At 40.1% G+C, this 288,358-nt stretch overlaps 8 protein-coding genes and 1 long non-coding RNA gene across 30 annotated transcripts in view; 3 read left to right on the top strand and 6 right to left on the bottom strand.

Moving 5' to 3' along the window:
• Nucleotides 1-46,883, top strand: part of C3H6orf183 (chromosome 3 C6orf183 homolog) — a 72,726-nt gene extending 25,843 nt beyond the window's left edge. The window contains exons 16-35 of the mRNA XM_021392872.1: nucleotides 4,442-4,569; nucleotides 7,236-7,436; nucleotides 8,429-8,550; nucleotides 9,550-9,778; nucleotides 12,818-13,020; nucleotides 18,009-18,164; nucleotides 19,238-19,328; nucleotides 20,363-20,500; nucleotides 23,987-24,141; nucleotides 24,594-24,705; nucleotides 26,417-26,466; nucleotides 27,651-27,824; nucleotides 32,803-32,920; nucleotides 34,177-34,339; nucleotides 36,826-36,964; nucleotides 41,552-41,705; nucleotides 42,872-42,967; nucleotides 43,378-43,533; nucleotides 46,031-46,169; nucleotides 46,763-46,883. Coding sequence (XP_021248547.1) covers nucleotides 4,442-4,569; nucleotides 7,236-7,436; nucleotides 8,429-8,550; nucleotides 9,550-9,778; nucleotides 12,818-13,020; nucleotides 18,009-18,164; nucleotides 19,238-19,328; nucleotides 20,363-20,500; nucleotides 23,987-24,141; nucleotides 24,594-24,705; nucleotides 26,417-26,466; nucleotides 27,651-27,824; nucleotides 32,803-32,920; nucleotides 34,177-34,339; nucleotides 36,826-36,964; nucleotides 41,552-41,705; nucleotides 42,872-42,967; nucleotides 43,378-43,533; nucleotides 46,031-46,084 — 2,639 coding nt within the window. The 3' untranslated portion in view covers nucleotides 46,085-46,169; nucleotides 46,763-46,883. The remainder of the gene's footprint in view (nucleotides 1-4,441; nucleotides 4,570-7,235; nucleotides 7,437-8,428; nucleotides 8,551-9,549; nucleotides 9,779-12,817; nucleotides 13,021-18,008; nucleotides 18,165-19,237; nucleotides 19,329-20,362; nucleotides 20,501-23,986; nucleotides 24,142-24,593; nucleotides 24,706-26,416; nucleotides 26,467-27,650; nucleotides 27,825-32,802; nucleotides 32,921-34,176; nucleotides 34,340-36,825; nucleotides 36,965-41,551; nucleotides 41,706-42,871; nucleotides 42,968-43,377; nucleotides 43,534-46,030; nucleotides 46,170-46,762) is intronic.
• LOC110396968 lies at nucleotides 6,962-11,930 on the bottom strand. The gene is made up of 3 exons (XR_002437419.1): nucleotides 11,667-11,930; nucleotides 9,130-9,209; nucleotides 6,962-7,092 (listed from the first exon to the last, which is right to left on the bottom strand). It is a non-coding gene; the product is annotated as an uncharacterized LOC110396968 (long non-coding RNA).
• Nucleotides 68,380-80,049, bottom strand: CD164 (CD164 molecule). Its single transcript, XM_021392871.1, has 6 exons — nucleotides 79,807-80,049; nucleotides 77,727-77,810; nucleotides 76,293-76,370; nucleotides 73,646-73,774; nucleotides 72,327-72,410; nucleotides 68,380-71,468 (listed from the first exon to the last, which is right to left on the bottom strand). Exons 1-6 carry the CDS (start codon nucleotides 79,919-79,921, stop codon nucleotides 71,308-71,310), a joined length of 651 nt encoding a protein of 216 aa, XP_021248546.1. The 5' UTR covers nucleotides 79,922-80,049; the 3' UTR covers nucleotides 68,380-71,307.
• PPIL6 (peptidylprolyl isomerase like 6) lies at nucleotides 84,303-93,544 on the bottom strand. 7 transcript variants are annotated; one of them, XM_021392865.1, is made up of 8 exons: nucleotides 93,413-93,544; nucleotides 92,776-92,871; nucleotides 90,155-90,343; nucleotides 89,120-89,182; nucleotides 88,828-88,975; nucleotides 87,708-87,761; nucleotides 85,878-86,013; nucleotides 84,303-84,710 (listed from the first exon to the last, which is right to left on the bottom strand). In XM_021392865.1, the coding sequence occupies exons 1-8, from the start codon at nucleotides 93,497-93,499 to the stop codon at nucleotides 84,623-84,625; spliced, it is 861 nt and encodes a 286-aa protein (XP_021248540.1). In that variant the 5' UTR covers nucleotides 93,500-93,544; the 3' UTR covers nucleotides 84,303-84,622. The 7 variants fall into 7 exon arrangements, with proteins under 7 accessions (XP_021248540.1, XP_021248539.1, XP_021248543.1 ...); XM_021392864.1 differs by having other exon boundaries at nucleotides 84,418-84,630; XM_021392868.1 differs by lacking the exon at nucleotides 84,303-84,710 and adding an exon at nucleotides 84,840-85,370.
• ZBTB24 (zinc finger and BTB domain containing 24) lies at nucleotides 98,676-108,137 on the bottom strand. Of its 4 annotated transcripts, none has more exons than XM_021389806.1 (7): nucleotides 107,768-107,991; nucleotides 105,470-106,469; nucleotides 104,883-105,050; nucleotides 104,641-104,724; nucleotides 104,012-104,095; nucleotides 101,545-101,626; nucleotides 98,676-100,671 (listed from the first exon to the last, which is right to left on the bottom strand). In XM_021389806.1, exons 2-7 carry the CDS (start codon nucleotides 106,440-106,442, stop codon nucleotides 100,035-100,037), a joined length of 2,028 nt encoding a protein of 675 aa, XP_021245481.1. In that variant the 5' UTR covers nucleotides 106,443-106,469; nucleotides 107,768-107,991; the 3' UTR covers nucleotides 98,676-100,034. The 4 variants fall into 4 exon arrangements, with proteins under 4 accessions (XP_021245481.1, XP_021245482.1, XP_021245483.1 ...); XM_021389807.1 differs by lacking the exon at nucleotides 107,768-107,991 and adding an exon at nucleotides 108,018-108,137 and having other exon boundaries at nucleotides 98,690-100,671; XM_021389808.1 differs by lacking the exons at nucleotides 98,676-100,671; nucleotides 101,545-101,626 and adding an exon at nucleotides 101,633-102,722 and having other exon boundaries at nucleotides 107,768-107,992.
• AK9 (adenylate kinase 9) lies at nucleotides 108,133-169,509 on the bottom strand. Of its 8 annotated transcripts, none has more exons than XM_021389794.1 (40): nucleotides 169,357-169,509; nucleotides 168,942-169,058; nucleotides 166,409-166,472; nucleotides 163,448-163,500; nucleotides 163,266-163,362; nucleotides 158,685-158,797; nucleotides 156,321-156,488; nucleotides 155,512-155,637; nucleotides 155,072-155,146; nucleotides 152,221-152,319; nucleotides 150,685-150,824; nucleotides 150,424-150,604; nucleotides 149,837-149,981; nucleotides 148,847-148,966; nucleotides 147,104-147,237; nucleotides 146,277-146,433; nucleotides 144,143-144,248; nucleotides 143,660-143,727; nucleotides 137,647-137,748; nucleotides 133,941-134,009; nucleotides 132,959-133,042; nucleotides 132,286-132,492; nucleotides 130,627-130,748; nucleotides 129,457-129,669; nucleotides 128,610-128,870; nucleotides 124,773-124,891; nucleotides 124,453-124,672; nucleotides 123,641-123,703; nucleotides 122,613-122,828; nucleotides 121,463-121,681; nucleotides 119,175-119,388; nucleotides 118,017-118,218; nucleotides 117,441-117,587; nucleotides 115,709-115,929; nucleotides 114,295-114,491; nucleotides 113,550-113,719; nucleotides 112,001-112,099; nucleotides 111,817-111,919; nucleotides 110,733-110,847; nucleotides 108,133-108,475 (listed from the first exon to the last, which is right to left on the bottom strand). In XM_021389794.1, exons 2-40 carry the CDS (start codon nucleotides 169,056-169,058, stop codon nucleotides 108,273-108,275), a joined length of 5,529 nt encoding a protein of 1,842 aa, XP_021245469.1. In that variant the 5' UTR covers nucleotides 169,357-169,509; the 3' UTR covers nucleotides 108,133-108,272. The 8 variants fall into 8 exon arrangements, with proteins under 8 accessions (XP_021245469.1, XP_021245471.1, XP_021245470.1 ...); XM_021389796.1 differs by having other exon boundaries at nucleotides 130,627-130,709; XM_021389795.1 differs by having other exon boundaries at nucleotides 147,104-147,207.
• On the top strand, nucleotides 169,593-241,804 carry FIG4 (FIG4 phosphoinositide 5-phosphatase). Of its 4 annotated transcripts, none has more exons than XM_021389803.1 (23): nucleotides 169,965-170,033; nucleotides 181,291-181,389; nucleotides 182,267-182,390; nucleotides 185,187-185,343; nucleotides 186,492-186,542; nucleotides 188,558-188,706; nucleotides 190,361-190,489; nucleotides 192,520-192,620; nucleotides 193,083-193,245; nucleotides 193,844-193,941; nucleotides 196,760-196,893; nucleotides 198,749-198,865; nucleotides 200,049-200,094; nucleotides 201,555-201,703; nucleotides 205,573-205,739; nucleotides 211,165-211,303; nucleotides 213,859-213,917; nucleotides 214,500-214,647; nucleotides 215,463-215,546; nucleotides 220,412-220,607; nucleotides 223,452-223,534; nucleotides 225,974-226,063; nucleotides 239,745-241,804. In XM_021389803.1, the coding sequence occupies exons 1-23, from the start codon at nucleotides 169,965-169,967 to the stop codon at nucleotides 239,920-239,922; spliced, it is 2,730 nt and encodes a 909-aa protein (XP_021245478.1). In that variant the 3' UTR covers nucleotides 239,923-241,804. The 4 variants fall into 4 exon arrangements, 3 of the variants coding, with proteins under 3 accessions (XP_021245478.1, XP_021245480.1, XP_021245479.1); XM_021389805.1 differs by lacking the exon at nucleotides 169,965-170,033 and adding an exon at nucleotides 178,298-178,363; XM_021389804.1 differs by lacking the exon at nucleotides 169,965-170,033 and adding an exon at nucleotides 178,460-178,480 and having other exon boundaries at nucleotides 239,745-239,922.
• Nucleotides 267,450-268,829, top strand: GPR6 (G protein-coupled receptor 6). The gene has a single exon (XM_021392584.1). The coding sequence runs from the start codon at nucleotides 267,450-267,452 to the stop codon at nucleotides 268,434-268,436; it is 987 nt and encodes a 328-aa protein (XP_021248259.1). The 3' UTR covers nucleotides 268,437-268,829.
• Nucleotides 286,444-288,358, bottom strand: part of WASF1 (WAS protein family member 1) — a 79,600-nt gene continuing 77,685 nt past the window's right edge. For all 3 annotated transcript variants that reach the window (XM_021392162.1, XM_021392164.1, XM_021392163.1), the window contains exon 9: nucleotides 286,444-287,352. In XM_021392162.1, the coding sequence (XP_021247837.1) occupies nucleotides 287,195-287,352 (158 nt within the window). In that variant the 3' untranslated portion in view covers nucleotides 286,444-287,194. The remainder of the gene's footprint in view (nucleotides 287,353-288,358) is intronic.

Raw genomic sequence — 288,358 nt, 5'->3', positions numbered from 1 at the left:
ATTTCAACCACCCATATATATGCTGGGAAAACAACACAGCGATCTGCAAGCAGTCCAGGAGACTTCTAGAGTCCATTAACATCAACTTTCTGGTTCAGGTACTAGACAGACCCACCAGAGGTGAAGCATTGCTGGACCTGTTGCTCACCAACAGGGAAGAGATTGTAGAAGAGATTAAGATCAGAAGCAGCCTGGGCTGCAGCGACCATGCCCTGGTCATGTTCATGATCTTAAGGAACATGGGCCTGCAAAAGAGTGGAGTCAGGACGCTAAATTTCAGGGGAGTGAACTTCAGGCTGTTTAAGGAATTGCTGGATGAGATCTGGAAAGCTGTCCTTAGAGACAAATGAGTGGAGCAAAGTTGGCTACCCTGTAAGGATGCCTTTCTGAGAGCTCAAGAACTCTCCATCCCCCACAGTAAGAAATCAGGCAGATGAGGCAGGAAACCAGCATGGCTGAGCAAGGACCTGCTGGTCAGGCTGAAGGAAAAAAAGTGAGGATGGGTGGCCTGGGAAGAGTATAGGGATGCTGTCTGAACGTGAAGGGATGGAGTCAGGAAAGCCAAGGCACAGATAGAATTGAACTTGACAAGGGATGTGAAAATCAACAAGAAGGATTTGTTTAGATACATTGGGCAGAAGAGACAGGCAAAGAGGATGTACCCCCCCCTGATAAATGAAAAAGGAGAGCTGGCCTTCTCAGACATGGAGAGGACTAAGGTACTTAATGAATTCCTTGCCTCAGTCTTCACAGACAGTCAGGCTTCTCACCTGTCACAGGATACCTCCTGTGTCTCTGAACTTCTAAGCAGGGGTTAGGGGAGCAAAATCTCTCCCCGTGTAAGAGCAGTGTACAAGTCTGTGGGGCAAGATGACTTGTGTTTCATGGTTCTGAAGGAACTGGCTGATGTGGTTGCCAAGCCACTTTCCATCGTATTTGAAAAATCATGGCAGTCAGGTGAAGTCTCTAGTGACTGGAAAAGGGAAACATTGCTCTCATATTCAAGAAAGGGAAAAAGGAAGAGCCAGGGAACTACACGCCAGTGAACCTCATTTCCGTGTGTGGGAAGATCATGGAGCAGATCCCCCTGGAAGGGATGTTAAGGCACATGAGACATGAGACAGCCATCACAACGTGACAAAGGGTAGATCGTGTCTGACAAATCTGGTGGCCTTCTATGATGGTGTGATGGCATCAGTGAACAAAGGAAGGGCAAATGATGTCATCTACCTGGACTTGTGCAAAGCTTTTGACATGGTCCCACACTGTATCCTTATCTCTAAATTGGAGAGAGATGGATTTGAAGGCTGTACTATTAGATGGGTAAAGAATTGGTTGGATGGTCACAACCAAAGGATTGTTGTCAACTGTTCTATGTCCAGGTGGAGACTGGTCACAAGTGGTGTCCTCCAGGTTTCTGTCTTGGAACCAGTGTTCTTCAACATCTTTCTCAGTGATGTAGACAGTGGGATTGAGTATACTCTCAGCAAGTTTGATGATGGCACCAACATAAGTGGTGCATCTGACACAATAGAAGGAAGGGACGCCATTCAGAGGGACCTGGACACGCTCGAAAAGTGAGCATGTGAGAATCTAATGAGGTTTAACAGAGCCAAGTGCAAGGCGTTGCACTTGGGTTGAGGCAATCCCAGATATGAGTACAGACTGAGAGAACTCATGGAGAGCAGCCCCGTGGAGAAGGACGTGGGGGTCCTGGTGGACAAAAAGTCGAACATGAAACAGCAGTGTTCTCTTGCAGCCTGGAAGGCCAACTGCATCCTGGTCTGCATCGAAAGAGGGGTGGCCAGCAGGGAAAGGAAGGTGGTTGTTCCTCTACTCTGCCCTTCTGCGGTCCCATCTGAAGTACTGTGTCTAGCCCTGGGGCCTCCAGCACAAGAAGGATGTGGAGCTATTAAAATGGGTGAAGTTCAAAGTGCTGGAGCACCTCTCCTATGAAGAAAGGTTGAGGGAGTTGGGCTTGTTTAGCTTGGAGAAGAGAAGGTTCCAGGAGACCCCAATGCAGTCTTCCAGTATTTAAATGGAGCTTATAAACAGGAGAGAGACTGACTTTTTACACAGTCTGATAGTGATAGGACAAGGGGGAATGGATTTAAACTAAAAAAAAAGGGGAGATTTAGTTTAGATGTTAGGAGGACATTCTTTATTCAGGGGGCAATAAGGCACTGGAATAGGCTGCCAACAGAAGCTGTCGATGCCCCATCTCTGGAGGTATTCAAGACCAGGTTGGATGGGGCCCTGGGCAGCCTGTTCTGGTGAGTGACAGCCCTGCCCAAGGAAGGGGTTTCAAACTAGATGACCTTTAAGGTCCCCTCACAATCTAAGCCATTCTGTGATTATATGACTGTCAACGGTTTACGGGCGTTAGGCCCGATTCCATGACGAAGGGGATGGGGGACCCACGGGCCCACGTCCCGGGAAAAGGGGAAAGGGGAAAAGGGTAGGGAGATGGCCCTGAGAGCAAAGAACAGCGGCAACAATCTGAGGAGAAACAAAACTAATTTACTAAATAAAATATCGGAATGCAAAACAATATACTATAATACAATATAATTACAATTTAAGCTGATAAATCCAATACAGAGAGAGAGAATGTCCCAAAATCAAGGTAGGCCTTACTCTACTACCGACGATAAGACGGCCGGAGAGCGAGGTGCTGCCAAGACGAGAGACGGCGGAAAAAAGATGAGGTCTCGTGATCTGCAAGTTTTTATACTGCGAGCTTTTATCTTTTCCCTCCGGCTGGAAAATGGTAACAGAGGAGCAAAGTACCATGAGGACTGTAGTAGTCCTTCTCTTCTGAGAACCAGGTATATCCACTACATGATGTTATGATGTGGAATACCAATAACCGAAAATCACAAAACCATGACAATGACATACAGTGCAGGGCACAGACAAGGATAAACTAGACCAAGACCTTTATTTCTTACAATCATGTGAATGCCTAACTGCCTGCTAGACCTTTTTTGGACCTTGAAGGTTCTCATTTCTTCTGGAACATCTTTCAGGTGAGGAGAAGCTGAGACAACTGGGATTGTTCAGCCTGGAAAAGGTTTGGGAGGGATCTCATCTGTATATAAATAACTGGTAGGAGAAAAATGAAGGAGAACCAGACTCTTCTCAGCAGTGCCCAATGAATGGGCAAGAGGCAATGGGCACAAATTAAAATACATGACATTCCATCTGAACACAAGGAAACACTTTTTTACTGTGAGGATGGTCAAACACTATTACAGGTTGCTCAGGCAGGTTGTGAAATCTGTCAAGACATTCAAAACCCAGTTTGACAGAGTTCTGGGTAACCTGTTCTACCTGACCTTGCTTGGGACAGGGAGTGGACTAGATAATCACAAAAGGTCCCTTCCAATCTCAGCTATTCTGTTATTCTGACATTACAGGAAGCAGAATGGTGGGGTAGGGGAAAGATTCAGAAAGGTAGAAGTGCAAGAAATCATAGGTTGAGATAAAGAGAGTTTACTAGGTAAAGCAAAAGCCACCTGCACAAACAAAGCAAAACAGAAGTTATTTGTTACTTCCCATTGTCAGGCAGATGTTCAGCCATTTCCAGGAAAGCAGGGCTCATCATATGTAATGGTTTCTTGGGAAGACAAATACCCACATCCTGAATGTACTCTCCTTCCTCCTTCTTTCTCCCAGCTTTTATTGTTCAGCATGACATCATAACCAAATGCTATACAATGTCTCTTTGGTCAGTCAGCTGTCCTGATCGTGACTTCTGCCAACTCCTTGTGCACCTCCAGCCCCTTGCTGGTAGGGCAGCATGAGAAGTTGAAGAGTCCTTCACTCTGTGTAAGCACTGCTCTGCAACAACTAGAACATCAATGTATTATCAACATTATTCTCAACAAAAATCCAAAACACAACATCATATGAGCCTCCATGAGGAGAATTAACTCTATCCCAGTCAAAACCATGACACTTGGTATATCTCTTCGTAAAACTTACCTTTGAGTAGACTGTGCTGGTTTTGTTTGATCTGAGAGTGAAAGTAGGGAGGTGAAGATGATCCCAGCATGATTTGATGCTGTGAAAAATTAAGTATCTCTTCTCTTTCCTCCAGTAGTTTCCTTGTGTTTTCTCTGGCTCTGTCTCTTTATATGGGTCTCTTTGAAATCTGGCCCTTGCCTTTTACTTCAAAGGATATTTATCAAAAGATGATAGATGAGATATGTTAAACTAAATGCCTGGTGCGCTTGTTCTTTGCTTCGTAGAATACTCTGGGGCCCTCCAAAGCTTATGGGAGTTGAAGACTTTTCCTGGCCTTGGGTTCCCTGGCGAGCAAAAAGCACACCCCTATGCTATAAACAAAAATAATTACCACAAGCTCTAGGACTGCAAGCATGTGGAAATCCCTCTGATACTGACATCTGCTTGTTTTCTACTTTTTTGTTTTCCTTAGGCAATGTAACTTGTGGGAAATTCAGTGGCAGCAATATCCTTGAGTGGGCACATGCCTTTGTGGATCGATTTGCAGTGTTGCTTGACCTCTGGACCTGTGAAACTGCTCTCTTGGAAAAAAAATGCCAGGTACAGATGTTTCTCTTGGTCTGGAAACAGTGACTTGTAATCAGCTCACTTCAAGTTGTTCTAAGGTTCCCTTTCTGCAGCATTTCCTGTTGTGAATACATGTGGATGGTAGTATGGGTTCCAGATGCACAGGGAGCCTGCTGCTGGGCTGGGCTGAGCCCAGATGGCTGGAACTACTGGCTACTGTAAATTGGGCCCAAAGGAAGACACCATGTCTTTATTTTGCAATAAGGGAGCACAACTGCTCTTGTCAGGCACATCTGTAGCTGCTGTGCCACGGGTTGGCAGCACATCTGCAAGGCCTCAGTGAGATTGCCCATCAGGTTAAGGGGTGATTGGGAAGGACAAGGCCACATGCTGAGAGCTGGGGGAAACCAGGTCAAGCCCTGCGGAGCCTGTGCCCCCAGAGACTCCAAGATACCATTTTTTTTTCTGTAGTCCCCAGAAGAGGAGGCTTAGTCTGCAGCTGGCTGGGCTCAGCATTTGGATTACCCTTTGTCAGAAGAAAGGAGAGAGGTATTTTACATGATACACTCTAAAAGATAGTCCTTTTATTAATACAAATGATATATAAGATTATATATATATTACAAATTTGTTTCTTCTTTTTTTTTCTTCTTTTCTTTCTTATCTTTCTTTTTAGTTAATCTACTTGAGCCAAAAATGCCATGATTTACTGTGGGATAAATTTTGTTAAAAAAATACTAGTTACATGTATTAGGTGGATTGTAACTTTGTTGTTCACTATGGCTGCTGCATACTCTGCAGGTATTATCTTTCCTCTCTGAATCTAGTCACATGTCTGTATTTTGCTATGGGGCACATGCATGTATATTGCTTCTACCCAAAGACTTCTTTCTTGAGATTAGACAAGTTCAGAATTAGAGACCCAGAGGAAAGTGGAAATGTGTTTCTGTGTATGGGGCTCACCAGACCCCAGGAAAACAAAGAGAATGTCAGGAAGGTTATGTCAGGTAAAGGAGCAGACAGACTGCTTCAGAAGCAGGGAGAAAGGGCAGTAATTAAGGTTACCTTAACATGCTTGAAATGTTTTCTTCTCAGTCCTGAGATAGCGTAGGGCAGCTCTCAGAATAGGAATGCCAGGGGATGTTAGGGAATCTCCTGTGTGCCACTGAAGGGGCTTTAAATAGAAAAGCTTTTAAACTAAAACAGTTGTAGGTAGTTTAAGAATCTCCTAGGGCCCCTCTCCTATTTTCGTAGAGGCGCTTTGTGTGACAGCTACGTAATTGCCTAGTCCGTGAAGTTTCTGCTCTCATCCCAGTAGACCTCACTTTCCATTGCTGCACTGTTACCTCTGAAAATCTACCTTTTATTTTTATCACAGACCTTCTTAATATAGAAACTTGTTTTCTTTTTGGGAAAAAAAAAATCCCAGTAGAGGTGAATGAAGCATCTACACCAACAGTGCACTAATTCTCTTTCAACAGTGTCAAAGATCATATCCTGGAACCACTCTCACAATCCAACTCTCTAGGCAGGATTAAACGTATAAATATGCTTTTCCTGAAGATTTCTTGCTTTTAGCTCAAATGAAATAGAAATGAGTCTCTCTAGCTTTGTTCCCAGCTGGGACAAAATTCTTTCTATGTGAGGAAACAGTAGCCTTTTGTTCAGCAGCTGAGACAGCTTGGCTTAGCCAATATAAAACTTGTCTATAGCCTATTGCTCAAGCACTGTGTTAACCTCCTCCAAATACTCAGGTCAGACAGGTCTAAACCAGAGAACTTTACTTCTTCTGTTGAAATCTGTATTTTTATCTACCAAGTTATTTCTGAGCCCTTTTGCAACTTCTTCCACTCTCTCCTGGGTTCAGCACGGAAAGTAGCGTGGATGAGTTTCTACTTCTGTGTCAATTCAAAATAACCTACTGCAGATAATTTCATATTTATATGACCAATTCGTCCAGAAGCAATAGTAACACCAGTTCATATTTTCTATCTCATAGTTGCCACTGACCACAAAGTACTACAATGAGAATTCAGGTGTTGCTGTACTTGACACTTTGATTTTTCTGTCCTAGGCTTTGGGAATTTGTAATTAAAATTATTATTTCAATAAAGCTTTACAGCTGTTCTTGGTAGAGGAGTCTGGAGAGGGCATGTGACTTTCTACATCTCTAATTACATACTGAATTAATTTGGAATTTCTCAAAAAATATGTAATTAACTGAAACACTAATTGCTGTATGAGACAACAGAGAGTCTTGCATGAATCTGCAAGTTTCAGGTAAGGGGGAAATTCAGTTTTTCAAAGACATGACACCACTGTGTGGGCTGGAGAAGAAAAAGAGCATGAATTAGATCTGGAAAAACAGTAGGTGTTTTTTCAAGTAGTAGTTACATTACCTTGCTATTTTACAAGAGGAAGAATGTATAGAATAAAAATCTTCATGCTTCAGTAGAAAAGACATGTAACTATGCAACTTGCAAAAGAAATACCTCCTGTGGGCAGCTTATTCTATGCTCTCTTCCTGATCCTTCTGATGAAGCATCTTGTGATATCCTGTGCCAAGAAACAGATGCCATGGCAGGTCACAGTAGGTTTCATACAGGTGGCAACTTCCACATTCAGAAATGTCTTGCCAAAATAAAATGAATATTTGGATGAATAAACAATTCTAAATGTACTTCTGAGTATCTCCCCAGCTTCTAGATGTTTACTTCGAGGCCTACCAACACGCTTTGGACCCAGAGGAAAGATTTGCTTTGGCCCAGGTGATAACTGACATCATGCATAAACATCCACGATTTGATCTCGAACTTGAATATTTTGTGAACATCTACAGAGATGAATGCATCTGTTTACAACTTCATCTCCAGCTGCTGAGGGACATAGTAAACCAACAAGTATGTTGAATTTACAGTATATCCATCTTGGGCAAGCAGGAGGTGAAATCCAGAACGGGAAACTTTGATCGCAGCCTGCATTGGTTTGCAGTGCTAAGTTCAGTTACTACTAATTTGATAGTGAAGTCTATGGATGCTTTGTAAATTGAAGTAAAAAAATTAAAAAATTGAAAGCTATGATTTCATCAGTATCAGAAAGAGAACACTGGAAAGGTTACAGAGCTTCATGTATCGCATTAAATTCACATCTGCTATCAGCTGAGATAGCTGGAAACAGTAGTTGCGAGATGTGGAAGCTGGACAGAATTATAATCCATGGATCTGTAATGCAGTGGATAAGGACGGAGCCTTGTTTAGAGTCCCTTCTCTGATCGAACAAAGAACATACAAAGTTTGTACTTCTAAGTCTGAAGTGCAGTATATTTCAGATAGCTGGGAATTCTTGTGCTGATAATTAAAGCACAGTATTTTAAACTCTCAGATTTTAATTCTCATTTAAAATTTGCCTAAGCTTCCTCTGTATCCTGGCACAAGGTATTTCACTTCTTTGAGTTTCTATTTCATAGGTTGCAAGTTCAGAAGTTTAATTAGCTATCCTTTGTAAGGTGTCTTTTAGTCTACAAATGGAAGTTTTGATTTCAGTGCAAGAGACAACTGTAATGCTATTGTTGCCACGAATGCTGCCATACTGGTAGCTATAGAATTGGAACGTTGCTGGCATCACTGGAACTCTAAGTTTATTTTGAAAAAAATGGGAAAGATTTCAAAATAATTTTAGAAAGAATAACTCAGCTCAAGTGGGTATGTATACAAACAACTTGAAATTAAATATATTTATAATTTTAACACATATAATAATAAAATAATAAATTTATTATGTAAAAGGTTTTATAGCTTGTGTTTAAATAAAGAATAGAAATCAGAATGCCTGATCTCAAGCTAAGTTTGGATTTTCTTGGCTAATATCACTTGTGTTTATTGCTGACTTTTAGATAGATGTCCAGAGGGAATACATCCACAAGATTTGGCGGAAAGGTCAGAAAGGTGGCATCAATGAATTTGGACTTCCTTATAATGTGATTACTAAGCAACTTATCTCTCTTAACACTAGCTGGTGAGTAACTTGACAGTTTTATTTTTCTGGAGAGTAACTCTTTCTGTTCAAGTTTCTGTGACTGATGATAGAAATTTGGGGTCTGTCACCTGAAAAGTAAGACTGTTTGAAAAAACAACAGTCATAAGGTGAATTAGGCAATAGAGAAATGTTTCATGTTATTTAGTCTTGTGCTATTTAGAATACCTTTGGATGTGCCAGAAAAACATTCAAGGAAGAAAAGTGATTCCTTCCCCACCACCTTTGCTCTTCCCTGCCTTGACAATGGGTTTGCTTAATTCATCTTGCACCACACTGGGAAATTAATATTCCTGTTGATACAGTAACCATGCAAGTGCATACTTTATCCTTGCTTTGAACTTACAGTGTCGGTATTCAAATGTAGCTTTTCAATTTGCACTGCCCTTTGGCCACTGTCTGTTACCCTTTCTAGCCCAAGAGTCCAGTTGGATAGGGAGGTACTGTATTTTCACACATGGAAGCCACGTATTACCCATAACACAGACCTGTGCTATGTTCCCCCTCCTGCAGCTATGCAACATTGTGGGTTGTGTGAAGGACTTAGAAGCTGATACATACCCGGAAGCCGAGAGCCCCTTGCCTCTGGTCCCTTCTGGTTTACTTCCTCTGTCTGAAGCCCCTTGCCTCTATTCCTCCTCCTGCACACACATTTTGATTGTGTTGGTTACCCAAGGGCTTATTTTGAAGTGCAGTCACTTTTAATGAGTGGGCATAATAGACATGAAAGGGTGGCTAATAAAGCAGGTCAGCTAGCAAAAGATAATTTAGAACATTTTGTTTTCATTAGCAATTGAAACTACTTAGATATGTTCCAACATAATTATGTTTGTTAAGGCTTCAGCTCTATTTTTAGACTTGAAGATTGATTTCTGACGTACAGCTAAAGCCAGTGCAATTTATTCTTGCAAATTAAGCAATTGCAAAGTTTCCTTATTTGAGAGATATTTATACTTTCTTTTTTTTGTTGTTATTTTTAAGTCCTACTTCGAAGAACATTTATTTGCTGGAGTTTCACCCTTCTCTTGGTCTGATGTGCTCAATCCCCAAAGCTCTGGAGTGTATCTACCAGGAGTTCTACAGCATGTGTAGACCCAAAACAGCCAGTAGAGCAATTAAACTAGAAAAACAAGTACTTCAGCTGGCACTTGATGAGTGGCTGACTATGGAAAAACCAGAATCTTTCTACAGCTCTCAGATTCAAAAAGATGTAAGTTCCACTTCTGCTTGTGTTAGAAATAACTTTACAGCCAAATCCCAGTCCAGTTCAATTGTACTTGATGGTTAGTAGTAGATATGTGATTCTTAATATCAGCCCAATTATTTTTTCAAGCTTGTTGAAGATCCATTCCATCCACCTTTAAAATAAGATATATATGTATTTCTGCGAAAAAACACATAAAGGTAGAACTCTTGATCTCACACCAGTATAAAATAGGAGCAGTCAGCTTAAGGAGAGGCAAAATACAAACATTTTAAAGCAGTATGAGATCATAATAAGTCTCCGGGTTTTGGATTTCTGTACATACAGTCCTTAAACATCAGTAACAAAAAAGACTGGACATTAAAGCAAATATTGTTATAGGTGGAGCCGATTATTACTATAATGTGCACCATTTCCTGGTGTAAGACTTAACTTGGCTGGTTATAATTTTGTTAGTGTGAATGAAATTATTGATGCTAGATGTCTCCATCACGTTGGGTTTTTTCATTTTTTTTTTTAGCCAGCTTAGTTAATGCTGACAGCAAGAAATGAAAAATAAATGATTTTATCTCTTTTGTCTAGAAGTTCATAATACAGTTATGTTCTTGAGCACATCATTAAAGTTTGGAAAGGCTCATTATGTAGTGATATGCTACACCTTAATCCCTGCCAAGTTTGGCCAACATAAATTAAATGAAAATATGCAATTGCACCATATTCAATTGGAAGACAAGATGTGAAGTTTCTGTGTGCACTGGTATATCTGTAACATGAGACAAATCAGAACCAGTGTTACTGCAGAAATGTCTCTGGACTAAGTGATTAGTGTTTGATTTGGATAGGAACACTGAAAGTGGGCCCACGGAGCTACTCACTTTCACCATCACTCACATTGCCTGCAGTGGAGACAGTGATGGGTAAGAAGATAAAGACCAATTCAAGGTAGAAGGGCATAGCCATTTCAGATACTTTCTTGCCTAGCCATAGAGCAAATCCCAAGAATTACTTATCCAGCATCTCTTTGATGCCAATAAAATCCACTGGTAGTGCCCCAGTCGTCTTGCACACTGCAGATGACAAATGATTCTTTGGTTTTTTTTCAGTTTTAAATCCTAGTAATCGGTGGCAGAGATCTATGTATAGCTCTTAAAGTTGCTACACTACTATTGCCAAGGGGGAAAAGGAAACTTCTTTTCCATTCCTTTTCTCCAAGAGAAGCTGTGGATGAGAAAAATGCACGCAAGAAGGCAATGTTTAGAAAACACCAAGATTGTTAAAGTCAGGCATATTTTAGGAAATTTACCTTTTGCCAGTGTGAATTTAATTTGGTTTTCATTTGCATAGTCATGATGAGTCAGTCTCTGTATTATCACATTGTTGTTGGTTTTTTTTCTGTATGGCTCATTGTGACAAAATCAACATTTCTGACCTTCTTGAACTGCTCCATTTGTGACCTTAGACCTTATTCTTTAATGCTTTTTCAACTCTTCACTAACACAGTTTTTACAAGATCCAGTGTTTATTCCCCGTCTGACTTCCTAAACATCTTTCAGCTTCATAATAAACAAGCTACCTCTGGGTAACATACAGATGCTGCCACCCTGGCAACATGTACTTGGGAAGCTGAGAGATGTTTATCTTACTCCATGCCATGATCAGCTATACAGAAGAGGTTGCCTGAAGAGGTGGTGGAAGCCCTGTCCCTGAAGACATTCAAGATCAGGCTGGATGGGGCTCTGAGCAACCTGATCTAGCTGTAGGTATCCCTGTTCATTGCAGGGAATTTGGACCAGGTGGCCTTTAAAGGTCCCTTTCAATCAAATGATTCCAACTCAAATTATTCTATGAGATGAAGAGCTGTTTTGTTCATAAACACACCATGTGATAGACTCACCCAAGTGGTCTGTCTATTCCAGTGCTTCACCAGCATCACCATCAGCAAGTTCTCCTTAAAGTCTAGCACAGATTTGCCTTGCTGCAATCTAAGCTGATTTGCTCTTCTCTTGTCCTCTTTGGAAATGAGGAACATACACTTCTCTTTGTAGCAGCTCTGGGAGGAAGCGCGTAAGTTGCTGTGTCCCACCCTTCCAGAGTCATAGTTACAAAAGCACAATGGGGAAGAGGGAAAAATGAAAAATGTTGCACAACTTCTGACACTTGACTTTGGGTTGTCTTTTCAAAATGCTTTTTTTCAGTGTAGCCCTGAAGATTTAGTAAATGGGAGGTGTTGAAATCTAGACTTTATTACTAATAACAGCATGTCTGTTTACAGATTTCCTCATATTCTGTGATTCAGTCATCAAAAACTGCAAAGCATGAAGCCACTCAGTTGCAGTAGTGGCCATGTTAATCTGCCTGACAGGAGCAGGGTGGCACAGTTGTACAAGTTGTGATAGCTGGAGACAAAGAGCATCTTTTTCTTCTCAGAGAGCCAGTAGTTGTTCCTGCCACTGCTTCCACAACACAGCAGCCAATGGACCATTTTTTCTTTCTGACTTTCCACATTACCAAGCTGCAGCCTTTCATCATTTTCCTTTCCTGATATTTCTGCTCCTTTGGGTCCTTCCACAATTCCAGTAGAACAGGAGTCTAGATCATGTGAGTTGCTGACCCCCATTTTGGGAGCATCATATGTACAGAGGCACATGTACATGCTCATTGTAAGCAAAATAGCCTCAGATAGTAATGCGAACCAGGTCACAGAGCCCCTGTTTAGAAGGATGCATACCTCTGAAAGCCTTCTGAATTTTGATCATAATTAAAAAAAGGGCAAATATTTTGTGTTCCAGGAATTGGAAAGTCCTTTGAGTAAAGTAAGGTTTATAAATTCAGTGACTGTACCTCTGAAGCAAGTGGCAGAACTCCAGCATATTTTTAGAGGTCAGGGTGGACCCAGCCCTGACCTTGCATGTGTTGCAACTCAGAAACAATTCCAGACATGATTTACTCCAGAAAAAGGAGAATAGACCCCTAAAATAGTTAAAGGCCTTTGTTGTCTGCATATAAATGACACCTGCATTAACCTTTTTTTCACTTACCTTCCAGTTGTTTGCAGAGGTACTGATCGAGGACCCTGTGCTGGTACAAGAGATTGCTTTGTCACTATTAGAGGTGGGAGCAGACGAAGAAAGAAAAGAAGGCAAAGAAAGGCAGTTCTTTATCCTGGATTCATTCTCCATGCTCCTGGAGCTGATCACACTCCGGCATCGGTTGACTGAGGTGGCAACAGAGAGCGTGCGGTTAGCCAGGTTGGTGGATTGTTAGTGTTGGTTTAGCTATGAGGATGTGAGAGAGGCACGGTTTGTAGGGGAAAAGTAAATTCTTTTAAACTGATCAATTAGTATAGTTGGAAAAAGAGAGACAGCACCTGCATTTGTGTTGTGGGAAATATTTTTATCTAATATGTGGAAAGAGGGTCTGTCTGCGGTTTGCAGATGTTTATTAGTTTCAAAAGCTGAGAGACAAATCAAAGTTTGACAGAACTGGCCCTTTGCCCAGTGAAAATGGGAGTCCTGTGATTCAATAAAATTTTGTCAAAAGGTGGAGGAGCAGAAGGTATTTGCTGGTTCAGTGAACATGGAAATACAGGTGATTGTTTTAAACGCCTTCCTATGAACAGTATATAACAATATAACAAAAATCACACAGGAAGCGCATGCAAGCCTTTTTCCCTACCAGAAATAGGAAAGCATAAAGATTGTCCTGGAAGTACTGATCCTTGCAGAGTCAGTAAAATATTCTAAGCAAAGGAAATCAGTGTCATGCAATTAGGAAACTATCACATAAGCTGGAGAAAATGACGATTTTTACAGGAAGACAAAGATAAGGACTGAGCTAAAAGGGAGACTACAAATGATAGTGTTGACCTGCTGTCTTGAATGCAAGTTATTACTGAAGTTCACCCTGCTCTGCTCCATATTGTCTGACGTTTTTATTAGTGAGTTAAGTAGAAAGTATAAGAGCATGTTATTAAAATCAGGACATAGGAGCTCTGGAAGATAAAACTGATATGGAAAATAAATGAAATATCTTACAGGAAGGACTCATGGTTCTAAGGTCTGAAGTAGTAGGAAGGAGATAAACATCAATAACACAAAGCTTAAGGCTATGCATAATAATAGGAAATTCTCCTGTGAACTTGTTTGGAAACAGAGGAGGAGGAAGAACTGGGTGTATAGCTGGCTATTGAATGACTACATATTGCAACCATGGTGGTGGAGGAAGCCATGATATCCTACTGTGAAACAGCTAATGACTTTTGTTTTCCATAGAGATCAGAACTGATGCCTTTTATGTGAGTCTGGTGAGGCCTCACCTGGATTATTAAGTATAGTTTGGAGATTTATGTCCAGGAAAGATAAATTCAGAATGGAATGGAAGCAGAAATGATCTAATAGGATGATGAGGGGAAATAGAGAATGCATTTTACAGAAGTAAATGAAATATCTTGGCTTGTTTGTCCTAGCAAAATGAAGTCTGAGGGAAGATATGATTGTTCTCTATAAATTCATTGGGAAGATAAGCACTGGGAACGGAGAGCTGCTATTTAAGTTAAAGGTCAATTTTGGCAGCAGAACAAATGGATCTAATCACTGTGAATAAATTTAAACTGGAAATTAAAAGGAGATTTCTAAGGATCGGACAACAAAGTTCTGGAACATAAAGAGCGGAGGGCAGAAAATGAACATAGTTTTAAAATACAGCTTAATTCATGTATGAAAAGGATTTGCGGGACATGATTTCATACCATAGAAAAGTTGTGTGTTTCGGAGAGATAACACGTCAGTCATATTTTCCCCTTGTCTCAACTCTTTCTCCAGCTTTTCTCTGTAAAATGTAGACTCCAGATAAAAAAGTCAGAAGCATTTATTTTCAGCAGCTAAAAACCTAGATGTATCGTAAAATTGTAGGATCATATCACAGAATGGGTTGGGTTGGAAGGGACCTCGAGGATCATCAAGTTCCAATCCCCTGCCATGATCAGGTCACCCAGGGCCTCATCCAGTGTGGCCTTGAACACCTCCTGGGATGGGACCATCCACAACCTCTCTGGGCACCTCACCATGCTCTGAGTGAAAAGCTTCCCCCTGACATCTATTCTAAATCTTCCCTCCTTTAATTTAAAACCATTCCCCTTTGTTCTGTCACTATCTACCCATGCAAAAAAGCTGATTTGCCTCCTGTTTATAATCTCCCTTTAAAGACTGAAAGGCCATAATGAGGTCTCCCCAGTGCCTTCTCCAGACTGAACAAGCTCAGCAACCTCAGCCTGTCCTCACAGAGGAGGTGCTCCAGCCTTCTGATCATCACTGTGGTCCTTCTTTGGGCCCTCTACAAAAGCTCCTCATCTTTCCTCTGTTGGGGGCCCCAGACCTGGACACAGTACTCCAAGTGGGGCCTCACGAGGGTGGAGTAGAGAGCGCGACAATCACCTCCCTCGCCCTGCTGGCCACCCCTCTTCTGATGCAGCCCAGGATACCATTGGCTTTCGGGACTGCAAGCACACACTGGTGGCTCATGTTAAGTTTATCATCTACCAGGACCCCCAAGTCCCTCTCAGCAGAGCTACTCTCAAGGAGTTCTTCTCCCAGTCTGTACGCCTATCTGGGATTACCCTGATCCAAGTGCAAAACGTTGCACTTTTCTCTGTTGAACCTCATTAGGTTCACCGGGGCCCACCTTCTGAGTTTATTGAAGTCCCTCTGGATGGCATCCATTCCTTCTGCTGTATCAACTGCACCACTCAGCTTGGGGTCATCATTCAGATATGTGAACCATGACCAAGCAAACTTACTTTGATAGTTGACCTATTTTTCTGTCATAACTCTCTTCCATTAAAATAAGTTTTTTACAGCTCTAGTTTCATATCTAGAACTTTCTTGGACAAACTAACGATCAACTTAATTTTCGTCAACGGGAGTAATTCCATGAAGTATGAAGGTCTCATTTCTTGTCTGTTTGTGTTTCTAGTTTGAACTATCAGCTTTCTAATAAAATACAGGTTCTAATTAAACTTATTACTCTGGTTATCTCTGTGTTCCAATACTCATACCTACTCACATATATAATTTCGGGTAATTAATAAGGAGTAAGTTTATAGTGCAACTTTTCATTTAGGTGAAAAATCAATATAAAATCACCTTTTTTTTCTTGAAACCTGTAGAAATTTAATATCTTAAAAGCCCTGTCTCCATGTCAGATTTCATTGGTGTTCACCAACTGATGTAAAAGTTATCCAGAGGAGACAGATGAGCTGACGGATTGATTACATGGTTGCATTTGCTTTGCAAAGAAGGCTAAGAAGACCTACTCACCTGATGTGTCATACTTAGAAATCCCTGAAAGGCAGCAGGAAATCGTCTTTTTTTTCTGGCAAAGGATGGGAATTCAGTGGAAAGTTATGACAAAAATTAAGATGCATATGCAAGGTCATTAAGCATAACACTATCTTCATTTAATGGAAGATGATGAAGTCAGTTGAAATATCAGTATAAACATACATAGTTTATTCACAGTGACATTTTAAGGGACTATTTTTACATCCTCACGTGATACGATGAAGTTCACCATTCATTATAATATCAACTATTACAGACAGATTCAGACTGAAGCATCAGAAAGGCTGGTAATCTTATTCCCTGCTATGCAGAACAACATGAAATGAGTGCACATACGTTTGTAGATTCTTCTGTCTCATACTGTAGGTTCCACCAAACTTCTGGGAGATTTGCAAGAATTACTCCCTTTACTTGCCTGTCAGATCATTCCTGAAGCTCCTTTCTGTCTATGAGTACACATTTAAGTTGTATACACTATTCCTGATAGCCCTTGTTGCTTCTCTTTGTTCATCAGTTTTTCAGTCTTCACCTTCTATTATCTGACGAAAAAGGACATCTTTTGGTAGAATAGTATAACTAAACAATACCAATTTAATCTGAATTTCGCTGCTCTCTGTTTTTTCTTTCTTTTTTTTTTTTTGGATACATTCACCTTTTTGGTATCTTTCCTTTTTCTCTATTTTTTTTCCTTTACACAGTACTAGTAAGCATCAGCTTACTGTGTATTGATGTTTGTGCTGTACAGGCTATCCATGTGTTTGTATTTGTTACCTGTGAGATCAGCATTTAGAGCCATTAGTAGCATTTAGAGCCATTAGTAGCATTTGTAGCCTGAACAGAGGGCTCTGTTCAACCTTTGAGTTGATTTATATAATTACTGATTGATGCGTATGGTGTTTTCCACATCCTGTTTTGTCTTCTGCCCTTTTCTTTCTGTAACTTTGCAGGCAGAGAATGCTACCTATTTTTAAAGAATTTGGAGCTGTGATTTCTAGGTCCTATTTGTGTCTTTATTACATTCTCACAATATAACTTCTCTGTGGTCTGATTTCTTGATTGATAGAACACCTGCCTTTAGATGTTAGGAGGAAGCAAGGGATTATGTTATTCCTTTGCAGTCTGTTTCAAAAAAAAAGTTTCTCTTTATGCCATCTTCTTCTACTATATGAAAAGAGGGATCACAGATCAGATCAGTGTTTCAACGGTTTTGCATCTGAAGGAAGAGATTGACCGATCCGTAGGGAGGGTGTCCAACTTCAAGCACCTGGGGCATTAGAGGTCTTCTGAACTACTGGTTGCTTCTAGACTATGTGTTTACTACCTGCTTGTGGACTGCTCTGGTCATTTGTTGTACTGAGGAGATAACTGTTGGGGTTGTGTCATATTGAGGGCTTCCAGAATAAAGCTTTCTTAAGTTATGAAATTGCTGTTTTCTTAGTAATAATATGTCTGAGCTCCGCTTGACTAGTGAAACTTCTCCTGCAATCTGCCCTCCTTCTATTTTTTAGCCTAAAACTGTATTCTTCACCTCTCTGTCAATCCCTTCTAAATAGGAACATTTAGCATCTTTCCCTTAATTTTTCTATATGATGTCATAGACTCTCGACTTGCTGTCCTTTGTTTCTAAGTCCAAGTTCATTTATATAAGTCCGTAGTTCAATCTGTGCTGATTGAACTGTCGATACTATACAAACATCAGCTCTCAGGATGGAACACTTGTTTGATTCATGTTTACCGTAACACTTCAGATGCCAAGAAATGTTTAACGTTGAATGCAGATTTCTTCTTGAAATGAACCTGCTGGATGTAGATTTCCAAGTGAGCATTACTTCAGCAGAGAGAGAAAAAAAATTTTAAATGCATCCATGTTTTTGTGTTTTTTTTTTTTTCCTTTCTAGTTTATATAAGGCTTTTGCAATGGAAGCAGGTTTTGGGGAGTTCCATTTGTATCTGAGGCCAGTGCACTTCGAATCTGCACTTCACAAGGAGAAAGCAGACCGTCTGCCACCAACGTTTATTACTTCTCTGCTGGAAGATGACAGCTGTGTTGACAGGTAGACTGAACTTCTTTGTGTTTCAGAGAACACAGTCTTTTTAGATTGGATGTGATCAAGTCTTCAAATAGATTAGGCTCAAATATAAAAACTTCGGCACATAAAATATACAAAATTATTCAGGTAGAAAATGCAAAATGCTACATGATTTCTTTTTCTATAGAGTTTGAGATCAGAGATTTCTAATTTAAAGCCATTGAGCAGTGAAAACAAGGAGACACTGAATTTGTGTGCAACTGTGGCAATTTTGGAACTAAAATGCATTCTCTTTAAAGCAAAGGATGCCCAGTAGGTCATCTTTACTCAGTTCATGTGTATGTTTGTGTACAAAAATACATGTACATACACATATACACATGTTTGTATGTACACATACACACTGTGTGTACTTGTGTGTATTTTAGATCAAGCATTAGGATGAAGAAAGGAAACAACTTGTGACTTTTCTTACTAAATTTAGGAAGGACATTCTTGTCATTCCCTATTGCTAACGTAGGCAAAAGGGCTCTCTTCCTACCTGTGTGTGTACCACTTGCAGTCGTGTGCTATTCCTTGCTTCCCATTCATTTGTGTACATGCTTACCTGCTGCAGAAATCTGGCTGTTCCAAACAAGTTCAGCAATTGCAAGCAACCTGGAATGAAATGTCAGCTGTGAATTGCACTGTGGGCAGCAGTAGACATCAGAGCACAGGAGATAGGACAGCACAAAAAAGAGTCAGGAACCAATACAAGACCAACAAGATATCATAGATATCATCACAATAAACAAGCAGATTTTTCACTGGTTTAGACCAAGCTCATGTAGGAGAAGCTAAGGAATCATTGTAAATTCAACCACAAAACATCATGGATTATAGTCTTTTTCTTAAAAGACTACTTCCAAAAACTAAAGCAACATTCTAAGATCACCAATTTAGGAACTAGAGTGACAGATTTCCTTATGTAATCTAAATGTAAAGGGTAAAGAAACAAAAAAGTATTTCTGAACTAATTACTATTTTCCTTTTACCCTCAGTTTGGCTTCTTTCTGTGTCATACTTTGTGTTTATAAAAAATCGTACTTCTATTGCAGATATATTCCAAGTAGCTTACCATTAAGCATTCAAGAGATCGACAGTCATGTTGGAAAATTTAGTTTCAGGACCAGAGATGGTGTTATGCAGGTGAGTGAATTAATTTGCAGGATAAGCAAAAAATATGTATTATGTTGTTATTTATTTGCTGTAAAAGGCCTCAGCCATGTGTTTTCTAGACACAATAAACTTCTCTACACTTTGTGTTTGAATAAAAATACTGTTTTATAATGAATTTCATAAAGTTGCACTGAAAATGTGATTTTAGTATGGCTTAATTCAGGAATCCTTGCTGAGATTAAACTCTTTAAGTCAACAAGGTTTTGCCTGAGGAAATTTATTAAACAAAGCAGGATGCACGTGTGTGGCTGTGTGCACGCAAAGTAATAACACTAGATGTAGAGAGTTCTTTAAAGGAAGAAAATGACCTTAGTCTTCAATGCCATCTTGCATACTTAGTCCTTTCCTCTATTGTATGAGTGTATAAAACCAGTGTTGCACAGTGCCAGGCCATGGAGCTTTCTTTTTCTGCCCAGGGAGGTGGTGGAATCACCATCCCTGTAGGTTTTCAAGGACCGTGTAAATGCGGCACTGAGGGGCATGGTTAGTGGGCATGGTGGCAATGGGTTGGCAGTTGGAATAGATCTTTTCCAACCGTGATGATTCCATAAAAATTCTATGGTTCTTTAAAACTCTCCTCAAAATCTTTTCTTTCCATCAACTCACTCATTACCTGTACTCTACAGCATGTAATTACAAATTTACCAAGGAAAATCAGATCTATTTTATTTAATATCTATTCCTTTCCCAGCCTGTTTGCATTTGGCTGCATGCTCTGGTAATATCACGCTTTGCAGGGCAGATCTGAGAATACAGCCTACTAAATATAAATGATTTAACTGTTTTCTCGATCTCTGCATTTAGTCATGTTTCATTGATAACAATATATACAAATGTAATAGAATGCTCCCTTTCCTCCCTCCCTTTTACTAAATTAAGCTACTGAAGTAATAGAAGACTAAGTGATGTCTGTTAAGCAGCTCGCCTTCAAAACTGTAGAGGCAATGCCTAATAAATGCTTCATGCATAAAATGCATAATGTTTTGTGTTTTCACTCTCCTTAGCTCTTGTGTCCATCTGGAATAAAGAGCATGCAACTTATCCTTGCCTGCCAGGTTGTTCAGAAAAATGCTCTTTTGGCAGCTGTTCAGCAAGCCTCCTTTTGTTACCTGGTCCAGTTTACCCATTCCCTGGACGTAAAGGTCAGTAACACCCTCCTCAAATTGTACTATTAATAGATTTTGTCAGACTTAGCAGAAAGAAGGCACCTGTTAATTCTGCTTGTAATCACTTGGATGGTAATCCTGTGAAACTCTTGGAACAGCATCACCGATGACTGAAGGAACTGCAGTGATTGTCTATTAGCATATGACATAAAAATAAATGGTATCACATCTGTGACTTTATTTAAAGTCTATTAGTTGGGTAAGTGATGAAGCATAGCTAAAAATATACCTCAAAGTAGGTCTGAAAGAGATTGGAGGTGAATTGGATTCAAAATGCACTGATTAAATCTCATAACCTGTAATATGCAGAAAGGCTAGCAATCACAATTTGACCTTGAAATATGTACTTTTCTAGGATAGTGATACCATCATCTCCTGCTGTTTTCATTTCTCCCATCTTCTGAAAATAGAAGTATGGTCAACACTCTTTTCGAATGGGAAATATTCATGCCAGCCTGATACCATAATGTTGTTTCAAAAGAAATCTGCTGGGCTTACCAGCCATTACTCTTCCTCGTCTTACGTTAGGTGTCATCGTATGTTTCTTATGTGAGGCTCAGGAGCTTCATACATACCTTGCTTCATACATGATACATTGATGTAGAGCTCTGTAGTGCATTTTTTTATGCAGCTATTTCTCTTCCAGAGATAGCTATTACAGTGATGAGCCAAGCAGCCCTGTGTTCAGTTTTGAACTTGTAAGGCAAATAGAGATTCTTTAGGTCTTCTCCTGCCTTTTCTGTGCTTACACTGACATATCTTTCCATGTTCCTTAGGACACACCATCCATCACCCCCTCAGTCCTGTCTTGTCTTGCATCCATATGGTCCCTTGTCACCTGGCAGTATCCTCAGCCCTTTCTTGTGTTTCAGAAGTGCTTGTGTTTGCTGTATATCTGGGCAAGAAGTGCTTTGTTTTTGGCAAGTTCATAGCCGTGTACATGCTGACTGCCAGAAACCCAATGGGAGCTGAGCCGGCCAAGTAAAATGGCTAGCAGTCAACCTTTCCTTGCCTTTTCCATGGGGAAGGATGGTTCCTCTCTAACTGGATGTTGATTTTGCAAAACTGGAAGGAACTTTACACCATTCAGACTTCTATTCTTCTATGAAATGTATTTAAAATTAGGAAGAGGTTTCAAAAGTTGTTAGAGATATGTTGAATAGGCTAAGGGAACAAAGCTAAAACATTTCCCATATGACTAATTTCTTAGTAAGTTTAAAAAGGACAAATATACTTTGTCTTGACTCCCAGTTGTCTCATTTTGGGTCATTCAGACCAGTGTGGGGAGAAAAGGAAAAGATGTATTATGCTATTATTACTTGCAAGCTCCTGAGCACAAATTGCCATTCCTAGAGCAATGCATAGTGTGTAGTTCCATTATATTTTCTTTCCTCACAAGTAGAAGTGATCAGAAGGCCAAAACTCACCCCAGAGATTTTAAGCTTCTTGGAACAAACTTGTCTCATGGCTCCATACTTTGTATCCTGCCCTAACACAAAGGAGGACAGTGATTCAGCACTATGCAGCAGAGATCCATCATCCCAAACAAGCTGAGGTCTTGACAGCTGCCCAGAAAACTGCTCAGTATGATGCTGGCAAGGCTGCCTCCACGTTGCTAAGCAGGAGCCCTTTACACAATGAACTGATCTTGTGGAAATTTGGACAGCACCCAGACTACATCCCTGGTGCAGCTGGCTGTACAGCCTCCCAGGGCTTTTTTGGACCAGCGTGTTGGACTGGAGAGGACGCGGTCTTGTTGATCCCTGGTTTCCATCCCTCTCAAGTGTGAGATTTTCTGGTTAATTTCTAACCAGATCTTGTGGCACTGAAATCCTCCATGGAACTGAGCAGCTCCAACCTTGGTTTCCTTCCCAAACTGATCCTCTGCACTGCCATATAAACTTGGTGTTGTGTGTCTGCTGATAACTATGAATAGTCTTACTCTGGCTTGTTGTCCCCCAAGATGAAAAGGATTGATCTTCCAAGCATTTGGAGCTCTCTTGCTGTTTAAACAGTGAATGACTGATTTTCCATAGGATATATTTTTTTTGTTTTCACATGTCTCCTCTGTAAATCATTTAACAGCTGCTGCACCCATTCTGGATCAGTTTTTGCTGAATCATAGTCAGTGGATATTAGCTAGGTAATCAAACTCACACAGAGAACCATTAATATAACCAGCAGAGGCTACGATATGGAGTTCTTGCACCTGTTATTCCACATTAACTGGAGATGGCTGGATATACTACCAGAATATCACAGGCTGTGTCTCCACACACCTTCAGTGATGTGAGTGTTATCTGCACTCTGGCCATGTCCAAAAGCAGGCCAAGGCCTATGGTGTCTCCCAGAGCCCATGTAAAACACCTCCCAGAGCTGGCTAGCTGAGACCCAAGCCTGTCGGCTTTGCCATGAAAGGCACACACTTAACCAGCCCAGCCTCACAGCGCTATAACCCAGCCAGCCTGCTGGATACTTGTTTAATAGTCTAGGACCTTCAAAATAGCAAATTCCCATACATTTTTAACTCCTATGCCCAGCATATGCAGATTCTTCCATACTGGCATTGTTTCTGCGATGAGATATTTCTCAAGAATTATGTTCTTTTGTCAGAAATGACACTGCTCATGTCTGTCCATTTATTTCTAAGGCACGTTGTATATTCCCTGTGCACAGTGAAGCAGGAAGAATCGTTCTGTGGGTAACAAGTCAATTTTCTACTACAAGAGAGCAGAGGTGTTCTTGATCAGACCCATCTGCAGGCTGGCATTACTGTGAGTCAGGGTAGTACTTAGGAGAAGGAACTCAATGAACTCTCAAAATGTGGCTTGTTTATATTTGTCTTTCTTCCGGTTTTTCCTTGCTCCAGAGACAACAGTTTTTCTTGACTTGCAGGGGAAGTGTGCTTTTTTAGCTTCTTTGGAACTAATAAGGAAAACAAGAGAAATCTGGACCGTGCTGTGCCACTTTTGAAATCAGACTTTAAGAACTTAGAAAACTACCATTTGTTCCTTCTTGAAAATCAGAATTGTGGTTTTTGGTTGTTTTTTTTTTTCATAAATATTTAGAATTTTCTTAGTTTTCTTCGTAACAGGATCTATTGGGAATACTCACAGGGAAGCAAAATCATTTTCCTGACAAGTGGTGTGGATATAGAATTATTTGTACGTATTTGAAAAGGCAAATATTTGGGAGTATTCATATTTTATTTGTAGTTGATTGGATGTCAAGAATGTTGCCTGATTTATAAATTGAGTACTACCTGTGACTCGGCTGCCTCTACAGCTTCATTATGCCTGTGCTCCATGAGAAATGTTTCTTTTCTGTGACTTTCAGTGATCCCAGTGAGTTATTACACCATAAAGTTAGGGTAAATGAGCGCATGCAGAATTGCAAATCTACCTTGAAGAGCTGCCATTCTTTACGAGAGCAAGCACTGAATTTATATTCTTGATATTTTAGGGAGGAAATGTAAGTCTAACAAGTCAGAGCAGTTCAGCAAGTGGAAGAAATTCTGTGTCTGGGAGCCAAGCAGAGGATCAGCTGCTGCCAGCAACCATGTTGGCCACATCATTTTCTCCTGGGCGTTCTTTGTATTTACACCAAGCCTTTCACAGGTATTTGTTACAGACTGGCCAAGCCCTGTCACTGATAGGGGTTGGTCTGGTGTATGTGCGAATCCTGAGCACGTCCTGCTTTACATTTCCCTGGGCCTTGGCAGTAACAAAAGGTAATGATGTGCCTTCAATCACAAGGACACAGTCCTAGGCACCCCACTTCTTGGTGTGAAGTAGTCTGAGCATTATGATCATTTAACCATACCCTATCAATGGGACTCCATGTTCATGTGCCAACATACACATCCCCAGAGCTCATCTTGTCTCTTGTAGCTGATCCAAAAAATCTAGTGCATTTATATCTGTTTTGTATTAGGAGCTAGTAAAATGAATATTGTTGGAGAAGTTGTGTCTAATCTAGCGAAGTCATTTGAGCAGTTCAGGTGGCAGTTAGGAGCTGAGCTTTTGAGAGGAGATTCTTCTCAGCTCTCATGCTCTTATTCCCTTGTCAGGCCTCCAGAAGCTTTTGTTTCCATTCAGCTGGAGAAGCTAGGGCCCCGAGATATGATGCTGAACACTTTCATCCAAAAGAAAGAAACACTAGGCAGCAGAATGCAAAACCCTGTAAGTACCTCGAGAGGCTTAGCCTTTTTGAGAGACTGCTGATTTCTGGTGCGTAGGCGAAGCAGTAGCTTTGAGTTTGCAGTATACTTACTCTGAGCTTGCTTTAATGAGGAAGATATTCTGGTAAGGCACCCTTCTGAGCACAGAGCACCCCACTGTCATTACCTGCCCCGTCACACAGCTGCCTGTGTGGTCATTTGCTTCTCTGTGGAAGGGCTTTGGGGGTCAGAAGCTACCTTGCAAGTGGCCAAGTACACGTGGGCTGCCTGAGCACTGACAAGAGCAGTTCTTGGTGGCAGGTAGGGAGGAGGAGGAGGCTACAAAGCTGGGATGTAGTTAGGTTGTGCAGGTCAGACTAAGAGCTGCAGCTTCATAGAAGCAGTAGTGAGTGACTAGAGGGCCCATGGGGAGTGGCTTTGAGGTGTGCTGCATGGAACTGGAGGAGGGAGCCCAGAAGTGAGAAGCTCAGTTCTATTGCAGAGGTGGAAATGGCAAATTCTCACAGAATCTTAGAATCGTTAAGGTTGGAAAAGACTTCTAAGATTGTCTAGTCCAATCGTCAGCCCATGCCCACCATGCCCACTAACCATGTCCCTCAGTGCCACATCTACACATTTCTTGCACGCCTCCAGGGATGGGGACTCCACCACCTCCTTGGGCAGCCTGTGCCAGTGCCTCACCACCCTTTCTGAGAAGAAATTTTTGTATGTTTAAGAAATGCTTTATTTTCACCTCAGGGTTAGGCAGATCTCAACTTAGGAAAGGTTGAAACTACTCTAGAGAACCTTCTTCTGCTATGCTTTACCCTCACACCCTCCCATGGGTATGGCTCTGGGGCTCGTGACAGAGAGGTGCATGAAAAGCAATAGCAGTCTGCAGTCACATGGCTAACTAAAGGCTGTGGTCACTAACAGGAGTTGCTCACAGACCAACTCCCGTTGGTAAGAGGTAAACTCTGACTATAATAAGGAGGCAAATTCTGACTGTAGTTATTCTGCTGGGTACGGAACTGTTTTTGGCTTTTATGCACAAAGCACCCCACAGTGCTTCAAACTGGAGACAGACACTACACAAGGTAGGCTTCCTACCACAACTATTTCTAGCAGGTTTTTAAAAATAATTATGCTATTTTAGAAGAAATTGAGAGAGTCATAGAAAATTGCATAAATACCACGATATGCATAGATTTGGCCTTTTGCACTCTTTATCCAGTGTCTAGAGAAAGGTGAAAACATGGATCCTGAATTAAACTGCTTGTGATTCCGTATCTTTTGCTGAGTACATTACAGATTAGATGTGGTCATTAAGAACTTAATAGGTAGTAAAAAGCAAACTCCTTCTGCACAGACCTTTGAAAGTCAACATAATTTATTTAGTTTAATGTAGTCATAACCTCCTTGCCAGCTCAGTAGGCAAGATGCATGTATGAGGAAATAACTGCTAGTTGCAAACTCTTTTGGGAAATGTTACACAAATTTTGAACAAAATTAGGTGAACCAGACTTAAATAAAATAATTCTGCATTTATTTACAAGACTGCCTTAAGTGTTGGCTGGATCTGTCATACTGGTTGAAATATTTCTTGATATTTATCTTCCTTACAGTTCTGGAATTATGGTGTTGAGATATTTGTAAGGTTGTAACAAGTATTTTTGGCTTTGTTAGACTCACAGCACATGTAAGTCCTACCTGAAAATATTGTCTCATTATAGGATGAAGTTCTACAACTGAAAAGAGACATTATAGTTGAATATTGTCATAAGTAAGTATATCTGATATAGAGAATTACTGTATTTCTAGCATAGAATCAATCCATATCTGGTATAGACATTTCCATGCAAACACATCATGTTTTAAACATAACTCTCGTTCTGGGGTTTCTGTTTCATGTGGATGATATGAACTTATGAACTTTCTTTTCAGAATGGTATGAATATACCTCTAGGCCATTCTGCAAAATAAGGAAAACTGAAATGCTTAGAATGGTTTAGCGATCATGTTACAGGCAGTACAAGATGTGTTACTTGAGGAGGAGGAAATACGCTACTTAGTTTCTTTATGAGGGGAAAGGGCTGTTTATAGGGTAGTGAGTCAAGTGCAGAAAAACCATGTAAACATTGTCAAAATAAGAGAGAAATTGTAGTGAAAATTATCCACAGTGGATAAAAGAATGAAATAGTGGTAATGTACTACCCTGTGATTTTCATCTACTTTGTAAGACAACTTGGAAGAAACTAGAGTTTCAGATAGAGTTTTCCAAGGAGCCCTGGAGCAAGCTGCAAGTAGGACAGCTGTTTCAGTATGTTTTGCAAATAAGGTAGACTCTTGTATTTGTAACACGTGTCTATTGCACTGTATAATTGTACAATATGGGAAAGGAGAATCCTGCAGCTTATCCTTTGGTTTCACAAAAGTGGACCAGATTGGGCAGACTACCTCCTACCCAGATACGGCTTATCCAAGATGTAGGTACGGCTGAACAAATCAGTCTGGAGGTAGTGTTCAGCCAGGGCTGGACTTCCAGTGCGGCTGAATGATTGTGAAATCTGACTCAGAGTCACAACGTCTAATTGCAGGTCTGCAATTAACTCATCACGTCGCTTTGCTCCTTCCTGCTTCAGCTTCCTTATTGTTATGTAAGCAACAATAGCTGCTGCAAAGCAGTTGACATATTAATTTGTGGATGGTTCTAGAGCATTATAAAGACATCTGTCTGATGACAAGCATTACATACAAAATTTCCTTTGGCTCCTAAATGCCACTTTTGTCATTTTTATCCCTCTAGTTGTCTCACTATGGAAGAAACGTAGCCTGTAATTTTTACCACAGAAGATGCCAAGGATGTCCTTACAGAAAGAGATTAGGTTCAAGAAAGATATAACTTATTTGGGAAGGTGATGCCCTGCACAACATCATATACTATAATCATGTATTACACCTTTTTAGGCTGAATCAACGTGTGTCCCAGCACGCCCTGCGAGGTCAGCTCATTGCATTCTACAATAGCCTAAGATGCCTCTTAGATGATTTCCCTGTTGTCAGAGACAAGTACTTTATAATTGAACTCTCTCAAGGAAAAAAAGAGCAAGAGTTAAAGGAAAACTTTGCAGCTGATCCCAGGTTTGTGTCATCTTTGCAAATGTGTTTCTGGGGGCCAGAGGCCTCTGTCAGTGCATATTACTTAGTAAATGTGAATGAATACATGTTTGTATGGGGAATGATAGCCTAAGGGTACCCTTAGCAGTGTGTTCTGCCAGACTGCAAGCAGTTTAGATGGACAGAGAATGTGCACAGTCAGTCTCCCGCAAAAGCTGGCATACAAAGAAGGAAAACCTCAGAGATATTCTTGCCTCTAGTGCCAACACTGTATTTAATGGGAAACAAGTAGATGATTGCATTTTCAGGATGAAAGTCCTCTGCTTCGATGGTTAAGTATTGAAGTTATTGTCCTACCCTTTCTTTTTTTTTTTTTTTTAATTTAAGATTGAACTGAAAACTGTTAATAAGTCAGTAACAGGCATGTGACTTGTCAGAAATTAGGGAGAGGAAGAGCACACTGGAGACAAGGGTGTGACCCTAAATCATCTGCTGCTTTCAGAAGAGATGTTTTTTTGGCCATGTTACAAGGATCTCCTTCCTCAAAACTTAGGCAAGCCCTTTTGCTGACTGTATGTCAGTCTCTGAGATGACCAAGCTAGCACAAGCAGGCAGATGATTTGGGATGTGAAAGTAGTCACCCGGTACACTGGTTTTGCTCTTACTCATCTTTTCCCCAGCAATTGAGAGGCTCAGTAGCAAGCACAGAAAAGAACATTCGTTAATGTTCAATCAAGAGCTTTAGTTCTGATAACAAAGTTTGGGAATGTGGTTAAAAGCCAAACAAGTCATAAAGTATGGTTCAAACCAGTAATTCACCAGAAGATTGTTAACATCTCCCTGTTGTTCAACTCCATCTCAAATGTAGGTTTTTGGATATATACCAACCTTAGGTAGTCCAGGTTTCTAATTGCTGAGGAGTAGCCCTACCACAATCCTGAGATGTGGGTCTTTTGTTTCCGTTATTTACCTACCTTCACTGAGTATTGTCTAAGGCACTGCATTTGTTACTCCCATCTCAGATGTCCTCAGAAGCTTTTAAGCTCAACAGTATTTTGCATACATATGAAGTTGTACGTAGGCCATTTGAAACACAGTTAGTTTTAGAAAGAGCCTTCTCTGAAAATGGTACAAAGACATAACAGTAATCCTAGGAGCAAACTATTTTAGTAGACATGTTCCAAGCTCAGGCTACTCCCCACACCCCATGCATTCAGACAGGGTGGCACAGTTCATCGTTGCACTTCTTCTCTGAACTCTTTTGGGAGTTAGAACCAAGAGAGGTTCCTTGTCACGGCAGCTGTTTTGTTTGCTAACCTAGTTTATTAGCAAGGACTAAATCAAACATGACTTACTTGCTCAGAGGAGCTGAGTTTGGCTGCAGAACCTATAGATCTACAGCCTTTACCCTTAGTGTCTAAGAATACCTATTACTCCTGTTATCTTTGTACTACCTGCTACACCTGGGACATCTAGCAAAGAAGGCTATGGTGCATTTCAGGCGTATCCATCCTGCAACAGAGAAGAATTGGAGGAATATTGGCTCTGGTGGAATATCCAACATCATGTACTCTAATCACTTAGTGGCTTGTGCTTCTTGATCTTGTAACTTTTTATCAACAAGTAAATGGTTCAATGCACTGGAATACTTTACAGGGTTATACTACTACCATTCTTCACAAAGTGCAATATAAGCATTTTAACTTGTAACACAAGTGAAATACAAACCCTTACTTATGGAGGAAGTTGAAGTGGATAGTGCTTGGAAAGCAGCTGATGTGGAGATGGCTGCAGTGTGCCCCTGGCAGCTGCTTGGCCTCCCCCCTGTCCTGGGAAGCACAGAAATGGGTGTTTGTGCTAGAAAGTCATCTTAAAGAGCTGCAGGGAACTGCAGGAGAGGCTTTAATTAAAAGTGGATCCTGCCCTCTCAGCCCTTCTGTGCTTTTTTCATCCCTGCCTTATCAGTTACTACCCGTTAATGTTTCATTTTCTGTTGCTGTTTAACAGGGGCTAAGAAGCACCATGTAGACAGCAACTGTAAATTAGTTACAATGAAAGCAGAAATTTAGCTTCCATTTTGCCTGCATTTAGAAGGTTATAGCAGGACGTTAATTCACTTACTTTCTTCTAAGCAATCTTGCTGCCTGCATTTGTGGCTGCCGGGCACTTGGAGCAGGTCGTGTGTTCTTCGTCCCTCCCAATGGGAAGGAGCAGCAGATGGGTGGGAGAAATGTGGATGCAGTGTAGGGGAAGGTTGTTCAGTGCAGTGGTGGAGGCAGACTGATGTGGAGTGAAGAAGGGGGGAAAAAAAAAAGAAAAACATAATGGAATAAAGAACAAAGGGAAGGGCAGATTCTGGAAAAGATGCAGAAGAAATGAGAGTAGGAATAGTTACAGTGAAAAGCTTTTTACATATCTATATATTTCCAAAAGCCTGAAGTTCATTAATGTCAATGGAAATGTTCCAGAAGAGCCCACCTAACTTGGGATGCCTCTTTTTGATAAGGCTCCCCAGACTGTCTACAGGTGCTTTTAGGGGATGAGTCATCCATCTGACCTGTTTAAGATCCATATGAATTGTATCCTAGCAATGCCTCTTGCTCTCTCCAGCAACTTGTATGGTAAAGAGGGGGTGCTCAGATGAAAATCACTTGCATTTGGCCAGATGAAGCCCCTCACCCTCCTGATTCAGCCATCTCCCATTGCAGAGCCCAGATGCAGTGGGATGAAGAGGGGGCTGTGGGCACCTGCTCTGTGCGCACCCTCTCCAGGATAACCCTGCATGAGCAGTACTGAGAAAAGGGCAGGAGCACTCAGGTGCAGCACAAGTCTTATCTTACAGAAGGTAATGAAAGATTCCCTCAGCAGGTGCAGTCCTAAAGGTAATTGTGAGAAGCAGGAAGAAAGAGGAAAACATGGAGCTGTGGTTTTTGTGTGGCAGTGCCATCCTGTCCTTCCCTTCCTCCAGCCTGTTTCTTTGTTCCCAGATTTGGCATAAAAAAAAAAACCAAAAACTAGGTCAGAGTTCTTAGCCATACACTTTTGTATGCTGTAGGATCTGTGTGACCAAATATAGCATATCTTGGGTTTGTTTTTTAGGCTCTATCTGGGATTAGGTCATGTTCTCTTTGGAGGTGGTTTGAGTTGGAAGAGACCTTTAAGATCATCTAGTTCCAACCCCCTGCTATAGGCAGGGACACCTCGCTCTGGGCCACATTGCTCACAGCCCCATCCAGTCTGATCTTGAATGCTTCCAGGGAGGAGGTATCCACAACCTCACTGGGCAACCTGCTCCAGTGTCTCACCGCCCTCACAGTACAGAATTTCTTCCTAATATCTAGTCTAGTGTTGCTGGGATTGGCAGCACTGGGGCTCACGTCGGTGCTGTGGGCTGTCCTTATTTTCCTCCTGGAGAGGCACGGTGCCAGGGCCACGCACTGCTGGGCTCCATTGCAGCCATGGTTGCAGAGAAGCCCATGTTGTTAGCACAGTGTGGTGGAGCAGCATGGCAGTGGTGACAGACTCCAGCCGTTGTCCCCCCAAGTCTGTAAAGACAGAACACAGCTGGGCAGCGTGTGTGCTTCTGCATCTGTGTTTGCTCTCTTTTCTGGTGTCGTTTACAGGCTGTGATGTCAGGTTGAGGAAATAGAGATATACAGTGCGAGTGCTGCTCTCACTCTGAAAAGTGCTGCTTGCACAGTTTCCTTAGGCGCAGTTTGTGCTTATCATTCTTTTGCAAAAATTAGTGAGAGACAGCTGGTCCAACAAACCCTGCCCAAACATAATTTCTGTGCTTACAACACAGGGTATTTAACCTTTCGTTACTCCATCTCACCTAAACCAAAGGTCTATTTTTTTTGCGTTCAGCTTTGCTTTTCGCAGACAAAAGAAAGAAATATATATATCAAGATTTAAAACCCTGTGAAACTCACTTCAGAACAAGCTGAGCTTAATTTCCAGACTGAATTTATATCTCATTTCAGAATGTACTGGCTACATATTGTACCTCAATGTATGTGAAGACAAGAAATTACACCTTGTATATAAAAACAGGAGAATACATTATTCTATAATAAATATATTTGAATATCTTCTGGGGAAAAAAAGGCTGGCTGCCTACTAGTAATTGCACGTTATATTTTAAAATAATTATCTAGATGCTTAATGTCTGCCTGCTGCTTTGCCTTGCCTGTCTCCAATTCTGCACGGCAGAAGTAAGTTCCTGGGTAAGAGGCTCTGAGTGCCCTAACTGGAGCAGCTCGCATCCCAGCTTTCTAAATTAGATGTGTTGGTCACCATTTGGGGACTAACTTTTTTCTGATATGGTGGGAGGGGGCATGGCTCTGGTAAATCAATTATTGTTACTTTTGAAGAGGACAAAGTCAGAGAAAAGAGACAAAACAACTCTATTCTTCTACTTTGCCTCTTGCATTAAGGAGCAAGGGGACAGTTCTTCAGAATCTGTGCCTGCTTCTCACAGGTGCTGAATGCCTTCGCATCTCTTGGGATTTATGAAGACTGGGGCTTCTCAGTGCCTTGGATGGGGCAGCTAGGACTTTGGAGGAGCTGTCATTGGGCCCTCATCTGGGATGATGTCCCTCCCAGAGCATGTTGTGGAGCATCTCTGCATGCCTGGTCTTTTGTTAATTTTCAGTAATCAGCACTGTTTTGATACCGCTAGGGCCATTACAGTAGGTGACTGAGCTTAACTCAAAAGTGTTGCTGTAGAATTTCTCAACTGAGCCGTCTTAGAGCTTGGTTGAAAACTAAAACCAAAGAAAACTTCTGTTGAATTCAGCAGATTTTTTAGCTCCAACCTTTAGCTGGTATTTTACACATTGAAGTTAAATAATCTAAAACACACTTGCTCCAAAACTTAGAGGCAAATCCTATGTCCAAGTAATGGCTTTGTCAAACCCAAAATATATATATTTCTGGGAAGTGTCAAGCAGAAATGGAGTCTCAAAATGCTAAACATCTCTCCCTTCTTGCAATCACTCAGATCTTTCCATCCTCGGCCCCGCTATTTGCTGTCTCCGGATGGATGCACCTTCCTGAACTTGTGGTTCATCCCTCACCCTACTGAAGTCCTGATTATGTTCAAAATGCTTCCAGAGAAGGTCAGTATTTGCTAATGCTAAAAGAGATTTTGTTCTAGGTGGTAGACCATTCACATCTTTACACGTGCACCACAATATTTCTTGTCACTGCAGATCTAGAAATATATGTCAGTGTTTTTAATCTGCCTGCAGCTAGGATGTGCCAGTGATGAAGAGAGCTAATGAGTGCCTGCCAGGAAGGAGAGAGCTTTTGTCCTCTTGGTCTAGAGGGAACCTCACTGCTCTCTGCAGTTCTCTGAGGAAGGGAAGCAGAGGGAGGTGCTGAGCTCTGCCCCCTGGTACCGATGGCAGGATGGGAAGGGCTGGCCCAGAAGAGGGTCAGACTGGGCACTGGGAAACATTTATTTACCATGAGAGTGGTCAGACACTGGAACAGGCTGCCTAGAGAGATGGGTGATGCCCTGTGCCTGTCTGTGCCCTAGAGACATTTGGAGTTGTAACTTTTGGTTAGCCCTGGAGTGGTCAGGCAGTTGGACTGAGTGGTCTTTGTGGGTCCCTTCCAGCTGAGCAATTCTAATACCTGTCCCCACATACATGGAAGTGGCAGATCATGACCTTTCTGTGCTTTCACTTTTCTCTACCACCTTCTCTCAGTCTGAGGAAACAGGACAGGGAGAAGGTGGTCCCTGGGCTGACCATGGCCATGCAAGAGCTGCAGGGGAGACTCCAGTGAGGGAAGGAAACTGCATGCATTTTCCTCATGCCAGCTTCTCTGCCTCCAGCAAAGGGAAGCTGTTTGAGGAGAGATGAACAGTGAAAAGGACTGTTGTGAGGTACTGGGGTAGCAGTTTCTAAACCAGAGGCTGTGACACCAGATGGTACACTGACAGATGTGAGCGCTACCCTGAGCCTAAATTAAACCCTGCACTTGACGCTGGTCTTTGGGGCTGGGAGGCCAAGCAGCGCTTCCAGCTGGAATTAGGACTGCAGTCACAAACCCTTGCCTTGGGGACCATCCTGAGAGGTCTCACTTTGTGACAGAGCTGTTGTGGCCAGGGGACAAACATGTATGAGTAGCAGCATCCATTAGTGCTCCCATTCTTCCCTCAGTGGGAGAGCAGATGGGATGTTAAAATCAATTTTTCAGCAAAGATACAGTTATTTTCTTTGAGTGTGTCCATCACTAGGGCCACAGCCTAAGTGATGCAGCTGACAGTAAAATCACACTTGCTCAAAAATATTTCCTACTTTGACGTGTTTTCTGAAGTCCGATCATCTAAATGGCTTTTTCTTTGCGCTTGTGTCTTGGTTGCAAGGCTGCTCTCAAAGCTCTCCGCCTGAGCCTACAAATTGTCGGTGCATTTCATGATGTCGTTGCCTATCTCCTGGCTTTTGCTCAATTAGGAAATTCACCAAGCTCTTTTTGTGCCTTAAACCCAGAGCCTCTGACTCCAGAATGGGGAGGGACTGGAAGGATTGGTAAGTAGCAGTACTGCTTGTTCAAGGTAGATTTCTTTAAATCTGCAAAATGGAAGTGAAATGCTGATGGGGAGAAAGGGACAAAGGGAGTGTGAGATTAGTATTAACAGAATACTTAAGGCAAAATTCCATTCTATTTTTTTCCCCTTCCTGCTCCACTTTTCTGATGAAGGAGTGTCATTCTTAAAGTCTGTGCACAGATCTGCTGCAGTCTTGCAGAAAAGCAGCATACCTACCAGGTTTGTGACTTCTGTTCCAGAAGGGAACAGAAAATATGGTCCAAAAATTGCTCTTCCCCCTCTTGCAATTTTCTGTTAAGCCATCTGGTCAGCTTGTGGGGATTTTGTCTTTACCAGCAGATTAAAAAAAAGCTGGCTTTGGTTCCATTAGTAAATCTGTTACTTGATTCTCTTTCCAAAGGCTAAAACAGATGTGGTGTATGTCATCCTGCACAAACATCAATTTGTGCAGAAACAGTACCAGATCACCTAATAATAGTTCATGTTAAATGGTAGTGCAGGAGTAGGATGTGCCTAGCATCACGTTACTGGCTGGGTATGTAGCTGTGATGTCTGACTACTCACTGGGTGCCTCTGCTACCACAGGATACCCTCTCTGGGCACACCTTTAGAGCAGCTGCTCATCCCAAGCTAAGATGTGTTTACAGTGAATGGGATAAAGCCCTCCCTGCAGCTGCCTGTATTCCTCCGCTTAATGTTGCAGGAGCCCAACTAAACTTGACGTCTGATAAACGTGCTGCTGAAGTTACAGGAGAGAATCCTGTCCCAGGTGTTGAAGTGCTCTTGACATTTGTTTTTTCAGCCCTTGGATTATTCCTGCAGTGCGTTGAGCGGGATTTTCTCAACATGACATGTTATGTATAGTTCCTGCTCTGTTTGTGTGCATGTGCTGCAGGCTGGGCTGCTGCCATGCCACTAGGAATGCTCACGTTTATATGCCGGCAGATTTGGCACTGGTCAGACACAACTCAAGAGTAAAACCTGCACCTACAGAGCTTCCCTTCTGTCCTGGCATCTTTCTAAAGTTGAAAAATTAATTATGACAATTTGGTAAAGATACAAAATTATTCAAGAATTGAGAAAAATATGTAAATGCCCTGCTTTGTCTTTTAACGCCTCCGCATTTTTTTGTATTTTTTCTTGTGAGCAAGATTTTTATTATCGGTTCTGAATACATCCTGAAATTTCTTTTTGGAAGGGAAGAAAGGACTCAGTGAATCGTAAACACTTGTTATATAGCTTTTATTTTAATACCATGCTTGTGAATGATTTTGAAGTGGGCTTATTTTCTCTAACAAAAAACACTGCCTGTTCTGTGGTGTGTGTTCATTGCACCATTGAGTATTAGTAACTTCGTTTGTGTATGCCTGAGAAAGCTCATGTAAATTAGCATGCTTAATGAGCTTTCAAACAATACAGAAGGCTGAGTGCAGTGAGCAATGAGAAAACGCGTAACCAAATGTAGGAGGAATATTGTATGCAAGGTACTTGAATTTCACATATCTAATGTGTACTTTGCTTTTGAAACAGAAAATACATAAGGTGGTGGAGTCCTCAGAACTTTGCTGCCTCTACGGTTGGATTTTGTAGAGACAATTTAACTATGTTGCTCCTGGCCAAAATATATATTTTTGTTGCTATTGTTCAGGAATATTCTCCCTCTCTCCCAGATCAGAGCATTTAACTTACTTAATTGATGGCAGCTTCTGTATCCTCATGGAAAGAACATTGGGTTTCTGTAGCAACTGCTTGGACGTTCAATCATTTTTGTGGTGGATGTGCCCTCGGAGGCAGTCCAGCACCATGCTCATGTTTTGGGCTTAGAGCAAGTAAGAATGGGTGCTCCAGTGGGAATAATGGCCTGCTCCTTTGGGAAGTTTGTTAAGCTTAAAGTGAATCCAAAACTTCAGCACCTCAGCAGAAAAATATGCATTAACTTACAGGATTGAACTACAATGAAGTTTTATTGAGAGTAGTTGGAGAAGCTGTCCCTGATGTTCCTTACCTAGTAACAACTAATTTGGGTCTTTGGAGTATGTAAAATGCCATCTTAGGATCTGATTCTGCTCCCGCTGATGAATTTAATCTTGATATGATAACCAGTAGGATGAAATATACCACTGGCCTTGTTGGCATTTTATAATTGACTTTTTAATGGGCAAAGATAATAAAAGAACTGTTTCAGATAATTGTGACTTTTAATTCCTACGCCATTTCCTCCTATTCCTTTTCCTCCATGGCCTTACTACATCTTCACATTTCTCCACCCACCATAATCTCTATTTTAAAGCCTGTTTTTGTAGTGCTACGGAGGATGTAAGTCCATTCATCTTCTGCCTGCAGGAAAAGAGCAGAAGGTCATGGGGTGCAAAATATCTGGATGGAAAAAGCATTTACAGAACTATGATATTTTTATGTGCCTTTCCTGACACCTTATCTGATAAATCTACTGCTCTTGGACTCCAGGGACTGAACTTCAAGAGATACAGAGAATGATTGACAGCCTCCAGAATCCCCAGGATCCCAGCAAAGTAGCCCAGCTGCTAGCTGCTCACAGAGACGTAATGTTTCTACAGTTTGATGCAGCAATCAGACACCGACTACGGTAGGAATTCCAGCTTGCCAGGGATAGATATGGCACTTTTTTTTTAAAATTAAAGATGCTTTTTTGTTGTTCACAGGAAAGAAAAAAAAATGTAGGATAAATTAATTTAAATGTTGTCCCTGCTATCCGCTTCAAGTAAAGGTAGAAATGTACTTCCTGGCAATGTTCTTTTCACCAAAATTAGTGAGAGTCCTTACATGCTTCACTGAGGGATCTCAACACACTGTATCCAAGTACAGCTGTCCTACTATCTGATCATTACAGCACCTTTATGTTGTGATTCATAGTTTACTAAGTTAGGGGTGTTGGCAGCTACAACCAGGTGAGGGAGTCCCCCAGAAGGGAAACAACTCCTGGACTTGGTCTTGGGTAACATGCACGACCTAGTTCAAGTTGCTACAGTTAAAGAGCTGTTCTCTAAGAGTATGTTTGCAAAAAGCATCCTTCAGGGAATAGTGAAAGCCAAATAAATATCATCATAGTTGAGATCAGCTTCAAAAAGGGAAACTACAAAAAAAAATGAGTACTTGCTGAAGAAATAAAGGATAAGCTGGGGGAGTTAAATCCTTACAGATGGCATGGAGACTCTGCAGACATACTGGAGGCACTCAAGAAATGTGCACCACATGTAAAGAAAGAAAGACTTAAGAAAGAGTAGGAGGATGCTGGCGTTGCTAAACTGCAAGATTAAACAGATCATTAAAGCGAGAAAAAATCATCTTCAAAGAAACTGAAGTTTCATTCCAAAGAAGAAAATAAAAGTGACTGTAAACTCTGATGGTCTAGACATAAAATGGTACAGGACAGCCCAGTAATGATTTTTAGGAACAATTTTGCTGGAGGCATTAAGACAAATAATAACTCTTGTTTCAAACACACCACTGCTCAAGCCTGTCTAGGTCACTCTGAAAGGCATCCCATCCCTCAGGCATGTCAACTGCACCCCACAGCTTGGTGTCATCTGCAAACTTGCTGAGGGTGCACTGGACCCCACTGCTGATGTCAGCACTGACCCCTGTGGGACACCAGTCATCACTGATCTCCATCCAGACATTGAGCCATTGACTACCACACTCTGAACTCGATCCTGCAGCCAGTTCTTTGTCCATTGAACAATCCACCCATCAAATCCATCTTTCCCATTTAGAGAGAAGGATGTTGTAGGGTACTGTGTCAAAGGCCTTACTGAAGTCCAGATAGATGACATCAGTGGCTCTTCCCGTGTCCATTGATGCAGTTACATCATCGTAGAAGGCCACTAGGTTGATCGAGCAGGATTTGCCCTTGGTGAAGCCATGCTCATTCTCCTGTATCAGCTCCCTACCTTCCGTGTGCCCTAGCATCGCTTCCAGGAGGGTCTGCGTCATGATCTTTCCTGGCACAGAGGTGAGACTGACAGGTTGATGGTTCGTGGGATCATCCTTTTTACCCTTCTTAAAAATGGATGTGATGTTGCCTTTTTTCCAATCACCAGGGACTTCACCTGATTCCCTTGACTTTTCAAATATCACTGAGAGTGGCTTGGCAACTACATCAGCCAACTTCCTCAGCACTGTGGGATACATCTCACCAGGACCCATAGACTTGTGGATGTAGTTGTGGATGGACTTTTGGGGTACTGGCATATGGCAAGCTGGACGTGAGCCAGCAATGTATCATCACAGCCCAGAAATCCAACCATATCCTGGGCTGCATCAAAAGAAGTGTAGCCAGCCGGCTGGGGGAGGTGATCCTGCCCCTCTACTCTGCTCTGCAGTGGTGAGACCTCACCTGGAGTACTGTGTCCAGATGTGGAGTCCTCAGTACAGGAGAGACATAGACCTGCTGAAGCACGTCCAGAGGAGGGCCATAAAAATGATCCAAGGGATGGAACAGCTCTCCTATGAGGACAGGCTGAGAGAGCTGGGGCTGTTCAGCCTGGAGAAGAGAAGGCTCAAGGGAGACCTGATAGTGGCCTTTCAGTATCTAAAGAGGAGCTACAAGAAAGAAGGGGACAGTCTCTTTAGCAGAATGTGTGGTTACAGGACAGGGAGAAATGATTTCAAACTAAAAGAGAGAAGATTTAGATTGGACATACGGAAGAAGTTTTTTTACAGTAAGAGTGGTGAGGCACTGGAACAAGTTGCCCAAGGAGGTGGAGGATGTCCCATCCCTGGAGACATTCAAGACATTCAAGGTCAGGCTGGACGAGTCACTGAGCACCCTGATCTAGCTGTAGGTGTCCCTGTTCTTTGCAGGGGAATTGGACTAGATGGCCTTTAGGAGTCCCTTCCAACTCAGAAGATTCTATGGTTAGAAAAATATGCACGCTATGGTGTGCAGGCAGAGATGACTTCAAAACTGTAGCTGAGGTGATTCTGTGTGCACATTACACCTAGATTTCCAGGTTGCCCAGGGCAAGGGCTGACTGGAGAAGGACCTTACAAAACTAAGTGACTGCAAAAATAAAATAGATGGAGCTTAGTGTGTCATTAAGCATAAAATGATGCACCTGGGGGGAAAAATGCAATCCCAAAATGTAAATGACAGTCTCTGACTTGACCATTACCACAGAGTGATGAAATCTCAGAGCTGTGATAGATAGTCCTGTCAGAATTTCAGCGCAATAACAACGACAAAAAAAAAAAAAGAAAAATCGATTCAATTTAGGAAATACATGGAGAGCGAAAATAAGAACACCACTATATTGCTGAATAAATCAGTGCTGATGAGGCTGTGTGGTTCTGGTGCCCTGTAACAGAAAGGACAGAGAACTGAGGAAGACTCCCAAGGAGCCACACAGATGATCAAAGACTAAGAACTGCATGTGATAAGTAGGACAACTGAGGTGGAGCTCTGTAAAACTGTGAGTCGAATGCACATGAGGAACAAGGATTGTTTCATGGTCTTCTCTAGCATAAGGTGCATCAAGGGTGAACAACAGATAGCTGTTTCTGAGCAAAGACAGCTCTTGCACATGGCTTGTAATTCGACTGTGGGATTTCTTGCTACAGGACATGATGGTAAAAGTTCATAGGACTCAGAGTGAGATTGCACAGGCTCATGGAGAAATCTACCAATGGCTATTAAACATTAAGAAATCACCTCTGGCTGAGGAAATGTGTGAGCTACAATTTTTTGGAGAATATCTGTGGGAAATGCAGTATATGCTTGTTTTGATTTTTGCAACCTTCTCGTGAACTTACTTTGGGAGACAGGATTCTGGGCTGGAGGGACCGTTGCTCTTACCCAGTATTGCTTGTGCTATCCAGTGGAATTGCCCAGTAGCTGTATGTATTTGTAGACTAAAGATTTTTCTGGGCACTCACTTGAAGATAAAACACTCTTGTCCTTTTGTTTCTGTTTTTTTCCTGATTAAAATACTGTAAGGGCAATTGGTGAGGGAAAACTTTTCTTCACATGAGAAACCATGCTTTATTAGGAAGTATAAAGAAATGCTGCGTGTCCTATTCTTCATCTTTATTACACAGGATCATAGGGATTGGAAGGGACCTCTGGGGATCATCTTGTTCAACTCGCTGCTAAAGCAGGTTCCCTACAGCATGTTGTTCACACTGTATGTGCAATTAGTTTCCATTTTCTTCACACCAGGGCATACAGTGTGGCAATACATCACGTTTAATCTCTTACGAACATCTTTGCTAGGCTTAATTCCAGAAGCTGTTATTTGTCCTTGTGGCTCCTTTGTTAGTCTCCAGCTGATAAGAACGGCATGGTATTTTTAAGAATGCTTGTGTGTGTGAAAAAAATAAAAGAACAGATCTTTTCCTTAGAGTTACTACTCAAATGAGCGTGTACAGCTACAGAAGGAGTTGAAGCCGATTGCTTCTCCTATGGTAAGAACCAGTTTATTGTGGGCTCTTTGTTTTAAAGGCATGTGAATGAAATACAGGAGCACTGAGTATGCCAAAGGGGCTGCGATGAAATGCCAAAGTCATGACTAAGGTTGGATGAAAGACATATTTACATGATGCATAAAGTGTAGTAAATAACAGCTTTATGGGTACGATTGCACAGCGCAATGCAGTACAGACATAACGAGCGAGCTCGGCCCCAGAAGCAATATGTACCTGTGGTATAACAGCACTCTGCTGGTTTGGCAGTTCCTGCTGCTCAGTTGGGCTGTACTGTGTCTGCATGGCCCAGCACTTGCTGTGTGAGACCTGATCTCATGGGAAATCAGCAGGGAGCGTTGTTGCTAAACTCAGCCCTGGACCCTGGGTAGCCTGTAATTCAGGTTCCAGAGCGTCATAGGCACTTCTGAAAATTTAAGTGTTAGTGATCATCCTACTGTGTAGAAGAAATGATCCCAGTGTCAGGAATAGGTAACAGAGCTCCTGTATCTTGTAGCTACCTGACCATAACCGTATGTTTTGCTGCAAGTGTCCCTAGTCAGATGCGCTTTCACACATACATTTACATCACTAACGGTGGTGTCTGTTTGTTTTAGTCTGCAGTTATCAGTGTCACTCACTATTATGTCAGGTTACAATTAGGAGAAGGTAGGGAATGCTGTTGCAGAACATTTTGAGAATTTTTTAAGCAATTTGAGTTCTTTATAATACAAAAATTTTGATTCCTTCACAGGGAGACATTTTTGTCCTCTGGGAATATTTCAGCCTACCGGAGTATTACAGACAGAATATACCATGCGCTGCCTCCACTGAGTAAGTCTGTGATTCCAAGTCTGTTTGCTGCACAGCTGAGGCTCCCACAGCTGCTGGATGTTCAGAGCTGCAGGGTGAGTAAAGCATACATGCAGAGACACTCTTCCTCTGTTTGTGCTGAGCTCCCTGGAGAACAAAGTCCTCTGTAGTTCCTGCTGAAGTGTTCACTCTTCCCAACCCCAGTACAAAGATCCTAACAGCTAGTTAAAAAAATTTCCATGATCACGGCTTACTAACATGATTCGTCATTTGGGGTCCTAGAAAACACTCTACAAAAGTGAATTGTAAAAATTTAAGCTGGAATATAATCACACTGGTGTCATCAAAATGCAATTATTCTCTATGCTGTATGTTTGAATGTTTTGCCTATCTGTACTCTGCTGGTGTTTCTAACTTTCTGTTTTGGGTAATGATCCTTTTGAGCTCTCTCATCACCTGACAGCGGTTTTGATTGCCCAATATGTCTCTTGTGATTATACATATAGTAGTTAAGTCTGCTGCTTTCTTAGCTGTAGCATCATGCAGAATTGCACAGTGCCAGATCAGCTATATAGGAGCTAAAGGAGCACCTTGAATGACACTGGCAAAACAGCTGGTGTAATGCTGAGGGAAGTAAAGGTGAGTCTTGCTGGTGATATTAGCATGTTCCAAGGTAAAAGGCAGTTTTAGGTTATCATGCTATCTTCATGTTTCCTCATCTTCATCCCATCCTGCTAATTCTCCATTATTTGATAATATTGTTTTACCTTTAAAAATGTCTCTCCTGAACAGTGAGTTACAGGAATACAATCTTCCGCCACCCTCGCCTTGATTTAGGTGACAGTGACATATAACAAAGCATAACGGAGAAACAAGATTTGTACTTGCATGCAAAATCTCAGCGTCATTGATGAATAAGATGTAGAAGGAACCTTGTCCTGATGCCTCTATTAGTATGAGCAACAATAAATGATTGACAGTCACTATGTAGGGAACTAGGAGCTATTCTGTGAAGACAGAAGTAGAACACCATCCTGGTAGGAAATGTATTCTGGAATGACTCTTATTGCTTCCTTCCCAAGGAGAAATAATAAATGCCTCTCTCCTTTCTAATACACGGCCTAATTTCAAAATGAAAGCAGTGTATCACATACCGAGTAGCCTGGTCTCTGAGTTGCCTTTTCCTGATCATATTATATGGGACTCTCATAAGTAATTAAATGTTGTTCTTATTTATGAACAGTCATCTCTTCTCTTTTAGACACTCATGCATTTTCCTTGGAGGACATTCCTAATGGATGGAGGATTGTTTCCAGTCACTATCAATAACACAATTAATTTAAATTACAACATGCAGGTACTGTGAGACAGCAGCCTTTTGCTTATGTCCAAAGACACAAAGACAAGATGAAAGAGGAAAACAAATACTATCTCATTTCCCATCTTCATTTCTTAAGAATAGGAGTGAACAAAAAACATACCCTTTCTATCCAAAAGCCCATTCTACCATTTACTTTATTTGATCTTTCTTTGAGCAGAGCATTTTATGTTGATAATGAACCTCTAATTGTCATGTTCCTGCTATGCTAGAACTAGAGAATCAAATAATTTTAATGCGTGTATGTTTTAGGACCACGGTGCTAAAAGCTGTAACTTCATTTGGGCTTATAACACACACGGAAAAACCATCCATGATCACAACAGCTGAGATTTGCTACTGTTGGGCTCTGAGCAATAAACCTTTACAGCCTCTCTCTTCCTCTCTAGTTATGCCTGTGCAACTTGAGTGATGCAGACCGGAGAGTCGCTCATGGGGAGCTAGCTGCCATGCAGTTTCTCATGGAAGATGTCCTGCAGAACCACAGTGACTCTGCTGTGGAACATCATGCTCATTGTCAAGCCTCATTAGCTAACAGTAAGCAGGTACCTCTGGCAATTCAGTTTGTATGGCATCATACACCTTCTGTCTAGGCCTTCCTCTAGGTTTCGCAAGCAAATCTCTGTGAACATAAGAGACCCAGAACTGAGGTATGCTGTAATAACCTTACCTAGTCCTGACCATCTGGTAAGAGGCCAAAAGAACAGCATTGTCTCCTACAAACCCTGAGTGTTCATGAGAGAAGCACTGTGAGAGATTCCCCTTGAGGGCCTGATGCTATCATCAGAATTCTGGAGAAAGCCATGACTTCTCCCCACAGCCCACAGAAAGTCCAACTTGTTCTTTAGAAAGAGCTACTCATTGCCAAGCAGACAGAAGCAGCCTGGCCACTGTCTAAAAAAGAAGAGCTAGTCAAGGTATGGTGGACATGTATGTGAGGGATGGCTGCTGGGGGCACCTGCCAGAACCTGAGCAAAGATTTTTTTTCAAGGAGTGCGGAGAGATTCAAACTGCTTTGTGATGGAAAACAGATTAATCAGTTAATCTGTTAATCAGTTAATCAGTTCTATGGTAAAATAGGTGAAGAGGACAAATCTAGTTATTTTAAGGTTTGCTTCCTGAAGATCTGAGCTGAGAGTTTGATTTCCGTAGTTGTACTTTTAGTTAGAGATGATGCAGTGTTGCTGTTGAAGATATTCACTTGAAGAAAACAGCAATAAACAAAGGATTTAACTTCTGTGCAATTTTATTCCATCTCTGTTGTATGCGAGTACTAATTGCAATCAAAACTATCCCCATTTTATCCTATAGTGTGCTCTGGAGGACACTGGTGTATAGACTAGCTGCAAGTTTTGTATATTGAAGAGTGTGTTACATATCTCATTCCACTCTACATTGCATGAGACGCTATTAAGCAAAGAAGGGCACGTGAAAAGCATACCATAGCTTTCTGAGGCAAAAGATTTCCGTGTAACTTTCAGCAGAACTTGGCAGAGATGATTGACCCAAGTGCTAACCAGTGGCAGAGCAGGAAAAAGACATGCAAACTTCTGCTGAGGCATCATGATCCAGTTACATCATGTAACTTGTTAAAGTCTTTTCTGGTGCTGTGGAAACAACTGGAAATATTAAAGGCAGAATGGGGCCAGCTCAAGCTGAGGACTGAGGATATCAATACAGTTCCTCTCTACAAAGAGTTTTGTGAGCAATATGCGTAAGTTACCATGGATGCAGTATTCCACAGTGACCGAAAGATGATAAAAGAGAGAAACCTCTGACTTCTCCACCCATTTTCCTCCTGTCACTCTCTTTCAGTAGCGTTTTTTGAAATTTCTATCTTTATTTTTGCTCCTGGTTAATCTAGTGCTTTTGCTTTTCTCTAGAGGCTTGAGAGCTACCTTTCTTTCCTTTGTCTCAGTATAGTTGTTTTTTTCTCCCTCTTTCTATGTCTATTCAGATAGTTTTCTGCTGATGTTTTCCAAGTGCATTCTTCTCCGTTGTGCGACCTGTCTCTGAATTTCAGGCCTCATAAACGGTGTTAAATTCAGTGCTTTAATAAATGGAAAATTGGGAAGCCTGTTAAATGAATTATAGCAGAATTCTTCCAAACCCCCCTACTTGGCTCAACTCAGAGTAGTCAAGAATAGAAAACTGGATGATTTCCATGAGAGGCCCTTCTGGGAGTAGAAAATGGAACACTGCTTTTTAAAAAACTTTGTACCCAGAAACCACACAAAAGAAAGTGAAAGTGTAAGATGACACAGTAAGAGTGAAATCTGTGCAGATGCTGAAAAACAGCTGTCATGTAGGGGAGCATGGAGGAAGAAATGCATGGAGGAGTTTCTGCAGTAGCAGCCACTGTAGCAGGTCTTTCCTAGCAAGTGATCTCCCCGCAGTGAGGATAGGACTATTTTAAAGCACATGCTGTACACCAAAATCCCTCTGTGTTTTCCTCTCCTTGCATGGATGAGAGCTTCCTGCTTCCCTCTCCCTCAGCGCTGTGCTAACCTTTGTGAGTCCTGCCATCAAGGGTTTAAAAGGCAGTGTGATTAAAGCAATAAAATCTAACGAGGTATATATGCCTTGCTAATGGCTCCTGTACTTCTCAGAGCAAAGGGTGCATTGGCACTGGCACTCAGCACTCAGAAGCACTTAGCAAATCCATGACCGGGAATGAAGGACTGCAGGCAGAGGAGGTGGGGGGAGTTTTTTGTTCTGCTTCGCTGACAGTGATAGCCATGTACTTACTGGTGACCAGATTTCCCTGCTTTATGTGATTGACTCTCTCTTTCTTCCCCTCACTTTTCTTTTAGCGTTATTATAAACCTGGAGAGATTGCTGAACTATGTAATAAGTCAGGATTCACAAAAAAGAGATTATCTTGCCCTTCTTGGATGTTGAGTAGGACTAATGAATATTTTGCCTGGGTTAGGAAAAGGGGCCAGGGAAGGAAGAGCAAAGCTTAGGTCAAAGATTGTGCATGTAAACACAGTAATTTTGAGAAAGAAAGTGTGAGAAATACCCATGTCTTGGTGATTCTAGCACAGAAATTCTGCGCCCAGCCATGAAAGCCATAGCCAGACAAATGGGCATTGAGGAGGACTTCAGAGAGCCTTTCACAAGCACTCAGCATGTACTTCCCCCAAGAGGAGTATCAGAAATTGAAATGAAAGTGTATCAGGTAAGGGAAGAATTACTAATGGGTGCACTACAGTCCAGTGGGTACCATGGAGGCTATTATGGGGGTGTCTGGAAGATGTGGATGTCACGGTATGGTCCACAGCAGCACCTTCACTTGGTGGAGCAATTTGAGCAATGTGAGCCCCGGGGCAGCCCACAGCAGCAGGAGAACCTGCCTCGGTCCAAAGCATGTGTAACGCAGACCTAGGCATATAGTCACCCCGAAATGATATTAACTTCAGTACTGTACCTGAAACTACTGTATTTTAGGAAAGAATGGAAAGAGTAGATTTGCTTTGGCTTATTCTGGTAGCTTTTGATAGTTGGCAAGAGGATTTATAAAGAGATCTAGTGTGAGCTAAGTATTAAACCATTTCAGGTTGGATATTAGGAAAAATCTCTTCTCAGAAAGAGTGGTGAGGCACAGGCTGCCCAGGGAGGTGATGGAGTCACCATCCCTGGTGGTGTCTAAGACACATGTAAATGTGACACTGAGGGTCATGGTCAGTGGGGATGGATTGGTGGTTGGACTCGATAATCTTAGAGGTCTTTTCCAACCTTAATGATTCTGTATTCTATGAAACCTGATTCCAGCTTCAAAAGCTTCTGGAAAGCCTGGAAATCCACATGATCCATGATGTGCAGAAGAAGATTAAGCAGGAGATGACTCTAGTGATATCTGAAAGAGCCAGACAAGAGAGCAGCCTCCCCACTGGTAAGAAGAATTAAAACACACTTGCTGGGGAACGTGGGGACCACAGACTTAGTGTGGAAAAGCAGCCCCGGTGCATACAGAAGCAAAGTGGTCCTGTGTGTGGATAGGAGAGGAGGTTTGGTCTCAGCTCCCTGCATCCCCATGCAGAGACCAGTGATCAGCTGAGCCATGGGGACGGTGTCACTGATGGAAAATGGTGCCAGATTCAGATTCCCGAAACAGAAGATTTCACTTCCTCATTATAACATGAATGTTCTGCCATAATCATTGCAAAGACAATGTTGCAAAAAACACTGAACACTAATTATTCTGGAGTTTGTGGGCAGCTTGAAACAGACTGGAAAGATATCCCTTTTTCTTTAATAGCATTGATATTTTAGGCATAGCAGTGCAATTTAAATGCCAGACTTTTAGCATGTTATGAGTCTGCTTTGTACTGTTATATCATGGGTATTCACAGGCAAGTATAGTAAAACAAAGAAAATGTGGAAATAAAAGGGTCAAAAATTATGCCCAACTACCGGTTGAGGTTGCAGGTAGCCATAATTACTCTACAGAAATGTCCAGTTTCACACAAAATCCATGTTCTTTTCTCAGTATTTACAGAAAACTCCTATGCAGAGCTGTGGGCCAGGTCATTATTGACAGAACTGGTCCATAATGAAATAGTATTTTGGCTTTGATACCAGAACACATTTGACAATGCAGCTCAGCACAGCCTCTGCAATGAAATTTGCTTCTTGTTGTAAACATTTTAGGAAAGCTGAGAAAACCTAAGCTGTACAGTGTACCCAGTATCAAATCCCAGGGATCACTGAAGGATCAATATTTTGTGACAGTGATACCCACTGATTCATCATTTTTACTTTCCCGCCTCTATTCCTGCAGAGCTCTGGAAACACAAAGTAATGCAAGAAAATTTCTCTGTTGTACGACCACAGATAGTTGAAACATTTGTTCAAAGGCTGATGGAAAACTATGGAGAATCAGATACAGAGGTACATACTCTGCATTTACTGAGTAACAATTAAATTATGATGTTTACAGCTTTTGTTTATTAAAGCTCTTGTCAATCAGTGACCTAAAAGAGAAACGCGTTTCTTAAGCTTTTGAGCTCATATTCTGCTTATGCTCTTTTGTAATAGCAGTGTTGGCAGCAAGCTCGTGTACTGCCCTGCTGCCTTGTGACAGGTTTATTTCAGATCTCGGGACTATAATAATGTGAGGATGAGTTAGGGCTGGAGGCTGATATGCAACCGCAGTGCAGGATTGCAGAGCTTTATGCATAGATTCAGCAGCAGAAACTCTTCTTCCCTAGTCAGTGCTAAATCACAGGTCCCAGTGTGATGTTGGGAAGCAGTTCTAGGGTATTTTTGCAGTGAAATTTCAAGAAAATATTTATGATAATATGACCATTTCAGGTTAAAAATCACAACTCATGGGGTTTTCTGAGAGAAGGGATGATGGGGCCCCTGAGCTGGTAAATTCATTTTTCAACTGAAAATTCTCTTTGAGCTTCAGATGGAAATTAAATACATAATATAGTTGCAGGTAGAACCAGTCAAAAACCTGACCCATTTGTTTTCCAGTAGATCAGTGAAACTGTAGATTGAGTAAAAACATCTACATTGAATAATTTTTTTTTTGCTTCATTTTGATACCACAGAAGCATTTAATTTACAATAAGTGACCATATTTCATTTTGACATATATATAAAAGCTTGTGATTCAGGCAATCTGTAAGATTTCCTGTGTTGTTTTCCTAGGTTACTTTAAAAAAAAGCCATTTACAGCAGTGTCTTACTGTACTGGGCTGTGACATTATGGCCAGAGAACGCAGCAACTTTGAGACCTACTCCATGTTTTATGAAAATATCCTCCAGCAGCTGCACCGTCTACTGTACCAAAAAGAACAAGTATGCTCAGAGCATTGATTCTACTCTTCTGAGAACTGGAGAAGGTTTCTCTGGGTGGGAGGCAGTTGCTAAATAAAAATGGAAGTCGATCTGTCAAGCTGAGAATTTGCTGAAGCGGAGTTGGGCTGTTGTACAGACATAGTCACCGTGTCCCTCTGTGCTTCATTTCAGGAGCTGCACGCAGTGGAAGATGATGGCAACCAAAGTGATATGGCTCTCACGCAGGTAGGCGAGTATGGTCTGTTTGATAGGTTCCGCTCAGTGGTCCCATTTGGGACAGAGTATCATTGTGCAAACACATGGTGACAGTCTTTGAGAAGAAAGGTAAGAGGGCCTGCGAAATAAAGGTGACCTGAAGGCAAAGGTAGTAAAAAATACCCTGCTGTTCTCTGCTTTATGTTTAAAATTGATTATATGCTTGTAGCCTTTTAACTTAAACTTCCACTGATGGGCCTCTCTTCCTACACAAGACATTTCCTGGTGCAATTCAATCATATGCGTTGAATGAGATACAAATAGAAGTGGGTCAGGCATGTAGGCTATGCTGCAGTGTAGGTGGCAGGTAGGCTGCAGCATGGTTCCATATACAACTGCTCTCAAGTTGACTTTGCAGATTCAGCTGTGGATTTTTAGTATATGGTGTTTGGGGGTGGAATTTTTTAGAAGTAAATCCAGCCAATAAATCCGAAATGCCGTCTTGTGGCATCATGTGATATCCATATAATCTATAACCTGAGTTGGAGGCCTGGATCCATCAACTTCTACAGTACAGAGAAGACTGCCTGGGTGTCAGAGACTCTTGCACAGCAGTGTTGGAATACCTGCACTTTGGATTCCTGGATTCTCATCAGTCCTCATTGCTGACTAGATTTCATTTCTTCTTCCCTGGGCTTCTTAGCCATTTCTTGACCCATGTTCTCAGGCTCTTTCCAGTTTTTTTGTTTGTTTGTTTGTTTTTTGTTTTGTTTTGTTTTTACCCCCATATCCTTTTCTGTACTGTATTTTGTCAGCAACCTGTCTTCTTCCCTGATTTCACTGTCCTGTCTGCATGTCTGGGGAGGCTGGGGTGAGAGAGAAGATGGGAAATGTGTGAGGTTTGATCTGGGTGGAAAGATATGGGAAGAGTCAGTAGGATTTTCCAGGAGCCTGTGGGCACTGGAGTCTATCCTCCCCTCCCCTTTGCCAGCCCATCACCACCAAATCCCTCTCTCATCTACCACTTCCTCTGAGGACAAGACAGCTCATCCCTTGACACTGGCCACTCTGTGCAGCTGCCTACTGTTTCTGCACTCTGCTTCAACCTCAGAAGAGGTGTCCTTCTGCCAGTTCTGTTTGCCTTCTCAGAGGCCTGCAGCAATTAAGGGGCTACTGCAAGTCTGAAGAGAACACGTTCAGACAGCACAGTACAGGTTATAGAAATCATGAGAAAGGTTCAGCCATAATCAGTCATAATGGAATGGTAGACTGTTTCAAAGCTAAAAATAATTCTAGGGAACAGAAAATAACCATGTGGGCTTTTTTTTTTAAAAAAAAATGTTTCATTTTGTTTTATTTTTTCCCCCTATGAACTCAGGATTTGACTGACTTCTCACTGATTTTACAAAAAAAAACCCCAACCAAACCAGCACATCCAAAACAGGAAAACCAGTGCTGCTCTGCACAAAAAATTTTTCAGCAGGGTCAGAATAAATCTATTTTCTTCAACATTCATTTTCAGACATCTCTAAGTAATGCCTGCTGTAAGACAAAAAGAAATTGACACAGAACATTTCAGTGAGAAAGCGAAGTTATTAGCACTCATTACTTAAATCTGGCATGCAGAGGTGCCAGGCAACCTTAAAAGCAGACGGTGTTGTTGGCTGTTGCTAACAGTGCCTATTTGTTATCTTCATAATATAATATGCTAAGAATGTTTTTAGCTTTCCTCCACTGTGCTCATTTGATTGTAAATGCAGTTCAGTGGTATGGGAATGAACAAATATTTACATATAGCTATGACCCACTCACGTGAAATTTTAATTCTGTCATTTAAATCTATTTAAGTTCTCCCATGCACCCTCGTATTTGTTTTCACCTGCATGCCCTTTCTGAGACTATGTTAATTGTCAAATGTCAACAAATGGAACATATAATTGTTTTTATCACATTTTAAATGTTCTGTATGTACAAGCTTATCAGCAGACGGCACGTTTGCTCCGATAAGTGCATTACCTCACAGCTTACTTACTAAATGAAGCCTGGCCGCAGTTTTCCTGGCTTTCCCTTGGGAGGCAGAGGATATTATCTACAGGAGGCCAGGCTCACCTGCAGAGCAGTGCTCTGCACAGGAGCTTTCTCCCAAAATCAGAGTCCCAAATCCTGCTCCCTAATCCTGCTCTCTAATCTGTAATCCTGCTCCTCTTTCCTGCACTCACATTTCCCCCTATCAGTTCTTATACCTGCTACTAAAGACATCTTTCTTTCCTGATTACCACAAACAGATTTTTTAGAGGTTATGTATGAAACTCATACATTTGCCCCCTTGAAATATTGGTCTTGAACAGTCACAATTCTTCCAACAGAAGAACTCAACCAACAGAGATGTACATAATAGATTATTCCACGGCATCAATGGGTTTCAGTCACCCACTGGATTATAGGTTATCACCTAGTCACTAGTATCATTTGGATACTTCATTCTATACCACAGACCATATTCAGATCTCTGAATCGTTTACTCCTAGGCTATGGCATTTGTTCATCTCTAGCTTTGCTCATTCACTTTCTCTGCTGTGATAGATTGCAGGGCTGAGTCATGAGATGATTATGGAAATAACTGCTCTCAGAGCCCAGCTCGCTGACTTAGAGGATGAAAATGCTGGTCTCAAAGAGAAGATTAGAAAAGAAGTACAGGATGAATATGAATCATTAGTGCAGAACCTATTTGGGACCTGTGTCCATCTAAAAGTAGGTACAGAATAAGAGGGGTACACAATCAATCTTTTTTGCACTGCTGACAATTTGCCAAGATGTGTAGCACTCAAAGGAATAAATTGCTGTGGTGTGCCAGGTGGATGAGTGGTTGAATCAGTTATCTCCTGCTGTATAGCTTAGAAGCATCTTGTAAAAATGTCTGGTAAGAAAAATTTTGTACCTATTCCAAGATAGGAGGCATAGTCTCGATGGAACAGGTACCACATTAGAGAGAGTGATGAAAGCTCTTTTTAGTTACCGTGGAAGGAACTTTTTGGATATAGTACTTCAGTTTGTAATGTTCCACATTATTTTTCTTGAAAACTTTATGCCCAGTGTGTAACAGTATTGCTCACTCTAATGATGCCTTTGTTTTTCAAGTAACCCACAGGTAGTTCAAGTTTCTTCCTGGCAATATCATATGTCGTTACTTACAAAAATAAAGATACCCCAGTCTAGCCTGTAGAAACTGCCAGATTATAACAGTGTATTATCGAGCACCTGCCTGTATCAGATCCCCAGGATTTTGATTCATGGCCCAGAAGCCCATCAGTGTCTGTGGTCAGGACACTGGTGACTTGAGGAATACTGAGGGTTAGTCCATTTCTCACCAGAATGTCTGCTTTATCACCACAGTGCAACTGCTTCCATTGAATGCGTACCTCCCAGGCTTGCCAATAAATTGTCTAACAATACAATGGAAACTCCACTCCTTGCAATGTCTGGATGTAAGAAGAGTATTGCTCTGTCTTTCGGATACATTGATGCTAGGAAAATAATTACCAAGAAAGACCATCTGGTTGTAGCTGAGAGACTTCTGAAATCTTCTGAATATTGCTTTCCCATATGTGCGCATTTAGTCTCTAATGGGTTCTGTTTGTAATTGCAGGGAAAGTTGGATGTCTATCGACTTAGCATTGAGCAACGAGTGCTTGAAATAATCAGTGAAGTGAGAAGGAAAGGAGTTGACAATATGATTGATCTGAAGAAAAAGTTTGGCTCCCCTGAAACTAAAGATGACTTGGAAGAACACTTGTCTAAAGTAAGGTAACACATATGCCTGTCAGTAAATGAACACAGGGATAGTATCTTGACTAAACTTTCTCAGGATGGCTTAAGTTACTGCATTCTCTCCTGGACATCAGTTGGGTGAAGAGCATGGAGATGGCCCAGTACTATACTCTTTTAGCAGCTACTAATTTGTCGGGATGTTATCAATCATCTTTGACCGTGTGTTTGTACTCCAAATACAGAAATTTTAGACTACAGGCAGGAGTTGAATCCTGAGTAACTGCATGTATTTGAACTGAGTTTGATCTCTGCTTTGTCTGTCGTAAGTGAAACTAATACCATACTTTCTATATAGGTGAACATCAGAGGTTGAACTTAGATCTGAGCAAGTACAAATGTGAACTCGTATTCAATCATATGTCAGACTGTTTTTGTCATCTGTTGTCATTGTCTCTGTTTTGAAGGGGGAAAAGAGAAAAGGAAGCTACAGTGAGCCAGATAAATGTGTTGATAGAAGTTTTATCTTACTATTGTGCAAGCTGTTCACATAAAAAGTGGGAACAAAATCCTTTTTTCCATTAGAGGTTACTTAAAATCAAATATATATTCAAATTTTTTTTGAGAAAGTTCTCCCAAAACTGATATTCTGGGAGTTACAAACTAAAGCCTGAAAAGTAATTTCCCAAATAAAATTTCCAAATCAATCCCTTTTAGGGTCAAACATATCTCTCCTCAGCAAAGTTCAATTTGGACTGAAACTATGGTAGTCAGTCAGTGAATACAAATTAGATCAAATGGATCATGCTAAATACTTCTGTCTAAAGCAAACGTGCTGCAGATCTCTTTAAGCAGAGAAACTTGTAAAGCAGGATATAAATACCAACCTGGTGAGAAGAGCTTTCAGCCTCCCTCTGAACCTGGGGAATAGGGATGCTCAGAAGTAAATGAGGAACTAGTGGAAATGGAAGAAGTCCATGTCTGAGAATACTGCAGGGAGACTTCCACATTCCCATATGGAAAGTATTTGGTGCAGAAGCAGTGAACGAGGAGAGCTGGGAGCTCACATGCGGACAAATGTCTATGGTATGGGCAGGGTCACAGAAACTTGGTGAGTTGGTGCACACAGCTGGAGCATGGGCATGGATGGCTACAGGATGTATTAAGGATCAGCAGGCAAGAATTACACTCAGTGTGAGGAGCTCATTCCCTGGACTGAGACCTTGTATGAGTATGGAGACATACTACTGAAATTCTACAAGTCAAGGTTACAGAAAGGAGGAATACTGGTAATGATTAATGACTGTGACAGGAATCTGCTGTAGACTGCCTGGTCAAGAGGAGAAATTGGTTGTGCTGTCTACCAAGAGCTAAGAAGAATGTTTTTGACTTGAAACCTTGGTCTTCCTGAAGGTTTTATCCATCTGGAAGTCCACTGGAAGTGGAACAAAGCATTGCAAAAGCACAGGCAGTTCCTAGACTGCATTAGTAATAATATCCTAAATGCAAATGCTAGAGAGCTAGCCAGGGTAAATCCGTATTTCTGCTGCTCACAAACAGGGAAGATCTGGTGGTAAGTATAGGTATAATCTGAGGCTACAGTGACTATGAAATAATTTCAGGATCAGGAGGAAGATTATAAGATCACGCTGGAGAACTAGGACTTGGAATTTCAAGAGCGCTGACTGGGACGTTTTCAGGGGATTGCCAAGCAGAACCGCTGGGAAACTGCCATGAGGGGAAAAGGTGCCTAGGAAAGCTGGTTGATTTTTAAAGAAAACTTTAAAGATTTCAAAATCAACTGCCCTGTTTTGCAGGTGGACCAGGGAGATTTACAGAAAGTTGGCCTTACTTGACTTTGCAAGGATTTTCTTAAAGGACTGAAATGCAAAAAGAAATAACGGCAAGTAGTGAAAGCATGAACAGGCAACAAAGGCAAAATCTCAGAGTTCAGACCTATAGTGATGAAATGAGGAAGGCCAAAACCCAGCTGCAGCTAAGACTAATATGAGACACACAGGATAAGAAGTGAGTGGACACTAGATGGTAGAGCTTCAGTGCAGAGTCAGCTTGAAAAATGTGAGGACTGGGTTTACAAAAGCCTTGCAAGAAAAACTGCAAAGGAGATGCACAGCCTCAAGCATTGGTACAGGTACATCGAGAGTGGCCAGAAGACAGCTGGGTGTTGTTATTCTACCCAGCACTGATGAGGGGGCACCTGGCACACAGCCCTTCAGAGGGGCCCGGTGGTAGGAGGGGGATGTTTGAGAAACTAAAGAGTCTAGCAGGTGGCTGCCAGAATGGCCAGTGGCATGATGTGGAGCACATTGCCTCCAAGGAGAAGTTAAGGGAGCCGATCTGGTTTGGACAGTTGGAAGAGGTGATCTTCAGCTACAGGAAACCACAAACACAGTGGAGCCAAACTCTGGGCAGTGGCAGATGGTAAACAAGGGGCTGCAGCCACTGGCTGTGGTGAGGGAGGTTCATGGCAGACGGCAGGAAACCTCCTTTACTAGGAGGCTGGTGTAGCAGTATGGGGAGCCTGTGGGAGCTCCACCTCTGCAGTTCAGGATGTGGTTAGACAAGACCGTAGTGGATGTGGCTTAGTGTTGTCAGCAGTCCTGCTTTCAGCGGGAGGTTCAACCAGGTGTCCTGGGGCCTGGCCCTCCAGAGGTCCTCTGCAACCCTTGTTTCTATGGTTTTTGTGTAGTGAAGTCTGCTATTTCAGACAAAGAAAACAAAACCCAATGACTATACTTCTCATGAATCCCCTAATTCTGTTCTTAATAAGGCACTGTTAGGGTGAACCAGGCTACCGCTACTGCATGAACCAGAATCTCCATGTGGCTTAATTACAGTGTTTATCATCATTAACAGTGCTTCATTTCTGAGCGGCATACCTGCTTGTTATTTTTGATTATTTTTCTTCCATTTGTTCCTCAGTTTCTGGGCAATGTTCACATTTCCTGTTTCCCTGGAGACATGAATAGAAGTAATAGAAGTTTATTGCCAAAGACTGCATTGTTTCAAACAGCAAAGTTTGAACACTTGAGAATTAAAGTGAAATACAAATAGTCGCATGCTTTCACAATTGTATTTACTTCAAAACCACATGTATCTATTGGAGAATGTGATCTTTGTGGGTGTCTGCACTTACCGATGTCTTCTTTAGCAGGAGCAGCTGCAGCTCTTGAGGGATGAAAATATCAGCCTAAGCAAGCTGGTGTGCAAGCTGAGGGCTCTGAGCTGCTGGAAACACACCACTCAGAAGGCACAGCTCTCTGCAAAGCTGAGATATGCTGAGAAGGTTATACTTCCTGTCGTTTCGTCTGGTTTTCTTTTGTGTCAAATTGTCTACTAAGTTAATAGTCGGATTAGTCAGACTCATTATTATTCAGTGAGTTTATATGCTCTGGTGCTAACTGAAGATTTTAGGTATAAACGCTGATTTCTTTTTCCCCCTCTAAGTTGTGGGTGTAAGAGTGGTCTTCAGCTGTGAAGATCGTGAAACAAATCACCGATGCTTTTTCAAGACAGAATCTAGGAAGGATGAGCAGCCTACAGTATTCCTAATTCTACTGTTGACTCAGAAGAGTAACTATGACACTTTATCAAAATAAGCTGTTTCAAAACTGATGAAATCATGTGAAAAAGAAGACAAGCAGACACAAAGTGAAAATGAATGAGGCCGATTGCTTGGGAGATGGCTGAGGTTTTTTTGTTTATTGTTTTCTTTTTGAAATTGGTATCTGCTTAAACAAAGCAGAACACAGCATGAGCTTTATAAATTTAATTACAGAAATACGAGATGAAGCACAAAAATGGCAGAATTAAACTAAAGTGAAGATGGATGGAGAGAAGAGTGCCTCGCTGCTTTAAATGAGGCTGATTAAAATGGAACAAACAGGTTATTGATTGCTATGTAGGTTAATTAGCCACCCATGTCAAGCAAAGGGAGGGCAGAGAGGATCATATTTGTTAACTTATAAAGAGTGAAAGCAAAGTGGTTTTTCTGTGCTTGTTAATTTTAAAGCCAAATAAAACTGGATGTGCATACATTCAGTTCAGCTACATCACAGTGATGCTGAATTGTTAGAATGATTTATTAATTTATATTAAATGTGGATCAGTCAAAGATGGATTGAATAATTGCAAACTTGTAGATTTAAATAAGAGCCAAATCTGAAACTGAGAAAAATAGATGGCGAAGTTTATCTTTTTAAAATGACAAAGTAGCTCGTCTCCAGACAGAGCTTTCTTGTGTCTGATTCTGCAGTGATTCTGCAGATCTAAGAATTTGTGTTCTGCTCCAAGTGCAGAGGCTCCTGAACCTGGCTCTTGCCAGGGCAGGAAAGTGGAGGACGGGCTATTAAATATGTACCTGACATAACAGATTAGTAGATGGACAGGTCTTTCTAATGCACAAGGAAAATCAAATTTTGCTCTGAGCTTCTGAACATACAAGAGCTTGAATCGGTGATTTGTGAATACAAGTAAAGACAGGCAGTAGTGCTGTATGAAAGATTATTTTTAAAAATCAGCCCTTGGTAGAAGAAAATATGAACAATTTAATACTAATTTACTAAAAATCTCTTTGAGATTACTTTGTAAGAAATCTACCAGTACGCAAAAGAGAAAATCACTGCTCTTGTAACTGTTCCTGTCATGTACTTTCTGTTTACAGGAAGCTCTTCAAAACAAAAAAGAGTGTCTTAATGCAAAGATGATGTCGGAACAAGAGGTGACTTCATTGCAGGGTCAGCTCACATCTGCAAGGAAAGCTCTTGTAAAATCTCAAGCAGAAAATGACAAGCTAAAGAAACAGCTGCATAAGCAGGTATCTGAATTAAATGGGTCCTGATTCATCAGCGTAGCAAACTGAATTCTCCTCTCCAACTCGCTTACTTTAATGAGGATTTTGCCTACTGTTATTTCAGCAGAAAAATGGATTCAAAACCAAATGTGTAATACAATTACTGAAGGTAGATACATATTTTATAGCACTGAAATATTGTGTTCATTTGAGCCTTTCCACCATTGCATGTAGAACTAGGGAAGAACTGTAGCATTTCAAAAAAAAGTTTGACTCATACACCAAAACGAGAGCTGCAGGCACTATATGCATGAATGCTGTCAGTAATGCTGGATATATGTTTTAACAGAGGAAAAAGACACTCAGTGTTTCATTCCACAAGAAAAAAAAAGTTACAAATCATAAGGTTATAAGTCTTCCACCCAATCATTAGATTTCAAGGAGACATTCAGTGATGTTGTCATTAAAAATTGTTTCATGTTTTTTATCATCTGAATAGCTTTATAGATATATCACTGCCACCACAAGCTCCTTTTTACTTCTACAGATGGCTACACATGGGAAAAAGTTCATTTCTCACAGACACATTGAAAAGCACACCCTTCACGTGCAACCTGATTAATGCCAGGCAAGACGACTATGGAAAATAAGCCTTGTCAAACCAACCTCACTTCTTTCTCCTGATAAGATTACAAGCTAGATATATAAGCATAATACTAGTGATATAGTACATATTTGGAAGAATTGTATAACAGTTGGGCTAGCAGCATACACCTTCTGTATTTTTAGTATTATGTAGTATCAATAAAAATGTTAAATGGATTAAGAGCTAGGTTTTTTGACATCTAGAAATGTGTTGTTTTTATTAAATGAAAACGGCTTCTGATGGATTTCTAGAGGGGTTGGTAGCAGAATTGTCAGTATTTGAGACTTTAGTCAGTGGTGTGGAAATAAATACAAAATTATGGATTATAGAGTTTACCAATGACATATTTGAGGAGGAATGTTAGTGAATTTGATGCTTCACGTTTAGTGAATAATGATGTAGGCAGATTAGGTGTACAGAATTGGTAACTTGAATATTCCTCCGAGCAGGATTGCTGTGTGTAACTAGATGAAGAATGAGAAGAAAACAAGACTTCTACAGAGCAGGATGACTACGTCCCTGGAAAGGCCAGGGATCATAACAGGCAAATGAATGACCATGCGGTGTGGTAGTGGAAAGGATGGATGCTGCAACCTTTTAATGTATAAAAAGCAGAATAGCACAGATAGATTGAAGATGGGTTTGTATCTACATACAACACATTTCAATACTGCCTCTGGTTCCAGGGTGTACTATAAAAAGATGAGAGAAGATAGGGAAGGTGTGGAATAGGATTACAAAAAGATGATTTCTGAGGGCTGCAGAAAACAGTCTAGCAAAGGAATTTATCTATTGTGCCTGTCTAAAAGGAGAATGACTTGATTATATTCTACAGACACTTTTGTAGGGAGAGAATAGCAGATGCTAAAGGGTGCATAGGGAAAGGCGTAATGAGAGGCAGTGCCTAGAAGTTGATGTCACACAAACTGAAAATTGGAAATTAGAAATGACGTTTTTAAAGTGTGATTAATCATAGAAATGATAATATGTCTGAACACTTTCAAGTCAAGGTCGGATGCCTTTCTGGAAAAGACTGTTTAGCCAAACCTACTTGCTCATTCCGGTAAAAGGGTAATTAAGGTAAATGTTGGGGCATGTGTTACTAAAAAGTCAAATCTGATGCTCGGTTGCTCTATTCTGAGCTTATTGGTCTATGAACCTTCAGACTTAGTTCAGCTTAGAGAGATCTCCAGTGAAAAACGTTTGGGGTCTGAGTGCTTTGAGCTCTGACTTTGCGTTCAAGTTTTTCACTGGCATGGGTTTGCCTTATGATGATAAAGTGATTTTCTGATTTGACAAGCTCCCAGTTTACTCCTGAAGGATCCACTGCATCTACCACCTTCTTAACAGCAGTTTTTGTTGTTGGTTTCAGTTTTCCTTCCATTTCAGCTTCCACCTCTTTCTCTTCTTCCTATTTTTTTTTCTCAGTATAGATAGTGATGAAGGTTATTACAAATCACAGACTTCATTCCACAACCCTTGGTTGTATGGCAAGGCTTGAATCAACAGCTGTGGTTTGTTGTATCATTGGATTCTGTTGTGATACAGCCTAAAATGCAGCCACAGTTACTGGCTTTCTCTGCATGCAGTATATAAACAAACAGCAATGTTTGAAAAAGCTGTGCTCATTTCACCCCCCCCTTCTTCCCTTGTTTACGCTTTGCTTTTAAAGACAAGTCCCACATGCAGACCAGAGGCTGCTTGCAGAAAGTAAATTACAGCAAACTGAGGAAATTGGAACCAACTGCCTTCTTGTTTACTTGCAGTTGAACAAGTTCTAAACACGAACGTTGTTTCGAGGCTTTTCTCTCTTACAAGCAATGCTGTAATTACACTACTCCATTCTCTCTCCCACTTACCCTTTCATTGTGCTCCCTGTTCCTGCAAAATAGATTTGATTTTGGGTTTAGGTCTGACTCTACTCTTTTGGTAAGATCTGAGAATAATTCAGATTTGTCTACAGCATTTCATCCTCTTCAAGGCCAAGCCATGTGGGATGGGGTCTCTCCTCATTCAGCTCAGCTGGGGATGACATTTAAGAACTGATCACACCATTAAGAAATCTAAACGGTGCGTATGAGAATTGGGAGAAGCAATCCAAGTCTGAAACCTTCATGATCTCGTGTTGTAGAAACAAATGCTGTTGGAAATGGGACATCAGAAGACACAAGAACCCAGGAAAAGACAAATCCTCAGTGTGGCGAAAGCTCAAAACATGGAGAAGGTGCTTAAGGAGACTGAAGAAAAAGAGCAGAAACTGAAATGCCTGGTGAAGGAAGCTGAAAAGCCTTCTAAAACAGGACAACTTCAACAAAAAAGGGCCAAAACAGCTGTGCAGCAGGTAAATTCTTACTACACATTCGAAGAACAGAAACTTTAAAATTTCTGGAGCAATGTCTCCAGTTCCAACACTGTCTTGAGCACATCTGAGTGTATCCCATCAAGTGTGTGACTTTCACAGCCCTTCAGAGCAGCCCTCCCGCTGCTCTGGACCCAGATCCTACAGTAGGAGCCTTGGCACTGGGCTGGGTGCTGCCATGCTCAGCATCATGCTGCACCATTGGGTGCCATCTTATGCTTCTGGTACTTCTCGGGGCCTTGCTGTTGAGCTTGGCTCAGTATCTTTGCCCAAGAAAGTGACCACAGAATCATAGAATCATAGAATTAGCTAGGTTGGAAAAGACCTACAAGATCATCCAGTCCAACCATCCACCTCCAATAACCCCAGTAAACCATGTCTCTCAACACTATATCTAGATGTTTCTTGAAAACCTCCAGGGACAGTGACTCAACCACCTCCCTGGGCAGCCCATTCCAGCACCTGACCACTCTTTCAGAAATGTAGAATTTCCTAATGTCCAGCGTAAATCTCCCCTGGCGCAACTTGAGGCCATTCCCCCTCGTCCTGTCACTAGTTATAAGAGAGAAGAGGCCGACCCCCAGCTCACTACAGCCTCCCTTCAGGTAGTTATAGAGAGCGATAAGGTCTCCCCTGAGCCTCCTCTTCTCCAGACTGAGCAATCCAGCTCCCTCAGCCGCTCCTCATAAGGCCTGTGCTCCAGACCCCTCACCAGCTTCATCGCCCCTCCTCTGAACACACTCCAGGGCCTCAATGTCTTTCTTGCAGTGAGGGGCCCAAAACTGGATGCAGTATTCGAGGTGGGGCCTCACCAGGGCTGAGTACAGAGGAAGAATGACTTCCCTACTCCTACTGGCAACACTATTTCTGATACAAGCCAAGATGCCATTGGCCTTCTTGGCCACCTGGGCACACTGCTGGCTCATGCTCAGCCGAGCATCAACCAATACCCCCAGGTCCGTTTCCTCCACACAACCTTCCAGCCACTCTGCCCCAAGCCTGTAGCGTTGCCTGGGGTTGTTGCGGCCAAAGTGCAGGACCTGGCACTTGGTCTTGTTGAACCTCATCCCATTGGCTTCAGCCCAGAGATCCAGCCTGTCCAGATCTCTCTGTAGGGCCTCTCTACCCCCAGGCAGAATTATTCCCATTATTTTAGAAATAAACTACTTCGGTATTCACGTAAGGTTCTGGTGCAGTGGGAATGGGTGCACAGTCCTCAACAACAGGGTTGTGTCCCTTAGGGGAACAGGGTTTGCCCAAGAGGCAAGGCTCCATGGCTCCAGCCAGCCTGGCATCCTCAGCGGGGACTTCCCCTCTCTGCCCTTACCTCTTGGTTTCACATACATTACACTGGTGTTTCCCAAATTCTGAACTACCAAGTGAACAAATGCGGAAGGGGACAGCTTTAACTCAGTGTCCACAGAAATGGCGCAAGTCTTAACCAAACTCATGCCATGGTATCAAACTGATATATTGCGTTTAAGTTAAGTTGGTTACTGCATTGCTAAACCTGAATTTAGTGTAACTGAGTAACCAGGTCCACAATCTCTCTGTATAGCACAACTGGTAGAGTGATCTCTTTGCTGTGAAAAATGCGTGTTTCTTTTGTAGTATAGTCTTCAAAACAAAAGTTTGGAAACCACTTGATTAGATTTTTAACTAGAGGAATCAATCTACTCATTGACAACTGCACAGCCACTGAAGTCTGCTAGCCCTCAAGTTCTTGATCTAGAGAGAAAAAACTTCGTAATGTACCTGAATGCCTCTCCCGGAAGCCAAGCAAATGCATTCTGTCTTCAGTCTCCTGAGGCATCAAGGTGAAAGCATCGACTGTTCATCCTGCAGAAAGAGTCAGGATGACAAATGCCATTCTGCTGGGAATAATTCCTCATGCTGCTGGCACATTCTCTGAGCAAAATCATACGGCAGTGAGACTTCTACACAGCCAAAGCAGTGGCTGCAGACATGAGGCCACAGATTTGTTTTCTGTCTGTGATGGGGCTCTGAACTGTTTTGCTGTGTTTACAAAATAACACTTGAAGAAAACAGAGGTGCCAGCAGCTGGATTAGCTTCAAGGAGAGCAGAAAGGACAACAGCAGTGCAGCAGGGAGGGTTTTATTGCCACACAGCAGCCCCAGCCAGCACCTACACAATCATTAACACCAACAAGCTCTATATTTAAATTTGGTTATCAAACAGTGCAGTCTGTGGGAGAGATGAGCAAACAGTCGCTTGGTTTTTTCATGCACCTCTGCCCTGGAACTGGAAGGAGGGCTACACACAGAGAACAGTAAGAGAAGTCCTCTGTACTGTTTTTACTTCCCTCCTGCGATACCTGAAATGCAGATTCCTATTAAACAATAACCAGAATGGCAATTTGCCCTGTTTCTGTTGTATTAGGCATTCAGGGGAATCACAGATACACTTAGCAAAACTATACTTATGGAAGCAATAGCCTCTCACTCACAAGAGCTCACAGGGCATCAGCATCCTTTCCTTTAAATCCAGGCTCCTGCTTTGAGCCAGAGTTGTTAGATGATGAATTTTTGTTGCTGCCATTAATCCTTCTACCACCTTTTAGATAAGAAGCCAGTTAACCCAAGAGTTCAGCTTAAACCTGGAGGCCTTCCAGCACATTGATGAACTGCCGTGTCAAGTTTATGACCTGGAAGCTGCAGTTTCCCAGAGGAATGTGACTGCAGGTAAAGACAGATTGTGTGTTGCAACCTGCTTTCTTGGGGCACTAAGTCTTATGGGCTATGTGCCACCTTCCTGGATCCCTCCTTAACGTTTGAACCAATTGGCAACTTCAGCCAAGTATGAAAGAGAAGCCCTACTCCGTAATGAAAGTGTATAGTTAGAAAAGAAAGGCCTAAACTAATCTTGAGGAAAAGCCAGAACTCAAAAGCCGTATGCCTTTTTTCGCTGCAGCTGCTCAAGCAGCACAAGAAATATTGACTCCCAAATTAATAGCTTTAAACCACAGCTCACGTCATCTTTTGCACTGTAAGAATATGGGAGATCTGAGGGGGGGCTACATTCAGGGGAGGAGGCAGCTAGGAAGCCAAGGATCTCAAGTGGTAGGAAATTGGCTTCATTAGTGGCTCTGGTCTTCAAACAGCTTGCTTACAAATCATGCGGGGCAGCCAAACTGGTAATTCAAGGAGATGCATGCCTATGAGTCTAAGAACTTTCCAGATCTTTACTGACTTAACCTGCAACTTAAAGCTTTACCAGAAATCGTTCTTCTCTGCTGTTTCTTTTCTTGTTTGTTTTTGTTTTTCACAATGCTTACATAATTCAAGTACCTTAGAACAGTGATTAAGGATTTTTATTCCTGCCTGCCTGAAATGGCTGCTTTTCTCCATAGTATCAAAATCCTGCTGGCTCTTCAGCCTGACAAACTCATGCAGACGATGGGCCATCCCTAAATCCCACATCAAATAAATAAATAGGAAAAACAACAACAACAATCTTTCAAGGGGAATTTCCATGCCATGAAGAATATAACCACAAACGTAGTTGTTGTTTCCTTCTGCGGGAAGGGAAGATGTTAGTTATTCCTGCCAGAGAAAACTGAGAAATGCTCATTATCACGCTGCTGAAGAGACTGTATGAGCCGATTTGGCAGCAATAAAGCACAGGGAGGTATCTCTAATTAATGCACACATATATGTATGCGGTCTCTATGGTTTTAAAACAGTCAAGTTCTGGGGAAAAGTTTATGCAAAGTTTCCAGATCTGATGCCACTGAGAGCAAAGTAAGCAGGTGAAATAGAATGGAGGTGATTTTTTTCCCACAGTAAGTTACTAGCAGTAAACATGATGCAGAAAGTTGTCTGAGGAACTTGGAGTTCTTCATGGTCAACAGAAGAGCTCCATCAGACTACAGAAACATACTCTGAACCACATTAAACTTTTGCAGTATATTCTAGTTCCTTTTTTTTTTCCTCCTCATTTGTCCTATTTCTGTAACAGTATATGTATGTTATGTGGTAGGCTGTTTTTTTTTTTCCATTTCAAAAAGGTTGAAGGAATATTGCAGGGGTTGTCCTGTGGTTCTTGTGGTATGTCATTTTACAGGATAATAAATCAATATTAAATAGCTATTATTTTTGATGTATTAATAATCCTCAGAAAGCAGTCCAGACTTGTATCGTGTAAAAATCCCTCTTTTGTATTAATCTGAGTAACACAATTCTATTATTTTGCTGTTAATCTGATTAACACTAACCTGACCTCAGTCCTACAGCATTTGCAATAGCTCTTTTTGATTGTAAAAGCAAAGTTATTTTTTTAAATGGGGCATATCATCTCCAGGAACTGCCTGTATGGACTCAAGCTGTATGCAGATAGCAGCCAGAGTTAGTTCACGTTAGGCATGATGGCAACCACAGCATTTGATTCAGGTTTTTTTTTATAGTGGCTGAAGGGATAGCATTAAGTGGCTGCACCTCTGCTTTTGAGAAGCCTAAAAGGATGAAGACCAGAATTCACCGCGGAATATATTATTAACTCTTTCCCTCCTGCATCTTTTCATCCTAGCTTTGAACAGTACCACAAAAGCCAGAGTAGTGAGGAGAATAGATGCACATGATGAGGTAGGCCTGGGGGCAGCAAGAATTTTCTGCTTCACTAACCTTTCTTCTGCTAGGGGAATAACTGCTGATACTCTCGCTACTGTGAAAGAGAAGGGCTTGGGGTGAGCTGATACACAAAAGTACTGCAAAGAGTTTTTGTTCTGCCTTGTGCAAAGATCATAAACAAACCACTTCTTCCAGACTAAGAAGCATGCTGTTGTTAGTACCAGCCTGAGTGTTTTTCATTTTGCTAGACATTAGAAACAACAGCCTTGGAATTTATTCAACTCAAATTCCACTTTAACTGTGTCGCCAATAACACTCCAGGTTCTGCAGCTCAGGTCCAGTGTAACAGGATTTCAGCATTCACTCAGCTTGAGGATTCCAAGCAGAAGCCTTTGCATCCTGATCCAAGAAGCAGCACTGTAAAAAGAAGCATCACTCAAAGACCAAAGACAGTAAGCATCGCTGAGGTTGGAGGTAACGGTCTGATACAGCTGCAAAACAAGTAACTCATTTGCTACTATGCAAGCTGTGGTTTGCATATACACCCGGGCAGGTTTCACCCATCCCTTCACAGAATTATCTTCAAGGACAAGGCGACCACTGTGTACGACTAGCAAATGGGAAAACATTTCCACTTGATCTTTCGTACTATTGACTAATGGAGGGACTTGGGGGTGGCAGCATTTAGCTGGCAGCAGTCCAGGAAACTCCCCCCAGCCTGCAGTACCATGCCAGGGTTGGTGACTCTTCTATGTTGCTTACGCTTTCAGGTACCTAGCAGATGGAAGCAGCGCGTGGAAGATACGCTGTTACCAGACCTCAGTGAGAAATCTCTTCCTGCTGTCTTCACACAGCTACAGGAACACAGGCCGGACCAGAAGTAAACCTAGATGTATTTTTAGTCAGCCCAGGGCATTTTAGAAATTACTGCTGAGCTGGCAACCTTAAATTTATGGAAGTACAATTTATACACAAATCAAAGGGAGGCAGCAACTCTCCAGTGCTGTGCATGTGTACTTCAATATATTTAGATGCAGCACTCAGTACCAGCTGCAGCCAGTTAATCTGCTTCGGGTACTGGGCAGTCCTCCTTTTGAGCAAGAGCAGCATTGCATGTTCTACCTTCACAGATAGTGCAGCACGGCAAGGGTATCAGTCAAAACTAAAAGGCTTCCTTTTATTGCGGTAACCTTGGAACATGGCAATGTAAAGCATAGCTAAGTGCTCAGAGCAGAAGTGTTATGTTTTTGTTTTTGTTTTTTTTTTAAACTGCTTGCCTATTGCAACCCTTAAAATACCACATCCTGTCTGTTGACTGCTTTTACTCCCAGAAGTTGTTGCCTTACAGTGAATCTTCAGTGTTTAAAAATGAATCATCAGAAATGTCAGCACGTCTACCTTCCCTAGAATCTTCTCCCTCTTCCCCCTAGAAAGGGGAAGAACAGCTCCTTGCACAGTGTCATACTACTGGAAGAAAAGAAAAAAACGCGTAGCTTATGCTCCATTATCTGCATTTCTCTTGTATGTCAAAAAAGCTTGCTTTTATAAACTAGCCAATAAAGGAGTCACAGCTATTTCTTTTTCAGAGATGTGTCAAATTGTGCTGCAACTTTTGATGGCGAGCTAGTATTCAAGCCTATATGCCTTTCAGCATCTAGAAGCTGGATGCTTGTGGACGTGGATAACTGGATGTCTTATTACTCATTTATAAATAACCAAGACCTAGAATTAGAATTCTGGTAACCCTTAACAGCATTGCATTGGTTTAAACACTAATGGAAATATAACTTTTGTTAGAAACTTTGCAGTATTTAGAGAGAGTATTCCTAGAATAAGGCTGACATCCTTCACGAATACCTGAAGAGAGCCTTTTATTTCATTCAAGCTTGCCACTACAATGCTACATTAGAACAAGTCACAGAGCAATCAGAATACTGCGGAAGCAGTTATCAAATAATACATGTGCTTTCTAAGGTATGCCTTAAATGAATAAAAAGGGGACCGATAACTATCTACAGTCAAACATTGCTAAAGAAGCTATCAAATGTGATTGTAGCCCATCCCAAGAACCAGAAGCCAATTCAGAAGTAGAACAATATCCCCAGTAAGAAGCACTCACATACCACTGCAGTGGTAAAAAAAAGGCTGCCTCCGGATAACTCTGGCATCTTGATAAAATACTTATTTTGGAACTCAACAGAGCAAAATTCAAAGATGATCCAAAGGTGAGGTTTGAATGAATGCTCTACCTAGAGAAGAACACCCTCCAAGAAAAGCAGGAAGGTGCCTGGTGCTATAGGGATAAATAATCCCGCATAAGCTTTCCTTGCTGCATTGTAACAAAAACGTAATACAGTCCTCAACTGCACGATATAATGGATGATTCTCTGGAAGGCAGAACAATTTCGAACACACTGGAGAACTCTGGGTTTCCTCCATTTCCACACAGCTTTTCCAGAAACACAAGTACTTTACTTCTTGCGTATTTCTCACTACATTAGACTGAATTAGGCCAGTGCTGCCCTTGTGACACATTCACGACTCACAAAACCACCAAAGTCATGGTGTGAAACTGCCGAGGTTAGTTCACTCAGAGCCATTTAGAGTTTTAGTCAGTGTGTGACTACATAATTGCACACCCTCAGTTCTGTTTTTCAAGCATACTCTGACAGTTATTTCCTAGCAAATACTCTTGTCTTTGTGTATGTAACTGGGAGAGAAATAAAGGCCAGCGCAATGCCTTTCGTTTTATGAAGGCTAAGGATCTTCACACGAACAAATACTATGATGCAGGGGATCGTATTAACAGCTTGCCTGGTGCCACAGAACACAGCCCCTCTGCACCTTGCAGGCCGACAAGCATTATGAATTCTGCTACTGGAAACTGGAGCAGTAGGCATTAGAATTGCAGGCTGTCGCAAGTGGAACAGATTATAATCACACAGTTGTGCTTTGGCTTTGAGGCAAGGAAAGGGTTAACCTAACACAGAAAACATGACCTAAAATGAAAATATTTTGTGAAGAAAATTCTAAATCTGAATTCGTATTTTGCACGCACCAAGTGCTAACTTAACACTATTTCAGAGAGCTAGATTAACTTGTCAAACCTTTCACTCTCCTGCCTTCCCCAGCGTTCAACTGCCATGGAAAACAGCTCTTATCTCCGAAACTTGGCAGACGGTCATGCTCACATGAAAGAAAGTTTACAAGTAAAATTCCATTCAACAGATTTTATTTATCAATTTGGTTTTGTGATTACAACTGTTTCAGTTTTCTTCCACTGAAGACAAAACAAACTTTTACAGCAACACTTGCAAAGAACATTCATAAGATAACAGCTTGCTACTTGCACAATCGGCTTCAAGAAAAAGCCAGGTAACTTGAAGAGTCACTACAGTTCAGTGCCTAAAACTGATTCAGGGGCAAATACAACTACGGATCTATGAGCTACCTTCCACTTCAAAACACAAGGCCGAGAAAAAACCGCAAGTTATTACTTCAGGTTATTTGCTAGTACACAGCACAGATTAGCTGATACTGCAGTTTTGCAAAGGAGCAATTCATTTTTATAGTGAGACAGCCAAGCACATGGCGACGATGTATAATCCAGCCTTCCCTCCCCCAGACAACTGAACAAGAAAAGCCATACACACAACTCTGTCAGCTGTGGATTACACCTCGTTGGCAAGGCTAACGAGCAACCAACGTGCAGTGCAGGCCTTCCAGTACACAACTGAATTGATGCAGTACAAGCTTGAGTTTTCGAGACTGGCATCTGTACACATCAAAAACCCTGGGTTTCCTAAAGTATTGGAAAGTAGCAATTGCTGGCACCAAGAAAACTTCAGTAACTAAGGCAAGGTATTCATTCTACCCTTTTAAATAAAATTTGAGGCATAAAGATTAAGCAATTTTAAGGCACTTGAAAAATTATTTTAGTTTGCTTTACCAACATATTTTACAACTTAAATCAGAATCAGCATAGCTCATGAATAAGCATTTTAGCAACATTTTACAGAGCAATGCTTTTGCAGCAAAGGCTCCCATGCTATGAAGTGTTCTGTAGCATTTTTCTGCAAGTTTTCCCAAAAGACAGCCCTTGGAGGCCAAATATATATATATATGTGTGTGTGTGTACTAGGAATACAGTTTGCTTTGCTGAGCTGAGAATTGTCACACTGTAGGAGAGTATTTTGCTCACTTCAAAGCACAGAATACAAGCTCATGGATATATTTTTAAACATGTAATAAAATAGTTTTGAGATAGGGAAAGGGCAGATTAAATGATTTCACAATAAGGCCAAGGTTATACCATCTAACCCACACGCTGTTGCTGGAAGCTGGCTGCTCACTTCTGTTTTAAAGAACCTGAGCTGATTGTCTTAGTTTTGTTTAGAAAACTGCAAGCTCATGAACTTGAAAATACAGTACTTGTGAATAAACTTTGTATTTTTTAGTAATTTGATTTTTCTATGCAGCACAATAGAAACAATGTCATTTGAACTAGAAGAACACCAAAAAGCAACTGTGCACTTCAGTAATTTGCAAACATAATTTGTTTAATACCTAAGCTACACTGCCATCACGGTTATCCGCATTAACGTTATCCTTTTGTTGCACTGGTACCAAATTCTAGTCAGATCACAGTTAGTAAGACAATATTACAAATCACCCTGAAATTGATGATCAAAGGATAGCATCAAAAGCTACCACCATGCGCTATACCCACTGCTTCATTTTATCTGTGCTTCAGTTTTTCCCGTGGGCTTATTTTTGAAGGTGTTTGCGTGGATCTACTTTGGCAATGACATAACCTTTGCTTACTCTCAGATCACAGGGCTGATCCAGCCAAGTGGAAAAAAAAAAACAAAAAAACAAAAAACCAGCATTTCGCTGAGTAGATTTCCTTAACCAGTTCACTGCAAGGTCATGCAAAACCGATAACAGGAATGAGGCTGGGGAAAAGAAACAGTCCTGGCAGTACCAGGACAGCAATCCCAACTCAAATCAAATCAGCAGATCCTCTGATTACATTGAATAGCTCCTGCAGCAAGCAGACACACACAAAAGTTAAAAAGAACTGAAATGAAGTTTCACCAAGTAAGCCTAAGAACAAGATAAAGTCAGGATTTCCCTAAACACTATTTCAAGTATAAATGCAAATTGTTGCCTTTTTAAACAGGGAGTGAACAGTACTTTATCACTTCAGTTTTATGGTTGGCCTTTGCACGTCAGAACAAAAAAAGGTAAACAACTTAAAGCTAGCTTGTAGCTGAACATTACTGTACCATGCTCCCTCACCCTCAAAAACAGTCAGTAAGGGCCAGTTATTCAGTGTAAAGATTCTGAAACTGGAATGCTCAATTCACACGTACTCAACTTTCTGTTTTCCTATATAAAGCTAGTACCTAAATATTTTAGTTATCTTTGAGATAGGTGGGACGCTTTTGCAGCCTACTAATTTTTAGTCATTTAAGGCACTAATTTTCATTTCCTCTTTACGAGAATTATCCCATACACGTCCTCTCTACCTTCAGCATGAGTTGGAAGGGGCGTGGGATTTCAGTTTGGAATGCAGTATTTTAATCAGGCAATCTCTTTTTCTTGTGTAAAAAATATATATATGTGGGTTTTTTGATTCCACTAAGACATTTTTTACTTCTACAATTTTGCTCACCTTTCTAGCAGCACACTGTGTGAGTTACAAGCTAGTATAAATGGTATTTCACCCCCTGAAGTCAGTCACCAATAATTCACTTCTTGACAAAACTGAAGGGATACTTTATCAAATGTTGATTAAATTAGCCTTCACAATAAGTCATGAGATTGTCTACTCAAGACAGCGTTGCCGCTGAATAAGAATCTCCGAATGTCTACATTTGGCATATCAAAACAAGTCCCACAGCAGCAGCCACTAAAGAAAAGACAGCCATTAGAACCCATGCAGAATATTGCAAGTAAACCTGCTGGAGAGATTCATATTACCTCTTGCCAAGTACAATGTTGCAAAAATATTCTTTCCAAGTCTTCTTTTAGAGATTTAAAGGGTATTATGAACTGCTGTCTTCCATGAGCAACAGAAAATATTTTGGTTCAGTGAACTATAGGTATTGGGCTACTAGTCCATCATAAAGTGACAGGTCCTAAAGTGTGTGATAGTTTCGGTCTTTCGACCTGCAGAATTTGTACAGAAAGAAAATAACAGCCTGCAGACCCAGAACAAGGACAATTCCACCTATGAAACTGGCAGCATCAAAAGTAGACTTGCGCGAAGAAGGTGCAGGAGTCACAGTAGCATTTGTACCTGCCAAACAACACAAAGCAGTTAGAGTTCATGAGGCTTACAGTTTCAGCGATTTTAGCAGTGGCTTCCTTCTATTTAAGATTCCTCAGACAAAACATCCAAACATCATAAATAAAAAATAAAAGTAAAGGTATGCCTAAATGCAGCTGCTGGCAAGCGATACTGTCATTTAATTAAGTAGTGTTTGCAAAAAGACTAGCCATTATTGCCAAACTGCTTTGGACCTCAGTACTGAGTAAGTCCTCCTCCTTTCCACAGAAGTGTAATATTGATATGGTCAGTGGAAATGTATTTTCCAGTCTTTCCTGCTTGTTCCAATTTTTTGCCTAAATTCACATCATCTTCCATCTACTGTAAGCATAATTCCTGGAATGAAGTACCAACTGAAGCCACAATACATGAATCTAGAAGCAACAGCCATTTGCTTTTGGCCACTTCTAAGGGCTTCACCTCATCAGAGCTTCTCATGAAACAGCATATTCAGGGCAGATGCTGAGATAGAATACTACAAGTTACTTATTCCCATCACTGGATGTCTTTTTTTTTTTTTAAATAAAAGTATCCCACTATTGCGCTGCAAGATAGAAGAACAGCTTCCAAAATAAGTCCTGCAGCTGAGTTTACAAAGCAACTTCCAGTCACGCTATCATGAAGTGGCCAGTTTATACAGTCTGACCAACATGTTTCTGACATTAAACATCTCACCAACCAGCCTTGTTGCGCAGGCTGTTACCTTGCCACGTCACTTCAACAAAGTTAAATTTGGCACAAAGCTAAGCGTCTTCCAAGACAACGCTTTTTAATTAACATAAACGCCTAAGCAGTTTATGCTTCAAGTGTACTAATAATAGCCATTACCTGGAATACTGGTTGTTTTGGCAGCTGAAGTAATGGGAGTTGTAGATACAGGAGCAAGCGTAGTGGTATTGGTGATGTTTGGAGCTGTTTGAGAGAAAAGTTAAATTCAGACAGTATGCACATACCGTAAGCTTCAAGAACAAAGTCTGCAAACATTTAAGTTATTACATAAATGATTGGTCTTGTTTTGCTTCAACAAGAATAAGCTTTGATCTCAGACTGTGCCCCACACAATTTAGATGTTCAGCTGCATGGCATTAAGCCAGCTTTCTGCAGGAAGGATTTATTTATTTAAGCTCACGGCCCGACCATATGATTGTTATCCAAATATTTCAAGCTTCTTCACATATCAGTGATGTTTCACTTAAATAAAAAACACATTTTTTTAAAATAAATGTTGGTACGTGAATAAGAAACAAGACAGCTGCATCAAAGCAAAGGACTTTCAATAACTAGCCTTTAGAAACAATATTTATTGTACTTAAGAAGTACTTAAATGGACTATCTCTAGCCAGGAGATAAGCACAGGATACTGAACGCTTTTCCCCAGAAATTCATTAACCACCACCAACATAATTGCAATGTGTGAACACTCACCTGTAGCTAGACTGTCTCCTAACAGTTCTTTGTTTATCAAAACAGAACTACAGGTCTCTGACCTTTCCCACCCCACAAGATTAGTATTACTAAAAACTAATGAGTATTCCACTACGTACCCGGGATAAGTGCCAGCATTTGTTCTTCTGCTCAAAGCTAAATGTCACCTCCCTGTATGCTGACACTGTATGCTGTAAGCTGTTGTGAGCATACTCAAGTACCAACTCCTGTTACCTCCCAGTTACTTTAAGCAGCAGATGCTTTCAAAGACAAGATTTTTAGAACTTCACTGTTAAGACAGTAGCATGTGGAAGAACAAAAGTTTCTGGACTGGGCAACAAAAAGTCAATCTGTAAAAACTCATTATTAGTGGAAATGACTAATGTAACTCAATTACCACTGAGACAATACTGGAAGGAAACACTTTCACTGTCGCAGTTTATACAGTTCACTTCCTCCAGGCCTTGAAATCATTTATGTATTTCATACCTCAGATGTTAAGCAGCCACGCTACCACCGTGATCTGCAAAAAAAAGTCCCATGTTCTCTTTTTCATTCACTAAGTCCTAGCTTACTGCCATTCTACAAGGGACAACAGAAGCAATCTTAGCAATGCACAGTGCATTATAACTGGCACTACATTTTCAAGTTCACTTAGCTGCTCACTAAGCAATCCCACGCACCCACTCATCACCTCCCTGGGTCACGTTGCTGCATATTACCTATAGTGGGATGAGCTGTGGTGACAGAACTGGATGTGGCATTGGAAGACGCTGTAGTAGTATTGGAAGGCGACGCTGTAGTATTGGAAGACGGCGTAGTAGTATTAGAAAAAGGAACCAGTGTAGCAGCTATGAAAGAATAAAAAGTTGCATTAAAAACATCAATGACAGCTTTAAACTGAAGAATAGTAACAGACTGAGCTTTAGGGAGGCATACGTAACACTGAATTCTATTGCAGTTCTGGTTTCAAATTACAAAGTAGCTGAATGTTCAGTTCACCACACTAACAGCGCAAGTTGCTTGAAATGAATACATGAAAAAAATTTGTCATAGGCAGTTAAGTCAAGCCGGTGTTCAACCTCACAGTGCAAATTTGTGTAGTCAACAGGGATGCTGTACATCAACTAAGATTCCTCAAAGCAAACAAAAGGAAGAACAGCCCTAGTACACGAACAAACTGCATAGGTTTTGTGCAGTAGCCAACTAGGTAATCAGTACTGCTTCCCAACCTCACTGGAGGTGTGAATGAATTCGACCTATCAAGGCCAACTAGAAATCAGAGTGGTTAGACAGCTGAATCCAAAGGTGGGCATGGTGCCTAGGACATCCTCAAGAATCTAAAAGTTGAACTCAAGCTGTCTGTTTTGAGGGCTGTTCCTAGAATAGGTGTAAAAATCCGAGTAGAGAACTTTCTACAACTTACAGCATTAACCGAGCTAATTCCATATAGACAGCTCATCTAAACTGCTGCTTGATAACACTGTGAACACTCATGCCTCAGCAACCTTTCTGCCAAAATACCATTATGTCTAGAAGCCTTTACAATTCATTCATTTTATTTTTTTCAGCACCTTGAAGCAATTCCGTATGGTGGGAAACCAGAACAGCCTGATTCTACAGAGGCACTTTGGATACACCAGAATCAATGCTCCCTTTAGTTCTACTTGCATCGAGGCAGCTTAGGTCTGCCTTAATATTTTTTCCATTTCAACCCCCAAAACGTAGCGCTGAACCATGACACTGTCTCTTTAAAAAAAATGTTTATGTCCCCCATTAACAATGGACAGTGCTAATTCAACTCTTCCATAGTGTCTGATAAAACTGAATTCTCAGCAGGAAGAATCAGTCATAGCTGGGGAATGGAGAGGAGATTGGTGAGCAGAGCTGGCATCTTACTTTCCCCAGCCACCCACATTACAGCCAACTGATTTCAGCTGACTTACAGAGGAGGACTGGCACCAGCTGGCCCAGGTACATCGCTCCTCCAGCCTGACTGAGCTATGTGAGCAGAGGCCAGGAAGACAGCTACTGAACTATTCAAAGTTACATGATGCTAATACTACCACCCTGCCCACTTACAGCCCAGTGCTCCCATGGCAACACTGCTCACTGCCAGCTCCCATGCACAAAACTAGGCCAGATGTAACATGATACAGGCTGTACCATACCAGTCACACTACTCAGGGTACACCAGTTTTCTGCTACCTTGGATAATGGAGAGCTGATGAAGTATACAGGTTCCTCTGATACCAAGCAAGATTCTCTACTAACGGCTACAATTAAATTTCCCTGAATATGCAGAAACTGAATGCAACATCCCAACAGCCTCACTACAAGGTGTAACATGAACAGATGGTAGAAATGCTGCTCTTAGGTATACAACAAAACATTTTAATAGCATGCTATTTCTGGAAAGCACTGAAAAAACTGGTACTTTGGAATTTTCCACTGATTTTAGCTCTTGATTGAGGAGCAGTAGTTACAATTTTAGACATAATACAGAAGTTCAAGTCTGGCAGCATTACTTCTGACTGGCTGCTGCCACCAGAAGCAGCACGGAGGCTTCATCTCTATTGGTGTGAGCCAGCCTCTTCCAGCAGCACTCTTGAACTAATCCAGACAAGAGCATTACAAATTTTTTGCTTACCGCCCTGCATCTTAAAACCAGAAAATTCTGTTTTAAAGTCTATTTCTTGTGAGCTTCCGGAAAGATTAGGTAGCTTCCACAGAAGCGAAGTTCTAGATTTAATCTAAATCATGCATACACCGCAAATCTGCCTTGCACAGAAAGCACAAATTCATGAAAAGCACAAAGTACATAAGCAACTAAACATCCAGCATCAAGGTTCTGTATGCAGTTCCATAACCGAGACCCTGCACTTCAAGACTACATGAAGCTCTGAAGTTAACAAAGCAGGAAAGTTTGCAATTTTTTTCCTCCCGTTTACTACATCTCAGATGAAGCAGCAGATTCAGCAAGTGAAACATTTTTTTGTTTAATACGAAGCTTACTCTCTTGAAGATACTGAGACATTCTTTACCATCTTTAAAGTACTTCTAAATAAGCGAGGCTATACCTAATAGGTGCTTTCAGCCTAAGAAACCAGGGCAGTAGCCAAACAGACTTGTTTACTCAAATACGTTAAGCTTCTTGAAATGACAACAGTACCAGTTACTGAATGAACAATAATATTGTGTATTTTAATATCACATCATAGGTTTAAGCTGGAAAAAAAGGGCTTATTTACATACTTGTACAATCATATGTAAACTGTAGAGGGCATTAACAAAGTTCAACAAATGAAGGAACGGCAAATGAGACTGTTATATTCAGATATTTAGCTTCCATGCTGTTTAAATACTCACATGAACATTGTTGTTCAGATGAACAGTTCTTATATGCCTCAGAAGCTGCTTCTGTTCCATTTACACATCTCTGTAAATCTGTCAAAGACAAGAATATTTAAATCAGCAGAATTTAGAAAAAAAGCATTTAGAGCTTCCTCTTAAACGCTAATAAATTGTTCTCAGGATAAACCAAAAGCCATCTTCTAGCAAGGATAACATTAAAACCACTTCCCCATACATGACCTCACTATTATATTAATGATTAAAAATTACACAGGTTTTAATACATTCTTTCACTACAGTTACTCCATCACATTTAATCAATACACTTACTTGGTTAAACACTGTTTTTCTAACAGTTTAGCTTGGTACTTTTCCTTTAAGGCCTACAAAAATTAGTCAGTGTTTTTACTATGTGTGACAGTAAGTTAAATATTTCATATTTGCAGAAACAGCATAAATCCTTACTGTCTTAGGAATTGTTAGTTCCAGCTCTTTAATAGATCCTTGACATTAAGACATCAGTTGCTTATTTGCTGTCTGTGCGCCTTTCTCCCTTGCCTCAGATTTTATCCTTTCCTCAAAGAAGTTACTTCAAACAGCTGAGAGATCTGCGCGCGTGCCTGCTGGTCAGACAACATGTATAGGATTTCTAAGAGCATCTTCCTGCAAAAAAAGGCCTCTACTGGACAAACAACATCCAGAATTCTTTTCATCAGTTCTGAACCGCCTTGGCCTTCATACATCACCTATCTACAATATTATCATTGCAGTCAAGCCATTCTCAAATCATCGTATCTATATCCACCTCACTTAAAAATCATGAGTGATTCTCCTTAGAGGAGATGGGGTCCTCATGGGACTTTGTCAACAGCAGCTTCGTCAGCTCAACCAAGTCACCTAGATGTATTTATACCCATCTTCCCTATAATAGGGAAAAAAAAGCTCTGAATGAGGCCAGCTTTACATTTTGGGGGCTCTACTACACCCCTTTCAGTGGGATGCAATTCATGGTTTTAGGATCACTACTCTTAACTAATCTCATTAAATGCGTTCCTTTTCAGTTCCAGAGTAGTGGCTGTGATCGGGTCCATGGCATAACCTCAAAAGGGTCTGATGCACCAGGATGCACCTGCCTGTCAGAATCCACTCCTGACTCCTTCACAGCAGGCACAAGCAGCTAGTTTGTCCTATTAACATTCTGAACCATCCCGAAAACATTAGCTAATCAACAGCACCGATTAAAATCAGAAGCCTTACAAATCTAGGATTATTTTGTACATTTTCAGGTGTCTTCACATAAGAACTTCAAATTTGCTCAGCACCAGATGCGAGTTATGAGTTAACGCCCCATTAGATTATCAAACAGAACAATCTATTTGCTGTAGTGAATGTTAATATAAATAAGTAAGATCTAGTTGGGTTAAAAGATCTGCATTGCACAGTCCTTACCTTTGCATTCGATCCACACGCAGCCCATTTCACGTGTGTCATTACCAATACACAAACTACATGTAGAAATATTTCCACAGATGTCTGGGGAAAAAAAAAGCCCAAGAAAAAAAAACAGATACACTGATTAGGACAAAACAATCCCTGTAAGAAGAACAAGCTCACCCATGGAAACAGTTCTTAGATGCGTAAGTTCTCACCTACAGATCTCCTGGTTTAAGGCACAATCTTTCACACTGAGCCAACTGTTCCTAAAAGTTACAGTCTGTATTTGTATCTTGTCAAAAGCTTTTACATTTCCCTCACAGTGCTAGTGATAGCCCCAAACCAGACCTCGCATATACATCAAGATTATGCCTCAAGTAACCTAACAATAGTGAATCTGGACAAACAACAGAAACATACGATTCCAATGAAATTACCAAACCCCACCAAATTTATACTGCAGAAACTTATTAAAACCTCAAATGGGGAGCTTGGTTCCTTTTGATTATGTTTCTCCGTTGAGTAATACAGCTGGCTTTTAAAAAAACCTGCAGTAGAAAGCAGCAGAAGGGAAATAAAGATGAGAGCTTAAGGGACGTCACATACAAATGCATATAAAAGAAGGCAGAAGTCAGACTATCCCTGCTTTGATCACAGCAGAAGCCAGCCACCCAACCAGTCCAGCTGCTTCTTTATGTCAATCGCAGTCCAGCACCGTTGCCTTAAAACCACAAAGTCAACACATCCAGTATCTGGATCAAATAAATTCTGTCCCCAATCTACAATTTCACTACATTAGTTTTGAATAAGACTTACAGTCATCATATTCAAAAAAAAACCACCCAAACCACACGTATTTACACTGCAGTCTCCAACTCATTGAATATAATACTACCCGCTCCATGAACTGATGGATATCTTTTGCTTTTCTCCATCCTGCTCCCCAGCGAAGCAAGCCTGACTAATCACAGATTTTAGCAATCAAAACAACAACCAGAAACACACCAGCTCTCTAACTTCAGTATTCTGGGAATTGGAATTGCGCCTGGATACTGCTGCCCTTGTTGGACATGGCAGGATGAAGCTAGAAATGCTTGCGCTATTTCTTTACATTTCCTGAGAGCAGACAGACAGAAAATGATCTCTGCCGACTCCGATCAGTGAGGTACGCAATAGTCTTGCCCTCTTCTCATTAGAAAGACAGCACTTGAACCACCTCAACAGCGATATGACTATCCCTTAATATCGGATTTCAGAAAAAAACATCCAATTCACATATCCTTCTGGGTAATGGGCAATGACCCAGCAGCCATTCGGACAGAGCTGGCCCCTGCGAAGCCCTCACGGGTAGGCATGCGATGTAGCACAGCACAGCCGGCTTTCAGTTTCCCTTCCAAGCCAGACTCACACGGGGTAAGAACACATTTTCTAAACTAAGGGATCGAGAGGCTCTGGCTTTTTTAAAATTAAAGGTTTCCAGAGCGCACCGCCAGCTGAGTTGGTCACTCTGAGAACGCGCTGCTGGGGGGGCTCGATCTCCCAGCGCAGCTCCTGCTCCAGAAGCCTCTCCTCGGGTCTCCCTCCGGGCTTACAGCGGGCTTCGGCACAAGAGGTGCCTGCTCCTCACCGGACAAACGCCTGCGGAACCGCCAACTCCGAGCCCAGGAGCAGGCGAGCCGACGCCCGCTCCCCGGAGGAGGCTGCGCGTCGCACACCTCGGCCGCACACCGCCCTCTCCCGCCGCACCGCGGGGACCGCGACCTCCGCTCCCCGGCGGCCCCCGCCGAGCACACGGAGCGGCGGGCGGCGGCGGGAGCGCGGCCCCGGTGACGTCAACACCGCCCGCAGCCCGGCCAGCGCCGAGCTCCCGGCGAGGAGCCGCCGCCGTGACTCAGCCGCAACCCCGTAACGGGCCGCACCGCCGGGCTCCCCGCGCAGCGAGCCGCCGCCGCCGCCGCCCGCGGGAGCGGCTCCGGGCCGGCCCGCCCCGCGCAACGGGCGGCGCGCCAGGGGACGGCGGGGGGAGGGAAGGAGGGGCTGCCCCGTCGGCGGCCGCCCGAGGGGGGGGCGAGAGGAGAGGGCGCGAGGCACTCACCCACGGCCGCCGCGGCGGAGGGGCTGTCGGGCATCGAATTACTTCCGACCGCCAGCCCGCAGAGCGCTGAGGCGAGGCACATGGCGACCAGCGGCAGCGCGGCTCTCCGGCCCATAGCGGCGGCGGCACAGCGAGGAACGGCAACTCCCGCTCGTCAACGCTTCCCCTCTCCGCTCTTCTCCCGCCCGCCGCCGCGCACCCTCCGAGCGCCGCCGCCCCCCCCGCCGCGTCACATGGGCGGTACCCCAGCGAGCCTGCCCCGCCCCCTGCCGGGGCGGTGACGCGGTCCCATCCCGCCCCGCCTTCCCCTGCACCCCCCGCCGCTCCGCGGGAGCGTTTCCCGCGCGTCACGTGCTACCACAGCACCTCCCCGCCCCCCTGCGATGGCCACGTCCCCGGTCTGCTGAGTGGCGGACGCTGACTGGCTGGAGGGGCCTCCCCTGCCCCCTCCCCAAAGGCGCGGGGCTGTGAGGGACTGACGGGGTAGTTTCCCTCCCGTTTTTTTCCTCTCTCTGTTGTTTTTTTTTTTTCTTTCTAAAGCAAGTTGTATCAACGTAGGTTATCAGCAGCGGACTCTGGAAATAAAACTGCAGATCTGCCTCAACATCTTGTGTAATGCCAACGTAGGCAAATGCTGGGAAACCGGGAGAAATATCCAGAGCTGTTTCTAATAAAGGGGAGCCAAGCCAGAGCTCCAAAGCACGTTTTAGCGTGGTACCATCGGGTGAAAAGAGAGGTGAATGAGGCACATCACGTTGGGAAAATTCCTCTGTTTCTCTTCAGCATGAGCTGAGTTGCACAGTAACGAGGAAGAAGCTGCCAACTAAACTTATAAACTTATTCTCCCATTCTCCTTTCTTGCCAGCTGGTGCTACATTGCCAAGAGACCAGAACAACATCGAAATCTTTAGACGAGCCACCTGTCGTGGGCTCTGGGAAGGCTCTGGAGGACTACCGATAGTTCATGATTTGGGTGGAGATGTTTCTCTCCAAGCTATTATGCAGCGTGTGGGATGGCTTGTGCATTGCCTTCCTGCGGTTGTTTGAATTCAGATTTTCTCTTTGCAACTCTTGTAGGTTATGGCGCATAGTCTATTTTCAGCAGTTTGTACAGTGTTTTGTTTGAATGAGGCTTTACATGAAGTATCATGCTGGCTACAGCCTGCATTTCATGAGGGCAGCACAGTAAACTTCTGTCCTTTTTAGACTGAAAACAGAGGGGACATATGTTAAATGTGGTTGATAAAAAACAGTGTGTATACATTCGGAAAAGCAGGGAGAAAATAAAGTAGATCAATACAAATAGAAGACTGCTGTCAGGGCAGGAATTACAGCTACAGCTTGTCTCCAGAAGCGAGTGAAAATATGTCTGTCCTGTAATCCTGGGGCTGGTGGGAATCCAAGTGAGTGATAAATGTGGTTTGTCTGTTTTTTCTTACAGTCAGCATCTTGGGACTTTGTTGAGGAATACGGTCAGCAGTACCGCAGCAGTTGGGGTTGTTGTTGTTGGATTTGGAATACAAGACTCATCAGTCTATTCATTTCTCATTGCACTGTTATATACTTAGTGGTTAGTAAAGAATTTACCTCTGCTTTGAATGTCAGGATGCAACCACTGCATTACTGGAAATATATGTAAAGTACTTGGCAAAAATGTGTAAAACTTAAGGGTCTGCAGATGTCTGTTTTAGGGAAGCACATCTGAAATGTAGTAAATGCCCAGAAATCTCAGCAGATCACCCTGCATCAGTAGTGCTGAGCGCCATGTAATGATGGGGCTTCTGAAGAGGTGCCGGGCGGAGCATCCCACAGTTTGGGGTGATGGCAATGAATGGAAGAAAAAATAGCAGATAAACTGAAGGAAACACATTTTTGGTTCAATTTGCAAATGTTTGTGTTCATTTCCAAAATGTCATTTCATCTGTGTGGCAAGAAGAGTGTATGTGAAGTGATAAGACATGGTCGATGTTTTTAAGGAGGAAAATACACCATCCAAAGTGGGTTTGGATATGTCATACCATTACATAAGGGTGCAAGAAGTGGAGTGAAAGGCAATGGGGAGAGGTGAGAGGGGCAGAAGGACAAAACCCTTATCCTGGGCAGCTGGGACCCGCACACTACGCAGGACGGGCTCTCAGAGAACACGAGGCATCCCAAGTCACATCAGAGACGTGAGTTACAAAAAAGAATGCGGCACAAAGCATCTTTTTGGCTTGAGGTTAACGTTTTGAACAAGATTATTCCTTTACTGTTTTACTGTTCATCATCCAGAGTTCCTCAAGTGTATCCAACTTGCAGCAACTGGACAAGCAGGAGTGAAGGACACACTCTTTCTTTTAAGTGACTGCCTCAATACTGGATGAAGGATTTCACCACAGTTTTGCTGGTAGAACGTCCTGCCCTGACTGATGCAAATACAGTAATTATGGCTGGCCTGCAGGATCATTATGCCTGAAATTCAAAGCATGTCCTGGTTGCGCTCTCCTCCTTTTGTTATAACGTTTTCCAAGTGGTGTACCTCCAACCAGTTGTCCCCCACCCAGCGTGTTGTACATCCAGCCGTTGTACTTTCTGTCAGATCAGTGTTCCTTGGCACAGGATCAGCTTTCTGATGCCTGATGTGAGCAGGCCTTTGCTACCCTGTGGGATCTCAAACATTGCCCGTCTCCAGAGCACGAGTTCTGTGCCCCGACTGCTGCTCAGGTCAGGTCCTTTGGACTTGAAGCACACGCTGTGCTCTGGTTTAGTCTCTTGAGGAGACACTGGGGACACAGTGGTGCAGCTGTGCTGCAGAGAAGACCTGCCGTGAGTGAGCCAGCCAGCGGCAGAGCACTTTTCCTGCACCCTCTGGACACAGCCTGCTGGAAGTGTGAATGTTGTTCAGTACGGGGTCTGCTTGCCATAGACAGGTCTTGATGCAGAAGCCAAGTAAACAGAAACTTAACAAAAGACTTCTCTTCAAATAAGAAGTTGAAGAATTGTCCTTTTAGCATTTTCTTCTATAACTTGCAGAACTAAAATGACTTTTCTTTCACCTTCAGATATGTGCATATGGTTTAAATTCCTTGCAAGAAATAGAAGCCACTAACCTGCATCCCAGCACTGAGTTTTGAAGCCATACCCTGTCACAGTATTTTCTCTGCAGCTTATGAAAAGTAATTTGTCAGGAAATATATTGTTTTATGGAGACTATATTTTCACCTTTGGCATGGAACTGTGAAATAAAAATAATTATTCTCTAGACAGTTTAGTTGATTTGAAATTTTCCTACAGATATCTTAGTTCCCGTGCAGTTGTCTAAGTATAGGTTTCAGAATTCTTTAGAGAATAAAAGAAGAAAATGTGTTGACAGCTCCTCAGCTAGCTGCAGACATATCAATATATTTTAGGTTTTTATTTCTCACAATAACTAAAGAAAAACCTGAATCCCCTTGGTAAAGTTAAGATGTTCGTTATACTCCCTCAGAGCACGTGGGATCAATGTAGGTCTATGGACTCTTCAAGCACGAAGCTAACCAGCTTGCTAAGTGATTTGTTAAATTCATCGCCATTTAGCAAAGAAGCATTAGAATGCTGCTTTTCCTGAAATCTCTTCTTAAGCTCAGACAAAACTGGGTCTCTCCTCATATTTTGCTAATTCCACCTCTCCCAGCTTGGACTGGCCCTGTTTTGCAGATTTGAGCGGCTCACACAGAGAGATCAGTGCAGGAGCAAAGGTCGCTCCCTCGGCACAGTCTCATTGTGGTGCTGGAAATACAGGCAAGAGATCGGTAAGCTGACTGTGCCCTCGCAGCCCTGACACAGCTCTCAAGATTGCTGCTCTTTCCTGTGAGCTTCCTGTGCACTTCCTTGTGGCCTCTCTCCAGCCTGCATTTTCATTTTCTCCTTTTAGTGCTTCTCTGCCATTCCCTGCTGAAGCCGTCAGCGCCCAGGCTCTGCACAGTTCATCACAGACATCTTGCATGCATGAGATCACCAACACCAGCAATCAGTTGTGTATTACATATTTTCATCCACAGGTAACCTTAAAGTTTCTTTCTGTGCAGTAACTTTATAAACAAGATTTTACTCTGGTTTAGTGACAATAATAACTTTAATCAAAAATAATTACTTGAAACTTACACCTGTTCTAACATTTCTCGTTTTATCCTGAAGTAGCTCAACCTGATTTCAGGGGTGTTTCTTTTAGCTCATAGCAGTCGCTGCAGGATCAAATGGCTGGCATTCAGTGACACCTTAGTGTCTGCAAACATTTTTTCCCTCCCTTCCTCTGATATATCTGAGTTGCAGCACGTAGGCTGCACTTGGAGTCGAAGCTGTGCTGTGCAATGGTGCCCTGAGCTGCACTCTGTGCTGTGTGGAGGTTGGTGGTAGAGGCAGAATTTAGCCAAGATTGGTTGGCTTTATCCCTCTGGGTGTGTTCCAGCAGTACTGTGTCTGCTTGTCACTATATAATCATACTAAGCTATAATCCAGAAACTGTAGACTGGCAGAAGTCTTTTTCTATACTTTATGTTCATACTTTTTTTTCTATACTCACATAAAAGTGCTTTTAACAACCTATAAGTGCTTTTTAAAGTAAGTCAAAATAACGATTCCAACACATTCACATATGCAGGAAGTGTTTGTTTTATCTTAACGTGAAAGCTGTCGAGGTCTGTAAAAAGCTGAGCAGAAAACAGTGCTCTACCTTGGTGCAAACGAGCTGGTGGTCATGGCTGGAAGGTCCCACAGTTCGTAACTTTGCAGGCCACTTTGGGCCTTTCATTGTACGTCGGTACAGATTCCAGTCGCTGGAGAACCCCCGTGCCCTCAATCAGTTGCCTGCAGTGGGGAGGAATAGCAGCTTTGATCCACCTTTGCTGCCCGAGCAGTATCCTCTGTCCCTGGAGCCCGCTCTGCAGCTGCCATAACAAAACCAAGCAGGCTCTGCTCTTTAGTGCGTTATTCTTCACCGTGGGGTAACAAACACCATTGGTTCTTGATTAAATAGTTGCTATTTAGCTTTTTAGGGGATATGAAAATACTATGAGTTACAGCAGTTACATTTATTTAAAGAGACAAGCCTTGCACCCAGCTACAAATGGCCATTATTTTTTAGGAGAAAGAAGTAAAAAACTGTGTTATCAGAAGTGACAGTCATTGGAAGTGTTTCCCTGAGAAATACCTTTCATTTCCTCCCTTTGCAGTGACAACCTGAGTCCTGAAAACAGTCCAACACTTTGCAGTCTTTACAGTTTTCAAGATCTTTTGAAAAAGCCTTAGATAATTAAAAGCACAAATTATCTGAACTCTTCCTCTGTTTTGAAAGTGAGATGGCTAAAAGAGAGAATGTTTTCGAGTTTTTCTATCTGTTAATTAAGAGCTTGTCCTGCAGAGATTAGCCTTGTAACGGAGGTCAGTTGTGCTCAAGGATCCTGCACATTCCAGATTACACAGCTGGTGGCAAGGCAGGAACTCAAGGTAAACACCAGGGGTTGGAAATCTATCCAGCCAGCCACCACATCTGGCTTATTCTCTGTAGCTTAGGCAGTCATGCTTTTCACGTCCTTCCAAAATGCTATCTGTAACAGTGACATGCAAGCAGCACTGCAGATTTCTCTCTCTGAAGCAAACTGCACAGAGCAATGATCATCCTCATTACATTTATGAAAAGCTAAAAATCCCAACAGAGCCAGCCCTACATTAATTTACTGAGACAAACATTCACTAAAACAATTTATCTCGGCCACTGAGAGCTGAGCAGAGACCGGAGGCTCTGCTCTGTGCCCGTTAGGACACACCTCCAGCTGACACCAAGCTATGCAGGCACCTCTTTGCAGCTTTTGTCGCTGAGAGATCCCAGCAGCCCTCTTAGCTATGCCATTGGGTTTTTCATCTTGATCAAGCCAGGCCAGGGCAAAGAAATGAAAAAAAGGATGTCAGTAGATACATCAAATGTGACTTATCCATCATCTCCCTGGCCAGAGATATCCTTGTTGCAGTTGCCATAGGAATTGCATGGACCTCCATGTCCTGCAGAGCTAGGGCATCCTATGTGCCACAGAAGATGCAGGCTTGTGCATACATACCCAAAGGCCACACATTTTTTGTCCAGGTAGGGAACTGGCTGGAGGGTGATGTAGAACTGGGAGCCGTTGCTGTGGCGGCCCTTGTTAGCCATCCCAAGGACTCCTCTTCCCTTGTGAGGAACGGCAAAGTTTTCATCTGGGAAAAGAGTTCAGGGATAAAAGGCAGAATCTGTGCTGCTTCCTCTGTTCCTCTTCACTTCCAGCTCCCATAACCTCTCATGTCTTTCTTCCCCACTCACCCTTCTTTTCCCCAAAAGGTTCCTCATCAAGTCTTGTGTGAGTAAAGTCTGGTCTGAACCAATGTCCTTCCTCAAAAAATCTTCCCACTACTATTCAGTTCTCAAGCAAGCAAAGAAGCCAATTAAAATATTTTGATTTTAGCATTCTCTCTTTTTTTTTTTTTTAATATTTTTTACCCTGTTTGAGTGCCTTTCTCAGAAGCTGATTCATAAAAATGGTAATTAAATGTTAACTGAATAGTTACTCCCTGAATGCTGACTCGTGGTTCACAAAATGTCTTCAGCAGTCTAATTTTGGATTAGGATGCTTTGTGCTATGATACGGCTCTCCTGTCCAAGTGATTCTCTGTAATTACCTCAGTACTTTGAGCTCATTACAGTAAAATGTAGCTGCGTCCCATTAATGTCAGCAGGCATTGCAGTGAATGGAGGCATGCCAACCACCCAGTTTTGCAGAAAAGTTTCACCATCTGACAGAGGCATCTGTCACTGTTTGCGTCTATCAAAGATATTTGTCCTCTGCCCTCTGTGTAAATAGTTTGGCAGGAAGAACTCAGAAAGCAATCTAAGCCTTAAAATAGGCAGGCATATCCAAGCGAACACCTTGCTAGGGGATGAAAAGCAACGTGCAGCTTTTAAAGGAAAAGGAGAAGGAGCAGAGCCCTGGGCAGCAGAGCTGAAACCCGCCTAGCTACTCAGTTCCAGCCTGCTTTGGCTTGGTCCCGTAGCCTCAAGGTGAAAGTGGGCTCTTCGCTGCCTTTGAAAATAAAGTTTTCAGCTACACTTGGCACTTCTGATCTCACTGTTGGCTGCTGCCCAGCCTGCTCAAATGTAACATTGGTGGTGACATTGTCAGTAAGAAGGCTTTTACATAAGAGAAGATAAATCAGTTTCAAAAGTGCTTTAGCTGACCTAAAATGCCTTTATGGGCAGCATTTAATCCAAACAGAATATCCCAAATGTCTGTGTCAGTTACAAGGGTTATTTTTCTTAAATCTTGCATGTAATAGTGTTCTTTTTTTTTCTTTAAATGTAACTACTTTCTATCAGCATGAGGGAACATTTATTGTTAAATTTTCCCATGCCTGTCATTTCTCAACTTTCACAGATTTATAGACGTTCTACATTCAGTCAGATTCAGAATTAATTCACATCCAGAGATGCAGAACCGATAGTGGCAATGCCTGTGGTGTGCCCAAGCCTTAAAAGCTGCCTGAGGTCCAGGAAGTCTGGAGTTGAAGCCAGCTCACTTCCATTACTTGAAACACATTTAAGCAGAAGTTATCGGCTGCCTGGAGATCTGCAGCTAACCCACTTCTGTGTGTTTGCAGTTTGAAGCAGGCAGGCAGGTGACACTCTGCCCTGATTTCACTAGGGAAAAGGACTGATGGATCTGAGTATCCAGCACAAGACATCAGAGGAGGGGGGCCAGACTGCAAGTCAGTACCTAAGCCAAAATCTCACCAAAAATCAAACCATTTCTGCAAGGGAAATGAAGGAAAATCCCCAGGTTATTCTGTAAGATCAGATAAACAGTTTGATTTCTGTTGAAATTTGACATTTGTACAGTGAGGTAATTTAGAAAACATACCTTCAAATGTGGGACCATAAATTGACTCTCCTCCATCTCCTTTCCCAGTTATGTCTGTTGGGTAGACAAGGAGTAATGGTCAGAGGTCGGGTGTATCACAGGCATGGTTCAGGGCTGAGTGGCTCCAGCAGAGCTTGGAGACATGGGTTGCCCATCTTCCAGGGAAACCAATCTTTCTCTTTTAATACCAACATTTTAACAGACTTTTTGGAAGAGCTTTTAATGAGTCACTACATCAGCCAAGGCACGGGTAGGCTGGGAGAAAGGCATCAATTGCAGTGAATGGGGTTGGAGCAAGGAAGGAGGAAAAGGCCGCTATGATGTTATGGCGGATTAATACTGCTAACTTGCCTGAGAAAAATGATTTGGTAAAAGAGAAATGGAAAAAGGGTTCTGATGGGCAAGGCAGTAATTTTAGGTTGCTTTTGTGGACTACATAGATAGCTGCTTAGATATTCTTGGACTTTGAAAGTTCGTCTTCAAAGTATAAACGAAAAATGGACTTGAGCACTCCCACTTGCATTAAGCAGGGCAAACACAGGTAAGAAACACAAGTAGGTAAAACAGATGATTGACAAAAAGGGAATGAGTAATGAAGGCAGTCTCTTCCGATACAGCTCTATTATCTTGTCCTCTCTCAGGGTGTCAGATAGCCTGTGTGATGAGATCTTCACTGTGCCTTTCTCCTCAGTTCGCAGTGCCGGACTCCAGGCATGGCTATGCTGCTCAGGCAGCTCACCAGCATGTCTGGCACGGCTCTGAGACTTGACTAAATGCTTCCCTTCGTTAATCTCTCATTAAAACAAGTAATATGTTTTCCTGTGGATGTTCCTGGTGTTTTAATGTTTTCATTTAGTTCTCTAAGTACTTAGCGAAAGATCTTTTGAGAAAGTCTTGGATAATAAAAAGAACAAGTTATCTACACTTTTCGTCTATTTAGAGAGTGAGATGGCAAAAGGAGAAAATATTTTCCAGCTTTCATATTTGTTAAGATCTTATCCTGCTCTTAATAAGAGATTAGCTTTAGTTTGGTTACATGTGCTTGGACTATAACCCATGCTGGTCATCCCATCCCACTTCTGCTGTGACCCAGGTTTATTCAGGACATTTGGAAATGCACCTCCTCCTTGGATCCACACGGGTTTTACCAGCCGATGAAAACAGGTATTTTTGTAAGTGAGTTCTTGGCCACTGCAGGGAGACATCACTCCTCCTTCACACAGAGCACGGAAATTCTCACAGGTTTTGGGGCATACATCAGAAAAGAGCTGTAAAATGAGTATGAGAGGAAAAATGTGAAATTCGTAACTGACATCAGCTGGCCAGATTTCAGCCTCCCTTCCCTCAGGAAGTGAAAATCCAACATTTGGTATCTTTGCTCCTTGCTTTTGATGTTCTACTCAGCAACTTACCTCAAACAGAAGTGTCCCGATGGGCTGCTCCTCAATGGCTATGTCCAAGTACACAAACACGTGCTGTTTGGGCCAAAAAAACAAATCCAGTGAGATGAAGGCCAACTTTTAGTGCAGCCCTCCCTTTCTAATGCAGGTCAGTGCCAGCAGCCCAGTGTGAGCCATCTCAGCACGTCTGTGGGACTGTCAGTACAGAACTGTACTCCTATTGCTTTGTTTAAGCAAATAAAAAGGCAGAGGATGTTTCTCTCTTTTCTAGGCAGAAATAATCTGGCAGCGTCAGGGCCAACTTCACCTTGCATTTGTTTGTGTGCCTGCTGTGGCCTGTATGATGTGGCAGGATAAATGAATTAGCAGGAATAGCCATCACCCCACCAAAAGGGACAGTTCTTGCTATTTGCCCTTAATTCTCAAATCCACATGGAATCAGTGTGATCTGCTGTGTTTCATCTGAGTACTATCTTTTATCTGGAGTACAATGTCCACTTCTGGGCTCCACAGTTGAAGAAGGCTGGGCTTCTAGAGAGAGTCCAGCAGAGGGCCACAAAGATGATGAGGCATCTGGAGCATCTCCCTTGTGAAGAAAGGCTGAGAGACATGGGACTGTTCAGCCTGGAAAAAAGAAGACTGAAGGAGGATCTTATCAATGCTTGTAAATACCTAAAGGGCAGGAGTCAAGTGGATGGGGCTGGGCTCTTTATGGTGGTAACCAGTGACAGGACAAGGGGCAGAAGGCACAAACTGGAACGCAGAAAGTTCTGTATGAATGTGAGGAAAACCTTCTTTACTGTGAGGGTGACAGAGCACTGGAGCAGGCTGCCCGGAGAGGTTGCTGAGTCTCCTTCTCTGGAGACAGTCAGAACTCACCTGGACACTTTCCTGTGCAATTTACTGTAGGGAACCTGCTTTTAGCAGGTGGGATGTACTCAGTGATCTCCAGAGGTACATTCCAACCCCTACGATTCTGAGATTCTCTAATAATACATTCAGTTGATTACACATCTTGCATTCTTCTTGTAAAACCACATTACTTGCCTGGCTGCTCTTCAGGTGTTTGGTGTAGAAATCCTCAGTGATTGCTTGGTAAAGGGCCTCAGGCTTAAAATCGCAGTAGCCCCATTTGTGGTAGGCCCACTGGAGCAGCTCCTTCTCATCGCCCAGCAGCCATCCATTAATGAAGCACATCACACTGGAGGCATATGCCCACACCTCACCTCTCAGCTCCTGCATGGCAGAGGGAGAACACACAGCCACAAGGGATTATTTTCACGTTTAGCAAAGATGCTGTACCATGGGTTGGATGGCCTGTGGTATTTTTGTGCTTTTCCTACTTTTAAACTCACAAATCTTGCAACCCAAAGGGTCTGCAGCAGGGGTTTTGGTGAGGTTTGCTGGAAGGGAAAGAGGCATCAGCATAGCAGCTGGGCAGCTGAGGCAAGGAGTAAAGCAAAGAGCAGCTGAGGTCCCTTTGTTTGGCCCAGAGCAGAAGAGGCTGTGGGGAGGCCAAATGGAGGCATACAGCTCCTCACAAGGAGCAGAGAGGCACTGCTGGGATCTTAGAATCGATCACAGAATCACCAAGGTTGGAAAAGACCTCCAAGATCATCCAGCCCAACCACCCACCTACCACCAATATTCCCCACTAAAAAATGTCCCTTTGTACAACATCTAAATGCTTCTTGAACATCTCCAGGGATGGAGACTCAACCACCTCCCTGGGCAGCGTGTTCCAGCACCTGACCACTCTTTTGGAGGAGAAATTTTTCCTAATATCAATCCTGAACTTCCCCTTGCACAACTTGAGGCCATTCCATCTTGTCCCGTCACTAGTTATGCAGGAGAAGAGGCCGACCCCCAGCTCACCACAGCCTCCTTTCAGGGAGTTGTAGAAAGCAATAAGGTCTTTTCCTGAGTCTCCTCATCACCAGACTGAACAATTCCAGTTCCCTCAGCCACTCCTAATAAGACTTGTGCTCCCGACCCCTCACCAGCTTTGTTGCTCTTCTCTGGACACATCCCAGGGCCTCAATGTCTTTGTTGCAGTGAGGGACCCAAAACTGGACACTGTATTTGGGGTGCAGCCTCACCAGAGCTGAGTACAGGGGGATGATCCCCTTCCTGCTCCTGCTGGCAACACTATTTCTGATACAGGCCAGGATGCCATTGGCCTTCTTGGCCACCTGTGCACACTGCTGGCTCATGTTCAGCTGCGCATCAACCAACATCCCCAGATCCACTTTCTCCACACAGTCTTCCAGCCGCTCTGCCCCAAGCCTGTAGCATTGACTGAGGTTGTCATGGCCAAAATGCAGAACCCAGCACTTGGTCTTTTTGAACTTCATCCCACCGGCCTCAGCCCAGTGATCCAGCCTGTCCAGATCCCTCTGAAAGGTCTTCCTACCCCCAGGCAGATTGAGACTTCCTCCCAACTTGCTGTCATCTGCAAACTTTTGGAGGGTGCACTCAATCCCCTAGTCCAGGGCTGCCAGCTTCTCTAGGAGGATGCCGTAGGAGGCAGTATCAAAGGCTTTGCTGGAGTCTAGGTAGACTGTGTCAACAGCCTTTCCCTCATTCACCAGGCAGGGCACTCAATCGTAGAAGGAGATCAGGTTGGTCAAGCAAGACCTGCCTTTTGTGAACCCACACTGGCTGGGCCAGATCCCCCGGTTGTCCCACGCATACTGCGTGATGTTGCTCAAGATGATCTACTCCATAACCTTTTCTGGCACTGAGGTCAGGGCTGACAGGCCTATAGTTCCCCGAATCCTCCTTACAACCCTTCTTGTAGTTGGGAGTCACGTTGGCAAGCCTCCAATCCTCTGGGACCTCTCCAGTTGAGCAGGAATGCAGATAGATGGTAGAAAGCAGCTTGGCAATCACCTCTGTCAGCTCCCTCAGTACCCTCAGGTGGATCCCATCTGGCTTCACAGACTTGTGACCAGTCCAGGTGGAGTAGTAGGTCTCTTAACTGTTTCCACCTGAATTATGGGGAGTTTATTCTGCTCCTCACCTGAGACTTCCAGGTCTGGTGTTAGAGTACCCTGAGAACAATTGGTCTGGCTTTTAAAGACAGATATAAAGAAGGCATTGAGAACCTCAGCCTTTTCCTTATCCTCAGTAGTCACATTCCCTACTGCATCCAGTAGAAGATTGAGAATTTCTCTCCTTAGCCATCCTCTTACTGTTAATATAAGGTTTTTGTTCTTTTACTACAGTGACCAGGTTGAGTTCAAGCTTGGCCTTTACCCTTCTAACTTTCTCCCTGCATATCCTAACAATTTCTTTGTACTCTCCCCAAGTTGCCTGTCCCTTCTTCCACAGGAAGAAGGTGACAGCGACAGGAGCTGAAAGGACAGCATGGAGCTGTGTCAGGAAAGGTTCATGCTGGGTGTTAGGAAGAGTTTCTTCACAAGAAGGTGATCAGGCACAGAACAGGCTGCCCAGGCTGGTCACAACGCTGAGCTTGCTGGAGTTGAAGAAGTTCCTGCACAACATGCTCAGACATATAGTTTGATTTTTAGGGGGTCCTGTGCGGAGCCAGGAGTTGGACTTGATGATCCTTATGGGTCCCTTCCAACTCAGGATATTCTATTACTCATGAGCCAAGGTCTACTCAAGTATAGACACACAGCTATCTACTAGTTATAGAGAGTTACCTTCTTTTTCTCCTGTAAATATTCATTCCATGCAAATTCTAATAAAGGATGTACTACAGGATCTGCAAAATTGCTTGGAAACTTCAGCTTCAGTGCCTAGATATACCAAATGTGGAAAAAGAAATTGCTTATAAGTAGTATAATAGCCCCACCCATCCATCCTATCCATGTTTGCACTTCCCTAATTAATTACAACCTCAGCCACAGCCCCAGTAAGTCCAGTGATTGCACCACACCCCTCCTGCATCAGCAGAATTCCTGGCATCTGCAGAAGCACAAACTGCTCTGAACACCTGCTCACAAATGTTGTGGGAGATTTTGTAGGAATGTCTGCTTCACAAATATGAGTTACACTCTCCTCCTCTGCCACGTGAGATGGATGCAAGCAGCGAGACATTCAAAGATCTCTGAGCGTCATCAGCTGCATTTCTCCGTGCATTTCAACAGCTGCAGTCCTGTAGGTGTCTAAGCCCAGGGGCAAGGATGTGGGACAAGGCAGGACTTTGTTGTGCATGATTCTACTGCGTGCTGTGTGGGACTGCCCAGCCATACCTGGCTCTGTGGAGCATCCCTGTGGCTCCCAGGCCCTCCCACCCCATTTCCACTCATTCCAGCACTCCCCACTGCTCCCAGTTACCTCCGCTGCACACTTGGCCACATGGAAAGCTGGGTCCTGGAGCAGCCCCGTCACCTCCACCACCACCGGCAACCGCTCACGGTCCATGGCAACTCTTTGTCAACAGAACCCGGCACCATAGCAACACAGCAAGGGGGGGTAAAGCCTGCCTGCAGCATGTGTACATCCTGTAGAACCCTACAGAAAGTTAGGGAATGTCCAATTTCTCTTTTTACCAGGGAGGAAGGGAAAGTGGATGACGTGCAATGCGGGCAGCAGAGCAGGGAGCTGGCACCCAGATCTTATTACCGATCCCCTGAGTGCTGCAGCATTTAAAGGATTGACCTGGGATGAGGATCCTGATCTTGGCAGTGTCTGACAGCAGGTGCCCAGCAAAAAGTGCAGAGGGGAGCGAACACAGCACTGGTGATTCCCCATTGCCTTCCCAGTCTGCGGCCAGCTGCTGCTTTTGGGTTCTGCAGTACCTGAGCGCTCAGTTCCCCTTGGTGAATCTTTTCATTGTGCATTTATTTACTTGCTGTCCAAATGGAAAAATCCCACAGCACTGAGATTTACAGCTTAGTACCACGCTTGATAAAGAAGTGTCTGCCCCAGGGAAGCTCCTAACAGCGTGCTGCAGCGGCACGCCAGGACACGATCTCTGTGCTGAACGCAGCACAGTGCCTCGACAAAGCAGTTCTGGAGGGGTCGCGGCTGTCACAGCAAAGCTTTCTGCTGCCTTCGCAGGTCTGGTCGCTTTCTGCTAAATCATCCATCCCACACAAACGCGGTTTTGCGGGATGGCCATGGGTTCAGCTGGGGCTGCTGCTGCCTCACCTGTGCTGGGTCGTATCTTACAGAGGAAGCTACTGGCCAGCTTTTTCATGTCTCCACTAGGAAAAAAATATCACTTTTGACGTATTAAAATCCCATCAGAGACGGGGCTTTAATTTGCACTCGCATGTGGGGTGACAGAGAACAAGCTGAGGTATGAATCTAACTAAACACGGCATGCAGGAGGGTTCAGCTACAGCTGCTTGTTTGAGTCTCTGAGGAAAGGGAAAGGGAAAAGGGAGCCCTTTTCTTCCTCCTGCCTCGGGCTGGCACAAGGGCTCCATAGCCTCTGCAGACTGTGACTCGTAGAGCCTAATTTTAGTAGAACGATCATATGGCTTCTGCTCCAGCCAAACTTCCAGCCCTATATAGACTCCAGAAGTGAAGCAACATACCCAGAGTCAAATATAAAATAAGGTACACTTCAGAACATATTCTCTTTGGTCTCCATTATTCTCTGTATTTACCTTGATACACATACTGATGTTCGTTTCAACTTTTAAAATGCCTCTTTCCTCCTTTTTGTACTATAAAATATAAAACTTAAAACCAAAGCAACCAACAGCGTATTATTTTGAAACAAAATATTGATGCCATTATTTCCTAAGCGTGCTTAAATTTACACTCAAATTCTGTTCCTGAAATTTAACCCCATACATAGATAAGACCGGCTCCTATTCCTTTTTCTTAATATGTATACATGATACTGTTTTGCGAGCTTTGTGACGGTACTTTAATGGCTGTGAATGGCTTGTGGGATCTAAGAGCTTGTGGGGCAGTTTGCTTACACAGCCCTGCACTCGCCTGAGAGTGAGGATTATAGTGAGGGAGAGTGTGGCAGGTGCAAGCAGTTGTACTGTACATTGAAAAGATGATCCTTTCACAGACCATGCAGCTGACGTTTTTGGAAACATGGAGATCTTTGAAACACGCACACGTGCCCTGACACACAAGCTGAAGTTTTCCTTCCTGGTTCTGAGGGCTTGCTTTTGCCAGATGTTTCCACTAGCTGTGCCTGCTGCCACTGCAGCTCCTTTCAGTCCAAGACAGCATCGGGGAGAGGCTGAGAAAGGGAACAGAGGCAGATGGGATTTGTCCACAACACTGAGTGAGAACTGCCACATAGAATCATAGGATCCTTAAGAGTCGGAATGGACCTTTGAAGGCCACCTAGTCCAACTCCCCTGCAAGGAACAGGGACATGCACAGCTAGGTCAGGTTACCAGGTTACCCAGGCCTTATCCAGCTTTGCCTTGAAAGTCTCCAGGGATGAGGCATCAACCACACCTCTGGGCAACCTGTTCCAGTGCCTCACCACCCTCACTGTAAAAGACTTATTCCTTATATCCAACCTAAATCTACCTTCCCTGAGCTTGAAGCCATCTCCCCTTGTTCTATCACCACAGACCCTGCTAAAGAGTCTGTCCCCTTCTTTCCTGTAGCTCCCTTTTAGATACTGAAAGGCCGCTATTGGGTCACCTTGTAGCCTTCTCTTCTCCAGGCTGAAATGAAGATGCACTGGCAGGAGAGCTGGAAGGGGGCACCCAGTAGCAATGGGGCAGCCCAATGACTGCAGCAGCATCCCTTCCATCTTTTATGGAAGATCTGAAAAGGGATGAAGTGTATAGGACTCCCATAGCTAATAGAACAACAGGTCTGGGTGAAGCAGCCTCTTCAATCCCCTGAAGCATGGATGCTTTCAGGGACTTCTTTAGGTCCTGACACCACAGCTATGGGAAGTACAACATCACTAGTTCTCTCCCCGCTCTTGAAGAGGACATGCAAAAGCAGTGGAATTGGGAAAGCAATAGTTTTTCTGGTGGAGGCAAGCCAGTCTCATTCCTGAACAACTGGCAAGACTGATGTCAGGCTCAGCGTCCCCAGCTTCAGCCTGTAAATAAACATTCAGTTTGCAAGAGCTCACCATGAGGTAGACGTTAGCTCTTCTTGCACTGCTGTAAAACCCCTCCCTGGTAGGCCCTCTGAGCACCAAAGAGAGCATAAAACAAGTAGAAAAACAAAACAAAACAAAACAACTGCAGAACAACCTGCGAAGATGAAGCTTTTCCTAATTTGCTTTCACAGCTCATATGAATGTTCTCATATTCATCTGTCAAAAACAGAACAGAAGGTGCACAGAGACAGCGTCTCAGCTCCTGGATGCAGAACTGCATACCCTTTTGAACTTTAGATTGCTGAGGTCGAGTGTTATTTACAGCTCCAGCATGAATATAATTAGGAAGCAGAGTAAGCACGCACACAATAGCCAGGCACACACTTCAGCACAATGTGTCTGCTCTACCCCACGGGAATTTGTTTAAACTTTCACATGGAGGATCGGCCAAATAAAAAAAAAAAAAAAGCAGTTTTTCATAACCTTGCATCTGGAAGAATAGTAAAATCACTTTTAGAGGACGCATGCACTGAGTAACTCACAAATGCAGTGGCATCAACATACAACTGTGTTCATTGCTCACAAAATGAATCTTTCAGTAGATACTTGTTTTCCCGCATTTATGTCCAAAATCCTAACCTCATTTTAAAATAGTAAGCAATGAGATGGATTTGCTAAGAAGATTATCCTGTGTGGGGAAATGAGAAGCTAAGGTGTTTGTGACTAAGGAGTAAAGACACTGAGGAGAGCTGCTCCGAAGCATGGTTTTAAGGGCACATGTTTTTTGCTCCAGTTCTTAGTGACATTAGTGACAGCTGGACCGAAAAGCAAAGCTGCAGGGCTTTCCTTTAAAACTCAAAGCAATTTTAGGCTTCAGTTGTAGCCTTAAAAATGCACACAAAGGACAGAGATTTATTTTCATCATTAACAGAAAAGCATTCACTACCAGTGAAGAAAATGGTATCAAAAAGCAGCGTTTGTGGTACGAGAAGCCACATGAGCTTATGATTTCTCAAGTGCAAGCTAAAATGTGTGCCGACAGCTTAAGCAATGCGGAGTGAAAGATTAGGTGCTGCTGTGCTATTCACAGAAACTCATTCCTACACTGCTTATGGGGTAATTTGGTAGAAACAAAGGGTAAGAGAATTCTAAACCCAAAGCTTCTGTTTTAATTGTAGGGTAAGAAAGCACCTAGCAATCCCTGTGTCACTGCTCCTGCAAACTTACGACAAGACCGTATTCATGGTTACACGCTACAGCATTTCAGATTATTGGCATTATAGCTAAAAATCAAAGTCGTTAGTATGATACCACCAGAACATTTATCTCAAATGTATCATCAGTAAGATTTTTGTGGATGTTGTAACAAGCTTCACAGTGTTTTTTCATCTGTTCTTGCAGCACCAAGACTTCAAATGTGAGTTGCAACTACAGAATATGCTGCTTCTCTTTGGTGACAGAAAACATACACATTGCATTTATCTGATCTGAAATGGGGAAAAAATAAGGTGAAAACCCTAACTAGAGTTCTGCTGTGGGATGCACTGACAACTGTACTGAGAGAGCAGGCCGCCAAGGTGATTAAAAAGCTGCAGCTGACACAGTTGGGTTTGTTCAGCCCTTAGGAGGAGGCTTTGGGAGGACCTTACTGCTGTTTTCAGCTGCCTAAAAGGAGGGCATGGAGAAGACAGAGCCAGATGCTTCTTGGAGGTGTAGCTGTAGGACAAGAGGCAGCAGACACAAAGCAGAACGTGGGGAATTCCAGTTAAACATAGCAAACATTTTTTCACTGGAACTGGTGGTGTACAGACGTTGTGGATCTCCATCATTGGAGATGTTCAAAATTGGGCAGGATGACAGACTAGATGGACTCTGGAAGACCCTTCCACCCTAACTACTTCTATCATTTATAAACTGGCCAGCGCCAGTGACTCTGGTCAGTCATACAGAGTAATACAATCAAATAGTGGCTTGGGTTGGAAGGGATCTTAAAGACCACTGAAGTTCCAATCCCGTGCCATGGGCTGGTTTTCACTCTCCAGCTCAGGCTGCCCAGGGCCCCATCCAACCTGGCCTTTAACACCTCCATGGATGGGGCACCCACAGCCTCTCTGGGCAGCCTGTGCCAGTGCCTCACTGCCCTATGACTAAAGAGTTTCCTCCTAATATCTAATCTAAGTCTCCCCTCTTTTAATTTACAACCATTTCCTCTCGTTCTATCGCTATCAGATCATGTAAAATGTCAGTCTCCCTCCTGTTTATAAGCTCCCTTCAAGTATGGAAGGCCGCTGTGAGGTCTCCCACAGCCTTCTCTTCTCCAAGCTGAACAAGCCCAGTTCCCTCATGTGCCAAGCACACAGTAACATTTGTTTTGTTTTTACACTCACACAGTAATCCCCTAATTTTTAGATTTTTTCATTTGTAAAAGCAACATCAATGTAAATCATGACATTTTAAAACCAAAGTGAGGATGAAGTACGTTGCTTTAAGTAGCAGTGGCATCTTTATCTGTATTTTAAATTAGTACGCTAAGTGAGATGTTCTCAGTAGCTGAACTTGGATGCAAAGCAAAAACTCTGACATGGCATTTTATTAAGTTGTCAAATCTTTTTTTGGCAGCAGTCAGTCATTAAAAACAATCTGTACACATCTAATCTAGCCAACAAAAATAGCCGTACAACTTTAACGCGATATGCCCCATTTATATAGCTCATTATGCTCTGAAGTGAGTCTATTCTTTGTTTTTACGGGGACATGAACAATTACCGACTTTAACATATATTAAAAGTAACATTACATTCTGCTCTCAAAAGTACAAAAAATAACACTTTAAATACAAACTGGCTCCTAAGCTTAGACTGAGGCCTGTCAGGAAGAGAATTCCGCAATTCAGTAGACAGCACCTTCCACATCAAGAGCTCTTCAAAGTGCTTGGCAGGGTGTGTGAACGTTACCCCACCTACTAGATAGGAAACTAAGGCACAGAGGTCAACTGCCTTGCTCACTGTCACACAGCAAGCGAGTGGTGGAATTAACAGAATGTGGGCTGTTCAGCTGTCCAGAATAACCACCGTGTTGCACTGCCACCATTCAAGTGCAATGGGGTAAGCATTTCTGAGGAGCAAAACTCTTAGAGAGTACTGTAAACGGAAAGGACAACCCTGAACCAAAGGCTTAAATAATTTCAACTCAAACCAAATTTGGTATTCAGTAAATCAAAATGCACTTAAGGGGATGGTCATACAGAAAGTTATACATTAACTCGCAAAGAGAAAGTTCAACAGACGTAAGACATAAGGTGTTATCTTTGCAAAAAGTACTCATTATCTTGACAGTAATTCAGGTACTGTTGACTCCATCAGAGAAGCTGTACTTTCTGATCAGCAGACATCTTAACACCGTTCTTCAGCCAGCAAGGTACACTTCCCTGGAACGTCACATGGAAATGCAAATAAGGGGCCAAGTAGCTGCTCAGGAGGCATGGATTTGGGAGAGGAACAGAAAAAAAAGCTTTAATCGCTTGTGAGGTACGGACTAAATGGTGGAGAAATACCAATTGATAATAATAAAAAAGTCTAAAATAAATAAGGTCAAGAAAACGGAAAGCCACCCACCAAAAATCACCAAGAAATGCATCTTCAGATAAGATTATGCTGCAGAAAGAAAGTGTGATGTGTGTAATCACTGCTTGGATGAGAAGTGTGCTAAAGCCTAGCCCTCCAGTGACAAATAAGCATTTCAAAAAGGCTGTGCTTGAATAGGATGCTCATGAGCTGACTTATTTACTGACATAAACTCCTGATGGGATTCAGAAATATGTACATTTTGATTCTGTTCTTCACTACTTTGATGAGAAGGAACTGTATCTTGGCTCGAGTGAGACGGCTGACTTGATTCCTGAGCCAGCTGCATGTGCTAATCTGTTTGGGAAGATCCTGCTAAGTGGATTTCTTCATTTTGCCCTTGATGAGCATGGAGATGTTCAAGTGCTTCCTTGGAAAGAGTGATGACGTGCATTTGCTCAGGCTGAGCAGTCTCTATTTGGTTTGCCATCACATTTATGTTTTGGATTTGTTCCACTTGCTCCTGCTGAGCTGAAAGCAACAAGTTTTGCAGCTGCTGTGGTGGCTGAGCAAGCAGTGTGAGGTTAGCAGCCTGCCCCGCTGTCATATTTGGGGCGCTTTCTGCAGTAACAATACTAATGCCTTGATTATGACTAGGCATGAAGTTTATATTATGCACTGCATCTGCAACCAGCAGTTGAATTTCCTGCCCTCCAGAGGTGGCAAGTTGATACTGCTGCAGCTGAAGAATATTTCTCACTTCCTCTGAATTAGTGTTGGTGCTTGAAGCAGCGCTGGCTTCTTGAAACTGCTTCTCCTTGCTATGAATTTTCAAGTGAGACTTCAGGTTGTCCAGGCGAGCAAAGTGCACACTACATTCTGGGCAAGAAAAAGGCTTTTTGCCTGTGTGTAAGATACAGTGTCTTCTCTTAGCACTGGAATCAGAGAAGGATTTTCCACATATCCCACAAGAATACGGCTTTTCTCCCCTGCAAAAGAACATATTTGGTATCGTGAAAATACTTGCCTTGAAGTGCTGTTTTATGCAGCTTAATACAGAATAACAAACTGAAATGATTATTTTCTTTTGCTGCATCATAAACACATCAGAATAGTAAAATCAAATAATATTCTCTGTTTGACTTCCTAACTATTTCTGTTCAAAATCACGAACCGCACAATGCTTTCATTAGCTACAGAGAGAACACAATTTCCCTTTTGTCCTAATACCAGAGGTACAAACTCTGTACTACCGGGTCTTGACAAGGATGCAACAACTTACTTGCACAATCGTAAGTACTACTGTAAAATGTTTATTAACAGCATGGGCACTAAAATGAAAGGAAGACTCTAACTCCTAAATTGATGCCTGTCTCAAAGCAACAAGAAATTATACTGGAAGTTTTTTCTTTTACGTAAGGCTCACAGCAGTTCTCCAATGATTTCATATTGGACAAGCCTTTATGCAGTACAGCTTTTACCCATGTCAGTGTGCTAAGTATTAAAAAACACAACAGACTACAGGAAAACTGGAAAATGCTCCAATAATCTTGTTACACAGTGGCTGCTATTTTGCTGTCAAATAAAGATTTACAGTAACATTTTTGCATAAATAATACAACAGTAAGTACATCGTCATTAAACAGACACAATGCACAAAAGAAGTACTTTCAACATCTTGGCACACTAGTGTTGAATAGCACACTTTCCACTACTGGATTAAACGAAAGTGTCAGTCTTTAATCACCCATCCAAAATGCAAACAAATCTTGAACACCTTGTAGTTGAACAAGCAGTAGATACAGGTATCAGAATAGAAGTCATATTTCTAAAGAATGTAAAGAAAATTAAACATAATTTACCTGTGAATTCTAATGTGAGTCTGAAGAGAACTTTTAGCTGTGAATGACTTGCCACAAATTTCACAAGTGAAAGGCTTCTCGCCTATCAAAAAGAAACATGACATCAGTTTTCATTTAGTACTTAAAAACATTTGAAAGGTTCTTTTCCAGAGGCATTGAACAGGCTGTCCAGGGCAGCGGGCACAGCCCCAAGGTGCTGGAGTTCAAGGGGTGTTTGGACAGCACTCTCAGACATAGGGTTTGAATACTGGGTGGTCCTGTGTAGAGCCAGGAGTTGGACTCAATGATCCTTGTGGGTCCCTTCCAGATCTGGATGTTCTACCATTCTATGACATTTCACTGTATGCAGTTATAAAGCGTGTACAGACAAATGATCATGCTTCTGCCAAGGGTCAGTATGGATATCTGAAAATGAATGAACTCATTAGTTAACAAGGGTATAAGATGTTAAAGGTTCATCTCCGATCTTTCTCCTCTTTGAAGACAGGGAACCGGGTGATCCAAGTCCTCAGAGCAACAAAAAAATGTGTCAAGACAGATGCAGGTGCCTGCAGGTGGTCCACATGGAACATAAAAGCTTGAAAAAGGCTGACCCTGAACTGTCTGAAGGCAGACATCAGCACCAGGCTCATGTAGAGCACCATGCCCATCAGTAAGCCCGTACTTCCAAACCTGAAAAGTGAATCCATTATCTTAACAAGTCAGCTGATCTGTAAGACTCCATCCTAGACCTGCAATGCCCTGGGAACATGTCCCACGTCCCCTCCCACGGCACTGGGGTTGGAACTAGACCATCTTTAAAGGTTTCTTCCAACCCAAGTCATGCTATTATTCTAACACAGCTGGAGAAAAGAAATAATTTATCTTGGGTTGAATGAATTGGTTTTTGTTGTAGTTTTGACTGCATTTGGAATTCTTTTGTCTAATTGAGTAGAAGCAGAGTGACCAAATTAACTAACAAAAAGCTTAAAAAAAAGATATTACCCAGTAAAACCAAAGCTAATTCACACCAGAAGTTTTCTTTGTTGCATGCAACATCTTTGAAAGACTAATTAGGAGAATCCAGATCACCACCGTGGTAACCCATATCACCAAAGCACAATGGAACTCAGAACGGGGCAAGAGCCAGTTTCCAATGAAGCTTCTCATTTATAGAACTGCAATCCTTACCAGTTTTCCTAGAAAAAGAGAAGCAACTTCCTTAAGTTGGCTGTGTTCTTATGACATACAGTGCTACAAAACTGCTGCCAAACCAGTCATATCAATCTCAACAACTGACCTCCAGGTTCCTTAGGATTTTACTCCTCGCTTTTGAGATGGAACAGATCAATTGATATTTCTGCATTGATAACATTGGCATCTGGCCTGTCTATTCTGGAAGCAATACTGACCGCAAATCAGTTTCTGCTGGAATTCAGGGAAATAATGTCTTTTTGCAACACACCTTGCTACCATGATGACTCTTCTTATTTCCCACCACCAAGCTCATGTCCCATTACATTAATAGAGCTTTATCAGCACTGCATACCAAACTCTTATGTCAACATGAACTGTGTTGTCCTCAAGAGAAAATACAATATTTCTAAGTACTGTAAAATAACTCAACCCTGGAAACACAAAAAATGCCCAAGAACACAAGTTCTGACCTCATCACAGTTTGATGTTGTATACACTCTACAGGTAAGTAATGAATTTAGTTTTGGGAAGAAACTACTGCCACTGTTTACAGCTATTTCAAAAGAAAAAAAAATACTTACAAGTCATCTTATGCACATACTCTTCAAGGAGAAGTATTTTAAGAATCTTATGCTTTGCCATCATAAGAGGCTACATCAACATTTTTATTTGATGTTACCCAGCCATTCAAATACCTCCTTGCTTTCTAAGTCTCTTAGACTAAGACATCCTTTGATGTCACTTGCATTAATTCATCCCTCATAGCCAATCTCTGGCCAGCTTCTGGCTTAATGCAGCATAATAAAACAGTAAACTGAAATGATTATTTTTATGGTCAGCAACATTTTCCATAATCATCCATCCCCCATACACTGGAGTGGGAGGACATACGTTTTCTGGACATACACTCTTCTAGGATGTGCTCTTTCTGTTACTACATCACTTACTTCAAGCCCAACAAATGCTGCACGTGGCTATCCTGATAAACTAAATTCCCAGTCCAAGATTTTATCACAGGAAAACTAATTGACATCTTCTGCAACAGGTTTTCTAAGGGAAAAAAAAGATCTTCCTATAACAGGAACCGCTTCTGTGCTGTTGTAACACAAGCTGTATTGTGCTTATTATGAACTCTTGATATCTTATCTCTTAATTTGAAACAGGCACCATAATACACAAGCACAGCCAAAGCTCTACCCAGAGAAATGAGTCCCTTGCCTCATATATGGTTTTGTCTGTGTTATTTCAAGAAAATAAGAAACAAAAACAACAACACAACAGACTTTATTACCTGTATGTGTTCGTAGATGTTTCTTTAACTGAGCTGCATCCATGAATTTGCGATGACACTGGTTACATTCCGGCAATGAACGGCCTTGTCGCAATAACAAAAAAAGTGTCAGTGCATAAGTGATCCCCTTTATCTCTTCAGTGATCTTTGTTAAAGCACTTTCCTGTAAAATAACCACTTTGGTATAATACGGAGATAAAACAAGAGGTGATTCACTGCCTTCTCTCTGTCTTGTCACGAAAACCAGCAGAATGACACACCCCTATTTCTCTATTTGCTCTTAGCATGGTAAAAGAGGGAACTGAGAACTATTCCCCCCCCAAACATACTTTCTCTCTCAGCACATGTGCAACATGAGCTGTAGGGCTAAAATGTTTTATGGTAAATACAGCACAATTAATTTTTAAACATCAGAAGGGTCCTCCTCAATTAACTACCTTCTTAGACATTCCATTTATTATTCACTATTCTGTCTTTTTCATCCTACTCATTGTTATATTGAGATTTCAGGTATTATGGTAACAAAGCCTACATGCATTACCGAAGAAAAACATTTGGCCTTAGTTAATCTTTACAAGAACAAATCAGCACAGACTGTGAGCCAGCTCTTAAACTGAAGCTTGTTATACCTGTGTGTACTCGATAATGGCTCTTGAGCTGTCTCTTTTGGCTGAAGTATTTCCCACACTGGTCACAGGTAAAAGCCTTTTGCCCTGTGAAGAAATTCACTTATTAAAACGCAAGCCACATCTAATTTAAGTATAAGAAGAAAAAAAAAATCAGCACATATGAGAAAGAGCAGAAAGGCTTCTTTTCTACCAAGGCGTATTCTTGCAGGGAGAAGGGGTTACCTTTGCCTTGCAGTATTTACCTGTATGTAGGCTCATGTGCTCCAGAAGAGAATGCTTTGTTGTCAGAGCCTTACTGCAGACAGTGCATGTGTATGGCCGCTCTCCTGTGTGCATCCGCTCGTGGACCTGAAGAGAGTGCTTCTGGGAAAAGCCTTTGCCACATTCACTGCACTTGTAAGGGCGCTCTCCTAAAACCAGATGGTGTATTTGTCAGTGTAGATGCACTGCTTCTCACTAGATATTCTAAACTGATAGTGAGGCTCACTGCAATCTACTGTCTACTAAAAATGACGTTTAAATAGAGATAAGGAGAATGAAAAGAAAAAGCTTTATGTGGCAATAAAAATTATTTAAGTATTGCCATATTACTCAGCGTTTTAACAGAGAAACTATTACCTAAACTGCAATCAAGGTAAGACATAAAGACTATGAGATCTGCTGATAAGAATAAAACAGCAAACAGTCTCAGAAACACACCATAACAATTGATCACCGTGCTATTCTGGGCGGCTCTTGCTACAGACAACAGCCTACACTTAAACAAGTGGCTTGCAGTGTGGAACAGCACTAAATCCCATACTCAGAGACACAGTGTCTTACTGCTTACCTGTATGACTTCTCTGATGGATAGCTAAAAAGTGATTATATTTAAATACTTTGCCACAGTCTTTACAGCGAGCTTCAGAACCTGTACGTTTTCTTTTTCCATCAGTTCTCTTTGCCAGTCCTTTTTCGTCCTCTTCACCGAGAAGTTTATAATCTTTTAGTTTGATTGACCTCCTTAGCCTACGCTTGCTGTAACGGCTCTGGGTGATCTGCATTCCTTCAGACCTGGGATCACAATTCTCATCTTTCTCAGCTGACAGATTGGCAGCAGCTTCCGAGGCACCAGCAGGTTCGGTTTCTTCTGCATCTTTCCTTGCTGGATCCTGTTCGCTGACAACTATTCCTTCTGCTGCCACGTCTTTTGTCATAAAATTTTGCTTATTTTGCATGGAGTTATTCTCCCTCAGCTGCACATCTTCAGCAAAATTTGCTCCTGGTTTTTCCTCTTGGGCAATATGGACCTTCCTCGGTCGCCCCCGTTTCCGCTTGGGCAGCTCTTCACTTTTCTTGTCTCCCACAGTAAGTGCCACAGAGGTGCTGCTGTAGGAAGGGATTGGCAGCATGTTCCCGGGGCTGCGGCCAGCCTGGTACTCGGTGTAGGCCTCCAGCAAGTCGTTCACCTTCAGGAGCTGTGCAGTAGCTAGAATCTGTTCAGTGCTTTTCTCAGTGGCATGGAGATAACCCGTGTAAATAAATTCTAGCAGCGCTCCAAACGCATCGGCAACCATTCCTTCCAGCATGTAAATCGACTGCCCTATTTCACCCTCATCTACAAACATCATTGAAAAGTATTCACTGCTGGCAGCGAGCAAAGCTTTATGGGCTCTGAATTGCACATCCTCCACTATTAGAGTAATGTCACAAAGAAAATCTTTTTTCCTTTGTTCTTCAAAGTTAGCTAGAATGGTATGTTTGTGAGTTTTGGAGTGGATGACGACCACTTTCTCAGAAGGGTTGGGAGACGTTTCTTCCATTTTTATTGCAAATATGAAAGGAGGCACCTACAAGGACAGAATAAGTTAAATAAATCTTAGAAGTCAGAATTCTAAGACATCAAATATCATTTTATTCATTAGTCAAGAGAGTTCAACAGTTCCCGAAGCAATTCTGAAGCCTCTGAACTGTTTGTATAAAGTCAACTCTAACGCTGGCAGAGATTTGCTTCTTCAGAAGTATTTTAAAATCCTAAGTAATGGTTACAGATAGCTTCTTCCTAGATCAGAATTACAGCCAACTGTTTCATCTGTTTAGCCAGCCCTTCTGAAAACTCCTCTTTCACAACTAGAACAAACTAACAAAAAGAACGCTTTGTTCGCAGCTCCTAAGCAGAAGCAAACAAACAAACAAAAAGTCACATCACCACAGCCACATCGCTGCAGATGCCCTATTTTGCCATGAAATCCTGTAACCATGGATAAAACATTACTGGCATTGGTCTGGCAGAACTCTGTGCCCTCCCGAAAGCTGCTCTTTCAGAACACTCACCTTCTAAGTTTCACCCTACGGATGCTGGCAATAAATGCAGAAAAATAGTTTGTTTGTTTTTTTTTAAGATCTCTGTCTAAAATAGGGTGAGTATGCCAACTATTAACCAGTTTGGCTTGCTACTCAAGTTCAACTGTAAATATGTAAAAAATCAATAACGAAGATCCAGCAATCTCAGAAGAACCCACCCAATGAAAATACAATGGAAGACCTGTGCTAGAATCGGGCATTTCCTGGGGGTCGGCTGAGCCAAAAGTGAAACTGCTTAACTACCCACCGCTTGAAATTATAGGCTTGGTATTTTAAACATAAATACACCTATAAACACAGTGACCAGTGAGGGCGGCAGCTCTGATTAGCTGCAGGAACGCTGCACGAAGCGTAGGTACGCACAGTAGGTACACATGACACCTAAGGGTGAGCGGGCCGGCCGACAAGCGGCTGTTTAGCTCACCGAGCAGCTCGTGCCGGAGCCCAACCAGAATCCAACGGACAGCTCAGCTGGGAGGGACCCACGGAGCCCAACCAGCCCAACTTGACAACCCCGGGGCTGAGCAGAAGTTACAGCGTGTCACTGCGGGCATTGTCCAAATGAGCACAGAGGGGCACGGGCACCAGCCACCTCTCCGAGGAGGCTGTACCGGTGTCTGACCACCCACGCGGTACATAACCGCTTCCTAACCCCTACATCCCCTACCCACACAGTCTCCCGCGTCGGGCGGTAACTACGCGGTGGGCTGGGATCACAGGAAGGAAGGAAGGAAGGACGGACTTCGGCGTTCAGTCGCGGAACGCCGCTCTTAGGCGCGCTTACCTAGCACACGCTGCAGGGTCAGAGCGCGCACGGGCCGGCAGCCGCACGGCCAGCAGCGCCGCGCCCAACGCACGCCTCCCGGCACCAAGAGGAGCGGGGCCCGCGGCTCGGGCCGCGGAAGAGAAGTGGCCCCGAGGGACCCCGCCGCGCCCGCCTCCCCCCCTCCAGCCCCGCGCTAGGCCCGGACCCGGCCGCTCCTCCCGAGGGCTCGGGGCGGGTGCGAGGCCGCCGGGGCCGGGCCGGCACTCACCGCTCCGTTGCCGCCGCACTTCCGGCGCCGTGACGTGAGACGGCGGCGGCGGCGCCCGCCCCAAGCGCGGGGCCCGCGTGCGAGGGTCGGCGCGGCGAACGTTACGGCGGCGCGCTCGGACGGAAAACGTTTTATTTTCGGGTTTAAGTTTAGCAGCGCTGTAAGCGTAACAGTTGTCCCGGTGGGCTACAGCCCCGCTCCGCGAGTTAATAAAGTCAGTACCCGAGAAGCCCCCGCAAACCAACGCAGTCCGAGCTAGACAAAGCTTGGGCTGGCGTCTTTCAGGGACAGGAAGGTCTGCAGCTTGAGGTCAAAGCCGGGCGGCCGCTGCTGGGGCTCCGTGTACTCGGGCGGCATCGCCCTCCCCAGGTAGGGGACGAGCTCGCAGTGCTCGGTGAGCCGCGCCAGCCGCCTCCGGTACGACTGCCTCCTGTGCGCCGGGCTCCGGGCATTGTGCGCTGCGGGGACAGAGAGTACTGCGTGAGCCTGGGGCTGGGACACGGGCACTGACCACGCTGAGTCTGCAGCCGTGACTTTGGTGGTGTGTGGGTGCAAGTGCGAGAGGCCACGGCTCTTGCCTCCAAACTGGAACACTGGAAGTTCCATTCGAAAGTGAGGAAAAACTTCTGTGCAGGTGACAGAACACTGGAGCTGGCTGCCCAGAGAGGCTGCAGTGTCTCCTTCTCTGGAGATATTCAAAACCCAACTGCACGCTTTCCTCCACAGCCTACTGTAGGGAACTTGCTTTACCAGGAGGCCAGACTCAGTCACCTCCAAAGGTCCCTTCCAAACCCTGTGAAAGGGTTGGTCAGGACTGCATGCAGCCATCTGACAGCTCAGCTCCTGGACCTGAGTTCAGCAAATGCAGCATGGCCCTATTTCTGTGTGTAAACTAATCCTTTTGCCTGGAGCCAGGCAGGCTCCTCACCATCTTTGGAATTTCTGCATCCTTGGCACAATTAATCTATGACCTAAATATTTTTCCCATAAAAAAAATCAAGAGCTGACTGTACATCTCTGGTATTTCAGAAGAGGAGGGACGTTTCAAAGCCTCATGTGCAATGAGGGTAGCACTGCTGCTTTCCTTTCTTACCTCTGCCCTAAGCCATACTTCGGGGTGCATCAGTGCTGAGTGCCAAACCTCAGAGTACTACTGTTGTTACAGAGACAAAGGGGAGGCAGTGGCTTAGGACAGACAAATCCTAACTGTTTCTTCCTGGCAGGTAGTATTTTATATCTCATAACAAAGACCGAGCAGCACGAAGAGCTATGGAACACTTCAGCTTTAGAATGTAGACAATCACATTCTACAGGAGTCAAGTCTGAAGAGCACTAAGTCGCTATAGGGATGTGTGATTTCCTACTCCTTTTCCAGGAGTAAATCTCTCTGCATTTACAATTGATGGCCTGCACTTCCTTTTCTCAGGTAGTGAAGGCAATACAGTATTGTTAGGAAAGCTGCAGGAGCAACTAGACCACTGTTTCTTGTTCCCTATTTGAATGGGAAATAAGAGGGTGCTGGTGCTGTAACATGTCTTACTTCAGTTAGAAATGGGATTTAAAACATTTTTCAAGGGACCACAGCATGAAGAACTTTGATCAAGTTTTTGATCAGGAACAACATGACTCCTCTGAAGAGAGGGAAAATAAGTAAATGCTATATTTGTAAAGGAGGTTTTCCAGTATACTAGAACTCTATGTCTTAAACTTTAAAGCAGTTCTGCACAGTCTTAGAGGAAAACCTGTTTTCCTAGATTCTTGTGGTCAAAGCATCAGTGCATGAGAAGAGTTTTGTTGCACTTCATAACCTTTTCACTTCATCATCCAGCACTAATAACGATTTAATGATACAACATATAAGCAAAGCATTCCAAGCATGGACATAATTATGTTAGAAGAACTAGGCTAACAATAGAAAGAAAAAAAAGATGTTTTGTAGATGAAACAAGCCACAGTGTAAAAACATTTTTGCTGGTTCAAGGACTGTACATTTGTAAAGGGGTTTGTAGTGTGCCTACGCTGCTCAGTGGTCTTTCTTAACAAAGCTACACTATCAAAAGCCTGTGATAGTCCAAGAAAACTTTGAAGAGCTTTTGAAGTTGCATGGGGAAACACTGGATGTGAAGAACAGCAGACAGATAAAAAAGATTGCAACTATCTGGAAAGATAAGCAAAAGCTTACAAAACCAAAAGGCAAGATCACCAGACAGGTAGGCTTGTAAAAGCCAAAACTGGTGGGTTGAAGAAGTCTCTAGGAGTATACTGGGGATCAGAGCATACTGGCTCTGAAACTCCCAGATAGTATTTCAGTAATCCTCAATCACAGAGATTTCAGTCATTTTAAAGACAATTCAAGTTGTCTGTGACTAATTTCAAATGTAGTGTCACCTAGGTAAATAGTCTTGCTTTCTGTTTCAAAATTATTTGATGCATGTTAGAAATGTTATCAAGACCCTTCAGGTCGTTGGTAATAAAACGTCATTAAGATCTCATTATTTAGGAGCCTATCTAGCCACCTATCCTATTAACCTTTTCTTTCCTTCCTGGTCTGTACAGACTTCCAAGAAACTTGGCAATGTATACTTAAATCAGTATATAATAGTATTTTCCCAAATTGGGCATTAAGAAAACAATGTAAATGAATTATCAACATTGAATCAGATGATTTACTGCATTTAATTTACTGTTTCTATAGCGTGTTATTTTATACACTACCTTTTAGATGGCAGGCCACAAACAGGAGAGCAGTTCTTCTTACACTTAAGAATGGAAATTTTGGTTTTAAGCATCCTACTTCATTCAGAGCTTTTATTAGAGAAGTTGCTACTCCCTAAAGAAATAAAGTTTTAGAAGACCATTATACAGATCTAAAAGAAAAACATACCAAAATCCAGATTCTGCTGTCATGCAAATCTAAATATTTAAGATGATATCTAAGCAGATGAATGATTAAGCAAACAAACCAACCAAAAGCCCCTAACAACCAAATATAAAACTGGGAGGGAAGTGACTATGAATCACCTTTTTATTTCATATCCATATTTCAAAATGCAACCAGCTATCTTTGAACGACTCCAGATACAGGCCTGGGACTATCATGGTTTTAAAATTAAAAGCAAAATGTGATGTTACAAGATATGATAAGAATTTTAAAATTCATCATTTAATCTTGCAGTTTCTTACTCCCCTCTGGTGAATGTACTTGTTTTTGGGTTTTGTAGCAATCAGAAGGACCAACACGATGGAAAAGGTGTTACAAAAGAGGTGGAAGAACCAGCACAATAGCAAGGTGCAACAAGGGAAGGGAAGTAGATCGCCCACCTGTATCAGAAGATTTTGGGTTCACAAGGAAAAGCATCCACCAAGGAGAGATCTCCAGAAAAAGAGCCTTCCCCAGGGGCAGTCAGCCCTTAAATGAGGCCTAAGAGGGGTGCAGCCAGGCTCCGCCCCCTTCCGGTCACACAGTGAATTGCCTTCACCTGTGCTCCCAGGGATGACTGGGTCTTTCCTCCAGGTGCGCAATCAGTGGTTCAGGCCATGACTCAGCAGTTCCCATACAGTTGGTTTTTTTCCATTAAAATTACAAGTATCTATTATTTTAAATCTTTTAAAAATTTCCTCTCAATTTTAAGTACACAATTTTCAGTTTAATATCATCCCATTAAGAATCAGAAGGCTCATACTGCATTAAAAAAAACAAACAACCAATTATAGAAACAACAACAACAAATCAAAACTGTTTGGTATATGCTATACATTGCCAAATCATGTTTTTTTTTAAAAAGAAGCAACAACTGACCTGTTCAAGGTATCCAGCCATGGGAAGTGCAGTGAGTAGTATTGGCTCCCTTACTGGAGGGAGCTTATGTGGAAGCTTCAGATTCCAGTACTTCTCTGGTAACCTAACCAGATAAAAAATAAGCACTTTAAAGATGTATAAACTGTGACAGGATTAAAGTTTAAAGTACAGCTAGTATATTCACCTCATAAACTTCAGAAGTTTTTCTTCACTTTCAAAAACATACAGCTTCTCTTGGTATTTTACAGCATACTCAGTGTTGCCAGGCTCCAAAGCTTCATACCTGAAGAGACAGAGGAGAATGATGATTAATTTAGAAGAAATGTAAAGCATCACTTGTGTGCTATAAACTCATCAGATACTGGGAGCCGTCTGGTAATTCAGGCACTACAAAACAGTAGAGATCACACTGCCTCTGCTTCCATTGCATTACTGGCAGCTACAAGGCTCAAAATCTGAGTGAGTCCCTGCCTCAAAACCTGCTTATAAATGGACTTTCATTGAACCACGCTAGATAAAATGCCAACCATGGTTATTCAAAAGATTAAGACTGGACAGCACAAAACTGATGGTAAATGGTTGTACCTCAATGAGAAATTGCTGCATACTGAGAAAATAAGAGCGACCTTATGGTGAAGCTTTTTGGATCTCTTATAAAATTGCATCTTATATAGGCATTTTAGGATTTGTCTGACCCTTTAAGGGCTTATGATTGGGAAAACTCAAACTACATGCAAGCAGACTTCATCACAAAAGACAGTAAGCAAACGCAGATCCTTGTGGTTGGCTTAATACTATTTCAAAAAACTAAGCTTACTGTCATCTTTAGTCAGCTTTGGGGAAAGAGATCCCATGCATTTGATTCACTTCTGTTTAAGTGCCAATTCCATCAATTGAGATTACCCAAAATATAGAATAAATGATCCTAGGCTCAAGGAACTGCTGACCTATAAATCTTTCATTCTCAATCTTCAATAGGTGATCATCTGGCCTACCTAAGCCTCCACGAGGTAAGTCTGCCTTACAGTTGTTCAAGGATTTTGGACAGACATCCAACCCTCCTTTCACTTACAGATGTACAGGAATTGATAATCTTTGAAATGCTTCAGATGTAGCTCAGTCTGGTTACCAGAAATACTTTAGACCACACTGTAAAGGCAAGGGAGCTGATGGGGTGTTTTTCAGCCTCAGAATAGAGACTAATACTGAATCTTTTAACAGCTAAAGCACCAGTATTTTTAGTGCCCATCACTGCAAGAAAACTAATGGAGAAGAGAAGCAAAAATTTTGGCAAAAGCTGGTCAAGTATGCTGCGTATCTACATTTTTCACACTATAGTTAGTACCATTCCTTTCCAGACTGTATGCTTGGGTTTCCTTCCTGTGAAAGCTGAAAGCAAATGGAAGAGAGACAGAATGCTGTGTATCTATATTTTAATTTGAAGTGGAGTTATGACAGGATTGGAATGCAGACTCATATCCAAGTCTTCCAAGGTCCCACAACTTTGATGTTTCATACTTGAATTTTACTTTCTGTGCAAGCTTGTCCAGATTCAGTCTGAAACCAGTAGCCATGTGAGTTTTAAAAGGATATTTTATATAGATTTCCAAAGCCACAGGTGAAATATAGAGGATTGTGATTGCTTTTCAAAGTATTACAAGTATTTCCTCATTAACACGTTAATATACGACACAGAGTTTGTAACTTATATTATGAAGATGGCAGTGATGTACCTCTGTTTTCCATCTAGGTAAGTGACTGGACAGTATCCCTGCATTTCGGCACTTTTAGGGAATAACGCCTTCACTTCTGCTGCTGTCAATCTTTGTGGTAGCTTATCTGGAGGTGGAAGAGGGCGAGGTGCCAGCGGTGGCACATACATCTCTGGTCTGTTCAAGAATTTCTGTAGAAGAAGAAAATAAATGTTTTTATAATGAAAGAAGCACTATAAGATTGTTAGCCACAGAATCACAGAATTGCAGAGGTTGGAACGGACCTCAAGAGATTGAGTCCAACCCCCCTGCTAAAGGAGGTTCCCTGTAGTAGATCAAACTCCAGAAGACTGGCTCATCCAATTTTGATAGTTCTTTTACAGCACCTCTCCTAGTGTGCTGTTGCTGCTGCTACTTTTGGGTAACTCTTTTTTTTTCCAACCCACTCTCAGTTGAAGTCATCACTATCCACCCACCACCATCACTATCCATTGCTATCGTTAGTTGCTTCCTACCCCCAGCCCGCTACCAAACAGATGGAGAAAGGAGGAAATTATTGCTTTAAAATTAATCTTTCATCTATGTCAATTTGTAAGAGGTGCACAGGTTTGAATGGACTCTGCTACATTTCATCTGACTGGACATTTGATAGCAAAGTATACAAACCAAAAGTGACAATACTAATAAAACTAGTCAAAATTGAGTTACATATTGCTTGTTTCTGTACTGAATCAAAGAATCCAAGCAACAACACTTTGACACTTACATCCAGTTCTTCCTGTGAAGCCATTTTGTAATAGTGTGCTCGAAACTCTGCAGCAAACTGCAGTGATGAAGTTACAGAGCAGTCAACCAGTTCACCCTTGTCTGCAAGGCTGACAGGACAGTACTGTCCAAACTCTCCCAGCCGATTCTGCAGCTCTTCAGGGGTGATGCATAAATCAGCAATGCTGGCTGCTTTTCCTGTTAACAAAAATAAGTAATGGTAATATTTTATTAATGAAAGACAGAAACATAAAGCATTTCTATGTAGAAATATTGCAGTTTAGAAGATGTTACAGTTTATCGCATGAACATGACATGTAATAATAGAAATAAAGTAAATCAAAATAGCAATTTTTATTGATTGATATTAAAATGAAGTTGCAACCCATTTTGCCAATTAATTGTAATAACACTTTTCTAGCATTTACTTAAGAAATACAATAGTCATTCATTATATGAGATACAGTGCATGCTTAGCATGCATTAGTGTGTTTTCCCTAGAACAGTGTTATTTATAGTTTGTTTTACTCTTTTGTGTTGCTAAGGAACATTTCAGCTATTGTATTTCTTTGCATTGGTGAAAAAGAGTACAAGGCATGAAGAAAGCCTCCTGTTTATTTAACCAAGTCTTGCAAATGCTACAATCTCTCTGGACAAAATACATTCAAAATCTTGAACAAAACACCATATAAAACCCAAGCTTTTTTTGAAAAAAAAGTTCTTCTTTCCAAGCTTTTGACTCTCAGCTGATATTTACAAGGGTGCAGCCACTGAAATGTAAAATTTAAAGTCCAAAAGGAGGGTACAAGATAAGGAAGATAAGACAAGTTTGCCCTTTAGAGGAATCCTTGTTAAACAGTACAGACATATTTGAAGGGCACATTTAACCTTGACCTAAGCTGACACATAAAAATTCAAGTAGGAGCCGTGCCATTTTAGACTAAAGTGGTTTTCATCCCTCAGTACAGAAATTAACTCAAATGGCACAGTTAACCTTAATTCTGAATTTATAGTTAATGTTTTTCCATTCCTTTCCCATTCGTCTACTGACATATCAATAAATCTGCAAGTCATAATTCCCGTTGTATGTATTGGGGTCCCCTTTGTGATTTTCTGTTACCACTCAAAGTTGAGAAATCTACTGTGGACTGCAAGACCACAACTGACTTCTCTTAGCTGTTTTCTGTTACCCAATTCTTTGGAAGATGGCCGCACACTGTGTTGTAGTTGGCTTTTTCATTGCTGTCATCAAGAGGCCTCTTCAAGCTCTGTCCAGAGGATATCAAAGAATTTGAGGCATGTATGTGCCCAAGAACTAGCTTAATCCAAAGCAAGTTTAAGTTGAATTTAAACACAGTCATTACATTACAGCTTCTTAAATAAATATTATTCTGAGCAACTTTGTTTTTCTTTACCTTCTCTTATTCTTTCCAGGTATATCTGAATTTCTTTAACAATCACTTGAACTTCCTGCAGAACTTTGTCCCATACCCACCACTTGCTCTGAAAGGCATCAACCACACACCAGTTCTGACGCTCTTTCTTGTAATAAGTCCTAATTGCGTCAATATGTTGTTTATAGTAGGAATTTTTAATTGCTAGAATCTGTGAGCTGTCATGTACGGGGTAGGAAGGTCTGAAGGGAACAAAAAATAGCACTGACTTAATATGAATCTGAAGATTAAATCATTTCATGGAATTTTGAATGTAAATATAAGTGTTCATTTTAAGTCTTTTTAAAAAATTTTATTTGAAATTATAAATCATATTTGAGAAATACAGCTTCCATATTAAGAATATTAACAGTTTCATATGGTAATTAATAAGCTGCTGACCAGGAAGTTACATTCAGAAACAAATATTTTGCTGTTTATGTCCCAAATACAACTCAATATTCTGTAAAGATTTTTGAATGTACTGACACACTCTATCAGTACACCATAAAATGCTACCCTAGACAAAATGTTATGAGATTCTTCAAATGAAAGTCAGTTGTTCATTGCAAAACAGGTTTAATTTTAAAATATACTGTTCTTTGAAACCAGGAAACCATCATCCTTAGAGATATTTTGAAAACTGTATACGTGTCATATTTCCACAAATATATACATAAATAATCCATTTGACCTCTAAAATTCTTACTCAAGACCAGAAGAGAAATTCTCACTAAAACATAGAAGCATTTACTGTGCTGGTTCTTATTTAGAAGATGTAAAGAAAAATAGATAGAAACTTCTATTTTGATAGGATTCATTTCTCTGTAAGTTGCGCTTTTCAGAAATATTGCACATCTGATATGTATTTAAGCCTACAAAATATAATCAGGTTGATAATTAGAATTAAAATGTTAAAGTAAATATTTTCAAAGTGACAGTATTAATTTAATTGTTGGCAATGCAAATTGCCTTTAGGCTTTCAGTAAACAATTAAGTATTGTACTGATTACTTGACAAAACAAAAGAGACAAAATGAAAGGGACAAGCAATAATGCTCTCAGCTATTTGGAACTTCTTAGAAACACTTTCTCTAATGAGAACCAGACCCTTATACAATTTAATTTTAAGGTGAATGTTCTGTTCTTTTTAATTATCTGTTGGTTTATAAACTACTTACTGGTCTTCCTCAAAAATAAACGAACCTTTAAACGAAGGTTTAGGTGACTAATTCATGAATTGTATGTTATTAAAATATACATTATTTCTATATTTTTAGAAGAAAACTAAGACTTAAAGAATGGAGTTTATTGGATGAAGCATCAATTTCCCTTATGATGGTAATAATTGAATTGATGAATAATAAACTTCATCAGCAGCAATGAATTAGTAACAATTCTGATACAGTTTCAATACAATCAATTAAAATAAGCAGCGGGTGCATGCCATTGCACATCTACATCCTCAGTCATGCACTCTGGGGATCTATCTAGAGAATGCCACAGGTTTCTCTGGCAACTTATGTCTCTGCTTCTGGTCTATGGAGATTAAAGCATTGGACTGTGCAAGGCCTGGTGCCCTTGCCTTCTCATATGTGGAGTTTGGCAGCAGGTGGGTTCTGCAGCAGCTTTGATACAGTCCCTCAGCACTGAGGCATGTACACAGAGAGATATGACAAAATTATGTGAATAAAAGTATCAGAGAGCATCACTACCTATCCGTGCCTTCTTTATCCAGCAGAGCTCTTCTGAACACTTCCTTTGCATCCATTTCTAATTCAAAGATTTTCACAGGAATTATCCTAGCTGATTCCAAGAGGTTTACTTGTTTTCTTGTTACAGGATACCCATCAATAACAACTCTGCATACAAACAGAAACAGAAATACAGTTTTTCTAAGAAGTCAGTTACTAATTAACCATTACGACTACACATATTCAGAGTACATTCTCAACAGAGACAAAAGTCTTACTCCCATGCCATCAAATCAGTGCTGTCCTGACACAGTCTCCTCTCTGAAGAACTTAAAATCATATTAAAACTAAAAAAATAAAATCAAATACCGACAATAACAAATAGTAAAAAATAAATGAAATACACAACAGGCAAAAGGTTAGAAATATAAATGAATGGCTCTGACATAAAAATGGCAGAGCTTCAAATTCCAACATATCCATCATTCAGATGCATAATTTTAACTATTTGAAATGTCTATATGGATTGGGAGAAGAAAATTTAAAGTGAAAAATAAATTGATTTCCCCAGAGAAAAAGCCCAAATAAGACTCTTACCCAGCGGTAGCACACACATGATCCATCAGAGCCACATCCAGGGCCTGGATGGCCAGTTCATCAGGTACAGTCAGTCCTCTGTGAAGATGCTCCTTTAACTGAAGCCCCAACTCACTCTCTGGCTGATTGTTTAACACGAGCCGTATGGCATCTCCCATACTCAACCTCCGTAGCCCATACACACTTTCAAATTTCTTGGCAACTGCAAAACATTTTGATTTCAACAAACAGCTTTTACACAGGCAACATCACAACCCAGCAGTCTGTTAAAGTATGTCTTTAGCCTTAGAAGCTAAGTGCTCATTCCTTCAGTCATTTCCAATATGTAACCTTGGTAAGCAGGTACCTAGCTGTGGTTAGGTCCTTAAAGAATCCAGACCTTTCCATGTGTGCAGAGTGCCCAATGCACTAGCACTATTCAGTTTATCTCAAACCTCAGCAGCCATAGTAAATATCTTAGAAAATACACTTCTTCTACTGCTTCCTTGACAGAACAGCCTGATAGTTTCAGATCACTTATACAAGAAATGGGAAATACGGTTATGAAATATTTTTAATATGAAATATTTTAATATGAAATATTTTAATATGGAATAATGTAAACCCTTCTCTTCTTTTTCTAACACTCTACATTAATCATTAAGTTGTGGTCTAAGCTGAACTTTCTTCTCCTCTAGTTAAAGGCAGGGACCTGTGGATTGAAGAAGTCATGGAGGGAGAAGGAGAGAAGAAGAGAGAAAAAGGGAAAATGTTCTTAAATCTAGAAGTTAGGAAACAGGTTGGTAAATGTGGAGTTTCAGGTTCTGGTCCATGATCGTAGAAATATTCTTTTCATCATATTGATTGAAAGAAATAAGAACCAACTAGAAAATTGCCAGAAATAATAAAAAGTGTTTAAGTAATACAAGTACAGATTTTCTAAGCACCAGTCTATGTCAATAACTTCATAAGAAGCTGGGATAAAATTAAGACGGGAAATGCGTAAGTACCTGGCTGTAAAATGATACAGTAAAGAGTGCAACTAAAGGTTTCTATGCCTAGTAAGGAAAGCCAAAAACCAACAATTTAAAGAGTCATGAGTTTTGTAATAGTATTCATGACAGACACAACCCCAATCATTAGATGATCTTTTGCTTTATAGAGAATGCTGGCTCTTACCTGTAGTCTTCCCAGATTTTGGAGGTCCCACGATTGCAATCTTAACTGGCACAGGTGGTTTAGGTTTTGGCTGACAAATATATTTGATGGGATTTTTCATAAATGTTTCGCTGTTTTTTTTACTTGAAAAGAAATAAATATATTGTCGATGAATTACAGGAAAGACTGTGTTTTCATAGTTTTGTGCTGGCTTGATTATCTCTCCTTCATTTAGCTGCAGAATAGATGAAATGGGGAGCAGTTGATTAGATTTGGCATAGCCCTCTCACCCTCCATCCTACAAAAGTAGCTTTATGGGCAAGTAAAGAAGTACCAACTGGTTGAAATGAAACATTAAGGTATTCTGAAATACACAGAGACAGATATAATATTTTGTACAAGCCTGTGGACTTTCCATATGTAATTCTTGTACAAAAAGATGAAGTGAACACCAAGGGGAGAAAGAATATTCACTGTTTCCAGTAGGTGGTACCGTAACACTTTCTGTCCATTAGAAGAGTAATCAAAGAGGTATAACAATATGTTTTCTTTTGATTTTCAAAGAATTTATGACATTTCTATTAAGGATAAATATATATGTATTATTTCTCAGTAAATTAAAAAAAAGCCACTTACATTATCTGCCTGACAGTAGAAGATACACTCAGAATTTTGTATGAATAAAACAGAAAAGAATACCAATACTTACACTGCCATGAAATGTAAAACTAATAAAAGCTTTTGCTAAAATACATACACTGCTGATGGAATCTTTTCAAACACATCAGACAACCACTAGGAAGTCTATAGAGCTGACGGCTAATTTAGATGCAAGAGAAGCAGCAATGGCAGAACTGGTCATTGCAGAAATACTAAATGAATTTCTTGCACCACTGTTATGGAAGAATTTAGTCATGTCTTTGTTACAGCCTTTCTTGGAGGAACTGCCTTACAATGTCAAAAGTTGTTTTAGAACAAACTAGAGACATTTGTAGAAAAAAATTGCAAAGACCAGATGGCATTCACCTTACAGTTCAAAGGGGACATGGAAGTGAAATTGTTGCTGACTGATGTGTAACCTATTGCCATCCTTCCACAAAAAAGGAATGTGGAGAAAGTGACTATTTTTTTGAAAGGCCTCCAGGATGAATCCTGGCATCCACAGTCCCGTAAATCTGACCTTGTATTGAGCGAATTGAAATATATTAAGGAAAAAATCAGTAGGCATACGCATACATATGAAGTAATGAGGAGATGCCAACTCAGCCTATTCTGCAGAAGGAAATCATACCTCACAAACGTATTAGTATTCTTCAAAGAGTTAGTAAACTTACAGATAAGATGATCTTGTTACAGTAAGATAAGGGACTATTTTCTGCATGGCATTACCTTGACAGACCTCTAATTCTTAGGTTCCTGTTCTCACATGAAGCCATTTCTGAGTGCTTGCCTTCAGTTTATAAGAATGCCTGGAGTCTGATCTACTGTATATTTGCTCAGTCTCCTCTCTCAGCTCATCATTTTTCTCTGCTTATCTAATCAGTTGCAAAACTACTTTCTCTCCTCAATTTAATCTAAGCATAGTCGTCATATACTCTACCTGCCCTTCTTCAAAAAACCCTCTAGTCCTTAATCAGTTTAATCATTTCATTCGTACATCCTAAAATACCCTCATAATGATCTTATTTTTCTTTCCTTATTGATAGCATGTACATTTCTTACTGTCAGCACACTCCTCTGATTTCATCTAATGGATTCCTAGGACTTCCTTCTTCCTTCTGACTCAAGAATTGCTTTTTAGTTGGTAAAATTCTGACATGGAAGTGCAGATGAAGATGAGGTGTGTCACTGAATTCCTCCATGTGGAAAAAATGGCACCCACTGACATTCACTTGTGCTTGCTGAATGTTGATGAAGACCAAACAGTGGATGTGAACACAGTGAGGCAGCGAGTGGTGCATTTCAGCAGTTGCAACAGTGACAGTGGGTCAATTCTGCTGGTGCAGACTATTATAAGTGCGGCATGCAGGCTCTTGTTCATTGCTGGCAAAAATGCATAGCTAATGGTGGTGACTCTGTTGAAAACTAGTGTTTTGTATCTGAGAATTTGCTCTATCAAGCAGTGTTGCTGTGCTCTTTGTATCTGTTGTAGTTTCCATGGAAATAAATAGGAGGCATTACTTTTGGAGCAACCTACATAGTTTTCATTAAGCATTGTTGGTATTATTTGATACTGACTCAAAATATTTTCAATACTATATATATTTTATGAAAGCATTACTTTAATTAGTGTTAGTCAAGATAATTACCTTGATTGGATCCCACTGACCGAAAGAACTTGGAAATTTATATGAGAAAACTAGCATCTTATGTGCGAGTGGCAAACTTATTGGGTAACATTTTTCAAAAATGCTTCCACGATTTTCCACTAAAGAATTCAGCTTGCAATACATTTGGTAGCGTACTATGCGAAGCTTCCGTCTTCCACTGATCTCCATTCGTGGTATTAAGAATTTTTCAAGTTCTTCCTGGTTAATGAAAAAATAAAATATTAGAATCATAAACATGTTCAGATTTTCAATAAGATTTTCTATGAACTGTTAAGAATATCTCAAGCACATTCTCAGTCGCTGTAAATCAGTAATATTAGATTTGATCTTCCTCTCCACTGACGTTTTAAATTACCCAGACTATATTAAATATCACAATATTTTAAAAGAAATTGAAAATCTAATAATTCACATTGAGGAATCTGCTATGATAAAGTTTTAGAAGTATATTTTTTTAAAAAAATCAAATATCATTATTCCCTTCTCAAGACAATTTAAGATGACTTATTTAGCACCTGTTTAAAATATTGCTGCTCTCTGGTGACTTATTATTTCCTAGCTTCTTCAATTAAAATATAAAAATATTAAAACAAGTGCTATAATGTTTTCATGTCATAATTTATTCTTCCATAGAAGAGGAAGATTGTACAATGTCAAAGGAACCATAAATTAAATAATCAGTTAACCAAAAGTCTTGGAAAACAAATCAGAAGTATTAAGTTATATAAACTTATTTATAAACACATTAAAACTTATTGGAATTTAAAAAAAATGGGAAAAGAGTAAGCTGTAACTAAGGAATATTACATAATAGTATGTAGTCCCAATAGTCTCAGTATGTAATTCTGTTATTAGAATTTTGTCTTAAAAAGTATATTTGAAATGCTGTTCATATATTTATGACTGTCAGATTTGACTGCCTGCATCAACTGACCTGTTATTCTTATAATAGCTATACTTTTTATAGCCTATAACTTCTCAATACAGTTTTCAGACTTCAGCAGCAATATTGCTTACACTTTGAAACCTGACAACTAAAATAAAAATGAAGACTTCTTGTATCATAACCATGTATTATAATATCTTTTAAAATCATATAGCTTAATAAAATATGCAGTGCAATAGGTACCTGTACACCTTCTATGTTTTCTCTTTCTGAATCAAACTTCGCTACTATCTCATTTTGCATGCGCTCAACAGCATCAATCTCCTGTTCTTCTTCAGGCTCTTCTTCTTCTTCTTCGAAAAACTCTTCTTCAAGTATAGCTTCAATTTCTTCATTTGCAGTCTCATCATTCTCCTCTTCCTCCTCACTGTTTTCATAATTTTCCCTATCTCCTAAAACCTAAAAATGTAAAATACTTTTATGTCTTCTATACAGATGCTTTGAGGGAACACATACTACTCCAGTTTTTTTTGTTTTTTTTTTTAAATTACAAAACTCATTAATTCAAGAAATCATCGAACCGTTCAACAACATTTTAGGGGCCTCCTTTATTGCAAGCAAAAATCTTGTAAATGCTGAAATCATATTTCAAAAGAAATTACAGACGTGTTGCATAGTGCTATTGTATCTCAGAGTGCTTACAAATCTGAATCATTACACTGCAGTCCTGATGAGAGGACTATTTTTGAAAATTACCTGTTATACATACTTGGGTTACTATACCAAGTTTGGCAGCATTTTGTTATGAACAAATTTGTTAGCTGATAGTGTATTTGACAGCATATCATCAGCAGTCTAATTGTTCATTAGCATATTTATAAGTATCCTTTGCAATTGAGTTTGGGCAGAAATCCTGTATAATCCTATTCGGTATTAACCATAGATTTGACAGGGGACTTAAAGCAAATGTCTAATTGCAGTTAGTAGGGCTACTCTTACACTTACAAGTTAGGTAAGTTAAACACATTCATAAGTATTTTGCCGCCTTAGGCACATATTGGAATTGGTTTTAGTGGAATGAGTCAACAGTTTCTAAAACAATTTCAAGAACTTTTCAAATTATTTTGGAAAGCAGAGGTTTCCAGAAGTCTGCCACATATTTACTATTCCACATTGCTCTGCAAATTCTGAGTAAAAGCTCTAGCAATTTCTACTATACGAATGCAAACACTTCTACTTAAAATTGCTTTTGTACACTTTTGTTTTCTTACCTCCTCCTTCCTTTTTTTTTGTTCTGCTAGAAGTTCTGCCCTTCTTCTAGCAATCTTCTCATTCTATTAGTGAAAAAGATGCAAGAAGACAGTGATATTTGCTGATAAAAACTATACTGTGAGAATTGGTAACATGAACTGGAATCAATATTGTTATTTTCACCTTAGAGCTCTGTTTTCAGTTACTTCTAATATTAAAAAACACTGTCTGTGCATCCTCTACTTATGCAAACCAAGCATGCCTCTAAGTGAACAGGTATCTAAATTTTAATAATGCTAATTTGGCAATTTCTGAGAATGAGATTAGGGGAAAAAGACTGTGATTCTGTTTGCACTGAAAGTATTATAATCTTTTTGCTAGTAAGCTAACAGAGTTTCTAAATGTATAGGTGGCACACATACCACACAGTACCTATAGAGTAAGCCTATGGAAGATACAGATGAACACAAGAGCTGGAATGCAACAGCAGTAATGTGTTGTATTTGACTTCTTACAGCCATACTACCTTACTCCCCCTTAGATGCCTTTTGTCCAGGACTTGCCAGGTGCATGGTGTACTATCACACTGCCAGGTGTCTGGCAGCACAGCTCATTTGCTTGGCCTGCTGGATAACTACATTCATGCACACGTTACCTGCAGTGAGCTGTGTTATTGTGGGAGGGGCAGAGGAGAAAAGGAGCCCTGAATTCTTATTGGTTCCTGTGGTAAATCTGAGAATGATGTGAATGGTTGGGAGCTGTCTCCTTGGTCCCATATCTGTTTCTCTGTGTGCCCTTCACTGCACTGGGAGTTTTAGGAGTGAAAACCTACCTTTATTTTTGCTTTCAGGTCTTTCAGTTTCTTTTTATTTTCCACTTTTTTACGCTGTCTTTCTTTCCATTTTTTTAGACGTGGAGGTAAAAGACGGTCAAGAATGTCAGTTTCTTCTACATGAATATAAACTGCAACATCAGGACAGAGTCCTCGTTGTGACAAATACTGGGCTTCGTCTGAAGTACGAGGGAAACCATCCAGTATAAATCCTGTGGACCTAATTGGAAAAAAAAAAAAATCATGGATCAATGTAGTTTAAAGTGAACATGAAAATGCACTGAATTAATTAAAGAAAGAGGGAATCTACTTATAGTTACCGGAATGGCTCTTTCCTCCACCAGTCAGGAACAATGTTATCAAGTATCTCTGGAGGTAATGGCTGAGAATCCATTAGATTTGCTTTGATAGCTTCTTCCTCATCAGTTAACTCCACTTCCTTTATGTAAAGCAAATCCACAACAAATGAAAAACAACAGAAACAACAAAAAAAAAAAAGAGAGAGAGAAAGAAAGCAAAATGAGCTACCATATAGACTCACTGTTTTGGTTGTGGGTTTTTTTTGTTTTTTTTGTTGTTGTTGTTGGGTTTTTTTTACTAAATAATGTATTGATTACTGTCTTCTTTTGATTTAATCCAGCAGAACAAAGTAAACTCTTTTGCTACATTTAACCATAGTATGCTATACATAAAGTTAATGCACGGATGTTGTCCACATGCTTGGGGGTATTTTTTTCCCTAGAATTTGGGCGATTTTCCATCAAGCTAAAAAGGACAAACTTGGTGCTAGCAATACTGGGAGTTTGCCTTCCCATAGCCGAGTATAGCATCTGCCTCTAATTGATATTAATCAGTTCATTCTTTACAAATAATATATGTACAAGTGGGCCTCAGAAACTCAGAAAACACACAATAGTTTCTTTGGTTTCACATGGAATCTGTATTAAAATAATAGTATGAAGACTACAAAAATTGTAACAGCATTAATTAATAATTTAGCTTTATAAAGCACAGGTCCCATTGGCTGCATTTAAATGACTCTCTAAGAGCTGTCTCCAAGGTGACGATGAGTACAGTATATTTTGAAGTCTTGTCACCTTTAATTTCTGTTATTGTCACAATAGCTGCCTCACAAACAGCCTGAGGGCTGCCTGCAGACAACACACAGAGGTGCTGCTCTAAAAACTGGTCCCAAAGGTGCAGCTGTTGGGTGTAGTACCTGTGACTGTGAATTACCATTTCTGTAAATGGTCTCTGTAATAAATAAAAGGGTGAGGTTTGTTAATCAAATCGAAACTCAAGGTTTGCTTTGTAAAAGCCCTCCCCTTGTCGGGACATCCGGTAACCTAAAGAGTGTTGCAACAACGGGAATCAGAAGACCACGACCTTGCTAACTGCGCCTGGTTCAAACACGTGAGCGGCTGAAAGCAGTGAAGATAACTACGAACCTTCATCCCAGCGACCACCAGGAGGCAGATCCCGACCCCCCAGCGACAGCCCGCAGGTCACGTATACAGGAAATAAGGTCTGTATAAAGACGGGACTAAAACCTCGCTTAGATTGCGAGCCGTTGGCGGAGCACTGACTCCCTGGCTGCCCAGCGCTGTTTTCCTCACTTTGTCGCTTGCTTAGTTGAATAAACTCTCTCTTGCAGTGTTGCAAATTGAGACTGATCTCATTTGTTGCGGGACTGTTACAACAGTCTCAAGTTAGGCACAAAACAAATCTGAGGACACTACCAAGTAATCTTACTTCAAATAATGAAGTAAGTACCACCAAGTAATCTTACTATCTAGTACTCTTACCTCATAGAAGAAGCTGTGATAAATTTGTTTCTCCAGACAACCCTGAACTAACTATGCAAGCGAGAAGTGCTCTCTTATGTCCTGCCTTATTTTCTGTTCCACCTTCCAACTTATCCACAGATTCAGTGTCAACAATATACAAATCAAAGATTGTACAAATAACCATCTGTTTGGGAGTGTTGTCCATAAAGGGTCTATTTTTATTAGCATTTTATCTTGCAACAATAGGGTTCTTTTCAAACAAGCATCCAACCATCCCCAGGCTTTATTTCACAGCAGAGAAGTGTGTCAACTATATTCCTTTCAGATAAAACTAAATTGGAGAGTGTGTTCTAGGGGGACTTCCTAAAATTACTGTTTTCCAATGAGTAACAGCCATTCAATCCACAGGACTGGATTAGACCTAGTCCAACGTCTTGTCCCTTCTCCACTGTGTCAACGGTTTATGGGCATTCAGCCCAGTTCTGTGACGAATGGGATGGGGGACCCACGGGCCCACACCCCGGGAAAAGGCGAAAAGGGTAAGGAGATGGCCCTGAGAGCAAAGAACAGCGGCAACAATCTGAGGAGAAACAAACTAATTTACTAAATAAGATATCGGAATGCAAAACAACACACTATAATACAATATAATTACAATTTAAGCTGATAAATCCAATACAGAGAGATAGAATGTCCCAGAATCAAGGTAGGCCTTACTCTACTACCGACAATAAGACGGCTGGAGAGCGAGGTGCTGCCAGGACGAGAGACGGGCAGAAAAAAGGGACAAAGTCTCGTGATCTGCAAGTTTTTATCTTTTCCCTCTGGCCGGAAATGGTAACAGAGGAGCAAAGTACCTTGGGGAATGTAGTAGTCCTTCTCTTCTGAGAACCAGGTACATTCATTACATGATGTTATGATGTGGAATACCAATAACCGAAAATCATAAAACCATGACACACTGAAATATGTATAAGGGGGACATTCCATCAACACACACTGAATGTTTCCATTTATTAATAGTATGAGTTTTCCTGATAAAATTCATTGGTCATTTTGAAAATCTCAGATTTCCTTTTTTTATCTGATCACATAATAAAAGGACAGTCCAGTGGGCTTCTGAATGGCTGTGTAGATATTACAAGAATGCATTTTTAACTTCATAATTATGCAGCTTTGCTTCTTAAACAAGTAAACAATGTTTCAGAAAAAAAATCAACAACAACAACAACAAAAACCACATTTAAACGAATATACAGGTTGTCTCCTAGTGTCTACACTGCATAGTCTGAACATTTAGGCCTAGTTCTGATCTGTCCCTGTGGACTGAACATCCATTAACAGATGGAATGCATTAGGCATGTTTCTGAAGCATGTGCTTGCGCTTAGTTTCATTCAAGATGGATTCAGTTCATACACTCTGAAACTGCTCCATGTGAACCAAAAAGGGGAAGATGGGACAAGGAAAACGTGGAGACAAACAGGAGATTTGCTTTTTAAGTATCATCTGGTCTGAAACTAGTCTTTAAGAATACTAGATGTTTACTACTACAAGAGTGTTTTTTAATGCTAGTGGCCATCAAACATCCACTTAACTTGCATCCAAAGCCAAAAAGTGAAAGTGAAATGAAATGATTTTGGAGAACACTGGAAAACAGGATAGTGTTGGTAATCATACTCAGATAAATGTTTATGGAGGGGATAATCATGGATGTTGTCCTCTAGGGTTTTGTCCTATTCGTGGATCAGTGAACAGGTTTCTATAGTGAACTGCAATTAAATCAGTTGCACTTTGGTCATGCCATCACATAAAGCACTTAACAACAAGTCTGAGAAAAAAAATACTCATGTAGAAGGTGGCTGTTTACCAGCAGATAAAAAGCTGATGAGGAGAAAAATAATAACAGAAGTCCATCAGTGTAAAACGCTGTATTGATGCCAAAAAATAATGCAGACTGAGAACCAGCCATAAACATCAGTGCCAGGAACACTTGCCATATTTTTGGCTGTGATGAGCAAGTTATAAACTGACTTGCCAAAAGCATCTCCATATATTACCCTTTTTATTTGGACCTCTTTTTTCCCTCTTTTTGTCTTCCTTTATCCCATTTAGCAACTGTCTCGACTGTTTTGAAAAAAAAAAACAAAACACAAGACTACACATAATTTATTAAAAAGTTTTGCAGCATTTTGGTGGGATTCTTAAGAAACCATTGTCAATATTTGTAACAGAACTGTTATTTCCAATTTTCATAAAGTAAATAGTTTAACACAAATGATTTTTGTCTGGCTAGAATTTTATAGGAAATTGCTAGTCAGTTCAGAAAATGGTTATGCTGTCTACAGACACAAAAATATTCAGATTATTACCTGTTTGCTTTTTTCATCTTCAGTTTTAGTCACGGTCTGAGATAAGTCTTGCAGTTCCTCTGATAGAGTGTTATCATTATCTTCTTCAGGTTCTTCATAAAAATCAAGGCCAATTTTCTCTTTAGTTTTGGGTAAGAGCAGTTCTTGTAGATATTCTTTAAACTGAATATGGAAAATGCCAAATTTATCAGCTAGCCATCGTGCACAAGAAGTTTTACCTGCTCCATGTGTCCCCAGCAAACACACCCTTAAGGGAGGAGCCTATAAGGAAAAAAAATGGAGTATTTTATGATAAATGGGACTCCACAGTGCATCTCCTACTGATTTTCTGTTCCAAAGTATCATTATATAAATTGTCTCAAAAACAGTCAGATCATTTTGCATTTTACTTTTTCCAAGTCTTCTACTACCATTCAAAACAGACCTGGGCTCTGAAGTAGCTAACAAGTATACTATGGCAGATTGTACCAGTAAGTACAAATTAAATCCCATTAGATAATTACGGTAAACATGCACTTTTTTTAGCTTTCCTCCACATACAAAATAAAAATGCTTTAAAACAGTAAAAACAGTAATAACTGTGAATCGTTAATCACAACATACGATTATTGTGTGCCCATATTATCTTCTTCTCTTTTCTGCTTTATCTGCGTCATTAATTCAACATGTTAATTTGAATGTACACTGTAAAGTCACTAAGGAAGCAACATCATGTTCCATTTGTTTCAGGTACTTGTGTGATATACAAGTCATTAAAAAGAAAAAAATCAGTAGTGATAAACAATTGTAGATGATATGGACAATAGTGATTTTGTTATATGCTTCAAAAAATTTTAAAGATTCTCACTTGTATTGGTTCATGGTGAGCCACATACTCCTCAGGGTTCTTCAGAAATTTATCTCTGTACTCAAGATTTGAAAAATAATAAATCTTTTCTTGATATTTAGCTGCATGTTCAGACAGTCCTGGATAAAGGACATAATCCTCTTTCAGACTGACCGGACAGAAGTGTTTTGTGTCTCCCATGTGTCTTTTCTTTTCCTTAGCTTTTTCTTCATCCTGGAAAGATGGTGAAAATTTTCAAAAATTGTTTGAATTAAGTAGTTCACTTAGATTAGGGAGATCAAGTAGATTAGATCAATACTGAATATGTCAACAGAGTATTGAGTGAGAATTGTATTCTCAAGATAAATATGAGTCTATGAAAATGTGCCTTTTTTAGATTCTGTCAAGAAACAAACCGTCCAGTGTAGCTGAGATAATTATTGAGAAAAGAATGACCATTTTAAGTTCCAAATGGCAATATAATTATCAGCTGTCGAATACTTAAATTAGGTTAGGAGTACCTATGACAAAATCTTTTCCTTCCGTGTTCTTGAAACCCACTTTTTGTCACTTCTGAATGTGAAGAAGATAGTAGACTTTTCAGAAAGGGCAGTGAGAGCTGATAGTATGAAATCTATTTAACCAATAAAATTAAGTTCTAAAAATCTATTTAATATTGCTCCGGGACAGTATATTGATGTGTTGTACTGTTAAATTTGGGGATGGACATCTTCAAATATAGGATGAAAATAAAAGAAGGGTGAATCTAGAACTAAAATGAGTGTTTGAAAACTATCAATAGCTGAGATTAAACAGGGGACTGAACATGAGGGCTTTTACATTGCATCTTCCAAAGCTTACGTGATGGCTCACAGAATCATTGTTGGTTGACAGCAACTAAAGATCACATTTGCTTCTTTTAATAAAACCCCCTCTTTGCCATCTGACAAAACATTCATTCTCTCTACTACATGGGGCATTTATGCTTCTTGTTGGAATAAAATTACTATCAGCCAGAACAGAGGAATACAATGAAACTCCTCTTGAAGCATGTGATTACACTTATTCTGAAAGAAGGCTGAAACTGGATCATACAAAACCAGATGCAAACACTGATTTATCTGGGGTACAGATCAAACTGAAAATGAGTTCAAATCAACTGAATTAAAATAGACAACCCAGCATTCTTACTTCTTCATTTTCCTCTTCCTCGGCTTCATTTTCTTCTATAGCTTCCACTTCAGCAGCTAGGTCTTCTGCTTCCTCATCTAAGTCTTCAGCAGATAATTCCCAACCATGATATTTAAAAGGTTCTGAAAAGGTTATTTTTTTTTCCTGTTTCATATTTTTCATTTGGCTATATCAAAATATGTTCTCCTCATCCATAAAAGTAAACAAATATATAGCAGTAAATCATCCAATTTCTATATTCCATTTCTCTTACTCAAAACAAATTTTCTTCCCAGATGTATGAAATAAATGTATGAGGGCTACTCCAAAAGTAATGCCTCCTGGTTTTTTTTGTTGGCCCACAGCATCAGAGGTGGATGGTGGTGGTGGTATGGTAGTATAGGGCAAACTTTCCCATCAATATTCCATTACATGTTGTTGCTGTGTGACAAATGGCAGCAGAGGGGCAGTTTGACACAACGGCGTCTGGTAGGGAAGTGAGGATGAAGCAAATGTATGTCATTGTATTCTTCCATGTGGAAAAAATTGTATCCACTGACATTCGTGGATGCTTGCTGAATGTTGATGGAGACCAAACAGTGGATGTGAGTGAGCACACTGAGGAAGTGGGTTGTAACAGTGACATGAATGATAAGCCATATTTCTGATGGCCATGAATAGCCAGTGCAGATTTTTACAAGTGTGGCATGCAGGTTCTTTTTCATTGCTGGCAAAAATGCATAGCTAATGGTGGTGACTATGTTGAAAAATAGTGTTTTGCAGATGAGAATTTTCTCTATTAAATAGTGTCATTGTGCTCTTTGTATCAGTTGTAGTTTCCATGAAAATAAATAGAAGGCATTACCTTCAGAGCAACCTACATTTATTAATATATTGCTTCCTCCAAAAATCAAATTGCTTATTGGTTTCCTTTTTGATTTAAGTAAATTGGTATTGTCAATGGGCTCTCCTAGTACAGAAGTACTATGCAAACACATGGAGACAGTGGCATTAATGTTTGCAGCAGTTTCTTTCGTATTATTTATTGAGGAAAACCATGACAATTTTTTTTTTTAAAGTTAGCAGATATAACAGATGTTTTGGTTTACAAAACACTTACATTGGAGTAACTATGATTCTATGAACTGTAGGAAAAGTGTGTTATTAATATTATTTATCCAGTACTCAAAACTGTTAGAGATTTGAGCTCAATGTTAAAGAAAGTGTATTTGCCAAAAAAATATTAAGAGTGTAAAAATTCAACCTTGAAACATAACGTACGTAGGTGAGTAGATTATTACCACACTGAAAGTTTCATTGACTTCAACAAGTATCATACATTAACAAATCTTTATTTTCTGATCATTTCCCATACACATATCCTAATATGAAAAGATAGGGCAAGTAACTAGGGAAATTTGATGTCAGAATGATTAGAGAGCTATTATGTACATATTTGTATAGCGATATATATTTCAAATATATGTAATCCCAACTCTTCAAATGCCTTAAAGGCTGCTATTGTGCTTTTCAGGTCACCAAGAGAACGCAGCACGTCTTGTTCCCACCTCATGTAAGTGAGTATTCATTATAACCTCTCCCCCAATATATTCATCATACAAGCTCTCCAAAATCCCTCTTTGTATGTTAAATGTAAATCACAGAAACGCTACTGCTTACCTTCCATAACCAGGATAATTTGATTAAGCAGACTTTCTGGAGTTTGCTCAGCAATCTCTAAAGCAACAACCTGAACTAGAGATGACTGCTTGATTTCTGACTCCACTGTTTGCCAGTCATTCATGAAAAGGTCAATGTTCTCTTTAATTGTTTCCATTTCTGGTATACCTAGCAAATCATCCTCTTCAAACTCAGGTAGCATGATTTCTGAAAATCAAATCATATACAGAAGTTGATGCTCCTTTAAAATGCGTTGCATTTAAGAAAGTATCATCATGCTTTAAGATTATTTTTATTTTCCTCAAATACATAAGTATAATTCTTCTCTGATGCTTTATTTTCCCCTCTTCCAATTATAAATTTTTGTATTACTAGTTTAAGAAGACACTTTCAAAATGCCAATTAAATTGAAATGGTATACACTGATGCTTCTCCAGGAAGATAAGTAAAGATCTGTTACTTAACTAAATTTGCATATAGGTATTTTAATCAGCACAGAAATAAATATAACATTTTCTTCTGCAAAGCAAAATAAGGAATATACATTAATTTAAAATTCTGACTTATTAATGAACAATTTTTGACAGACTATTTGGTTGTACCTCATATGGAAACATGCTAATATAGGAAGAAATAAAGAGAACAAAAGTTGCATACACTGCACTGTTCTAACCTGGTTCAGGTTCAGTTACTGAAGTTGTGGTGGACTGCTCAGGTTGCATAGTATGTATCTGTTCTTCTTCAAGTGGAGTATGCTCTGTTTATTTGAATAGAAATATAATGCAGATTACTAGGAGTTTTTTTTCAGTCTGGCACAAGATCTCAATATGCACACTCTAACAAATCAAACATTCCTCAAAGATATACAGATATATAAAGATCAACATGGCAAAACTGCTGAGAAAAGAGAAGATTTTGAGGAGAAGAGAAAAAGAAGGTGTTAAGCAGAAGTTCACTTTTGTGTAAATATCGAGGATGGGTGGGAAGTATCAAAGAATGAAATCCTAACTTGATAAATCTCAAACGATGCAGCATAAGAGTTCTTAAACAAATTACAAATGGTGCTTCTAGCCATAACTAAACAGTGAGGAAAGATGGGTACACTGAAATTACGATCCACTGTTTAAAGAATGCTCTGTAATGGAAACGTCTTGATTGTTGTAATGCAGTTTCTTGATACCTAAGGTTTGATCTCTGCAGACACCTTTTTGCCCATAATGTGAGACAGAAACTGTGGGTGTTAAACAGCTTGATATTTAGATCTCTTTGTTTAGAGAATTGGAATACTTTCAATGTCACGACTAAGTCTGTGACAGAATTGAAAGAGGGAATTAATTTCTTCCAACTTTCAAGCCTTATCTGTGTGACTTAACCAAAAAACAGATGTAAATATATATGGAATAATATTAAGAAGTACCAATAATGTAATGCAAAACTGTAAACTCTTCTGTAATAGTTTGAGTTTAATAGTAAACTGTATTTCTCTAGAGGCCAGAAGTCATCCGTAGGTATACCAAGGACAAAGACTGTGAATGTAAATTCCATCTGCCTAGCCAATACACTCTTAAGAGAAGGAGTATAATAATTATATCATAGTAACATGGAATTACTTGGGTTGGAAGCAACCTTAGAGCCCATCCAGCTCCAACTCTTACCATGGACAGGGCTGCCACCCCCCAGGCTCAGGCTGCCCAGGGCCCCATCCAACCTGGCCTTGAGCGCCTCTATGGATGGAGAATATATAAAATAAATGAATAAATAAATAAAAACAAAAGCAACAAAATTATATCAAGGCCTCCCTCTGTGTATACTTAGACTGAGAAACTTACAAAAATTTGGGCTTTAATGTCTGCATACAATAACTTGTTTAATGAGTAATAGAAGGAAAAGGCATTATCTTAAATACATTGTGCAGAGGAGCCTAATGACATTTTCTCCTCCCTATCCTTGCTAAATCTTGAGCAGTCTCCAGCAGCAGCAGTGTGTTGTTGCTGCTGTTCCTGTTCCCTGTCCTCCTACATTTCAGCCCTGATTTTCTTCTTTCTCCTATCATTTTTCTTTTGCATTCTGTTTAACAAAGCTGACACCACTCTCTTTACCTCACAGACAGAAAATCAGTTGAGAGCAATGATGGAAATGGCCCGATATTACTGTAATTTTGCTGGGACTTAAAGCATATACTGTGTTTGTCTCTCACCAGAACCAAAGCTGCAAGAAAGATTTTTTACTTTCCTGTAATTTTCTAGTTCTTTCCTCCCACAACTGAATGTCTCTCAGTCTTCTCTTGTGAACTGCTGAATTCAGAATATCGGAAATATTTGGCAGGAAATGGGGCTAAATATAATGGCCAGCATAGACATGCTACTTTTCTCTAATATGCTACCAATTAAAGCAACATCTGGAACTGTGAATAGCAGCTGGGATATGCATTCCTGCCAGCCAGGGAACACATGCAACTAATTTTTCTGACTTGCATGGTTAAGCTAGCTATGAAACTACTACTTTAGAGGAAGCATCTCTGCTGTCCCCATGCCACATGCCTGATCCACAGTTAGAAATGAATTATTTTCTTGAAAATGTTTATGAACATTTGCTTTCTACTAAGCTAAACGTCCACAACATCACATTAGTTATTCCCTGCAATGACACTGCGCTCTACTTCTGTGATTCTAAATAGGAACATGAAAATACCTTCCTTTTTATGTTCATTAAAATATGTAGTGCAAATGCCACAGTTAATTATGTTTCAGGCTGCAGCGATGTATTCTAAATGAGGTAGAGATATAGCCAGGTGACATCTGTATAAATTTGAGCAGCACTAATGTGTTATGTAATGATGATTCCATCAGGGACACAGATATCAAGAAAATAAGTAAAGGATACATAATCAGGTTACACTAACTGCTTCTTGCACATGTTATTCCTGGTACATTCACACTGTAGAAATCACGTGTGCTGCCTTGTGAACCATGGACCTACTCAAAGCAGTAATGTATAGAAAATGGTAATGTGTTTTCTATGGATCTAGCATTCAACAGAGCATCTTTTAGAGTTCTGCCCTTTGAAAACCTTACAGTTCTGAGTGGGTAATGAAATTTTAAAAATATACAGGCAGAATAATGGATTTAAATGAATATGTGGCATCATCTGAGACAGAATATGGAACACAGCAACAAATTCACTCATTAGAGGTCTTTCCACATGACCTGAATTTAATGAACACTCACAATTCATGCTGAATTTAGTTCTCTACTTGAGACACGTAATTCAATCATATTACCTCTGCCAGAGAGTTTTCTTACTTAAGGAAACTTATCCAGCAGCGAATGTTACAAACTCATGGAGTTTTTTAACTGATTACACAGTCCTAAACAAACCGGAGAAACATTTACATTCCCAGGGAAAGGGCACAATCCCAATTTGAATCTTATTATGATATGACATTGGCTCCCTGGCATGTGATTTTTTTCAAAACAGGCCTTGGGGACCAAAGAGACTAAAAATAATTTAAGGCAACTGTGCCTTTGCTATCAGATATGATTTATAATATTCTACTTGCAGAAATGATTTACAGTGAGAAGAGATTTTTTAAGAAACAGAAAACATAGCCAATAAAAATATCTTGAAAAGAGTGTAATGTTTAAAAATAACTGCATCTAAAAATCCAAACACATTTCCTGCAGAGTAGGTGTCAGTCTATCTAACTGTGCTGTTCTTAATCAATTTCTTCTTTTTATAACAGAGGTGATGTGAGACAATCCTCCACACCCCTAAATCTGGAGCTTTCACAGAATGCATCTATGCTGCAGTCTCTCGTATTCTTTTGCTCCCTGTCTTCTTTGCTCTTACTGAGTGTAGTTACCATAGAGACAAATGATACTCAAAGGCTCTCTGCCCCCACATTCTCCAAGTAAGTTGCTGGGGAAGGGGAAGCATTAATGTATTTTCCTCTCCAGTGTTCTGCTGGTATTAAATATAACTTGTTCTGCCCTCAGTCCATATTCAACAACAAAAAAATATGAGGAAGTTTTTCCCTCTGCTCTCAAACCCTGTCAAAGCTGGGACAGAAGCCAGCATGCCTTCTTTGCTAAGGATTTAACTATCAAAACAAATAGAAAGGTGTAATGTGGGATAAAACTGACACTTTCCTTCCTTGGAACTGATAGATATTTCATTATTAATGTGTTTTCATTTGTCTTTTTCAAAAAGAACCTGCAATTTGCTTAATACAGACTTTTCATTACTTATAAATATATGCTACCAGATAAATTTTAGCCAATTACAGAAAAAATGCACTAAGTAGGCAGCCTTATATTGCATGTATTAAATTATGGTGTTTGGAAAAAAGCAGTTTTGTCTACAGATTAAGTTGATTTCTTCTAATGCATAATGATTGAGGGGACACAAAAAGCATAAAAATGTGTATATTTAACATCTTGCTTTTTAAAGACAATGTTTTATGCTGGAATTCTTTCTTGGACTTTAATATATTCTAAAAATTCTAATAGATAAAATTTAAAATGTTTATTTCAAATACTATATGGGCTGTCCTCATTGAAGATGAGTTGCCTTCAAAGTGTTTTTGGGAGAAAGCAATTGCAGAATTTTAACTCTTGCCAAAAGCAGAAAACATGACTCCATGTGAAAACTAGCAAGCTGTTAGCAGGACAGTGGATTATTTGGAAAAATACAGGACCCATTATTTACATCCAAAGTTCAAGTTCAACCATTCCCATTTTTCCAAGATTCCATGGAGCAGGGAACGGACTAGTCAGTTTTTATTAATGTGGATATTTATATTAATATGAAAATGGCCTGTAGAGCTGGGATTTGTTAAAATCACATGCAGCTATTTGTGAATACAGCAGTTTGTTTGCTTCCTGGTATTTTTTTTTCATTCTCTCATTCTTCCTTCAGTTTTTATTGGTCTTAATTCATCATAGTGACTTTCTAAATTATTTTCTCTCTGTTATCACTTCATGCTGTAAAACGTGCCCATGGATTTCTGAAAACAGGAGTTCACGGTAACCTGGAAGTTTAGCAATCCTTACTATGTTATTTCTATAGTTCCCTGTACACACTTATTAATTCGGTATTTAGACTGCACGCAGTAGTGGAAATAGTGTGTTTGTGTTGTTTTTCAAAATGGATAATACCTGGTATGTAATATGACATAAATTGCATTTATAAATGTTAAAATAACTTGAACTTGACTATCCCATAATAAACTTCTGTACAAGAAAAAAGCTAGGAAAGATATTCACAGCCCTTTTTCAAAGACAGTAAAAACTTGCAGAAAAGGAAAACATACAATTCATGATGCTAGCAAGTAAGAGAGATTATATGTGCTACAAGGCCAACCTGTAGGATTCAATTCTTCTTCATAATGTGCAGAATCACTGGACTGTTTCCGAGATGTTTGTTCAGTTTCAGATGAAAGCTGCTTATCATCATCCTCAAATTCTGTGGGAACAAATAAAATCATTAGTAACTGTAACGAAACCATTGAAGGATGATGGAAGCACTACAGAAATAAAGATAATTTTAGATCACGCTGTGAAACTTACATTTGACCACCAGCAAAAAAGGCACTAGTTCCTTTGTTGCTTAGGTATTGCAGACTGACTGAAACACATTTTACAATTCGATCTGTGTAAAGATAGACCATCTATCAGATGCTACAAGACTGTAAAGCAAAGAAGTATTGTATATAATTCAGTGCTTTCATGTAAAAGTACTTTTCATTCATTATAAGCTATGTGATCTGTGCTCTAATTTAAACATGACCTTGCAGAAGAGCACACTTAGTGTTTTACAGAACAGCTCCTGGTGGGTGGCAGTGCTTCAGATTTGAAGAAGAGCTTGTGCACTTGAAAGCTGGTACCATTTTTCTGATTGTATGAGTTGGCCAATAAGGAATATTACATTTTTCTGCAAGCCTTGTTTAGCTTATGCCCTTAGTAGCAAAACACCACTAGTACATCTAAACATGTTACAACTACTTTAAAGTCAAATCAAATTAAATATGTATTTAAAAATCTGAAATTATGGCATTTGTTTTCACATTCTGTTTTTTGGCACACTGAGTTCCCAGATCGTGCAGTATCAGGAAACTTCACATATCCCATAAACAAGCACCTTCTTAGATGATCAGTAGGACAAAACCCCACAGCCTTTAGCATGTGTCAAATCAAGAAAACCTTTTGCTTGTTCTTTATTTCCTTTAGATATCTATCCTTTAGATAGATTTAGAGATGCTGTCAAACAAAATGAGCTTTGATGCCCCATAATAACAAAATCAAGAATCCAAAATATACACAAGAAGGAAAATGACATGCAGAAAAATATAAGCAAAATGGAAGATACTTTAAGGCTGACATCACGTAAACCCTCACATATGTACATAACTTAATCACAAACAGTCCTTGAAACATCATTGGAAATAGCTTTGGCAGAGAAGCTGAGCATCTGTGATTTTAACAGTGTGTCTGCGTATTTGAGAGTTTTCACTTATAAGATTGGCGCTATACAGGAACAAGAAAGACAGACATTATACAAAGTAAATAGAGAAAACATTATTTTTCTTACAGGTGTCACGAGCTTTTGGAGAGGCTAATAGCTCAAATCGTATGCTTGCCTTCCTTCTGCTGTAAAGGAAGGCATAGCTGCGCTATCTTGTAGCCTTTATTTATCCAAATAAGAGATTGAAAGAATTTAAGAATCGAAGAAGATATTTGGAATCTAATTGAGAAAGTTGCTCATGACCTTTCTGCTTGAAAATCTGGAGTTTTTCTGCCTAAAGTGCTGTGATTATGCTGACTAGACTAATTACTGTGTCCAGCTTATGAAGGTGGCTTTGAAGACAATGGAATATTTCTCAAAGACTGAACAAACAACTCCTATGAAGTTAATTTCACTACAGCTTGCTTTGAAGTTTGTGGTACAAGCGTCTTACTATTCCTCTATCTGCAGATTAATAAATTCTCCTTGTTCAATCTCTGTTCTTATTGAGCAGCTTCAATTTACAGGTAGAAAAAAACCAGGATGCAAGCCAGCCAAGATAAATAAAGCGAATATATTTACAGGCTGTATAATGAGGCACACATCAACTCTTTGGTAAATGTTTAATTAAAGTGAATCCGAAAAGCATTTCTCTTCAAAGACTAATGAAAAAACATCTAAAATGTTACAGATGCACAGCACAGGTTTTATTACAGGTTAGGAGAAACATCTGGGTCCACCTGGCCCAACCCCTGCTCAAGCAGGGACACCAGAGCAGGGTGCCTAAGCCCACATCCAGGCAGTCTTTGAAGATGCTGCCCTCACAGCACAGAAATGCTTCCTGATGGACAGAGGGAACCTCCTGTGTTGCAGTTTGTGCCTCATGCCCCTTGTCCTGGCACTGAGTACCACTGAAAGGAGCCTGGGTCTGTCCTGCTTGCACCCTACCTTCCGGTATTTACAACCCCCGAGCCTCCTCCAGGCTGCATACTCTGAATGTGGGTTTGTTCTAGCTGTGACTGAGGCATAGGGATACGTTTGCTCCTGTTGAATCTGTGATAATGAGGGGATAATTTCTAGCAGAAAAACAAGGCTGACAGATAAAACACAGAAAATAAAGTCTTAAATTGACAACTGTTTCCTTTAATGAACAAAATCAATTGTGTAGGGTATTTTATTGCTGAAACACTGTAGGGAAGAAATACCACAAATTTTGTCTCAAGAATGTTGGAATGAACCCACACCTCTACCTGAAGCTGTGTAACTCTTCTACAATGCCTGAAATATATTCTCATGAAGTTACGTAGCTGTCTTAAGGTATAAATACATACTCGTGAAAAGCTGCTGAAAAATACTTAAACACAATATAAAAAGCTCCCCAAAATAATTTAAGCTTGGAATAATGAAATGTGAAAAAGATAAGAGGCTATGGTTTGCAGCTAGGCACTATAAGTTAGAGTTACTACGTACTTTTTTTTGTGTGTGTGTGTGTGTGTGTGTGTGTGTGTGTGTGTGTGTGTGTGTGTGTGTGTGTGTGTGCGTGCTTCATCAGGCACTTTCAGCACTGAACTTTGCTTCCTAACTTATTTAAATATACTTCATAAATTTACCCAGTCCCTTTCTCTGTGTAGTTTTAGTCTCATTAAGAAACATGTAAGTACCTTGCTCATTACTTTTTCCTTTTAAACACAGACAGTATTATAAATCTGAATACATTCAGTCCAGAATCAAATCCCAGTTAATTCAACATCCCACTGAGGTTACAAAGATTGAAGTTACTGAAATGCACACTTTATACGACACATCAAAAGAGCATGATCACAGCTGTGGAATAGGGTTTTTTCAAATTCTCATTTTTATATCATAATTGCTATAAAAAACATGTGTATAATTTGTATTTATATAAAGACATGTCACATGGGAGAACATCTGCAGTCAGTGTGCTGATGGTACTCCATGTGAAATAAAAGATGTCAGGCTAAGAGCAACAAGACTGAAGTGTTTTGGTGAGTCAGTGTTTGATTATTGAAATCAAATGTAGGTGTAGGAAAACACGATCTTCTCTGGATGAGGACTTATCACGTGTTGATAGCACAAGTGTATTACATTATTACTTTTATCAATAATTTTTGTTTTGATGTGTGCAGCTCCAAGTGAGTTTTATATTCAAAACTAAGCTGAACTCTGTTATCTGAAACAATATCGCATCTCTGTAGAACCCTTTATATTTAATACTTTAGAACTCATTCACTTTGAAGAAAAGCTATCTGTTTTGTTAGAAGTTACTGTAAGTTATATTGCAGAAATCTTTTCAAGTTTATATTTAAGTGAAAGAACTCTAAAATCCACAGTATTTTGGCAGAGATAAGAGAATTGGTATGTAGTTAAAAATTAAAAGCAAGCTACTAATCTCAGTATATTCAGTATTAGTCCTTATTATGCATAAATAACATAAATGCTATTCTGGATAATGAAAGAATGAGTATATGAAATATACTGGCAATATAGAACATAAGTTTGGTCATAATTGCTTTTGACCCAAACCAGTACATAGTACTTGAAAGGAAGACAGTATTAAAAAAAAGGAATTCTAGCATGCACTTCAGCTTTTAATTCTTTTAATTTCAGATCCAGGTCTTTGGTGATAATTTAGGCTACCTAGGGACATCATAGCAAAGAAAGAAAGTCCACTTAAATCTCCAGTCTAGTTCTTAATGTAGGAGCAGACACTTGTGCATGGTATTTCATCTCGACAGGAGATTCAAATCAGACAACAACATGCTTCTAAGTAAGTCAGCAGTGATTAAAGAAGTCAAAAAAGAAAGTTCAACCTTGCAACCTTTTTTATTTTTTTTTTACTATTGAGCTCAAAGAGTATTAAAACTAACCAGAATTAATTCTAAATCTTAACCTGACTGACAGAATTGTCTGAGGGGCAAAAATCCAACTTGTTTGTGACAGTTAACCTGCCCCCAAAATCTCAATCCTCATAGAGTATTCATTCCTGACCAAGACAATTATATTCTCATTATTAGAAACAAAGCATAGCATAATTCTAATATAAAAAAGAAGGAATTTTATAGGAAATATTGAATGGCAAAACAAAAATAATATGCAGTTCTGCTCAATACAAAAAGAAGTGAAAAGAAGGACTCTATACCCAAAGTATATTACTAGTATTATTATTAGGAACTTCATGTACCTCACATAATTTCTTCCCCCCCTGTCGGCGCTTGTCCTGTTAGAGAATTCTCAGTCAGTGTGGCATCAGAATAGTAAGTCCTTTTTTTGTGTTTTACATACATCTTATATATCCTTCACTCGTAAGCAGTAAATCCACTCACGGTTAATTGTCCTTAAGTTCTTCACAACAACATAGATAACAAACAAAGGGTTCCTTAACTGTCCCACATTAGCTGTGCATACTAAAGGAGTATTCTGTTTACACTTTAGCCCTGTCTCCAGACTCCGGAGGCCTCATAGCGATAAGATCTACCAGAGTCTGTTGAGCTCCTTGTTCTTACATCTCCCCCCCCCCCCCCCCCCCCCCCCCCTTTTTTTTTTTTGAGTTGTTAGTTTATGTTATGGAAAGGTAATATCTGTAATCACAAAGGAGTAGAGGAACAATAACAGGCTGGGGAAACCTGATTCTATAAACAGAATAAACATAACCCCAACTCAGCTTCCCTCAGGGTCACTGGAAGAGGATGATGAAGGCATTGTTTGGGTATGAGACCCTATCGACATGAATCAACCAGAGAGGCTCTTCCTGGCTAAGGGAGAGAGATTACAAGCAGGAGGAGGACCAACATTTTAAGCAGACTGATAGCAATAGGACAGGGGGAATGGCTTTAAACTAAGAGAGAGTAGGTTTAGCTTAGATGCTAGGAAGCAACTCTTTGCTCAGTGGTGGTGAGGTGCTGGCACAGGCTGCCCAGAGAAGGTGTGTGTGCCCCATGCCTGGAGGTGCTCAAGGCCAGGTTGGATGGGTCCCTGGGCAGCCTGAGCTGGGGCGTGGTAACCCTGACCAAGGCAGGGAGGTGGGACTAGATGATCTTTAAGGTCCCCTCCAACCTAAACCATTCTATGATTCTCTGATTACTCCCTGCAAGGGAGCGAGATTTGTTAGGAAGTGCCAAGATAACAGTTTAGGATTCTAAGAGACTCATAACATTACGTGAAGTATTTCAGAAAGGGACTAAAGCAAGGAAAAGAAAGGATCAGAGTGGATTGGGAAATGACATGCATAGATAATAGTGAGGAAAGAGGATGAAAAGGAGATGGGTAATACATGCTCAGACTCATTACTAGCAGGACCTGGGGACATTGAGTTGTAGCAGCCTCATCTATAGTGAGTATTGAATTCAGCAATTTGTAATGATGTTTGTTGCTACCAGATTCAGCAATTCTTAACACGTTAACAGACCCACTCCTGAAGTAATTTCAATTCCCCTTTAACTGCTTCAGGCTAAGCTTTCTGATGGCTAGCACATTTTCTGATTAGCTGTTTGCTAAACTCTAACAGAATGTTTTCTAACTAATACAGATTTTTTGATGGGTTTGAAGTACAAAGAAAGTTAATGACCCTCTTAGAATAAGTTACTAGACAGGAGATAGAGTTCTGCCCTTCGGATTTATCGAAAGCTATAACTGTGCTAGTTGATTTAATATACATCTTTATTCTGCAGCATCCATTAAGAATGACACATAGAAATGAGTGCCTGAACCAGTGAAGCAGCTACAGACAGCAATATGAAATCATTTTTCTAGTCACTGAATGTAAAATGAAAAATCAAACCTGTAATATCTGCATAAATACTAATTTGCTCAATAATTTGAAACAGAGATAAAGTTGAATGATAAATGCTTTCACCTTTCTCCTCAGCATCCTCTTGAGATTGCTCTTCTTCCTCTGGTGTTGGTGCCTCCTGCATTTCTCTTCTATAAGCGAAAGATTATTAATCTTAAGACTTATATAAATACTACTGAAGCAAGTTGCTAATGTATTAGATGAAGTAAAGATGTGAAAACATACTGTTGAGAATTGAAATATAATTTTGTTCGTACAAAATAAAAATCAACTCTAAAGACATAAAATGTTATAGTACCATTGTAACAAAAAGCTAATGAAAATGAATTTAGCAAGAGAATCTTCTGCCATGTATGTATTAATCTAAATAAGACATCTCTCAAACTTAACCCATACTGGATTATTTCATATCCACCAGGACCAGGCTTAACATACTTTTTCAGTGTATTTGTGTTGATGGATAAGTGCACTGATACCTTCAACATAAAGTAAGGCTAGAATTTTCTTGTAATCATTTTAAACACTCCAATGCTGAGTATATCTTACCTTTCTTCTTCATTCTTTTTTAATGCTTCATCCCCTAGTCTTCTCAAGATCTTAGAATTAATTTCATCCTTATTTGCTAAGTATGTTCTGTGTAATATACAGGCTCCTGCAATACAATACAATTATATAGCAATAAATTAGTTGTACACAGCTGGACAAACCTGAAATTCTTTGAGTTATGAAAATGACAAACAACTTCACTATTTCTTTTTAAAGCCTGGAAAAGGCTTTTCTACTTCAATATATCGTACATTACTCTAGCATTTATTTTGTTTGGATGTGTACAAAGGAAACTATGAAGAAACAAATGAAAAACATTCAAATGAATATTATAGAGATTGTGCATACATATACTACTACAGTTGGTTGACAGAAAGGAAGAATACGCAGTTCATTCTAGGAGCTCTACTGACTTCTCTACTGCGACAAATAGATTTATGATTTATGGCTGTGTGGCTGAAATTCACTTCCATCAGTTCAGCAATGCTAATTTATGTTACCTCAGGGAGCAGTTAACAACGTAATGACTCAAAATACTGTGAAAAATGTTAACTCCAGTGCTACATATTATTTGGGGATAGAAAGAAGGGGGAACCAAATAAAGAGTTTAGCAACAAATAAATCGCCCAATGGAATAAAAAAAGAACAAAATAGCTAAGTTCAAGGAAACATAACTATAAGCAAAAATGTACGCTTTCAGACAAGCCTTACAGCAGATACAATGAACTTGTGTCTTTCACCTTGCCTTACTCATTCCTCCCATATCTCATGTATTCATTGTCATCAACTCAAGTAAAAAAAAAATGTATTTTTAAGTAAATTTGAGAACAAGTGTATTTAACTGTTAACATTGAGTCTGCGCCAATTTGAAGCAGATGATAATTTCATGTGAATGGTATTTATTCAAAATTATATTTAATTGAAAGAATCAATTTCAAAAAATTGAGGATGAGTAAAGGGCATTTTTAAAATGTAGTTTGCAAACTCATATTTAGATAATTGTCTGAATATCCTTCAAAACAATAGTGAGAGCTTTCAGTGGCCTTGCCTGGTGGCCCAGTCATGCACTTCCCCACCTTTGTGTTTTCTCATACTGTTATGAAAAACAGCAATACCAAACAGCATTAAATATTCCAAATGTTAACATTTGCAGAACATCTAGAGGAATCACAATTACTATACTGTCTACAATTCCAAACATCCTTTTTTCTTTGTATACCAGCATATGTTGTCCCTCACTCAAAAGATCAATATTATTACATCTGATAAATTATTTCAGACTTACTTGATCAAATTGAGCAAGTACCTTATAAGCTGTTAGAATAATGGATAATAAATTAGCTGTGTTCCAAGTGGCTAATCTAGGAATATCTACCACTGGTATTAACCAGAAATAAGCTTGCTAACAGAACAGGTTTGTAGGCAGCTCATCTGCTTCTGGTTGAAAGAACAGTATTCTTGAGATGTCCCATTTTAATGAAATCTGAAGTCTGCTATTCAAGTACTGTATTTAACTTTGATTTGTTATGGTAGACTACAAATACTTATGTTTTGTATTCAATTTGCACATCACTTGTTTCAAGCTGAGACAGTAAAAATATATCTTTTATCATTTAAATTTAATTCATTTCCTCCCACCTCTGAGGGAAACTTTGAGGAAAAACAAAGTTGACACTAATTTATATAAAGGTGTGATACAGTTCTGGGGATGAAATTAGTCTATAGTCTCATTATCACCTCAAATACATTAAAAATTGAATGGTAGATTTCCTTCCAAGCATGATATCTACCAAAACATATGACCAAATGTGTTCCAATTAAGAAAGCAGTCTTTATTGCTATGTGATGTATAGATTATGACAATGTTAGTTCAAAGAGGTAACATCAGAGTTGGGAGAAGATTTAAATTTCATGTCTCACTTCTAGATGGAAAGGCTTATATTTAGGTTTTAAATAATCTGCCAACTATCTGACCAGAGAAATAGAAGGTCATGGCATTCTTGAGATGGCCACCAAGAATATAAAGCAGATAGTTCAGATTAGAACACATAATGTAGAGCTAAATGGGCTTTATGTATGAATATCAACACAGAAAAGAGAAAAGGTTAAGTTTCATAAGTGTGCATTTACTAACCATCATTTTCGGTATCCATAAGACAGACAACAGTGTCAGGCAAAAGTCCTTTTTCTGACAAAGCTGACCAGTGATCTTCTGACAAAGGATAGTTGTCCACTACCCATCCTCCTTTTTCTGGAGCACCAGGAAACCTGTCTTTGTTCTTCTTCATAAGCTGTTATAAAATGTCAGGTTCAGTAACATAAAAAGACTAAAATAGACTGTGAGCTCTTTAAACAGACTGTACAATACAAATAACTTTCTAAATGTTATCACTCTTTCTTTATTTTAATATGTCAGTAAAAAGTAAGACATTTACAACTTTACATATGTGAATTCAATAAAAACATTTTAAACAAAGATGGATGTATCAATCATTTTCTAGGGCTGCCTATAAAGAATTTAGGTTCCTGTTTCAAGACATACAGACCAGTGCACAAAATTAAACCAACTCAAGATTCTAGGATAAACCTCCAAATGCAATTATTTTCAAACACTTTGTCTGATGCTGAGATCTTTAAGAGTGACTAAGTATGTAAGAATGGGGTAAGTATACTTTCATACTTCCCTGAGAAAATTCTCCCAGCCTATAACAGTTTGTAGCCCAGGGACTTTGCAAGACAAAACTAATTTGTGTGTATTAGCCTATATATTAGCCTTCGATAGATTTGACTGTCATGCTCTTGCTCAGACTAATCAACTCAAGATAAGCTTTCAGACTATGTGATATAAACCAGACTGATCTTTCAAATTGTAAAATTAAGAATATGTATTAATAATGTATAAAATTTAATGGGCTCCTCTTAGAAAGAAAGTGCTTTGCTGTAGAGTACGTGTAGTTTTACCTCTGCAATAGCTCTTTCCAGTATTTCTGCATATATTTCAGGTGACAGTGTAACTTCAGTTTCTGATGCCCTCTTCACAGCTTCTTCCACCACTGCTTGAACTTCTGGATGGTCAACAGTTAACTCTGACATTTCTAACAAAACACATGTCTTTAAGCGCTTCACAATTTTCATATTTCTTATCTGATCAGGAATAACTGCTTGGCAATGAAATGCAACCACAGCATAAGTCCAGCATAGAAGTCATTTTAAGCAATATTACATAATAGTATTGAGTAAGAATCAGATAGTCTCTCTGAATGCATTTCTGGAGGATATCTTATAGTGATAATTTTTAAGATCTTTTAGGATATTTGTTCTCCTGTTCAAAAACGAAAATCTTTTAATTTTACAGTGTTTTCTATTACTAAGTGAAATACTGTTTAAATATGAGTAGAACATTTATTGTACTAGAACAATCAGCAGCTATGGTACCTGAGAATGTCCTTTGATTTGATTTCTCTGATTTCTAAATCAAAATGTTGACCAGATTAATTTAAAAATTAATACAAATCATAGTTCAAGCCACTATATCATCAAGAATGAAGAAGCTTGCATTCCTCAAAATGCACAAAACATTCACATTGGATTCATACTTTATTATTAATGGCTGAAACAATGGACTGCAATTGTTTGATTTTTTTAATAACCAGGAAAAAAAGTCATATTTACTTCCTGTAATGATGTCAATATTTTTCAGTGATTGTACTGATATTTTTACATGTACAAATTTACATGTTGTTTTGTTGCTTTATTTTGGTTTTCTTTTCAAGTTACAAGCTCCCTGGGAAAGAGACAATATCTGTCTAAGTGTTTCCAATCTGAAAACAAACAAAATCCACAAAAAACAAATGACTGTAAGAAAAACTCAGATTTTACACTTTTCATAGCTAAAGATACTAAATTCTACTTCTCCATGCAAAGAAATTGATATTTCTTCAGTTACTTTACTATCTTTTCCTGTTGTAGAACATCAAAAGAAGAGCATGACTGGAGGAACAATTGTTTTTTCTTTAAAAAGACAAATTTGTAAAAATAACCTTCCATTCCACATTTATTTTATTTCCATTTTAGATTCTTACAAATATATTAAATTAATGTCCATTAATTGGATCTACCTAATAATATCTTCCTTGCTTCAGATGAGATGTCAGTCTCATCTATATGAAAATAAAACCCAGTATATGTAGACCTTGTCAGGTTTACAAACTAAATTCATTTGTTCAGCTATATTTCAACAAGATAATTAAAACTTAGCATGCCTTTAAGTTTCTCATATTCAAGTGACAAAAATTCACATTCTTGATTTCAGTCCTCTCTTCAGTCAGTTGTTTTGTGTGTGTGTGTGACTGTACACCTATTCCCTTATCTAACAAACAGTTTGCAATGATCTTATGCTATAAAAACACAAAATGTAAATGAAAACACCAAACTTATTATCAGAACACATAGCTCCTACAAAAGTTACTGTTTCTTTTTTTTTCGTGTACACTAATATGGTATTAATATGTTAACTAGATATATTTTAATGACAAAATTAACTGTTTCATTTTAGGCTTCTCAAAATAAGCAAGAAGGAAAAAAAATCAAAATAGTCCTACAAGTGTAAATGAAGAAAGAAAGATTATCTTTTACTTTTTAATTTGCAAGACACTATGAAGGCATGGAATAGCATGCCTAGAATAGCTAAGATTTCCTTTTTACCTTCTGGTATGGCAGCAGATTTTTCTGTACTACTCCCCTCTTCAACATTTATTTCTATTCTCATGTTATCAGTTTCTTCAGAGTTATCTGCTTCTTTGACACTAAGTTCTTCCAAGCCTCCTATAGGTACAAAATCATAATAGAGTCATGGAAAACTAGATTAGTAGAAAACTCTTTTATACAAATTCTTCAGCGCTAAATCCATGTCAAATGGATTCATTTCTACCCTTCAGAGAAAAGAGATTAAAAATATGACCAGAGCCAGAAAATAGTTAAAAATACACAAGTCCTGAACACTTTTTTCAAGTTCAACAGATTTCATACCCTCCCTTACTGGTCCTCAGAAGGGAATGGTGTGGTTCTGTTTGAGCTAGATGTCATCTGAGCACAATAACAAACTAAAATCTTTTCTTTAAGAGATCTTAAAAAATGTTGTGTTGTTTTCATCGTTTCAAAATATTTCCTAAATTCATCAAGCTACAGAAATGTAGGCAGCTTAAGAAGTGTAGATATGACCACAGATGGAGAATCTTGTAAGTGTCCAATCTGAGACAACATTTTTGGAAGTCTGCCTCAAGGTTTAAAATCTGTAATTTGAGAGTTCATAGAAGCCTCGAAGCTGCTTTCTTGAACAAAATTTCAGTTTTGCAAACATTTAGCTTTTCAGGAAGTTGTTCTGTTGGAAAGTTTCCAACCAGTATCAGTCAGAATCAATTTGTTCTTTCAAAAATTGCTCAGAAAAATTATAATACTCACAGTTGTCTACTTCAGAATGTTTATATGTAATACAATAATATTGAGTTCTACTAGGCTTTCCTACAATTCATATTCTTTTGGTTCTTATTTCACACACAACTAAATACAACTAAACACAAACTATTTCTGTAATATTTTATGAGTAATCGAAAGCACTTCCTAGTGACAGCAATTATTTCTATTAAATAACCTATAGCAAAGATATCTTAAAAGACCAAAGAACACCTTACTCACCTGGTTCTTTTGATTGCTTTTCAACTTCCAACCTATTTTTCACTGCTGTTATAGCCTTTTCTATTGCATCCCTTCGTATTTGCTCAATGTTTTTTTCTCTTGATTCTTCCACATAGGATTGAATGAGTTCAGCCATATCAAGAACCTAGGGAAATTATTTGAAAAAATAAAAATAGTACAGAAGACACATACAGGATCGGACCCAACAGCTATACAGTGAAATGAATTTGGAAACGTTCTGCAAATTTCAGAAAAATTTACTTATAATTTAAGTGGGTTCTTTGTGTGTGCATAAAATATGTTCTAATTTGTGATTACATTTAATTAGTTTATACATGCATATATTTTCATAATATTCTTTTGCTCAGACAAATAACTGACAAATATTTGTGTGACACTGAGGAGAAAAATGTGTATTTTATGTAAACGAATTTCATTAAATTACTGTTTGCATAAAATGTATGCTTACAGTATGTTTGTTAACGTTTGCAGAATGTATGTTAATGACACAAAAAAGTAAGAATGTGTTTAACAGACTCCTATATCTCAGCTGATACTCATGTTACATAAGACATTTTTAAACCCACCTTTCCTTTATATTTGTTTGCAATTAGGTTACAAATAGTTGTTCTCCCTGACACTGGAGGGCCAAATACTAGCACTTTACAAGGAGGCATTGGCATTGGTGGTAACAAGTAAGGGCGTGGATTCAACATAAATGTTTTCAGTGCCTCTGGAGATGACAGCACGTACATTTTACCTAGAAAACTTAAAAGCAGAAGAGAACAAATTTAGACAGTTTTCTCATAAAAAAGAAATAAAAATAAGAAGTGTCAAATTCCACTAACCTGACAGCCAAGTCTGGGATTCCCATTACAATATCACCCTTCTTTAGAGCCACAGGACATACTTGTCCCCACCTGCTTCTACGCCATCGGTATCTGGGTGCTATTAGCTTGAATGACGACAGAACACGGAGAAGTTCATCCTGTTTATTAAAACAGAAATAAAAGCATGTGCAATTTTTGTCTGAAGTGCTGACTACTCAGCACCAGATATTCCGTTCGTAAACTGCACCCTGTTTGCAAGGACTAACACCTAGTCCCTGGCCATCCTGACGCGTGCACACACCAATATGATGAGCGGCAAAATGGAGTTTATTGCCCCGTTACAAAGTCTTATATATCCTTCCTTATCTCCCTTATCTCTTTGTTCGCTTCGTCTACACCCACAACCTCTGGGGCAGGGGAGGTCCTAGCGCGTCCCATCCCGTACCTTCGGTCGCCGCCTACTACACTGAAGTGACACATACCTTGTTCTATGTAAATTAACCATATGCAATAATTTATTGGAGAACAAGCAAAACTAAACAGAAAATCAAATCATGCTTTAAAAAAATATTTTAAAAAATACATATATATCATTATTGTAGTACTATGTTAAGGATACACTATTTAGGTTTTAAATTTTATTTAAGGAAAAGGACTTAAAATAGTTCCTGTAGGCTTCATTACTTGTTTTCAGAAGTTTAAAATGATAAAGAGGTACAAATAAGCCATTTATTGAAGAAGATAAAAAATGGCCAAGCTTTCTTCTAAAAAGGATGAAAAAAGGACCAAGAACAGGGAATAGCAAGGCCAAAATATTCCTTTTAAGTATGCAGAAACATCATGCGATAAGATTAAGTGTAATAGATTTAATAAAGAAGGTGAATAGTGAATGAATTCTAAAGTTTATGTTTACTCTAATTTACCCAGAATAGTACAGACAAGTGCTGGCTGTGAAGAACTGCTGAAGGACCTCCAGAATCTATGAAGGTAGGCATTAAAATACCAGTTTTACACAGAAAATAATGAGCTGTTATTGACTCTTACTACTCAAGAATAGATCCTGGAGTAGATCACTTCAATGAAAAAATTTGGTCAGTGCCCAACAGCAAACAGAAAAACAAACTTGATGTTTAGGAAATAGAGAGTAAAATATTTAAGTACATTTTTTACTGTATAAATCCTGCTCTCCTCTTTATTCTTATGTGCATTCTACTACCCAAATCTACATTGATATGATAGATCAATAACACAGAATGTATTTAATCTAAAAAGAGATAAAATTGACTAATGTTTATTTTCTTCAAACAAATTATTCTTTATTCTTTTTCATCATTGAAAGTATTGCTAAAACAAATATTTTTAGGAGGATTTCAACAACAGAATTATCTTACATTTGCATTTCTAGAAAATGAAGCTACAAAATACGCCCTTATTGTATGGCTGAACAAACTGGTTGCAGTGAAACAAAGATGTTATATTTTAAGTTCATTGCAGAAAATAAAAAATATTTTAGTAATTGTTGTAGTCAATTACATTTCAGAAAAACACACTTACATTTTCCAGTCCCTCCAGCATTTCTTCCTGCAGACTCTGAAGTCTAGTTATAGGAGCTCCATTTTGAACACCCATTGACTGAAGTCGAATCACCACTGACTGAAAAGAAATAACTGACTCAGTACCAATCAAAATTGCTTTTGTGATCTGAAAGGATCGCTAAAGTGTTTTTAAAATTGTAACTTATTATTGATATAGTGGCCACATATTCACTGAGATCCGATTTCTAGCTTGGAGCACTGATAGTTATTCAGAAGAGCTCTAACAAACAATTTGGATATAGGCAGTGGAAAATGCTGATTCACAGCCTTTCTATCTCCTCTTTATGCTGTGAATCCCAAGCCTTGTGAAGGAATAGACAGGGAAGGATTATTTCCTACAGAGCTGTGGAATTTTTCAGATGAGCTCCATTCTGTATCAAGAGGATGGGAAAAGAAGGAAAATTTCCTTAGGCAACCAGAATGTTATGCACAGTTAAAAGTAATACAACTTTGCGTAATGTATTTAAAAAGATACTTAATCCTGCCTGCCAATGAGAATCAAATGATAATGAAGATGAAGAGGTGATCTGAGACAGCCAGCATGGCTTCACCAAGGGAAGATCTTGCCTGACCAATCTAGTGGCCTTCTATGATGGAGTGATGGCATTGGTGGACAGGGGATGGGTGACAGATGTCATCTACCTGGACTTCTGCAAAGCCTTTGACATGGTCCCTCACCACATCCTTCTCTCTAAATTGGAGAGGTATGGATTTGAAAGATGGACTGTTCGGTGGGTAAAGAACTGGTTGGCTGGCTGCAGCCAAAGGGTTGTGATCAATGGTTCTATGTCTGAGTGGAGGCCAGTCTCAAGTGGTGTCCCCCAAGGCTCAGTGTTGGGACTGGTGCTCTTCAACATTTTTATCAGTGACATAGACAATGGAATCGAGTGCATGCTCAGCAAGTTTGCAGACAACACCAAGCCGAGCGGTGCAGTCGATACATTGGAAGGAAGGGAAGCCATCCAGAGGGACCTGGACAGGCTGGAGAAGTGGGCCCATGTGAACATAATGAGGTTCAACAAGGCCAAGTGCAAGGTGCTGCACTTGGGCTGGGGCAATCCCAGGTATTTATACAGACCGGGGGAAGAGCTCCTTGAGAGCAGCCCTGCAGAGAAGGATTTGGGGTCCTGGTGGACAAGAAGCTGGATATGAGCCAGCAGTGTGCGCTTGCAGCTCAGGAGGCCAACCATATCCTGGGCTGCATAAAAAACAAGGTGGCCAGCAGGGAGGGGGAGGTGATTGTCCCCCTCTATTCAGCTCTTGTGAGGCCCCATCTGAAGTACTGCGTCCAGGCCTGGGGACCCCAGCACAAGAAAGACACAGAGCTCTTGGAACAGGTCCGGAGGAGGGCCACCAAGAAGATCAGAGGGCTGGAGCACCTCTCCTGTGACAAAAGGTTGAGGGAACTGGGCTTTTTTAGCTTGGAGAAGAGAAGGCTCTGGGGAGACCTTGTTGTGGCCTTCCAATACTTGAAGGGAGTGTATAAACAGCAGGGGGAACGACTGTTTACATGGGTTAATAGTGATAGGACAAGGGGGAATGGCTTTAAACTGAGACAGAGGAGATTTAGGTTAGATATTAGGAGGAAGTTTTTCACTCAGAGGGTGGTGATGCACTGGAACAGGTTACCCAGAGAGGTTGTGGATGCCTTGACCCTGGAGGCATTCAAGGCCAGGCTGGATGTGGCTCTGGGAAGCCTGGTCTAGTGGTTGGCAACCCTGCACACAGCAGGGGGGTTGAAACTTGATGATCTTTGAGGTCTTTTCAACCCAGGCCATACTACAATTCACTATATGATTCTATGAAGTATTTCCTGAATGTCATCTTGCTGAAATGCAAGTGTTCTTGAAATGAAAAACCTAATTTTGTCACGCATTGAATAGTTCCATAATAGTTTTTGCCTTACTCATGAGTAAAACAGTTGGAAATCATTACAAGACTTTATTGCACTTAGTATAAACCTTTGGTAGTGATGTTCATAAATCATATCTGATGAAATTTTATATACTGGCTGTGCAAATGAATCTTTGGTTTTTTTTCTGTATGATACATAGGACTACACTCAATAGTAAAGTCAAGCATAAATTTAAATACATACAAAATTTTACTCAATTCAATTTGTTTCAAACACGGGTGAAGAAAGTGCAGGAGCAGCTCACCTCCTACATTGTCAAAGACAATCTCTCCCTTCATTTTCAACTCTATATTTTAGATTCATATTTAAAGCAACTCTTACAGCTGAGGCAGGGGATAGGGGATAAGATGAGTTATCATCAAATTTTATCATCGTATTTTTTAATAGAGAGAATAAGTTGCTGTGTTCAAAGTTAAGAATCTAAATACAGAGACTCAGTAGAACTGTCAAAGGGAAAATGATAAGCCTTTTATTACACTGTAAAACAGTATCAAAGATCACAAAAATTGTCATTATCTCAGATATCAGCACATTAAGCCAATTCTGTAAATATATCATACCAAAAATGTTTTAATTTCACATGCTAGTAATTATACTTGAGACTAATCTAAGCTATAAAGCACTAAAAAGAGATGGATACGCTATAAAAGTGTTTGTAGTCTACCTGGAAACATTCTCCTCTACCATACATGTAAGTGTGGGGCTGTGCAATTAATTGTATAGTTGTTTTAAAGAGCAACAGAAGTACACATCTCAAAGGTGGTGCTTTCTAATAATAATTAGGTGAGTTTTATACTGAACTTAAAAATTTGTTAACATCTTAAGAAGGCAAGCAATCCACAGAACTGAGAAATTCTTTTCTAGTGAAAGTTAATTAAGTTGCTACATAGCTTACAGCGAGAAGATCATCTGGTTCCTGATTTCCATCCAGTTCAATAAGATACTGTGAATCCTGTTCAGCCATCAAGTCCTGTTTAAGAACAAAGACATATTCGTCAGTTGAGTATGGTTAACCAGACAATGACATTGAAGATCATTTTGTTCCTGTAAATATCAAAGCTTGGACTACTGGGGATTTCAGTAAAATCAAGATTAATTGAACTGATATATTAAAAAATCTCAAGGTTTCAGAGTAGAATCAACACTCACATATGAAAATTTTGTATCATTGATTTCAGTATGTATTTCAGAACTTGGGGAAATGTTGTAGTATGCCTTGTGCTCAGCTCCATGAAATAAGTCTCAAATAAAAAAAAGAAAAAAAACCCTGAAAATAGTGTAAGATATTTTAAACAATCTTTTGTTAAGCATCATCATGTTGTTTTTTTTTCTTACTTCTAAAGAACGAAGCATTATATCCTTATACAAGCCAACTCTTTCCTCTATATTTTCATGCATGTCTTCGGGTCTTTGCACTAACTGATGAATCATTTCTGACATTGTAAGTGAATCTTCTGCAATCTGAGGAAGCAAAAGTTAAATACTTCAAAGTAAGGAAATGAAATAATGTACTAAACTAAATTTTGTCTGTATCCACATATAAATATAGTAGTTCACTGGAGTACTTCAGTGAGTACCTAACTATTGTTGACAGTATCCTACTCCTGATGAAGTGCAGTTCCTGAAAATTGAGAGGCATGCGACTGGAACTTGCACAGGTAAGTCTGTCCAGAATCAGAATCCAACCTGAACTCAAAATGAATAACTTTATGAAAAAGCACAAATTCTATTTGGAGTAGTCTAACACCAAAACCAGAAAACAAGTTAATATCCTGCATATACTAGTAAAACAAATAAAAATTAAAACTCTTGTATTTTCTCTGACCCCAGTACAAGGCAATATAAAGTCACCATTCTCCTGATCCAACCTTTTAACTTAGGGCAAGAAACACTTCAGTGACTTCTAAGTTCAAGGCTGAATCTAGGTTGAGTTATACATTAATCAGCATTTGCTGTCATTTAAACCTATCATTTAAATGTTACCCCACATTGCTTAAAGAAGAACAGAAACTGAGTTAAGATTAGAATTCAGCAAAATTAATTCATAATGTAGCATGGTGATATTTTAAAATATTGGAATTTGTTCTGCTTTATCTGGAGTACATTATAACACCTTACACTCTTTAGAAATTAGCATTATTTACCTCTTCTTCCATCTCTTCAGCTTCTTCATTCTCCTCTTCAAGCTCATCATTATTTTTCTTTTGTTTTTCAATAACATTAGGATCCCACTGGTTCCTCTGATACACTTGCCCTGAATGAGGGTGTTGCCTTTGACCTGATATTCTCTGGCATAAGTCATAGTCTGAACACTAGCAAGGAATATGTAAAAGGAAACATATTTAGTGAACTGCTATAATCATCTTATTTTTCCTTAACCTGCAGAATATGGAGGATGGGAAACTCTTTGGCAAAAATTTAGATTCCTAAACTTCTTCTCTAATGACCTTCTAAGTAAATAAAAATATTCACCAACAGCCAAGTTACTTGGGGCAAAAATAAAATATTAAATAAATTTCTCCCCTTTAGCATTTTACATTTCGTATCAGTAATGCAGCCACTACTTGAGCACATTTTGCCATATTAAGTTATTTTCAGTTGTAATTGAGGAATAAGTCTGTTGCAGACAGAATTGTGATTACTCTTGCAGTCAGTGCTAAAGGGGTTTTGACTTGAGGAAGATTAAATCAATTTTAGTAGGTACCTCTGGCCTTGTAGATCTTTACTGTTACCAAAAACATAGTGCTATTGTCTCAGGGGCTAAAGATTTTCAGCAGTTTCAAACTCTGGAAGAATAAGCATGGGTCTTTCTGCAAAAATCCCAGCAGAATATATTAGTTTAGCATTGAACACAGATCTTGTGGTTTAACCTGGCAGCCAGGTAAGCATCACACAGTTGTTTGATCACTTCTTCCCCCCGCCCAAGTGGAATGAGGGAGAGATCTAGAGATAAAACAGAACTCATGAATTGAGATAAAAACTATTTGCTATCAACACTGTCTTGGCAGAAACCAGGACAACAGGTAAATCTGGATGTGGCCTTACAGTTGATATCCTAAAATTCTACTATGGAACTGGGAGTGGAGCATGATAAATAATTTTTCTTCTCTTTTGAATTACTAACACTTACCCTTAAAACATATGTGAAAAATCTGAGATAACAAGAAAACATTGCAGTCAATGAATTCAAAAGGTGACAGAAAGGGAGAATCAATTTCTACAGAGGAAGACAGAACTTTTGAGACCACGTTGCTAGCAACAGGCATACTACATTCATTACCTAAGGTATCCCTTCAAATACAATACTTCAGGATATTTCTATATTTCTGCTCTAAGAGTGAGTCATATGGCTGACATTGACTGCCATATGACATAGAATGTTTTGAAATAGGAAAGAAGAAATTTGGTCAGATATGATTCTTTTTTCAAAGGTTTTCTGTCACTTTTCTTGGAGAGACAAAACTTCTCTAGATTTGTCTGTAATAAATTAAAATAATAATTAAATACTTGCTCTAGAGTTATCTAGCATGTCCTTTCTTCCCTTCTTTTTGATGTAATGAAAATATTTACCATTCTGACATGTCTGTAAATACAGCTCAAACACACTAAAATCAAAGACAAAATTTTTATTTGAATTTGGGCCAAAGATTTTAATGAACAGTCAGTCTCAATCTTCTTTCCAGAAGAGAAGATGGTGTAAGTACATGAAGTAAATAATTCTATTTTATTTCCAGTGTAGATAGAATTACTCTTCTATTTGTACTGCTTCACATGAAACTATGCAATATGAATATTCAAGAGCTGGGATTCCTTACTATCTGGTATTAAAGTAAAGATTGACCTCCTATAGATGAAAAAAAAAAAAGTAACCTGGAAAACAGCACAAAAAATGTTTCTCTGATCTTTTATGATCTTTCCAAGAGAATAAAAAATAAGTTTGAAATAGGTGCTCAAACATTTTAACAATGCGTGATCAAACAGATTAAGTCTGAAAAGTATGAAATGTAAAACCCTTGTCATCAAAACACCAACTCAAATCTGGCAAAGTGATAGAGTTTGTCCATGCGTGAAGTCTTAACATCTGACAAATCATGTAGATACGAATAATAGAATGAAAATTTTGGAACACAATACCAGAGGCTCACTATTCAGCAGTGTCTCAGGAGCCCATTCAACACATTCAGAATGTAAGAAGAAAAGAATATAGTTAATAAATGAAACACTGCAAGAAGAAGGGCATGCTCATGACTGTACATGCTGTATAATAGGAATGCAAGGACTGCAGATTCTACTGAGTTATAGGAAATGCTCATTATTTTACATGATCAGTGCCTATAACAGAACAAACTAGTGGAATTCTATTCCACTATAAAAGAGAACAATTAATTACTTCTCAATAAATACTATACTCAAAAGCATAGGAGAAAATGCTATCTTCCAACTTAAGCAGTACGTAAGTCTGCTAATAATTAGGCAAATGACGAGCATGTTATTGAAAGTGACATTACCTTAATGTTAATCAGGAAATCTGGTTTTAATTTCAGATTTGTTATTTTCTCCATTTGCTGTGAAACTGTCATATATTCCTCTGAGAGAGAAGGGAATCCACTGAGAACATACCCTGCAGAATACATTTTAATAAATATTTTAGAATGTTATGACAAATATACAAGTAGTTGTACTTATTTCCTTCAAATGTAATATCTATTTAGTGGCACAATTTTAAACCATGTACATAATGCTGTTAAAAAAAATTGTGCACCTATGTCTCCTCCAAATGGAATACAAACATAAATGTATTGTTTTCAACAAAATATAGGACTCTCTAAGCCTGTTAACTCAGTTGAGAAATATAAGAAATATGTAGATATTAAGGATCACACTCAGACCATCTACTTTGTTACCTCAGATATTATAGTGACTAAAAGGAAATAAGCTTTTAGGGACCAATTTTTTTGCCACTAAAATGCATTGTGAAAGACATTGCAAAAATAGCACAACAGCCTTCAAAAGCCATTGCTTGCATTGGCAATAAAGGGACTCTGAACTCGTCTGTGGGATATACACAGTGCTCCTTGGCCTTAAATTCTCTCAAAAGGAGGCACTATGCACACCATATACATAACAACTTGGCAAGCATCCATACAATCAGGATTCACAATGTTGAGTTCTTTTCAGCAAAGACTACATACGACAGGCATGAAGGTAATGATAAGTTTTTCCTAGTATTACTATGCAAAGCCCCAGAGATACTAGTACCCATGGCTTCAAGTTCCTGGGAAAGTACTGTAACTACCAGTAAGTGCATACACAATGCAAAGGCAGCTGTATAGCAAGGAACTCAATATTCATGAAGCCAGAGTGAGAGACTAAAAAAAAAATGATGAGAATATTCCCTTAGAGAAATGGTGCATACTCCAAGTGCTTAGGATTTTATGTGATAAACTTTACAAGCAAGTCTATGCAACTCAAAAACATATCAGCAGCCTTTGCAATAGTTACTAGAACTGAAGACTCCTTTCTTTTTGGGGAGCTTCTATCAGCAGACATAAAAGTTATGGAAGAGCCTAAGTAAGACTGGGTATAGTGTGTAGTCATTCCTCTGGGAAATGTAAATTTTGGATTCTGGGTTGTTGATGCCTGCAGAAGATTCTAGTAGGCAGTGAGATGCAGGAAGCTTGCACAAACACTGCTTATAAATACTTGGTTAACAACACTTGACCTGAAAACAATGTGAATGTAGCATCTGCACAAATTACTCCAAACTGTTTGCTCTCTGAGGGAGTCTTTATCCCAGGCTGATGATGCTGTGGGGGAACTAACAATGAAGAAGCTTGCGTAAGATAATCATCAAACAGATCAAACAGTAACCAGGAGATTGCTAAGTGATTTTGAGAAAAGGAGGAATCATCTGGAAAAGAAACACTAAAGAAGGATTACAGTCTGAGGGGAAAGACCTTAGAGTGAGAACAAGGTATCAGCAGCCAAACCAGGCTTGATGGGCCAGCATTAACAACTTCTGTCTAGGCCTGACAGAGCAGCCTCCATGTCAAGTGCTGCAAATAACCTACATTTCTGTATGACAGAGGGGGCTTCAACTAGCTGTGACCCACACCTCCAGTGTGCATGCGAGAGCTTCTGGGGAGCTTTCTCAATGGAATGTGGATTAGATTGGAGGAAATGGCTCACATGAGGCAGGGGCACCCATGTTTCCAACAGAATGTATTGTCAGAAGAAATGTGTGCTTCTATACTCACCCAACTTTGAGATATGGTTTGCATGCATAACCCTGCAAGTCTGAGTATATTCAAGTTTTAGGACTTCATAAATTTGTAGGTGTTTACATCTGGGAAGTGCTTAGTCCTGTGGTATATCAACTGTGTGGCTGATACTGAACCCATACATTGACTTCTAGTTCACTGATTATCAGTTAATTACTTGTCATTAATAAATCAATAAACAACTTTCATCATGATTTGATTTAAGTCATGCATTGAGAGCAGCCCTGCAGAGAAAGACTTGGGGGTTCTTGTGAAGGGAAAGCTGAACGTGAGCCAGCAGTGTGCGCTTGCATCCCAGAAGGCCGGCTGTATCCTGGGCAGCATCACAAGAGGGGTGATCTGCAGGTTGAGGGAGGTTGTTTCCCCCTGCTTTGCCCTTGCGAGGGCCCATCTCGAGTACTGTGTCCAGGCGTGGGGCTGCCAGCACGAGAAAGATGTGGAGCCATCCAGAGATGATCAGAGGGCTGGAGCCCTACAAAGCAAGATTGAGGGAGCTGGGCTTGTTCAGCCTCGAGAAGGATCTGGGGAGACCTCACTGTGGCCTTCTAGTACTTTAAGGGAGATTACAAGCAGGAGGGAGACGGACATTTTACATGGTCTGAAAGTGACAGAACAAGGGGAAATGGTTCTAAATTAAAAGAGGGTAGATTTGACATTAGGAGGAAATTCTTTGCTGAGAGGGTGGTGAGGCACTGGCACAGGCTGCCTGGAGAAACTGTGGGTGCCCCATTCCTGGAGGCACTCAAGGCCAGATTGGATGGGCTCTGGGCAGCCCTACCCATGGCACGGGATTGAGACTGGGTGGGCCCTAAGGTCCCTTCTATCCCAAGCTTGTCTATGATTCTATGAATTGAGTAGTTTTCTCCTGTGACAATGACAAATAATTTTCTTTTGTAAATACTATTTAGGCTAACATGGTATGAACTTCAGATGATTTTCTTGTTCTATATAAAAAACAACAGCAAGCATGTCAGCTACATAAAGATTATTATTCTGTAACTTCTTACCTACAATATCATAAAATACAGGCTTGCTTGTTATTTTTCATTTTTTAAAAAGAGACACTTCTTATTCTGAGAAATAGCTTAGCAGCTTCATATCTGCCCTCACTGAGATCTCAAATAATTAAACTCTGTATATAGTGTCTTACAATTTTTAAATATTATCATTTGTTTTAGCAGTTCTGAATACCTCTGGCACATCAGTTCCCCACATAGTATGTGTTTATTTTCCATGTAATAAGAATATATGAGGGCTGCTCTGAAAGTAATGCCTCCTATTTTGTTATGTTGGCCCACAACAGTAGAGAATGGCATCTGACACGGAAATGCAGATGAAGCAGAGGTGGGTAATTGAATTCCTCCATGTAGAAAAATTGGTACCAACTGACATTCATCAATACTTGCTGAACGTTGATAGAGACCAAACTGGATGTGAGCACAGTGTGGCAGTGGGTGGTGCATTTCAGCAGTGATGAAAGCAACAGTGGGTCATCTCCGCTGGTGCAGATTTTTATGAGCATGGTATGCGGGCTCTTGTTCATCTCTGGTGAAAATGCATACCTAATGATGGTGCCTACGTTGAAAAATAGTGTCTTGTAGCTGAGAATTTGCTCTATCAAGTAGAGTATCAAACAGTGCTCTTTGTATCTGTTGTAGTTTCCATGGAAATAAATAGGAGGCATTATTTTTAAAGCAACCTACATATTAACATAATAGTTGCCCCCCCCAAAAAAGTGATTAGAGCTAGAAAATACTTAACAAAAAATTGGTTTTGGAGATGAGTTCTAGTTACTAGAAAAAAATATTGAGGACACAGGTTGTTCTACTACATCTCCATTTGGGGCATCTGTAATACAAAAAATGGCTTGGCTACAAGAACCAAACCTTTATTGACCTCATGTTTACAGTCTGTAGGATCTCTGTGGTATTCTGTTATACACACATCTTAGACATTCATCATCAGACTGACTCAGAGAGGAAAATTCACATTACACAGAATTCTTTTTAGGCTTTTATTAAAATCCTGAACTTACAGAATAATAGCAGCATTTTTACTGCCACTTCTCCATTCAAATATCTATTTCCTCATCACCTCCTTTTTTCTACTCCTTCCCTATTTATCTGTCTTTTGCCTACTGTTCCAAAAGCCTGACTTCACCAGGTAAGACTGCTTCTTTTGTAAACCGTTGAGTCTTCGTCCAGAGAAGGAACAAAAACTTTGAAACTAAAAGCTCATAGAAGCTTGCTAGCTTTCAGAGCAGAAGACATTTGACATGTTCTTGGCAGTACACCTGACTCTTTCCTTTAATGGACATTTCAAATGGAAGTCTGTACCAGAAAAACATACTACTTTCTCATAACTTAGTCTCAGTGAGAAAATGGAAAGAGAATAAACACTTATGTAGACTTTACTACCTCACACTTCTTCTTTTTCAGTATTTCAAATGCTTAAAATATTTTGCTGGTAATTTTTTTATTGTTGTTGTTACATAAGTATTCAAGCCCAAATTCTGTATTTTAAATCCCACAACTTTATATCCAGATGATACTGTCATTGCAACACTTAACATTCATTTTCTGAAAATGACCTTAACATTGGATTGGAATGATGCATTCTGAACTCCCATATTGGTAAAATAATCCTTAAATACACTCTCTGTTTAGAGATGTTCCACAACCTGAGGAGCACAACAAAAGGAGCTACAGTCTAACATACCATGACATATATTTGAGCAGTAATAGATGCAAAGTTTGACAAAACTGTGGTTAGCTTATTCTTGGAAGCTTAGGCTATAAATACACTTACCGAAATGCGCAACTTCTGGTGACTCAATCTTTTTCATAATCATTTCTGTAACAAGTTCTTCAGAAATACTTTGACCTTTGAAAAGCAATTCTTGACACTAAGGTAAAATGAAAAAAATAGACTTATACAATGTATATTTGTCAAGAATGTGACAAAAATTACTGTCAGATTACACTTTTTACCTTAAGCCCATATTCTGTTTCTTCGTGAATATTCATTTGAATTACTTCCAAAGCTGAAGAAGCACATCAGATAGAATAAAATTAATACCACTCATAATTTTTTTTTTTATATACAGATATGTCCATGCAGGCACACACACACATATACCTACATATATACACACACACATACATGCAATCACTTAAGTCAGCTACCTCTGTACCCTTGGTATGGTCATGACAGTGGCCAAACATTTGAAAGTGCTGCCCAGTGACATGGTGGAGTCTCACCCTTTGGGGATATTTCACACTTAAACGGACATATCCTTGAGCAGCCTTCTCTAGCAGACATTGCTTTGGTGGAAGGTTAGACTCTGTGACCTCTAAAGGTCCCTTCTGAGCTAAATTACGCATGATTCTGCATGTTGATTTTTTTTTCATGTGGAAAATGAGAAAAACAATTAGCAAATGTTGAAGAAATGTGTATGTACATGTGTAGATACATCACACTAAAAAAGATTAATAGAAGCAACATCAGCAAAAAAAGATAAGACATTGCCTGAATCTACTAGAAATAAGTAAATAATGGACAATAAAATGCAATAAGTGAGATTTACAGTAGTCATTAATAAAAACTTTAAAATGACAAAGACTGTATTGCCACAAGAGACTGCCTAAGATTTTTTAAAAGAAACTTGGTAAATATTTGTTAGTAATGGTTCAAGTACATTTGAGCAATGCGGATTGGCTTAATTCATGAACTCATTTTGAATTCAGTCTCACTTATATTTTGGATCAGGTATTAATCAATCCCATTAGTTAAAAATTCTACATTTACTTAGGTAAAAAAGCACTTTCTCCATACTGGTTTTTGTCATATTATAATTCAAAGCCTTCAAAATAAGATAAAGATACTTCATTTGATAAATAACCTTATATATTCACAGAAACATGAAATGTTACAATGTCCACTAGAGGGCATTTATTAGAGTAATTAAAAATAATGAGGGTACACTTTAAAGGAAAAACGTAATGAAAATTGATATAGAAAAGGTTAATTTGTAATATCAGGGTTAACCCATCAAATCAGATTTATATATAATTAGATTTATAATTTTGTGTGCCAACCCATTCTCCATCATATTTGAAAAGTCATGGCTTTCAGGTGAAGTCCCTGGTGACTGGAAAAAGGGAGACATTGCTCCCATTTTTAAGAAAGGAAGAAAGGAAGACCCGGGGAACTACAGGCTGGTGAGCCTCACCTCTGTTCCTGGGAAGATCACGGAGCAGATCCTCCTGGAAGACATGTTAAGGCACATGCAAGATGAGGAGGTGATCCAAGACAGCCAGCATGGCTTTACCAAAGGGCAGATCATACCTGACCAGTCTGGTGGCCTTCTATGATGGAGTGACAGCATCGACAAACAAAAGAAGAGCAACTGATGTCATCTACATGGACTTGTGCAAGGCCTTTGACATGGTCCCACACCACATACTTGTCTCTAAACTGGAGAGATAAGGATTTGAAGGCTGGACTATTCAGTGGATAAAGAGTTTGTTGGATGGTGGCAGCCAGAAGGTTGTGGTCAACAGCTATATGCCCAGGTGGAGGCCGGTCATGAGTGGTGCCCACCAGGGGTCAGTCTTGGGACCAGTGCTCTTCAATGCCTTCATCAATGACAAAGATGATGGAATCAAGTGCACCCTCAGCAAGTTTTCCAATGAAACTAAGCTGAGTAGTGTAGCTGATACAATATAAGGAAGGGATGCCATCCGCAGAGACCTGGACAGGCTGGAGAAGTGGGCCCATGAGAACCTAATGAGTTTCAACAAGCCAGGACAATCCCAGATATATATACAGACTGGGAGAACTCCTCGAGAGTAGCCCTGCAGAGAAAGACTAGTGAATTCTGGTGGATGAAAAGCTGAACATGAGCCAACAGGGTGCACTTACAGCCCTGAAGGCCAAATGCATCCTGGGCTGCAACAAAAGAGGGTGGCCAGCAGGGTGAGGCAAATGATTGTCCTCTCTACTCTGTCCTCATGAGGCCCCACTTATGGTATTACATCAAGGCCTGGGGCCCCCAACATGAGAAAGATGCGCAGCTGTTGGAGTAGGTCTGGAGTAGGGCCATGAAGATAATCTGATGAGCCTGGAGAATCTCTCTGACGAAGACACTTTGAGGGAGCTTGCCTTGTTCTGTGAGGAGAAGAAAAGGCTGTGGGGAGACCTCACTGCAGCCTTCCAGTACTTGAAGGGAGATTATAAATAGGAGAGAGACTGACTTTTTACATGGTGTGAGAGTGACAAGACGAAGGGGAAACAGCTTTAAATTGAAAGAGGGAAGATTTAGGTTAGATGTTACCACCGTTTACTCAGAGGTGGTGAGACAGTGGCACAGGCTGTCCAGAGAAGCTGTGGCTGCTCCATCCCTGGAGTCATTCAAGGACAGGTTGGATGGGACCCTGGGGAACCTGAGCTGGTGGGTGACAGCTCTGTCCACAGCAGTAGATTGGAACCAGATGGGCTTTAAAGTCCTGTACAACCTAAGATGAAATTATATCTTGTGTTTTAGTGCATAATGAGAGAGCTTAGCTATGAAATAAGACATTGGGCTTTTTTTGTTTTAGAAACTGGGAAGTACCAGGTGCATTCATTCCATGGTTTCTTACACTGATAGAAAAGCTATGCTTCTGTTTCTTGGCATACGCACCCCTCCTCGCCCCTCCCCCTCCCCCCACTTCCGTATTACGCACTGCACAAACACAGAAAGGAAAGATCCTTCTATCTTTTCATGGTCTGTATCAGAAAATCTCTGCTCTCTGGACTTCAATCAGTTCCCTCCACGTTAATTAGAAGAGTCACATGAATCACTTTACACCATTAGGAATGTAATTTGGTTATTATGTTACATATATCTCTTTCTAAAACAAAAGCTATAATGAATTTAATACAATGTTCCAAACATAGCATATGTTTACCTTCTATTAAAATGCATTTCCACATTTGTGCTAGTTTACTAGCTAATGTTTTCTTTCCAGAACCCTTAAAAAGAAAAATATGATAAAAACAGTTAAAAGCAGCCATCAGGACTAGGACTTCTGACCTTTGCCCTGGAAAAACATAAACGTTCATTTTAATACCATTTATTTTACACTTCCTAGCAATGCTGATTCACTGCTACTGCCCTTTGCAGTTGAGTACCTCCAAAGTAATAGTGCTAACTTTATTACTGAGTAATTCTATTTAAAGCTCAGTTATGATTTGCCCATAAATTCCTATGAGAATCTGTAACACTGAAATTTATTATCTTCAGTCTCAAAGCAAATTATGATGAAAATCTCTTTAGTTATTTCTGAGTAAGAGATATGCGGATAGTATTCTTTCACTAAAACAATGAATACATAAAAATTGCCCTAGTTGCTCCACAAATCTGTTTTAGATACTGATAAAATCCTTATCTTATCATTTAAATTATTCAGAGGAACCAACATAACCAAGAATAATGAGTTCTCTATGACTATGTCTACCTCAATAGGATTTTGCAAATCTCACCATCTTCCACCACTAGGACTATGCCCTTTTGTCAAGGGCATTCAAGAAGAACTTTTTTTTGACAGTCTGGTTGCCCCAGATAAATTTTGTGATTGAAAAATACTAAAAAAATAATAAAAAAAAAAAAGACAAACTACTCTCTCAATTAACATTATATCAATAAACACATCAGACTAGTCATCAGACTAGTCATAGCTTACATCTTTCAGGGGTGATAAGAATATACACATTTGGCTTAGCTTCAATGGCACTATGTTTTTAGCTTAAAAGAAGTACCTTAAATAAGTTAGGTGGACACACGAACCATACAAATAAAAGATATTATCATAAAAATAGAATGTTTAATGCTCTGCCCTTTTGGCCAAGATTCTTCATTTCCAACCCTTTGTTAAAATCTGTAAACCTGTCTAGTATTAATATCAATCATTTATTGAATGCAATGATTTCAAAAGAGAATCTCTCCTGTTTTGTTTTTTTTTTGCATTGTCTTTCAATGAACATTTTATGTTTTCAGTCTATAAAAATGTGAAGCTACTTTTTCCATATAAAGTTAGAAGATTGAGATCTGTTTAAAGCCAGACAAGCCAGACCACTCTAGTTTTCTACAGATCTGAATGCATTCTTTAAAGTCTCATGTTGACTGAGGTTCACTTTTCAGCTGTCACTTTATGTTCTCACACTGTGATGCTTGCATCTCATCCAGTTGCTGAACAACACCTTGGCTTCTTTCTCATTTTGGTCAGATGTAAAGATTTGCAGCTGAGCGTTATGCTGGAGTGAAGGAGTAAGAAATAATGTATAACTATGCACACACTAAGGACTGGGAGCCTTTCAGCCTGCTGAAAGAAGTCTTTGAAGAAAGGAAATGTTGTATCTGTATCTTAGCTCTGCGGACATTTCCCATGGTATAATCTGCCACTGTCATTTGATGATATGTGCTGGCATAGTGCACAACACAGGATGGGTGTACATTACTATCTGGTGTGGCCCAGACAGAGGCACTTGGACTGTACTTTGGTGGGTCAACTGGGACTGAAGGGTAGGTTGGTTGAAGGTGCACATCATTTCTCTCTCCCTGGTGCACAGCATAAAGCAAATTTCTGTACAGTCATTTCAAACTGTGTTATGGTACCTAATGAAATCACACACAGAGCTACTTGAGAACATTGTGTTCACTGTGAAAGTGGGGTACTCTGAAGACAACGACACCGTTTAAGAGAAAAACAGCTTACAGAGCACCAATGGTATGCTTGAGTGCCTACCAGGTTCAGTTCAGACATAAGGCAAACTTGCACCTTTTTAGAACCTACTTCAGCACACTAAGGTGCTGATGTAAAACCACCTCCCAGACACCCTGCACTTGAGAGGAAGAAATCTGAGAACTTTATAATCACAAAGTACAAATTTTCCCTAAATCAAAGAGACCTCAAATTATTTTTAAAGAAGAGAAATCTTGAATTATAGTTCTAATACCACACAACTCATCAGGATACCAAGATGGACTTCAGCTACTCCCAATCACATAGCATATAACTATGTTAAAGTTCATTTACGTATTTAATATCTCATTGCATGTCTGTAAGTCAGTATATTAATCTGAAGGTTCTTTCATGCCTACTTATGTCTCTGTCAAGTTTACTAAAAATTAGAATAGTAAAATAACAAAACCAATCCAGTTGCCATCAGGAAAACTTTTATTGTTTTGGATATTTGGCAATATGCAACTTTTCATTATAGTAATACCACCTTCTAGCACACCTGAGTGGTCTTTCAGGCAAAAGAAATTGGCTTCATTAGATGTGATCAGAATCTTTACCTCAATCTGCAGAATTTGCTAAGTAGAAAAGCTGAAAAAGTAGGCCCCTGTTTTACTGCATTGTCACTACACTAATGCTTTTGAAAGGAAAACTGCTAGTAGCGTATCTAAGGAAGACAGGTAACTTCTATCAGACATCTTACAGGCTTTCCAAGGACCATGATGCATGTGGGCTTGGACAACAGAAATAATTTTTCAGCTTCATCCTCATTGAAGATATCTATGAAGGGCTGAGACTGTTTTTCTTCTTGGGAAGCCATCTGAGACCGGAAGAAAAAAAGCTCGTTATAAAATATAGTTCAAATATGTGTAAAATGACAGATACTTAAAAATAATAATGCAGTAAGGCAAACTGCTTTGTAACAAAAGATGCTATAAGAAGGGAAAGCATTCCGTTGATATACACAACCTGTACAGGTACTAGGAGCTGCTTCTGCAAAGCAAGGGATTATTGGAACCACCCCCATCTCCAGCTGCAGCTATGTGGATGTTGATAACAACTTCTTCCTCCTTTCTTTCTGCCTCTCCAACTGCTTTTAAAACAGCCCCAACACTCACCGCCCTACCCGCCGTGCCGCAGCTCTCTCCTCCCCAGCCGTTACGGGGCAGCCAAGCTGCAACGGCCGCTCCACGTGTGTGCGTCCCCGTCACCTGGCAACAGGAGAGCCACGCCCCTTCCTCCTAGCCACGCCCCTTCCTCCTAGCCACGCCCCTTCCTCCTAACCACGCCCCTTCCTCCTAGCCACGCCCCCTTTCCCATCCGCCCCGCCAACTCGGAGCTCGGAGTGGTGCGGGTCTATTTGGAACATGAGCTGTCCTTGGTGCTACAACCCCCGCCCGCGGGGGCCACACGCGCCGTGCCTCCTTCCTGGCCCGGCGCCCACCCGTTCTGAGGAGCGGTCTCTCGGCGCCGCTGAGCCCCCCAGCTGTAGGGCAGCAGCGCAGGCGCTGTCTCATCCGCCGAAGGGCGCCTGCGCGGTGCTTCTCCGGCCCTTCCGCTTTCTGCCCGTGCTACCGGCTGGGCCGTGCCGCTGTCTCCGGCCCTTCAGTGTCTCCTTCCCGTGCAGTCCTCCTGTGGTTGCCGACTGCCTGCCCGGCGGGCGGGCGGCCAACAGCCCCATTCGCGAGTGGGGGCCGGGGCGAGGCCCCAGCGCTGCGGGGCCGCCATGCCGGCGGCGGCCGCCGCCCCCCTGATCAGCTCAGTGCAGAAGCTGGTGCTGTACGAAACCAGGGCTGTAAGTAGCTCGGTGTGAGCACCCCGAGGGAGCGGCGCTGTGCTGCTGGGCCTGGAGCTTCCGACCCAGTATCTGTGCTTTTGTTTGGCAGTACGGTGGTTCTACAGCAGAGGTAGTTTTGGGTGGAGTTAGGCACTGTGTCTTTAAATGCAGCATTTGCTGTAAGTGTTCCCTGTAGTGGTAATAGAGCTGTGGTTTTCATGCTGGAGTCGGTGTAACATCATGAAAACACGTCAGAATGGCATATGTAGGCCCAAAGGGAGCCCAGTGCCATAAAGAACCCGAATTACAGCCTTGCTCCTATTGGGAGACAGGTTTGTGCTGCTGTGCTGATTCCCCACTGAGCAGCCCAGGGAAGACTGAAGCACGCAAAAGTATTGGTGCCAGAAAAAGGGAGAGTTGAGGCTGCTCTTGCTACAGAGTGTTTCTTTTTCTCCAAAGCCAGAAGGAATTTTGACGACTTATTTAATGCATCTTTCTCATTGTTATTGGAAAATACTTTATTAATTGTATTTCATGTGGGTGAAGGGCAATGGGAAATATGATGCCTGAGTGAGGTCGTGCATTACTGAATTTCATTATTCTTGGAGCACAGTTCTTGCTGCTTTTCAGAGAGCCAGGGTTCAGCTTTTGGCACTGACATGCGTGTATAGCTGGCTTGATTTGTGCTGAGCTTTAAGGCTTGATCTGAGAGAAACCCTGCTGCTTACGGAGGCCATATTGTGCTGCAGAGTTCTGTCAGCTACAATCCTCTAGACCTTTTGGAGGGATCACACTAGTTTAGGAGCCCTGTTCTTTCATGTCTGATGGGAGTGAGCTGGCAGTATCTGCTTGAGTGGGCAGGCTTTGGTGTGCTCATGCACATGCAAATGTGCTCACTTGGTGTGCAGTAAGGGGAGATGCAGCAGTCCTGAGCGCTGGAGGAGGCTTTGGTCAGCTGTGGGAGGCAGTGGTGTGTGGATCAGCACGTGCGTTGGAAATGTTTCAGCTGGTGTCTAAGAACTGTTCCCTCAGTCTCTACTTGTGATGTAAATGGAATATTTTCCTTGAATGTGATTATATGCTCTTATTTAAAAAACAAAATGTATGCTGCACTAGCACAACTAGCAGTGCTTTGAGTTCTGAAGTTCTGATTCTAGTCCTCTTTTGAAAAGGCAAAATGCTATACGAATCATTTTGAAGTAATTGTTTGAAAACACTTGATGCACAGACTCATATAGGTTGGAAGGGAGTTCTGGTAAAAAACTTGTCCAGCCCCTGCTCAAAGCAGTCTCAGCTAGAGCATGTTGCTCAGGACTGAGTTAGCAGTATTTCCTCATATGGAGATTCTGTAGCCTCCATAGACAGCATGGGCTAGAGCTTGACCTCTCTCATGATTAAAACAAAATCCTTACACTGATTTATAGTTCTGCATGATTCAACATATATCCATTACATCTTGTCTATCCAGTGTTCACCTCTGTGAAGAGTTTGGCCCTGTGTTACCTGTGCCTTCACATTATATCATTTTAGAGAGCAAAGCTGAACAAAACCAGCTCTCCTGGTCTCTTCCCATGTGCTCCATCTCCCTGATCATGTTGGTAGCTGTCTGCTGGACTCACTCCAGTATGTCAATGCCTTTCTTGTCCTGGGGAGCCCAAAACTGAACTTGTGACTTGGAAGAATCACAGAGAATCTTAGTGGAAAATTTGCTGTTACAGATGATTCAGTGTCATGTTGGGTTGCTGACAAAACTTCCCTCTTCTTCTCCCTGAGGTAACTCTGGCCCATGCAGCCTCCTTTGCATCAAATCTAATAATCATGAAATTCCCAGCTGTGTCAGTTAGTCACTGATATGACGGAAGCATCACCCAGACATAAAATTCAATAGCTTTCTCCTGGTTCAGGTTGCTCTTCTGTTTTTCCCTAAGGCCGTACACGTGTGAGATATGAAATAGGAGTGCGGGGACCAGACTTTATATCAGATGTGAGGTAATATGAAGCTATACTCCAAGATTCCTTAGGGAGACCTTGAGAAGACAAGGAAAGGATTACTTAGGCTGTGAGTAGTGGGAGAAAGACAGTGGATTTTACACTGATGGTACATCTCATTCCAGTAAAAGGCCTTTGTTGTGAATGGTGAAGAGACAAAATTGATGAGAAGGAAGAAATAGTTCAGAAAGTCTTTTTTTCTTTTTTCCTTCTTTTTGAGGAAGAAAATACAGTAGAATTAATGGAATTAAACAGGAAAGACTCGTAGAGGTGAGGAGAACTGAATTCACAGTGCCAATTGGAGTAACAGAGAGGAAAATTCTGTGTTTTCTGTTAACACTTATATTTATGGTACTTGCTGAGACTGACCTTTTGAACATGTGCATTGGTTCGATAAATACCATGGAGATTTGAATTGTATCTCCTGCTTATCCTGGGAAGTTGAAGGCTTGTTTAGAAGTAGTCAAGAAAATGAACTGAAACTGTTGTATTCAGATCAATGTCAATAATCTTTCATTTTATTCATATATTTACTGTAGAAATGGGCACCAGAGGGCAGTAAAGATGCTTTAGCAAGGTGAAACAAAGATATTTTCTTCTTCAGGAGAAGATTGCTTGTGTGTTTATCTCCCAGATGAAACCCACCTGAAAGCTCTAGGCCAGTTCATTGGCCTATTGTCATTCCCCTGAGTTAGTCTGACACTGAGTAAATCAATTTGTGCTGTCTCTGCAAAGTCACATCTCTTACCTATATTCAGAATGTTATGAGGTTTAATTAATACTATTTTAATCTAATCAGGTTCTTCTACAGCCTTCATGTCCATAGTATCCAAATGACTTCCAGAAGTTTATTAAGTAATGTGACTTGCATAATTACGTGCAGATTTTTCTGCCTTCCACTCCCTGGGATAGTTCTGTGACTATTTATTTATTTATTTATTTTATTTGTCTTCAAAATAATTGGAAAGATTTTATATGAACAAAATAAGGTCAAAGGATGTGGGTAGCTTAAGCTGAGGTTAAATGGGAGAAATTCTACTGTAGAAAATGATTTGACAGAAAAAGCTACTTATTTATATAGATGGTTATCTAATGTATTTGAATAAATGTTAGAAGTAATGAACAATTGCCCAGACAACCATTAGCTATCATAATTTTCTAGCTAGAAGCTACTATTAAATTTTGTCTCTTTCAAGTGAATTCATCAATGAATGAGTACCCCTCTCAGTTGGACTCTATCCCATTCCCTCTGTAATGGTATTCCAGGACTGGCAATGACATAGCTGAACAACAGACAGAGTTGGGGCAAGAGAGGGAATTTTGTGAAACTCAGGAAAATATTGTTTCCGTCTTAAATATCTTGGTGTACTGTCAGGTATACGGGCAATAAAGTAGAAATTTAATCAGTTGGTGTGTGTGAGGTCTGGGACCATTGTAAGTACAGCAGATGTTTGGTGGAATAACAGTGATGAGAATACCCCAAGTTTAGAAGGATATGTATGTATATATATTTGCTCTTCAGCAGGAAAAAAAAAAAAAAGCTTAAATGTGGTAGTACAACACTTCTTTTTAAAGTCTTGTTGAAGGTCTGCCAAGCTTGTCTTGGTGACAGATGATTTATTTCTTTTGTTCTGTTTTGTCCTGGGTGTCATCACATAGTCCCTAGACCAACAGGAGAGAAACACTCTTACAGATTTAGTCCTACTGTGAATCCACTTTTCCGTATGGCATTATGATAAGGGATTAGTGGATAAATGATCACAAATTGATGTATTTAAATAAAGTGGAAGGATGAAGAAAAATAAGTATTTTCTATTAATTTTATTTTTTCTATATGAACTACTTGAGCATATCTGTTGAATTGAAGACTCTTACAGACCTGAATGCATATTTAGTCATTTAGTCTGAGGAGCTGAAGTTTTCAGGAATCTAATCCACAAACAGCAGAGATGGGGAGGTATATGATGGGGTTTGACAAATCATGATAAGTGAATTGTTTGAGTTCAAGATGTCTGGGAGTAAAGAGCGCACTGCCAAAAGTCACACTGAGCTGGCCACTGCAAAGGATATTAGAACACCTGCAAAAGTTTCTTCAGGTATCTAAATAAGAAAAGAACAGAAAGAGAAGTGGGCCTGCATGGAGAGAGAAGAAAAATCATTTAGCTAAACAGTGGAATGACTATAAATATATGCTGTTCAAGTCAGGGGTGATGCTGTGTCTGGAACTTCAAATAAAATATTTAATCCATACTGAAGTCCTCTGCATAATTTTCTGTAGGAAAGTTGTTGAAAATTGAGGTAGATAACATAAAGTGGAGTCTAAACTTACAAAGACGCTAGCAGATTAACCTGATTGTTTTGCATATCTTCATCTAAAAATTAGATGGCCTGACATATTTAAATCAAATGCTCTACTGAGGTACAGCACCACAAGGAAAGTCTACGGCTTCCCTAGTGGAGGGGAGGTTATTAGAGAAGTTAATTGTGAATTCAATAAGGAATTGTCTCGTGGGGGTGATTTTTTTTCAAGTAATTGCTTTAGGACCAATATGTTTTAACAATTACTGTAATGATCTTGGCCTCAAATGGGGGCGAGCTCTGAAATATTGCCAATAATTAGGGTAGTCAGAGCACAAGATTGCATGAAATAATGATAACCCTCAGGAGTATATAAAAGAAATAATTTGAAATAGAATAGTATACTAAGAAACTTAATGCACCTTAGATAGATTATACACCATAAAAGTTTTGTGGGAGTTGATTAATTCAGAAGCAAGAGAGGAGGAAGATCTGGGTAATTTAACTGAAGAAAAAGTGGGAGGTTTAGCTGCTCAAGTACAACTGTGAAAAAGGCAGATGTGATCTTTTGTGTTACAGTCCTTAATGAGAAAAATACTAATGTATCTGTATAAGGAGACCTCGTATGGTGTCTTGTGTACACTTTCTATTCCTCCACATTCAAGAAATAAGAATTCAAACTGGAATGGGTACACTGAAGGTCCAATGAGTAACGTAGGTGCTAGCCCTCTCTTAGGAGGGGCAAAGGATCGAGAATATTTATTTATTATAATAAATGATCTTTTTTCCTTTTTTATTGATGGGAGTGCTGAAAAGGGGTCCAGTTACTTATGTTTCTAAAAGCATTCCATCAGAATAGGTGTTAAAAAGGGGGACTCATTTGGCTGAAGGAAAATGTATAGATGGATAATTAATAAATTTAACTGAAAATTAGAAGGGAGAATCTTGAGAAATCCCTCAGTGCAAGCAGCAAGAGTACAATCTGATATGGAACAGAAAGCTTTGATTACGTTGGGTCGGAAGGGAATTACCAAATGTCATGGCTTTAGGATATAGAGTAAATAGCTGTTAGTGCATGCCCTGAGAATGATGTTTTGAAGGCTGTGGTTTAAAATTTCCCATCTTGAAAGTGTTTGGTTTTAAGAACTTCAACAGCTTGTGGGAAGCATACGTCATGCCGACTGAGTTTTTGCTATTTTCAGGTACATCTTTTTACTCTTTATGATCTCCCTTCTTTCTCCATGTCATTCCACCAGTTTGTACAAGGTGAAAGATACTGCCATAATAGCTGTGGGATCTATAGAAAGGTGGAATATAGTTTTTGCTGCGTCTTATGTCTAGGTGCAATTACTTTTCTTCCTTTCTTTGCTATGGTTCAGCCCCTATTTTTGTTTTCCTTATTCAATGCCTTGTTTATGCCACGAAGAATTTCTGATCTACAGTCAAGTTCAGTATGTATGAAAACTACCACAAAGATATGAGGAAGAGCCTGTTTTTCTTGCGTAACTTCATGCCTGCTCTGAAGGGGAGGTGGATGTTTGGCAGCAGGAAGTGGCTACCACTGTGCTGCTTAGTTAAGCAGAAATGGAAGCGGAGAGGTCCAGCGGTGTGCTTATCCAACATCAGTTTTCATATGAAGATCACTCATCTGGCAACCCAGTGTGTTTTTTTTCAGCTGCTGGTTTGGTCCATAAATATCTTCCTATAGTGATTGCAGGTGTTCATGTGCTAGCAGAGGCCTCTGGCCCTCTGTGGCCCCACCACAGGGCAGGGCTGGCCCCTGCAGCACCTCGGGGAGAACACACTTAAGAAAGGGTAGAAACGTGAGGTAGACAGTGTTGAGGACCCTGGTGAAGCAGATCTCCACACTGCATCCTGTGGAGGACCCTGTGCTTGGGCAGAAAGACATTTCCTAAAGGACACTGTAGCTCATGGAGAGGACCTACACTGATTTTTCTAACTGGTGAATTAAATGGAAGTTCTTCATGGTGCTAACATTTCTTAGTGGCAGTTAGCCTATACAAACAAGCAAGTCGTACTTTAAAACTAGGAGCTCAAAGTAATTTTGTTAAGAGAGGGAAAAAAAGAGAATGTTTGATTTCAGAACACTCATCTGACTTTATGTATAACAATTTGCAGCAAGAAGTCTCTTATTTTGCTTAGGCTCCTTTTAGGAGAAGCTATTTTTATTGGTTTGGCCAAATCAAAAGATTGATAAAAGAGGGTGTAAAGCATTTCAGTTAGATGTCTTTGGTTAAAACTCAGTCCCAGGTGGAGGTGACCAATGATTGTTTCCATCTTGTGGTTGCTTAGTGATAATTGTGCAATAAAGCTTCAGTCCAGATCTCATAGGCAAGCATCTGCATGGTACACTTGTGAACAAGTTTCAGTAAAGGCCAAGGCAGACTAAGCCTGGAAACGGTGTGGTTCATCTTCGGGGATGGCTGAATGGCATCCACAGAGCAGTATGAGGAAGGCTGCACAGTTTCTGCTTGTGTACTGTTCTGCTGAGAAAGGTCTTTGTCAACGTTATTCATTTATCTAAATACAGTGGGTTTGCTGTAGAGTGCAACTGTTTGAAACAGTTTGAAAATGCTTCCATTTATTTGGTTCAACTGAGTAATAAACAGAATAAGAACAGAATCTCCCAGAAAGGTTTCTGAAGTTTACCTATGGATTCTCGTTTCTTTTTCTGTAATTATAACTGTTAAATAGTTGTGAGCAGTACAACTCATTTGAGTTTTGATTAACTTTTTGACTATTGTATTATAACCTTAGAAATTAATTTCGGTGATGATCCATACTCAAGTGTTGTGTTGGTTTAGCATTTTCCTTTACTCTTTCCTAGTATTCATGTTATAGGGAATTTAATTGCAGTACATGTGACTGATAGGGTTTTATTTTTTGCTCCTTATCATCCAGAAATGTCTGGTTTTGTTTGATTTTTAATTGTTAGTCTTCATATCATCTTTGTTTTCATTTCAGATCTTGCAGGTTGAATATGAGCTGATATATCATTATAACATTTTTCAGACAACTCTGAGGTTGTTGATGGTTAGCACTCCCCAAAACTTTCCAAGTTAGAAGTCTAATCTGGAGTTCCTAGTTTTGAATACAAGTCCAAATTTAAAAATTATTGCAGTTTTTCTTCTTTATTACTTCCATAACAATATCCTGTAACATGCAGTGTTTAAGATTCCCACTTGCTAAATAGAGATTTCCCAATGCCTGGCTTTCTTAGAAGGTGATGTCTGCAAGTTTGTTGATCTACGTTTTGATTCTGTTCTCCACTGACTTTCCTTAACACGTTATACAACTTAGCTTTCTAATTTGAAACAACCCCCTGTAAATTAGTCCTTGTAAGACTTCAAAGAGAGCTTTTAAAGTATTATTCATTATAGCAGAAGCTGCAATAGTCTGCAGATGTAATTACTTCTCATCTAATCCATCCCTCTGCTACTGCTGTAAGCAGCAGAACTTTGAGCTAGCCCTATAGCTGAGCACAGCTCACGGGCAGCCACTGAGCTGATGTGAATAGTGCATTTCTCATGGCACTCCCTGATGTTTTATCCCTCTATTGAAATGGAAATGGGAAGGTATCCAACCAAACTTCCTTGGTAGTAGCATTTGAAACTCTGTCCATCTGTCTGTCTTCCTGGGTGTCATGTGTTTTCAGCTTTAAATATGGTCTTTCATTCCAGTTCCCATTTGGATAAACTGAAGTTGTACTGTCATATTTTAATTCAGAATGATATGTCAGTTAACACAGATGTCACTTGCAGGAGCAATTATGCTTATTTAACGAGCAGTACACAGGGAGAGATCACTGACCTGTACTGCAGTACCATGGGCTGCATCAAATTGTTAGGCCTCAGTTGATTCTTTTCTGCAAATAGAAAAGCAGCATTTATTCTTAAAGTACAAATTGATTCATAATCTGTGGGTTGCAAATGAATACAATATTTCCTCTGCCCATTCACTTGCTGCTGCATAAAGAAGTAAAACGTGTGATGGTGTGGTCTAAACAAGAGTCTGGTTCTGTGGCTTGGTGTTTATTTCAGGTGGGTGACGCAGCAGGACAGCCCCATCCTCCACCTTTGTGCCACTCAGCCTAATGTGGCAGGTGTCTGACCAGCTGCCTGTCCTTGTGATTCCATTCCCAGGAAGTGCAGATGTGGGTATGAATGGATCTGTGGGGAATGGTTTCCTGTGCTAAGGGCTTCAGTGAGGGTGGACTGTAATAGGGTTTGTCTGGTGGGCCTTCTTAACTGACAGAAGCATGGAGTAAAAAGCAGAACTGGGCTGCCTGACCACTCAGTAAGTGCTGTAATGTTTGTGTACAAGGTGCAGCAAGGTGATGGCAGTGTTCCCTCTCACAGTTCATAGAATCATAGAACAGTTTGGGTAGGAAGGGATCTCAAAAGCCCACCAAGTCCTAACCTGCTGCTGTGGGCAAACCCCCCAGCTCAGGCTGCCCAGAGCCCCATCCAACCTGGCCTTGGATGCCTCCACGGGTGGGGCACCCACAGCTTCTCTGGGCAACTGGGTCCAGCATCTTAACAACCTTCTATGCAAAGAATTTCCCTGTATCATCTAATCTAAATCTCCCCTCTCTTAACTTAAAGCCATACCTCCTTGTCCTGTCCCTATCAGTCTGTGTAAAATGTCTTCCTCCTGTTTTTAATCTCCCTTTAAGTACTGGAAGGCTGCAATGAGGTCTCCTCAGAACTTTCTCCCAGCTGAAAAACTCCAGCTCCCTCAGCCTTTCTTTGTAGGAGAGTTCTTAAAGTGTTTTTCTATTATTTTCTTAATAAATAATTTGTATAAATTATGAAATTGAGTGTTGTGTGAATGTTGTTATTGACTTTTCTCTCCCACACCTTGAATCCATGTGACTATTAAAGTTTAGAGCTGGCTGCATAGATTCACATGAACTTGCCATGCTTTCCTCCTAGGCTGGGCATTATTAATGAGTTACATCTTGCTGTGTGGTAGCACCATGTTGATTAAATGGATTAGTGAAATGAGAGGAGCCTATAGCAAATCAGTTCTGCAGTCTACACTTACTGTTAATTCTTCTAAATGTAGACAATCACTTGTAGTTTGTTTCCATGAAATGAGACATACTATCCATTTATTTGCAGTCTTTCTTTAATATTTTAAATGAGAACTAAAGCTAGTCTTGTTTTTGTTGTTTTTGTTTGTTTTAAAGTAATATATTTAATCAGTACTGTTGATCAAAACAAGCTTGTGTGTTGTGGAATGTTACCGAACTCCGGTAACATTCTTGGTAAGAATTTTATCAATTTTATCAACAATTTTATCAATTTTATAAAAAAAAAAAATGCAGGTAACTGCTACACTACTTAGTACTTGAATTTTTTCTTTCTTCAAAAGGATCTAAGAAGGCCTGCTAACTGTGAGACGACAGATATGTAGCATGCATTGAAAGATTTGAAAGAGATTGTCATACTGCTAATGAAGGATATCAGTGCTGCAAAGTGAAAGCTGAATAGTGCATTTTTCCAGTTATCAAAGCAACATACTAGACCTCTTTGTTACACGTTTTTGTCTCTTTCTTTGCAATTTAGTTCTCTATATAAGTTGCTCTCCTCTAATCTATACTGTATGAAAGTATGTATGTGTCAGTTAGTGACTGTAGATTTGAATCTCAGGAGATTTAGTGTTGCTTATTTCAAATTGACAACATGCCTGATGTGTTACATCTTGAAGTGTGTGCAAATAATTACATCAGCGTTGGTCAAAGCTTTTGTATTATGTATGTACAAGGTACCTATGGAAGTTGCTTAATTTTTAGTTGAACAACAACATTTGGGAAAATAATAGTATTACTTTGTGTTATTGGAGTAATTTTATTTTAGTATGAAATTTGGTTTTGAGTCTGCTGGTACACAGTTCATTATTCTGTATCACACATCAACACTGACTCTTTCAATCTCTTCATTACTTAAATTGGCTGTCCTGTATATTTAGTGAGGTAGACTCATCCGATGCGAAGGACTAGATTACATGCAAACTGGAATGAAAAGCTGTATAACTGGAGATGATTTATCTGGGGAATTGCAGTTGATTTCAAAGTAGGCTTTTTCTTTCAATAAGGTATAGTGATCCTAATCATAAACAGTCTCCTTACTTCTGCGAAGACCACCACACAGCTTTTGGTACATATGTTCTTATTAGCAGTCAGAACCAAACCTTTTATTGAAAGTTTCTTCATTTGAAATTTTTTCAACAGAAGTATGTCTATGAAACATAGGACTTCCATTATTTGTGCCACCCCCCCAACTTTTCATCTAATTTTTCTTTCTTTTCCAATTTTCCCTTTGTCTGAATACTGTTGAATTATCTTTCCTCTTCCCATTTTTTTCATCAGATTGTCTGTCAGTTTAAGTTCTTTTATCTTTCAATTTGTAAGAGTGTTTGAGCTCCAGACTCAGTGGAGAAGGACACTGACTCATCCTAACTGGCCTATTCCTGTAGTTCTTTGTTTAACAATGTCACCAACAGACACTAATTAAACTTCCATTGAGCTACATGTTTCTGCAGCTTACTGGAAGAGGCTTCACACATTTGTCTATAAACTTCTGCTGAATTCCATGTAGCAAACAGGAAGACATTTAATGGCTGGTGCAAAAGGTAGTTGGACAGTGCCTTGTGTAAGATGCACCTTTTCCTCTCTAAGCAAGTTTTCACTTTTCTTCAGTTTTTAATTTTTGTTTCTTCCCTGTACGCTGGAGTGAATGAGTTCTTTTAGGTTGTAAAGTTTTGATTGTGTACAAATGTACTTACCTAAAGTATCGATGTCTAGGACATTAATAGCCCATGTTAAATACTGCTTTTTTGATGATCCATTGAAATGGATAAAACCTAGAAACTATATAAATGGCATTGTTGATGTATTATGTTATAATGGTGTTTGGTTGCTTTATGTTGTGTAATATTCTGACTTTTTTTTTTTTAAATCTAGCGGTATTTTCTTGTTGGAAGTAATCCTGCAGAAACCAAGTACCGTGTTTTGAAAATAGATCGCACTGAACCAAAGGATTTAGTTATAATTGATGATAAGGTGAGTTCTTCTCTACTTATTTTATTTCAGGTACTCCAAATATTACTATATATTAAACACTATGTGAATTTAAGTAGTGTGTATTTAATCTGTTTCAACAAGGGTATGGCACAGGAAGCTGAGGTTGGGAGGAACCTGTGAAGATTGTCTACTCCATCCCCTTGTGCTCAGAGCAGTAACAACTAGGTCAGATTGCACAGGGCAAAGCCCAGCCGTTTCTGGGTAGGGGTGAAGAATTCACAACATCTCTGGGTAACCTGTTCTAGTGTTTGACCATCCTCACAGTAAAAAAAGCTTTTTCCTATGTTCAAATGGGATTTACCACTATTTCAGTTTGTCTTTTGCCCATTGTCCTTTTGCTGGATACCACAGAGAAGAGTCTGGCTGAGTCATCTTTACTGTCTTCTGTTAGGTATTTTGATACACATTAATAAGATCTCCTCTGAGCTCTCCCTTCTGCAGGCCAATCAGTCCCAGCTCTCTCAGGTTCATATGTTGGATGCATACAATATTAGCACGGTAATGACTGTATATAGCATGGGGAGTAGCCATAAGATCTCCAAAGAGCACATTCACTTCAACCAGAATTTCTCAAGGTCTTCAGTTTGTTATGTGTATTCTCCTAATGATTTTCTTACGTTTGGTTATGCTGTTTTAAGTGCATAGGTCTAAATTCCTACATGACTGTGAATTTTACTGTCACAGTGAATGGCAGATTATGTGCATAATATCCTGTTTTACTTGCTGGTAGGAGTGAAATGGGAGATATGGGGCAAAAATATGGTTTATGCTATGTTAAATAAATTCTGCCTTTCTCTGATATTAAATAACATTTAGCTGCCAAAGCAGTAACTTGAGGAACTTCTTTCTTTTAAAGCATGTATATACACAACAAGAGGTGAGGGAACTTCTTGGCCGCTTAGATTTGGGGAACAGAACAAAGATTGGGCAAAAGGGCTCTTCTGGTTTATCCCGAGCTGTCTCTGCTTTTGGTATAGTAGGTAAGTGTTTTGTTTGTTTGTTATATTCTTATGGAGATGAAGCTTACTGTGTCGCACTATATATCTTTCTGCCTTCCCTTATTTTAACTTTTTTTTAACTGAAGATTTACACATAGAGCATGGACAATGTACCCCTGAATTCTAGAACTCCAGAATTCCAGAAAACAATGCTTTTTATTAAAAAAAAAAAAAAAAAAAAAAGAAAAGAAAAAAGGAAAAAAAAACAGATTTGTATTTCTTCATCACAGTCTGTTCAGAAAGATTACTTATTTTTTTATGTTAACTTTTTGGATTGAAATATTTAAATATTCCTTTTTCATGGTATAACTGACAAGTATGTTACTGAGTTTTTAATTGTTGATCAGCTGTCCATAATCTTAGAAAATTGCTTCAAGGATTTAATAGCTTCTAACATCATCTGAAAGTCAGTACTTTCCTCCCTGTTGTCAGATAATGAGTTTAATATTTGGATGGATGATATCACTGAAGTAAATGTGAGCTCTGACAGCCCCCCCAAAATACATTGTGCCTGATTATATACTTGAATATCCAAATCCAAAATAGCAGAAAATGTGAAGACTGGAATTACTTTAAAAGACATCCCTGAATTTTGCTTAACAACCAAATTAAAATAAAATAGTATTTCTAAAATGACAGATTTTGCAAACTTTCTTCTTTATTTTTTTGGTCTGTGGAACAATTTGGGACCTGTCAGTAGATCCACTTTTCAGAAATTCCTCAGATGAGGAGTATTTGTTTCCTACTAATGGAGGAATGTTAATAATACAGCTAATGGTATAAATGCTTCAAACAGTCTTGCATCATTGGCTTTCTTTTCACAAACTATCAGTGTTCCTTATAGAAATATGTGATAATTAATTCATGTGGAAAGTGTTCATGTTCAATTAAAATTTTGCATCCAAATTGTATGTTTGTTTATATATACTATTCATAATCATAACAGGAGAGCTGAAATTCTGAGTATTGAGTGTCACGTGCAGGGTACTATTTCTAGATGATTTTTGAAGGCGTATTATGCTCTTTTAGGGATTTTCAGGTATTTATCTTGAACTTGTAAAGGTCTCTAGACCTCTTCTATTCTGGTTCCTATCTAAACATAACTCAGTGAACGCATAATTTGAGGGAATGTGACCATTCATTTATTGCTCCATTCTGGTTAAGGTGAGGAGGGCAGTGATGTTTTTTACAGAATGAGAATTTTGCTCTGCTCTCTGATTACTTTGTTAACCAGAGGTGGTGTGTGTGGAGGAATTGGAGATACTGATACGGTGTTTAAAATAGAAAACACTTTTAGGCTTAGTTAACCAGGCAAAGGGGAAATGCCTGGGTTCCCAGTTAGACTTCCGGATAAAATTTGGTGAGATTCAAAGGATAGAGACTATTCACGTAGATGATTTCGCTACCTGGAGGATACAAGAGGAACTTTGACTTCTGTTTACCAACTCAAGGTCAATAGCCTAGCTGCTTCCAATGGAAGACTTTGTTGCTTATTGTCAGTAGGGTCTCCTTTTCTTGTGGAGGTGAGACTGTTTTTCTGAGGAGAGAGATAATAAGGCAGAAGAAAAGAATTGCTGTTCATTTTATCACATTGCAGCCTCCAACATTGACCGGGAGGAACATGAATATGCGTACTTATCCTTTTTTAATATATAATGCAGAAGAAATTAAACATAAATGCAAGTAAGAATTATTTTTCCACATTGACGTATTTGTTGACAGTGCAGCAGTTACTGAGTTTCAGGCTCATTCTTAGTAGCAGCACCTCAAAGCAGCTACCTTCCAAGAGCTAATTGATACGGTTTATTAGTTAATTAAACTTAGTTTCATTATATTGCTACCTATATTATATTTGTACTAGAAAACAATTTTGATTCGGAGGTGTTTATGTATTTCTCTTTCTAATTTGAATTTATACGTTTTTATTGTATTTAATGTTTTGTTACACATTTTCCAGATAATATGTAAGAGACATCCAAAAAAAGAAACTCAATAAGGAAGTATGACTATGCTCTGTAAAATGAGTCTGGATGGTTCAGAAGCCTCTTTTTTTTTTTTAAATTGTAATCAATAAAGTCTGACATGGCACTTTCTAGACTTCAGCAGGGTGAAGCGTATTTCTTGAGAAAGGAGATAGCAAGAAAGGATTGCCCGTAGTGCTCTGAATGGATCATTCTGGGGAGATTCTGGAAGAAAGGGATTTAATTCCCTGCTGTTAAGGGGAGAGAGAGAGGGAGAGAGAGAGAGAGAGAGAGAGTGTGAAGTTGTTGTCCTACTCTCAAACCCTTTTGCTGTTTTCTGCTCCTCCCCAGTGGAGGATACATAAACCTGAGAAGAAAATTGGAGACTGGATTTCCATCCTGCTCTGAAAAATTTAGATTTTGGGCTACGCTTTACTCTTAATGCAAATCCTATAAAAAACAAATGCAAGTGCTTTAAGCAATCAGAAACTCATTCAGAAAAATCTGTGCCTTACCCTGCTATCTAATATTGAAAATAAGCACAATGAAGGAGAAAAGAAGTAGAAAACAAACAAAAAAAAACCCCATCAGAATGTAGCTAGAAATCCATGTACTGTATTTCCTAAAGCTTAGGAAATAGGAGTGAATTGTAAGAGCCTATCAATCTTTTTTTTTTTTTTAAATTTACATATATACACTTATACATTTGATGAAAAAAAACAAATTTTTGAAATCTTCAACAGCTCTGATGTTTTTCTAACTGCAGTCAAACCAATGCAAATATCCAACTAATGGCATCTTAATGCTTTTTCAACAGGTTTTGTCAGATTTTTAGAAGGCTACTATATTGTGTTGATAACAAAAAGAAGAAAAATGGCAGATATTGGAGGTCATGCAATATACAAAATAGAAGATACAAACATGATATACATTCCAAATGACTCTGTAAGAGTCACTCATCCCGATGAAGCCAGGTAAGTAATGGTGATAGATGACACGTACCTTTTGAATATTTACCAAGCAGTGAGGAACTGCAACTAGATGTTTTGATCATGGATTTCCTTCTCTTCTGTCATTCAAACCATTTTATTTTAGTTAATAAATCAGTGCAGAAGAATGGAGCGATATGGGCTACAATTTCTGTGGGCTCTAGCCTGGAGCATTGTGCTCTACAAAGGCAGTGTGATGCTAGTACTCTTTTACATTGTTTGAGTATACTTGAGTGTACTGTCCTGTTTTTAGTCACTCAATCATGTTAATCTCACCCAAAGATATCTTATTTGCTTTTCAAGAGGTGCTGAGTAGACTATTTAATTTAATCTTTCTGTACTGTCAGAGTCTCATGAACATAGGTGTCATAAATGGTGATAAGCTTACCCATAGATAAGCTTTCTGAAGGGAGCAATTTGGTCCTGATGTTGATTATATCAGGGTGGGATAACTTTACTTTTATGAAATAACAGTCAAATGGTATCAATTAACTGTTTTCTCATCTCTACCAACTGCAAATAACTAAGGAGCTGTGATAGACTATGATAAACTGATGGCAGGTAATAAATGAAGTTGATGCTAACTATTAAAAAGGTTTCCACATTAAGATATGACTGATAGTATACCTTAGTCTCCCCTCTTAAGATGTAACAGAACATATTATGTAACCAATTTCAGTACCTGTGGCGTTAGCCATTTTGTCTTTCATAAGTAGTATTATAGTTTCTTCTTAGAACTTGCAAGTGTATGACTGGTGAAGTAGATATTTATTCATTTGAAAATAGCTATGAAAATCAGCAGTTGGTATATAGTACTGTTTCTGGAATTTGCTTTTAGTAAGTCCTAGGAATTTTGACCCATGTTTATGGAAAATAGAACTACAGCTGTATCTAAAACTGCCTAAAGAAAGAGTATACACATAAATAGACACTGCTTAGAAAAGACTACTTATTTAATCCCATTGTTGACATTCTAGCAGGATTTCCTGGCTATCGAAACAATTGCAGTAAGATAGCTAGAGAACTTACAACAAGAATTGATATTTCTATCCAGTTTACTTGCTGAGGTCCTGAATGATTCCTAGTCTATCTGGTTAGTAATAGTTTTCCCTTTAACTTGCATTATTTTCTAGGTATTTGAGAATCTTTCAAAATGTGGACCTTTCTAGCAACTTCTATTTTAGGTAAGTATTGGTTACTTACCAATTCCATTATTCCATTTGATTTTGATAATCAACATTTTTAGGTTGTTATCCTAGAGAAGTAAGACAGATGTGATCACACTGTCCATTTTCTGTCTTTTGAACCTACTTTCTACTTCAGTGGAAGAAGTAGGAATAAAGCCTCTATGAAGCTGGAAAACTGTAGAAGTATTAGTGACAGGATAGAGAGTAGATGGTGGAATTAGTATTTCACTGAGAGAAAAGCTGCAGTGTGCGCTCAGCAGTAATCTCTTCTGTTTGGTATGCAAACTGGTCAATCTGCACATGAGCACTGTGTGGAGATCTATGAATTTGGAGAGGAAACTGTAGAATAGAGAGAATTGTTGAGCTGACAAATTGTAGAATATCATTAGAATTGTGGCATCACTGTTTTCTTGCAGTTGTAAATGTAAGTACATTGAACTGAAGTAGATATAGTTCTGTGGCTCAGACAGTAACATGATTTGTCTTTGCCCAATTCTGCTTGGCATAAAAAATAAATAAATAATGTTCACCTTGAAAGTAGTGTATTTCAAGTTATTTGCTTGTCCTGTCAGTTTTTCTTTCTTGCTCACATTTTATAGAAATAGAGCTTTGCCTTGGCTCCAAAGTGAAGGTACAGAAATAGATCCTTATCTAAGATTGTAGCCTCTGCAGAGTATATCTTTCATAGGGCCTTCTTGACATTACTGATTCACTTGCCTACTCTTTCATAGATGCCAAAACTGAGACAAGTGCCTGTGTCTAGTCCCAGCTACTATCACACATGAGATTTTTGGCACAGTAGAAAAATGAGGGAAAGATGGTGCTAAACCAGACAGGAGTATTTACAAGACATTATCTTAAAACAAACAAAATTTTCTTAGAAGTGTCAAAGTATTTAACATCTAGAATATCTTCTTGGAAAGTAAAGACTTTATATCATGGCTATATCAGTCAAGAAGAAACCTACCCAAGTTTCATGTCTGTTTCATGGTTTTGCATGGGAAGGCTTTTTTTTCTCACAGCATGAAAACTTTTGTTTTCTTCTCTCTCAGCCCTAGAATTAAACAACCCCATTTTTAATCAGCTTGGAGATTATCAGCACATGTATTTCTGTGGTTGTGCCTAGAGGAGAAAGGAGAGGTTTCTTGTAGAACTGTCTGATAAACACATTTACCAGCTTAATTTAAGTTGTTCATGGAAATGTAGTGAATGTTTGAGTTAGATGTTATTATCAGCCATAAATCTATATGCCTAATTTGTTATATATCATTAATGAATATCTAGAATTTACTAGAGAACCAATAATAACTGATGCTGCCTTCGGCTAAAATGGAAATCTCTTTGTATTTCTGATTTAAGATTTCTCCATGGGGAAAAGAACCCTAATGGCATATTAAATTTAGTAATGAGTGTAGTGTTGTCAGTATGAAAGACATGAGATGGAGGATTTGTTACTGCTATGGAACTAATTTAATTTAAAAAAAAAAAGCAACCAACAACTTTTGCTTATTCAGCAGCCTCCACTCTTAGGATGTATTGATAGTGCAGTTATAAATTTGAGGACAGAAAGTTTTTATGGACCAATTTTTTTTCCTGTAGTAGTAGTTAGAGGGTGGTATATATATTTATGAAATCTTAGGTTGTTTGTAACATATTTGGATATTTCTAGTGGAATAGCTAATTTTGATCTTCTGGACTGCTTTATGAGGCATAGGGAAGCAAGTTTTTAGATAAACTCTTTTTTCAAAAGGCATGTTCAATTTTCAAATATAATAATAATATAAATACAGTTTAAGCTATTGTAGTATAAACAGTTTCTGTGTTCATAAAGCTTCCTTTGGAAACCATCTCTACCATTTGGTGCTCTAAAATCAGAATTTGTGTGTCTTGTTTAAATATGTTATTTTTTTATGGAGAATGCAGTTCTGTGTTAAATATAAGTATAGATGGAGAGTAAGGATCTTCAGAAAAGTCCTATTCATCTACAGATATTAATAAATGCTGTCTATCAGTTACAGCTATGATCTATCTCACTCCCTTCAGTATAATCTTACTGTCTTGAGAATGCCACTTGAGATATTAAAAAACGAAACAACTCAGACCCGACAAGAAAGTTTTGATATATTTGAAGATGAAGGACTTCCAACACAGGATGGAAGTAGTAAGTAAATATATTTAGTTAAGCAAATATTGTTGGTAATGACAATGTTTAGAATATATTCCGCTTCTTACTTTTTAGAAACATTCATCTCTTCTATATTGATCAGTACTCTCATAAATTGTGAATTAATTAGATTATATAAAGCACCAATTAGACATTTGAACAATACAATTCCTAGAGGTGATTAATATATATTTTGGTAATTTATATTGCAACTCAGGCAGATAATTGAGCATGTTGACATTTTCCAGCAATTGATTATTGAACTGACTTGTATGACTCAATAGGAATGAATTGCAAACATAATAGGAATCAGTAACTGTTTAAGTATTAATAAACCTTTTTTGTTGCATTTTGGAAAATACTGATGACAGAGGAATTGTATGAAATTAGTATCAACTTGGTGTCATAAGCACTATCAAGAAGCCTAAGAAAAATTGATTTCATTTGAAAACTATAGCCTTTACTTTGGTTCTGACATATGCATAATACTCATAAGATGACTAATCAGAAATGAAAATTGTTTAATCGCTTAGGCTTTGCACTTTCCTCCAACAAAAAAGCAAAAACAACCCACAAAAAAAACCTGCTACCCTAAATTCTCGGTATTGAATATCATTCAGTTGATGTTTCTAGGTTTAATTGTCCTGTGATTCATACTGATTATCTGAAAGCACTGTCAATAAATCGTGGTTTTCTTGATTATTATTATTTTTTTTTGGCAACGCACCACCACATTTTTTTTCCTTGTTTAAACATATAATGTCCTGTTTTTTGAAACGGGTAAGGACTCAGGTTCCAAATACATCAGAAATTGAAGTTTAATATGTGACTCAACAATAGCTGCATTTCTTGATGTTGGTGCATATTAAGAAAACTAGACTAACTTATATCAGAAGAGAGAAAGAAATACATTTTTATAGGGGGCCATGGCTATGCACAGTCTTCCAGAGCTCACACTGAATTGAAAATCTTATGAAGTCCTCATCTGAGAGTATTTTTGCCTGAACTGTAACTCACAGCATGATTTCGTTTCTTTATTATCAAAACATCTGCTTCTCTTTATTATCAAATCTTCTGCCTTTGCTTTAATTTAGGGCTAGAGGGAATGGCCTCAAGTTGCACCAGGGGAGATTTAGGCTGGACGTTAGGAAATACTACTTTTCTGAAAGAACGGTCAGGCGCTGGAATGGGCTGCCCAGGGAGGTGGTTGAGTCACCAACCCTGGACATGTTCAAGGAGTGTTGAGATGTTGTGTTGAGGGACATGATTTAGTGAGAACTATTGGTGATAGGTGGACAGTTGGACGGGATGATCTTGTAGGTCTTTTCCTGTTCTATGAGTCTACCATGCTGAGTCTCTCTATAATACTGAAGTATCAGAAAATTCTGCAAAGTCTGTTAAGGGAAGTTACAGGGGCTACAGGGGCTGGCGACCGTAGAAAAATTGTAAATCTCAATAAATGCAGAGCTTCAGCAAGTATTTAAAGTTGTCTGTGTTTGGCAAACTTCAGGGACATGAGTAGATATTATGATGAGTTACAGCCAAGGGAAAATCAAAATGAAGATGCAGTGAACTTACATTTTAAAACAGTTCAGTGCAGATGAGTTTGTTTCTTGATTGCTAATGCATTTTCATTGTAACAACTTCCTAGGTGTGTTTGGAATTTGCAGTAAACCTTACGAAAAGTATGTGTGGAACGGGAAGCTTCTGGAGGCAGTAAAAAATACTGTTCATCGTGATTGGCTGCTGTATATCATTCATGGATTCTGTGGACAATCAAGTATCCTTTTACTCGTGAAACAAATGGCAGTTACCAGTTTTAAAACTTTGAATGTGTGAAATACATTGAACTATTTCTTTGTAGGATCACCATTTAATTTTATAAGGGCTGCTCCAAAAGTAACTCCTCCTATTTTATTATGTTGGTCCTCAATGTCAGAGGTGAATGTTGGTTTTATGGCAGTAAAGGTTGAACCTTCCTGCCAATACTTCGTTAACATGTTGCTTTGTGACAGATGACAGCGGAGGAGCAGTCTGACAAATAGGCATCTGACATGGAAGTGCGGATGAAGCAAAGGCGTGGAATTGAATTTGTCCATGTGGAAAAGATGGCACCCATTGACATTCATTGATGCTTATTGAATGTTTATGGAGACAAAACAGTAGATGTGAGCACAGCGAGGCAGTGGGTGGTACATTTCAGCAGTGGTGACAGTGACAGTGATTCTCCTCCGCTGATGCAGACTTCTACTAGCATGGCATGCAGGCTTTTGTTCATCGCTGGCAAAAATGCATAGCTAATGGTGGTGACTCTGTGGAAAAATAGTGTTTTGTGGTTGAGAATTACTCTATCAAACAGTGTTGTTGTGCTCTTTGCATCTGTTGTAGTTTCCATGGAAATAAATAGGAGGCATTACTTTGAGTAACCTACATGTATTTATTGGTTGTCTTTAATTTTCATTACTTTTCTAGGTTTTATGGCTAAATATGGTAACATTCTTAAAACATGACCATGACACAAGTAGGCTGTTCTCAGTGAGGCACTTTTTGTAAGCATGGACATAAGTAATGAAGAGCTTGAGAAGATTTTAAAGCTCAACTGTATTTTTCACAAATATTAAAGGATGGGAAGAAAACCTGAACAGAACTGAATTGCTGACAAAGAGATGTTCTCCTAATAATCTTCTTTAAAATGTTTCTTTAATAACTGAGATTTGCATAAATTCTTGTCTTCATACTGTTTCTGTTGAAGCTGATTATATACCTTCATGATTGCTGTGGAATTATTTAAAATGGGTCTATATACATGGTAGTAATAGGAGAAAAAGCCCAAACTAATATCTCATTCCAAAGAAATGATATCTCAATATCTTAGCTGTTAAGAATTTAGTATATTACAGGGACACTAGATTTTGATTGTCAGTAATGCCATGTGAGTCCAGAAGCTTGGTAACAAAATACTTGGGAAAATAAATACAGTTATGAAGATAACATTAGAGATGTCTTTGCAAAACTTAGTTTTGCTTTTTCATTCTTGTCAAGCTTTGGTCATTGGCTTGGTCCTCAGAGAGAAAGTTAGATCAGTTTTCATCTGCGGTCTTACTTAAAATGGTAGGTGTGGGTGGACCCAACCATCAGCATTACGCCTGCAGGCACTTCGTGAGTGACAGTAATCTTCATCATGAGTATTTGATGAGAAGATGACTTCTCCCCTCTTTTTTGGGCCTCTCTTTTGCTAAGGAAACAGCACAAAGCGTCACTGTCATGCTAGACAATTTGACTCTAGCTTTTTAAATAAAAAACAAAAAGCTTTAAAAAAAAAAAAATCCACCACTACCTCTGTAGCTGTTTGGCTTTCAGTTGTTGCCACTTAAATAGTTGCAAATTTATCTGATTTTCAAGGCAAACAATTAGGGGGTGGCTAATATACCTGATCTGAAAGTAGGAGCTCCCAGACTTGGATCCCAGTGTTCACAAAAGTGATCTGTGGCCTAAAATGAGTCTTGTAGTTAATTCACCTCTATCATAACTTCTTACAACAGAAATACTTCTGTATTTTGGGAGGAGAGGTAGATGTATAATAATGTAGATTCCCTTTTCAAAGTGCTTCAAAAGGGCAACGACCTCTCTCTCAGCTGCAAAAGAAATCTGGAAGTGATATTCATCTCTGTTAAGGAGATTTTAGTAAAACTGGTGCTTCATATGCAGTTTTTGTGTGTTTTTTTTTTTCCTTAGAATTTAGATTTGCTTGCATGAACTAAGTGAAGAAAAAGTTGTGTATGATACATAACCCTTAACTTCTCTTTCAAGAACTGTTAATTTACGGTCGTCCTATATACGTCACTCTGATAGCCAGAAGATCAAGCAAATTTGCTGGAACACGTTTTCTGAAACGAGGAGCCAATTGTGTGGTAAATCAAATGTGATTTCAGTTTGGTATGGTGTGGTGGTTTCTCCTGGCCTGCTAACAATATGGAAAGCTTGAAACTGACTGACTGGTGAACTGAAATGTTTAGAGGGTTGTTGTGGCTTTCATAGTAAACTATGCTATTAGATAATGTTATCACAAGTGTCATTCAATTTTTAAGTCGGGTAATAAAGCTGTTCTTAAAAGAAAATAGCAAGTCTTATTGGAAGCTCTTTCTTGCGCTTACGATGTTATTTGTATTGATAGCGTTATTTCTTAGAGAAAAAAGATCTGATAAAATGCATTTAGGTGCAAATGAGAATTTAGCATTCAGTGGTGTTGTCAGTACCATGATTTGGTGTCTTACAGTTTAATTGCACTCTGTCTGTAATGGTCAGTTCTCCATTATGCATGCAGTTCTGATATGCCATGTCTTCTACAGTATGTGTATTTCTGTTTGTTGTAGGGAGATGTTGCTAATGAAGTGGAAACTGAACAAATACTTTATGATGCTTCGGTTATGTCATTTTCTGCGGGGAGTTATTCTTCCTATGTTCAGGTTCGAGGTTCTGTCCCTCTGTACTGGTCTCAAGATATTTCAACTATGATGCCTAAGCCACCCATAACACGTACGTACAAATTATTCTATGTTATAGGTTGTGGCTAGCACAACACCTGAGAGAGTAGTGAAAACTGAACTTGTGAAAATGAGTAAACTGCAGTGTATTTATTCTTTGGGAAGCTATGATTTAGTTAAAATAGTGTTCTTTATGATAAACATGGCATATAAACGTTCGACCATATAAACAGCTGCATTTGCTGTTATCAAATGGGAAAAAAAAAAATCCCTGTCTTAAAATTGAAAAGTCAGAAATTCCAATACGAAAAACTTATGGTTGAAGATGTCAGCTTTCTTTGTGATTATTGATTTGTGTGCAGTTAGTTATGTTTATCTTAAAGGGTTGTGGATATAATTTTGTACCTGTTGGAAATGGTGGAAGACACTTGGACTAAATTTAGTGGGGCCAGAATAGTTGATCTTTGTTACTATCTCATGAAATTTTTTTCAAAAGGGATGATTTTTTTAAAACAACTTTTGCATGAATAGAGGAGATTATGTAATTATAGAGAATTAGTCATTATTTTGTGTAGGGTACTTTTAGGGGAAATTTATTTAAATGATTCTGCAGCCCTCAGTTTCATCCTAAATTTATCTGTCTGTTGCAGTGGACCAGGCAGATCCTTTTGCACATGTTGCTGCTCTTCACTTTGACCAAATGCTTCAGAGATTTGGCTCTCCCATTATTATTTTGAATCTTGTAAAGGTACGGTATTTTGAATATCTTCTACATGTTTTCAAATTTCTATAGAATCTCTGTGTACTTTTCTTTGTGCTCTGAACTAATATTAGCTTGTACGTGGCATATTTTCTTCATAAATTTAATCCTGTGCAGGAGAGCACATAATTTTATAACTACTTAAGCTACAGTCCTTCAAAAATACTGTTTCCCATTTTTATAGTTTTCTTATGATGTTTCACTGTTGTTTTCAGGTTCTTGCTATTCCTCTTTAAATGGAGTAAGTCAAAATAAATTTACCACTAAATTAAATTTACCATTAACTTCCTTTAAAACTATGGTTCCATGCGAAGTAACATTTGTAGACTTCTTGACACAAATGTCTGAGTTCATTTTATTATGGTGAAGACATATCCCTCCTTTTTTTGCCTGGTCAGATAGAGTCATGGATGTATGCTCAGGAGAGAAAGTTTAAGCATCTCATGCTGATTAATAGGCAGTGCCAGAGGCAGCAGGAGTGAGCATATGGGGAAGCTACTCTATTGCTGCATTAATTCATAAAGTCACAGAATATCCTGAGTTGGGAGGGACCCACAGGGCTCATGGAGTCCAACTCCTGGCACCACATAGGAACACCCAAAATTCAAACTCTGTCTGAGAGCATTTCCCAAATGCAAACTATGTAGTTTGATTTCTATTCTGGAGTTTCTGTAATTTTTATGGATGTTTTATTCTGATAATTTGACAGTAAAGTTATATCTTCCTGCATTTTTTCTTCTCTAATGAACTGTTTCCACATTCTGTATTAATATATTGATTCATTTGAATCATATCTTACTTCCTTTTAGGCTTTTAGAAAATGCTATTTATCATTTCATTTGTCACATTGTAGAATTAATTATATTCAGTAGAAAAGATGACCTTCTTTTTGCATGTGCAATCTATTCCTAGTATAATAAGAGTAGGGAAAATTTTAACAAATGGCTTTTAAAACTCAAAACTGTAATAAATGGCAAGTAGATAACCTATCTCCTATTTCTAGAAGCTTTCCTTTGTAGGAGGGCTTTTAAGATTGTCCGAGAGTCTGTGGAATCAACTTAGGATAGCATTTGTTGACAAGAAAATAATTTTATTTCTTGCAGCCATAGCTTTCAAAGGCCATTGTTACAATGTGAGTCTAGGCTCACGTGACCTTGACACGTGAATCATTATAAGCTTTTATTCACAGGCCTTTTGATACTGTGGCTAAAAATGTATCTGTTTCTCTCCCTCTCCATAGTTTCTCAGCATTAGGATGCTAAAATTAATACACTTTTATTATTTTATGTTCTGCTTAATAAATAAATAAATCACCTTGTTTGCATATTGCTCTTGCTTTTACACAAATGCAAAGCATTTCTATCTCTAGTACTTTTATTATTTGATTTCTCAGAGGCTGATGAGATGTAAATCTGTTTCACGCTTTGCCTGTCTCTCCTAGAAATTTGTTAACAATTGCATTAGGCTTGCTTTTTTATATTATTAGTTATGACTGCTCTTATATGTGAGTTTAAATTGATCTGACATAGGTTCATTGTAAGTTTTAATTTGGACTAAGTTGAGAGAAAAGCTATATTAATATAGAGTGCCAGAATATGTTACATTCAGGGAATGGCAGTGTAGCTCTAAATGTTTTCAAAATCTTGCAAAGCTGTTGTTCCCCATCTTCTGCCAGTAATGGAGGAGAATTGTCCCTTTGTACTGCAGGAGCGAACAGGATACTCTCTTTTCTGCCCGTTTCTTTCCTTCTGCATTGTCTTTGTACATTTCCTGTCTTGCTACTCTTGTTTCCTTATGCTCTTCTTTGCTCTTATAGAATTAAGTATCTCAGCAGATGATTACACGCAGTTGAGATAAATAACTTTTACTAATAGAGACAACTGTTTGAAAGCCAGAATATTTTGATTTTGCTGTCTCTTCTTTTCCTACTGCAATTGGATTTGTTTTGCAGCAGCACCTGCTGTGTTACAGCTTCCACTTACAATTTCTGCTAACAACTAAAATGTTCAATACACCACTGAAGTGAAGTGAAATTTCTTGTGCCCAGCTTTCAGTTCAGAGACTTTTGAAAAAGTGACAGAGCTTGCTTTAAGATAGCTTAGAAAGAGCTGTGCACAGATTGAGGGTGTATCAATTCACAAAAGGAATTTGAGTCTGCTGCTGAATAACACTGGTTCATTTTCTATTTATTGATTTCTTTAACAAACAAAACGTTTGCTAGGTTGTTTTCTTTTTTAAAAGCTGTTTTTCCTTATTTAAAATCTTGTAGGCTGAGAAGAGCTGATGAAATCTGCCGCTTACTTTGGAAGCTCCAGACATATTTTTAGCTTTCTACTTCTCCCTTAGTCCTTTTATTTATTCAAAAAAATGTATACTTAGGAAATAAATTGAATAACGTTTTGAACTCAGGTATCAAAAAATGCATGATACTGCACACCTGACTCTAGTTCTGATTTTTGTACAGTTAAACCTTATTGTTGCTGATATGTAGTACCACTGTGATTCTTCATTAAAACAAGTTAAATATTTTGCTTAATAAAATGTTATTAATGTAAATCTAATATTACTCTGATATTGCTCTTCAAATTCAAATGCTCATTTTCTGTTGTGGTTTTTTTTTTTGCTTCTCTGTTTCACCCGTACCAAACAAATAACACTGAAGTCTAGGTTATAGAGTCTGTGTTAGAGTTTATCAGTCTACAATATACACACACGCACACGCACACACCTGCATATGTATCTGTACAGGTTACAAGTGGTTGTTTATGATAGTATTGACATTATCTTCCTTTTCTTTTTGCCAAAGGAACGTGAAAAAAGAAAGCATGAAAGGATTCTTAGTGAAGAACTTGTTGCTGCTGTGACATATCTGAACCAATTTTTGCCCCCAGAGCATGCAATTATATATATTCCTTGGGATATGGCCAAATACACAAAAAGGTAGAAAAGATCATTCTTTGTCTCATAGAATTGTTGGAAGAGATCTTAAAGCCCACCCAGATCCACCCAGAAAGGCAGGGGAGAATAATATCAATCAGTCTTTTTCCATTTCCTCTTCCAAAAGGAAAGGAATGTATTAATTTCAGTTTTACAAAGCATTTAGATTATGATAAGCGTGTATCCTTGGCAAACATACTCAGTAGTTTTTTCTTCTATGATTTTGGACCATAGAGCGTTGCACTAGTATCCTGTGAAAAGGATGAATGTTATCATAAAAGATATTTACGAGAGGCAAACATCTTAGATCTATAGGTGCAAAATGCTTCTGATAATTAACTCAACTCACTTGTAAAGTTCTAAGTCTGCTGTTTCTTATTATTTCAGAAATTTCAGAAGAATAACAAGAATTGTTGTATCTGCTTTCAGGTCTCTGCTCCCATATGGTTCTAAGCAAAATAATGGAAAATTTATATAATTAAAAGGATAGAAATACAATTACTTTTTGTTGATAGTTTTTTATGGAAAATAAAGCTTTGGAGTGCAATCCTTATTCACTATTTGAAGTTACAAGCAGGCTGTTACTGTTGGTCACATCAATGTGAAAGGATATTTGACTAGGTTTCACACTCCATTTTTCATCCTAAAATGGCACTGTGCACAGATAGGTCTATATTCAATTTGTTTTATGATTAAATAGCAAATCTCTTAAAAAGACTAGATTTGCTTTCAGAAGATATGCTAGATGCAAGTTCTTGGGTTCTGTATGAAGCAATGCCAATGAAGCTTAATTACCTATCTGAAATGGGGAATGATCCTGGATAATTAAAAGATGCCCCTCTAGCTTTAAGCTTGGTGTTTATTTATATAGGTATCCACCCTAGTACCCATACAAAAAAAATACCTGAAGGCTTTGAAGATTAATTTTTTATGCAAATGAGATATAGTACATATATCTGCCTAAAGAACTTGCAGTTTAAGGAATACAGAGAATGATTCTGCTTCAACATGTAGTTCCAAAGTAAGTTTTCTGGAAAGCAGTTCCTGTAGAAACATTTCAAATTAATCCTTCAATCTCAGTGAAGGCAATTGCTTAAGAAAAGAAATAATTTGTAACTTTTTATGCATAACTTTCTTTTTAAAGTTCTTGTTAAAATATTTGCATTTCAAGTCTCAACTAATGGATGGGTGCCCTGGTGCGAATAAGCAGTGCAGGAAAGTGTGAAAACCACACACTGTAACAAATGTTACTGAATAACTTTTCAAATAAAATGAGGGCATACAATTAAACATAATCATATAGAATCATAGAATTGCTCAGGTTGGAAAAGACCTTCAAGATCAAGTCCAACCTAACCATACAACCGAACCATACTACCCAAACTAACAACCCACTGCTAAATCATGTCGCTGAGCACCACATCCAAACAGTTTTTAAACACATTCAGGGATGGTGACTCAACCACCTCCCTGGGGAGCCTGTTGCAGTGCTTAACAACCCTTTCTGTAAAGAAGTTTTTCCTGATATCCAACCTATATATCAATTTCTGTCACATTTTTATTTTGTGAATCACAAAAACTTCAGCAGGGAAAAATGAATGTGATATTGAAGTCAAAGAGTTTTACTTGTTTGATTCCATTTGTGCTATGTAAAATGTTTTCTTAATGAGTGAACAACATTGCTCAGTGGCTGCTAAGTCTGTAAGCTGTAAGAAAAGAGTAGGCATAGTTGCTGTGAGATAAATAAAGCTGTGATGTGTCTTCTATTAAATTATTTTTGTTATTAAAAGATTTCCAAACAGAGAAAATTTTTGATTATTAATATATCTTTACTGTGTAATCTTTTTTCTCTCCCCAGCAAACTTTGCAACGTCCTTGATAGATTGAATGTGATTGCAGAAAGTGTAGTAAAGAAAACTGGATTTTTTGTAAATCGACCTGATTCCTACTGTAGTATCTTGCGGCCGGATGAGAAGTATGTATGATCTTACAGATGCATGGTGAATAACATCTATTGCTTGGAGAGTCATCTGGAATTTCTGCTACCGCTCATTTCTTATTTTAAGGCTTCAGTTAACGTGAATATATATACTTTGTTATTAAGTTATAGCCAAAAGGATTGCACTCAGAGGCAATATAAGAGCATAAGAAATGCTAATAGAATGAAAAATTTATAGTCGGTGTTATTTTGCTGCTGTTCTCCCACTCATTATGAATTCCTACATCAAACCATTATTTGTAACTTGTAATCTGTGCTGTGTGTATTTATATAAAGCTTTTTTCTTTTCGTAAGCCAAAGGGATCCTAAATTTGGGGGGTAAATTTTAACAAAGAGAACAACATTTGTATTTCGGTAAGTGGCTTCTTTTAAGGCGTATGAAAAAGATGCCTATGACTGAAATGTTAGGTAGTCCAGTGTTCTCCAATTGATTTTTATGACATTCAAACCTACAAAACTGATAAGTTGTGCTTTTTTTTTTGTTCTGTTACTATCATAAAATCATAGAATGGCCTGGGTTGAAAGGATCTCAAAGATCATCTAGTCTCAACCTCCCTGCTGAGTGCAGAGTCGCAAACCACTAAGTTATAGAACCAATATTTGCTTTGAGTGCTGTGGAGATACAATGATACAGTCAACTGAATCCTCTCGGGTCTTTGAAAATTCAGAAATAACGTAACTTCCAAGTTACAAGTTCAACAAGTTTTTTTTTCCAAATCTTTATCATAGGGATCTAATTAATCACTACCCAAACGGACATTTTTATTTTACATTAAGAGTGATTTTGCCTTTCTAGCCTAACTTCATTTAGAAACAATCTGAAGTGAAACTCTGAGGCTCTTTAAGAGCTCCTCTGCCATCTGAGGACTTCATGGAGCAAGGCTCATATAGCTCATCCTCCTTCTTCCAGGGAGGAAATGTTCTGTATTGCTTAGAAACCTTTCTACTTTAAGGCTAGATTTTGTTTTTAGCAATGCGGTATAAGTACAAAATCTTGCTAATGCACAGAGCTTTCCCTGCCTTCTGCTGCTCAGTGATATCAGTTTTGCCTTGCAGCAGGATTTAATTGCCACTGTTTTCACTAAGCAGAGCCATATGTGGTATGGCCTGTTCTCTTTAAAAATTATTTGAAAATTGTTCTATTTTGCTTCTCTTTCAGATGGAATGAATTAGGAGGTTGTGTTGTTTCCACTGGTCGCTTGCAGGTACTAAGATAGTAGATTTTGTTAATTCAGTCATTTCAATCTTCACTGCTAAAGCATCAGTGAACTACTTCACATAGATACTTAATGACTGATTCACAGATTACTCTTTTAAAGTAATATTTGTAGTAGAATAAACAGCATTATTGCAGTCCATGCAAGAAACCTAAATGGGAAATAACGCTTGAAGTTCTTGAATGGTACTTTATGCTGCTGGTATGGTATTTTTGCTGAATGTAGTCTGAAAAATGTTTGGATTTTACTTTCCATTATTACGTAGTCTGTAGTAGTACCCATGGAGCGAAAGTTAAAACAGCTGCTTTTTAACAATTTCTGTAATACAGTATTAGACAGGAGGGGTGAGGAATATACGTTCCTAAGTCTGGTTACATTAATGCACATGAAAATTGGTGGTTAAAATTTTACCCCTGCTGAATATTCTGTCCGTCATTGCAATTTCTAGCACTAAAAGAAAATAAAACTAGAAATACTTTTTTTTTTTACAGTCAGAAAAGTGCAATGTGATAAATTGTAGAGTAACAGATTTATACCTGAATTTTATTGTTATATACACTGAACATGGCGCATATTCTTGAGAAACATTAATATCTTTTGACTTGGTATTCATGATTTTGAAGTTCGATTAAGTTGGGAGGGATGTGACCATTCCTTTGTTAACTGAACACTGGAGTGTGTTTTGTTCTAAAACGAAGCATATCAGTGCGATGTAGATTTCTCAGTGTTAGCCTTGTAGGTTTACCTGTGTTAGGGATATGATTTATTTTGTCTATCTTTAAGCTTAAATATTTGAGGTGGTCACTGTAAGTGTTCATGTAAGCATTTCTATCATGGTTCATCTCGTCTTGGGATAGACAGTTGGTGAGTCACACCCAAAATGTGCTTTTAGATAACTAGCACAGATGTAGCCATACATGTATTTGAGCAGAAGAATCCCCTGTACTACTGCATGGGAGTGTCTAGCAGCTGATAATGTTATAACTTCGTGTGCATTATGGAACTGAAGAGTGAAGGTGCAAGCACAAGATATTGAAAGCTTAAAATTTGAGCACCATCATAGTAGAACCACAGCAAGCTGACAGCATGCTTTGTTTTGTGCAGTAGTTACAGCATACTTGAAAGTTTCAAGACCTTCACTGATACAGCACATTCTTTCTAAGGTAAATCTTTGGGATTGTTTTTGTGTTGAAAGAATGGTTCAGTTCATGTAATGATGGAAGGAAGTGTATTTTGAAAGTAGACCTTACAGCAGTAATGTAGATTGCTAGAGATAATTTTTTTTAACATCCAAAAAAAAAGTCTTTGCTTGAGGTTTTGTGAACTGACATAAAATCCAGTATGTGAGACTCGATAAGTATTTGGACAGTAAGAAAAAATAGTAATAATGAATATGGTAACTTCTTAATTAAAAAAAAAAAAATCTCTTATTTGAATTGCTTTACCAGACTGGAGTTCTCCGAACCAACTGTGTGGACTGTTTAGATCGTACTAATACAGCCCAATTTATGGTGGGAAAATGTGCTTTGGCATACCAACTCTATTCACTGGGACTGATCGATAAGCCCAATTTACAGTTTGATACAGATGCTGTTCGGTAAGATACATTAATTAAGTGTGTCATGGTGGGGTTTTTTTGTTTGTTCTTATGTGAAGAGACTTCAGTAAAATATTGCCTGTACAGAGGAAAAGTGCATTTCTTTTTCTGCTGGAATGATCTTGTGTTTATTCAGTTAAGTCTAAAAATTCATATTTAAAATATTTTGAGAAAATCCAGTCACACTGAAAATTTCCAATTCTGGAAAATTATGTCAGTTAGGCATCTTACAAGATAACTGCTTGACTTCATTCTCTTTGTATATCTAAACACAGACTGAAGAGTTTCCCTCTTATAGAAATGTAACATGAAAATAATTTATTTCATTTGCTTGATGCAGAATGTAAATCAAGAATGAAAACTGAAACGGGTGTTTGCTTTTCTGCAGAATGCCAAATTGATATTTTTATAGAAGTGCATCTTATCTTGATATTTCCTACTTTTCCTTTGAAAAATTTTGTGCTTTTGGTTTATTGAAAAGAGGACTTTTCAGCAAAGCTGTTCTGTCCAATCAGGTAGCAGTGATGCTTATTCAAGCATCCTCAAGCTATTAAAAAAAAAAAAGTCAGCATTTAAATTGAAATGCTCTGAGAGTGAGAGGAAACTAAGCTATTTCAGAAATTAATGTAAGGATCCGTGAAGTGATACGTTTTTATTCCTTATGCTGTAGTCATGACAGTGAAACTTACGGCTTCATTGCTGTCGTTGCCTAGTGGTTTGTTAGGTTTAGAAGGTGAAGAAGTAACTCATGTTTCAAAAAAAGGTGAAGTACTGGGTCATGCATTTCTCTCAATCTCTTCCCATCCTCTCTTATTCAAGATGTACTCTTAGCTTCTGTCCTTTCTCCTCAGTTAGCTTCCAGCACTTGGTTGGTGCTAGGAGCAGGTAAGTACACAGAAAACGATCTCACAGCGTGGTGGCTCACTGTGCAGTTGTTGGCTGTTGGCCTCTGTCTGATGGCTCGGATGTTTTCACAGACCAGCTGGCTTCCACGGTGTGCTCTCACTGCCTCTCATCCTGTGTCCCAGCTGATGGGTGCTGCATCTTTACCTCTGGAAACAAGCAACTGCTGCTGCAATTACCAGTTGCTGTCCAACCCCCTGGAGACTTGGCAACTGGATCTGTTGATTTCTAACCAGAGAGGATCAGGAGATGGACAAGTCTCTTATACCCCCTCTGTATGCTGTCCTCTACAGTAGCTGCTTATTTCATCAGCTAAGGCTTTCCTTAGGTTTTACTACCTCTCCCCTTTCCACCCCTATTTTGGGTTCCAGAATTTCCTGTGTTGCTTGCTACTCCAATAGGCTTATGCTTGCTGTCTGTCTCCTCTCCCTCTTGCTCCCTGTCTGCTTTCCAGCCACTCAAATTTCCATCTCTTACCGTAATTAGTAAGATTTTGATAGTTGCCTCTTACTTTCCTGATACCTTATTTTTCATAATATGTCTGAAATGTAGCTATTAGCTATTACGCATCTCATAGCATGAGATGTATATCTCTGAAATTTCTTCTCATCTGTGGAAAGACTTTTTTAATTACCATATTCAGAAATACTAAAAAATTGTGTTCATAATCCAATAAATTTTGAAGAGAAGCATGTCTTATGCTGCGCATCTCCATTGTTCAGTCTTTCACATTGACCTGCTGCATTCTTGTTCCTATGCCAAGTATCTGCTTCCTGAATACTTTCCCTCTTCACTTACACTCTTCTAACTGGCCAGAGAGAGTAATATTCAGCAAACTGTCATCCTGAATCAAGATAATGTGTCTGGAAAACTATAACTATTTTTTTTATCACAGTTTTGAGTGTCCACCATACTAATTTTGATTTTTTTTGTATGATCTACACTGGCTACAATCCAGAATCTCTGTTGAACTTTATTTCTGAAGTTAGCGTTTTATTCGGGTTAGTCTTCCTGAAGGATGAAAAAAAACCATGTATCTTGAGCAGTCTGATTATTTCTAATAGGATTTTTCTTATTAATAATTTAATTGAGTGGGGCCATTTCTGCAAGCATTTCTTTACAATCCGTTTAATGTAGTTGTTGACCCATCTAAGAGGTTTCCCAGTCCATTTGTACATTTGCTGCTTATTTGATTGTATATATTTAACTCCCTTTCTCTCTGTGGAAGACTAGTCTTTGTTTATTTGCAGGCTTAATAGTCTGAGGCTATGGAAGGTTAATTTAATTCTACAAGTTATTTCTAAATCAAGTGGATCAACATCCTCAATGAATTTCAAGTTGTCCACTTTCTGTGAACTTTTATTGCAAGGTCATTGCAACTCAGTTCTTCAGTCTCCCATGGCTGACTGGGAAATTTCTGAGAGGTACCATCCTTTTTCCTGCCAGTTGTTGCCTTGAACACAGGATTTTTAGTGTTTGGCTGACCAAGATTTCTCTTTCTCCTTGTTTTAAAATAAACTAATGTACCAAAACCAAAGAAACAAACAGGCAATTCTCATGCATGGCATCATGAGCTGTGAACAGCTGTTTGAGGGCATGTGTTTGTGGATTTTTATTTTTTTTGTTAGGTACATTTTTTTGTACTTGAACACAGGCAGAAGATTTGCTGGACAGGTGTTTTGTTTTTATGGAAATTGTTTTGCTGCTTACATAAGTATTCTTCATCCAGAATCTTTTGAGGAAGACTTCAGTCAGATGGTTCTTGGGTCATGCAGTGCTACCCCTTTATTGGAAGCTTTCTTAGGGGTATGCTTTTGTTGGTTTGTTGTTTGTTTGTTTGTTTCTCCCCTACCTTCTTTTCCACTTCTGAATGAATTCTTCCTTCTCAGGTGCTATGGTATGTCACGTGCATATGCCTGAGTTACTGTGTCTGCATATTGACATGAAGTACGTTTCCACAGGTTAGGGAGCAGGGTGGTGGTGGAGGCTGTGTGAGTTGTTCTTTTACTTTCGACTACAGTTTCAGCCTCTTCTTGCCCCATGTCATACTTGTCATTGTCTTGCTCAGGCAGGGCCATAGTCTCCATTTCTGAGAATCTGTTATCTTAGACTAGGTGCCACCGTCTTAGAATAACCTTGTTTTCTGAGACAATTGTCTTGTTTTGGTCACACTAGGGCCACTTCTTTTTTGTTACTTGGACTGCTCTCTATTTGGAGTCTACCAGAAACTTCTTGGTTCTTGAAAACAGTGTTGCTTTTAGACAGTTCTCCTTGTTCATCTTAGCAGCTAACTCTTTCTACCCTCCTACCATGTGCTTTTTCAGCTCCAGCAAATTGTATCTGACGGCCCTTCACATTTCTCACAGGCATGTTCCTTCTTTTTATACCTTTGAGCCATTATAACTAGGTAGATTTTGGAAAGTTACATCGACTTAATTCCCAGTGAACTTAATAGAAAACATAGCCTTGAGATATTGGCACATTCTGTCCCATCTAGCATATTTAAAATGCCTTAGTTTAGATGATATACTGTTTGTTTTCTCCCTCTGGGCTAATGGGATGTGTTAATCTTCTCTCTGAATCAAGTGCATATTCTGTGAGAGTGAATGCATTCTGATGTGTTATGAATTGGTGAAAGTCTTAGTATGCTTATCTAATCCACCTATTAATTATTAAAACTGAATATAATTTTCACATATTTTTCTGAATAAATACATAACTTTAAATTTCAGTGTTAACAAGTAGTTAATAACATGTTTTAATGAAATACTTCTTTTGTAAACTGGAAGAATTACTTAGGAGAAGAAAATGTATTGCTTATTATGCAGAGAAGCAGTTGTATGTATGATGGTTTCTAAAATGTTCTGGTGTGCTTTTACTTATAAGTGTAATTTTGAATTTTCTACTTCTTTCTTAAAAGCTCTTTTCAGCAGTTTGACAAATGTCACATTTTGCTTTTCCTTCAGATTATTTGAAGAATTATATGAAGATCATGGAGATACGCTTTCTCTACAATATGGAGGTTCTCAGCTTGTCCACAGGGTAAAAACCTATAGGAAGATAGCTCCATGGACTCAGCATTCCAAAGATATTATGCAAACACTCTCAAGATATTACAGTAATGCTTTCTCAGGTACATTTAAGTGCTTTCTTTTAAGCCATAATTTATAAAGCATCTTGTTATGTTTTAATAATCAGTACTATGAACTTATAGCAGAGATTCTCTGTACTATAATTTGAAAATAATTCACTAAAATCACATGGCATCAAATGGATATTCTGATTTGATGGAGTTTTTATACCGTATCCCGTGCAAATGAATGTTGCATCATGCAACCTTATTTTGTAAAGTTAGTTAATTAACAGATATGAGAACTATTTAGCAAATGTACACAAGCAGCACTGAAACTGCCACTGCAGTGATATTTGCAGCTCAGTAGAGAAGCAGGTAACTGTTACGGAGCTGTTAAGGTCGTGGAGAGAGTGGTTTCAACAAAGAAAAGGAAACTGGCAAATATAAGTTCTAAGCACAAATAGAAGGCTTCAAATTGAGTATTTCTTAAAGTTGAATGTGATGTTTTGTTTTGCATGTGATGTTTCTGGGGACTTCAAACAAAAAGTAATCTCTGTGCGTAACTGTTTTACATTGATAGAAGCTAACTGCTGAATCTGTGGTAGAAAAGGCAAATAAAATAAAATAAAACAAGCCCTACCAAGTTGATAAACGGTGTTTGAGAAAAATAGGTTGTACTCTTTTTTTTTTTTTAGTGAAATTTAAAGGTTCACTGTTCAGCACACCTGTTGCTGTTCAAGTGGCATCTCCAAGTCTGTTACTGCAATAAACTAAGAAATCTTTTTATTCTTGAAGTTATCTCAGAAAGCAGGAGTTTCTGAGATTTAGAACAAGATTCTGATTTGCTATTCTACTCTCATTATTCATCCTTTAAATTAAAAATAAAACTCTGAGGGCTATCATGTTTATGAACTAGCACTTCTTTTGTTTCTTATGTGAGAAACTCCTTTATAATGCTTACTAATATTATTTACATGTAGTAGCAGACACAGAAAATGTCAGTGATTGGCTCGAAGTCATACAATATATCAGATTCAGCACAAGATCGCACATGGCCTGATAACAGTGTCTCTTAGAGAAACCACTTAGCCACTCTTGCTTTGTTTGTCTGTCATAAAAAAAATACATGATAATTTACACTTTTTCAGGAAATGGATTCCTCTGTTGACCTCAAGGCTCTTAGGATAATCGCTACTAATTAAGTTGGACAGATGAGAGAAAGTAAAACGTGATGGTTAAGAGATTTGCCTGGAGATACTACTGCAGTAGATAAGACCCGGGCTTGTAAGAGAGATAACCAAATGCAGTTTGAACCTAGATCTTGACTTGTGGCTTAGGTTTCCTATAGACTTTTTAATATCTATAAGTTTGTATTATGTTGCCTATGTAACAGAAAGTGAAGAGTTAAAAATGTTCTCAAGATCAGGTTAGTGACTGATACATAGAAGAAAATCAAGTTTTCCTCCTGAAAATATGGGACAATTGATTTTTATGGTAACTTGAAAAAATACTACAGATTTAGCCAAAAATTCTGACTTTTTTTGCATACATAATTTTAAATCTAGCATTTGAAAAAAGTAGAGGGTGCAGTTTAGTTTGGGTGTTCAGCTGTTGGAATTACCTTGGTTGTAAACAAGTTATACCAGAAATAAGAATGTCATCCAGCTGAGAACTAGATGTTCCTTCAAGACCATCTCTGGCAGGCATTCTGTTTCGTTGTATTCTGCTATTTGTCTTTCATTTGCGATTGAAAAAATAGGAAATAGAAAAATGTTAGCTGTATGCATCTTAGAAAATAATGTGACATTGTTCTTTTCAGTGCTGGAGTTGCAACATGCATAATAAGCTTCTGGAATCTAGAATAATCTGTTTATCCACAGACAGGACTGGACATAGCAAACTACCTTTTAGTGTTGTATGAAAATAAACTTAATTACTATACCCTTTTAGTCATGGGATCTTATAGTCCCAATTATGGTGAATCTCTCATGATGTAGTAATTTGTCATGTAGTGCAGTTACAAACTCAGATTGAGAGCAGTAGATTATTTTTGGCTAATTCAATTAAATGGCCCCTTCAGTTCCTGTTTTCTCAAATGGTCTTAAAATGTGCTAGTATACACGTACATTGCAGTATCTTTTGAAAAATCGGTGCAGTCTTTCTACTTGTACATAATTATAACAGTCAATGCTAACAATGGAGTGAGGAAACCTGTTTGCTCTTTTCTCTGTGTTCCACAGTGCATTGACACGTTCTTATATATTTATTTTTGAAATGAGAGATTTTCCATCAAGATAAGAAAATTGATCTGAAAAGTTCAATATCCTCTTTTCTCTAGACAATGTTTCAAAGACAAAAGCTCTCATTATATTTGGTCAAAATTAAATCATAAAATTGTTCAAACCTTAAAGTAAGACAGTGGGGAGTAGAAGGATTATCTCCTTTCCAGTTAACTATCTCCTTCCCAAGTCATATTCACAAATGTAACTGTGCTTGCCTGGTGACTTATGTGCAGAACATTTTTAATGGTATATTTTATTACCTACATTGAAATTGAGTTGAAAAGTAGAACAGTGGAGAGACATTTCCTGATAAATGTCCTGTATTTCTATTGAATTTAAAACACAACTGTACAGCTGAAACAATAAAAGCAAAAGAGAGTTTGTATCCTTTTGCAGTGTAACATTTAACAGCAGTCATTTTTTTGCTACAGAAGAAAGGTAAGAATGCTTTAATGAACTGTTGCCATAGAACATTTCAGATAATTAATTGGTTAATTCAATTGTTATGGGTTTAAATTCAAGCTGTTTTTCACAGAACAAATTTCATTTTGTTTTATTTCATTTTAGCATCTGTCATATAAGTAGTGACAGAGTTTGTTAATTAAATTATGTTGTTTCACTCTGATTTAGTTAACAATTTCAGAATACCTTCTGTTCCCAGCAAGTGAACAATAGTAAATGAACAAAGGAGGTTTGTCTCTGCCTTATAGTGTTCACATATCCAACTAGTTTTAACCTATTTGTTCTTGTTAATTTATTTTACATTATGGGCCCCTCCAGTATTTATGCACAAATTAGACTGCTTTCCCGGATTTTGTTTTGCACCGCACTCTGTAAAAGAGAGAAAAGTAAGATGAAAAAGCTCATGAGGTGAGATGAAGGCAAGAGTTTTGCTCGCCCATTACCATCACAGGCAAAACACACTCAGCCTAGGAAAGATTAATTTAATTTATTACCAATTTGTAACAGTAGAGAGCAGTGAGAACTAAAAGCAAACTAAAAACATCTTATCCACTTTGTTCTACCTTCTCCCCCAAGCAGCACAGGGGAGTGGGGGTTGTGCATAACGCTTCGTCTCTGCTGCTCCTCCATGGTCACTCTGCCCCTGCTCCATGTGGGGTCCCTCCCACCACATGCTGTCCTTCCCCAGCTGATTCTGTGTGGGCTTCCCACAGACTGCAGTTCTTCAAGCGCTGCTCTAGCATAGCTCCCTACCCAACAGGGCCCTCCTGCCCCACCACGGGCTCTTCTCCACAGACTGCAGCTCCAGCCCAAGGCCCACTCCTGCTACCAAAACCTTGCTGTGTAAACCTCATACATGTAGTTAAACTGTGACACAGCTTTTCAGAAATAATTTGTCCTGAAAGCTGTAAGGACGGATGTGTGCTTTGAGTATCAGTGTGTAGAAGAGTTAGCACTGGTAAGCTGATCTTCTTTAGAAAATAGAGAAGGTGAGAAGCAAGAAAGAAAATAAAATATTCTTTTGGAAAAGTGCTCTGAAAGGACAATAAAAGTATCTGGAAGGAACGTGACTGGAGAGAAAAGGAAGAAAAAGCCAGATTCTATATGAAAGTTCCTCTTAGTAGGGAAGAGGAGACAAGCAACATCAGGATTTCTGCTTTCTTTCCCTTTTCCTGGTGCCTTGCCCTGTTTCACCATGACGGCTCTATACAGAAGATACCACATCCAAATATTGACTTCCATATGTACACGTTCCTGTCGAGTTCCTTACTCTTCTACAATCTCGTCACCAGACTTCTATATGGAACTTTATTTATCATCTGGTCATGTGTCTAATTCCCTGTAAGAACACTCATTGTGTAGAAAGAAGATATGCTGGAGTTTTAGGAGAAAGGAAGTATTTACTGAAACTTTGGTGGACGAGGAACCGACTTTGTCCTTGCTGTCACACTGCTGCTTTGTGGATTCTGCCAGTTATTTTATCTGGTTTTTGGTATACTGAGATTTCGCAGTTCATCTGTTTGATGTAGTGTGTTGCTTAAGGTACACTGATCTCTCTTAATATTGTTTCTGAAACATGGAAAGAGCTGAAAGAGTAATGCCATTAGAGTGCTTCTAGTCTGAACTATTCTGTGTCTGATGATTACTGACGTGTGAACAAGAATGGAAACAAGAGCTTTCCACTTGCTGATTCATCAGGGCATAAGTAGAGCTCAATTCACCACTTATTCCTCCACATCTGAAGATATTTTGCATGTGAGCCATCCTCTGCCACTACACATCTGCTTGCAAAACTGTCTTCATCACTGTTCACCATCCCCAAGCCCTCATCTGACTCTAGCTTTTCCACATATCTGTTATAATTCATCCTATCTGCAGTTTGGTAGTGAGTGAGATTTCAAAATTGTAGACGAACAGTATTTTTGTTCGTCATGCTTCATCTGCAGTGGTACATAACTGCTGGATTTTAGCACTTGCCTTTCTTAGTTTGTTGAAGTTTAGAATATGGTGAGAGAAACACATCTTTTTATGATCTTAGTCCACAAGAAAAAAGTCCAAATTTTTAAAAGGTATTAATGAAGTTTAATCATTTTACTATGTGTTGGCTCAAAAAACCCAAAGAATTCATAACTTAGATGTACTGATGAAAATTTGTGCATTTGTATTGGTTATTGTTTGGTTTCATGAACTCACCTTTCATTGAATCATAGAATTGTTTGAGTTGGAAAGGACCTTTAAAGGTCACCTAGTCCAACTCCCCTGAAATGAACAGGGATACCTACAGCTAGATCAGGGTGCTCAGAGCCCTGTCCAGCCTTGAATGTCTCCAAGGATGGGGCTTCCACCACCTCTCTGGCCAGCCTGTTCCTTCTGTAACTGAACGTTTGGTATGCACTCAATTCATCAGGATAGGTCAGATCCCCTGACGCATTCAATAATACATTCACATCCTTTGTGCATACACATGTATAAGCAAGTGGGAGACTAAGCCTTACTTCCACCAAGGCAAAGCTTTTGTCTCTTCATTGTTAGAAGAGCCAAGGAAAGAGCTGGAACCAGCTGCACGTGCACTGTAGAATAGCAGAAAGTAGGGTCTAAATGAAGCTTTGTTAGGTTTGAAGCCCAGAGGTCCCTGTAGGAGTCTTAGGACATAATGCGCTTGGTGTGTGAGGGGAATGTCTAACAAGTAAACAGATGGGCTTGAACTCTGCATGTCATTAAGTGTACGTCTTGTCTAACAGATGCAGACAGGCAAGAATCTATCAATCTGTTTCTGGGAGTATTCAAGCCTGTGGAAGGAAAGCCTCATCTCTGGGAACTTCCTACTGATTTTTATTTGCATCACAAGAACACCCTCAGTCTGTCACAGACCAGGCGAAGGTATTTTGATGTTCTGATTTTTGCTGGGTATAGCTCTAATAAGATGCATGCTGCTAACCAAAGAATTTAATCAGCTTGTTGAAAACATTTTTTTTCTAAATAACTAGTGAATTTTAAGCTTTTGCAAACACTTAAAAAAAAATGAAAGAAAATAACCTTCTTCAGGAGACTACCAAAAGTGTCTGATGTGGTGGTTTTGAAGGATTTGCTTCAATGTATTATTTTCTTGCACTGAAAAAAAAAGTCTCATTTAATACAAAATTGTTCTGCAGTGTGAGATACTCCACAATTTTACAGAAGTACAGTTATCAATGTTCTATTAAACTGTGTATAGATGTCTTTTTGATGATTAGATTTATTAAGTCAGTATGGAATTTTGTATTTTTATCAGTATAAACTTTGCTTTTATTCTTGTACAGTGCCTTTAGTCTGCAGCTGTGTTTGCAAAGAAGCCTGTTTTTCACTTTCCTTTCAGCCATATCTGGCCTATTTTGAGGATTTTTTTTTCTTCGTTTGCATCCTGTTGTAGTTGTGCAGTAGTATACAGAAATAATAGAGCTAAAGCATAAAAATTATAGAGTAATATTTAGAGTGATTTCTTTGGAATGTGAAATGATTTCACTAAGGGTTGCAAATACTGTGTCTAAAAATATATTTTTCCATTTTAAGATTGAGGATAGTGCTAGACTTGTTACTACATCACCTGTTTTGTGAATTTTGTTGCTTTGTATTTTTGTTTGTTCCGTGAGTCTTAAAGTTCTGTATCACAAGTGGTACGTGTGAATATCTGCATTTGGATTTTTGACTGGGGAAGAGTCCAAGACTGTCCTTGTTGGCTCCTTATTCCATTAATGCATGTGGCAGCCAGTATGTGATACAACAGTTTCTAAATTTCAATCCTTTTTTCCTTCTGCTGATGCTAGCTCATATTAGCAATGCAACTGAGTGCTAATTTAGATGTTAAAAACACATAACTGGTTCTGGACGTTATTTTATGTCAATGAATTAAGCTGAACCAAATCTAATAAGCAGATAGGGAGGAAAAATTTTTTGTTTGTTTGTTTTTACTAAACTATATTTCAAGGCCCTCAGATTACTTCTTCCTGTCTATCTAATAGAGTCCTTGGGTGGACCAGCTAAGGAAATAATGAAAAGTCATAATGAAAACAAGGACATAAAAAGAGAATAAAGATGTTTCCTGTCATTGGAAGCTTTTTTGACTATCTCTGCTTTTCGTATTTTGTATTTGCCTCTGCATCAGAAAGAAAAGATTTCATGAGTTTCACATATTACTTTTATATGATTTGTGATTCACATGAAAGGATAGTGAAGATGGATAGAGAGGCTGTCTTTCGTCACATTACTTGTCATCTGTGCAAGCAGCAACACCAGGTATGTCTGCAGGAAAGGAAAAAATAGCTTGCTAGCATGGCCTGATGCAGTCCTTCATCAAGAGATGGGCCTTTCATGCATAACTCATTCTTTTCTGTTTAGGACATTCAAAGTTGCTAGGACTGAAATGTGTTGCTCTGCCGGTTCAGCACAGTTTGCGGAGTCCCACTAACGAGTCTCTCTATGGGCACAGCAGTATACATATTGTTTCTGCTCCAGATAGCTACATTGTAATCAGGAGGAGATAACTGCTATGTACTCTAATTATGGCCCTTACAACATTGTGAATATGTATACATTTGAAATAAAATCAATGAAGATAAGTAAACATATTTTAAGCCCAACTAAAGGAGTAATAAAAACCGTCAGAGTAGTTCAGAGAAAATTTTGAAGGATATTAGAGAAAAACGAAAACATGTGAACATGAATGAAATATTAAAAATGGTTTATTTTGTGAATGCTACTTTCATTTCCTTTGGTGGTGGTTTTGTTTTGTTGGTTTTTGTTGTTTTGTGGGGCTTTTTTTCAGAAATACTGAATAAGCTTGTAGGCCCATTTTTTTGCTACTAGTTGTAATATCATACAGTTCTTATACTTGGGACAGCTGTCACATTAAAATGTATTTCCACGTGTAGAAGTCAGTTGCTTTGAGAATCTTCCAGTCTTATTTATTATAATCGGCTTTCATTTCTTCATACTCTTTTCCTAAGTTTTAGGATCTAAATAACAAATGGTGGTTGGGTAGAGTTTGGAGTCTTCCTTGCCCTAGTCAGGAAAAAAAAAAACCAAAACCACAGCATACTAAGTATGCTTACCCCATAGCTTTTTGTTTTGTTCTTTTTTTTTTTTTCCTCCAGATACTTTCTATAAGTTCTAGGATCTTAATTTTTCAGTACTATAGGTAGGGCACTTGAAATACACTTAGTTCAGTTCTGGGTTGAACATCATGTGGTTATATTTCATGCCCTCAGTGCAGAGTTGTAGGGTAGGGGCCTATTGAGAGCATCCATCTGAGGATAATTCTTTACTTCCTCTCACATTTGATTCACAAGGAAATGTTTACCAGTGTGACTCTGTATGGCTGGGTAACTGCTATGTGTAAATGTTTGGATTGGATGCAGGATCAAATCTATATCAATTGTGTGTCTGTGTTTCCCTTACAGCTATACGTACTGGTGGACAACAGGTGTGCTAAAGCATTTACCTCTTCCTTTTGATGAAGGTAGGAACTGTATTTGCTCCTTGCCTTAAGAATATCTTAAAGAAGCTTTAGTCAGTAATGCTTTTTAACTCTTTTAGATCCCAAATCCTTCAAAAAAAATTGCTAAATACTAAGTTGGTTTTTTTTTCCTCAACAATGGGATGCAAGAGATATCTAACTTTAGAGTTGAAGAATTAATACAAATATGTGGCTAAAACGTGGCCTCCTTATGTTTGTGTCAGGACAAACATCATTCTTGTTTTTTCCTTTCTTATTAAAATTTATTTATAGTCTATGTTGGTGATAGTATTTCTGTTGCAGATAAGGATTAGCTACTATGTCTTATATCTCCAGATTACTATGGAGGTTATTTTATTAGGAATTGTCTTCAGTAAGAGACATCAACTTACAGTGATTGATAATGTGTATTTATTAAAGATGTGCTTTGCATCTCTTTTTTTATCCTGTTTTCTTGTCCTAGATGGAATATGGCTATAGAAAAATGTCAAGTAGAGTGGTTAGGTAATCAGACTAATGCTTGCTTAGATTTTTTGCAGAGTCAGTCACAATCAGTAAAAAAAATTAATTTTTTTCTTTCCCCAGTGACGTGTGCTGAAAACAGACGCAAATTGACAGTGAAGAAATTCCACAAGTATGAAGAGGAAATTGATATCCATAATGAGTTTTTTCGGCCATACGAGTTGAGCAGCTTTGATGAGACCTTCTGTTTAGCAATGACCAATTCTACACGGTATATTTGGATTGTTTGGGGAATATAAATGCTTAACTGGAAGTTGATCTGGTGGTAATTAAGTGTGCATTTGATTTATTTGCTTAAACCTGGGTAACATGCTAGATTTTTTCTTTTAAAAGCCTCAAATTTAGCAAAATTCTAGAAATTAAATCATAATGCTAAAATGGAAAAGCAATGCTCAACAGTGCTCAAAATTTCTGTCAAGATAGCACTTAAATTTGAATTTTTTTTCCGCTGTAGAGTGTCTAATGTTTAGGCATTTGAAGGCTGAGAAAAGGGCTTTTCTTTGTGGATTCATTAGGTCGTGGAGGCTACCTCCAAAGCAATTGCTTTGTAATTGTTCTGCTTGAATTTTACAACTGCTTTTTTCAGTTCACGAGGTTATTAGAGCTGGCCTGATATATTTTTTTTTTTGTTGGCAGCAATCAGACAGATATTCTAAGCATAATCTTAATCACACGTTAGCTAATGACTCCCAGGCAGATTATGTTTCATGTAGTTTTTTGACCCAATTTGAGTGTTGGCAGCATTTTGAAAACAATGTATGAGTCACAGGGCTTCTTCAGTACAGGAATATGCCATTGCTCTGGCCTCTTTGGCTAGTGGCAGTATTTGCAGCTGCTTCACAAAGCTAAGTAATGCCATTGAGAACTTTTTAAATACTGAGGAGTTTTATATTTACAGAACTTGTAATGATGAATTTTTTGTCTATTTTTTAATTCAAAGGTAGATTTTAGAGTTGGTTCTTCCAGAAAATGCTTTTTTTGTTTTGAACTTTTCTTGTGGTGAGATTTTATCTCCTCTTTTGCTAGGGATTTTATGCCTAAGAATATGGGGATTGATCCAAGTCCATTTACTGTTCGTAAACCTGATGAAACTGGAAAATCAGTGCTGGGGTAAGTTAGAAATAACAAATTTTGTTCTGATTTAATAATAGTGAAATTGTAATGAAAAGATTGAACACTGTGCAGTGTATTCTCTGCTAAATGGGAAATTAAAAAAAAAATCATTGGTGGAGTACTGTAGAAATGTATGCTTTGAAAATCATACCTAATTTTAGATTTGTACCTGATGCTGGGAATTCTTTATTCAGGCTTGTTTAATCTTTTCTATTTAAGTGAAACCCGTAAGGTAATTTTCTCTAGAATTAAGATGCAGAAGCTGTTCAAATTTGATTATCTCTTGGTACAATTATTGTCTTTAAAAAAAGAAAAAAGAATAAATCTTATAGAAATAGAACATGTAATCATAGAATATTCCAAGTTGGAAGAGAACCTCAAGGATAATGAAGTCCAACCTTGGCTCCACACAAGACCTCCCAACATTTGAACCTTATGTCTGAGAGACTTGTCAAACATCATGTTGTATTATAGAACAAGTTAAAATGCTTCTGTAAGTTATCATTCATCTTCATTAAACTGGATTGTTAAAAGATACAGATACCAAATTTATAAATTGATACAAAACAATTCCAAAACAATTACTGAGACAAATGAATGTTGCATTTAGCTGCTTTTGAATCCTGGACTTACTTTGTTATTCTGTTTATTCTATTGTTTTGTTTGATATGCAATATCATGTAAGGGCAATAAGGATTATTCCTGAACCACTTCATTCTCCCTTAGATACCTCATATTAAGGAAATCTTTTATCAGTAATGATTAAACCTGTGCTGTCACAATGTAGTAAGTTCTTCTGAAAACCTAACGTTCTTTTGCAAGCAATAAAATTTGACTGTCTCATAAATAACATCTGTCATGCTTTGACCCTGAGGGACTCACTGTTAATAAAAGTTGAGTGGTCTGAGTTTATCACTAGTAGAGCGTGATTTTATCCTAGTAATGTTTCCTGGAAATAAACTGTTTGATAGTTATTCAGCTTATTTCTCCAAAGAGCACTGGAAGTGTGGGTGCTTTTGAAGTCAAGCTTCACTCTTCTTCTTTGGTATACTGTTGGTATTTTGGACTAAATTGTCTCCAGATGTACCATGAAATTTTTAATCTTTTATTTCTTTGTCAAGCTTTTTCTTGAGCTCTCCGCTGTGACTTTGAGGGATTGTTATAAGATAGTCAGCTGGGTCTGAGCTGTGTTCCAGGCCTCCCCGGGTATTTCTCGTAAGGCTTGCCATGCACTGGCTAGTGTACTGGAGTAAAATGTGGCTTCAGCCTTCCACCTTACCTTAGAGATGCCTGTTATGTAAGAGAGAGAATTTATTACTAAAAGCAAGAATACACCTGTTTTTAAAGAGGTGTATCATAGCAACTTTCTACACTATGGGTCTAAACTATGGGTATAAACACTATGGGTATAAACTTCTCCAGCGCAGTCCAAGCAGGCAATGAGATCATTTCATGAACAGAATCCCATCAGTGAGGGCAATTCCTCAGCACAAGACTGTATGTTTTGAAAGTAGTTCTATTCCTCTGCTCTTTTTGTTACTATTCCTGCAATTTTATCTTCCCTAACGTTCTTTTTTAGGGAAATTTTATAAAATTCCTACTTGCAACATCCATTTATCACTCTCAGTAGAGGAGTTTGTAGCTGAGTGTTATGATGCTAAATTGTTACTTCTGCCACATCCAAGTTTTTCTTTTCTCACTACCTTTTTCAGACTTTTTTCACTCCCTTCATTGTCAGAGATCTTTCCCAGAAACCTGTCTCAAGAGAAATAAAGGTCTGCTGGATGTGAATGCAAAAAAAAAAAAAGAAAAAAAGAAAAAGTTTAAGAGATTTTTTTTCCTTTAGGGGCTATTTCACAATTTTAAACACTATATAACATGGTGATATCATTGCTTTTCTTAGGTCCCAAACAACCTTATTTATAATATGGTAATACTGACAACAGTAGATTCACAGCGTTTATCAGTGGAATTGTCTGTTTTTCCAGACAAGTGGGACATGTGCCTAACTGACCTGATCAGGTTGTGGTACCAGAATTACATTTGTTTTATAATAGGTCAGAATTTTGCAGTACCACGTCCTCCTGTTTGATTCCTCCATTGTACTAGAAGTCTTTGGATAGAGATGTTGCTACTGGTTCTTGACCAGCTCTGCAGAAAAAGGGAAATGATGATTTACCCATATCTAGATAGCTTCTTCATTAAAAACTTCTCCAGAATACTGAATATACCAAATCCATTATGATCCTCTTCTGTCAAAGGAGAGCAGCGTAGTTAAGAAACTCCATGATGGGCATAAGTCTATGACTACCACATATGTAAGCTATGGTCAACAGTAATGCTGTGTTCTTCATTAAACTGATTAATATTCCATTAGGCTTATCCTTCTGGCCAAGCATACCAGGTTTTCTACCTACTGTGTGAATGGTTTGCTATATTCCTTTCTGTAGACTTTCCAGTGTTTTCAGTTAAAAATAAAACAAATAGAGTTTTCTTTTTCGTTTTAAAAGGCTTCTAGAGAAGCCTTTTTTTTTTTCCCATCACCTTCTAATCTACTATGATCTTTCTGAAAGTTTTGATAATCTGTTTTCATTTGTCACTATCCCCCTAGGACAATTAGATCTTGGCCTTCTCCTCTATGTGTGTTGGCAGTGGGATGGGGAGGTCACTCTTATTAGTGTTTGGCTACTTACTTCATTCTTCACCTTTCATAAGGACTGCTTTTGTTGTGATCTTCACCTCATTTAGAACAGCAGGGAAGATAAGCTCCTTAATTTTCTCTGATGAGAATACAGTATTTGTAACTTTATGTACATTTTTATTTAAGCAGATGTCAGTTTCTTCTGAGTCAGAAATTAAACTTCTGTCTGTTTTTTTCTCTAAGTCGTTCTTTCCAGCTGTAAGGAATTCTCATGCATTAATGTACTTAGGATGGAGCGAGGGGTAGTCTCAGATCAGTAACCTTTGGGAGGACTCTTGTTTACATGTGTAGTTAAAACACGGAAAGTTTAGCTAATTCACTAGAGAGAGAAATCACTGTATGAGTTTACAGATGTACAGCTCTATGACAGTCATAGAGTGCTCCAGTGGATCTCAAGCGACACTAACGTCCCCCATGCCTTTGCTGCTGAGAATACTAGAGCTGTAACCTGAACTACCGTTTGCATTTTCACCCAACTGCACGTTATCATCAAAGCTTCTTATCATACTTTGCTTTAGAGCTCATAGTGGATGGAAAACATATGCACTATACTCCACTCATAAGAGAGAAGCTAGAATATATTTGTTGATGTAATATGGAGGCAGTATTAACAAAGTTCAATTGTAACTAGGGCAGCAACTTAACAAGATTTGAGATGACTAGATACACTTGACTTTTTACTACATAGAGGGTAGAGTTAAACATACACATACCCTCCTGTTGAGTCACAAGGTTCAGAGTGAACCTGCTTGCTTTCTAAACTCCTTGAACCACACAGGGAAGGAACCTAGGTGCAGCTGAATCCACTCCTAGTCCCAGACTTGGTCAACGGTTTATGTCTACAGGATTGTGTGTGCACAGTCAATCTAAGATATAGTGTTAGCGAAGCTAACAAAGCTTACAATTAATATAAGATGTGATCTTAGTGAGGCTAACAAATTGTAAAACAATGTGTCTCTTACCAAGGATCTATATTGGCAAGACGGCTTGATGTCACGGTGTAAGGGATCTCTGTGCAGTTGTAACCTCAGGAGGCCTCCCTCTACAAGGGGAGATCCTGTTGTGCAGCCAGCTGCTGTGCAGGGGAGCTCAAAGGGGGCTCTTGGGCTGCTCACTGTTTATGGGGGTAAGGTGATTGACCTATAGTCACAGATTGCCTTTTAGGTGCATGCTCAATTGGTCCTCAGCTGTTGAAGCGGGGGTCTGCTATCAGACCCCAGTTTGAGACAGATTTATGGTTGTTAATCTGTTATAGCAAGAGTGTTGTCAGTACTGTTGTTCATTGTCTCCCTGTGCAGTGCCTTCTGAGCAAGGCCAGGCTGAAGAAGGGAATTGAGGGAAGAAGCCAGGGGAAGAAAGGGGTGAGCAAGGGGAGCACACAGTCACAGGGTCTTCCTGATTTGTCTGTTACCATGTTCATTACCTGCCTTCCAATCCCTCTTCCTCCAGAGTTCCTGGAAAGACTGTGATGGTTTCTGAGGTGCAAGGGCATGCTCATGGCCAGTAGGAAAAGATGTAGAGGATCTAAGGGTGATGCAGTTTCCGACTGGTAAAGTAATGCACACCTTTCAGAGTTTTAACACAGTTAAACTCTGTGTTAGTCTACTAAAATATAGATTCTGCATCTTGAAAGATTCTTACAAATAAGTCTCTTTTTATTGACTAGAATTTTTAACTTGAGAAACGCATGCCCCATAAGGAAATGCTGAGGGAGAATTGAATTGAAGGGAAAGAGGTGTGGAGAAAGAAGGGGAGAAAAAGGTAAGATTCTGATTAAGATGCAAGGCCTGAGGTTAAGAGAGTTAGTGAATTACATAATTTTAGTCAGCAAGTTAAATGTTTTTCCAGAACAAACCCAAAGATGTTACGTCTCAATTTTTATGTATATATTTTAATATGACAGTATGGGTAAAGATTTAAGTAAAGAGATGGAGAATTGGTTGAGAAAAGCTGGCATAATCCTTTGAGCACTCTTCAAACACTCAAGAATAAGAAGAGATTGAAGAAAATTAAATCAATTAAGGGATTCAAAAGATGAGCAGCAAGTTGCTCTGCAGGATAGAACTTTTCTCCCCTAGTAAGACGGTAACCAAAATTAGGAATTTTAAGTACTTGCTATTAATGTCCTCTTAATTTCATAAATACTCTCTGTCTTTTATAGGAACAAAAGTAATAGAGAAGAAACTGTATTGCAGCGCAAAACCGCTGCTAGTGCTCCTCCACCCCCAAGTGAGGAGGCAGTGTCAAGTAGTTCTGAAGATGATTCTGGGACAGACAAAGAAGATGAAGGTGCTGTTTCTCAACGTTCTACACCAGTAAAGGTGACTGATACAGGAGATAACACAAAAATCACAGAGGTAAGAAATATTGTAGTATGCAAGAAAACATGAATTTAAAATTCACATTTCACTGTTTTATAAGCAGTAAGAAGTATAGAACAAACATAAGTGAAGCACAGAGAAATTAAAAGATCTCCAGTAGATATTAGCAAAACTGTTTATAAAACTTTGCTATTCTTACTATCATGTAAGTGTCTTCACTTACACTACACATTCTACGCAGCTTAAAGAGGAAAATAGCATTTATAAAGAATAAAAAACAGTGTTTGAAACCTACAGTGCTTGAAAGGGGCTCAGGTCAGGTGCAGTCTGCACAAAATATATCTATGATAGTACTGTATGGTAGTAGTTACTTCGAAGTGGTAGTATACTTCTGATTGTTGTCCCTTACCATGCTTTGGCTCACATCACAGTATGGATCTGAGGTCTGGAGCTCTGTCTTCAGTCTGACTAAATCATTCCCTGGTTTATCTGCAGAGTTTTAAATTATTCCCTTAATAAATGGTCTGAAATAGAGGGGAAAAAAAAAAAGAAACATTTCATTTGCAATAAAATAACTATGAAGTTGTGTGGTATTAATTTTGGAGATTTGGGGTTAACTGTTAGGCCAATAGAAATGCATTTATTTCTATGTATGTACAATGTTATCTGAAAACTTTCCATTATGTCCGAAAAACAGAGTACCGGTTTTCCAGCAATTCAGGTTGTTTATAGACGATGGCTTTAACAGAAATCCAACTCTATTTTCTTCATGATTCTTACCATTGAACAAGATATTTCATTTCAGATTTTCCATTTGTATATTCAATGCACTTTAACACTGATACCTAAGATATGTCTTTAAGAATTTTTAGATGCTTACACGAAAGATGTATTTAAATACCAAGCATAAGGTAGTATTGGCTTTTAGTGGCTTACAGTTGGAGGAATTGTTCTGATTTTTGTTAATGCTTATGAAGACATATTTTCCATTTCATTGCAACTTTTCATGCATCAAATTTTACTCATATTTTGCATTGCTAGTTTTCGTTATTGCTTATTAAAATCATAGTGCTGAAAAGGATTACCTATTCAGTTAGGATCTGTTAGCAATTAACTTGGGTAATCATTAATGTCTTTACCTGCCATTGTAAATTTGTTTATGCTCTTCAAATATACAAATCCTGTCTTAGATGCATTATTTTTGAAGGCATAATGTTTACGGAAGTTTTCCACTCAGAAGCCAAACATATAAATTAGAAATCTTAAAGACTGTGGAAATCTATTGTGTAACACATACTCACCAGCTGGTCTTCATTTAGCTTGGGAAGAGTTGTTTTTCCATTACAAGGTTAAACATCAGATATGGTTCAAGAAATTTTAGGAAGTATTTTTCTGACAGTGGCAATTTTTTTTTTTCCAATGCAGACAGTGAAAAAGTTTAACACCTGTAGTGGAGGGTTTCAAAACCTGATGGCTAAACTGCATAACGTAGCAAGAAATAAAACAACAGTGACTGGAAAGGATGACAGCTTAACTAGTTGATTAAATAAGTGTCTATTTTCTAGAACTAGTAAATCATAAAAATATGGAACATGCTGCCCGGAGAGGTTGTGGAGTCTCCTTCTATGGTGATATTCAAGACCCATCTGGACACCTACGTGTGCAACCCGTTGTACCTGCTTTGCAGGGGGGTTGGACTTGATGATCTCTTGAGGTCCCTTCTAACCCCTACAATTCTGTGACTGTGATATTTCAGAAATACTTTTCAAGTTAAGCTTAACTTAAAAGAAGAAACTTTAATGAAGAATGCACTTAAAAGCTTACAAATACTCCATTACAGGTCTCTATTAGCTAAACTGACAATTTACCAAAGCTCTCGCCAGTGTCAGTTTGCACTTCACTGTTTTCTCATTCATGAGAATGGATTGTGTATAAAATGTTCAAAAATACTACACATCTGGGTGAAAAACAGCACTATGTGGTATTTTCTTGCTTAAAAGACTTGATATTTGTAAGCTTCTATTTTCAGGTGCGTTTTTGAGTACGTATGGTTATTCCAGAACAATTGGATGTTGGGTCATCCAATTGGGTCAGGGATTTGAATTTTGGTATTTCTTTCACATTGGCAATTGCACGGTAGACAACTGTGTAGCCATGGGAGGGATGGGGAGTGCAGAACCAGTGGTTCCTTTCTTTTCATGTCTCCCAGAAGTTAATAATAAAATGCTTTTATTCTACTAGTCAGGAACACATCTTTCTGAAGAACTTCTTTGACTTAGGATATTTTGAACTAAAAGAAAGTTATCTATTTTTATAGTTGACACACTTACAATTGCATGTGCCTTATCAGTAACCCCGAGTTTTAAAACTGACATAGTGAGGTATTCATGGGCACTGACTCCTTATTATAGCTGACTGAGTGGCAGTGTAACTTGTAAAATAAAAATAGTTTTCTATTTTATTGAAGACTGTAATTATATCAGAATTGACAAAAGGGAATATGAAAGCAAATGTGGGAGCAACTTCTGAATGTAATTTTTTCTTTATTTAATTTTAACATAGAATAGAACTTGATATATACAACTTCATATGCTCTAAAAATATAAATTCTCAATATGTTGTTTTATCTGACAAGATATATTTCAAGAATCTTCTACTTTTTTATTGAATAAATGTCTTGAAGAATAGCTTTACTAAGTCACTTTTATTTAATACAGCTTGCACAAGCTAAGGTTACCGTGTATATGAGAAACTTGTTTGGTTTTGCCTGCATGTTTGAAATTATTTTCAGAATTGGAAATAACTTCTTTCTTGACAGCAGACTTGTGTTTAGAAGTCGTTACAGTATCCTCAGTCTGAATCTTTGCTCTTATGTTTCAGAATGTAGTTCAGTCCACCAAAGACGTATACGGAGTTAATCTTTCAGATGGTCCTTCTGAAGATGATATCACAATATATGCTAGGTGAGATACATTTCCAGTTGTAATAATTAAAAGATTATTTGAGCTGATTAAATAAAGTTAGAAAAAGTGCTTCTTTTGATGAAACGTATTTAAATTTTTTATTTTAGATATATTTGGTTGTATCCAAATAGTATTCTTTTTAAAATCAAACTGTTTTCAGATGTCTGTTTCAACTCTGAATTCAGCGGAAGTAATGCCGCTGTCTTCAAATGCAACGTTTGGAACTTAAATGAAAGATACTTCGATAGAAGTACCTGTCACTTAATATGTTCCTAGAAATATTCCTTGTATAGGCTGTGGGCAGTAAAGCTGATAAAATAGTCAGGGGAAGTAGATAACTCTCTGTAGGGGCGTGGATATTCAGGTGACAGATATTTCTACTGTAGGTTTCAGTAGAGGACAGGACTAAGTTTGGCTGTTGCCATTATCAAAGTTGCACGTAATAGCAGCATACAAATACATGTGATGTGTGGGTTTACATGGATTTGTAAATACATATATATAGCATGAAGTGTAGTAATAATGTGCTCTTACTTCATTTTGAACTGCATCATGCTGCCACTTGCTCTTAATAAACGATTTTGTGAACTCAGGCCATACGTACAGGAAATTAGAATAAGGTAGAGCATATTGCAGGACAGAATACAGCTCTTCAGGTGGTCCAGCAAGTTCCCACTCAGCTCCTGCTCTTTGTTGTAAACTGCTACGATGTGAGGCAGCATGCTGCACAGCATGTGCAGGCTCTTCTCAGGAGCTGCTGGCTTACTGTGAGCAGTTGGAGATGGGAGCTGTGTGAGTATCAAGATTCCACCTCCCACCTCCAACTAAATTCTAGCAGCTACAGAAAGTTCTGCTTTTATTTCAAGGGTAATTTGGACTTTTGTCCTATAGTTGTTGTTACTACGCCTGCAGGTGTCTTGGATGGCCAGCTCCCACAGAGCAAGAGCAAATTACTAGTGTGTTTCTCCAATGAAATACAGTGACTATGTAGTATCAGGAGCACTGTTTCTGAATTTTTCTAACCCCACAGAGGGCACGGGCTATGTGATACAGTTATTTTAAAAACATGCATTTAAGCTATTGTTCTCATATTTACTCCTCAATTTCGCGGAATAACAATGAAGCCAAACAGAACCTGGTTCAAATCTTTTTCTCCTGAGTCAGAAATGAGTTTGAACCTTTTGAAATTTTTTAAACTGAAACGGAGCTAGAATAATTTCAGTTACAGATGAACTAAAACAGCAAATGCTGTTGCCAAGAGAGTGGTTGCTTATGCAAGACAGCAGGAGTGCCAATCAATTATATTAGCTTAACAAACGTGCATTTCAAACATCTGCTTAGACTAGGGCATTAATGGGATTTGAAAGAATGTTCAAAAAAACTACGCCACCTCAGAAAAGCACCGTATGTTAAAGAGAATACCTGTGAAGAATGCATTGAAATGAGTTTCTGTGCATTTGCTTTGGTTTTCTAATGTATGATAGCACTGGCTACTGTGAATTTGAATCATTTTTTTGTGAAGGCAGTTCTATTTCAATTTCATCTTTTCTGATTTGGTGTTATATGGTAGCTCAGTTCATTAATCCTGACAAGTATCCTCTTAAACATGTTAAGAAAAAAAAAACAGTTTTGTTTTTTTTAAAGTAAAACTTCTCTTTAGAGATAGCTACTTCTCTTGCACTCTTTTGTGCTTTGAAATACCCATTCTAGCTGTTTCTTATGTGGTGTGTAATTTGAAAATAGTACACATGAAATGGGTTGAGGAGGATGTTTCTCATAATCTCCAGTGGAGTTTTTAACTTCACCTGTATCTCTAACTTCTTTGTTTTAATTACTAGAAGATGGATGCCTATTTCACAGAATCACAGTATCACAAAATGTCAGGGATTAGAAGGGACCTCAAAAGGTCATCTAGTCCAATCCCCCTGCCGGAGCAGGAGCACCTAGATTAGGTCACGCAGGAATGTGTCCAGTGGGTTTTGAATGTCTCCAGAGAAGGAGACCCCACAACCTCTCTGGGCATCCTGTTCCAGTGTTCTATCACCCTCACTGTGAAGAATTTTTTTCTCATATTTATGTGGAACCTCCTATGTTCCAGCTTGCGTCCATTGGCCCTTGTCCTGTCATTGGATGTCACTGAGAAGAGCCTGGCTCCATCCTCCTGACACTCATCCTTTACAGATTTGTAAGCATTAATATAAGCATTAATGAGGTCACCCCTCAGTCTCCTCTTCTGCCCAATGAAATACAGCAATTAATCGGCAAACCTTTTTCAAGCTAGAAGAAGCTGCAGAATTCTCACGTGCACCTACTGCGTAGTTTTAAAAATCCTTCGTGTTTACTCCAGAAGTAGATTATGATCACTATTAAAGACTCGTGTCATTTTGGGGGATATTGCTTTTACATTTGATTTATTCTCCTATCAACGATTTTTCACAGGTTTGTTCAGCTGGGACAGAGTCAACACAAGCAAGATAAGAGTAGCCAGCAGTTTTGTTCCAAACACCAGTTGGATAGGGTTATAAATTTGTAAGTATTCTTCTTTTTTTCCCTTAGCCTATTTGTTTTTATTTTTTTCATTAGACCTATTAAAGTTTATCAGGTAAATTTTATGTTAGAGAGTCAAACTTCTGTTGAGAGTTCAGTGCATAGTGTGAAGAATCAAGTCCCACCTTCTCCCTTGTGACTTAAAATCTGACCAGTCATGATGTGCGGTTATCTCTATACAAAACGCTGAAGCTGTGGAGTATAAAAGACAATTTTTTATTGCTGTGATTGCTTTTGAAAGAGATAGCTTGAAAGAAGTTGATTGACTTACATACAGTTCATAAAAAAACTGAAAACTGCAATTCAGTCGTCAGCATGCATTCATCTGAGTTTATTTGTTCTGAGAAAGCTACAAATGCCATATATTTGTTTTAACATACATTTGAAGAGTCTTGAGAGGTCAAATGGGGTATTTTTGTATTTTTATTTTTCTGATGGATGGCTCGGTGCTGGAGAGAGTAGGGTAAACAAGGAGTGGATTTCTGTTTTGTTTTGTGCCTGTGCGTCTCACTAAAGTCAGAGGATATGTGCTAGCTTAAATCAGTATGTCGTGCATTTTAAGTAAAGAAAAGGGCATTTTGAGTCTGTGTTTTCCACAGAAGCATCTCCTTGGATTTTTTTGGTTGACTGCTTTTCATTATATAATGGTTCTATGCATCATTCTTCAGTGATGCTTAGAGCTGGTAAGGCATATTTTTTAGTGGTTTATTTGTTAGATTAGTTAAATTTCACATTTACACCTAGCTCCAAAAAGGTAGGTAGGTTGAAAGAAAATATCAAGCTCCCAATGCTTCTTGCCAATCAAACACTTCTTGCATACTTTAATCCCAAAAGATTTGTGTGGAGATCATATTCAACGAAGCAAGACAATAGAGGTGGGACGGTAGGAGGATCACTCTCTAGGGTTATCTGCCATATGGAATAAATCCTGTGTTTTCTGTATTCTTTTAATTTTCCATTAATATGAAAAATAACATTAAAGTTATAATAGATGCACCTTTAATTTGTACCAAAATAAGGAATGTAACTCTGATTATGGATTGATTATCACTGCAGAAGAACATCTTCTAGTAACAGGACAGATCACTTGAATCTTTTCATAATGATAAAAAAAAATAGATCATTATGTTATCCAAATATCATACTATCTTGATACTTACATGATCAGCTGCTGACTTTGCGGTTAGTATAGAATCATAGAATCCTTAGAGTTGGAAGGGACTTTTAAAGGTCATCTAGTCCAACACAGCTAAGTCAGGTTGCTCAGGGCTTGGTCCAGCCTTGCCTTGCCTTGCCTTGAAAATCTCCAGGGACAGGGCGTCCACCACTTCTCTGGGCTACCTGTTCCAGTGCCTCACCACTCTCACTGCAAAAGACTTTTTCCTTATATCTAACCTAAATCTCTCCTCTTTAGGCTTGAAGCCATCTCCCCTTGTTCTATCACCACAGGCCCTGCTAAAGAGTCTGTCCCCTTCTTTCCTGTAGCTCCCCTTTAGATACTGAAATGCCGCTATGAGGTCACCTTGTAGGCTTCTCTTCTCCATGCTGAACAGCCCCAGCTCTCTCAGCCTGTCCTTGTAGGAGAGGTGTTGCATCCCTTGCATCATCTGTGTGGCCCTCCTCTGGATGTGCTCCAAGATCTCCTTGTACTGTAGGCTGATGGAAATTTTACTAGAGTAGGCTTTTATTTGCTTTTTTTTTCGGTTGTACATGGTCTCTTGCCTGACAGCACAGCCACTCCATAGAACTACAGGCCACTGCTGCAATCCATTGATTTACTGACACCTTCTCTTTGTTTCCTGCACTTCCTGAAGAAGTGTGGAAACTCTCAACATGGCACTCACCCAAGCAGGGATAAAGACTGGGAGTGTCTAAATGGGGCTGAAGGGACAGGATAACACGATAGACTTAAAACTGTATCAGGCAATATTGTGTAATATCAGTTCAAAGTCATTTGGTATTATATACATTTAAATTACGACACCATTGTGCATAGTTCATCATCAACAAGCTTACACTTTGTAGATTAATACATCTGTAGTTTCATAATGAAATATGTTAAAATAGTAAGTTAAGTTGACAAACCATAAAATTGTTTTTAAAACGGAGGAACAGCTCTGAGTGTTTTGAAGTGAAATGGTTATTAAGAAGTCATTACATAATAAGAAGAATATTTTTGCTGTGCATAAAGGTGATTCTTTTTGTGTAGCTGCAAAATCTCCCAGCATGCTTGTGACAGCTGTAGGAGATAATCATCCCTTTCTTGCCCCCTTAACTTAAATTATTCCCTGTTCTATGCCGCTGTAAAATGAGCACATTAAAGAGAATCTGTGCATATAATTGTGGTGGCATTTGGGCAGGTTCAGACATTTGTTTTTTTCCTTTCCCTTGTGTAATTTCCAGGTATTTCTGAGTTGCTTAAGTGTAAAAGTCACAGAGCACAGAAAGCTGTGCTTCCCGTCACTCCTCCTCTTGAAATCATAGAGATCATCTTTTTCTGCCACTTCTGCATCGAAACAACTTTTTAAAAACTTCAAAGTATGTCATGGTTTTGTGATTTTCGGTTATTGGTATTCCACATCATAACATCATGTAGTGGACATACCTAGTTCTCAGAAGAGAAGGACTACTACAGTCCCCACGGTACTTTGCTCCTTTGTTACCATTTTCCAGCCGGAGGGAAAAGATAGAAGCTCGCAGTATAAAAACTTGCAGATCACGAGACCTCGTCCCTTTTTTCCGCCGTCTCTCGTCTTGGCAGCACCTCGCTCTCCAGCCGCCTTATCGTCGGTAGTAGAGTAAGGCCTACCTTGATTTTGGGACATTCTCTCTCTCTGTATTGAATTTATCAGCTTAAATTGTAATTATATTGTATTATAGTGTGTTGTTTTGCATTCCGATATTTTATTTAGTAAATTAGTTTGTTTCTCCTCAGATTGTTGCCGCTGTTCTTTGCTCTCAGGGCCATCTCCCTACCCTTTTCCCCTTTCCCCTTTTCCCGGGACGTGGGCCCTTGGGTCCCCCGTCCCCTTTGTCACGGAATCGGGCCTAACACCCGCATAAATGGAGCCATTCTTTCAAAGCATTTTGTTCACTTTTGGAAAAAGGAAGCTTCCTTTCTGTGTCCTAAAGTTTGAATTGGTGCTCTGAACCAGAAATTTCCTTGGAGAATACTAAACTTAGAATAGTATGGACATGTAATAAAACATATAACCTAAAAATAATATGAATGTCCTCTGGATTAGAAGCAAAAAATGGACACTTGAACAAGGACCATGGTGATTCTTTTAGTACACTGTAGTACCATGCATCTGAAGAGAGGTTTTGTTGAGTACTGTCATATAATTACTTCTGGCTGACGTGATGTTCCTGTACCTGGTTTCCTACTACTCTCTGCAGTGTGATATAAATAACACTGTTGAAAAACATACTTTCAATCATTTTCCAAATGTACTTCTTACATTTATCTAGGAGTGCAAGAAGTTTGATTTCCTCCTGAACAGGGAATGGAGTGTTTTGATTCACTGTAGCACTGCTGGAGAAGATTGTGGATAAGCTTTAATGCTCTTGTAGTAAAGAGTAGCTGGTTGCATACATCGGGATACAAGGTGTCTTCAGGGCCTGTGTGCATTGTGGGCTGTGCAGAATGGCAACAACTCTTGCACCAACTTTAATTAATCCATAGATATCCACTGCCTTATTCTACTGCTGATGGAGCTCAAGCAGGAGAAAAATTCAGTGACATCTGCAGGATGGTCTAGAGCTGTGTTCTCCTTAAGCCTTTGAAAAATGGACCATTTTCAAGGATGTATCATATAGTCCATGTTTTCTAAATTCTCTTGATGTTAAATTTGTAATTTTATTTTGAATCAAGACTACTTAGATTGTGCTTGTCACTCTTGTGTTGATCAGACTTGACTGATACTGAGTAGCAACTAACTATATGCAAGTTAGCTTTTAACTTTGCTCAAGTAGTATATGGGCTTTCTTACTGTTGGTTTCTGCGTATGTATGCACTATATACATAATTTTGTCACCAAGATAAAGGAAACAAAGAAAATTTCAGTGAGCGATGACATGCCCTGCATTTTCCATTTCTGTTAACTTACTGACTGTTTTACTTGAGTATTTTCAATCTGATAATACCATTTAAAAATTAAAAATACAGCAGAAAACTTTGTAATTCTCATTGAGTGTTTTACAGCCCTAGTTACTTTTGAAGCAATTTCATCCATTTAGAGCAATTCTCTTGTTCGTTCAATGCTTCCTTATGAATTTGTTAGTATAAGATCTATTTCTTGGAAGATTAGATAAAAAATCACTTTATATTTGCTAAGCAAATGTGGCATTATCACTTCCTTATAACTGCAGAAAACAAACAGTTGTCATTGAGCTTGTTCATCATTCTGTGTATTCAAATCCTAGGAGTTCTTGGAGGAGCAGGGCCCTTATGTTGAAAGGCAGAAGTAAACGAATAGGGGATCTGTAGAAGGTTTAGTAGATAATTTTTTTACATTAAACCTATGCTATATATCCAAAATGGTTTCTTGACAGTGCTATGGAAACAAAGGCAAATCGAAACACATTCAAAATTAGTAAACAAGTGACTTTGAAAATTACTAGTTATCATGGATTGTTAATCAAGCTGGTAATTTGACCATGCAGTGCTTTTTTGCATTCTCTCTTCTCCAAATTAGCACCCTAATTTGTTGTTTCATGTCAGAGAAAGTTGAGTTTTTATAAATTTCAGTAAAAACATTTATTCACAAGCCAAATAATTCTTATAAATATTCATAAAATTATGGGTTAACAAATTGTTACAAAGACCTCTTATCTAGTTGCTGTCAAGTTTGGTTTTCTGTTTTTCCTTTTTTTTTTAATGTATATTCTGCACTTGAACAGAGAACCTTCTTGCTACAGAATTATTTGTCAGAACTTCCCTGGTACTGGAGGAAGTTTTTATCCTTAGTCTTTCCCTTAAAGTCTCCTAGAGGGGTTTGAATTAAATGCTGAATGTTTTTCCTACAACTGATTCTGTTCCTTTCAGAAATAGGATAGCTATACCAGCTAACTCAAATAAGCATTGCTTTCACCTCCTTGAGGATGTAAATATCTGTGTTAAATTGGGTGTCATCAACCTGACTCAATCCCTGCTTGATTAAATTCACTTTGTGAGGGATTAAATTCTGTTTGGTAATGATTTTCATTCATTTTACTTTGAAATATCTTTTGCTGGACCTCATATTCTCTAAAAACTCTATGTTGAGAAGCATATTTGGTCTAAACCTATGGAAACTTCTAAGTAAAAATTAAAAAAAAATAAATAAATGTATGTGACTTCCTATTAGCTCTTGTTTCTGACCAGAGATGAGTTAAGTGATCCAACAGTTTTTCTTGTAAATGTGTTAAACAGTTTTAATTCCTCTTCAGTGTTCTCTTGACTCACACACATCTACTGTTCCAGGGTTCTGAAAATAGCTCACTTACTTTGAATCTTTCCTCTTTTTGACTCAGTATTTTAAACAAAGCATTGCTACGATTCTCTGGCATTTGTTGCCTATGAGAATTATACTCTCACATCTCAAAAAGAACACAACAGGGAAGGAGTCTGGCCAAAAGCACTAATATGATCATGTTGTAGGACTGTCCTGAAAATAGCTGTCTGGGGAGTGAAGGAAATAAGTGATTATAAAAATGCTCTTTACTGCAGTTTAACAGATGAAATTGTTTAGTCTTATGGTAAATCAGGTAGTGAGTGAATTGATGGGAGCAGTTAACTAAATAGCCAAGGGAATTCTAACAGCTCCCACCAAAAGGGAGAGGTCCTGCTCTTCCCCTCCTTTCTGATGTACTTTTTCAGTTAGTTGCACAAGCTTTGCTCCCCAGCTGTGGTCACTGCCACAGAATTCAAGAAGCTTTTGGACAATGGTCTTAGACATAGGGTTTGGATTTTGGATATACTGTGTAGAGCCAGAGGTTGGACTCAGTGATCCTTCCAACTTGGAGTATTCTATGATTCTATACTCATAACAGTGCCCCATAAAGCAGTTCAGCTCATCAGTCTGCAACAAACTTATTTAGCAAAATAAAAAAAAAAAAAAGTATTTTCCTGATAGGTGAATGAGGTAAGTTAGACCAAAGATGGTCTAAATTATCATATGGGCCAGAACAGAAGAGAGAGAGCCATGGGGTCAAAAGCAGCAGAACTTTGCTATGTGGATGGTGGCTTTTTTGTTGTTTTGTTTGACTCAGTCATCTTCTATAACTTCTCTTACATCAGACTGGAAAAGAAGAGCATGTACTTTTTCCAGGGACCTTGGGAAAATGGTTTATAGTCCATGTGATTCAGGTCCTCATGTATGTAGGAAGAATAATCTCCTCTTTCATCTGTTCTGTCAACACTGAGCTCTGAGCTTTTCGGAATAGAAAGTCTAGATTAGATTAGCCTAGCATTTTTGGTAGGCTTGTCAACTGAGATGCTGAGTGTTATATTGCCAATAAAACCATCAGTGTTTATCTGATTTAATCATCGTTTTCCATTTGTTAATGTATGTCTACTTTAATTTAAAAAAACAAGAACAAAAACTTTAAATGTTCTTCCTTTCCAAAACCAAACACAGTATTCCTCTTCTTTACCCCCACCTCTCTGTGTATGTTCTTTGGGTAGTTGCTTTATTTTGTCCTGTCCTACTTCCTGACTCCTTTGTATACAATCTTTTGATGTTGAATTAGCAAGGTCAACATAAATCATCCCTACTTAAAAGATTTATCATTCCTCAGAGATCACCTTTCTGTATGAGATGTTCTCACCTTCTCTGATTCCTTTTCTTTACCATAGAGAAGCTACTCCTAATGTAGATGGTAAAATTCTCATTTAGGTGTATAACTGTGTAAAGAGACATTCTTCTTTCTCTAACTTTTGAAACTGTGTATGCTGTTATGGAGGTTTCCTATTTTACAGTCTTCTCCTGAAGAATGTGACTGAAATTTTGTTGTATATAGGGAATTGTGCATAAGGAAGGAAAAAAAAAATTGAAGGCTCTTTCAAGAGCACAGCAAGCAATTTAAGGGGCTACCATTTAGGGAAAACAAATAAATAGCTGGATTTGCAAGTTTTGTAGGTCAGATGTATTCACTTAGGATTCAGACAAGGCAACAGAGTACATTTTGTCCCCTTTAGATATCCTTTACAGACTCAAGGAGAATTACTGTGTTGGCTTTCTGGTGACTGCTGTGCTGTGAGCTCAGTGTACCACCATGCATAGCTGCTTCTAAGTATGAAATATGGTTGGAACTGAAGAGTATTTCACTTCTCTTACTGTAGAGACAACAAACTCCTTGTGAAATGATAACATCGTGAAGCCTGGGCACTATTAGGGTGAAAGTAACTGTCCTTTGCATGTCAGGGGTGCTGTCCTTCAGGACATGCAGAGTTTACATTCCAATCTGTTAATTTACATTGGGAGGCTGTAGAAATAAAAATCTCTCAGGGTTATTTGGTACCCAAGCATAAATAACGTGCTCTGCTTTGTAATTCTGTTGTGAGACATTAAACTTATTCAAAAGTTTTCTATACAACTAGTGTTAGAGAAATGTCTTTAATTAAATGACTGGATAATACAAGCATTCTATAAACATTTACAGTTCAATATGGATCTATTAATCAAAACTGGCATACGTGAACCTACAGTACTTTCGAGATATTTTTAGCATGTTGAAGCAAGTAGGTGGAAAATTGAGATTTAGTAACTAAATGGTCAAAATGACATACACTTTGTCCCAGTTTCTTCAAGTCTTAGGAAATGACTTGACTCACTAGTGCTTCAGAAATGTCATGTCTTTAGAAACAAATCAATAAATAGAGAAGGCATCAAATTAGTGTAGTACGTTTTGGTTTGGTTTTTTGCTGTTCTCTTTCTAGTGGACTATACAGGCCAGCTGCATTTGAGTAAATGTCATCTTTTTGGTGTTAGGTGGTTGGATGACAATTTTATCTGCTTAGTAATTCATGTGATTCGCCCTTGAAGAAATGCTTTTTGAAACTCCTCCCATAAGAAGCATTTCTTCACAGAATTTACATTTTTATTACTACTTAACATATATCATTTCAGAAGTTAGTGATCTAAAGAACAATTCTAATACTGATTACAGTAGCAAGTGTGCTACTCTGCATTTTAAAAGCCCTTACCAAATTTTTAATTAAATTATCAGCATTTAGTAATTACATAGTACAGAAGAGGCAATTACATTTGCATTTTAAAACACTGCATTTACCTTTTTGAGAGCACTATAAAGTTGCTAAGATACTTCTCAGAAACAAAGTAATATTTTATATGGAAAACATGGAGCAAAGCAGGAAATTTTAATGCACACTTAACTACAGGAATACTGGACCAACTGGTGAAAAGTATGTTTATGGTATAGATTATGAATGCAGAGCCGAACAAAGCTAGAACTAAAATAAACTGGCACTGGCCAACTCAAATGCCTTTCTGCTGTTTTTAAAATCCAGAAGAAATGTGCATCATTGTGTGGTGCTGTTGAATGTCTTTAAAGTGAGCGAGCTGGCCTAGCTCACTTTTAGCACTGCCACTTTGGCAGCCAACAAGAGTGTCATTAAGAGCAAGGAGTGGTAGTGGCCACCCTTAAATTAGAAAAGGTGCAAGAAAGCTGTGGTTGTAGACCCAGTCTTGGAAGCAAGGAAGAAGTTATGGCAGAAGTCCCCTAAATCAATGGGAAAATGATGGAAGGGGTGGTGATACTTAAGATATGAAGGGGCAGATTCAGGGAGGTGTAAGCGCTGACAGTTTTCAGGATACTGCTTAAAAGTTGGGAACCACTATGCTAAACAAAGGTAGCATGGTGTCATGGTTTTATGATTTTCGGTTATTGGTACTCCACATCATAACATCATGTAATGAATGTACCTGGTTCTCAGAAGAGAAGGACTACTACATTCCCCACGGTACTTTGCTCCTCTGTTACCATTTTCCAGCCGGAGGGAAAAGACAAAAGCTCGCAGTATAAAAACTTGCAGATCACGAGACCTCGTCCCTTTTTTCCGCCGTCTCTTGTCTTGGCAGCACCTCGCTCTCCAGCCGTCTTATCGTCGGTAGTAGAGTAAGGCCTACCTTGATTTTGGGACATTCTCTCTCTCTGTATTGGATTTATCGGCTTAAATTGTAATTATATTGTACTATAGTGTGTTGTTTTGCATTCCGGTATCTTATTTAGTAAATTAGTTTGTTTCTCCTCAGATTGTTGCCGCTGTTCTTTGCTCTCAGGGCCATCTCCCTACCCTTTTCCCCTTTCCCCTTTTCCCGGGACGTGGGCCCTTGGGTCCCCCGTCCCCTTTGTCACGGAATCAGGCCTAACGCCTGTAAACCGTTGACACATGGGAAGAGCCAAATTGTACCAAAAGGCGTTTTACAGTCTGTCTGATAAGGTGCATTGTTAAATCCAATCTAAATTTACCATTAAAAGCTTAGAAAAGAGATGCCTTCAGGTGGCAACCATTCCCATCGCTATTAATTCCAATGTAAGTCAAAGGGATCTCTTGATATGTTGCTGAAAATTAGCTGGCCATAGTCTGAAATAGCCATGTTTCCATGATTTGCTTCAGTAGAAATTTGAGGGCCAGATCACTGATCAAAGCTGTGCATTGAACTTGAAATTGTGTTACATGAGTTCTACATATTTTAAGATATGTAGATGATGAGTGCAGTATCCTCTAAGGCAACTTTCACTGAGTAACAATAAGGATTAGGGAAAACTTGGATTTCAGTTAAATGTGTCATTTTTTGGGTGCTGTAGTTGTAACACCTAATAAGTTAATATTGTGTGCCATTCAGCCAAGTTCCAAGAGAAAAAGAACACAAATTTGTCTGTTATAACTTTGCACTATACTTGTTGAAAACTCAGTAGAATCAGAAAGTATTGTGGCTTAGGCATGTAAACTTTTTGCAAGTCCAGTCTTTATCTTCAGTTCTGAAATAGCCAGAAAAACCTTTTTTTTTTTTTTTTCCATTATTAAATTAATTCTATGCAGTTGTGGTTTATTTTTAACATACATATCTCATATTGCTGGATAATTTATTGTATTTTGTAGTAAGCAGGTACAAGTTATTTGATGGGTTTGGGAAGATGATCACAAGGGCTTGAAAGGAAATTTCTGTTGTAGTCCCATCTTGTTTAAAATCAAAAGTTTTGATGCTTTTTCCACTAACTTTGTTCCTTCATACCATGTATCAAATAGGTGGCAGAATTTATGTTGAAGTTGTTAAAAATACTAATGAAGTTCAACCATGCTATCATAAGTAATTCTAGATGTAATAGGTGATGTTTAACTTTTCCTTTCTTACAAACTGAAAATGGTAAAAAAAAAAAAAAAAATTCTCCTATTAGTACAGAAGAAAAATATTTTCATATGGACTTTTTGCAAGAAATGTAATTTTTCAACTCTTCAACGCAAACTTAAAATCTGTGTGATGGAGATTTGAAAGATGAAGTCAAATCTTTATTTTAATTTATTTTTTGTCTGACATTTGTCTGTTTTGATCAAGTTTTAGTTCAGAGGTAGCCTTGTTAGTTTTCATCTCTGGAAATCAACTGGTTGCTGTTACGCTATGAATATTGGGTAGTTTTGAATGTCTGATATTCTATTGGCTGGTGTACTTCAACTTTTTCTCTAAACTTCTCTTCCGATTGATTTAGAATCAGTGGGGCTTTTTCCAGACTGACCTTGCGAGCATTACTTCATGCTCATAGTGCAGCTAGAAGAACATTACTGTATTTCATTTATAGAAGGTCTTTGCCTTCATTTGAATTTTCCAGTTCTTTGAAGGCACAATTCCTTGTATTTTCCCTTTAAAAGAGGATATAATACACTCAGAAGTAACTTATTTCTTGAGGAGCACCTAGATAGTGAATCATGGTTTCTGTGGAATTTAGCAACGTTAATATGTATGAATCTTCATTGCATTTAGGTTGATTGATGCTCACTTTTGAAAATAATCAGCTTTGACAGAAAGTTGCTGCTATAATATCTTAGCTGAGTTTTGAGTCCAAAAAATGTATGCATATACTGATATGGTATTTAACAATAGCGTTCTGTTTTTCAGACACTGGTTGTTATTCCAATATGCTTTTAAGTAAAGTACTTAGAAAATTTGTCTTCAGTGGCTAACGTACTAGATGGCAAATGAAAAAGCTAGTTTAAAAAAATCTGTGGCATTAAAGGCAGTTTTGTTCACTGCATTATCAAAGAGGATATAGTAGGCTTTGGAACTCTCCATAAATGACAAGATGATGAGGTTGATCAGAAAATAGCTAATGTAGAAGGAGATAAGAAATACATTTGGTTGTTATAATAGTGATGTGGAGGAGGCAAATAGAGGATGACTGTTCACCATTTCTTCCAGTTTAAGAACTACAAGTAACCAAGGCACGTAATCACAAATGAAAGGTATGTCACATCAGACACAACCGAGTAGTAGAGCTTTTTCCAAAGGATTCTATACGTCTCAGAGAGATGTTAGAAAAATCAGTGAACACCTTGGAAATCACTTTCCATGAAACGGTAGTCCAGTTTCAAATTTTACCTCACATAGTTCCTAAATCCTGATTGCTGAAACTGGTAAATATGCTGGAGATGGGATTGTTCAGTACTTGTTTTATTTTAATAGCCTGTCCTCAAACACTGAGACTAGTTGCTTCATGAAACAGGATATTGGGTCTCATGAAATTTTGGTCTGACCTAGAAGAAAAGGTTTGATATGGAAAAGTGTTCAGTGTATATGGTGGTAAGAAAGTGTGTCTACAGTGTTTAAATCTTTGTTGTAATGAATGCTTGGACAGCTTTGTTTACGGACAGTATGAATAAAGCAGCAGTATGCTAATGCCTATCTAAAGAGTTAAGTTAGCTTTTCCAGTTGAAACACAAACTATAAATGTATGAAAGCGATGTATGCCATTTTTTTAACAACTGAGAAATGATTTATTTTTCCTGCTTAGGAATTATAGGTGCATTGCATCCACTGTTCTAGATAAAACTCAATTCTGTCAGATAGTTTTTCTTTGGAGTTCATTTCAAAATTAGATTTCTTCTAAATCAAATAGTATTAACAGAAGGAAAAGTTAATGCAGGTTACCTTCAGACGTTAACATATTAGTCATTGAATGTTCTGTTGTGGAATCCGAACTGATCTGCTATCAAGCAGGTAAAACTCAGGGGGTGTTTCATAAAGAAATTACTAAAATATTGCTGGGAAATGCACATAGGATATTTATGAATATTGCTTTCATAACAGCTAAGTGCTTTAAAAATGGAAATTGTTATACATATACTTTGTGTTCATTTATTATATATTGTGTATATTTTTATTACTACTTTGTTGTTGATTTTGGAGAATGCATTGCTACTGAAAAATTTGGCTTGGAACCATAAAATATTTTAAATTTGAAAGGACCCTGGATGTCATGTGGTCAACTCCCCTGCCCAGAGGAGGACCAAATTAGGCTGCTCAGGATCACATACACTTGAGTTTTTAGTATCCCTATGGAGTGAGGGTCTCCAGTCTCTCTGAGCAGCTTGTTCAATGTTTGACAACCCTCACAATGGAAGAAAGTTCCTTTAATCCCGATCAGAACATCCCACGTTGCTATTTTCTTGCCCTTTTTGAAATCTGCCCTTTCATTATGTACTCCAAGAAGAGGGTTCTTCCATGCAGTCTATTACCTCCCATTAGGCAGCTGGAGACAGCCGGACTGAACAAACCCGGCACACGCAGCCTCTCATCATACATCAAGTGCTCCAGCTCTATAATCGTTTTGATGGCCTTTGCTGAACTCATCCAAGTATTTCTGTGTCTGCCTTGTACTGGAGAGCCCTAAACTGAGCACAGTGCTCCAGACGTGGTCTTGTGAGTCCAGAGTAGAGGGGGACATAATCAGTTCATGCTGCCTATGCAGTTTTCCAGAGTTGTAGTGAGAAGACCAGCTTCTGCCTTTTTGAGTGAGTCTGATTTTACAACACTGCCTAGAAAAGTTCTGGTGCACTCAGGTTCTTGGAAACTCTCAAACTACATGTACTTCTCATAAGATGAGAAGGTTTAAATATTGGGATTAAAGTGAACATGTACTGTATGGAGCTATTTAAAAGATACATTCACGAGATATCAGCTGTGTCAGTGTACAGAGTGCCGTTGCCGATAGTCAGTCATCTGTTTCCTTATAGATAGATGGAAATTTCTTATCTGATAAATCCTTTCTATTTGTTGGTTTAGAAAGCAATCACTTGCTTGTTATAACTGCTACTGAGTGGGTAATTCAATTAAGTTTTCCCATTATTTGCTATAATGTATGGCACAGATCAGCTTGGGTGCCTACTGATCGTAGCAGATCTGAGGAAGGGTGGAAAAATGAGGGCAGAGTGAGGGAAGTACAGAAAGTATCCTGTAACATGATTAGTGACATCTTACCTAATTACCCTACTTGGAAACCAGGACTTACCAGGCCTGCAGTAGTGGTAACAATCTAGGTAAGTGGATTATTGAGTGCCAAGTTACCTTTTCATTGACTCTCATACATAGATTTCAAGGAAAATACTTACCTTTATGCAATTTTGTTTTACTTAAAGTTCCAAATATTGTCTGTTTTCTTCCAGAATACCAATCTCCTCCTTTTCTCAAGATAATATTTATGAAGTCCAGCCTCCGAGAGCTGATAGGAAATCAATAGAGATTTTTCATGCACACATTCAGGCTGGAAAAGGAAACATGCAGCCTTTGGGAAAAGATGACTTCCTCATGTACAGAGAGTACATTCGAAACAGGTACCTCTAAATGCAAGCTGGATTCTCACATCGAGTCTACAGTAGTGGTAGCTCATGAAAATAATTTTAGAAAGGAGCTCTAGTTTTGTTATTTTGCAATAACAAAGTTATTTTCTTAAATTTATTATCTTACAATTCTATTTACTGGTTTACTGTTACACATTTATAGTATCGTGCTTTATAGGAAAGAAAGTGATTTAATATTTGTTCTTCAGCTGAAAGAGAAAAGTGTATCTTAAGAGATTAAGTGAATAATCAGAGCACCCGCAGTTGCTGGAAAGTATGTTGTGATTTATGGCAAAGAAAATATTGCATCTTTAGGTTTTTATCTCAATTTCTTACATTCTTATGTTTGCTAGTGAAGTTGAAGTGATTTGTACATACAAATCAGAAGAGAATACTTTTCTTCCTCTGTTCCATGACAGGAAACAACCTTTTTTACAACTAAGTGTTTTCTGATATTTCTTGAGATTTTTAGCAAAATGGGTGCTTGTACTTTGCTGCTTTCTTAAACAAACAAACAAAAAAAGAGCTTATGTCAAAACCAAAATTTGCGTGTAGACTGACAAACCTTTGAAAGTCTAATTTGTGTCAAAACTAACCTTACTACCAATGCTAGTAGCTACAGAATCTGTGCTACAGGCAGGGTGAAAACAGCTTGTGAAGAATTACTGTGGGCTTCTAGTAGGACTCTGAGGTAAGCCCCTCGCTGACTACATCATAAATGAGGGAGCGCTGTTTGGACTTAGGTGGGAGGTCCGAGACCACCCTGTATGACAGGTGTCCTCCCCTTTGCACCATATTCTTTCCATCCCCATATTTGTGCTTCTGTAAGGTGCTTTCAGGTTCAAACCTACAACTTCCCAAGAAATGAGTGAGGAGTGGTGTATAGAGCATGGATCAGCTGGGATGATCATACATGAGACAGCAGTGGCTGGGTTTAGGCAACGTCATGCCCAGCACTAGGTAAGAAGTGGAGAGAAGCAGGTATCTGAAGTAGGCCATTTGATTTGGCCTCGTGATCAAAGTGTTTCTCAAATATGAAAAATAAAATTTAAAAACCCTATGATATGTAATTACAAGATAAAATTCCCAACGCTGCTTTCTAGCCCTTTGCCTTGAAGAATACTGACAGCAACAGCAGCATCCTTGACAGATGATGTTATTCCACGTGCTTTTACAAGCTGTATTTCAGGATTTTCTGGAATAACTTCGAATAACTTATCCTGGGAATGTCAGCCAACTGCATGTACTAGATGTAGAGAACATGTTTGTGTTCATAGTTAATTGCTTGCAGGCCGCTGCCCCAGATTTTTGGCTGCATGCTGCAAGCGTATTCCGCATATGTTTGCATATCTCATGCAGTAAGTAGCACTTCTGTCAGTAATTCAACAAAAGAAGAGATGCAATGGATAAAGGGAAAAGACTTAGGTTGCTTGTGCAGCCTGTGTTTCACCCTGTGGACAGTGAGAGAATGTGGCACCTCAAGCTACCAAAAAATTGTTGTGTTCTTGATTGATTAGTATTGCCCACGCAAGTCCAGTTGTACAAAAGATCCCAGAGATGCTGCCTACTTCATTCTGTTCTTGTGATAATAAGATTCAATTCTCATCCACGTTAACAGTTCTCAACAGATGCATCTGCTTCTCTTTCAGAAACTGAGGAAAGTATGTGTAAAATAAATATAAACACAGAAGGAATGGGTTGTATTGGCTGTGAAGAGTAACATGGTCTCTTCTGACTTTATTTAGTAATGATCTTACTTAATATTACGCTATATGGACTAATAAAATGTTTCTCTGAGAAATGTGGTATTTTTTCACCCAAAATCTTGGTTTCTTCAGCGTTATTGAAGGCTACATTGCAATAAAATACCAAAATGTACACATGGAGTTAATGGCTTTGGTTTCTTTTCTCGCATGATTTCTTGTGATTCAGGAGGCACAGACATAGGGTTAGAACTCTGTTGTTTCTGAGCCAGCAGTCCCTTGATGCCAGTCCTAAAGCTTAAGCTGCATTCTGTGACTCTGATCGTACTGATGCTTCTGCCCTTAGGAGTTACTGCCCCGCACTTCCATTGGTACTTCCCCTCCTTGTGAGTTTTGCTCCCACTAGCAAATCCCACTGACTTTTTGTTCTCCCACTCAAATTCCTTTCCAGAGAGACTCGGACACAATCCTTGTAATGTGCACACTGCTGCAGGTACGGGGGAGGAGAAGGTGAAAGCACTGTACTTACTGCTGAGATAGCATTTACGGTTGCTCTTCATTCTGGTGTGGAGTTTTTGATACTTTTGCATAGGATCCCAGGGAGGTTCTGCTGGCTGTGCAGACACCAACCGGCCAGTGCTAGAAGAAACTCGGATGCACGTGACCTGTCAAACCACCATCAGTTTTCGTGCTCCTTGCAGTAAGGAGCAAGGAGCTCCTTGTATCAGCAGGTTCCCTCAGAAGGTGCTTCATACTCCATGAGAGTTCCACCCTGCCAGGGCTCCCCAGATGCCAGCACACACAGGTACGGCTCAGTGAGGATAAAATGGTGCAACTTCAACAGCTGCGTGAGTGTTGCATTATGTGTGGAGTTCCATTTGCTGCCATAGTTTGAATCCAAGTGATCACCTGGAGACTGATAAGGAAAAGATAAAAGGTGTGTGGCTCCCAGATGACTCCATCCTTCTTGTATGTGTTTAGCAAAACTAAATGAAGTTGCCACTTTTGGTGGTAATATAAAAGTAACATGAAAACTAGTGCAATGTGCTACAAAGTGAAGTCATACATTGAATTGCAGCCCTTGCAAGTATTGGTATTCAGCAGTTACATATTGGAGTTCTTGAATCTGTGTGTTAGAAAGAAAACTCTTACAGCTGCTAATCTGCCTACGAGAATCAAGTGTAAGGGTACTGAGAAAAGGTGTGAGAAACAAGCTTTGGAATTTCTGTGCTTCTGGAAGAGAAATGCATGCTTGCTGCCATATCTGACTGAGCTTCGTATACAACATTTAAATTCTTTTATGTTTAATATATTCATCTGTAAAGGATAGAAATGGGGTGATAAGATTCAGATAGATGTAATTCAGACATTCCATTCAGGGCATGTAACGAGCCCTCTGGGACAGCCCTTGTGCATTTTCCCATTCTAGGAGTAGCTGTGCTGCTTGTGCTAAAGCCCAGAGTGGTTTTTACGTGTTATAGTCGCAGTATGGGTCACATTTATGGCCTTCATCCCCTTGCAGCACACAGCATGTATAAGATAATATGTGCAGTGCAACCTTCACATCCTTGGCCTCCAGAGAGCACTTATCTTCTGCATTCTGTGTCAATTTAGGTACTCCTTTATCATAAGTGTTGCCTTTTGTCACCTGGTTTCCCCTATTTTTCTTCTGATTTTTGTTATCTTTTTTTATTGTATTTCCCTTCCTCTTTTTTTTCATGACCAATGGTTTGGAATCCTTTTTCTTACCCAGAACTGGGCCACAAGCTCCAGTTTTCCCATACTATTCTTCTCTTCCTTTTACTCTCTGAAGGAAAACTCCCTGAATTCTGTCCTTTTATTGAAAAAAATACTGAAAAGCCATGATGCTTCCTGCAGCACTGCATCTCCCTCCTGTGCCATCGCCCGCCCTGCCTGCCTTCCTGCCTCCTGCAGTGGTGACAGACGCGCCTCATCTCTCTTGGGCTCTCTGTGCCTAAGTAACATATTTGTGAGGAGTGCTCTGCTCGGGTACAAGATGTGAGTAGTTCTTGAACAAGCTGTAGGTATTGCTTAAATCTTTCCCTCCAGAAAAAGCCAGGAGCTGTTCTGATTGAGAAAGAGCATTTCAAGCAGTCCCTTCTGATCCCCTCTGGTCTTTCCATACCTTGTTCTTCACCTCTCTGCTTCCACACTCAGCGCGTGTGCACCGCCATGCTCTGAGTGAAAACCTGAGCTTGCTGCAGACCTGGGAGGTCCATCAGGACAGCAGGGGTGCATGATGGTTAGCCTGTTTCCTATGGCTGCTGGCAAACCTGTGAGCAATTAGCCTTGTGAATACTCTCCGTAAGCACTCCTGGTCAGAACAGCATTCCTCGTTATTGCAGGCACCCTCCAAGCTAAGCTGCCAATGCGATGGTAAACCTAGGCTTTGGGCTAAACCTGTCACCCTGCTTTCACTCTGGAGCGTTTGTTTGCCTGTTGCTGACACATTCAAAATTTGTGTCCATGAGTCACCGTTTGCATATTTAATGTCAGGATATTCTGCCTCAATAGTTGTAAACTCTCTGAGAACAGAGTTCCCTAAATGGCACTGAAACTGACGATGATGCCGATGGAAAGCAGTGTGACCGTGCACAGTCTGAAGGGCACTGTGCCCCTGGCAGGTATATGGCAGCTGGTGGCACCTCACGAACAGCACCAGCTCATGGCAGCTGCTGTGGTCATCATCTGATGCTGTTAACCCCAGATGCCCCAGCAACGACTGAGCAGTTGCTGAAGTACCTAGCAAAAGTGTACCTGCCTTGCATTATTTTCTGCAAGATTAAAAAATAATACAATAAAACATAATCACCTGCAGCAACCAAAAACCTTGAGCATCAGCAGCCTGGAAGGCAGGAAAGCTCAGATCAGCACTGTGTGAGTGCTGGACAGGAGAGGTGGGTTTCTGGCAGTGGACCTGCTTCTTTCTGTCACCCTGTCACCTGTCTGCAAATGGATGGTGCCCAACATGCACTCTTCCTGCGATTTCTGATCTCAGTGACCCAAGGTAATAATTTATGGTGGTAAAAACATAACCAAGTGTTATTCTGATAGCATGGCAAAGATGCTAAGAGAGCAATATGTGCATTTATTTTATATAATCAGTATTTCTAATGCCTTGCTTGTTTTACTACTCATATATTGAGTTGATATCAATGAGTTCAATTTGTATTAGTTCGTTTAATTTTCCCAATACTTCCCTGAAAATACAATGTAGATGAGGATGAAAGGAAAGAAAAAGAGGAAACTAAGAAAAAATTGTAAGATTTCTACTTTCAGTTAAACTTAAACCCATCTCATTGCATGCAAACATTCTCCAGAGCCCAGAAATTCTATGATGACTTCTCCCATAGCAACAACAAATGTTCTGTGTCACTCTTCCCAGGTTTTCCCTGTTCACATAATTGGATAACAGACTCCGGACGCTCACAAGTTCTAGTTGCGAAGCATGATGCTGGGCTTGAGGCTCATCTGAGATCAGCTTTCCTTTTCCCCAGCTCAGAAGTGCATTTTGTGGGACCGTGAACTCCCACTCAGCAGGAGGAGGGACCCCCTGTGAAACCTCTCCTAACAGAGGCAGGATTTTAAGGAGTTGGTCCTGTCATGTGCTAGGGAATCCTTTTTCCTCTAAATTCACATAACCTTTCCATGTGGTCTATGTGAACTTCTGCGTGTTCTTCCTTTTGCCCTTCCTTCTCTCCCCATATGTAGCCGTCCTTTACAGCAGGCTTAACACCAGGAATGTGCATCTCAGTGAGGCAAGGGTAGAAGGAAAAAGGGAAGATAAGGGAAGAGCTTGAGTTGTCTGGGTTGGACCTTGCTGAGGGATATTTGAGCAAACACAAGGCTGCACAAGGAAGAGCAGCAAGGACGGCTGCAATTTAGTTGCTAGGAGCTGCAGAAAGGCGTTGAGGCACAAGCTGTACATGAGCTCGGACACATGCACATCGTTTGCTTTCACGTTGTCAGGCAAGTGGGCAGGTTGGCATTACAAAGCCTGGAGCAAGCTGTGCTACTGAGTCCTGCTGAGCATGCAAGCATGGGCCAACATGCACAGGGACATGTGGGGCAGGCAGGAGGCTGGGTCACAGCACGTGCGCGGTGAGCAGAGAGCCTGCGGTTGAGACATGCCCAACAGCCACATGAACGCTGGCAGGAGTCACAGCAGTGTTGGAAGGATACACGTGCTGAGCCTGATTTGAATTTCCAAAGGTCACATTTGTCATTCTTGGTGTACCGGCATTCTCATTAATGAGCATCTCCAGCTGGTCCTGTGCAATGTCCTCAGAGAAGGCTGTGGTACCCACAGTGACCCAAGGCTACCACCAAGGCTCAGGCACAGGTAGGAATGCCTCTGGATCAGCACCTCCCCAAAATAAGGGCACTTTAGGGCCTCCCTACATTGCCAGGAGTACATGAGACTTGTGATCTGTTAGCAGCTAGGACAACTGGGCTGCTTGATGACAGCAGAGCTTGCCAGTGACCAGTGCCTTAAACCAAAATGTCTCTGTTGCTGGTGGGCAGCAGTCACTTCTATACCCACACCAGCAGCCTTGACCAGGGACCAGCTCTCCCTGGCTCCCTGGAACTCACAGAGCTTAGTACAGCTTCTCCTCTGCATGCTGCCAGCGTGTTCTCCTTCTGCTGCCTTGGCTTGGATTTCTGATGAACACTGTGCTATGAAATGACTTTTCCAGTAACATTTACTCCATTAGAGGATCCGCAGACCCATCCACTTCCCACTCCTTAAATGTTTTACCCTTGAAGACAGGATTTGAATAGTGTGTTAGTTTTCACTGCAGCCTGCTGAGAAAACCCACTCACTCATGCATGGAAATGTCACTCTGCCACCAGCACATGAAGGTGCCCGAGGCCTGAAGACTGGGCTAGCTGCAGCTTTGGTCAGAAGGAATTGGTCACAACTGGGGAACTTTGCTTCTCAGCCATGTAAATGCTGTAGGACCCATCCTCTACCTTGTGTATCCTACTTTCAGATGTTCAATACTGTGTGTGCCCAACAGATCACAGAATCTCTTGGTTTGTTTTAATTGTCACTGCACACTTGCTTCATGCTCCCATTTTATTAAATGTTGGATATACAGCACCAGTGGAGAGCACAAACACCTTATTGGTTCACTTGTTTCCTAGATGGGCACTTTACTTTTCTTCTCTTAAAACTTCAGACTTACTTACAGATATCTTTTGCACCTGCTTTCATTCTACATACCTTCTCCATGTCTCCAATATTGTGGTTCCAGGCCACCATTCCTGCTCTGAGGGTTCACGGAATTGTCCTTCACCTTCTCAGCTCTGTAGCTGTAGATCTGAAGCTGAGAAGTTAAGTCAAGGATGCATTTCTTTCTAGTTCTTCCTGAAGGCATTAGTTTGCTTACTTGTTTCTGCATGGCAGATTTGAGTTGACTTGAAATTAGATGCTTAAATTTGTTTCCTCATATATTCTCCTTCTGTTTAATTTTTTCTTTTCCTCAGCAGAGGCCCAGTGATTTTGCTGTTAAAATTGTCTGGCAGAAATGGAAGCTGCAGGTAATAAAGGCAGTTAAGACTCTTTCCATGTTCTCAAAGGTTGTGAATGACTCAAATTGCAGCATGACCTGAAATCCCTTCTGGGGACACTTCACTGCATCGCTGTAAGAGAAATGGCTATTCAGAAAAGGCCCAAGAAGACATAAATGCAAAACAGTTATCTTCCCGTAACTTCACTAAAGACTTGTCTCTAGGAAATGTCTCTGCTTTTTCATACTGCCACGTGAAATCATCAGCAGATGTTCACTCTCCAGGTGATCCGCCAGGAGATGGGTGCCCTTGTCTGGTGCTGCAGAAGGTAAGAAACATTCCCAAATGCATTTCTTCCTCTTAAATGCATGAACATACTTTAGACTAAGCATTGCCATGTCTCTGCATGAGTCTATTTCAAGGCACAGCCACTGGACAGGTATTTTCAGTGCAACAGCAGCTTGTGTTGGCTTGTGGGTGGTAACAGCAAGAGATAGATAGGAGGCATTTTCGAAGAACATAGTTTTTTTCCCCCGTCCTTGGAAGTGATGCCTTATCCCTAAAGGTGGTCAAGGCCAGGCTGGATGGGGCTTTGGGCAACTTGGTCACCTGGGACATGTCTCTGGCCACAGCAGGGGGGCTGGCACTGAATAGTCTTTAAGGTCCCTTCCAGCCCAAACCATTCTGTGATTCTGTGATCCCACAAAATCCCCTGAAGTTTAATGTTTTTATTTTCTGCTGGATGATAGTTTTCCAGTAAAAAATAAGAAAATCATCAAAGCATTGTCAGCGCTACAAAGTGTTTGGTACAGTATGACTTTTTTCAAAGGAACCATTCGGCTTGAGCTAATTATTTGATCAGTACATAAATTTTAAAAAAAAAAATCTTACTATCCTCAGTGTAAGTGCATTTTTCATAAGCTCAGTATGTTTTTCAGCTTCTATGTATGGAGCAATTACAAGCGCCCCTGTAAGGAAATTAAGAGGCTTTGATATTATATATATTGAATACACTTTTCTCTATTTCTTTCTTTTTGCTGGAGAAAACAGGTTTGCCAGTGCTCTTCCTCCAAGTGCTGTGGCTTTAGAGCACACTTCCATTTTGCTCAGGGTCATTTTGGACACTGACTAGTTTGTAACTCAAAACATGCATGGAAGGGAATGTAAGAAGGAAGTCTTCCATTTTCATCCATGGAAAGAATTGATCGGAGGATTTTATATTCTTTTCCTTTGCGTACTTCACAGTGCGGTAGAACGTACTCATGATGCTACTCTGTAGCACTTGTTCTTTGAATCTCTGCTTCAGGACCACTGCCATCCTCCTTTCTGGCTGTGTGCTTTTGCCCATGCAGCTGGTAAAACTCCTTGGGCTCACGTTCTCCCTCCCTCCCTTCTTCTTCCTCTCTCTTACAGTAGCTTATTCCTGTTGGTGTACCATTCTCCGCAGACTCTGTTTCAGATCTTTTTTCAGTAACCTCAAGCACTTTTTGGTGATTTGCTACTCGCTTTCATGTGTTTAAAAGCTGTTGCTCGCATTTCAGTCCTGACAGAACATCCTTCATGTGAAGTGACACCGACATGAAGGGCTGCCTGTTGCTTCACTGCAAAGACTGCTGTGGAGCTTCAGCTTTGGAAAAAGGACAGCAAAATATGAGAATAACTCTGATTCATAGATAAAAATCATTTTTAAGGACATCGATTTCTAGGGCCAAATCTTTACCACATTGAACGCTGTGGGAATATTGCTTTGAGTTCAGTGAGAATAACATCAAGCCCTAAAATGTTAGCATGAAAATCTTGTAAAACATCAGTAGAATTATGCAATACAGTGTATGTGTGTGCTATTTTCCTCACATTGTCCAGCAGCACAGCTTTGAACATCAGTGAGGTTATTGTTTAACCAAGGGCATCATTCTAGCAACATCTCATGAACCATTGATGTCTCTTGACTGCTGCAAAAGCTTTGATATTTTGAAGGTAAAAATAACTGAAATAATGTATTGTGAATCCTGTCTTCCATTTAGTTAGGGCTGCAGAAAACATAACCAATAACAACAATTTCCTTAAGAAAGGTCTTTGTAAAAGAACCAGCCTCTTTCCTGGCCAGAACCCAGGCTGTCTGGTAATTCCTTTTTGTGTACTTCTGTTGTCCACCTGGTTCCCACCTCAACATCTGAAAATAATGGCTTTGCAATGACCACCTTTGGACAGAGCAAGGTAGCCAGACAACAAAGCTGTCATTTCTAGGCACTGGTGCAGAACATGAAGAAAAGCAGCGTAGGAAACAGAAGGATGCAAAAGCCATTGCGCAGAGCCTGAGTGCTGTGCCTGCCGTTCACAGGGGATTAAACAGATCCTGTGTTTTGCTTACATACTGATGTGATGAGTAATCCCTTAGAGGTTCTGCTAATATTTTATTTTAGTACCAGTGGGGAGCATGGATGCTCCGTGTCGATGTTACTCAGGTGGGATTCCTGCCAAACACAGTGTGGTCCAGTGGTGGCTCTGGGCTAAGGCTTGAGGATCTTCACTCTGGTTCCCAGTTCTGATGCTGGCTTATTTGCAGAGATGGATAAAATCGCTTTGCATCAGTTTGCACGTCTGTAAATAGTGGTTTGGCTCATGGAAAAGAAAAATTCTATGTAAGTGCTTATATCTTGTTACAGAGAGGCTGTAAGTGACCTAGAAAATAGGTAAGGTCTCCTGGTATCAAATAGGATTCTGATCTGTGCACACTTACAAAGCAGCTATCTACAAGCTGCCTTTCGTGCTGACGGTCGTTACTCAGCATCAAACCTGAATGATGATCAAAATCAGCAGCATTTTGTTGTGAAATAAATAGCATTTTACCATGCTTCTGGCCATATGGAAAGCCTAGCTCAACAGCCACTGTACTAAGACTCTGTGTGGCAGGGTATCAGTGCATGTGCATACAAGAGGCTGACCTGTTCTGCACACCCTGGGGCACTGCTCAGGGACCTGCAAGGGCCAGGAGCTATGTGGTACACACTGAGTCAGATGCAGGCCAAGTCCCACCTCTTGCAGATACCTCCAAAGTTGTTCCGTCCTTCTGCTCATATTCTCTCCCAACTGACCAGGCAATTTTGACATGCTGTTTAGGTGGTCTGTGACCAGAACTGAGTAAGTGGAGTTCTGGACTCCATCTCAACTGCTTCAGACCCCACAGCAACCCACAGTGCTGCAAGTCATGACCTTCTGCACCAACTATCCACAACAAGAGGGTGACATTGATGTTTCCTGGATATCCTCTGGTTCTGGTGGGAATGGGATGTGATTTTTCTCCCTATCCTCCTTTCATCATGGCTTCCTCTCATCTGCTTGGTGTTAATAACCCACATGCTTTCACTAACATGTTTCACTCTTTCATCCTAACTCCTCCCTGCTGTTCTCTACCTCACCATCAAGTGATGCCTCAGCTCCCTAAGAAAAAGAGTTAAGCTTCGCTAAAGCTGAAAACAAGTGGAAACAACACTCAGTGATGTGGTGGGAGGGAAGTTCAGCTGCGAGTGACACAACCAGCCTCTCGTGTCCTCCCCAGGGGGTGTGCTGGAGGGGCAGGCAGAAATTAGATGCACTGATATACCGGGGGTGTGAGAGTGTGCAGGGCACATAGGACAGCAGTGTGGTCTCTGGCTCGGGTTGTTGGTTGGAGCAGGGCATACATCTGCAGAAATAGGCAGTACTGCTGTTGACTTGTGCATTTAGATTGATGGGGAATCCAGGATGGATTTGCAGGAGAAATTTCTCTTTTCCCCACCTGACCTGTAACTGTAACACTAAAGGGAAATAATAGTTTTTTGAGTTCAAAGAGTCAAGGCTCAGTCATATCAGACATGAAATAACTTTCTGCTTAGGCAATAAAGAACTTCACTTTCTCGTAAAGTGGTGAGTTCTATAAACCATACATTGATCTGAGAAGAAAATCGTTAACTTTAGAAAATGAGGGAGTATATTTCTCTGAAATTGAGTTAGTTCTATTATCGCTGAAGGCCAGTCTGCTTAGATAAATCGACTTCTAGTGACTTAGAAATCACAGTGAAGATAGTGTCTGATCAATAGTTTAACACTTAGTTTCAGGGAATAGAGGCATTGTTGACCTAGCCAGAACCAGACAGGCCATTGTGGAAAATGTCAGCAAAACCCAGTATGAAATAGCCCAGGTTAAGGATGAATCATCAAGAACTAATGACAGAAATGACATTTTCTTTTTAAGATTACTCAATAGAAAAACCAGGACTTACATTTGGTTTACATTTTAAGTGGTTTGACTTACCTTTCATTTACTTTGAGCCGAAAATGAGCCTGATTTAGAGTGTTTGTCCTGTGACAGCTTATCCATCATATACAGTGCACACAGGCAAAACCATTACCAGAGCATTCAATCCATCACAGACCCTGCACCTTTGCATTTTGTTCTGAAATTTATCCCAGAAATTGTGCACACTTATGAAACACTTCCAGGCATGTGATTTTATTTCCAGCTTTGATTCTCAGTGGCAACAGAGGTGGCAGGGATAACCAATATCTTTCCCTGATGATTTTTAGAACGCTGTTTTTGGTTGCTACATCTTTGCTAAAATTTGTTTTTCGGGCTGAAATTTTTCATGGCAGAGCAGCAAAAAACATAGAGCATTTTTTTTTCTTGCCAGTTCTTCCATGTGTATTGCTGTCTGCTACAATGAAGGCACGGTTCATCCTTCAGTATAACTATAACCCAAGCTAGTTAAGTCACAATTTTTCTGTATCTCACCTGGGACAGGAGCCAGATGACCTGTCAGTCAATAGGACAACTTTAGTTGATTTGGACAATTCTTGCAGCATTGCTGGGAAGGAAAAAAAGAGCATTTTTAGATCTCACGCTTTTCCTTCAGCTTTGATTAGGATCCTGAGGGCTTAGTGTCGAACAGCTTCCTCTGGGCTGTCTATCAGTGACATTACTGAAATACTTTTGAATCAGCTGGGCCAAGGCTTCTCTTCCTTCCCACTGACACCAAGTGCTGTAAGTGACAGAGATCAGCTGTGTTCTTCAGTGGCAACATTTTTTAAAAAATGAAAAGGAGGGAGAAAGAGAGAATGAGACCACACCAGCCAACAGGCAATGGGAACACCTCAGAGTGTGACTTCTGTCACTGTTCCACTCCTTAGGCCATCCTTACATCCTAGTAATTACATTGATTTCAATGGAGTCGGCGGCATGTATGTAGCAGATCATGACTAAAAATAAGTGCATAGACTCACAGGTTTCTCATAGGGTAGGTAAAGAGTTGCGGTATGAACTGATGGAAAGTAACCTGAAGGTGGCTGTTGAGAAGTCCACAAGCTACCTCGACCCCAGAGATCACCGAATCACAAATCATAGGGCTTGGAAGGGACCTCCGGGGATCATCTAAGGGCCCCTTTGAGGGCTGCTTTGCCTTAAAGTGCTTCAGGTAAGTGTCTGTCTTACTGTGTGGACCTGAGAGAACATGCATTTGGGGTGGATTGTGCTAAACCACATTTAATTCCCATGTTTGTAATCTGCTACTTGCCATGAGTTGAGGTGAGTTGGAGCAAAGAACCAGATGGCAAAGCATTATTTGCCTACAGTAATGTGCTTTATGTCACAGTTACAGGAGTGCTACAGCCCTACTGTCAGCTGGTGCTGCTGTGCCTGGGTTTAAATAAACTTTAAAAGCATCAGGATTTAGGACCTGGGCTCCACGATCCTTATGGTTATCCAACCCTGGGTATTCTATGGTTTATCACTTGATTTTTATGATCTAGTCTAACCCTCCTGCTAAAGCCTACAGTAGGTTACACAGGAAAATGTCCAGGCAGGTTTTGAATATTTCCAGAGGATGAGACTCCGCAGCCTCTCTGGGCAGCCTGTTCCTGTGCTCTGTCACCCTCACAGTAAAGAATTTCTTCCTCGTGTTCATATGGAACTTTCCGTGTTCCAATTTGTGCCCATTGCCCCTGGTCCTATCACCGGGCACTGCTGAAAAGAGCCTGGCTCCTCCACTTAACACCCATCCATTAGATATTAATTGATAAGATCCCCTCTCAGCCTTCTCTTCTCCAGTCTGAACAGTCCCATGTCTCTCAGTTTTTCCTCCCAGGGGGGATGCTCCAGGCCCCTCATCATCTTTGTGGCCCTTCCGCTGACTCTCTCTAGAAGTTCCCCATCTTTCTTGAACTGGAAAGCTCAGAACTGGACACAGCACTCCAGATGTGGCCTCACCAGGACAGAGTAGAAGGGGAGGATCACTTCCCTCGACCTGCTGGCCACACTCTTTTTAACGCACCCCAGGATGCCATTGGCCTTCTTGGCCACCAGGTCACAGTGCTGGCTCATGGCCAACATATAATCCAGCAGGACCCCCAGGTCCCTCTCTGCAGAGCTCCTTTCCAGCAGGTCAGCCCCTAACCTGTACTGATGCACAGGGTCATTCCTCTGGATGGCAGGCCTGATGTGGGTTCATCATTTTCTCTGCCTTGAACCTTGTGGAGATGGATGAAGGCAATTTGACTATCTGATCATCAGAACAAGCACTCAGGCACATAGCCACTGTGTTTGGCCTGTGTGGAACTCCCTGCACACTACATGTGTTTCTGGAGAAAATTTCCCAGCCAGAGAGACAAGAACCCTGCCACCGGCAGTCCTCACTGGTGTTCTACACAACATGCAGTTTACACTAGTTTTTTGAAATGACAGGAGCACGAAAAACCTCAGCAGCTGCTTTTGACTACAGTGAATACACAGTATCAGGACTACTCTTTTTTTTTTCTTTCAACTACACTGGAGTGAGATGCTGGACCGCAGTAGCTCAGTTTCTCTGAGCTATGTGAATGTGTTTGAAATCTGTGTGCTTTAGGCTTGGACTTGCGCTGAAAGCAGTGAGTAGGTGCCCAGCCTCCCTGCAGTGGGGTAGGGTTTCCCAGGGGTCTGCCCAGCATAGTGCGAGAGCAGGCTGTGAATGACGGGCCTGCAGCAATCTAAGGGAGGGGAGCATATCACCAGACCAGCATTTAATAAGTAAGTTCAATTAAGTATCTTTTGAACACCACTACCCCATTGCTGCACTGGTGATTTTTTCTATTTTTCCACAGACCTGGAAATAATAACCTTTATTTAAGTGCTTATATTCAGCCATATCGGAACTTCATGTTCCAGCACTGAGGCTTTGAAAGGGATATTTAATATGAGATGAATATTTGCTAAGCCATCAGGTTCAAAAGGAGATTTTTGGAAATTGACATGTCCTGCAAACAGCTTTCCAACACTCAGCAGTTTTGCCTCTGCCCCATATGGTGTCTCTTATTAATCAGAGTGAGGACCAGAGTGCATTTCTAAGCACCGAGGCACTCAGATCTTGCTGTTCCTTCCCAGCACAGCAATCTCTTCAAAGTAATCACTTCGGTTCTTCCGTTCAGTGTCCCATCTCTGACCTTGCAAGGCCCAACAATACTTACGGAACAATAAAATCATAAATGGTGTTATTATGGTTACAGCTCAATCTCCCTTTTGAATGCTGCATATGCGAACAGTGAAGTACTCCAAAATAAATGAAAGTCTATTTTGTTGCATTTTGGTGCTAAAAATAAGTGACCATGTAATTAAAGGCATTGCAGGTAGCATTGAATTATTGTTACGCATAATTAAAATACATTCTCAAATTCTTCAGCTTGGATTTTTTTGTGACTCATCTAGTGCTTTTCTCTCTGTATCTGGATATTTTTGGAGCATGGATGCATTCCAAGTATTAAATCTCAATTTAGACAGGATAAAAGGAGATAACAGCATATTGGGAAAGTGACCAGACTAAAGGCAAATTTGTATCATCTGCTTTGGTGAAAATGATCCCTTCTTTTTTGCCTTAGCATCCTGTGTTCTAGCTGGGGCAAGCTGAAAAGAGTTTTACCCGGGTTGGGGGCATTGCTGTAAGAGGCAGCAAGCTCAGTCTAGCTCATGTGGAAATCTTTTGGGGAGAAAACTCCAAAGCCAGCATCTCCTGTGGCCATCTCTTCTCCTTTGGTACAAAACCTTCTTGGTGCAAGCGAAGGATGTAACCCAGGTGTGTGGGAAGAGCAGCTGCACCCTGGTTTTATTTGCCATATAGTCACAGAATCATTAAGGTTGTAAAGACCCCTAAGGGCATCTAGTCCAACAGTCACCCATCCCCATGATGCCTACTAACCTTATCCCTCACTGCCACATCCACGCGCTTAAACACCTCCAGGGACAGTGCCTCCACCACCTCCCTGGGCATCCCATGCCAATACCTCACCACTCTTTCCTAAGAAATTTTTCCTAATACTCAACCTGAACCTCCCCTGGCACAACTTGAAATAATTCCCTCTCATCTTATCACTGTTACCTGGGAGAAGAGGCCAACCCCCACCTCACCACAACCTCCTTTCAGGGAGCTGTAGAGATTCAGGTAGTTGTATCCGCAACTAGCTGCCAGGCAGCAGCCCTTCCATCTGGAGAGGGACCCAAGGGGGAAAGCCCACATGCCCATGGGGAGCAAAAGGCTTTGTCTTTCCCAGTTGCCTTCCCATTACCCTCTTCCCCATGATCAGCAGTTGCCTTTTCCTTTCACATCACTCAGTTGCTCAATTCCAAGATTTTTTACACGTTTCTTGTGCTGCAAAGGAGAGGAATAGGAGGGAATTTGAGTGGCTGGAAATAGAGGCATGTAATATCTAGCATAGCTCACGAGAGCATCGCTGAGACCACCACTCTGATCATTTTCAGATGTGTGATGGAGGAGCATGAACAGAAGTTAGATCAGTTGCAATCCTTCCTAGCTACAGGGAAAAAAATTGTTTTAATCGTTACAACTAACAAAGAAAATACTGCTTGAATCTAGCAGTGTCACACAAAAGGAAGTCCGTGTGGGTGATTTTGGGGCATGTCAGTGGTCATATGGGGTGTGAGGGGGGCACATGAACTCACAGTAATACCTGTATGTGGAGTGCTGCTGGCGCACAGGATACAACCCACTGAGCATTTTCATGCCACATTTAAAATACGTCAAGAAGAGCATCATTTTTGGGTGGCTACTACAAAGACAAAGGAGTTGTTTTTCCGTATCTTTTTAACACCCACTGGGAATTCACAACAAGATGTAAACAATTTTGCTTGAATCTGAAGTTACCAAACAATTTGCCCAGAGAGTGATTTCTGAGTAAGCAATGCTGCCCTTAGCGTCACTGAATGGATCCTTGCGAGATATTTAATGTAGAGTATTAGTGTTTTAGCATGCAAATGAAAGATGGGCTAACTGAAGCTTATTTGTCTAATGTGTCACAGAGGCTGGGACTGCCAGAAAGGCAATAAACAAGAAGTGGTTTGGACCTCATGGAAACCCCTGATTTGTGGTTGAGGAGTTGTTTGATGAGACAAAGGCTGTCCAAAAGACACTGGCAGTGGGATGAAGCAGAAAAAACACTGAGGAGTCCAGTGCCCAGCACCCTATTGCAGAGCAAGGGGACCTGAGTGGGGCTTTGCCTCTTACCTGACATGCCATGGGTGGGAGATGGGAGCTTCCTATTGACAACTTCCTGCTCCCCACTGCAGTGCTGCCAAAGCGACGGACCTCACTACTGCGGTGCTACAGTGCTGTGTGTGTTCCAATTTGTCATCTTCTGTGTTTGCATCTGTAATGTGAAAAATCAAGGTCTTGCAGTCAAGATGAAATTCGTGGATATTATTAAGTTCTCATAGGGGTCCTCTTCAAGAGTAGGACTTCCTCTTTTTCCTTTGCACGCGCGCGCGTGTCTGTGTGTGTGTAAATAGGGCCTAATAACATCATTAAATTAAATCTTCCTGTTGCTATGAGAACACACCTTTTCACAGCAAGTTTATGCAACAAAGGTAGACTGTAACACTTCCACAAGAGCACATTATCAAGCACACATTTTCTTTTTCAAAGCAGACAGTGGAAAAAACTGACCTGGGGTCAGCGTGCAGACTAACCAGCATTCACACCTGAGATGCAAAACCACAATCTGGTACGCAAGCTTGCACCTCAAGGAGGTGAGGGGTGAGTGACAGGGCAATGGGAGCATGACACAAAGCCCATGACACAGAGACATGTCTCAGTAACAGAGGTTCATCCGGCTGGGGAAGAAAAAACCCAGCCTCACACCTGCTGAGGATCAGAAGCTTGCAAGTTTGCCAGCTGACCAACAGAAACGCTTCCAGCTGGCACTGGTATTCTTCTGGTTTCTGTTTGCTCCCAAACCCATGTCCCCTGGCTGGGTGGAGAAAGAGCAAACAATCACCCCCTCACTGGTGGGATCCCTTTCAGAAGCAATAGCCCAAAGAGTCTGGTTGTGAGGACTTAGGCAGTGTGTTACTGGCAGGCAGCTAGGTAATCAGCAAGCAAGCAGTGATTCATTCACAAACTCCATAAAATGCAGTAAAACCCCTGGTGTCAGCTACCCTCTGGTAGCGGCAGGGGACTGACAAAGGGAGGTATTCCCAGCATGTGAACCACATCTGCCCTGCAATCAGCTGGAAAGCCATGCCTCAACACGGGACCATGGGTAAGCACTATGTCACTTTAGAGGACACAACTGGCACTTCAATAACTATTCATGAGTAATAGCAAAAAATTAAGATTAAGGCAGATGCACAGCATCTGACATAATCATAATTGATCATAATTCCTTAAGACTCTGTTTTGGAGAAAGAAAACTGCCTGCTGAAAGCAGCGGAGGCATTGAAGTGCGAGGTCTGAAGACCACTGCCTTGATGCAGAAATGCAGCTATCTGAGCATTCTGTATCATTAGTGTCATTGCAGAGCTTATGGGAAAGGTATGAAGTGACTCAGAATCACAGGATGGCTGAGGTTGGTAGGGACCTCAGGATCCATCTGTCCAATCCCTGCCCAAGCAGGGACACCCAGAGCAGGGTGCCTAGACCCACATCCAGGTGGTTCTTCAAGAAACTCAAGAGCTGGAAAAACTCTTCAAACCAACGCACTCATCTAATTTAGCCCTACTCATTCCTCCTCACTGCTCAGAGCCTGGCTTATCACACATCTTTAAAATGACTTAATTTATATTTTAACAAAGCAATCTGTTCCCCATAACATAGATATAAATATGGTTATCTGTGACAACTCCCCACTCCCCTGAGTTGCATCTTCCATAAACACGGCTTCCTTCTCTAGGTTGAGCTTCTGCAAGTTGCTCCCAAATGGTTCACTTGGCCTTTAATTGCAATTGAAATGCATTTTATCAGCTTGCAGTCTTTCAACCAGATGATCCCACTCCTCCAAGAACGGTACTTTTTTTTCTCTGCTCATTACAGCATCACTAACCTTCATGCTGCCTCTGAACTTTACCAGTTGTAGGCTTGTTTTCTTGCTTATCATTTTTCTGGCTTGTTGATATTAGAAGATTCAAAAAAATAAAGATAATTATTAGGAGACATCAAAGACATCAAGAGCTGTTGACTCTCCCTCACCCCTGCACTCCTTGTTGCCATCTGACAGTGAGCCTGTTTATCAGCCCTTCACTGCATGCCCAGTTAATACCACATTACGCAAATATTTAAACATCATGTCATGCAGTTCGAAGTCAAATGCTTTGGAGAAATGTGTTTTTCTGCACAGGGATGCTTATCCGTCTAATCCCATAAAAAAGGAAAAATGAAAGTTTTCTGTAACGTGATCTATCTTCTGAGAAACAATACTACCTGCATCAGATAGGTTTTCAGCATGTCACACTCAGCTGAGAGAGCTAACTTTGCATCTTCATAGAATGGCTTAGGTTGGAAGGAACCTTAAAGATCATCTAGTTCAACGCCTCCTGCCCTCTGCCATGGTCAAGGTCACCAACCACCAGTAGAGGCTGCACAGGATTCCATCCTACTTGTCCATAGAAATATGGAATCTTCTTTTAACCAGGATAGCTTCTCCCCAATAAAATGTATTGTGCAAGGTTTGGGTTTGTTTTTTGTGGTTTTTTGTTTGTTTTGAGCTTTTTACAATGTCTGTAGAGCTGAATCCTCAAGGGCAACCACAAAGTGAATTTGAATGATATCCAGGTGGCATCAGCATTTCCACCAGTACATTTATATTCCCAGTCACTACTTTAGCCTTTGGAAAACTGGCCATTTTAAAGCCCTACATATATATCTGCCTGGTTGGTTTTGCATTCTGTTTGCACAACATAAATGTCAACAGAGCCTGACCAGGGATACCTAGGCAACGGCTAATTTTTTAGGTCAGTGATTAACTCTTCTTTGTCACAATGTAATTTACCATCAAATTATCTCTTGCTGAATATAGCACTTTCCAGATTAAAAAAAGACTTGTTATTTTTAGACACTCAAAGTCAATTTTTGACACTGGATGCAAGTGAAGTTCGCAGTATTTTCACCTGGTTGCAGCAGGGATCTCAGGGATGGGAACAGTGCCGTGGAGAGTCTGCCCCTTTTGCAGGGGTTCCCAAGAAGTTGTGCCAGAGGAGCAGCTGACCTGCCTCCTGCCACACTGCTATCTTTGTGACAATAGCAGGATGCGATTGATTTGTATTTTGTATGGCACATATTCACACTTCCTTGATTAGATAAATACTAGATGCTACCAATTAGCACATACATGAACAACTCAAAGTATTGACACTCACCTTGCATTGTACTTCTTCTTCACTGCCGCTCCAGAAAACTTTGCTGCTTTCTGATCTCCAAACTGTCACTTTTTGTTAATGACTCAAAACATACTTTCATTTTAAAGCTCTCTGTATTCCAACATGGTGTTTCAAATTCATTTTGCCATAATATTGAGACTTTTGGATAAACTAGTGAAAACCAACCTCTAATAGCATACGGTTAAATGTCATTGTAGTGGTCATATCAGGAAATAGGCCCCTTTACAGGAATACAGGGATTGCTTAACAGCAATCATCCTTCTTCCCAGACAACCACTAATTTATGATCTATATTACTATGAGTGTGGGTTGATTTCAGTCAAGACATAAGGATGCTGCCACATACAGGGCAAAATGCATATGGGGCTCTGTCACCTCGCTTACTGAGCCAAGCTGAGTGCATCCTCACCCAAGGGGTGACGGTGTTAGGAGGGCAGTGGGTTTTGCTGAATGTCAGAACTTGATTGTTGCTCTACCTGTGGATTTTTCACTGCTGTTGCTGCTACCTTGAGAAGTGCAGCTGTCCAGGTCCCTCAGCTGTGCCATGTAAACACTGTGTCTTCAACCCAGTCACTTTTACATTTAACTTGCTTCTATATTAAAGCTGACACCACTGGGAAAAAAAAAATCAAGTAAAAAAATAACACATCAAATCAACATTTGCTAAGAATTTACAATTCCCATTCACCACTTGAACAAAAGAATCATCAGTTTGTTTCTTGCTGTCAGGAACTCAGGCTGCTGAGCAATAACAGACTTGTTTTGAAGTTACTTTAATTCATCCTCTTAGAAGAAATGTCTTTGCTAAGTGGTGTCAAGCAGGCATGTCAATAAATATGAAACTACATTTCTTTAAAGAAATACAAACTTTTATCACATTCAGAACACTCAAATATGTAGAGGATGAAACATTATAGGTATCATAGGTACTATCGGCTTAAATATGAGTCATTAACGTCTCTAGGTAATGTCTAATTTGCCGTATAATACATTTGGATGTGATGCATGGATCTGTGCCTGTGATGCCTAATTCCCAGACCAAGCACACAGAACAACATTCCCACTGGCCAGCAGGGAGTTTTCTGTCTGCATTACCATTGGGTCTCACCACTGTCAGTGCAGCCTTCCTCCCTTCAGTAGTTTCACATCCGTTTTCCTGCCACCATCAGATCCTATGTTTTCTGTGGTGCCTTTTTAGTACAAAATTTTCTACAATGTCTACAGTCTTGTAAAGTTGAGTGAGACAAGACCATTCATCCAGCATTCCTTGGATAAAACCTAGCAATTTCAGAGGTTAGTTTTGCCTATGGAGATGAGGCAAACTCTAGCACAGAAGGCTTTAATGGCCAGTTGGACACTCATCTATTAAGGATTGGTTAAGTATGGCTATTTTATGTTTAGACTGTGTGGAGATGGACCAGAGTAAGCACATGAAAGAGAAATGCCTGCAGCCTTTTAAGATGAGGAAAGATGTAGATTTTGGTCACTTCTCACAGGATTGTTTCTACATTACAAACAGTAACTCTTTAATGCCATACAGTTGTTGATCCAAATATTTGGTAGGGTATGTAGCAGGATCTTCTAGGAGAACTCTGTCTTTTTTGAACAGGGGAGCCCAGAACTGGACACAGTACTCCAGATGTGGCCTCACCAGGGCAGAGTAGAAGGGGAGGATCACCTCCCTTGACCTGCTGGCCACACTCTTTTCAATGCACCCCAGAATCCCAGTGGCGTTCTTGGCCACTAGGGCACACTGCTGGCTCATGGCCAACCCGTTGTCCACCAGAACTGCCAGGTCCTTCTCCACAGAGCTCCTCTCCAGAAGGTCAGCCCCTAATCAGTACTGATACATGCGGTTATTCCTCCCCAGGTGCAAGACTCTACACTTGTTCTTGTTAAAACTCATCAGGTTCCTCCTTGCCCAACTCTCCAGCCTGACCAGGTCTTGTTGAATGGCAGCACAGCCTTCAGGTGTGTCAGCCATTCCTCCCAGATTTGTATCATCAGCAAACTTGCTGAGAGTGGACTCTATCCCTTCATCCAGGTCACTGATGAACATGTTGAACAAGACCGGACCCAGCACCGATCCCTGAGGAATACCACTAGTTATAGGCCTCCAAACAGACTCTGCACCACTGATGACAACCCTCTGACCTCTGTCTATCAGCCAGTTCTAAATCCACCTCACCCTCCACTCATCTGTCATCTCTAGAAGATTGTATGAGTCATAGACCACTCAAGAACCCACCCAAAAATAAGTGTCTCCAAGTCATGAACATTAAGAAGAGGTGGTCCCAGGGCAGAGGCTCTGCCTGTCTGAGCTTGAGAGCTCAAAACCTCAACACATAGGAAGTGGTAGTGGACAGGAAGAGAAGGGCTCATAGCCTGGGACTGTGCCACAGTCGGCCCCAGGCTATAAGCAGACCCAGCAGCTGCCAACACTGGTGGAACAGGGCAAGAAAAGGGAGGGCTGGGGGGAATTACAGCCCAGGACACAAAGGGAATGGAGGAGAAACCTCACCTGGTGGGTTAGCAGAAGTAGAAATGACTGAATGAGATGTTTTCTATTTCAGTGACATTTTCTTGGACAGTTTCTCTGTCCAAGATAAAACAGTGAGTGATTGTGTGAGCTTTTAACTTGTGTACAGCTTGTGTAAAATATATTTGAAATGTTGGTTGGAGAACCTGAATAGCTTCAAGAATGTGTCCATCTGGAAGAACTAATGAGAACTCATGCCTGTCCTTTCTCCTTTCCTTCAATGCTACCTAAACCTTAAACCCACTATTTCTAACACTTAGGTCGGTCAGTAACAGTGTCTTAAATTTGTAGAAGAGTAAATTTAAGAGGTTAACTTTTTTTTACCCAGAAATTGTAATTGTGATTTATGATGCTTCCAGGACACTACTGCTGTCACAGGGTGACTTCCTTCTTTATTAACTTTAAATTGTTGTAAAGTCCTTTGAGAGCCATTAATGAGACCTCTTAACAGTGTTACCTATGCTTCTATTTCTCTGCATATTTCTACAGTTACATTTTTTTCTCAATAAAAAAGAAATGCATGATAGTTCAAAAACTCCACAGATTGCAACTGAAGTTTCAACCTGAAACTTGACATTAAGCATTTATTACGCTATTTAAAGCAGATACCACCTGTACGCATGATACTTGTCCCTTTGTTTTCTGCTAGAGATTCAGAGACTGACCAGTGTAGTAAAGGCCCCCACAAAATCCACAGAGAAAATACAGCTTTGTAAGTACAACTGAATAAGACAAGGCTTTCATCCCAAACACATGCTAGAAACCGTGTTAAAGTTGTGTTTCTGTGCTCACGTATAGTACCACCACACAAGCAGAATAGTTTTGCAGGCATGCTAGCTGATTGACTTTCCTGGACATTACCTGGGTAAAGGCCCAAACAAGCAAGACGCTGAAGACTGGTCAAAAAGGACTGAAGATGCAGTGCATTCTCAGCAAAAAGCGTAGTCAAGAACCACATGAGAAACATAATCTGAGGAAGAGAAAAACAAAGAGAATTACATAGGATCAAATTTAAATTCTAAATGGCACTTGAATCCCTCTGAATTTTATTTTGTCATTAGCTTTTGTAATGCAAAGTATTTGCAGGTGGACATCTGCCTAAATCTGACCAGTCAGATAGGAGTAATGTTAATGAGATCATCAGTGATACCAGGTGATATGGCTGAGTTTGCCAAGTCAGGAAACTGATAAACTTGAAGATGTGCCTAAATGCATTCCTAAGTGTTTAAAACATCTTTTCACGCCAGCTGTATAGAAAGCTCTGAAATGTCAGCACTGCTTAGTTTGCCATCTGTGTTATCTCCACTCTCTCTTCCCCTCCTCCCTCTTTTATTTTAAGGTTTCTTTATGTTGCCAGAAGAAAAATGACTCTTAAATATTTTCAGCATGTTATTGGTAAGATAGATTTTTGAAGGGTTTTTTTTTGTTCTAACTCATGCTATGTAAAGCACATTTAATAATACTTAACATTTAGTCAGCCTACTTATTAATCATTAAAAGACCAGCTATCAAAATAATCCATAGTTAACTGAAATTAAGTAATCACATATTAAAATTACACTGCAATATTGCTCAGCTTTAAGAACAGATGGAAGAATTCAAGCAAAGATTTTTAGGTCGTTTATTTCGGCAGCTTTTTAATTTTATTTTTGTTAAATTTTCAGAATTTTTCTAATAAATCTTTAATCATATTATGCATTCTGTATAGGCATGTGCTGCCAAAGCATAGCTTTTTGTTTTTAGATTCTCCCATGACATCTGGGTCCAGTTTCAGATAGGAAGCCAGGATGAAAACACCTTGAAAATAGTGTGAGATGTTTGGCTTCTCCCTCCACTGCTCTCGATGTTGCCATATTAAATAAATGCAATTGCAGGAGAAACCAGGTGGAGAACCTCATTTATACCCCACACATACTCACCTTCCTTGCGTCTAAGGGATAACCTTAAGGAGTAAAGAAATGTTTTGTTTCTATACTTTCTCTATAGGCTGTTATTCTGAATGACTGCCTACTGCAACTTGATAAAGTTTTCAGTAACAAAATGCACTTGGCTCAAAAACTGGATAGTTTATGACAGCTTTATCTACTTCTTGAATCTCCTTCTTATCATAAACAATTAAATTTAAGACCATGGCAGATGGCTCACCTTTTGATGAGTGATCTTGGAATGACTGATGCAGGAAGCTGCACAAGGAAGATAAAAGATTTTTACCAATAGTTCTGGAAACATAATTCATGGAGAAATGTAACCATTTTATTCAAGTAGGAGTTGGTCAATATTCATCCCAAATGACGCTCAGCAATGTGAGGAACTGGGCTGGGGAAGACTCAGAGCAGTGCTCACAAAATGCAGTGCATAAGAACATGACACAGGATGTAAAAACATCATCCTCTTTAAAGGGTTAAAATCCAGAGTAATACATGGGGCTAAAGAGCATGATGAACTCAGAATATCCTCAGCCTCCTCTTCTCTGGCCCGAACAGTCCAAGGGATCTCAGCTTCTCCTCACACACTTTGTTCCCCAGGCCCTTCCCCTTCACAGACCTCCTTTGGACTGTCACCATTTTATTACATACAGGCTACTACAGAAAATATCTGCCACGTATCTGTTTCCCAGAAGTAGTATTTTGTTTGAAGATTTGACAAATCACCTACAACCAAGAAGTTTCACACCACATTTCATTACTGAAAAGCAGATGAATTACATATTTCTCTCGTCGTTTTATAAATGCCACAAAGTGCTGCATACTTTTCTGTTTTGTTTTGGAACCTGCTTGGCTCATATTTGCAAACCTACTTGCTAAGTTTAAGTGGTATGTTTTAAAATCCACATTGAAATTTGTTTGGAGTAATTTATTTCATTGTAGTCATTTTAATTAGTGTTGCAATAAGCCATCTCTATCTGGGGGCTAGACTGAAGGATTTCCTCTGAGCAATTCCAAAATTGTACTCTACCTCAGATATTACTTTGCCTCTTGTCATTCTCCTCTGTAGCATCCATTACTGCAGCAGCATGCTGGTGCTCTCAGTCTTAGTTTCAGTCCAAGCTGATGTTGATGAAAGTATCTTTTTCTCTTTGGCAAAAGGAGTAAGGTAACACTACTTTTTCTGTACTATAGTGGGGGTACATGACTAAGTGCTTTAGCCATGTAGATGTGCAAATCTTTTTATTAAACCTTTTTGCAGCCAGTTTGCTGCAGTTATAAATGATATTCTAACACTTGCTTAGGCACGATAGAATGTATGGGACACTATACAGGAGGAAGGGCCGTGTGCACAAGTTATATTAAAGGAAATTCCAACTACGCAAAAGGAAAAAGAATATTTATAGTGAGGGTGAAGCCCTAGCATAGGTTGCCTGGACAGGCTGCGCAATCTTCCTCGACCGAATGAAACCCTTAGAAATGGCACAGACCAGACTCTTCTAAACTAAATTATCTGAGACTCCGTGTTTGAGAAATCCTTGGATCCAATGCCTTGGTTTGTCTGCAGAAATACGAAGTGTCCACAGGTTGTCTGGATAATAGTATTTATCCTTCAGGATGCAGATCGGTATTGGATGTAATGAATGCTGACATTCTAATTCCCCTGAAAAGTGTCCACCTTTCACGCGGCAAGGCCTGTGTGCCTTACTTGTTTGGACTGTCAAAGATGGTAAGAACATCTTCTAATGAATTTTTCAAAATTGTCTCTAAATGGTTTGCATGCTGTTCCAATAACCGAGATGTAATTGTATTTCCACATTCTTTTGGCTAGTAGGTATAGGACATGTTCTTCCGGACCTGGGTACCTTTTGGCTTGTTCCATTAACAACAAAAAAAGCCACTCTGCTGCAGACGTGCACTGTCTGCTGCGTGTGTTTGACATTGGCTGTGGTAATGCCTGGCATGGAGCAGTTACACTTGGTTTCATTGGTTAAGATGCTTCTGAGAAGGTACCTTGAAATGCAGTAGGGGTGCTTGTGCTGCTAAACAGACTGCTAACTCCGGGGCAGGGGTTCTTCTGGGACAATAAACGTCAGATACACTTTTGCACAGCAATTTCGAGTACTATTCTTAAACATGTATATTCAGCAGCACACAAAGCTCACAGCCAGGTTCAGAGCCATCGTAGTAAGTGCTGCACAAATGTAAAACTCACCATATTCTTCCTATAAACACACCGCAGCTAGCATTCAAAGCACAGAATCATCCTGACAAAGAAGTAGAGGGAAATGAAAGAGAGGAGGAACATTTTTCCTCCTGAGCAAGCCGCAACAGCAAGTGGTCATTCCTGTGCTCCCGCAGCCCCAGTCCAGCTCTGTGCTGAACATTTCAGAGTGCGGGGCTGAGGGCACTCGTACACAACAGCTGTGAAAAACGGGGTGCAAGGAAAAGGAGAGGGAACACCAGGAGGAGCTCTCTGCTGCCTGAGGGTCGTTCAGCAGCCTCCGTAGCTTCACGAGAGGGCAGAGCCGGAGCGGAGTTGTGATTAAACGCGTCTCTTTTTCACTGTGACAGCGAAGGACCTCTGACCTAGGGCTGCACACTGAAGCCCTCGCCGCTTCTTCCCCCACACGCACGCCGCTCCAAGCCCGGCGGCACCACGCGGGTCCGACCCGCTGCCCTCCCGCTCCCCGTTAGCTCCCTCCACCACGGCGTGCCCGCTCTCCCCGCCCCGCCTCCCGCCGAGCCGCTCCCGCCCCCCGGCAGCGGCTGCCCCCGCCCCTTCAGGAGCCGTCTGCGGGCCGGTGGCTCGCGCCCTGCCCCCGGCGGCGGGCCGCCATTTACGTCAGACCCGCGCTGCCCGGCCCGCCCCGTCTTCCACCCGCTCCCACCAAAGCCGCCGCCGAAGCCGCAGCGAGCGGGAGCGCGGGGATCGGCGGCGGCCGGGACGGCGGGAAACTTCGGGCGGTGCGGCAGCACGCGGGCAGAGCCGCGCAGCGCCGCGGGCGGCGGCGTTCAGCACCGCGGACAGAGCGCTTCGGCACCACGGACAGAGGGGTTCGGTACCACGGACAGGGCGGCGGCCCCGCCCGGCATGCCCGCCCCGCGCCCCGCCGCGCCGCCGCTCGCAGCCTCTGCCCCGCACGGGCGGCCCCGGCGGCGATGGAGCCAGCGGCGGACCTGAACGAGAGCGCGGCTGGGGTCCCCTGGCTGCCCGCCCGCGCCGGCAACGCCTCGCTGGAGCTGGCGTCGCGGCCCCCCGCGCCCACCGCCATCAACCCCTGGGACGTGATGCTCTGCGTCTCCGGCACCGCCATTGCCTGCGAGAACGCCATCGTGGTGGCCATCATCTGCTACTCGCCCACCCTGCGCACCCCCATGTTTGTGCTCATCGGGAGCCTGGCCACCGCCGACCTGCTGGCCGGGCTCGGCCTCATCCTCAACTTTGTTTTCCAGTACGTGATCCGCTCCGAGACAGTCAGCCTCCTCACCGTGGGCTTCCTTGTTGCCTCCTTCGCCGCCTCCGTGAGTAGCTTGCTGGCCATCACGGTTGATCGTTACCTCTCCCTCTACAACGCCCTCACCTACTACTCAGAGAGGACGGTGCTGTGCATCCACACTATGCTGGTGTGCACATGGGGGGTCTCCCTCTGCCTGGGGCTGCTGCCGGTCCTGGGCTGGAACTGCCTCCACGACCGCGCTGCCTGCAGCGTGGTCAGACCCTTGACCAAGAGCAACGTGACTCTGCTGTCAGCCTCTTTCTTTCTCATTTTTATCATCATGCTCCATCTCTACATTGAAATCTGTAAAATTGTTTGCAGACATGCCCATCAGATAGCTCTCCAGCAACATTTTCTGACTGCGTCGCACTATGTTGCTACCAAAAAGGGAGTGTCTACTCTTGCTATAATTCTCGGGACATTCGGGGCAAGCTGGCTACCTTTTGCCATCTACTGTGTGGTTGGGGATCCCGACTACCCTTCTGTGTACACTTATGCCACGCTTCTACCTGCTACCTACAACTCCATGATCAACCCTATCATTTACGCCTACAGAAACCAAGAAATTCAGAGGTCCATGTGGGTTCTCTTCTGTGGCTGCTTTCAGTCTAAAGTGTCCTTTCGCTCCCGGTCCCCTAGCGATGTCTGAGTGACTTTTCTTTTTGTAGTGCTGCACCAAGTGACAGTCTACTTAGTGAATTATTACAGTGCCTGTTATAAACTTCAAACTCTGTTGTGAAGTCATTTAAAACATGCTTAAATATTAGCACTTTATACATGTTTGTATCTTTGAAAGTGTTCAGGGTATAAACTTTTCAGTTCTGTGAAAAAAAAATGTGGTTGTACATAAATTTGCACATCACATTTGTAAAGTGAAGATGTTCTGATACTGCTTACTTATAGCACCTTATTTGTAGCTGCTGATCTGCCAAAACAGTGTTGCCTTTCTGAAGGGCAGAGAGAAAGAAAGTTGGTTTTTGTCTTATATTTGTACCTGTGTATGTGTTGAGGGGAGGGGATGTATGTGTGAACGTGTGCAACAATACCTTGCTTCATAATATTGATAAATTATAACATTTTGTACACAAATAAAAACATTTAAGATGTAAAAAAAAAAATTGTGTGTTCATATGATTTTAGAAATAAGTGAGATGGAAAATTTTCCAGGTAAGCAAAGTTCTTCTGTTTACTTTTGAAAGCTTACTGTGTAATTCCACTTAAAGAGATCATCATTTGCTATGGAGATGAAATACTGCACCAAGAAAGGAACCTTTCTGCTTGCTTGTTTGTTTGCTCACTTCTTCTCTCTGGCAAGGAGAGAGCAAAGAAGAGAACAAACTCCTTTTTATTCTCTAGTGAAAAAGTAGCAAAAGGCCCAGGCAAGTAAGATGCTAATTACAATTATTCTCCAGGCATCCCATAGGTTTCATTTCCAATTTATAAGCTAGACCTTTATGCTGATGCTATACTTAAACTATGTTATAAGTTACTAATCTGTGGGGGGCAATCAAACTTGAAGCTGTGCACTTCTTATAGTCTAACATTGCAGTGTAAAAAAAAAAAAAAGAAAAAAAAAAGGAGAAAAAAGAAAAAAGTCTCATTTCCTAAAAGCCTGTGTAATGCCATAATAAATTGACTTTCCTTATCGTCTGCAGTTCTGTGGGTAATATGAATTGTTCCTCCCCCTCCTTTTTTTGACTGTGTGCTGCAGAAAAATCATTTAAGTGCATCTTTGCTGTCTCCCTGTCTCAGAGCAGTACACAGTTTTCAGATAATCCCATAGCTAGCGGCTTCAAAGAGCCCATCAGAGGTCAATACTGTTCAGAGTTTGGAAAACATTTCTTCACTCGGGTTCAAATTCACAGGCAACAGATTTGTTTAAAGCAACAAGATGTGCAGACTATTTCAAAAACAATATTATTTCTTATTTCTTTCTAGTTATATTACATTTCCCATTATGGCTATGTGATATCTTGTCACTCTCATTTCAATTTGTATTTAAGATTAATCTAATGTGCATAGTGCTATATAAAGAGTTTGGACCAGTGTGTTTCCCAGCTTATGAGTGGCAACACATCAAGCACCTCCCTGCTGGAGCAGCCAGCAAAGCAGAAAGGCTGTGAATGACTAATACTCTACTTCTGTGAAAACAGGTATTATGAGAAAACAGTATAGTTTAACAGATAATACAAAGATATTTCATTTTAAGTGTGAGCTGATTGGAAAACTATATCCCAGACTCAGGTTTCTCCATTATTTTTATCAGTACAAATAATCACGAATATGACATTGTAATCGATGAATACGTTTAGGCACATTCAGGCATCAGGAGAGACGTGGATCTGTTGGAGGAGAGAAATGGATCTGCCAGAAAGTGTCCAGAGGAGGGCCACAAAAATGTTCCAAGGGATAGAACACCTCCCCTACAAGGACAGGCTGGGAGAGCTGGGGCTGTTCAGTGTCTAAAGGGGAACTATACAAAAGAAGAGCACAGAATTTAGCTGGATCTGTTGTAGCAGGACAAGGGAAATGGTTTCAAACTGAAGAAGGGAGATTTAGATTGGATATAAGAAAAGTATTTTGTGAGAAGTGTAATGAATCACTGGAACAGGCTACCCAGAGAGGTGGTGGATGCCCCATCCCTGAAGACAGTCAAGGTCAGGCTGGATGGGGCTCTGAGCACTCTGATCTACCTTTAGGTGTTTCTGTTCATTGCAGTGGAGTTGGGCTAGGTGGCCTTTAAAGGTCCCTTTCAATTCAAATGATTCTGCAATTCTACAGTTCTGTGATAGTTCATCAGGGCACCCTTGTGGTGATATTACAGATGTGATATAAAACAGACATTGTGACAGGTCCAAATGCTGATCAGATTAAGAACTATAAAGCTGTTAGTGAGAAAGGATATTTTCCCCCTCTTTTCAGCTGTCAAAAACAACAAAACCCCAGAATTTTTCATCTCACACATCTGAACTACTGAATGAAACAAAGCAAGGACTGCCTCTAGCCCTGCAGCCAAGTGTCACAAAACACATCTGAATACTTATCCCACTGCAAAATCAGGGTAACTGTGACTAAACTGTGGACTGGAAGCATCTACTGGCATGTGCAGTGCACTACATTGGCAACTTGACTAAAAAGTGATGGCGGAGAACAGATGAGACTTTATCCTAGCCCTGCTCTAGCAACTTGTGTAGAGTTGGCCAAAGATGCTCTACTGTCAGTGTTAACTGCTGAGAGGTAGAACCAGCAAGTGCCTTGGACTAGAGAAGTCTGATAAAAATTTCTGGTGAAGCTGGAAAACTTACCATCTCCTAGGCTGTAGTTTCATAAGTCTGTCACAAAAGATAAAAGTACTGAAGGAAACTTCTCACATCTACTTCTGAGCACTAAAGTTAAGGAGATAAAATCTGCTGGAGAACAGCACCAGTGCCCACCTCCCTCCACTGACTTTATCAGGAACTTACTTTTACCACAAATTCATTAAGCAGCTACAACTCATGTAAAAATTACTTATACAAATCTTAGATTAATAGAACCCTACTTCGGCAATAAACAACTTAATCCAAGACTTGAAAACTTAAATGATTTTCCACTGTTTCACTCAACATACACTGGCTTTGATTTGATTTTAAATACATGACCATGCTTCTGTTTTAGCACTTCTCCCAGTGATTTGTTCTACCATCTACAAAATAAAGTTGAATCACTCTGTTAAAAACACAAGAATTTCAAGGTATTTTCCTGAGAATTCTTCCCCTCTGCTAGGAAGAAAATTTGTGTTCTGCAAGGTTATCCATTCATTTTATTCAGACAATACAAGTGTTCTTCTTTTCTACATATTGTCTTCTGAAAGCTTTTGCTGTCTCATAACTCCTAAGAAAGGCTACTGCAAAAGGGGAGAGGGTATTTTGATGGGTTCTGGTTATTCCTGAGAGTGGTATTGACATCAACCTTGTTGCAGTAAAAACAGCCTTTCATTTCCAAAGATAGTTCTGATCTGCAGGGGTAACTCAGCAGAATAAGAGAAAGCATACTACATGATCTCTGTTTCCCCATATAACATCTCACTTTAGAAAAAGAGGAGCTGCAGCCCCTGGTAGTATTCACGATTCCTGATATGGCAAGCCAAGGAGTTTTGTGAAGCATGACACCTGTATTTTCATTACCGAGTTTTTTTATTGAAAAAAGACAAATGAAACAACAGAAATGTATTTGAGAAAATGGTATTACATTTGCAACATCTGCATCCACGAACTCTCATGTTGTCAGACCAATGACACTCTAATTTGCTCATGAAATGATTTTTGGAAGACAAAAATGAGAATTCCTGGAATCCTCATTGCCAGTCCACTGCAAAATACATCCCCTTAATCCTCACACAGACCTAATGTGGAATCGCCGTCCTTCTGCTGTCACTGCCTGTAATGCTGCTGAGGACAATCACGTACTGTGTGTCTGATCTTGTATTTCCACAAGTCAATGGGCAATTTTGTCTGCATAAGGGCTGTACAATTGCAACAGTAATTGCTGTTACCACCAGTGAGGACAGATCTTTCCTTGTACTTGTGGGCCCATGTGCTTACTGTTTTTCATGTTCTCAACTCAATGGCATTATCTTTCACAGGGGAGAAAATGTATGCTATCCTATGCTGTACAAGGATCAGGCTCAACGTTTGGTAAAGATATATGATGTGCAGTCTTAGCTGGAAAAGGAAATGAGATTTCCAACTTTGATACCCTTAAAAACTCTTTCATTGTTTTATTCTGAGGTAGATAACATCAACATTGGTCTAAAAGTTACAAGTCTGCCCTAACTAAAACTGCGTTTCTATCTATTGCAGATGAGCTAAGATAATCATAGAATAATGATAGTATCATAATGACAGCATCTCACTGAAAACCATACAATTTTGAGACAGGAAGTCCTCAGCCTCAGCTCCAATTTTCATTAAAAACCAATAGTTCATTACTAAACTTGAAAATAATATGCGACTTGCAGTGTCCCTAAAGGCCAGATTCTGGCAATTTTACATGCATGAAGTGCCTCTCTGTGCTCAGCACCATAATTTTGGTGGGAGAAATTGCAGAGAGCAGCACAGCTTTGGTGAGCAGGAGCTGGTCCAGAGCTGGTCTGAAAGCAGTACACAGCACTTGGTTTCCTGTAGGGTTTTTGCTGCAATCAGTGGTATAACACCACTGCAAATGGAATGAGAACGACTCTGCAGGCTGCTGTGTATGAATCACTGTATATTAAAAAAACAGCAGGATTCAAAATCACAGGTCAAACAAACCCCCTTTTTTTAGCTAGCCAAACAAAATGACAAAACACTTTTAAACCTGAAAACTGAGTATGTGCATATATTTATGAATTGAATGAACCACAGGTACTAAATAACACACAGTGAGGTAATAGAAGTTCTTGTCTCTATTCTGCTGCAGTAATTTTTAAAGGATAATTTTTTTTTTTAATGAACCACAAATAATTTCTGATAGTGCAGCTGCTTCTAAGCTCTTCAGCCATCTTTCTTGACCTTCATTTTAGAAGAGGAAAAGACAAGGAGAAAAACCACCACATTTTCTCCTTCCTGCTGCTTCACGGCAGAGACATGCACACCAGAGGGAAAGCAGCAACTGAGCAGCTGTGTTTAGCTCCACAGGGATGCTGAGCACATCTGGAGCTCACCACTGGGTGTAAATTTCTTCGTCGTGGTGCTGATGCTGTGGGGAACACCGGGCTGTGATGTATCTCTGCATTGGAGGTTCCTCATTGGGGTGACATGAGTAGGCATTTCCCTGGTGCTGTGGTTTAACCTGGCAGGTGGCTCAGCCCCACACAGTCATTTCACTCGCTCTTTCCCTTCCCAGTGGGATGGGGGAGAAAACTGGAAAAAAAAACCAAAAAAAAACACAGTAGAACTTCTGTGTTGATATAACACTATTTACTAAGATTGAAGAAAACAATTCAGTTCCACCTGAAACTAAGACATCTTGGAGCTGCTAGGGCAAGGACAGCTGGAAGCATGGGAGTCAGCTCTTGGGTTCCTGTAAGCTGCTCCCTAGTGCCACACGAAGCTCCCCTGGGTAGCAAACCAGTTCACATTCCAGTGCCCTCTTCATGCTTAACCTCCTTCCTCTGAACATACATGGAAAACACTTCCCAGGGGCAGTTGCATTTACTGAGGGCAGTAACCCCGCATCAGAATTACCAAGCAGCTACCAATAATGCCTGCGGGGATGTAAGCACTGAGCCAGCAGTGAGACTTGATGTGTCTGCCTGCCCATGTCAAAGGCTGCAAAAACATAGAAAGAGGAGGGAGCCGAAGGCATGGTGTGGTCCATGTGTGATGGGTCCACACCAAAGGCTGCTGGTGAAGGTATTTTTTTCCTGCAGATTACCATCTCTTTTATTCTTTCTACTTTGATGGTGCCATAATACAAGTGGGAGAGAAAGAGAAATAGAGAAGAAGAACATGCTTGTGTCTGCATTAGGTGGAGAGAGCAGTGGCTCATGGTATCCCATTCAACAACACGGACGCATCCGCTGGATGTGGTGCACCCTTCCAGCAATATGCTGGTGCTGCACAAGGGAAACCAAAAGTATTTCTTCATTGCAGAATCATGCTGTGGTTATCTTAGACACCTTGTGTGGACAGCTGCAACTGTAGACAGATTCCTTGAGCTGCCCTGCTTACCGTAGAGCCTTGTGAAGGAATAATACATAGTCAAGATCTACCTTTCACTCTGCTTCTGAGTGCAATTAATTTATTATTCACAAGGCCAGGCTTGGCAATCACCTGTAGGACATCTCCAACAGCATGATGTGCCTCTTCTACTCCCCCTGCCTCTCTGTGCCCCATGGCACAGAGTGTGGGGCAGAACGCAGCTGTCACCTACCACAATCTGTGGTCCTTTCATATCTCCTTCAGGAATAGATGTTTCCCTTTTGGTTTTGAACAAAGGAAACACAGGCTCTGTGTTTTTATGATGCATATTTGGGCCCCAGGCCTGAATATTCCACATTCAATCATGGTGCATCAAACTTATAGAAAAGATCCACACCATTAAAATAAAGAAACAACAACTCTAATGTCCCAATACTACACAAACCAAGAGATGCTGATGGTGTCTTGGTTACATCCTATTCAAATTTTTCAGTTTTTCCATGTCTTTCCACTTGCTTTCTCCCATCCACACCAACAGATTGCTCCCATACTGCTTGATATGACCCGAGCTATGGTTCTCATCTACATTTCCAGAAAGCTGCATTTTGTAATGGATATTTATGTTACTGGAGTGTTTCCCAGAGGTGATTTTCCCTGCAGAAGTGTGATCCAATACGGGCTTCCTTTTGATCTCACTCACAGCTGTGCAAGTCTTCATAATCTGGCTGATGATCATGTCAGGAAAATACCTAGGAAAACATCTGCCAATATTTGCATGCACTTTGCTTCACAGCTTTTGCCCGTTGCTAGTGCACATAAGTATTAGATGTGTTGAGTGGAAATGGCAAATTCGAGTGTTACGGGAACATTTTCTGAATTGAGCTTTATCTCTTGATAGAGATATCTCTTGATAGTTAAGTTGTATCCCTGTATTTCTTCATAAACATGTAAATAGGAGTTATGGTTATGTAATCAAGAAAAAGGAGCAGTGCTGTGTGAGTTGAGATCCTGATTCTGAACGCACCTGCATGTTTACCTTTACTCAGAAGGGGAAGAGGGTTATTCATTTCCCTTGTTTATTATGTAAAATCTGTAGGATGGCAGCCTCAAGGGACAGATTTTTAAAGATGAATCCATGCATAAAAGCGAGAATTAGGTACTTAGGATCAGAATTAGAATAAGAATTTAAGCATCTATATTCCTAAATGTGGTCTCCTCAGAAATCTTGCTTACTGGCCACAAGTACCAAGGCAATGGCTCACTTCATGCTTCTATCCTCAGAGTACCTAGAGCCAGGCACCAGCCTGCAGGCTGCCCCTCCTGTGGGGGTGAGGGCTGCTGGTAGCAGCCTGGGCCCAATCAGGAGGTAAAGCAGATCCGCAGGAAGAAAGGTAAAATCATAACTGAGGGAATATTTTCCTGTTCTTTTCCTGCCGCTCACTCTCTACCCCCATGCTGTTTTAATACAAAGTTTGCTCCTGGGAAGGAGTGTATCCACGTGTCCTGCTTGTTGCTTGGTTGCTTCAGTTTGCTGGTGAGTTGAAAGACTGAGGTTCTTCAGGGCAAGTCTGGAAAAAGCTCTTGAAAGTTAGCTTGAAACTTCTGTCATTATTGAGGTATGGCATATTTTGTATTGATCCATACTCTCATTCTCACTGACAAGGTAATGGCATGCAGATTAATAATTCCGTTTAAAACTGAGGCAGAAGGAGAGGCTCTGGAAGCATTCTCCAAAATGAACATTGTTTGAATAAAGGTTGAATCTTCTATAAAATGTAATTAGAACTATGACACGCTTTGAATGACTGATTTTTTCTAATCATCACCTTCAGTGACACGTTATCCTTTGCGTCACAGTGAGATGTGATTTTATACCTGCCGGCAGATATAATTTGTCACTTCTAGTTGGTGTTGCTTTTTATAGAAAGAAGTGCATCTAGGTAATATTAAGGTGTTGTCAAAAGAAGTTTCTTCTGTTGGAAATTGAAGACAAGTGTAACAGTAAATCCATAGACCTTTCTCCTTTTCAATAGCAATCTCTGAATTTTGACACTGCGTTAATTCTTCTTAATCTGCAGGAAGTTAGATTTTCCTTAAGTATTTAGGATTTCTCCAAACAGTGGAGTATTTTGCCTTAAATGTACTTGCGCAGTGGCAAATAAGAAAAATGGGAGAAAAATAACTTAAGGTTTCAACCTTTCTGTACACTCAGTGTTCTATAAATGGCCCACAGAAAATAATAAAGTTGATTGAATTACACTGCCAAATAAACACATCAGAAAGACTTTTGCAGGGAGAATTTGGGGATTAAATGTGATCGGTGTGCCAAGCATGAGCCCAAGACTCTGAGCAGCCTCTCAGCTTGACGTGGCTCCTTTCCCCCTGTGTCCTGAGCTGCTCCTTAGAGTCAAAGGCAGTCCTGTGGGAGATAGGTATGTGCAGAGCAACCCATTGCATGAGGCCTCACTCATGATGCTTAAATAGAGCATCATAAGAGTAATTGGATGCTGCCTATTTGTGAACTGGAACAGCTAATTGCATTATTTTCATCTGAAATGGAACTGGAAAAATTAGCCAACTTGGCTGCGGTTGCCACACTGCCAAGCAGCATCAGTTCTGCAGGCTCCCTCGACCAGGAGATGTGTTTGTAGGAAATAAAGACCCAGCATCTCTGCAAAGCATAGCCACCACCTCACCTTATTTAGGTGAACGCCCAGCTGCTCACTTGTGCACCGAGACCCACTTTCACACCAGCAGCTATTGTGCCACCTGGAAAGTCTGAATTTTTCTTCTTTCATAAGGCATTTTTAGAATTTAGGAAATGCTCTGGCTCTCCCTTCATAGTCATTACAACTGAGACCTTTTACCTAACTGTAGGATGCCTATCGTATTGGTAAAAGCTTCCTAATAATGCACTTCCATCCTGCTGCTCTTGGTCTGAAATGACCACTTGCTGCTTTACCAGAGTGGCTGGGAGCATGCTGAGCATGTCTGATATCTGGTGGTGTCAACAAAGCTCATTCATCATGCAGGAAGCAGAGGTTTCCTTGTGCCAAACCAGACCCTTACCCTCCTTCTTTCAATGTGGTTTCACTTGTGAGGAGCTGTGAGGACGTCACCTCACAGGGGATTGGTCCCTGTAACACTTCTGTTCCGCTTCTGCCTTTGCTGCACCTGGGAAAACCATAAGTAAGAGGGTTGTGTGAGTTCATCTGGTAGAGATGCAAAAAAAAATGATAGGGTCTGTCATAACTGTAGCTTTCTTTGCCTCCTGCTGCTCCTTAGAGGAGTCTGTAAGCTACTGGTGGCTTTTGTTGTCTGTCCAGAAAGTCCCTAGAGCCAAAAAGACATTGTGGCAAGGATCTTTTGTGGGAATCTCAGGATGTTATGTCTCTAAGCTCTTGGGTTTTGGACTTTGGGCATAAACACAGTTCGGTACCTCAAGTAGATACAGACTTACCCTGCCAGTGCTTACCTTTTCGCCACAAAGTACTTCCCCATGCTGGATATTAGATCACTTGTCCATGAAGGTGAACTACCCTCAGTCTCCCTTAGTGGTCTGCAATTTTCTGTTCTTCTTAATCAGAAACAGAGGCTGAGATATCCATGCTTGCCTCCATGAATGTCTTGCCCACAGGCAAAAGAAATATATTTTTAAATGGTCCAAGCCAGATTTTACATCATCCTGCCTCCACTTCTTTCTCAAATACCCTATGACACTCAGACATTCTGTCATGGCATCAATTCTGTTTCCATATAGAAGAAAAGTTGCTGCTCTCGCTTCCTGAGATTACTCCCAGGTGGCCTTGCCTTGATATCTATAACCCTCCTTAAAGCCATCATGACAATTTCTCGGATGTTCCAGCACTTCAGGCATCAACAGGCAACAGGGACATGGTCAACCTGCTCCGTCAAGCTGTGTGTCTTGAGAGTGACTGCACACCTCATTCATCACATAAATCTTGTCCTTCCTTCCACAAGCTCCTTTGTGCTGTAACCCTGTGGTTGCTGCCTCTGACTTCCAAAAATGTTGCTTTGTAGAGGCATCACCACCAGTCTTCCACAGCGAGTCAACACAGTCTCCTGGGAGCAACACGGGGAGCTTGAGGGGAGCAATAGGCTGAGCAAACCCTTGAGGTCTCTCCCAGTGCTGCTTTTCGGGGTCACTGTTGCAGTCATTAACATACTTTACTGTTGTATAATTATATAATATCTAAGCAGGTACTTAGATATTACAGATGTGACAATTCTTTGCCTTCTGTAGTAACTTTGTGATTAGTTTGCTGTGTGTCAAGTGCTGATTCTTTTCCAGCTCATACAGCATCTACACTCCAGAACAAAGTCCATAGGTGCAGAATTGCCTGTGAATAAATACAGTGAGGGCTTTTTTCCCCAAAGCATTTCCTACAGAGTGTCAGCATCCTCCTAATCAAACACTGAACTCTGAGTTTGTGTGTGTATACACAAGTATCTTTTCAAATCAAGTTTCCTTTTGTTGGCCTACCTTGCATGCACTAGGGCGCAGCACTACCAATCATCCCTCGCAGCAGGAGGGGCTCTGCCACATTTCCTATTAACGATTGCACCCAGATGAACTCCAGGCTGTCGCAGAGAAACTGAAGTCGCCTGAGGACAGCTGTGTCTGCAGCACTGCTGCTCAGCCTTGAGGGCTTGCTGGGAGACACTGTGCAAAAGGAGTACGGAATGAACAGCCTTTCTCCTTTAGCTAAAGCCAGGTTTGGAAACTGGTGGTAAACAGGAAGAATTTCATAGAATCAAAGAATCATAGAATCAGAGTCATAGAATCATAGAACCATAGAACAGCTTGGTTGGGAAGGGACCTCAAAGCCCACCCAGCTCCAACCCCTGCCGTGGGCAGGACTGCCACCCCTCAGCTCAGGCTGCCGAGGGCCCCATCCAACCTGGCCTTGAGCACCTCCAGGGATGGGGGCATCCACAGCTTCTCTGGGCAGTCTGTGCCAGAGCCTCACCACCCTCTGAGTAAAGAATTTCCTCACAACATCTAACCTAAATCTCCCTACATTTCCATGGAGGTGCTCTTTATTCCAAGTTATCTATGACCAGTGGGAGGGTGACTGCTGCTGGGCTGAACACTTTGCACCCACAACTGTGTAAGTGGTCACTTGCTGGGCAGGGACTGATATTGGCAATACTATAAGGAGGTAGAAGGCAATCATAAGGGGGTGGAGCGGCTCAGCTCTGGTCACTGTACGTGCTCTATTCCAACCAGCATCACATTGTAGAGGCTGCAAATTGAATCAGGAATGATGTGTATAAACAAATGGGGTCAAATTCTAGTCCCTATTATTAGGACACTCCCATTAAATTTAATCAATGGTAATTGTAATGTAATGGTGTCTGGCAGCAGAATTAAGGCGGGTGTGCATGTGTGTATGTGCACAAGTCAGCATCTGTAACCTCAGAGGACAGGGTTTGTGGCTCTAAGAGAGGTCAGGGTATGAGGGATTTTAAGAGACCATCTGGGTCCCTTTTTTGCTCAGGTCATTCAGGAAATCTATGGGACCCAACAGATAACAATGCCACCCCTCTGAGAAACTTCAGAAATGCTTTGCTATGAAAAAACTGGAGTAAAAGAGAGAAGGTCGATCCCCTAAACTGGCAAACAACTCAACTAGCTTCTACAGGTGGTACATACAGAGCCAATAAGGTAATCAATATGTAATAATGCAGCAGGTAACAAGCTGATGAGTGAGAAGCTGAGCATGTTCACATGGGATGGATCACATCAGGCAAAATCAATAGCTGCTTTTGTCAAAGCTATAAGCTTGCCGAAGACAAGTTGGCATTTATCTAAATTATAGCAACTTTGGACAAAGAGTCTTGCGGAAAATCTGCAGGGAGGCAATCTGTTCAGATGCTCATGCTACTGAGTTCAAATTAGACAAACAAAACTCAAACATTCAGTTCTCTGGAGCCTCTGAAGTGTACTGTACAGGATGCATTTTAATAAGTACCATGGACCACCCCACGCAGAAACCGTATTCATTCACTATCCTTAATAACTGCAGAGTGCAAGGCTGCATATGGTCTCAGAGCAATTTCACTGAGATGAGTGTCACTTGGATTTGCTTCTCCAAGTACATGTGAGCTCCATCCCATGGACAAAATGTGCAAAGCAACACAAGAACTGAAGGGAGGAAGGAAAGGTGGAAAGATGGAAGGTTCCTTCGGCGGCAGGAACGTGTGAGGGTGCTTATGGAGGTGCCTGTTCCTGGGGCAGACAGGCAGAGCATGGCAGTGAGGGCCCACACAGAGGCTGTGGGTACACAGAAATGTTTCTGCCTGGTGTGGCTTTTCCTTGAGAAGGGGAGGGAGATTCTCACAGCATTTTCTTTCTGTACTGCTAAGAATATTCTTGTTAGGAAGGTATCTGGCACAGTAATGTGCAACAATAAAAATCTACTCCATGGACAACTGACAAAGAAAAAACCCAGCAATTTAACCAATATAACCATTCTGATTTATTGAAGCCTGTAAAAGGAGCACCTGTGCTTAAACAACCTGAGGAAATCACAGGCACAGATGCCTCAATATCCGGTTGCTGATGAAGGTTCTACTGTTTACCAGAAGCAATTTACGAGGTGGGCATCGGGTACTAAATTTAATGGGAACCAGAGATGCCCCCAGGCCTTGGCATGGGGCCGCACAGACACTGCCAGTGAGGAGGGGACACTGCTGCGGTGCCCAGCACGGAGCACACACCCTGCCCCAGCTCTGGCCCCATCCTGCCCTTTCTCGGCCTGCAGGCAACAGGGTGGGCAGGAGCCTGTCAAGCGGTACCACGAGGGACTTTGTGAAATGAGGGATTTGTTTGGACACCTGCTCTGTTGGTGTCCAAACCCCTGTGAAGAGCAACGCTCCTGTGAGCCCACAGACCACCGGCTCCTCCAGGCTGAGGCTCAGTGAGGTCTCAGCATGGCTCCTGCCATCTGCCTGCTGCTTCCTGGGGGGGAAGCAACCAGGGAGGTCCTGCTCCTCTCCTGCCCCACTTGCACCTCAGAAGACAGACTCAGAAGCAACAAACAGAGTCCAGGGCTTCCCTGCTGTGTTTTGTGTATTCTCCCAGAGGACACTCAGGGGTTCAGTCCAAGCAGGTCCTTCACACAACTGAAATATTGGAGTTACTGAAGCTGTATAAAAGTGGTACCAACCTGCGAGGAACTACACCTGTAACACCCTGCATTTCTCATGCAGCTTTCCCGCAGGTAGGAGCCCCTGCAGAACCACCACCTCCACGCAGAGGAGCAGCCTGGTGTGCGCAGCCACTTCATTCCCCCGCAGCTGCCTGTGCCACCTCTGCCCCGGCAGGCCTACCCCCACCTCTGCAAGCCCTCAGCGTGCGCCGAGCTCTGCCCGCGCATCAGCAGCGCGGCTGTTCGCAAACCTCCCAGCATTCACGGTTTTCTTCAGACGATGTTTTTGGAAATACTGGGAAACACCACAAGAAAGAGATGCGCCGCCCAGCGCGGCCTCGGCCCCGCCGCCTGCGGGGCGCTGCTGCCCCCTCCCGGCCCGGCCCGAAGCGCGCTGCCGCCGTGCTGCGGGGTGCAGCCCCGAGCGAGAGGCCACAGCCACACCGGAGGGTGCCGGGGGGTGCTGCAGAAAGTATACAGATGAGCGAAGATGTTTCGGGAAGGCTTGAGTGCGCTCTCTGTCAAAGATAGTTTACAGTTTGTGCTCCATCTTTTGAAGAGGACCCGCATGAACCGAAGTGCAAGGCGCTGCACGCTGGTGGGGGCAATCCCAGATACAAGTACAGATTGGGAACTCACTGAGAGTAGCCCTGAGGACAAGGACTTGGGGGTCCTGATGTGCAAAAAGTTGGACATGAGCTGGCAGTGTGCACTTGCAGCCCAGAAAGCCAACTGCATCCTGGGCTGCATCACTAGAGGGGTGGCCAGCAGGGAGAGGGAGGGGATTGTCCCTTCCTGCTCTGCCTTTGTAAGGCTACAACCAAAGTTCTGCATCCAGGCCTGGGGCTCCCAGAACGAGAAAGACACAGAGCTGCTGGAGTGGGTCCAGAGAAGGACTGCGAAGATGGTCGAAGGGATGGAGCACCTCTCCTATGAAGAAAGGTTGAGGGAGTTGGGCTTAACTTGCAGAGTGTCTTCCCTCCCAGTAGACTTGTGAGCTCTTTTGAGGTTTTTTGTACCAGCAGCCCTTATATCTTACACCAACTTCATTAGCTGGGTTTATGTGGTCACTAAACTGCTTGATACAGTATTATGCTCACAGCAGGAAATCATTTGCCATTCTGGTGAAAATGAGTGTTTCCTACCTCTGTCAGCACAGAGAATTGCCTTATCAGGGAAATAATAACCAGCTGAAGTGGTTTTTTGATTCATGGTAATTACCGATAATATGCAGATTACTTTACGGCTTTAATTTTTTGGTCTCCCACTGTTTGCTTGCTAAGCCTCGGGAAAAACAACAACAAAACCAATAATTTAAAACAACAAGGTGAGCATGCAGCATCCTGTTGGAAAACAAATGACAGGAGCAATTCATGGGCTGCATCCTGGGAAGTTTGGCCATGCACAGCCAGGACATCAGATGGCTGCTTGTGAGCACCCAGGGCAGCCTCAGCTGCAGCCCTTACCTGTGCTCACTGGTACTACTGGGGCTGCAGTGGTGGCTGGCCCCAGTAAAACACCAACGAGGACAAGGAAGGATAGGAAGAACCCTTTCAGTTTTACCTACCAATCATGTTTTAAAACATCAGAGTAATAGAACAGTTTTTGTTGGAAGGACCTTAAAGCCCATCAAGTTCCAACACCCTGGAAGCGTAATGGGAGATTCAGCCCAATAGCCAACATTAAGCTATATGAGCATGCAAACATGCTGCTCTTGTTGAGGGCAGGGGACTGGGCAGCTGCTGAGTTATTTCAGGCTGGTTGGGAGGGGCAGAGCCGAGGAGTAGCAACGTAGCTCTGAGTGAGGCTCAGCGGAAGCAACATGGGAAGCCCAAAGGAACCATGTGTTGGTATTGTCAATTTGTGATGAAGGAAATGGCTCTCAAAGGAGTGAAAGTCGCTAACACAAAACAAAACAAAAAACAGTGAACAGAGATAAATTTTGAGGGTTTTTTTTTTTTTTCCCAAGTGATATTTCCATTGGGTTTCAGCAATAACAGTCTATCTACTGAGCACATGCAAGTGATGTGGAAAAAGGACTGTGTTGTCCCTCTGCTTCACCTCCCAGTGTAATGAGGGCATGTACCATGGTGAAAGTACCCCCGATGATAATGCATTAAAGCAGCATGCGAAGACTCTTGTGTAAAGACATGGCAAGGGGCTGGAGGAGTTGATGGACAGAGGTGGCACAGCCAGGTCTGAGCACTGGGCCAGGCTGCTGGGCAGCCCCCCAGTGGCTCCTCTTGCCTTGCTGAGGAAGCCCTTGTGCTTTCCATGAGTCCTTGCACCACGGCAGTACCCTGTGCTTGCCCAGCTGGCAAACTAAGATGGTCCCAATACAGCAGGGAACACCCGTTGCAACACAGCTGGGGCCACAGGTACCTGGTGGCATGCCTGCATCCCACAGCACGTGCCGAAGTTCAGCCCTGTGACAGTGTCAGCAACCCTGAGCTCTGTCTGGGCATTGCACCCCTCTGCCACATTCACAAAGGGCTGGTTTTGCCAGCTACAGTACTAAGAGTTTAAACCTGCCCCTTGCTTATCTGGTTCCAATGTAACAGGAGATTACATAATCCCTTAATGGTACTCCATATTTAAAGGCTGCTGTTCACTACGTAATGTTAAAAAAGAACCACAATTATGTCTCCTTGCCATTTTGGTTTCTTCAGCACTTGTTCTCTTCCATTCATCTATTCATTTTCAGTCTGTCCATGATGACCATTCCACTATTACTTTACCTTTTGATAAAACCCTAAATGATCACTTTTGCAACTCCCCAGTCTTCTGTTCCAGGTCTGTCCCCCGATATCTTACACTGCTTCTTCCTGTGCTTTTATTTTGTTCTTTTTTTCCCCCATATTTTTTTTCAAGGGAGATCATTTTTAACAATTACAGCTTACACTCAAGAAAGGTGTTAAGTTTAAGAAAGGTTTCTCTTCACTTGCATTGAACAGCACTACTGAAACATTATTTCCTCTGCAGACTTTGAGCCTTCGATTTTAACTAACTGTTGTAAGGAACAGAACCTATAAACAGTTCAATATGGGAGACTTGATTTTGCAGCTTCCAAGACAAAGTGATCAATAATCTATTACGCAGCTAATCACTGGCACAAGCAGTCCCCAAGCAGCATTCCAGCAAATGAGAAGGGCAGACAGAACCTCCCGTAAGAGGGCCACAAATCCTGGGGACTGCGGAGGCCTCACTTCGAGTACATCTGTACATGCAAATATTCAAATCCAACAATCACCTCTCAGTCCTCGTGAATCATGCTATCGCTGTCTGGAGACCAGTTGCTATGGCAGAAAGCTGTAGCGATGGCAGAAGGCCAAGAATCCTGTCTTTGAAATCCTGCCTGAATTTAACTCCTGACTTTTCTCCGACAAGGTTCATTACTTTGTGCGACTCTGTCAGATGAAATGAGAGCTTTGTCTGCCCTGGGAACCAGTTGGGAAGTGGTACTATTAATCACCAGGACAGTGAAGCAGGTCAATAGCAACCATTTATCAATCAGGACTTTTTTTTTAATATATTCAAGCCAAGTATGTGGTAACTGCCATTATGTTTTTTTCTTTTCCCCGCACTAGCCCCTCTGCTTGCTTGAGGCTATGCAACACACCCAGCTCACAGAGATCAGATGCAGTACAGAGATCAGCACACCTACAGGGCAGATGTGACGGCGCACTGAGACCATCAGCTTTGAGCAGTTCCATTCAAGGCACCAAGATGCTGCTCCGTTCAAGTGACAGCGCAGGCTGCATCTACAATATCCAAAAAGAAAACTGCAAACGTAACAAAGGCATTACTGTTGCAGTGGAAAAATTCTTCGATTACACAAAGCACAAAATTACAGCAGAACCTCTGATGGCGACAGTGAAGCTGGAAGAGCTGCTGTATTCCTACTTGTCTGCACTTCTGGAGGTTTGCTTAGTCCCAGTAGCAGGCTAACAGCCACATGCCTCTGCAAATCACCCTGCATCCTACAGAATCATAGAATGGTTTGGGTTGGAAGGGACCTTTAAGATCATCTAGTTCCAACCCCCCCTGCTATAGGCAGGGACACCTCCCTCTAGACCAGGTTGCTCAAAGTCCCATCCAACCTGGCCTTGAATGCTTCCAGGGAGGGGGCATCCACAACCTCACTGGGCAACCTGTTCCAGTGTCTCACCATCCTCACAGTAAAGAATTTCTTCCCGATATCTAGTCTAAATCCACCCTCCTCACATCTCATATCCCACCTTCAGAAACCTTGTTTCAACTTTCAACATTGTTTTCTCGCTATTAGGTAATTCCATTTTCCAGGAGTAAGCAAGGTAGAGTGCTCTTGCAGCCTCTCACAATTCCATTATCAAGAGTTTTGACTCTGCGCTCACAATCAAAGAAGTTATTCCAGAGAATGGAAACACAAAAGCCTTGTAACTATTCAACATATACAGCTCGTAGTACTTAACAAATCATTTTGCAGTATCACCTATATTCTTTGCAGTCTTTCACTGATCGTGATTTCTACTGCTGTACCTCCACTTCAAGATACAACAATGGTAAAGCTTTAAAAAAAAAAACAAAACACTAAAACCATATAGACCACAAGCTCTCACTTAGTTGGTTCTTTTTTTAAACTAATGGATCGCATTAAGTTTTCATCTTCTTGTATCATTTGATGATAAGAGTACGTACATTTTTTTGTTTAACGCAGGTCCTTCAATCAAGTGTAGAATACTTACTGCACCTTTGAAGACCACAGATTGAATTGTGATACCCAGGCATTCCTTGGTTATAGCAGTGAAAAGCAGGTCTCACTGAAGAAGCAACAACCAGGAACATTTAAAATGAACCATTTATTAAATCAAACTGTTATTTTAACAGTTACATAAGTTACACAGCATGTTTAAGTCAGAAGATTTCACAAGGAAAAAAAATTAAACTTGTATTATGCAGGCAAAAATAGTACCACACAATATGTACCTGGGAGGGAAGAAGGGAAAGGGAATCTCTAAACATTCAAATAAGGCCATAATTATTTAAAAACAACAATAAAACAATAATAAAACCCCAAAAGATCAATTTTCCTTTCAGTGTGTTCAGTGCTGCTAACTATATGTACTTTTATTGTACAGATGTAACTGAGGCAGTGATATCTCAATAGCTAGGTTTAATGTTTTTAAAACATTACAGAAGTGGAATAAGGCTCATTAGTACATACAGCTGCCCTCGGAATGTCAATCTCAGTTGCCTTCATTAACTTAAAATTCACAAAGTGCACAGTTAAGATATGCCAAAAAATTGAAACTGCTACTCTACCAACAGCTGCCCATGCTTAATACTTAGTGGTCTATTGGAACAAAGTATGTTCTTCCAAAAAAAGAGATGTGTAAGAAAAGCCACTGTAAAACATTTAGTTTCAAAGATGCACTAGGAATTTTTTGTAAACTGAAAAGTAGAAAAACATGGATTAATCATGTAAAGAAAAGAATACAAAAAACACTAGAAATGACCATCAAACTTTCAAAGAACAAGCACCACAATGGACATTAGCATTCGATTTTGTAGCGTACAGCAACGTATTAATTTTACTCTAACCAATCCACTTCATCAAATTCTGAATCATCTTCTGAATCACTGTACTCCACAGCAATGCGACGAGAAAGTATGGTAGCAACATCATTCTCAATGCGCTCGTGTTTAGCTTCTTGTTCGCGTTGCTCTTCAACTTTACGCAGCTGAATACCTGAAGAACATCAAATCACAAAAGCATTACAGTCCTGCTTTAACATTATACGAAGCATTTAGCTCATGAATCACAGAACACTTAGCCAGCAAAAGTGAAGGCTAAGGACACCATCCTCCTCAGAAGGATGTTCTCTGACAGCTTTTAGAGGGGGGAATGTCAGAATTACTGCTGCAGATGGGACCACCCGTCCTACTACAACATCCAGCTTTTAACTTCCCATTAGAAATACATCCATATTTTTTAGCACTGTGCTAAGTGATTAAGCCATTTTACTATTCACATTTCCAAACACTTTTTATACTCTCTCTTCATAGCTTCAATTAAAAGTAAAAGCATTTGAGTATCCTAGCATGATACAATTTCCTGTAACTCAGTTTTGATCGTGCAGCAGCCTGTTTTAGGATAAAATATTACTTAAGCGTCAAACACAAAGCAGAAATAACATGTACTGGTAACATAAGAAAGCTAAATGCTGGTAACAAAGTTAGAAACAAGATAGAGATTATGTATTTGGGGATTTATATTCATGACACCATGGACTGACCTAAATCCTGTACTTAATACTCCCCCCCTCCATTGTCAGGTGATAGCACATGTACTTGGGTGGAATTTAAGCTATGGTAACTTAAGCCTCTGTTTCTTATGCAAGAATTGGTCAAAAGCTTTTTCAAGGATCAGCTAAACTGTATCAGCAGGTTCTCCTTAGTTTTTTGCTGAAGTCCTCAACTACTGTTGTATTCAAAAACTGCTGGTACTCAACAAATGACACTCCTCTATTCAAATGTTATCAATTCATGCTCCTACAGATGCTTTAAAAATTACCACAAATGAGTGTTACTATCTACAGATATTACAGTACAATACAGATTCTGTACTGTGTTGTAGATGCACAGGAAAAGCAGAAGAACGTGGTAAAAGGAATATTTGAGAAAGATCTACTACTGAAAGATACCACACAGTCCAACAGCAGCACTCAAGAGTGTAAAAGGGATATGTCAGTTTG

The sequence above is a fragment of the Numida meleagris genome, chromosome 3, assembly GCF_002078875.1.
Source record: "Numida meleagris isolate 19003 breed g44 Domestic line chromosome 3, NumMel1.0, whole genome shotgun sequence".
NCBI lineage: Eukaryota > Metazoa > Chordata > Aves > Galliformes > Numididae > Numida > Numida meleagris.
Note: the sequence above shows the minus strand (reverse complement) of the source record. Positions and strands in the feature narration are given on the sequence as shown.

Excerpts from the sequence above, each read along its gene's own strand:
- PPIL6 (XM_021392863.1), bottom strand. The coding sequence starts at position 93,499 with ATGGACCGTGAGCGGTTGCCGGTGGTGGTGGAGGTGACGGGGCTGCTC. Across the intron at positions 92,872-93,412 it reads TGGCCAAGTGTGCAGCGGAG|GCACTGAAGCTGAAGTTTCC; the intron begins GTAACTGGGAGC and ends TGGTATATCTAG. Across the intron at positions 88,976-89,119 it reads TCGGGACACTTCTGTTTGAG|CTCTTTTCTGATGTATGCCC; the intron begins GTAAGTTGCTGA and ends CTCATTTTACAG.
- FIG4 (XM_021389803.1), top strand. The coding sequence starts at position 169,965 with ATGCCGGCGGCGGCCGCCGCCCCCCTGATCAGCTCAGTGCAGAAGCTG. Across the intron at positions 193,246-193,843 it reads GCCTAAGCCACCCATAACAC|TGGACCAGGCAGATCCTTTT; the intron begins GTACGTACAAAT and ends TGTCTGTTGCAG. Across the intron at positions 211,304-213,858 it reads CTGTCACAGACCAGGCGAAG|CTATACGTACTGGTGGACAA; the intron begins GTATTTTGATGT and ends TTTCCCTTACAG.
- AK9 (XM_021389794.1), bottom strand. The coding sequence starts at position 169,058 with ATGGCTTCCCAAGAAGAAAAACAGTCTCAGCCCTTCATAGATATCTTC. Across the intron at positions 147,238-148,846 it reads ATCTGCTGCCATACCAGAAG|AAATGTCAGAGTTAACTGTT; the intron begins GTAAAAAGGAAA and ends GTGTTTTGTTAG. Across the intron at positions 113,720-114,294 it reads CTTCACAGGAAGAACTGGAT|AAATTCTTGAACAGACCAGA; the intron begins GTAAGTGTCAAA and ends CTTCTTCTACAG.
- CD164 (XM_021392871.1), bottom strand. The coding sequence starts at position 79,921 with ATGGGCCGGAGAGCCGCGCTGCCGCTGGTCGCCATGTGCCTCGCCTCA. Across the intron at positions 76,371-77,726 it reads CGTGTGGATCGAATGCAAAG|ATTTACAGAGATGTGTAAAT; the intron begins GTAAGGACTGTG and ends TGTCTTTGACAG. Across the intron at positions 72,411-73,645 it reads CACAGCTCATCCCACTATAG|CTCCAAACATCACCAATACC; the intron begins GTAATATGCAGC and ends TCTCTCAAACAG.
- ZBTB24 (XM_021389807.1), bottom strand. The coding sequence starts at position 106,442 with ATGGAAGAAACGTCTCCCAACCCTTCTGAGAAAGTGGTCGTCATCCAC. Across the intron at positions 101,627-104,011 it reads ACATCTACGAACACATACAG|GCGAGAAGCCTTTCACTTGT; the intron begins GTAATAAAGTCT and ends TCTTTTTGATAG. Across the intron at positions 100,672-101,544 it reads ACTCACATTAGAATTCACAG|GGGAGAAAAGCCGTATTCTT; the intron begins GTAAATTATGTT and ends GTTCTTTTGCAG.
- GPR6 (XM_021392584.1), top strand. The coding sequence starts at position 267,450 with ATGGAGCCAGCGGCGGACCTGAACGAGAGCGCGGCTGGGGTCCCCTGG.